This window comes from Melopsittacus undulatus, chromosome 7, assembly GCF_012275295.1.
Source record: "Melopsittacus undulatus isolate bMelUnd1 chromosome 7, bMelUnd1.mat.Z, whole genome shotgun sequence".
In the NCBI taxonomy this organism is placed as follows: Eukaryota; Metazoa; Chordata; class Aves; order Psittaciformes; family Psittaculidae; genus Melopsittacus; species Melopsittacus undulatus.
In genome coordinates, this window is record NC_047533.1 from 8,495,675 (window position 1) to 8,784,032 (window position 288,358).

At 42.3% G+C, this 288,358-nt stretch overlaps 6 protein-coding genes and 1 non-coding gene across 7 annotated transcripts; 4 read left to right on the forward strand and 3 right to left on the reverse strand.

The window, feature by feature from the left end:
* Positions 1-215: 215 nt before the first annotated feature.
* Positions 216-31,359, reverse strand: LETM1 (leucine zipper and EF-hand containing transmembrane protein 1). The gene is made up of 14 exons (XM_031048423.2): positions 31,225-31,359; positions 25,626-25,683; positions 22,516-22,972; positions 17,856-17,999; positions 16,748-16,885; positions 12,953-13,156; positions 11,896-12,015; positions 11,128-11,259; positions 10,385-10,564; positions 9,611-9,766; positions 8,003-8,137; positions 7,268-7,458; positions 5,180-5,318; positions 216-4,161 (listed from the first exon to the last, which is right to left on the reverse strand). The coding sequence occupies exons 1-14, from the start codon at positions 31,301-31,303 to the stop codon at positions 4,012-4,014; spliced, it is 2,283 nt and encodes a 760-aa protein (XP_030904283.1). The 5' UTR covers positions 31,304-31,359; the 3' UTR covers positions 216-4,011.
* A 32,915-nt stretch (positions 31,360-64,274) lies between these two features.
* Positions 64,275-140,771, forward strand: NSD2 (nuclear receptor binding SET domain protein 2). The gene is made up of 23 exons (XM_034064567.1): positions 64,275-64,393; positions 78,154-78,779; positions 94,372-94,537; positions 98,309-98,475; positions 98,845-99,336; positions 104,385-104,529; positions 105,534-105,611; positions 107,070-107,188; positions 110,249-110,330; positions 111,324-111,448; positions 124,174-124,305; positions 125,295-125,418; positions 126,402-126,602; positions 127,269-127,448; positions 128,459-128,615; positions 129,307-129,512; positions 129,919-130,022; positions 130,260-130,529; positions 130,625-130,741; positions 133,066-133,207; positions 134,454-134,560; positions 135,935-136,139; positions 137,032-140,771. Exons 2-23 carry the CDS (start codon positions 78,183-78,185, stop codon positions 137,295-137,297), a joined length of 4,182 nt encoding a protein of 1,393 aa, XP_033920458.1. The 5' UTR covers positions 64,275-64,393; positions 78,154-78,182; the 3' UTR covers positions 137,298-140,771.
* Positions 132,801-132,931, forward strand: LOC115946417 (small Cajal body-specific RNA 23). Its single transcript, XR_004080493.1, has one exon. It is a non-coding gene; the product is annotated as a small Cajal body-specific RNA 23 (non-coding RNA).
* Positions 140,772-143,459: 2,688 nt separating the features above from the next.
* On the reverse strand, positions 143,460-156,952 carry LOC115946399 (furin-like protease 2). The gene is made up of 9 exons (XM_034064792.1): positions 156,579-156,952; positions 153,028-153,456; positions 151,704-151,839; positions 150,844-150,932; positions 148,856-148,919; positions 148,044-148,132; positions 146,935-147,047; positions 146,377-146,533; positions 143,460-143,788 (listed from the first exon to the last, which is right to left on the reverse strand). Exons 1-9 carry the CDS (start codon positions 156,631-156,633, stop codon positions 143,637-143,639), a joined length of 1,284 nt encoding a protein of 427 aa, XP_033920683.1. The 5' UTR covers positions 156,634-156,952; the 3' UTR covers positions 143,460-143,636.
* An 8,691-nt stretch (positions 156,953-165,643) lies between these two features.
* NELFA (negative elongation factor complex member A) lies at positions 165,644-188,079 on the reverse strand. The gene is made up of 11 exons (XM_005148537.4): positions 187,476-188,079; positions 179,726-179,897; positions 178,422-178,583; positions 177,396-177,485; positions 175,192-175,322; positions 174,954-175,023; positions 174,063-174,151; positions 172,219-172,330; positions 169,695-169,951; positions 168,582-168,681; positions 165,644-167,013 (listed from the first exon to the last, which is right to left on the reverse strand). The coding sequence occupies exons 1-11, from the start codon at positions 187,725-187,727 to the stop codon at positions 166,829-166,831; spliced, it is 1,620 nt and encodes a 539-aa protein (XP_005148594.2). The 5' UTR covers positions 187,728-188,079; the 3' UTR covers positions 165,644-166,828.
* Positions 188,080-213,331: 25,252 nt separating this feature from the next.
* LOC101870666 (neuropeptide-like protein C4orf48 homolog) lies at positions 213,332-221,734 on the forward strand. The gene is made up of 4 exons (XM_034064979.1): positions 213,332-213,420; positions 215,422-215,559; positions 217,341-217,429; positions 221,577-221,734. The coding sequence occupies exons 1-4, from the start codon at positions 213,336-213,338 to the stop codon at positions 221,646-221,648; spliced, it is 384 nt and encodes a 127-aa protein (XP_033920870.1). The 5' UTR covers positions 213,332-213,335; the 3' UTR covers positions 221,649-221,734.
* A 3,327-nt stretch (positions 221,735-225,061) lies between these two features.
* On the forward strand, positions 225,062-244,625 carry LOC101870496 (neuropeptide-like protein C4orf48 homolog). Its single transcript, XM_031048422.2, has 5 exons — positions 225,062-225,083; positions 225,218-225,275; positions 232,830-232,978; positions 238,310-238,398; positions 242,212-244,625. The coding sequence occupies exons 3-5, from the start codon at positions 232,855-232,857 to the stop codon at positions 242,275-242,277; spliced, it is 279 nt and encodes a 92-aa protein (XP_030904282.2). The 5' UTR covers positions 225,062-225,083; positions 225,218-225,275; positions 232,830-232,854; the 3' UTR covers positions 242,278-244,625.
* The last annotated feature ends 43,733 nt before the right edge of the window (positions 244,626-288,358 follow it).

The window sequence follows — 288,358 nt, forward strand, 5'->3', positions numbered from 1 at the left end:
GTCCCACATCAAGGGTATTTCGGCAAGAATTAGCATCTAATTCCCACACAACACACCCCATCCCAGTTTAAAGACCTGTCATTCAGTTGCCCTCTTATACCCCAAACATTTCAGTTTCAGCAGTCATCAGTGTCCATCTCTGTGACTGGCATCTCATTTGAACAGCAGTAAATTCACACTGAATAATCAAAAGCAACAGAATAATAATGGAGAGATTAGGTTTCAAAATGATACATTTATTATAACTAAACAAAGGACACAAGCTCCAAATTAGCTTAAAAAATTTATAGTGCATTATGGCAAACACAGGACCAGTATGCTCTGAGCACAGACAAATGATTTTCAGCTTAAATCTGTAACACAGGTGGAAATTCTTCAACTGAAAGGCAGAATTTGTATTACATACGAAGAACAGAATATGGATTATTTTATTTAAATATACCCAATAATCTGATATAAACAATTTAAAAGTATTTAAATACAAGCTGAAGTAGCTGAAGTTTAAATGGCTAGCAAGGTAGGTAGATAGAAAGTTACAAGTATTTTGGAGTTGTACAAAAGGTGTAACTCTTTCCCCCGGACAAAGCCTATTTAAGTGCAAGGTATCAACTATCGTGCCAAAAGATGAATCTCTACCTGCATGCACTCCTGCTGACAAACACCACCTATTGATTTAGCTTCCTGGTACTTAACCTGCAGGCAGATTCACTCTTCCAGCACACAGTGATGAAAACCTCAGTTAAAAACCATGTTTTGAGCTTGTATGAAATGGAAACAAGCTTTCTGGTAAGTCCTATATCCTGCTTGTTTGGAGGGGGGAAATAAATTACACCCTATTTTACTTCTCTTTCTTGTTACTAAAGAGTTTTTAAAAAGCTTTTTATATGTTCTACATTTCCCCCCCCAAATAATTTATAATCAAAATCTCATCTTATTGAATCTGACACAACCCCAACACTGGTCCTACTGCTTACCACACTCTGAGCTTAGAGGCTTTGCCTGTGTAAGTCACAAGGTCACCAAAATCTCTCACATCCTTTTAATTATTTAAACAAATATTTACATCTCCCAGTTAAAATATTCCTTCAGGAAACAAGTTCTGACCAGTTACTGTACACTCGGAGGTCATCCTTTCTCTGAAAGTACTGCAGGTTCTGGGCTTTTGGTCAACACCAGGGATGACAAAGCATGTTAGCTGCAGCTAGTCCTCAAAACTGAAGCTGTCTGTAGCACCTGGACAGAGCTGCTTGGGACGGTTCAAACCTAGGGAAGCATGAATCACTGCTTTAAGCTTGCAGAATGTGTTGAAGCTCAAGTCCAGCTATCATGAGTTTGCCTGCTTTTAGCATCAGAAGGAAGATATTTGCTATGGTTGTTGCGTACATCCCTCTAAACGCTTTGGGTATCAGGGGAAAACTCTCACCTGTGATTGATATTTAAAGGCATTTCATGTAACCTGTTAAAATTGCCCAAGATGCAAAACTGCAAACAAGTCTGAAAGCTAAAAATGTGCAATAAATGAATTACAATTAATGAGGACATTCTTCATTTAAAAAGGGGAAAAAAAAAGCTATTTTTCGCTCCCTTGTTATTTAATCCACAGGAAATTTAAATGAACATTAAACACAGAAAAAGAACAGCAGAGAAAATGTCTTGAACTCCCGAATCCTAAAATCAAGTAATTTACTGTAAGGACAGTTAAAGCTCTGCAAAACCTTTAATAAAAAAAAAAAAAAAAAAACAAAAAAAAAAGAAAATCTCTGAAAACAGCTTTTTCTGCTGCTTCCCTATTTAAATGTGCATGCGTTCAAGTGCACACGACTCTTAGGTTTCTGATATTCCATGGAAGGTTGCAGACAATCGTATTTTTACTGTGTTGCAGGAATGTCAAGTAAGATTTTTACATATTGTTTTCAAATTGAAGACACACAACTGCAGAATTTAGCATGCTTCAAAGCCCATGAATTCCAATGGTAAATTATACAACATAAAATTAGGTTTTAAATCATGTTTTTGTGAAATCAGCTTTACTCTTTTTATCTAAGCAAAGTTGTGTTTTTCACACAGCACCTAGTGAAGTCCTGTTTTCATAATCTACAAACTGTCTTTCATGCTGAAATCTCCAAGTTAATCTCAATTTGCAAGGAAGAGAACAGCTCCTTGTTTAGGGCTGTATTAACTGCAAAGGTTTGTACTGATGTGAAATTTCAGCTTTGCCACAGCGATTTTACACTTCAGATACAATTACAGTAATTCTCAGGAGGATCTTACTGCAAGCAGCTTTCTCTGCAAACTGTACAGAATATTAACTCAATACTTGAACTAAACACTGACCTTTTTTCTACTGTGCTGTACATCTTACTGTACATCTTGCTTTGGAAACAACTAAATACAGTGGTCCATCATGCAAGCCATGAGACTGTCAAACTTCTTTTGTTCCACTAACTTCAAATAAGTTTTTACAAATAATTTAGCCAATCTACAGAAATACTGAACATGGAATTATGCTGAAAGATGCTTGGGAGTCAATATTTTCTGACTAGATGCCCTTATGACTAAAAGCACTAAGTACTAACTGCCCACCTCCGTATCACTGTGAACAGTGCCATTGTTAAGATGTGCTCTCCACAGTGTACACAAAATGAAGAATGGCCATATAGTTTGTAAATACTGGGTGCAAAATAAAAACAGCACAGAAAACCAAACAACAACCCTGCTGGTTCAAGCCACACTGGGTGTGTTTCATAAGAGATTTTAAAGAATAGTGGAAAATTTAGCCTACCAGGAATTATGGAACATCCCAGAATTGGCATTTTAAACGTCAAAATTTACTATTAAGGACAGACATTAATGAGTAAACCTTTACTTACTGTCAATTTAATCACACAGTTAAAGACAGTAACTATGACCAATTGATTTGAAAGCCAATGATGTAACCAAAGCACTGGCAATACCAGACATGACTTGCTGACTGCACAGAAAGTGAGGCCATGAGATGAAAGTATTTATGAACTTTTACTATACCTGGATAGTCATTTTATACCTGAGATGAAAACTAAGAGGTAAGAGAGCTGATGCAAATAATTACCCGATGAAAACCAAGCACACATGTCAAGATAAATGCATTTAAAAAGAATATATGCAAAAAAATCACAACTGACATTTTCCCCTTATGATTATTTTCATTTTGTTATTTAGACAAATGCTTTAGCTCACTTTACTGTGTGACAGATTGTGTTCTGGAATTATCTGAAAGGCTCCTGTGATTCCAATGCTTTAGTAATTCATGGAATTTTGAGCAGAAGTGACATCCTCTACTCCCTAGTCTTAAGAAATTTAAGGCACCCATAAGAAGCAACTTCATGGGAAGTTTCCATTCTAAGGAAAAGGAAGTCTGATTTCTCCTTCAATAGGAAAAAGAAAACAACATTCATGAATTCATAGAAGTGATCAGAATGCCACATTCTCTGTCAGTGAGGCAACAGCTGAGTGATATTTAGCTTAAACAGAACTCAATGGAAAGAGCTGCTACTGAAGCCACAGACTCTTCACTAACAGGTTACAAAGTATGTAATACTGTGACGGAAGGGGAAGTTTGTATTAAATCCTGAAAAAGCTAAAAGGCAGAAGCAGAGCAAGGCTGGGCCCCATGTAATGATGAAACAAACTATATGAGAAACATTTTTTCCATGACGGATACACTTAATTTATCCAGCAAACTTGCAAGTTTAATGGATCACTGTACCAAAACGAGTGCAAATACATGATTTTTGTGGGCAGGAGCACTGCTAAAGAAGCGTACTTTGTTTTCATCTGTATGGAATGACTGAATCACTTCTCTGATGAACGGAAATTTCATTCCATAAGTCAGAAAACTTATCTATGATTTATTACTAGGATCAGCTAAAAACATTTCCCATAATCACAAAGCTCAAGTAATATGTAGCCATTAGACACAGAAAGATATACAAGGTTTTGGTTACAGTTGCGGTTAGCTTCAGATTCTGAAGCTTAATTCTTTACTTCCACAGGTTCTTTATCCTGCTTTTCCTTTGCTTTCTCTTTTTCTTCCAGTTTTTCTTCTTTCTGAAGCAGTGCCATAATCTCAGCAACCTGTGCAGTGCCAATATCAATATCTTCTTTGTCAATCAGTTCTACTACCTACAATGAACACAAAATGAAATTGAGAGCACATTTAGTTTTTACATGATTGAGACATTTTCTTGTCATAAATTCTGTTAAGACAAGCAAGCATTCACTTTTCACATGTTCAAGAAATTCTGCATTGTTTTCTTACACGCAACACAAATTTAAACCACAAGCAGTGCTTCAAATATCTCCAGCATTAAAAAGATAAAACTTAAAGCAAATTATCTAGAATTTAGCAGGTGATTCCAAACTCCTTTATAAAGCATTTTGTACAAATTTATTCTTTGCCCAGTTCCTCAAGTTCCTACAATTATTTTGCATTATATGCAGCATTGAGTAGTACCTATGCTGCTAAATGTACAACGGCTGTTTAAAGCAACGGAGAAGATAATCACCACTGGAACACCTTCAGTAGAAAGGAAAAATGTGTTTCAAAAGGTTGATACTGTATTTTCTAGCTGGCCATAGTTTAAGTGCTATTTCTGTACTGAATAGGAAAATTACTTTCAAGGAAGTAAGTTTTAGGGCATCTCTCAAAAAAGAAACAACAAAATGAAGGAGAAATGTAAAGAAAGCCTAAGAATGTTCTGCAAAGTAAGAAAACAGAACAAATCATGCAAAGAACACAAGTCACTTCCAGCCATCCTAAAGGATAACTGACGTCAAGACTGTGGCTAAGAGTGATATTCCTAAAGTAGCTCTTCTAAGGCTCCTTCCCATCCTCCCTCTGATTCAGAATTACCATATTTTACAGAACTTGACGTAGGCATATAGGAAAACCTACAGCTTTGAAGGTAACGTGGGTAACACACACAGCATAAAGATTATTCATCCCCTCTGCCTCCCCCACCAAATAGCCATATAAATTCTGAAGATGTTACTATGTATTATAAGATCTATTTACAGCACATTACCAAAAACCTCATTGGCATCACTCATGCCAAAGACAGCAATATGAATTTCAGTCAAAACAGGTGTAACATCTGAAGGACAGCTAGCCTGATTTTCTTTAAGCAGTCCACAGACTTACCTTAACAACATTATTGATATCAATTTTGCCATCCTTGTTTTCATCTAGTGTCTCTGCAATCCTGGTCAGCTTCTCCTCTGGAATCTTCTGAATTTGTCTCATCACATTAATGAGCTCGGAAATACTGACGAGATTCTCCCTGTAGAGCAAACACAGTCTGTACATGGCAAGCAGTTACTCCAAAGGAGTGAAGTTGACAAAAAACGGTACTGAAAGTCACTACATGGCAAGTGATTTATAAAAACATTCTTTCCTTAGAATCCCGAACACAATGCAATATAGCGAAAATGAGTTACTGAACAGCAAATGGATTTCCAATGAATCTTTAGCTTACCGTCAAATCTCATGCTTTTGGTTTCCTCAAGCTTTATTGCACAAATACAGGTATACAGTAGTCATGTGAAATTAAGTTTAGCAGTTTCCGTGCATCCAATGTCTTTTCAGCCCCCTGCCCCATTTAACAAAGCTGCAGTGCCAGGCACCTGCCATCCTTTTAGACTGAGAGAGGCTGGCCTACAAAAACTTAATGCAAGTCAAAGGAAAACAAAAGCTGAGAACTTACTGCTTCAGCAATTCAGCTCTTTTGTTTTAATAGACTTCATTTGCTCATATCAAGGAACAGACGTTTTAGACTTGACATTGTGAATAGCAGGTTTCAGGCATTTCCACTGTGTGCTTACTGATCTCATGAAGCCAAAACTCTTCTGCAACCTAAAGTCTCTGTTTGCCTATGTAGTTTTGTTAATTTGAAGAACCATCTTCCAGCACAGCTCAAGCTGAGATGCAGGAGACAGTGAACCCAGTGAATATGAAACAAAAGGGCTTTATCAGTATAGTCCCAGCTCCATACTGGGCCCTAACCTCTGGGCACAGACTGACTTTTACTCCAGGAGCATTTCTCAAGCTGCCACTAAATGTTCTGGACTTGTGCTGTTTCTATGGCTCTTGATGGCTTGGCGATGCACTAACTTCAAATTTAAAAACCAGGCCTTCAATAACTAAGCAATCTTTAAACTAATAATCTTCAGTCATCCACAATCACCTAAATAAAATTACCCACAAACCCATCCATTACATAAAGTATAATTACAGTCAGTACAAGCAGATTGTATATTGTATTTTAAAGTTCATAGACTTGGATAGTTTTGATCAAAACTTCCCTGTAGCACCATTAGTCTTAACATTTGAAACAAATGATCATTTGCTCTGGAGACTGGAAAAAAAACCCAAAGTTCAAAAGCACCAAAAAGCAGAATCCTATTTCCTGTTTAGGAATGCTCTGTGGGAGCTGGGAAACTCTCCTAAGAAATCACACAAAATGGTGCAAGCATAAACTAGATGAATACAACATTCATAAGCACAAACTCTGAGAATTACAGTCACAGTGTTTAAGTATTTCAGTGCCTGTAAGATGCAACATATGACCCTTCAACATGACTGCCTGAAACACTCTCCAGCAACATTAAATGATGATAAATGCAGTTTCCAATGAAGCTATCACTCAAGGTCTCTCTTCTTAAAGCTGCAAGTGTATTAAAGTTGAAATGAAGCAAACTGTCATAAAGGGACTACGTAAAATTATCTCCTTACTTCCATTAGACCTATTCCTTTATTTCTCTCCAGATACAGAACACACTTTACTGCAATAGATTTCCTCACTGTCACCTTCACTGCTAAAGAGCAAACATGAATGTGCTTACCACAGTTGTGTGCCTTTTCATTCCATCACACAGGGCAAACCTACTGTGTGAGGAGCACGACTAAAGATATGATTTCACCTGCACCACCATTAGGGCTAGAGGTGTGAACAGGATGGTAAGATACTCATCAACACTTTGACATTTAGAATCCCTCAGGACTGGCATGTGGGGAATGACACCTGCTCCTTTCCTTCTTCATTTCAACCATATTTAACATACCTTACAAGAGAAAATCCACAGCACAATTTTGTGAATTTTATTTCTAAAATAAATTGTCTTAACATTCTAAACAACAACTCATTCGCTAATTCTCTTCTAGTAACACATCTGACAAAAGTAAACATGAAGATGAACAGTCAGACACATTCAGTGCTCTCAAGCCACTTACCCAGCAGGAGGACCATCAGCACCTTGCAGCCGTACATCCACTGTCTTTTGAGCTGTCTCTAATTCATTGATAATTTTGTCTATCTGACCAATCATTCTGTTCACCCTCTTGGTCAATCTCTTGCTTGCCTTTGACTCTTCCACTGCCTCTTCCTGGCCAGTTTTAGAGAGCTCTTTTATCTCTTGTAAATCCTAAAAGCAATGGTAAAGAGAGAAACACTTCTGTCAGGGTAAATTCTCAGTAACAGACACTACTGACTTTGACTAGAATTTCAAGACAGGAGCTATTTGTAAATGAAATGCAAATGTATAGACCTATAAAGCCAAACTGGAATTAGAACAATTACTTTTAACAATGCTGCCTTTTTCATGTACCCCTTAAATGTTATTTTCCACCTCTTTCTTAAGGTTGGGTAAAATCCATCTTACTTAACTTGAAGTACCTGTAATAATGACATCTATGTTTGACAAGACAGAACTGCAGCATACAGCCATCCTGGGAATATAAGCAAGAACAGGATTCTCATCTGGTGGGAACTACTCCAGAGACTTTAGGCTTTAAAGATATTATACAAATGAGGCTCTGCATTGTCCCATACAAAGTTCATGCACTCCACTACTAACTACAGGCTAGCAGACGTCCAAGCAAGATCATCTTTAAATTTGTTAATCATTTATGCTAAAACGAAACATGAACAGAAATAAAAAACCAGAACTTCCACGCCCCATTCTTCACCTCATTGTATTCCTGGATATCGCCCTTCAATTCCTCAAGCTCCTCTTTTTCCTTTGTTAAAGATTTTTTCTGTTCCTGCAGCTTGGCGCAAGCATCATTCAGCATGTCAATCTCTTCCTTCGTGATTTCCTCACCCTGTATCAGAAAATACATACAAATTAGTGAAAGACACATTGGTGATTTTCACAGAATCGCTAGGGTTGGAAGGGACCTCTGGAGATCATCCAGTCCAAACCCTGCCAAGGCAGGGCCACCCAGAGCAGGTTACACAGGAACATGTCCAGGTGGGTTCTGAATGTCTCCAGAGAGGGAGACTCCATAACCCCCCTGGGCAGCCTCTGTTTCAGTGGTCTGTCACTCTCAATGTCAAGAGGTTCTTCCTCACATTGAGGTGAAACTTCTTGTGTTTTAAGTTTATGGTCATTGCTCCCCATCCTGTAGCTGGGTACCCACTGAAAAGAGTCTGGTACCATCCTCCTGGCATCTGTCTTGAAGATATTTATATGCATTCATAAGATTCCCTCTCTGTTTCCTCTTCTCCAGGCTAAAAAGACCCAGCTCCCCCAATCTCTCCTCATAACAGCAATGCTCCAGACCCCTGATCATCCTTGTGGTCCTCTGCTGGACCCTCTCCAGTAGCTCCTTGTCTTTCTTGTACTGAGGAGCCCAGAACTGGACACAAGACTCCAGATGTGGCTTCACAAGAGTTGAGTACAGGGGGAGGATCACCTCCCTCAGCTGCTGCCACACTCCTCCCAATACACCCCAGAATACTGTTGTACCTCCTGGTCACAAGGGCACACTGCTGGCCTCATAGTCAACTTGTCATCCACCAATACTCCCAGGTCCTTCTTAGCTGAACTGCTCTCTAGCAGGTCATCCCCAACCTGCACTGGTACTTGGGGTTCTTCCTCCCCAGATGCAGTACCCTACGCTTGCCCTTGTTGAACTTCATTAGGTTTCTCTGCCCAATTCTCCTGCCTACTGAGGTCCAGCTGAATGGCAGCACCTTCTCCAGGTGTATCAGCCACTATCCCCAGCCTCATCATCAGGAAACCTGCTGAGGAGACACTCAAGCCCTTCATCCAGGTCACTGATAAACAAGCTGTGCAAGACTGGACCCAGTATCGATCCCTGGGGAGCACCAGTGACTACAGGCCTCCAACTTGATTATACTCGCTGATAACAACCCTCTGAACTCTGCCATTCAGACAGTTTTTGATCCACCTCACTGTCCAGTCATCTAACCCACATTTCCTAAGCTCACCTATGAAGATGTTACAGGAGACAGTGTCAGAAGTGTTAACTATGCACAGATTAAACACTGACAGATCTATTACATCTACAGCCAGTACAAATTTCCCCCCAGAGAGGCATATTTTTTCAGTAACACAGAAAGATAAATGAGACACCAAGAGATGTTTTGTGCTGACTTCAATTTCTGTACTGGTGGTTAAGGATTTGCAATCTACTCATAGCTTTTCAGTGACAGAGTGGGGTGAAAGGATTAAAAGTGAAAGACGACTCAAGCAACTTACCACATCTCTTACATGGATGCTTTGATTCTTTACATTAAAAAGTATGAAAATGTACATTTATCCAGATTACCTTAATGCCTTCCAATACCGGTGCTGTATCTTTCAGTAGCTCTGCATGCATCACCATCTCTGCCTTTGCCAGTTCTTTTTCAGTATCCACAGCTATCTGACTTTTCTGAACTTGCAGAGTAGCTGCTTCAAGATCTGCTGCTGATTCCACATCTTTCTGAATTTGAAAGACCCATGAAGTTTTAATTAAAACAAAGATAACATTATCCGCATTAGCACCAGTAAAGAACAACTTCTCAAAATAGGAACAGTTGCCAAAGTAGACTGGGGTACTTTCTCATGAGAAGACAGTGTTAAACTGTAACATATTGAGTGGTTTCACATTAAAATACCCACTTGCACTTAATGAACTATGCCTGCGAGCTCCGGAGGCTTAATTCACTAGTAAAGCAAGCCAGCAGCTTTTACAGTCAGCTACTATACAATGACATTTCCAGTTCAGTGTCAAATAGAAAAAGCCAAAGATAAGAACATCTGAAGTGCAAGTGGAAGAAATAAACAAAATACCCCACCACCTTTGCTAGAGGAATAAAAGGCTTCTATTACTGTAATAAAGAGGAAAGAGAAATCCAACATACATAAGACTGAGACAATCTTTTGTTCCACAGTAACCCTTCTGTATGGCAATCTATTTTAATATTCTCCCACATCTTTCATATGTGGATTTAAAGTCCAGTTTCATGCAGGTAACACCCAGAACAGAGGCAGTAACTCACAACATACAAGTTTTTATATCACTGACATATATTTCTCAATAGTTGAGGGCAGAACTTACCACAGCTGCAACCTGAAGCGTTTCTTTGGCTTTCTCTACAGCTTCAGACAACCTTTCCATCTCTTTTTCTTCATTTTCTTTTCTGATGGCTTCCTCCTCCTGAAGTGTTGCTTCCAGACGTGCTTTGTTATCTACTTTTTCACCTTCAACTTCTGCCACTTTGACTTGAGCCTCTCTGGCCTAAAAATAATGGAAGAAGTCCACTAAAGTCTATATGTGTATATACATGTGTAAGTCTACATTATGTAAGACGTTTATGTATCATTATTGAGATAGGTACTACAGGTATGCTAATAAATACAGCTAATCACCCCAAAAAGTTACCCTATTTCCCTGGAAAAAGAACTTTCTACCTGGAAAACATTTATGTTCTTCATTCACTTAAGACTACCAATTATCTACTTAGATCATTTCTCTCTACACAACATCACCAATATTTTCATGTATTAATGTCTTTATATTGCCCAGAGCATAAATTGTTTATGTAAGTAAAAAGCGTATGCTAAATCTTTCTATGCTATGACTGTCTACAGTCATGCAATCAAATACTGCCTTTATTTACTTTATTCTCAAAATCCTCCACATATAAGCCAACTTCTATGTTCAAAAGTCGTTCAAATAAACCAACCCATGGTTCAGCTTCCAACAAAAACACAGGAACTAAGACGAGCATCTACTTCTCTGAATGGATCTTCAGCAATGACATTGAAAGGTGGTTACAGACCAAGTATGTTAATACTTACAGCACTCTCTGGTAGTGTCTGAAGTGTTGTTTTGAGCTGATCAGCTGGAGAAAGGGTATCGGGAAGATACATGGCTCTGGATAAAATCAGCAACGAAGTAGGAATTTCCTGGTTCAGGTGGAGATCTAGCCACTATAAATGCAATACACAAAACAAGACTTCAACTTTTGGATGTTTTTATTTCTTTATAGTTCAAATGGTGCACACACAACGTAGTAAATACTTTTTTCTTTACCCACTATGTATCAGTCACTATCCTGACACAAGAACTACAGGCTCTAAACAGTTACGAATTGCAGTAATTGCATTTAAAGTATTTTATATTACTTTATATTAAAGTAATACACAAAGTATTTTGCCTAAAGAAGTATTTCAAAAAGCACTGAATGAATATTCAAACAAGTGTTTGTTTTACATGCATCTTTATCTAAAGCATACAACAGCAAACGACAAAGAACTGATCTACTTGGAGAAAAGTCCTTACAGGGTAATACAAACAATTAACAAAACCTGCCAAAACTGCAAACATATTTTGGACATGCTGAAGTCTAAGTCTCTATTTGCATGATGAAAAAACATCGTGGCCCAGTCAAAAGCCCATTGCTGCTACTTACTTACACAGTATAAATGACAAAGCTTACTAAGGAGAAAGACTGTTTTAGCCAAGCCTTTAATGAGAAGAGAAGAAAAAAAACTTCTAAGAATCATCACAAAAATCAGAGCTAGCAACTGAAGTTAGACTGTGTACTCAGTCTTACGAAAACATACCTGTTTAAGCTGTTCCTTGAGACGCTCCTGCGTTACACCAAGAGCTCTCATACCTCGGGCACGACAAGCTGCCTGCAGCTCTTTAACAGTCAGACTGTCAACTCCTTCTTCAGCAATAAGCTGTGCAAAGAACGACATAATCTTTAACATGTAAGAATCACCAGTGAACACCCAGAGTCCATGTTTTTACAACGGCCACTAGAGGCTGCTGTGGTAACACAAAATAGCTTCCACTTTTTATAAACAGTGAACACAGAATCACAGAAGGGGTTGGGTTGGAAAGGACCTTAAGATCATCTAGTTCCAACTCCCCTGCCATGGGCAGGGGCACCTCACACTAAACCATATCACCCAAGGCTCTGTCCAGCCGGGCCTTGAACACTGCCTGGGATGGAGCATTCAAAAACTTCCTTGGGCAACCCATTCCAGTGCCTCACCACCCTTACAATAAAGAATTTCTTCCTTATATCCAATCTAAACCTCTCCTGTTTAAGTTTTAACCCATTACCCCTTGTCCTATCACTATAGACCCCAGTGAAGAGCCCATCCCCAGTATCCCTATAGCCCTCCTTCAGATACTGGAAGGCTGCTCTGAGGTTGGGCTGAACAGCCCAAATTTTCTCTGCCTGTCTTCATACAGGAGGTGCACCAGTCCTCTGATCATCCCTGTGGCCTCCTCTGGATTTACTCCAACATCAAACTTGCTCAAACATCATACGTAGTCTTAACAGCTACATAAAGGTGATGTCAATCTCTAAGTCAGTACTTCTAACAGTTCCCTTACAAATTATACTTTCAGATAAATGCTTTTTCTTTCTAACATAATTGTAATTAAAAAAATCATTGTAATTAATGGCAGATTAAAAAAGGTCACCTTTTTCTTTCTGAATTTACTTCTGATTTTAAGGTCTTCAAGCTTTTATGTTCCAAGTTAGCTCAAAAATAAGACAATTGAGACAAAAAAGGAAATTTCCTAGAAAGAAACATGTATATCCACACACACTCATTACTCTTAGGCAGTGAAATTATTAAGCAGTGCCTCTTTAGAATGACTCACTTTATCATCTGCTTTTATGCTTCTCAACCTCATAGTCAGCTGGAAGCGGAGAAAGTTATTTGTCCCAATTGACTGAAGTTCCAGCAATTTACAAAGTGCCACCAACTGAGGCCTGGTTAGATTGTCCAAAGTCAACTCGTCTTCAAATAGCTTCGAGAACCTTAAGATCTCCTCATTACTGGGTCGTTCACCAGTTTCCCTGATCTGTAAGAGAAAACAAGCACAACCAAAGCTTGTCAAAGCAAATGCTGTTGGCATTATAGTGAATAAAAATATTCACCTCATTTGTCAAGTACTTTGCATCAATTTGGGGATAGGAAACAGGACACAAGGAAGACATGGAAGAACTTTTATAACAACAACAACCAACTTATTATAAAAGGCAATTTTGATAGCATTGATAATTCCCAACCACACCGCATAATATACTTAAGATGAAACTAACAGAAGTTAGGTGTATCTGTATACTGATGAGCAGGTCTCTGAGTTAGCGCTGACATGAGATACCTTAAAAGTAATATCTGAGTGAATAAATAGTTGTTACAGAAGTCTCACTGGCAAGTATTCTTTTTGGTCCCAAACTCACTAATCACAAAAGCACATAAAAAGCATCACCCTGTGAAGACAAAGTGAGAACTACATCCAAAGGCTAGAATTCTGTGATGCTGGTGTCTCTATGAAGCACACAGATCTGGACCCTTACTTACCTACCTACGTCCTCTTCAAAATCACACTTGTTGCAATACTGTTTTGCTTTCAGTTCCCCACTGTTCTGTAGCATCCCAGTGCAAAGGCACTTGTAGCTGAAGTTACTCCAAAGTATAAAATGCTATTTGGGGAAGGACTCTACATCATTCTTGATGGAAGGTTTATGCAACTGCTTGTACAAATGCAAAGTTAAGCTTTTAAGCTTAGTGCTGCCAATGACACTTCTCAGTAACTAAATTCAAATAATGGAAGTAGAAATAACTGCTCAAAGAAGTAGAAAAAAAGATCATTCCTTTGTCTTATCAGATCACCTGTATAAATGTTGATTTCTTCCTATTTTAAGTGTACCATCAAGTGCTTATTAGTGATATTACTGAATCCAGAAACTACAGAACTCAACAATGAAGTACTTCCAGTCACTTAACCCCTTCAGTCTTTACAGTAAGTACGAAGATATCAATCCCCCCACAGTTTCCCCAAGCCCTCCTCCTTCTTTAAAGCCCATATAAAGAGAACATAAGATAAGTGACACAGTCTGAAAATCTAACATTACCTACACAGCCAGATTTATCATGCCTACCTGTTTCACTTGCCAACTCAAATCCCTCAGTGAAAAGCTACTGTGTACAGGAAAAGGTAACAATTTGGAAGACAAGAGGGAATGAGTGTAAACCTCCGGGATACTCATGTAGCAAAGAAACCAAATCAGAGAAAGAAAGGTCAAAGGCCCTGTTGCACTTCAGCAGCTCCTTTGGTACAAGTGCTAAAACCAGAACTTCAAAAATATGGAAAGTATTTTCTTCATTGGTTAAAACTGAATTTTGGCTGAGCCAAGTGTATGTTTCTTGTGATTACAAACAGAAAGTACATCACTAGCTACAAAGTAACACAAGAAACTTCGCAAACAGGCTAAGCCGCCAATGAGAACCAATAGAACTATCACTGGTTCTTGCATCAAGTATTTCTGCAGAAGCAGCTATAGAAGAATAGCAAAAAGGTGGGAAACACTTAAGCTTCTTCTGCTTCTGACATTTGTACAGTGAAATGAGATCAATAAAGTTTCAATGAATGAGAAATACATAGCTGTAAAAAGCACACCCACACACTTGAAACTTCTTTTTAGTCAGAGGAACTCAGGACTTCCTCCAGCAAATGTGGAGCAAGACACCACTTCTTTCCATACAGATTAACCACCAAATGTCAATTTTCAGTAGCAGTTCTTTCAGAACAAAATGCAATGTTCCAAACATGAAGCATGGCCATGGCATGCTCCCAGCCTCTGCACTGTCAGTGCTTCAGCTGCTTACTGCTATCACTAACCATTTAAAATTTCCTGCAGCTGAAAAAGAACAGAAACAGATGAAGACACAGAAGCTTCAAAGTATATGGACCTTGCAAGCACATACTGACTGCCAGAACCTGCCAATATCATTATCTGCTGTTGACATGACCTTATTACCCCACCTTTTAAAACTTCATTCTCAGTTCTGCCAAGCAGGAAAAGCCCCAGCTATCTGACAGAACTTACAAAGTTCAAGTCTGGAAATCCCCTGGCTTATGTGCCTTTTTCTGTGCACATACATACTCTGCCCAAAGGAGGGGACTACACTCTTGTCAGCAAAGCACCTGGTCATGGCTGTTAACTCAATCTTTCCTATTCAGCAGCCCCACAGTTCAGAGAAATAGAAGTGTGAGCAGACTGAAATAAATCCAATCCGGAGAAGATTTAAAAAGATACCTTTCATCTCTGCAGGAATACCTTACCATTACCTACAGTTTGATGAAAAGAAACACAGTCAAATCTAAAGACCATCAAAGCAGGAGGCAGATATAGAATATTAAATGGTTGGATTGGAAGTGACCTTAAAGCTCATCCAGCTCCAAACTCCTGCCTCAGGCACAGATACCTTCCACTAGACCAGGCTGCACCAAGCCCTGTCTGGTCTGGCCTTGAACACTGCCAGGGATGGGGCAGACACAGCTTCTCTGGGTACCCTGTGCCAGCGCCTCAGCCCCCTCACAATATATAGAATTTCTTCCTAATATGTAATCTAAATCTACTCTTCCAGTTTTAAACCATTCTCCCTTGTCCTGACCCTACATGCCCCCTCTGGATTTCTTGCAGGACCCTCCTGGCACTGGAAGCTGCTCTAAGGTCTCCTCAGAGCCTTATTTTCTCAGGCTGAACCAGCCCAGCTCTCTCAGCCTGTCTCCAGGGCAGAGCTGCTCCAGCCCTTGCAGAATCTTCGTATCCTTCTCTGAACTCACTCAAGCAGGTCCAGCCCCTCTTGTGTTGTGGGCCCCAGAGCAGAACACAGTCCTACAGGTGGGGTCTCATGAGAGCAGAGTGCAGAGGGGGAGAATCACCTCCTTCTGTCTGCTGGTCACATTTCTTTTGATGCAGCCCAGCACACGGCTTTCAGCTCAGCACACTGACAGGTCACATTCAGCTTTTCATCAGCTGAAGCCCCCAAGTCCTTCTCCTCAGGGCTGACATTCAGTTTCTGTGTCAGCAACTGCTTGTGAACAGAAAAATTCTGCACCAAACACAGCACTGGTGTTCTATGAAAACCCCAGATTACACCATGTCCTAGTCAGCATCCCAAAGGATTTCAGCATTACAGCAACTGTGCATTTAAAAAAAACTGGCTTTATAAGCAGAATTTGACAAAAACCTTTTACTTTTCCCCACTAAGTTTTAATTAGTTAATCAGGAAAGAACTCCTCTGTTCCACTTTTTACAGCCAGTGTTCAAAAGGGAGGTCAAAAACTAAGACTAACCACTGAGTGCGTTATTTTCTATCTTAGAATTAGCTTATTAACAAAGTAAGAAAACAAGAAGTGAATGAGCAGAAATATACTGCACCTAGAAGGAAACAGAGTGAAAGTACCAGCTAGAATATCAAAGAGCAGTAAAACTTCAGCACACTGAAGTATTACTTGCAAAGAAGGAATCTATCCTAAAGAAGTATTACATCCTGGTTCTTCAAATCCCATGGAATAAAGCTATCTGATGATTACCACAGGCCAAAAAAACCACACTGTCTTCTTGGTAGGAAGAGAAAATGTATTTTTAAGAAGTCTTACCTTTTGAAAGAATGTTGAAAAATCTTTTGCAACATTTCCTTTTGCAGCTTTATTTTTTAAGGCCATCTCCTCAATGGTGTCTTGAAGGAATTTAGCCAATTCAAGCTTTACTCTCAATTCTTTCTTCAATCGCTCCTCCTGTAAAAGAAAATGTTTGGTTTTAAAAGTTCTTTCCCGATGTAAGTGCACTAAATACCACTTCTGCCCTCAGACAAGTCACGTGGAGCACTCCTGAGCCCATACTCTAACACACACAGCACAAGAGGACATTTGCTCTTACCAAAGACCCCCAAATCATATTGAAAAACAGGCTGATCAGCTCAATGCTTCACGAAACATGGGATGCAGTAACAAAAGAAGTGCAGCACAAGTGGTCTCACCTGCTAAAACCAACATGCACCCACTGCATTAACAACAAAAAGACACAAACTAACCAACAGGTTTGGGTAATTCCCAGCTCTGGCATCCAGCACACAAATACTACATCTCGGGAATTCATCCCAGAATTAGAAATGAATGGCTACTTAGATCCAAGTATACAATCATGATTGATCATATCTTTGACTGACTGGGATCCCACTACAAACAAACCTCATGCAAGTCTTGTGTGCTCTGGAAGTGATAATTTTTGGGGCTTTTTGGTGTGTTTTTACAAAGCTCTAAATATCTAAAAGAAATACAATTTAAACAGGGCAATGCATGAGAAGCTATTTTAAATATTAAGTACACAAAGTCTGCACCAAGGACTCAAATATTAAAACAAAATCTGCCTATTTTAATACAAAGTAAAAAAAAAAGAGGTTTCATAGCTTCATTTCTGCTTTGTAAGAGTCATAGAAAATGGAGATGAGGAGAGCAAAAAAACCAAGAGAAGCTTACAGCCTGGATACCTAAGCACCTGCACATACAAACAGGTAAACCAGCATGGCACTGGCTTATTGTTATATGTTAACAGCAAGATCATCAAAACAACATAAAGAAGACAAAAGCATCCCCCTAAAACAGCAGAAAAACCTAACTTACAGAATTTTTCTCATTTCTTTCTTTACCAGGGAAAGGTCTATTTTACCAAACCATATTACTGGATTCTAAATTCAGACCTGCTTACCTTTTTAGACTTTGTCTCAAATGTGGAGGGAAGCATATTAGGGAACAACTTAAGAGCTACTGGAAGCAAAAATTCCATGAATGGGACCACGAGAAAAACTAGGAAAGGGACCAAGCGGAAAAGGTCGGCACATATCCGAAGAAACTGGAAGAAAAAGGAAGATACGTGTGTTGATCAGCAAAATCTAAATATTTATATAAAAATATCTGATATGATCATGCAAGTTATCACTTACACTCTATATATTTGTTACAACGGAAATTCAAAGTAACACAGGAGAAAAAAGATGTGACAAAGTCAGGGTCTTTTTCTTCAAGTTGCTCTATACTGCTGAGTGCCAGAGTTTCACCAGTTTTCAACACTATAGAAAGTATTTCTAAAGCCTGGCTGTGTCTCAATAGGATTACTGAACAAGTATCTCATTTAAACCTCTTAAAAGCACCTGAAAACAGGAGGTGGTCATTTGTTGTCCTTAAAGCTGCTTAACTTCTTTTATTCATCTTTATTTGTGCTCCACCACTTCTTACATGCATGAGCTACTGTGGACTAAGTAATCAAGAATAAAATGAAATATCCCTCCCCCTCTGCCTCCTAACAATTGTAATGTACATTTAAATCCAGGGTAATGAGCCCAGCTTGGTAGATTCTTTTATTTTTAAATCACTGCTTTTCTGGAGCAGTAATCCTCTGAAACAGGCCAGTGCATTAGTTACTGAATCCTTAGCGCATAAAATAAATACAGCCCTTTTGATTTCTATACACCCACAAATGTACGTATAAGGCTATAATCGAATCTTTCAGTACTCACTGGAAGCTTAGTAACTTGGTTTATACTGGGGAGTGCAGATTTTGTTTGACTGCCTCATTTTACAAAGCAAATAACAGCTTATGGGGAATATTGTCAGCTCCTAAAAATCAGACTGAAGGTCAGATATACACTACAGAACACTACTGCCAGAGCACTGTTGTTCAACATAATCATTTGCTAAACACAGCTATGACTGGCAAAAACCTGGCAGCATAAATGGTATTACAGAAGTAAATGCATGTTTCCTCCTCCATCCCTTCCTTTCTCAGGCCAATCCAGGGTAACAGCAGCAACAACCAGTTGCATATGGCTAGGGCGGCTTTGCTGGAATGCAAAGCCAGCAAAACTTCAACCATTGCTTCCTTAGCATAAAACCAGCCAAAATCCTATGTACTGTTTGAGGAATGTACAAATTCCACAGATACAAAGTTGGACATTTTGTTTTGTATATACAAAAATTCAGTTTCCCAGAAGGGATGCTTTGGTCCATTGTGTACAGGCACAGAGATATTTCCATTCATACCCACCATAGAAGATAAATGACTACTAGACTTCAAACAGATGTAAGAAAGTTTGGAAGAAAATTTTAAGTCAGTACAAGTCCATTTTCCTCAAAAAATTCTACAGAGGGGAGCACAGAGTTCATGTTTCTAGCCAGTACCTATTTTTAGACAGGACGCGCAAGTATTTGTACAGGGCAAAATCCACATCCAGGAAAGTAGTTTTACGACTGGATTAAGCTAACCTAATGCTAACCTGAGACAATGTCTGTAGAGTCATGAACATGCACTGCTAGTCACAGGGTGAAGGTATACCACTGATCCAACTGAAACTAACCCATAAATACAGAAATACTACACAAATAAGCAAAAGAAGATCAATACAAACCAAAAGCTAAGGTGTTGGAAAACTTAAGCACCAAGCAGGACTGGCCACCTCACAGCAGCACAGTCCTGGATCATCTTCCATAAATCATGAAGCTGCACCCTCCGCTATTTCAAGGAAAAACAGCCTTGCACAGGAACCTAATACAATGGTGCAGGATTACACACACATTATCTGGCAGCACAGCATGAAAAACTTGTGACTACTCTGTACCTGCTGCTACAGTTCTTGTATTCCACTTTTCGCACGCCTGCAGGGCTAAGGAGTTTGTAAAGCTGATGTACTTGCCACAAACTCCACAGTGATTGCCATCTCCCTGCCATGTCCTGAACCACCGTGCTGTGGAAGGTAGTGCTACAGCAAGTAGTTTCTAACTGCCAGTATCATATTTTGCATGTTGTACTTTTCCCTGCCTTCTCTCCCATGCGTAGATATGTGATCCTGCTGAAGCCAAACCCTACCAGCAACTGTAAAAGCTGGATTTTGGAGCTAACTTTTGGTTTACATAAGCACTAGCTGTCTTGTATTAGCCACGCTGCAATTGCTTGTTAATGTGGTCTGATTACTTAGATATCTTTCCATTATTGCCTCCAAAGAGGAAGGAAAGGGCAGGCAGAAATAACTCCTTTGTCAGTCTGTGTGCAGATAAGGTTTCTCCAGCATGTCAGTTCATATGCACTTTAATACATTTAAAGCAGTATGTACTTCAAATACATCATTTATATATATATATTTAGAAATTCACAAGCAACACTAATCCGGCATCAAAGTTGTAAGACTTCTTTAACTTAGGCAGTATACTACAACTGAAGGGTGAACTGTTAAAATATGAGCTGCGCTGAAACAAACAAAATAAGGTTTTAAAAAGCACATGTTAAGGGTTTTATTTTGTTCTGAGGTGGTCTGTTTGTCAGTGACCCTGGCTTCTAACCCATTCAAGAGACAGAGCATTCTCTACTTACACAGAAAGAAAACATAAAACTTAGATAGAGAAAATAACATCACTGTAGTTCTTAAAACTATTACCTCAACATCTTCTACACTGGATTGCACACAAATACACCCCACCATTAGATAAGAGACATGCTACATCAATGTAAACTCTTATTTATACCTGCATGATATAACTCAATTTTATTTTAAAGAAGGGAATTGATACTGAAATTGCACAAAAAAAAGAGAATTCAGGAAGGCCAAATGCCAGACCATCACATAACATATGACAGCTCTGTCATCACTAGATGACAAAATTAAAGAGCAAGCAAATAATTTAATCCATCTACTGATGGAATAATGCATGTGTGTCCAAAGATAATGCATTACTTCTAATTCATGCCTTCTAGAACACAGTCCTGATCTTTCAGCAGAAGTATTTCCATGATATTTGTATTTTACTGGTGTTTATGTAATTCCTCAGAAGTATGGCTCAGTGAACATGAAACAGGCAGGGAAAACAGTGGTTCCAATCTTGCTCTCTGGAGGATTTCTGATCCTGTTTTCAACCATGAGTTAATTTGTCTCACTCGGTTTTCCAAGTTTCCCAAAGCTCTCAATAAGTCAGCACAAGCCAGAACTGCTACTTCAAGAAGTCCTGCAGTCCTCATTCACCCCTGTCCTCAGATACTCTTTCTTGGCACTACATAATCCCCCTCATACGTCAGCACAGACTGTTATATTTACTGCTGAGCAATGTTTCAGCTGACCAGCTGCCAAGCATACTCTTGGACCAGCAGAAGGAAAAGTGCAAAAATAAACAGCATGAAGATGCTGAGAACCAATACCACCACTCGGTTGTAGAAAGGAACCAAAGGTAATCACAGGTGAACACTGCTATGTGTGCATTTCATTCCTGTTATTTGGCTTTTTTGCATGTTGCATTAGGATGTGATTTTTAATTACACATTAAAATGCTTAGCTATGCACCAAACCATCAGTAGATTATTAAAACAATGAGAAAATATTCTTATTTTTGACTATTTAACAAAAAAATGTTGAAGGCAACCTAAGACATTGTTTGTCCAGCGCACAAACTGCAGAGAACCACTGTCCAAGCACATACACTTTTCACTCTCCAACATTTCCACCACTGGAATATTTTATCTATATAAACTTCTTAAACATCCTGCCTTTAAAAACAGTAAAATGAGAAGTTATCATGTTTAACTACACCAGTTTTAAGACAGCTTATTATTTTGTGGTCTTTCCATATAGAAGAGCTGACACTGAATGTTTTTAAACACTCCTTTTAATTCTAGTTGAATAAGCATATTTACTTCTTCCACAAACTGAAATTACTATTGAAATGCATGTCATCCTCATTTACTCTCATTTTGCACTACAGATCTCATCTTCATCCTCTCTTCCCTTTTCTTTAAAACTGCCAGTTGCATTTTTACAGTTTCAGCTACATGCCATGAAGAAAAAAGTATAAATCAAAGCTTTCCTCAAATTATCATTTCTGGACGAAAATTACCTCGTGAACCTATTTTTAATTGAGACAGTACTAATGTCTGATTATCCATCACACATTTCAGGCTGCAGATATTCTTCTGTTAAAAACCCCAAACACCTACAACAGAACTGGCACAAATCCAACCTTTACTAAAAAGTGGTTTCCCTCTCTTCTTCCAGCTGGAGCAAAAAAGCAGGGAAAGTGACCATAAACACACATGTAGCACATGGATGGGAACTTGAGAACAAACCACAGATGCTGTCCACATGGCAGAACAGAAGAATCCTCTGCTATTTCAACCAGAAAATACCCAATTTATCTTCAGTAACGGGGAACAAGAGTAAAATGTTTTGGAATCATATCCAAAGTTTTTAGTGTCCACAGGGAGGAAGAGGGAAAATGCACCCAGCAATTTTAATTCTAGGAACAGATGACAACAAAAAGAACCAACTCGGCTCAAATAAAATGGAGCAATTGCTAAGGATACTCAAACAAAATTGGTATTTATTCAGTACCTGTCTCCGTTCTCGACGAGACAAAGTGTTTCCATGAAGTATTCTCCAGAGCATCCTTGCAGCTATTTTTGTGTCAATCCACAGTAATCGAAAACCATGGTAGTAGTGCTTCAGTTCATCCACAATCCTCTGTCCAAGAGATTTTTTCACGACTTCCACTTCTGCTGGACTATATACAGGACCTCCTTCTTCCAACTTCTTGTTTTTGTCCTTTAAGGACTTCAGTGACTTTTCAACTATGGAGTCATCTCGAAGGGGACATGAAGAATGCCACCATCTAACTGGAAGATACTGGGGACCTAAAATACCCGTGGTTGCTAGTGGCGTCCATGAGCCAGAAGAGCTCCTAAGAGCAAAGTGTATTTGTTCAGATCCTTTAGTCCAACAACAGTAGCGATCTTTTTTGGAGTATGCGTAAACAGGAGGGACACTAGTGCAGTATTTGAAGTGTACAGTCCTTCAAAAGAAAAAAGCATTCAAGGATTATTAACAGATTATAAGCTATTTCTGTATTTCTATGTATTTGTGCAATTATAGAATTTATGTGTTTATAAAATGAATCATTTGGAAATATCTACTACATATTTGAGGAAAAAAACCCCAACCTGTGACTCTGAAGATCAGCGTCTATGCCCTAAAAAGAACACTTGGCTTTACTTCATGACAGAGCCTTGGGAGACATGGTCTAGGGTAAGGAGTCCCCCCCAACCATTGCAGGGGGTTGGAACTGGATGATCTTAAGGTCATTTCCAATCCAAACCATTCTATGACTATATGGACAGAATTTTCCATTAAACAACTTTGACAAGGGAGCTTACCTTACTCCAATAAAGAGTAGCAACCAGAAATGCTTTCCATTTAGAAAGCTACATTTGAATATACATCTATAAATGCATAGTAACAAAGCCCCTTCTATTACTTCTCATGTTTGAGCAAAACACCTGAGAAAAAAACAGAACTTGTAGACTTGGGATAGGTGCTGAGGTAGAGGAAGGTATTTACTATCAGAGAAATCAGGTTTCATTAGAGTTCCTCTTTTACTATTTCCATGTGCCTGGTTTTCCTTTTTCAACAATAATTTTTTGCCTAACATCCCATCACGGTACTGAGCTGGGGCACACAGAACACCACTCTTCTACCGTAGCCAGAATGTTGCTCTTTAATTAAATGTAAACTGAGATTAGCAGGGAAGCACTGTCCAAACACCCCAAACCCTCATTATACACCAAGAACTACTTATTATATGCAAGTAGGATTGGAACAGTAACTAAAATATTTCAGATAAAAGAGCTCCATTAGGTGTCCCACAGACTGAAATGCCAGTATTGGGTTGCCTACAGGACAGAAACGACTGAGGTGTTTCTTCATGGAGCCCTACCAAAACAAAATCTGCCTTCAGTCAAGGAACTGAAATAAGTGCAAGTGGCTCTACAACTCTGAGTCACACTTTAAGAAAACAAATAGTTTATTGAACACTTACAAGTATTAGCTTTTCTCAATTCTGTTTTCAGCCAGCACTTTTTAAACTTCATTACCACATACATCCAAACAGGTTTAAATTATTGTAATGGTTTTGGCTATTTAATGCTCAAGACAGCTTTGTATAAAAAATATTAAATTATTACTTTTTAAAGACATTTTCTAGGTTAAACTAAAAGTTTAAGCATCTGCCCATTCAATGTCAGACAACTGCTGAAACACAGTCATCTGATCATTGAATCTTCCTGCTTAACTGGAAACCTGCACACTTGCACAGATATTAACTAATGAAAATCACGGTTCCTTTAAGAAAATAAAGTCCATATTCAAAACCAGATTAAAACACTTGCATAAATGAGTCCATCCTAACTTTTAAGCCATTCCCCAAAAGCAGAGCTCCAGGCCTACAGATCAAGTTCTACCTGCATACAACTACACTGTTCTGCACGCAGAGAGGAAGGGAGCTCTGCCTGCAGAACTGGTTCTGAGGCTGCAGGGAAACAGACCTTCACAGGAAATGTGCCTCTCTGAACAGACTTTAACTACTCAGACACAGAACTTCTGTCCCAGACTGTCCTCAGCACTTGTATCATTACAGTCCCTTGATTCTGCATGTCTGTCACGTGAGGTATATGCACTAGTTTGCTTTATTTTAAGCAGCTTTTGGTAAAAAACCCAACCAAATTCTCAAACTAACAACAAGAATTTCTTTCCCTATATTCTGCTGCTCCTATAACAGACTTCAAACCACAAGTTTCAATTATTCAACAGAGAGGCATCATATAGTAATATACTAAAAAGCAAACAGATTGAAAATGCTTTATGGATTAAAAACCCTCTCATAACTCATTATACAGTAGGTGATACAGAACTAACAGGACTAAAAATAATTAGTTTCATGTTGGAGGGTTTTGTCTAGAGACACATCCTTATGTCAAAATGGAAACCTAGGAAATTGAGAACAGTCAGTTTCCTGAGCAGTTAGACTGTAAATAAACTACAGAATACATATTTTAACATTCCAAGGAAAGGCGTCAGAATATTCGTATCCGCAAATATGCGCTGTGAGCCAAGGCAGGAACAGGGAATGGATCCCACCAACATCCAACTCCTTAAGTTCCATCAACAGCACACAGAGGCAGGATTTGTTTTCAGAGGAGGACACCATCTCCTACAAGAGACTCACCCAAGGCTGTACCATACAGCAAACTACTTTGGTGTAATGAAGATACAACAGTCTACATTCCCAAGTGTTCATTATGCTCTGCAAACTAGCTGTGACTGATGTTTACTCTTTGGAACTCCACAGAGGAAGTATGCCCTTGGCATCCTGCAGGGTCGCCTGGAATCACTCAAGAACAAGATTAATATTCTATTGCTGTCACATCACAAGTGAAACAAAAAGGGAGGAAGTGGGTGAACGGAATGAAGATCCCACTCTCTCCCACACACACCCAAGCAAGTGGAGAGCATGATATTCAGACTGCCTTTGATCTGTCACTAACACAAGCTGAAGCTAATATTTTCACACTTTGTCTAGAAAGACTTAAACCCACATTCTCTGATAGTAGAACTAACTGAGAGCTTTGTAGAGTTTTGAGTTTAGGAAAAAAAAAATCATCTTTACTCACATATTGTTTGCCAGCCTCAGGGATGTGCAGCTGAGACATGCCCGATCTCCCAAGTTACCTAGAAAAAGACCAATAATTAGCAGTAATTCAGAAATTCAGGAAGACATTTATTCATATAGTGAATTGTACAAAAATATGAGATGCAAAAGACAGAATCCTAGAATGGTTTGGGCTGGAAAGGACCTTAAAGCTCATCCAGTTCCAACCTCTTCCATGGGCAGGGCCACCTTCCACTAGAGCAGGTTGCTCCAAGCCCCTGTGTCCAACCTGGCCTTGAACACTGCCAGGGATGGGGCAGCCACAACTTCTCTGGGCAACCTGTGCCAGCACCTCACCACCCTCACAGGGAAGAGCTTCTTCCCTGTATCTAATCTCAGTCTCCCCTCTGCCACCTTAAAGCCATTCCCCCTTATCTTGTCCCTAAAGACCTTGTCAAAAGTCCTTCTTGCCAGCCCCTTTAGGTACTGGAAGGCTATCAGAAGTTCTTCCAAGAGCCTTGTGTTCTCCAGGCTGAACAACTCCAGCTCTCAGCCTGCCTTCGCAGCAGAGCTGCTCCAGCCCTCACAGCATCTTTGTGGCCTCTTCTGGGCTTGCTCCAACAAGCCCATGTCCTTCTTATGCTGGCAGCCCCAAAGCTGAATGCAGTACTGCAAGCGGGGTCTCACAGAAGCAGAGTAGAGGGGGAGAATCCCCTCCTTTCACCTGCTGGTCATGCTTCTTTTGATGCAGCCCAAGACACAGTTGGTTTCTGGGCTGTATACACACTGCTGGGTCTTGTTGAGCTTCTTGTCAACCAGCACCCAAAGTCGTTCAACACTGATCTCCATATGGACATTGAGCCGTTGACCACAACTCTTTGAGTGTAAGCATCAAGCCAATTCTTTATCCACTGAGTGGTCTCTCCATCAAATCCATGTCTCTCCAAGTTAGAGACAAGGATGTCATGCAGGACGGTCTCACATGCTTTGCATAAGTCCAGGTAGATGACATCAGCCATTCTTCCCTTATCAACCAATGCTGTAACCCTGCCATAGAAGGCCACCAAATAGATACAATTTGCCCTTAGTGAAGCCATGCTGGCTGTCAGAAATCACCTCCTTATTTTCCATGTGCCTTAGCATAGTCTCCAGAAGGATCTGCTTCATGATCTTGCCAGGCATGGAGGCAACACTAATTTTCCAGGTCTTCCTTTTTCCCCTTTTCAAAAATGAGGTTTACGTTTCCCCTTTTCCAATCAACAGGAACTACACCAGACTGCCTTTGCTTCTCAAATAGGATGGATAATGGCTTGGTAGCTTCATCTCTCAATTCCCTCAGGACCTATGGATGCATCTCATCAGGTCCCACACACTTGTGCACCTTCAGTTTCCTTCGATAGCCTTGAACCTGATCTCCTACATCAGGTAGTTCTTTATTCTTCCAGCGCCTGCCTTTGCCTTCTGTGACTTTCTATTTTAGGAATGGCTCTACTAAAAGCACAAAAAAAGATGCTTCTTAACAGCAGCTACCTTATGGTGCACTGCTTCTGAGCACCTTCACACTTTGGATGACTGTACATCACAAACAACCAAGACTGAAATTATTCTTGCTTTGACAATAACCAAGTACTGAAGTCCAAATACTTCACCCAATAGTCAAAGTACAAGCCTTGTTCTTCTATTCCTCTCAATTTGTAATCCCAATTTATAGGACAGAGAAAGTGACAACAGGAGGGAAGCAATTCTGTAAGGCAGCTGACATCTCCACCAGCGTTCAAGCAAACTGTCCATACACACAGCTGAACTCTGTGTGGTCACGAGGACACTGCCTGCACTTGAACAACTGCCTGAAGACAGGTTTTTAAGTCCCTCAGATAAGCAACTATATTGCAAAAGAACTTCACTGAAAGCACATGTAATTTTTTTAATGGCTCCATGACAAGACTGAATTACACCATCCAAATGGAACACTTGCCAAGTGTCTAGGATGAAATGTTTGCTTTCTTTAAAGCAGGACAACAAAATATGAAAAGGAACCTAAATATGCCTCACTAGAGGTGGAACTACAACCATTTCAATGTATCGCTGTCCATTTTGATTAGCACCTGGTAAAAATAGCTCTGCCCCTGCATCTGTCTGCAAAGGATATAAAATGGTCCTGAAGGGCAAGAGACAGAACCAAAGACTATAAAAGGAACTATGTTCCTCAAAATGAGTTTAGTAAGAGTCCACAAGGATGAATGACATCTGTACATGGGCATTCTCCATCCAGGTACAGAGACAAGTGGCATCTAGTCTGGAAATAAATTGTGGAGACAATCAAATGATAAATTAAGTCAGTTCCCATGCTTCAATAAAGGGCCATGCTTGAAAGCCTTACAACCATCCAACACCTTGGAAGCACCATCAGATACATAAAATGCTTCTTAGTGACTTTATGCCACCTACAATCACCAAAACCCATCCCTGAGACCCTCATAAAAGAACCAATCCCCCTAAAGCAACTTAAAATAATAATAATCTTGTATCATAGAATCATAAAATAGAGAGGGTTGGAAAAGACCTCAAGATCATCTTATTTCAACCCCCTTGCAATGGGCCATAAATAGCTAGCTGCAACAACTCAATAGCTGCCTGATACCAAGTGCAGAAAGACTGCTGGACAGCACAAAGGAAGATCACACAAGCAAGACTCTAAGTGTATTGGCTCTTTTTGGTCAATCTTTTCAGAATTCACTGTTAACAAAACAAAAATGGAAGGCTGGATGAGTAGATCCACTGTGTCTTGTTCCTCCCATGTGGAACTTACTATTTCTGATCAGTCTTAAGAGACAGCAAGATAGAAATGCCAGTTTAGAGGCTAGTGGTCAGCTTTTCCACTATCAAAGACAAAGCCTATGATAGAACCTGAAGCAGACAACTGTATCTGAGAAAACACAGTACTCAACGCTGGTCACTGAAAGCCTTCTCCAACAAAATATCCTAAACATTAGAGGAAAAGAGATAGCTGCAAAATCAGGCGGGGCAACAAGAAGGTACAGAAAAGTGGGGGGAATAAGTGAACTTATTAAAGGATTTTGAAAATCAAGGGATGTTCCATGCTAAGTGGGATTTGATGCCATTACAGCAAAAGCTTTGACTTGACAGTGCCATAGGAAAAGGACCTACCCATGTCTACTTATATCCAACTCTAACAGGTACTCACTGCCACTGCAAGCAGAGTCAGGGGAAAAACTGCCTCTTCCTTACTCAAAAATCAAGCCTCATGAATTTGTGAAGGGATACTCTCCAATATTTACAGAAAGACCAGCAGCTGAATTGCTTGACCTAAGAGGCTTCCCATCTCAGCAGGATGTGTTTGGCTTTAAGAACAGCTGAGTAAAGCAGAGAAGAACTCAAGAGTGACGGATAAGTTGTGGCAAGAGACTCTGTTCCTCTCACCCAGGTGCCAGGAAGCATACAAAACCTGTGTGCCAAAAACGAGCCCCACTAGCAGGCAGCATTACCTGCTATGGACAGGTGTCCCTGGAACAAAGAGGGTGATCCGGGGATCAAAACTGGCTTGAAGTTTTTAGACAGAACTCCATAACAAAGACACTGTCACTTCTTTTAGTTTTCTTCTCCAACCAGACTCTTACTTCAAGGAAGGGGCCAAAGAACAGAATTCCAAAGTTACCACCAGAAAACACTGACTCAAACCCCTGTTGTCACACAGCCATTCAGAGTGTGAGCAGGCACACAGAAACATCATGTCACCAAAAGAATATGCAGAATAATTGTCAATTTCAGCTTCCTGCCAACCAGAGCTCTTTGTTTTGCAGTGCCTGTTCTGACCATGTACCTAAGAATGAGCCAGCCCTGAAACAAAATCTATACTTTCTTCAGCAAGAACCAAAGGCCATACTCCTTGTTCTAGGGTAATACAGACAGCCAGCAGTGTCTGAACAAGGTGACTAGCTTACCATACTCAACACTGTTAAAGACACCTGCATTAGAATTGGTTTGAGTAAGAAACACAGTAGTGTCAGAAAACCTGTATGAAAAAAAACCCCACAAAGTAATGAGAAACTTAGGTTTTAAATATAAGGAAACATCAAACCCAAAGTTCTAAATGCAGAATTCCTGTGTAGTGTTACTATGTTTAGAGTTTTTAAAAATAAAAGGCTAACACAAAGTAAGTCCCTACCCAAGTACAAGCTTGCAGCCTGATCTTTACAGGAAGAGCAGTTGGGATTCTTAGAAGCACTTAGCCTTAACTTAATCTTAGACTACTTACACATAAAGCAAAGAAGATAAGCTAAGTAAAGCAAAACACTAAACAAAGCATTACACCGTAAGGTGTTAATACTTAATTAACACTCTAAATAAAAGCATTAATTGTATCAGAAGCACAGTGCATCACCGCACACAGATTATTTGATTCTACTGCAGTATTTCAGCAAATGAGAATTTTTGCATGGGATTTATAACATGCATATTTGTAGCAATCATCAGCATTTCTTCTTATGCCATGCCTCAAGAAAATCAAAGCTCCCTTCTAATTTGAAGGTAAGTGCATGTATTTATTCCCTCACGGTAAATGAACCAGACAGCTAAAATACCCTGGGGTTTTGTCCAGATCACGGTACAAGCTTAACCTAAATAAATGTCTTTACAACAGTGGCTAAAATTAACACCAACCAGAGGAAGCTTCCACTCCTGAGTGATTACTGGCAAGCGAGAAGCTAGCTTGTTTATCATCAATGAGCAAGGATCTATATGGTTGATCAGGTTTGCCCGAACCTGAACGTGCAGATGGGCTGTTCTCACTGACAGCATGTCAGTGACAAACCACACGCTGCCCCATGCTTTCACTCACACCTCACTAAAGCCCGGCCATTCCAGCTCAGGGACATAAAGAGCAACCACAGGCCCCATGTACGTCACAAGCTGTCAGCTGCTTCATGTCATTAAACTTCACCGCCAAAAGGTATTTAAACTGCCAAATTACCTCGATTATAACGAGAAACCATACCACATGCTGCAGTCCCTTTTGAATTCCCCAGGCTTTCAAAGCCACTTGGAAAAAAGCAAATCCACATTTCCTTCCTAGTATGGACTAAGAAAATAACCTCCTGTACTTTCTTAAAGGGCAACGAGAAGCATGTAACTACTGACAACATCCATCACTTCACAGCCAAGCTACACCGAGAACAAGGCAGGCAGGAGCTAAGCACAACAACGTGCTCCTGCGCCTTAATGAAAAACACATGTTCTTTGCCTCCCTGGCCAGCCGGCGTTGGAAAGACTCATGTGTGCTCACTGCCGTTAGACAGCATCCCTCGAACCACCCTGGCCCGGAGGTAAACGTTAAGAGACGACCTCGCCCACAGCAGCCAGAAACGCCGTGTCCAGCCCTGGCTCGCCGGTGACCGGAACAGCGGGGACCTCGCCACGGCCCTTCCCTACCGCAAAGACCTCCCCGCCCATACCGGGAGCTCTCAGCCGTCCCCCCCAACCCGTCCCCTTAGGCCTTCAGCCTCGCACAGGCCCGGCAGACCGGGTGGCAGCGCAGCCTCGCCGCACCGCACCCCAGGGCCTGGCCAGGCCCGGGCCGCCGGATGGCCCGCGGGGAGGCTCACCTGGCTGCGGCTGGCGGCGCAGCGCTCGGGGCAGGCGGCAGGCCCGCCGGCCGCAGGTCTGTAGCAGCATGGACGCCATCTTAGCGGCGGCGGGCTGGCGGCCTACTCATGCCCCGCCGCCCGGGCCCAGCGCGGCGATCCCCACACGCGCAGCGACGCCGGGCCCTGGCCGCCGGCAGCGTTTGCATAGCCCCGCCCCCCGAGCGGGGCACGCCGGGAACTGTAGTCCTCGGGGCGCACGGTAAGCGGCCTGCGGGCGCGGGGCACGCGGCATGCCGGGACTTGTGTCCATGGATGGCGCCCGTGCGCGGTGCATGTCGGGAGATGTAGTCCTCCCGCAGGCGCGACGGATCGGTCAGCGGTTCTGCTCTCTGTCAGCCGGCGGAACGGGGCAGCGGGTGGGCAGCTTCCCGGGGATCGGGGCTATGGGAAAGCCGCCCGAGCGGCCCCGGGAGCAGTACGGGGTTCGTTTACCCTTGGGGGCCATGTACCGCAGCACGCTTACCCCCCGCCGCCCCGAGAAGGTCACGCAGGCCGTGTGTGCTGAGGGGTCGCTGCCGGAGGGAGGGCGCTGGTACCTCATGAAGCCGTCCGCAGTCGAGTAGCCCAGTGCGGGCAACGGGCACGTAACGGTGCCCCTAAGTACAGTACGCTAATAGCAAACCGTGTGTGTAGCTACATTCCCTCACGTTTTGGGCCAAAATCTGGCATTTATACTGGTGTTAAATACTGCTTAGCTGCAGCTGTTTCACTGCATAAATGGGCATTGCTTGTGAATCTTGAGATGTGACACCAAAAATACCTTTCCTGTGGAGCTAAAGTGTTTTGATAGGAAATATTACATGCATGAATCAACTAGTGCTGTTTAATAGTTTGGCCATAGGTAGCACATTATTCTTCAAATGCCAGCATTAGGATCTTTCATCAAATATTTCAGTACTGTTAATGCAGTATTAAACAGTAGTATTCATTTATTTTTTAACTCTATAGACAAATGCAGGAAATAAGCAGAAATTGCAACTTAATCTGATGCTATTTAAACAGGTATGAATGTGAGGCTTGGGTGTTAATGACTTCCTTGTTCTAAAAGGGTGAAGGTGAAGCTCCTGGAGCTGTTCTCAACAAGATGGCTGACACCCCATCAACAAGATGGCTGCCTCAAGGACAGGGCTTAGAAGTGACAAGGGTGTCATGGTTTCTACCTCTTCTCTTTCACAGCGTATTTATAATGTCAGGGTTTGTTCACCTACACACCCACATAAGCCCCAAAGGAAATAGGTACTGTTTAATTTTATGTGTAAAGTTGCAGAAGCTTCACGTTTGACCCAAAACATGAGTGAAACAGTGCCCCTTAGCAGGAAAGAGTAAGTGTCTGCAGTCATTCTTTCATGCTTGAGACTTGGTAAATGCAGGAAATTAATTAATGATATGTTCAGGTTATTTTATGTATTTGAAAAAAATTATCAGGGTTTCTTCTGAGGATGAAAAATCTGATTAGATTTATAGTAATAATTTTAATTCAGAAGAATGTGAAGATGGAATATTTGATTGACCAGATCTTAAAAAAATCAAGACACCCTTTTCTCACATCTTATGACTATGTTAGCAACAGAAACACGACTGTTCTTTAAATTTAGTGATTATTTAAAATGAACTGGTATTATTATGTATTCATTATCAGATCTACCCTTAAAATGTTAAGGCACCCATATGCATTGCAAGATATTTAGCCGGTTGCTTCCTTTCTGAGTATTTCAATACGCAGTGCATTTAAATGGTTAAAATTACTTCAGATGTGCAGCTTAACAATGGTGCTTTAATATGGCAATCTTAAAAGAAAAAAGCAAACAACAACAACAAAGAAATCTTCCCAATTACACATTTCTCTCACTAGACTGGATTTGTAGCCTTTCTCTTGTTATTCTTTTTTTCTTTCTGGTTGGCTGATAACAAAACCAAATGAAATGGGGCAACTAATGGCAGTTCCTCTAACAAAGCTGCTTAATTATGTAGAAACATTATATGAAGCCTATACAAGAAGAATAATATGCTCTGAAGTCATTAAACTATTGACAAGAGATTTCAGACAGCAAACAGATGATTACAGAGGTCTCAATACATTTATGCAGACAAGTAACCAGTCTTTGAATAGTTTCATTAAATTCATTAGTATTCAGGGTAGCAGACAATGTAGATGCATGAGCCTTTTCAGAGCTGAATCCGTTATGTTTTTGTACAGTCTTTTGTTCCAGATTTGTTTATACCTGGGAAGTTACATGGTTTCCTACCATATATGAAAAGGAATGATAATAAACTCCGTGAATATTTCCTAAACGGATACAGTTCCCAAATACAAATTGGTTTTTACATTTATCAAGCATTTGCTTAAGAAAAACCAAAGTATTAATAATTTTCAAGTAGTTGTGCAAATGTCTCCTGAAATGGCCTAGTGGGTGATACACAGACCTTGCATGCAAGTCATTTGTTGTAAAGAAACACATCTTTCATACCATCCACACCAACAGCCTGTGAGTTCACAAAGAAAACACTCATCCCCAGGATAAAACACAATACACACAATTAACTTAAGCTGCTATGGCCATTTTAGACCTGGTTCTTAAAGCAACCATGTTGTTTGGAAAAGTCAGCCATCTTACTGAAAAATGTGCTTTCTAGCAGGGCTAAAAGCAAGAAATACAAATCCCTTTGTGAAAAACTAAAGAATAAGGTATTGTTTATTAAGATATATGTTAGGTATATATATATGTTAAGCCCAATATAAAGGTTAGACAACAAAAGATATGAAATTGCTTATGCACACAGTTAACGGACACAGTTTATGCAAGATAAGATAAACCACAATCGCTTACACCAATTAAACCAGAAACCGTTTATGCAAACATAAGATGACCACAAGGTGTTACAGAAACTGGCTTGCAAGATGTTCCAGGAACTGGCAGAAATAAGACAAACCACTCCATATAAGGACATAAATGAAGGGTCAACTATGGAACAAAGGAGGAAGACTTCTTACTTCGGCCTCACCGACCACCGGGAGGCAGAGGTCGACCCCCTAGCAACAGCTGAAGCATGCGCAGAGTACCTCAACTACGTCATGAACACGGAAGTAAAAGATGTATAAGGGAGGGCTTTTTGAACTGCTCAGCACGGCAGTAGGCGGAGCGCAGACTCCCCTGCCGTCCAGCGCTGTCTTTGCTCATATTCTACTTGCTATAATTAATAAAATCCTAATTGGATTATGATCCGTTGTGGTCTCAATTTATAACAATTTCTGGTGCCGTGACTCGGATAAGGAACGGTGAGCTTTGGTCCTCTGGGGAGGCGCCCCGCGACATTTCGCGGCCCCGCGACCAACAGCTTACCTCAACCTTACCGACGAACCTAAATTCTAGAATAATGAGCAAAGGAAAAACCGGTAAAATCCCATAAAAATTCTGTGCACGGGAGTCCGGACGAAGACTCAGGATGCGTAAGTATTTTGCGAAATTCGCAGAGCGGAATTGTTCGCGGCGAAATTGTTCGCAGGTTTGCCGTTCGGGCGGGATTGGGTTTCCTGGAATATAACGAATGAGAGGTTCGATATACTGAACCAAGCGAGTGTGGACCCTTAAGTACTGCGTTTTCCATCTCCCGCGAGGGACTGGGCCAGGAACAAGGGGGAGCGAGTGAGTGTATATTTGTGGATATTCCAGAAGATGGGGGGCGAAGGGCAGCAAGCCTTCGACTCACATGAATACCCCTTAGATAATTGGAGAGATTTCCCTGAAACCCTAGGGAAAGATAAGCAAAAAATGATAGAATATTGTACTAAGATATGGGGAGGGAAGACGGGTCCCAGTAGAGGTCCCAGTCCCGGGGGCCCAGGTAGAGGTCCCCGGAGTAAGACAATGGGTCAGAGTAAGAGTCGTAATTATAACCCAGAAAAGGATCCAAGGAGAGATCCTAAGAATAAAGCAGGGAGCAGCCCACCGGATGCACCACCGGACGGTCCCCTGGGGTTAATGATAAAGTACTGGGACATTCAGCCGTCCCAGGAAGGAAAAAAAAAAAGTAAGAAAAAAAAAAAATGGTCCATTACTGTATGGAAGTATGGGCAAAAGAAAAAAATTCGACCCGATATTTGGGTCCGCAAGACACAGTGGGTGTCTTGTACAAAAAGGTTTTATGCACAAGAGGCAGCGGGCGTCCTATGGTTTACAATCACAGGAGGCAGTGGGCATCTTGTAGTTAGGATCCTGCAAGACACGGTGGGTGTCTCGTAGAAAAAGTTTTGGTTTTTAGGCAGCAGACATCTGATGGTCTGAATCCTGCAAGATACAGTGGGTGTCTTGCAGAAAAGGTTTTGAGGATTTCAAAGGTATGTGCTGTATGAAAGTAATCTGACCATTCTGAATCAATCCATGCTAAGCTGGGAAAACTGCAGGAGAATATGCAAAAGCTTAAAATTGTTGGAAGTGGATTGGATAAGGAGTTACTGGATGGTTCAGAGATATACTTAACCAAGGCCTTCTCCAGGTAACATGGATAGGTCTGTCATAAATAATAGAATAAAAGAATTTACTCACTTTATAGAAAAAGGGGAAACTGATACACGGGTAACCAATGTACAGGGAGGTAATACAGAGAAATTGTATAAGGGAGTTAAAAGAATTCCTATGCTTAAACAAAAGTATTGTCTGTCCTAAATACCTGCCATTGCCATCTTGCCAAGGCATTGATTACTGCTGGAGGGGAAGAAGCAGATGCTAATTCTACTGACAAAAGCAGATGAAAGGTCCTGCTGATAAGCCAGGGAGAGGCAGACTGGGCGATCAAGCCTTAAGACCATGACAAAACCACAAATGTTTGGTCCTATTAATAAGCGGCAGGAGAAGCAGACTGGGCGCCGACTAACCCTAAGTCCATGTCTGAAGATTAAAAGGTGTAAAGGTTAAGAAGAGGGAGACTCATTTACTTCATCCTGAGACCCCTGCCCATGACCAGAAGGGGCACTGCGCAAGTGCAAAGGACCTTCTGGCTCATTATAATACGAAGCGGGGATAGATAATAAATATGTATAGGCGGATCGGGTGAGCCCGGGTTTTCGCTGTATCCCAAGTTTTGGGAGCCAGGACGGACCTGCTAGGGGGGCAGGTGAAGGGTAAGCGAACCCACCAGGTTTCTGCTGTATCTCAGATTCTGAGAACCGTGAGGAGAGTAAGCGGAACCATAGTGTGAGTGGGGGATCCCATGTGTAACTTTGTGTTTTTGTGTGACTGAGACGTAGCATAGCTACAAAGCGAGTGTGGAGTCCCAGTCCGCGGTTCCGTGTCTCCGCGAGGAGAGCGGCCGGAGACGGACGAAGCGTCTATATTTTTTTGTACCTGTGTGTCCTGTCTGTGAGCGGGGGGGCCTGGCTGCCCCTCCCGCTATCCTGTCTGTGTAACCCTGTGTGTGTCCTGTCTGTGAGCAGCTTAGAAAAGGGCGGAGGGGGAGTGTCCGGCTGCCCCTCTCGCTGCTTTTTTTTTTTTTTATCCTGTGCATCTTCTTGTGTGTGTACAGCCATTAAATTATAGATACCCAATCGGTAATTCTCTGAGAACAGAAATAAAATGATTATTTTGTGGAAAAAGCCACAAAAGTTCTGGAGGATCCTCTGGGAGGGTAAAAAAGGAAAACTGGGAAAATATTTGTAAAAAAAAAAAAAAAAAAAAGTATCAGAAAATTTGAAGAGGCATGATTGTAAAGGAAATTTTGCTGTAACCGAAACTATGATCTAACAACAGGGGAGCTGATCTTCAGAACCCAGAGATATTATTGTACTGACCCCCTTAAGAATATCATACAACTTGTGTGTAGGTGCTCTCATTTTTATAAGTGCATTTGCAGAGCACTGGGGATGAGAAGCTATAGAGATCTATAAAAGATTGGCTGAAATGGGAGCCGGTCAAGACAAGGAAATTCTGAAGAAAAGCCCATTGGGTTACATTTTGGCACATTGGAAAGAACTGAGAGGGTCTTCTGGGGCCTCTGTAAACAAGAAAACGTTGGTAAAATATTGTAACCAATGCTGACCTTCATACACTTTAGAAGATCAGGAAAAATGACCTAAAATGGAACTTTGAATTATTATATATTGTTATAATTAATGTTGTTTTTGAGGTGATAAGGAAAATGGAATGAAGTAATGTATGCAGATATGACAGAGTGCAAAATTAATATACCTCTTCCTGATGCCTTAATTTTGACTTTAGAAAAGGACAGGAAAAACTAAAAGCTAAAGAAATGTTGTTCAGATTGTGATATTGGGGAAAGATGTTAAGAAGTTAAGATGTTAGAAGGAGAGAGCTCGAGCAGCTCCTGTGTTTGAGCATGGAATGGGTGCCGGGATAGGCAAACAAATGGAAACAGACATGTTGACAGATGGGACTGAAGGGTTGTTGGATAAATGTGGACTGGGAGTAAAGGAGGAAACATGGAAAGTGGATAAAAAGAAAGCGGTTGCTTTAAAACTGGTGGAGAAGGAATGTTGAACAGAGGTGGGGGAGTAGGCTTTTCTGTGGAACCGGATCTGTGTGTGTGTTATGAGGAATCTGGACCCTGGAAGTGAGACTGCCCTGGAGGGGAGTGCCATGGGGCGGCTGCAGTGAATGAATTAGAACTAGAATTACATAAAAGCTGAAAAGAAGAGAGTTTATCCCCTCGTTGGGAGGGACCATTTCTTGTTCTTTTAACTACAGAAACGGCGATAAGAGCTGCTGAAAAAAGGTGGACACACGCGTCTCGAGTAAAAGGACCCATAAAAAATGGAAAGTTGTGACTGAACCCAGAGACGCCAAGCTGACCCTTTAGAGGACTTGGATAAGTAACTGAGAGAATTCATATTGACTCCTGTAAATCTGATATGGGAAATGAAGATATAGTTGAAATTATTTTAAGAAACCATAGGATAAGGGCCAGTATTAGTCCATGTCCTCCTATATGCAAACACTGCAATTTGTATATTAGAGCCAAGTGTCCCAATTGTTTGAAGCATATTATTACTCATAGGAGAGACCATGAACAATTTTTGAGAAATCTATTACAGTTCTTTTTGCATTCAGTGTGAAATTACCACCTCGTTGGAACAGTTGTTGTGGGTCAAATACTACTGTCATAGTAGCCGACTGGGAATATACCTTTAACCTACCAGAGAGGGCAAGACCGGAGGGAGTCGGTGCTGCAGCTGAAAAGGTCTGCCGAGGGCTGCAACCCCTGGGGCTGTGACCGCTGAGCACTATGATCCTGACCGGACCTCTTTTGGTGTCGGTTCTGATAGGAACCATATGAGAAGATGCGGTGGCTTTTAAAAACATTCACAACAACTATAGTTGAATGTATTACCACAACTAGATGAAGGAGAATAACCTCTAAAACCTTGGTATATCACACTGTTTATGAATGCAAAGGAACAAAGATAGGCAGTTGCATATATAATCAAACCCAGTATGAATTGTGTCAGGAAAAACAAGCAAAACTGTGTGTTATGATCCAAAGGAACTTCCAACCTTGTATTGGGGTAGAAATGAGAACAAATTCAGAAGAAGGGAAATTAATTGGAACAAGTGAAGTTATAACCAATTTGAGTACCTCACTGCCAATGATTTTTGATGCATATGATATTATAGATGAGGATTTAGATACTAATTGTGGAAGTCTAGAATGGAGGCAGTACTACAGTAGCCAACCAAAATATATTTGCCCAGGTGGATACCAATGTCATATAAATCCTGATTATGTACCTAATCAAACAGCTAGGTATCAGTCATCACACCTCTGTGGAAGAAAAGGATGGTCTTGTGTATGCTGGGATACTGCAGGCTAGGGATGTGATTATCAATGTAAGACTTTACAAGCTTCAATAGCAAGAATACAAACAAACAATAACTGTACAACCCGTGCCTGCAATCCAATAAATTTAACTCTCATAGATTTGAAAAAAAAAAAAAAAAAAAAATGGAAACAGAAGCAAGTAACTAAAATTGGACTTAAAATATATGGAACTGGGGAAGACCCAGGTGTGATTATTAGTATTAAGAAAAAAAAAAAAAACTGGAGTCCAATATGAAATTCTCACAGTTGCTAAAAATCTCCTTGTAAATCTTGCTGAAAATATATCTAAAGCATTGAATGTAACTAACTGCTATGTTTGTAGGGGAACTAACCAGGGAAAGAGATGGGCCTGGGAGGCAATGGAGAGTAATATAAGCGACCCTACAATCTGGAAAAATCGAAAAGGAAACAAAAGGAGACAACAATGGATCTTGCAAATGGGTATAATCGGAAAAAGTTGTTGGCAAAATTTAGAAAATGGTGTAAAACCAATAGGAAATTTACTTTGTGAAGGGGGTTATATGTGGAAGAGAGCAAAGAAAGACTGGGGAAGATGGGGAAATCCCATAGAAATAAATCACCAATTCAGTAACTGGACTAATGAAACTAACATACCAAACAGTTGGCCTACTCCAAATGGATATTATTGAATCTGTGGTAAAATAACTTTTGCATTTTTACCCCAAAATTGGACAGGTTCATGTATATTAGGAACGATCAGATCTATTTTCTTCTTATTAAGGAGAAAACAATATAAAAGAGAGTTACAAAATGGAAAGACAATGAGTGGCCACCTGAATGAATAATCTATTATGATTTGACAACTTGGGCAGAAGATGTATCCTGGGGATACAGAACTCCTATATGTATGTTGAATAGAATTATAAGGTCACAAACTGTGGTAGAAATAGTAGTAAATAAAACAGAAAATGTATTAGGATTAATTGCAAAGCAAAATACTAAAATGAAAACTGCAATATATCAGAATCGTGTGGTTTTAGATTGCCTGTTGGCTCAAGAAGGAGTGGTCTGTGGAAAATTTAATCTTAGTGATTGCTGTTTAGGATTAGATCTATTGTTCTTAAAAGAAGGAGGGTTATGTGTAGCTCTCAATGAAGAATGTTGTTCTTTTGCTGACCATACTGGAGTAGTCCAGGACACCATGTCTGAACTCCGGAAAAGGTTAGATCAACGTAAGAAAGATCGTGAGGCGGGCAGGTCATGGTATGAAAACTGGTTTAATGTTTCACCTTGGCTAACCACTTTGTTGTCCACTTTAGCAGGACTGCTTATCATGTTGATTTTGGGACTTATATTTGGGCCTTGTATATTATGCTATATTTTACACTTTATTAGGGAACGATTTGACATAGCTAAACTGCTTATTTTAACTATGAGGTCTGGGGCAAATTATAAGAGTGTATCTATTGATGAGGATGAAGATTGTTGTGAATATATTATGTCACGTAGGGGCTACACTGATTGTAATTGTGAGGTATTACCCTGTGAGTGTTCTGATAAATGTTGGGATTGTAGAAAAAGGTTTATTTGCAGTGCTGAGAATGAAAGCAGCATCTAATAAACAATAATAGGATAAAAAGAAAAAGGGGGGATTGTGAAAAACTAAAGAATAAGGTATTGTTTATTAAGATATATGTTAGGTATATATATATGTTAAGCCCAATATAAAGGTTAGACAACAAAAGATATGAAATTGCTTATGCACACAGTTAACGGACACAGTTTATGCAAGATAAGATAAACCACAATCGCTTACACCAATTAAACCAGAAACCGTTTATGCAAACATAAGATGACCACAAGGTGTTACAGAAACTGGCTTGCAAGATGTTCCAGGAACTGGCAGAAATAAGACAAACCACTCCATATAAGGACATAAATGAAGGGTCAACTATGGAACAAAGGAGGAAGACTTCTTACTTCGGCCTCACCGACCACCGGGAGGCAGAGGTCGACCCCCTAGCAACAGCTGAAGCATGCGCAGAGTACCTCAACTACGTCATGAACACGGAAGTAAAAGATGTATAAGGGAGGGCTTTTTGAACTGCTCAGCACGGCAGTAGGCGGAGCGCAGACTCCCCTGCCGTCCAGCGCTGTCTTTGCTCATATTCTACTTGCTATAATTAATAAAATCCTAATTGGATTATGATCCGTTGTGGTCTCAATTTATAACACCTTCTTTTTAGATTGATTTAATAAGGATCTGAGAATGATTAAAATAAACTTTTTTTTTAAGAATAAGATTATTATTTAGTATTGAACATTAAAAGTCCACCCCCCCCCCCCCAGATTCCAAATAGAGGCAAAAGCAAGGTGAGAATTGTTTAAACAATTACAAAGCAAACTCCAACAGGAAATTACGATGTCTGCCATAGGCTGTGGAAGTACTGAAACATGTATCTTACTGACACATGAGCACAGCCCAGTGCTATGAAAAAGGCAAGAATGTTTTTCTTGTCTGAAAGAGGTATGTGAGTAAGACCTACAAAAGCACAGAATATGCCTGCGTCAGTGCATTACTTGCACAGACATGAAAAAGGAGCAGCGGAACCTATAATTCATTGAGGAAGTTTAGAGATCATGGTATCACAGAATGGTTTGTGTTGGAAAGGACCTTAAAGATAGTCTAGTTCCAGCTCCTCCCTCCCTCTAGATCTGTCTAGAAACTGAGGGGCAAATGTCAGTATGAACAGGAAGCAAAACTATAAGGTAGCTGTGTGTGCAGTGTTCTCTCTATTTCATGGCACAGCAGATTAAATAGTTGTATGAAATTCACATCTGCTGTTGTCCCTTCCTTCTTCCCTCCACCATCTAACAGGCTCTCAAGGGTGGTAGGCAGATGCATATGGGGAGTGGGATTCCTTTGTGACTGCACAGTTGGAGGGGGCACCCCTTCATGCTCACCACGGTAGTTACCCCTTCCCTGAGGACATGTTCCAGGAAGCACTTCCTAGATCCTGTTGATTTTTTTTTGGAGGATGGATTACAGGACCCCTACTCCCAGCTTCAGCCACAGGGCCAGTTAATTGCTCTATAGCTTGTGAAAGTGGCTGTGTAACATTACCAGATGTATGGCACGCCTGCCAGAACCACTACGCTCAGTACACAAACAGCCTCCATGCCCTGTTATCTGGGTGAGATAAGGCGCAGGGGGTGGAGAGGAAGGAGGTGCAATGCCTGATGCTCTGGGCTGTAAGTGGGAGGAGATGAGAGCATAATTAGTGTTGATGAGACAGGAGATGGGTTTGCCATTTCTCTGCCGCAACATCATGTTTGTGAACAGACTGATTCTCTAAACTACGTAGTGGTCCAGGTCCATATACAGTATTTAAAAGCAGGATTATGCTTTTAGTCTGTAGAATCTGTTTCCATGGCAATCCCCAGGTTGTCTCTTTGAATAGGTTTAACAATGTGGGATTAACCTCATCTTTATTCACCGCTGTTCAGCGTAAATCTGAAGGGGGAAAAACATTACTGTGTAGCAAGTTGCATTAAGTTTCCACTCAAGGGAAAAAAACCCCAAAAATCAACAGATTATTAGCAGTTCTTTTAAAAATACTCCCATTCATCACCACAGGTTTTTAGGACAGGCTTGTGGGATCCTGCAGCCTGTTGCTCTGTAATGTTAAAGCCCAAAGGTAAAAGTTCAAGTGGTCTCTGGATTACAGACTTGCTCTGTCTGTACATCCAGGTCACAAGTTCACTACTGTCTGTTAATGCTCCAAACCCAAGTGGCAGTGGCTGTGCGTAAGCGACAGCACAGAAACAATCTGCCTTGGGTGCCTTTCGAACAATGCAGTGAAAAGCTACTCAGAGATCGCCTTGACAGTAATAACGTGCTGTAAACAGTCATTCCAGATCCAAGGATAATTAGCTGCTCAAATGCTAGTCAAAAAAAAGGGGGGGGGGTATTTTAAAAGATTGCATAGGCTCGACCCAAATTAGCAATACAAAATAGCGTATTAGGTTGTCATTAATTAAATTTGACGTGCAGGCAGACAGGAAGAACACGACTGGGGGCACAAACAGATAATTTTGAACATCTTTTCAAACTGAGGAAAAAGGAGCATTTGCAGCTCCTAGTGGAAACCCCACAGATTCTAGTTTTAACCAGCAGATGGAGCTTACGTGAAACAAACAAGCGGAAAGGATGCATGATCATGGCACAATGCTGTGTTTTGGGGTGCTGCTGTCTGCAGGACTGGAGGAGGACATGGGGAAAAAGCTAGAAGGTTCTGGCCAAGGCAGGATTGAGCAGAGGAGGGAGGGCGGCAGTGTCCAGGCTGTACATGTAGCAGAAAGGGAAGAACTGAGCTGTAACTAAACTGATTCAGACTTTGAGAATTACTGCAATACAAAAGGAGTCTCTAGGATTAAAAAGACACCTGTTAATTGCAGCGGATATGAGAAAGTCTGAGATCGTGCTTTGAAATTACCAATCCTGTATTTAAGATAACCTGTTTCACATCCAAATGCCCTCTTCCCACCCATCCTGGATTGTGTAGACCTGATCTGCACTCCTTATGTATCTCCAAATTCCTGGTGAAGTCAGCCGGTATTACAGGAGTGCTGGAACAATAGGAGGTACCTGCAAACCAGAGACACCTTTCTGTGTCCATGAAATAAAAAGCAAAAGGTCAGCACACCAATTTAGGAGATTTTTTACCCCTTTATGCTAAAAAAAGCTACTTCCAAGGGCCATTTTAGTGGCAATAACGTAACTTTCTGTAGCAGCTTGGCAAGGCTGAGGCTTCTTGTAATAAGCAGTGGTTTAGAGGGAGGGGGGAGGATTACAGCCAGCACATGCACACAGCTGTATGACTTGGTAGGCAGGCAAAATGCTATGTAGTCCCATTGTCCCCCTGGCATATATGGCCTTTGTCTGCCTCTAAGGAGGGAAGCAGCACTAAGCATTGCTGTTAAAAGATTGGAGATGGAAAGGTTGATTTGCTGAAGCCTGATGCTTAAAATTCCTGTTCTGAATGCAGCCCTCTTGGGCCTCAGCTGTTTTTACCTCTTTCTTCCTGGTTTTGCTGACGATCTTATCAGTCCTGGACCATATTTTTCCCTAACAATCAGCCTGAACGACCCTACCAGAATATGTCTTTCCAACCTTTGAATCGCTCTCTCTTGTTTACCTTTCAGCTTTAAACTTTCTACCTTACATAATCCAGGCCAAGTCTGTAGCACAGATCTCACACTTTTTTATCCTGTTCTCCTTGACCTGACTAACACTCCCATCTTCCGTGCTGCCATACAATGACCTCCCCATTCCAGCATGCAAGCCCACAGCCCCTCCTTTATTCAAGTCAAAGAGCTGCTTTTCTCAAGAGGCCTCCCCATGGAGATAATGAAAAGCAGATTAAGAGATTTAAAAAAGGAGTTGGCTCCTTTGGAATGGTCAGTGCACTTTCTCTTTCTATAACCATCCCCTATACTGTAAATTTTCCAAATCAGTGTTTGTCTGGATGTCTGTGCCTTGACCTTAGCAGGACCTAAGCTGTTGGGCCCCAATCTTATGCATGCATATGTATGCCGTGTCCCTCTGCTATCAGTGACGTTCACAGACAGAGTGGTAAAGAAACAAGCACATTTACGTAATAAAACCAAATCTGGCATATATTCTTGCCAAATAATACCGTAAAAGCGTTGGAAAGGGCTAAAAGTTAACATTTTCATCCTTGTTCTTCTGACACAGGAAGAATGGCAACCTCTAAGGCAAGTGAAGCGGCAGCTCTGTTGGCAACACTTGGTTTTTGGATGGATTTGTGGGTATATGAGAATCTTGAGGGGAAATACCTGGTAAAATGTGATGTGAAGCTATAGAAAAATAACAAAGAGCCATCAGCACAAGTACATCCCAGTGGTGCTTTGCCAGTATCCTGCCTTTTTCTTAAGCGGCTGAATTTCAGGCATCAGAAACAGAAGACGCTTTGTCTGGGCTTTCCCATGTAATCAGCAACCTCTCTCCTGCCTGTCTTAGGACTCTATTCACTTTATTACTATTAGAGTATCCCCTAGAGACAGACTTAGGAGGCATTCACCCCCAAACGTCCTGTTACCTTAAAGCCATTAGTTGTTTTCTCAGCAATGCATTACATGCTTTAATCCTGGTTATATGAGAGTATGAAATGTGGCTTGCAAGTTACATGTGTATAGAAGAAAATACAAAGTTGACATAAAAGAGCTTTACTTTTGGGTTTGATCATTATCCAGGGGAAGTAAAGTCCCCAAAGCAGGCACTTTCCTCTGAAAGCAATTTCAAGAGAGAACTTTGTGTAGAAACTGAAGCCTTAGCTGGGGGTTGCAAATATCTAGCAGTTCATCAGCTGGATAGAATGAGGGGAATTCACTAGGCCTGATCTGAGCAACAGGTAGAAGTAAGTCATCCAGGCTGCTCATCAGTCAGTGAGGAGCCCCACACTCATTCCAATATGACATATATCAATCATTTTCTGGTTTAATCATTAAATCAACAGCTGAAAGAGGAAGTACACCCAACTGATATCAACAAAGAGACTCCATTCCCCTTTGGCTCAGCTATCAGTGCTTTCCTGTTGTGCCAAAGGAACAACCTCCTCCCCTTTCCGAGGCCTCTCCTCCCAAGGAACAGTCATCTAACTCTCCCTGAGCGGGAAGCCTCTTTCAGCATGCCAGCTGGGAATCAGGGCTCTGGGCTCAATCCCAGCACCTGTGCCTAGTTTTCTTACAGAGCACAGCCAGCTGCTCTTCTAGGTCTGCAAATGTCCTCTATACCCTGTTTCTTTTCATTTCTGTGTATTCCTTTGGCTGAGCAATGCAAATATGTTGCTTAGATTTGGGTTTTTGCAAATGCACTATTTTACGTTTACCTTAACTTGGACAGTGTTAAGGATCATCTCAGGGTACTGACAAATGGAGCCACATTTTCAGTAACCCTTAAACCAGGGTTGTCGAAACAGTAGTGCCCAGAACCCCAGTATATATCCCTATTTCTGAGGGAATTTGAAGGTGAGCAGGATATAACTGCACACCACTTGGAAAATAGTGACATGGGGGCTTGGGAGGAAGGAGTGTTTTTGATGACTAGTGTTTGTCAGCGAATTTCTCTGGCAATTATACATGGTAGTAAAGAATATAGTTGACCATGAGGGTTCACAGGCATTAGAAAATTGTTTTGGCTCTGACTTAGTTCACAGCACGTTAGAGTAGTCATTTCTGTCTGTGACACTGAACTATCAACTGCAAACTTCCTGTGTGGAAATAATTATGCATCTTTTCTGAGTCTGCATTAGATTCTTACTTATCCAACAGTTCTTACACAGAGGGGCAAGGTTAGAGTTAAGAGAAGACTGTTGTCACTGCTAATAGCTTGACTCTGAAAAGCCCTCATATCATTCAAAAATCCTAGTATAAACAGGAGCCAGACTGGGGCTTGTATTCTGTGCTGCAACAGGAAGGGGACACATAGAGGTCTGGAAAATAATGAAGGTGGGGGGAAAGTGAGTAGAAAATGGTTATAACTGCTCATAATGTATTAATTCAATCAGTTTATCTGGGAGCAGGGTTTAAAAAAGAACAGAAGGAAATACATTTTCATATGAACTTGTTGCCACAGGATGTTTTAAAACCCATAAATAAATAGGTTCAAAAAGGAAATAGACACATTCAAGGAAGCTAGGCTTAATGAACTCTCTGACACATTCTCATCTAGATGCAGTTCTGGTTTGGAAGTTAGGAAGTCTCTAACCTACTGATTTTCTGATGCAGGAATGGCACACATGGGTAAGAGCTATTTTTCCTATGTTCTGTTTCCAATTCTAAGCATCCATTATTACTTCCCTTATTGGTTTCCCTTGAGGAAAGGACGTGCCTGAGCATGCTTTGAATTATAAAAGTCTTCTCCATTCTGCTTAAATAGAGGTGAGAATAAGAGACCATAAACGCCCATGGGCAGCTAAGGAAAACCATAGGATATGATTCCTAAATTGCAACCGAGGAGGTGTGTGAAGGGTCACTGTTGATGGGTTTTGAGGCACTTGACTTGAGGTGTGCATGGCCTGCCCCATGCTGGGGGGCTGTGGCAGTTCAGTTAGTCCTAGACAAGCATAACATTGTTATATATGTTATTGCTATACATGTTATAACATCCTTACAACTCCAGATGATGCTGTCACCAACAAACAAACAGGTTAATAGAGGTGGGGAGTTTATAAATAGAAGTGTAATGAAATCTGGGTCAGAGAGGGAAGGGTTTTCAGTCCAGTTGGTAACTTGCACAGAACTTTGCAGCGTGAAACTCTACCAGGGTGGGGAACTCAGATCTTCTCTGGGTTTCTTACCACACTGTTCCCTCTTTGGCCTTTACAAAGTCCAACTTCTGCCATAATCCACCTGGCAACAAATTACAGTCTATCTCCCTCTAGTGGGTAATTGCCCATGAAAGCCACGAGGAGATGCGTGTTGCAAATTTGCCTTGCACTTGCTTTCTGTTATCATCTTTGGTTTGCTTTCTTCTTTCTTCCATGATCTTCCTTACAAATGCATTCAGTTCTTTCTTGACACCATCTAACCATCATGTCTACTCTTCCTCCATTTTTGGCCTACATGAGGAGGTAAGCTCTTTAAGGGGTTTCTATTTGATGTAAGTGGAAATGAAAGTAAAGAAACTGCCCAAGAATGAATTTAAAATTAAACATTCTAGAGATGGGTGGCATTTGCAGAGAGGCACATGTGCAACCCCCAGTATGATGGAGACTTAGAAATCTGGGGAAAAGAAAACCCTAAGAACTGCCTTAGATATGTTCATGTGGTTGGTAATTTAATATGTGGAGTCAGTCAGAAGAAGTTTACTGTTGGGTTTTCTTATCCTCAAAGTTGATTTATTTGGGTGGAAAATCTTCTGCACTCTGGCTTAGTAGTTTGCTTGCTTTGCATTTGTTGTGACATTACCAAAATATTAACAGCAAAATACATAAGCCAGCTGTGGTATATCTGAAGTTAGCTGTCTAACAGCAACAGTTAACTACCAAAGGGTATTCCCAGAGCAGAGCTGACATTAATTGAGAAAGATAGTGCTCTCAAATATGTCAAGACAAGATACTATAAGAAATTGATTTAACAAGACCATGTCTTTTGTCCATGGAACTGCAGTTCTCTCCTTAGTAGAGCACATAGGTTGGTTCCTACTGCTGTTACCCCATTAATGGAGGTATATTAGGGATGATTCTCAAAGGTGTTTCCTTTCTCTGACTACTCTTGAGTTTTTTGTCTGGTTAGGCACATTTCAGACAGTAAGATGAACAAGCCAGTATTGTCCAAATGAAAAATGACACATCTAGTTGAAATAAATTTTTTTAGGTAGGCTTTGATAATAATACATCTCTGGAGTGATAGTAGGCTTCGCATTAATGATTATCTGTTATCTTTCTGTTTAAAACTTTATCTAAATAAACCAACAGGAAATACATCTTGCTCCAGCCCAAGTATTTTCCAGATTCCTTGAGGCATTGACCTTTTTCTCAATTCCCTGTGTAATGGTGTTCCTCAAAAGTTACTAATTAGAATTCCAACAGAGTCTTTATTATGGCAAACTTCAGTATCAAGTAGGAGAATGAATGAAATGAAGACAAACTGGTATGTAACTGAAACAAAGTGTGATCATGGATTATTTGTTCAGAGCAAATCCTGCCCCTACTAGCAAGTATGCAATCCACATGTCTACATTATTTTGTGAAACAGCATCACACAAAAATAATGTTTCTATATAGCATAGCAGGATTATCAACAGAGTTATTTTACTTACATGGATAAAATATTCTGTAGCTTTTACTCCCTTTATAACAGAGATGTCAACATAACTAATTTCATTTCACTGTAATAAAGATGAAATGAATTCCAATCCTGCTCCTATATCAGCAACAACATATTTTTATTCAGCTGAGACATTTCATAAACCTGCTTAAGGTAGGAACTGCAGATGGCGCAGAGACAGGATATGGAGGCAGGGAGAAGGTACTGCAGAAGAAATGCATGGATCTTTGTCTCCAGAGCTTTACTTGCATTGATGTACAGGAGAAAAAGAGCCCAGTGACAATCAGCTTTCCAGACCAGCTTGTAGAGCTGACAGTAAGAAAATGTTCTTTTGCTTCCAAATTGAGTACATTTGTTCTAGAATTTATTAAGACACTGTAAACAAAGAAACTTACAGTGCCACATCCTGTTCTTTATTTATGTTGGATGAGGGCTTCATCTGGCATAACGGAAACTAGAACGACTGCAGTGGACTAAACCAAAGGCCTGTGAGCCCCTTTATCCAGTCTCTGGTTATAGTCAGAAAGGAATGCTTACGGAAAGAGCATGAGAAATAGGGCAAGCATAGCGTTGCTGCCATTAGCCTGCTCTGCCTGCAGCAGCGGCTGTTGTATTTCATCGCTGTGATAAACACAGAAGATAGTGTAGTGGTCTGAGCACAGAGCTGGGAGCTATGAATCTGAGTGTTTCAGTCATGCCTCTGTCACCAAGGTTACTTCTATATTGCTGTGTCCCAGCTTACGTGCGTGTGTGCTTGTGTCTTCCATCCTCCGCACTGCAGAGGCACACATAGCCCACACTCATGTACCTACGCTCACATTCATGCTGCAGTTGGCCAGGTCTGGTATTGCAGTTTGGAGAGATTTGTTCTTCCCTAATGAGCTGCTTAACATCTGTGATTGTTTCCTAAAGAGCTACATAATATCCCAGTGCATTTCTTACTGTGCCCTTTTATCTTTCCCCCATTCCTCCTGGTTCCTCTAGTTCTCATGTAGTTATCACATTCCATCTTTGTAGCTCTTGCACTTTCTCTTAAGCTTGTCATCCCTCAGTTCTCACACCCCAGAATAGCAGGCTCAGTGAGTGTAAAAACTGCAAATGTTTTCCCCAACTTTGTAGCCCAAGTCAAGATCAATCTATCAGGTAGCATGGAGAGGCTGACTCTTTCAAACCTCCCAGCTAAAGCTGCCTGTGGAAAGATGATTCTGTTACATTTCCAATACAATCAGAAAGATGATGCTAAAGTCACCTCCTTAAAATTTTTGTTTATAAACTATGCTCTACTTTGCTTCAGGACTACTCTGCAACTCCCAGCACCATCAGATCACGCCTGAACAGATCCTCAGAAACCAAATCCATCAGCTGCATGCCCACTTCTGGTGAGCTCACAGCTTCACCACTGCTCTTGAAATTCTGCCACCTCTTCAACTGTCTCTTCCAGTGCAACCATTGTTCCCACCTCCACTGGTCTGCTCTCCTTTCAGAAACATGATGTGGAGGACTGCAGGCTCCATGTTACTGAGAACATCACAAAGCAGACAGGTAGGGAGTTACCAGAATTTCTGTTTCCATCTTTAACTTGGGCATGTCCTTATTTCTGCAAGGTGATCCAAGCTGCCTGGATGGAAGGGCAGGTTTGAGAAATTTCTCCCCAGATCCTTGCACCTCAGGTTGAGCAGAACCCTGGAGAGCTCCTCCTCCTCCCTGTGGCCTCCAGCTGCGCTGCTGCACAGGGCAGGGGTGCACAGAAACTAGAGTAAGCCACATGCAAATCAGTGGTAACCAAATATGCCTAACCCAGGAGGAAGCTGGTGGGAAGAGCAGTCAGTGAAAGGTTAATAAACAAGCAAGCAAATAGGCTGGAATATACAGGCCCTGGTATATTGGCATGTCAGTGGAGGGCTGTGTACAGTAAATAAATAAACATGCTTTAGCTATTTCCTCAGGGTAAAGTCAGTAGGAGTGTGTTCAAAGAGTAACATTTGCTTTATGCAGTCCTGCAAGCACAGGTTCAATATATATATTAGGAAGTATTTAAAGGCTGTATATGTGAATGATCAAGGAATTTAGACAACTTGAATAATCAGCAGCATACACCAAATCTCATGAGTCTGATCCCAATTCCAAGTTCCTGGCTTCTCAGTGTTACAAATTCAAAGGCAATTAAAATGGCTACTTAGCTACATTATGTTACTGTGAGCAGCATCACTTGTCAGGTATTTTAAGTATGAAAAGTGATGTTAATTGTTAGGCGTTACTACCCAGGTAAAATTACACCCCAGTGTTAAGAATACATAACAGTATACCATTAGCTTCTTTAATGTGATAGGTTTGAGAGTGATACATTTTTCTTTTACATTTCTACTACAAGACCTTTGTTATTACTTTGTTCATTAAAATTCTCTCAGCAATAAAGATGATTCAGTGATTTTGCAAACCAATCTCATCCCTAGAATGTTATAATTTGACAATTTCAAGGCTTCCCAACACAGACCCTTGTATATATGTCATATATCGCATTGCAGATTTCATCCAATAGCAGAAAATGTACTCTGAATGCAATATCATCTTATCAGTATTCTAACACCATAAGCTTTCTCACTGCAAGCAGGGTACTGTTCATTACAATGAAACTGAAAATGGAATAACTGAAGGATTGATTTATATGACCTTCGCTCAGGAATGTTCTAATTCTGACATAATCTCTCTGCCTGAAATTCTAAACACTGTATAATTCTAATTTATTACCGTTAAAAGAAGGAGCTTAGATCTATAGATCAACCGAATACCTAGCATGAAAAAGAGTGGTGCAACAGCTCAGGAAGAAAATGCAGATTGATCATGTGACTTAACTCCAAACATTGTCTCAGCCAGCAAATCCAAGAACAGGGCTGAAAGCAAGTGGAAAAACATGATGTGGATGTTTTCGCAAATCCCCTCCATCACTCGGAAACCTCTCTTGATTATATGTATATTTGTGTAGCAAAGATAAGAGCATGCTAATAAGTTAAAGCAAGAACTGATCTGTTTACTGGAAGTTGCAGGGAATGTTTATTAAAACAGCTAATTTATAGCAAAACAGGGCCAGATCTTGAGCCTGATTCACTACACAAAAGGCTGCTTTACCAGGCAGCTCTGTCTTCCTCCCGCACCAGCACTATACCTGTTCTGTGCTACTCTGTCCTGATATCTGCTTGCCAGAGGGGCCAGAAGCCTTATCAGTGGCATGAAGGTACATTAGACCTGTCTCTGACTGCTAGGAGGTAAAGGCTAAAGCAGCCCTACAGTGTGGTGCTCAAAAATAATAGCTGATACCTTTAAAGCAAAGTACCTGGATCTAAATCAAGTAGAATCTGAACTGAAAGGTGAATCAGGTTGGTTCTCACTTCCTGTATTTTTTTGGTAAGGTAAAGAGAGCAATTAGAACAAAGGACAGATACAAACTATTCACAATGAACTCATTGATAAATATACATTAAAAGCCCAATGAACACAGTTAATACCTTCCATAATTAAAATGAACAGGTCATCTAATTTTAAGTGGACTAAGAAATAGAAACCTGCCCCCAGCCTGAGCCTTTTTCTTTTCGTAGTGTTGGGTGAAATGAATGTTTGTCTGCTTTCCTTCTGCACACTCAGGTCACAGTTCCCACTTAGCCACTTCCTAGTCCTATTTTGGACAAACCTTACCACCCTTCTCTTGCAAAACCTTCCTCTCTAGAGTACTCAGCATCCTCCTCTCTCACACTATCCACCTTTTACAAGTCGTATCTGATCAATCTTACTTTATTCTGGGCAGAAAATTGAAGGGTTTATTGTAGGAAAAAAACCTTTTCAGTCAGTTCATTTTGTGGCTGGCATGAATACTTTGTTTAATCCTAGCAGATGGTAGTCTCCTCTATGCAGGAATATTCACCTGCCTCAGTGTACTGCACAATGCTTGTCCAAGCACATTATTCTCACCTATGAATGGACCTGCTCCTTACTACTCCCAAAGATCAAACATTACACAATTCCTCCAGTATTTTTCACTTGCTGACAGTCTGAGCTACAGCTACTGCAGCCACTGTAAAAGCACTATGGCCTCAGAGAGATTATTCCTTCCTTCCTGAATACGTTAGAGTGCATATACCACGAACTGAATTTGCACTTAGGGATAGCAGGAAGTGCCTGATTCATTTTATGTATTGGTAGATAGGAAATCTACAAATGTGGGGGCAGGGAGAGAAAATAAAAGAAAAAAAGGAAAAAAAAAAAGGACGGACTTTGGTGGAATCAATTCCAGGACATTTATTCCCTCAGCTCTATGGGCACAGTTTTCAGGAGTAATAAAAACCGAGTAATAAAATAAATTATTTATATCAAAAGCTGTCTTCTACTAGAATGACATAAAGGCCTGAAAGCAGTGGACAAAAGAGGGAAAAAAACTATGTATTATTTTTATAATCAATTAGAATCATAATTATATATGATGCATATCAACATATATGAATACAATACAGACGATATTTGATTCCTTGGACTGGAAACCTTAATGTAAAGCCCTGTTCTGCAAAGCAATCCTGGCATGCCTGATTTTCAGCATGAGCTGTTTATTGAATTCTCAAATGATTGTATTTATCGGTAGGAAAATCAAAATAGCAGAGGAAGTAATATAGTCTTAGATTTCCCAATGGTGAATTCATTAGCAGAGGCAATTCTCAGCTCAGCCTGGTATCTCACCCACCAGACAGCACTCACTTCCCAGTGTAATGACAGATGATGGTAAAAGCTTAGCAGTGTTTTGCTATGCTGGTAAAGCAGATAGGGATGGGAGTGAAGAGCACCATGGTATCTTCTTTGACCAATGAAAAACCACTAAGTGGGAGAGATTAAGAACTGGACTCTATAAGGATGATTATTGTTACCCTCAACAACTATAAAAAGCTCCAAGTCAAATGGTTCTGACTCACTTGTTGAAGGGTAGCAGCATCTGTGGAGGAAATTCTGCATAAGAGCTGTCACTGGTGGCTAATCGCTCTGGAGCAGGTGCACAGAAGTTTGCCAGTCCCACATCAGAGCAGGGCTGGGAGCCAGGGGATCCAGCTCATAAAAGAGATGCCCAGTTGGAAAAGAGGTGGAACAAAAGAAGAAAGGGCACTGTCTGCCTTGGCATCTCTCCTGAGTGGCTTCCACTTGTAAAGTTTTGGTGCCTAGTAGAATTTGGAAGCTTTCTCCACTCAGTCCACATCAGTGGTAACACCCTACTTATCCTTCCCCAGTGTGAAGTTCTCCTGGGCCACAGCAGCAACTCTTGGGTGAAGTACTTTGGCAGCTCATGTGTTTGTAATTGTAAATTCATCAGTTTCTGCATAAACTGGTGACTGTTAATATTTTAAAATATCAGTAGAATTCATGAGTAGCAGATCAGCCTAACCTGATGAAGGTCAAAGAACATTTATTGAGCCCTTTCAGGACAGAAGGCAGAAATACTGCAAAATTGACTTTCAAATGAATGAACAAAGAGCACAGACTCAAAATCTCAGCTCTGGCAGATGCTGAACCCAGAGTCATTTGATCTGCAGTAGCACTTGGGTGCCTGAGAAAGTCAGCTGAAGCAGAAGAAATCATTGTCAACAATTATTGCCCTTGTTCAACTAGTCCAAACTCTTGGCTTCTCAGTAAGAAAAACATTTTCTTACATTATGAGTAATACAAATAAAATAATGCAAAGTCTTTTCATTGATTCACATACTCCTGTTATAAATCACATGTTGTAGTGTCAGAGAGGATCCTGCCATCATGCCTATCATGCAGTAGACAGAAGGAAAGACTTCTGAAAAACGACGTACCTTTCAATCTAATATTTCTGCCTGATTAAGGTAATTCCATTGATGAAGAGTCTATCACAGTTTATGATTACAATTTATTGTAAACTTGTTGTATTAATTATTAACCTGTGCTGTGAAAATATTAATATCAGTAATTATTGAATTTGAGAACAATGGGGAAAAAAAGGAAAAAGAAGGAAATGAAGCTGATTAAATGTAAATGTCTGGCTCCCATTGATTGCCAATAGCTACTAGTGTTAAATTAAGAAGTAATTTTATTGTCCTCTGCAGCCAAGCTCAGCTATACTCCATTCAATAACCAATAATTTAGGTTGTTGAGTTAATAATAATTACAATAAAAGTATTCCCCACTTTCTGGAATACTGTGTTTATTTTGGGATATTAACATAGCAATCCAAATACAACACGTAAGACTCCCTTCAGGGCTTTCTGTCTCGCATCCCAGTCCTTCTGTTTCTTTATAAGCTTTAACAGCCACAGTTATAAGAGATATAAATAGTCTGAAGCACAGGAGAATCTCTCTTCCCTGACAGAATCTTTATTTACAGCCTCTACAACCCTAAGCAGGTCAAATAGTCCCTTGCTGGCAGGTTAATAAGACCCACCTGCCAAATAAACCCACCGGTGAACTCCACAGGGCCTACATAAATCCAAAGAGCTTGGACAAGAGATTTTCTCTCTAAGAATCATACTGAGATAGGGTGCTTATAGTTCAAAAGGCATTCAACTTTCAAACTCCAGAGTACTCATCTTCCTGGCACATACTCACGGATGTGTAAAAAGTTTGCAAAAGACATAATTCTCAGCCTTCAGAAGACACCATAGTTTAATATTTATATTTCACTATTGCTTACAGGACCCCTACATGCTGAGGGCTCCTGTACTGGTACCATACAAACATGTAAGACTTTTAGGTTGCTGCCCTTGAGAGTTTTTAAAGGCAAGTATAGCTGGGTCATAAATAACCGTAAAGATTTGATTTAAGATTTAACATACAGTTAATTTGCTGAAATGCCATGAAAAGGAAATGAAAAAGTAGAATAACAGATTATTTAAGCTGACCTAGAAATTAATTTTCAGAAGCCACAGGATATTTTAAAACGTATATTGGAATTCTGTTCAGAGACCCAAGTTGCTCAAACACTACTCTTAGGTAAATGTTTTCCACTGAATCGATGACGACTTTATGTTATTGCCTGCATCAGCTAGGCCCAGCAACTGGCCCAGCATGGGCATATCCACAGACCTTGCAAGAGCCTAGTCACTGTGTTTGTTGCACTGGAAAAAGCATCTCCAAAGCGTCCTGCAGATTTCTATTTGCTGTGTGTAACGCAAACTGGTAAATCTGAGAACATGCCTCCTAATTTATTACACTTTAGAATGGCATCAGACAGATAAGGCAGACAGCCATGCAGCAGTGGATTGTAGCTGGGCAACAGAAGCTCTCTGGCCCAAAACTCTGAAGCAGGAGTTTGTGATCCATTCATGGAGGGAGTTAGTTTACCTATGCATGCCAGGCTGAGAACTGCAGCAGTGCCCAAGCTGATTCACAAACAGATCATATGTCCTGGCCTCAGAGGTGGCAGCAGTAATCAGGAAGGGCAATATGTGTGTGTAGGGAGCAGGGATCACAGGGCAAATTTTAACCAGCCAATGGAAGTCTCATTGAGTTCTTCAATGTATTGTGAGGGACATATCCATACCAGGCCTACAGGCTGTCTGCTGCCTGCAAAAATCCCTTGGGACAGGTTGCAGGCAAACCAGGAGCACATAAAATGGCCTGCAGCTATTCATTCCTGCAAGTCTAAAGTGGGCTAGGCCATACTCCCCGCAGGATCTGGGGATTACAGCTTCATTAAAACAGACAGGATAATAGGGCTGCAAAGAGGCAACTCACACATAATGTTATGTACATATATTTGCCAGAGTGACTCCAAATATAAGTCAAACATCACAGTTTTACAAGTGTACATGATATAAGGAACACATGTAGAATGTGCATTTAAGATGGTACTCTGTGGCAAAGAATGTAGGTGCACTTTGAAGAACTCTCTGGCAGATCTTAAAGGTCTTTTCCAACTTGAATGATTCTGTGATCACCAGAGAGAATGCTCAGTTTCAGGTTCCAAGTATTTTAGGTGAGCTGCATGCTGTGAGTGGTGTACTTTTAATCAGAGCAAAAGTACCTCTTCCAACACTCAGTAAAGGGCTTCTGGGTGTGAGAAAAAAGTTGTGGCTTTGAATCACAGATTAAACTCCTGAATTCTGAGTGCCATTTAAGTGCTAATCTCTTTGGATTAATGCAAACAGTTTATTCCTGCCCTAAAGATGGATGTAACCTCAGCCTTTTAGCAAATACTGCATGCCCACTTGCTGTAGCAGTTGCAAAAAGAAGCGTGTTTAACACACTGTGGCTTGTGACCATATGAACATTGGTGTTATTAGCAAAATGGCACTAAAACCATGCCCAGCTTCAGTGTGAGACAACATAGAGTGGGTGAATCTTCATGTAGGCTGTCTCCTATGCACTGGCCAAGCCCAACACCTCTGCTGAGCACATTCTTCTTTTGAATCACAGTTTAGTTCAGCTGCTGTAAATGCAGCTGGGGCAGTCCAATGGTTTTCTGCTGTGCATAAACTGGATGCAGATTTGGCACTGGAGCCAGAACTGCCACAGTGGGATCACTCTTGCACATAAGGTTGAGCTGCTGACAGTGAGCTGCAGTATAACTCCTGCAGGCAGCTCAGCAGCTGCCTTTCCCTCCCTGGTAGGGCTTGTTCACCAAGCAGGAGCATCTCATAAAATGCCTGCACCAATTTGCAAAGTGTAAGCTCTGGCTTACATCAGTAACTGATGTGAACAAATATAGCTTAGAGGAGTGAGCATAGCAAGCTCAAGAAGAGTGTAAGAACATGGTAAAATGTGCAAGAAACACGTCCTACTCCTTCCAGTTTTCACAGCAAAAGCAGCACAGGTAATAATTTTGCAGTTAGGGCCTGAATTTGCGAACCTGCCCATCCTGTGCCTCAAATCCAGTCGTACTAGCCCTCATTTGTCAAGTACATTTGCATGTACTCAACACCAATATAAAACAAATGCAAGGCATCTTATAGAAAACCTCCAAACAGTTCTAAAACTCAGTGGGTATTTCTAAAAACATCTGTCAATGAGCATTTTTCTCAGGGCATATATATTGAGTAAATGGGATATGATCACAGCTACAATTTCTCAGTACAGGAAATTGCCAGCCACCAACATAATTAGCAACAGTTCATATGATCAAATTAATCATTCAAAAAAGAGCAATTACTGTTAACAGAATAATGGCATGCCCTAAAAAAGAATGAAATTAACCTTTAGGACCGGCATAGTTCCCCTCACCATTCTGTACTGAGGCAGCAAAGATTAATATATGGGCAAAATAAAACACTGGATTAGCATCTGCTGAAAACAGAAGTAGCATTATCTATCTGGCCTATTCAACCCTGAACAAACTTTATTCTTTGGCACTGGCATAGAGTGGAAATATCAATAGTCGCTTCTCTGCCAAAATGAAAAAAAACAAACCCCTCAAGACTTCCACTGCTGTATAACTTACCACATTGTATTTATCACTGAACAGTAATTGCGTGAAGATTAAACATAAGTCAGTAATTTGAAATGCAGTAGAATTAACATTCAAACCTACATGCCAGCTCCTCAAAAGCTGAGTTAGAGTTAAGCTTTAGCCTCAACAAGCTCAGAACTAGAAATGCATACCAAACATATTGCAAGAAAACTAGTTTTGCTCTGCAGTGCTAAACATTAATTCTGATTATGAATGTATTTCAGTATTTATACTTCTAAACGAGATTAAGTTTATGTTTATAAACACAGCAACATACTGTGCTATCAATAGATAGAAGAGTTAATGTGTTTTGAATCCTCAAGCTGTGTGTTTCTACATAGATTAGATTTATTTTATTCTGAATGTCAGCAATGTTTAAATTAAGTCATACTGATGTCAAAGATAATTAGAGACATACAGCTTCTATAGATAAATTTATTACTATGCTTAAGTTACTTGTACCAGGCTGGAGCACGTTAACTGCTCAGAGCTGGTATACAGCTGGTTTTTATCATTTCAACACTGGAAAACAGCAGGGATATGCTCCTTAGTTTTTCTTTCTCCTGGCCTCTGCCTTCCCCTGAAGATGTATTCCATTCCCTCATGTCTTTGACTTTCCTCATCCTTTTGCTCCCTCAATGACACTTCTTTATTCTGCTCAGCACAAATGATGCAAACACAACTAGGTATTTGTGAGAAAATTGGTATTTACTCCATTCTTTTCCTAATGGAAAATGTATCTGGTAAACAGATATACTATGAATGTGTAACTCATAGTATGAAAAAGATTCATATTTAACTGTATATTTTCAAGTTTACCATTTCTTACTCAGAAGAGTATTCAAGCTATAAGCTATAGTTGCATTTAAGATGTCTCATTCGGACAGAGACTAATTCTGTTTGAATTTTCTAAGCAGATAATTTTCCTTTCCCAAAGAATCAACATTCAGTTAAAAAATACCATTACTTTGTTTTTACATGAGATGACACAAAACACACAAAAAGCCTGACAAGCCTGAACCTTCTCATTTTCAAGCTAATTTAAAAGTAAAACCAACTTTAATACACAATGCTTTATTTTTTTTAAATAACCATTTGCAGTTAACTTTGATTCAAATTAATTAGCAAATGGATGTGTCGGTTCTCAAGAACACAGTACTATAATTTTGTGATGACTATGCTATATTTAATATAAAATATTTTGAAATGCTGATTTAAGTTTTATACTTTATTCACTGTTAATTCTAAATCAACAGCTTGTTGCCTTCATATTAAACAGCAAGCAGAGTGTTTCATGCCCAAAGACAAACACATACATGTTGGTCAGGCTTTTTCTGAGCAGTCATAATGACACGTAGACTGACATGCTGAAGGATTCGTGACTTACATAGTTAAGGATAGGTTCAGATGGGGTTCAGGCAGGTTGAAAGCAACACTTACTGTTAATCCAAAGGAACAACATGAACTGCTGGCCAAAATCAGCACTCAAGTGATGGGTCACCAGATGACAGCATTGGAGAGACAGGAGGGATGGCGGAGATCTCTCTGTGGCATTGCTACAACCAAACAATACAATGAGCAGCATTAACTTTTCCAGTGCATTCACATTTTGAAGTAGAACTACATCTTCAGTGTTTAGCCCTTATAGGTGAAAAAGTCTACGAAACAAGAAAAATCTACATCTGTAGATTCTATATGGCCTAGTACAGTCCTTATCTAATTAAACACCTGTAGTGCAATAAACACTGTAAACATGCTGTGCTGCTGTACTAACTTGGGAATATCTAACTCATCAACTGCACTCATGTGACTTCAGTTTAACTCTACTTGTAGTTCTGTTTACGTTGCCACCAAGATGATCTGCATTCAGGAAAATATTTACTAAACAGATGATTATGTAAAATCCTGAAATAAAATAAAAAGGGATACAAGAAAGGAACTCAGAAAGCAATCAATCCTTAGGATCCATACAGGAGAGAAATGTAAACATGATGCTCCTGCCACAAAGATCTACAATGAGATTAAATGTGCACTACGGTTGGCCTTTGCTAGGAGAAAGACAAAGCTTTAGTACAGGGACTGCTAATCTCCATTATTTCTAGTAGCAAGAAGTACCCCAAAATGTGCCTCATCCCCTTGTGAACAGGGCTGACGGAACTCTCAGGGGAGAGAGCTCTGCACTGCTGCATGGAGCAGCGCCACACACATAGAATTAGTTTCTGAGCTCTGCCTAATGCAGTAAAACAACAGCAACGGCCATGTAGGCCTTTGCTTCTCAGGCACTGTCTGTCCTTGTTATGGCAACGAAATCTTCCTTCAGCTTCAGAATTTCAGCATCCCCTAACATCTGTCTGAAGTCAGGGGCACTGACTACCATTACTGCTGAATAAATGACCTTGGAAGTGTTTAAATTTTGACCTAGTAACCAACTAATAGTCTCTAAAATATTTAAATATTTCTAGAATGATATGCAGCCACTGCATTTATTTAAATTCCTTTATTGAGTTGAACAGGCAGGATATTGACCTTGATACTATTTCTTAACACAGTATGTCCATAAAAGTTGAAAGTAAGGAGCAATAGAAGTTTAGATACCAAATGAAACAGGCGTCATTAATAAATGAATACTGTTCTCTGATGTAGCTATACATCTTCTGGTTTCAATGACCTGTTTTGGCTACCCAAGAAACATCAAACTGTTAAAAAATACTGGCTAAATGAAAGAGGATAAAACCTCCTAGAAGTTCAGTCTGGAAATTTGCAACTCCTAGAAAGAGATTAGAGGACATGTACTTCAGCTCTTTTGGAGCCATCACTCATGTGTAACGCAGCATGCCTGTTATTTGTCAGCACAAGCTCATTCTGCACTGCCTGTTTATTTATACCATTGGAAGTTAAAACTTTTTGGAACGCCGAAGTTCAGAAGAACTGAAGATTATTTAAAAGAATCGACCTCTTTGTGTACTGCAGTGCAAAAATGAGGGTTTTTTATCATCACGATATGAGCTCAAGAAAACAGACAGTTCTTTTTGAAATTAAAGAAACCCCCACATGCAGTTGCTGTTTAAAAGGGTCATGACATTGGAGAAGTTTGCACCAGTATCTATAGGCAGTAGAAACTGGTGCTATTCCAGTTAAAGGTGTTAACTCCCAGCACCAGCTTTTCCTGGAAATTCACATGGTGGGTCTATCAGGAGGTAATTACGTGGCTACTAATCTTAGCAGCATAGACAAGGCCAGTGATCTATAGGAGTTGAAAGGACTAAGGAAGATTTGTTGCCACCTTGACCATGATAGCAAAGTCTTTCCACCTAAATCTCAACTGACACTCTGGCCTACCGGCCAGGAAGAAGGCAAAGGAGAACTGCATTATCCAGGGGATCTATGCATTAGTAATAAGTACAGAATAAAAACATGTTTCTCTTTTATAAGTCACACAGAGATGAATTTGCATCATTGAGCCTGAACCCAGAATTCATTCCCAAGAGAAAGGAGATAACGCATTTGTAGCATGCCAGTTATTGATGACTAACCCAGGTTCTTATGCAAGGTTGGGGTGGGTTCTTCTGGGACACGACACATGGCAGGAACAGGGGGGGCAACACAGCAAGCACCCCTGCAAACATGTCATGCTTTGTACTTTTAATATATTAGTATTATTGTTCAATTGTGGAAGCACACCTGTACATGCCCTTATTGTAGCAAAACAACAGGATTCACATATTTATACTTCTGATTATTTGTATTGATAATGGTGTGTTTGGTTTTAATTAGAAAACATCTCCCTCTTCCCCCATAAATGCATATAACTCAACTTTAGAAAGGAAGCTGCAATATGCTGTGACTCTTAATTCAAGTTAACTACTCTAAAATGTGATGCACTTCTTTAATGTGGTAAATACTGACATTCAGAAGCAAAATCTTGTTGGTCTAACACCTTAAATATAGTGCCTTCTTTTTTTATTTTATAGACAGGCTGTAAAACAAGTTAAGGAACCTTTATCACTACAGAGAGATTTCCCTCTGCCACCTTGAGATTAAGGTTTTAATCAGACGATGATTAAGTTTTTCATTACTAAGTAATTAACACTAAGTTTGCACAGCTCAACTGTTAACTGCTATGCTAAGGTGCACCCACCATTAAATACATGGGTAAAACATTGACAAGCTTTAACATATGAAAACAAATTAAGGATTACATTAAAAAAATAAATAAAAGAGCCTGTGACAGATGGTGTAATTCACCATTATCCAGCAGGCTGATGCTGGTGTGTTCCCTCCTCCATTGTCATCAGTTTACCTTGCACAGAGGTTGTGTTAAGCCCTTAGCTACCAGGTTAACACATTCTCACAGCACCGAAGAGCTGTGTTCTCTACCTTACACAGAAAACAGGTTCCCAGAGCTCCACAAGCCCCTGATCAAACCATCCAAACCTTGAAAACAGTTGATTGTGACCTGCTTTACGTTACCTGGTGCAACAGTTCATGAGACTATTTGTTCCTGTCGTAACATGACAGGTATTTAACGATTTGGCCTAAAAAAACCAACCCAAAATAGCTATGCTTTCAATTCACAAATTGCAAGCACATGTATGTATTTTGATGCAAGGAAAAAACCTTCTAAACCAGGCCATACTTCAGAGAGACAGCATGGGTAATTCACAGCCAGGCACACTCGGGTTCTTACAGCTATCCGACAGCCTCAAAATTGTGTGCAGTTGTGGGGAAACTCAAAACATTTGGCTTAAATCAGGATGTTCAGGGAGCACACATGTACGGTCACTGAGGCCAGCGGGTGAGGAGGGATACACAGCAATATACATATTTAAAAAATACTTTAAAAATAGAACCTAGTAGGTTGGAAAAGATATTTAAGATCATCAAATCCAACCATTAGGACTGCCAAGACCATCACTAAACCATGTCACTGAGGGCCTCATACACATGGTGCTTGAACACTGCCAGGGATGATGACTCCAGCACTGCCCTGGGCAGCCTGTTCCAATGCCTGAGCACCCTCTCCATGATTCCAACATCCAATCTAAACCTTCCCTGGTGCAGCTTGAGGCCCTTACCTCTTGCCCTACCACTTGTTACTTGGGAGAAGAGACCGACCCCACCTCACTACAACCTCCATTTCGATATAGTTGAAGAAAGTGATTAAGATCTCCCTTGAGCCTTCTCTTCTCCAGACTATAAACACTGCCAGTTCCCTCAGCTGTTCCCCATCACACTTTTGCTCCAGATTCTTCACCAGCACCATTGCCCTTCTCTAGCCCTGCTCTGCCACTCAATGTCTCTCTTGCAGTGAGGAACCCAGAACTGAACACAGTATTGGATATGCATTCCCACCAGTGCCCAGTACAAAGCGACGATCACTCACCTGGCCCTACAGACCAAACAACTGCTTTCCACCACCTCAGCGGGCCCTCGACGCGCTCTCGCCCACCTGAGGACGCCGCCGCGGCGGGCCGGGCCCCACACAGCTCCCATCTTCAACCCCACCTCACGCCGGGGCCTTCCCTCCCCTGGCACCCTGCCCACCCCGCTCCTTCTGTCAGGGCGGCCCCGCTCCCCCCCCCCCCCCCCCTCCATCGCCGGTCCCGTCGGGGCAGCCCCGCTCCCCCCCCCCCATTGCCGGTCCCGTTGGGGCAGCCCCGCTCCCTCCCTCCCCACCATTGCCGGTCCCGTCGGGGCAGCCCCGCTCCCCCATTGCCGGTCCCGTCGGGGCAGCCCCGCTCCCCCCCCGCTGTCTGTGGCGCTGCTCACGGCCGCTGGGCCGCGCGTGCGGGCGGCTCCGTGCGGGGGGATTTGAAACAGCCGCTCCAGGGGCAGCGCAGCGGCGGCAGCCAATCAGCGGCCCGGATTTTTCGCGCTGGTTCTGGCCGGAGGAGGGGGCGGGGCCGCCGCGCAGGACCGCCGGAGCCGCCGCCGCTGGTGCCGTGCCGCCTCAGCTCCCGCCGCCGCTGCCGCCGCTCCCCGGCACCGAGCTCCCGCCGCTGCCCCCGCTCGGCTCCCGGGACACGAGGATGCGCTAGGGCACAGGTCAGTGGGGCCGGCAGCGCGCCCGGCCCGACCCCCGCCGCCTGCCCGGGCAAGGGAAGGAGGCACCCGGGGCACGTTCCCGCAGGCCCCGGGCGGGAGGCGGGAGGGAGGCGGCGGCGGAGGCTCCCTGGCCCGTGGGGATGCCGCCGCCCGGCCTCGCGCCTCGCCGCGGTCAGCCGGGAGCACCCTGAGCAGCACAGCGCTATGGAGGCTGGAGGGTCCCGTCGTGGAGCATCCACCTCCCCCCCCCCTCCGGCTCCAGCCGTTCCCCTCAGGGCTCCTCCTCGACGGGGCTCCGCTCCCCTCAAACTTACCGCCGGTCCCCCGCCATCTCCATCGCGCTGCCCGGGAGCCGCGGCTCCCGTTTCACCCTTCCCCGGAGGAGGGTTTTTTTGTTCGCTCCCCCCCATGTCCCCTTCCCTTCCCTCCTCCCCCTCGCTACCTGGCCCTGGCTGAGGGGCCGCGGGTCCCCGGCAGCCCTCCCCCGGCGGCTGCCGCAGGATTCCTGCTGCTGGCTGGGCCTGACTCTTGGGTGGCGGAGGAGCGGAAAGGAGCGATGCCGAGTCCCGGCTGTTGCAGCTTCATCCTTGCCCCCCCCCCCCCCCCCCCCCCGCCCTCCTCCTCCTTGGCGCTGCGGGAGGTCGGGGGCAACATAAAGGGGTAATGGAGAGGTGCCCACCGGTCCCACCTCCCTTCCCTGGGGAACGGGGGATCAATCAGTGCAAATCAGAAGGAAAACCGGAGGAGAGGGGGAGAGGAGGAGGAAAGGGAAAAAAGCCTCCCCCAGGGTTTAAACCGCCTCCTGAAGGGATGGGGTGGCTGCAAACGTCCCCCTCGTGGTGGTGAGTGTGTGGGGAGGTGGAGGCTGCTCCTGCCCCTTCCCTCCGGGTAGGACTGGGATTGTACGGCAGCAGGAGTGAATGTAACTCTGGAAATGTATGGAGGGGGAAGCCATGTTTGATTTATTCCTCCACTAAACACTGGTGTGATGATCCTTCTCCTTACACCCTTCTGCAGTCCATCCTGGACCTGTTCGGGAGGAGAGCCTTGTTAGGAAAATGGGAAGAAAACATTCCTGGGAAGGCGTGCAGGCTTGTTGGCTCAATCTCCCATTAAGTATAAGAGGATAGGGCTCTTGTAACTTGAATTGATATTTGTGTGGTAAAAGAGCCTGGGGAACTTGTATTCCCAAGGCCATAGTTACAGCTCATCCGCTGTGGCTTTACTGCTCTGGGGGTGGAAAAGGGAATTTGCCATACTTCTTGAACATATTTATACTTTGCTTTTTTGTTTTGGTGGTTGTTTTGTTCTAAATATGTTGTCTGAAAGGAGGAGTAAATGCTGGTAGAAGTACAGGGAGAGTAAACACCGTATTTAAACACATTTCAGAGAAAATTGGCCTAACAGCCATTACACAGGCAGGAGGCTGGTATCAGTCACTGCCCGTGTATTTTATGGGCGTGCATAGTTTCTTACTGACATTTGCGTTAAAACTGGCTTATAATGATCCTTAAATTTAGAATTTAGGAGCTAGTGCTGCCCACACCAGGTAAACTAAATGAGGTCTGCTTTAAAAAAGACCCCAAATCAAGAAGGAGGATCTGCTTGACATTTCGGGTTTTCAGATATCTAAGGAAGGTAACTATAAATACTGTAGGGTGGCAATGAAGTTTGTAATAGATTTTGTAGAGTCCTTGCTGGTGGTTTAAGCAGACATGTATGCATACGAGCATTCCTGAAACATGGAATGTGTGGCTTCAGCTGCAGGAATAACCTGGTTCTTCACCAAAATGTTCGCACATTAGTAGGATTTCTGTCAGTTTATCACTGAAGCTCTTATTTGCTTCTTTTGCTGTGGGAATTCTGTTCAGGAAATGCAGCGTATCATCCTTAATAAACTCCTCAGTTTCACAGCGTGGTATTTGACTATTTGATGTATTCATTGAATAAAACCCCTGTTTTGCAGGACGATTCAGGGCTGTGTACTTACAGTATGTGCAATTTTGGTTGTTCTAGTAAACATGTGTATCCCATGTATTAAAACATCCTGGGATTTTCATCTTGTATGCAGCCATCAGAAAATATGACAGTTTTGTATTTCAAAGGTCTGGATATTCATGGAGATTATATGGCTGGTTCTTGTGAAGGTTATAGGAGTGTCCACACTCATACATACTTGGAAAAATTTGGATATTAAAAGTGTTGTAAAACCTACTGATTTATCAAATACAGTTGGAAAATATCAGAAGAAACTGGGTCATTATGCTTTAAAGGATGTCGATTTAAAGTGGTTCAGGAAATTGAAATTAACTGTAGCATTATTTCCTTTTGGTTCAATACAAATCCACCAAATGGCTAGTAAGAATGAAAAAACAGTGTTTTAATATCTGTAGGGCTACGTGCTTTTTCTGAAGCCAGCGGTTGCTTTGCAGATGAGACTATTGCATTTAAATTACTGCCTGCATGCAATAGACTGGATATTACAACACAACCAACCCTAGTTTATTTTAGACAGGAAGCAGAAATGATTGTTTTTTGCTTACTAATAAATATTTGGGTGGTGAAATTGACATGTATGAGTGTAGATATATATGTGTGTGTATGTATATATATTTATTTATATATACATAAGTTAGTGTGATGATTTTGACACAAACATGATAGCCAAGGAATGGCAAAAAGGAATTATTTTTCAGTATCCTATTGTTCACGGCCCATTCACCTCTCACTTTTGCACTGAGCCTGCTTTTTGTTCCACCGGTGTCACTGATTCCCAAGCGAGGCCTTATTTCTACAGACTGATAAATGCAGCTCTTTCCTTGTCGATCAAAGCCTATTGACTGCTTCAGGACTTCATACCTCTATAAAGGTTCACCTGCTCTGGTCAGATTACTGGATCAAGGATGTAGGTTTATGAAGAGCAGAAGATAGAAGCAGAATTCTTGCAGCATTTGGGTCACGTCTGGTCATTCCTGCTTACGTACCTACAAGTTATCTGTTAGGTTTTAAGCATAGGAGGTGGTTGAATGCATGAAAACGGCAAGTATTTACTATGTAGAATAAGGTAAAGCACTTAGCCTTTTTTTTGGGGGGGGGGGTGGAATTTTCACTTCTTGAGAGCACTGTGCTGCACAGTGGGAAGCATCCACTGAGTGGTATTGCTGAAAACAGAAGATACCCTAATGTTCAGTAGTCAAACACCAATACAGAAATGCTTAATGCAGTAGATGATAGACCTGGTATAATTCTCTAATCTAGCTTTTAGAGGAAAAAAGAATGGAGATACTGATGTGGATCTAAGCAGATAAGTCCATGTTTTCAAGAAGCATTGCTTTCCAGTTAGGATGTAGCTTGGAGAAGTGTCTTCACTGAGGATGTGCTGGAATCTTGGTGGTGTAAACAAGAAGGCAGAGATGGAATATGGCACCAGGTGGTAAAGTGGAGAGAGAAAATTTCCCATCAGAGCTTGCCGTGTGAGTCCAAATTCCCTTTGGTGCATAATTGTGGAGAACGTAGGGGGTACTTGCCAGTAGCCACCTGCAGCTTGCATATTCTTGGAGCTGGTTGAATGGATCAGTTAGCTATTTGATAAAATTAATGGATGCTTGGAAGTTTTTGATTCTGGGAACATTTCTGAATCATCACCTTCAAATTATCTTCTCTGTGACCTGTGGTCATTGGAGGTGATAAGACAGCTGTATAATGCATCTACATTTTTCCTTTCAGTTTATAATGACGGAAATTACAAAAGTGATATATCAAGTGCTATTTTTAATGTTTTTATCCATTTGATGGTGACCTGTGTAGTTATTTTAGATTTTCTAGCATCAGCAGGAAGAGAAGTTTTTGGAATGTGCTATAAGGGAAATTTAGACCATAATCTTTTCTGCTGCCCTTCTGGTGAATAGTAAGCTGCAAAAATATGCAAGGTTCTGGAGAACAGATCATATATACTAATACCTTCTGTATGATGACGATAGGTTCATGCATAGCCCATTATACATTACTTTGCTCAGAGAAACTCTAAACTTTAGCACTAGATAATCTATTGACTCTCTGGTACATTTGAGAAGCTGCTGCTTTCTGAAGCTTATAATGGGTTACACCATAATCTGGTTTCTTTAAAACACATTTTGTGTGCAGTAAACATATACCTGTTAAAGATTTAACCAAAAGTAAGGTTTCTGCTATCCCTTTTGTTAGTGTTAAGAAATTATACCGTTACATGGAAATGATCCTGATAGTACAGTGGTGTGATGAGCTACATGTGGAAAGAAGATGTTGAAAAATCTTTGAGAGTTTCATAGAAGTCAAATTAGATTCAGTAACTATGGAAAAGAGAAGTGGTAGCCCATACACGCTTCAGAGTATCGTTATGCCGGGCAAAGTTGTGTTGCCGTGGGGCACCACTGATGTAGGTTCTTGTATTTGACATAATTTGAAATGAATAAAACATATATGTGGCTTGAAGCATGTGTTAAATTGGAAGGGTTACTCAACAGGTGATGGCTCAGTTTCTAGTTTTGTACCAATCCTTTTACCTTGTCCTATTTTTATCTTAGTGCAAGATAGCAATTTGATCTTGTTTTGAACTTTGATACTCAGCTCTCCAGCACAAATTGGAGCTATTTTATATTCATCCATATTTGGGGTAAGGATACATACATGGCAAATGATTGAAAAACTATAGCATGATGTGCTATTCAAGTAGACTTCATAGAAGCTTTAACATATTTCTTCTGCTGTTGGTTTTCTGTGTGGCTCTTTGAAGAAGCACAGGGTGGTCTTGTTCTGATGGCTGAGATGGCCATTTAACTGTCTGTGTGAAACCTCTTCTGGCCTGTGCCTCATATCAGGATGCTAAAATACTGTCATCTCACATCTCTGCTAAAATACACATTAAAAAAAAAACCAAAATACGTGTTCTAAGATTATAATAATCTTTAAGCATATTTGGCCTTGAGGGCTGACAAGGGAATTCTGTTTTCTTTGCCACAGTAAAAACATAATAGCAGGTGTTCTCTCATCCTCTGAGTTCTGCCTTACTAAATAAGAGATACACAAGAAGCAGAAGATGAGATATTTTGTGCCAAAAATACCTTCAGAAAAGAAAGCCAAGGTTAGTAAGGATTTTATTAGAAATGTGATCTAAACACCATTTGAAATACTTTTAAAAGCTACTGATAAAAGAAGCAATGGTAAGGAGATGCAGTAATGCAGCCTCCTGGCATAGTTTTTGGGATCCATTTAATTTATTTATTCATAACAAGTTGAAGTGTAAATATTCCTGCTGTGGCATGGGTTAGTCTGTGGAGCTGAGGTTCCCAGGATCATGTATCAGATAAATGAATTGTGGAACTTGCCAGCCTTGATCGGATGCCATCGGAGCAAAGGACCTGACGGCACTGGCGCTCAGAAACATCTAAATTGGGGAGTTATCTCTGTACTAAAGAATGCCCAGATTCTATTCTGATAATAAAGCCAGAGGGACTTAAGCCAAAGTATGAACCTCAGAGAGCAGTGTGGGATGAAAGATATGAATATGGATCATTCAGTTTATGGAGTAATTGCCAAGAACTTTCAAACAGATACTTCAGAATAAAATTAATACGGTGATTTTCCTGTGGATGCAAAATGCAGACCATCAAAAGCTGTTTTATAGTGGCACTCCTGAGCAAACTGCAAACAAATGCTGTAATTGAAGTGGAACATGACTGAAATTCACCAGTAGTGCAAAAAAGAAGTAGTAGGCTTAAATCATAGTAAGTCGTGGTTGTACAATCTCTTCATCAGATGAATGCTTGGCTCAGTAGTGGTAGTGATGGCTGAGTCTTCAGAAACTCTTTAAGTAAGGAAAGCATTACAATTGCTTAACATGACTTATTTCTACAGTCAAAATTTTCTACATTTTCCCATCAGAAGGAGATAAAACAGCATTTGTTGAAAGAACTAAATCTGGTAAGGTAGTGAAGTAATCCACAGAACTAGTGATGTGCTGGGAGGAAGAACAGCAAAAATGACAAGAGATGCCCATTACAGACCTCTCAACACAGGAGTTTGGGAAAGTGGACAGGAAGCAGCTGGTTTGTTGGACAGGGAAGTTTTATCTTTTTAACCCCAAGTTAAATGGGTAAGCTACACTTTGTCTCCAGAAAGCTAAGATTTGCCTCAAATTCCAGACCTTTTACTTGTAGTAGTTTTGCTGATCGTTCTTCTGGAACGATTTTTGATGTAGTCTTAGTGGAAGAAACAGAGAGGGAATCTATACCCATGCAGATGAAAGGTGGTAATGTATTTTGGCAAGAGCATTTTAAAGCCCCAGCACATGGAAATACTTCAAATAATGTCCAAACCAGAAAGGCCACTTAGTAGCTACTATTTGGATTTGATTGGAGAGTGTATAGTGTTCAAGTCTTGGGCGTTGATTGAGTGTTCCTGGCATACATATACCAGTTGTGTGTGTTTTGCTTTGAGGTAGTACATTGACAGAATAATTAATATAGTCATGTGCATCGTTACAGTCTATGTGTAAAATAGAGCAGAATCGGCATAGTATGGCCAGCATTACGTTGTACATAGTTATATTGTTCAGATATGGATATATACAGTTCTTGATGAAAAGTGAAAGTCTGTAAGTAAGATTACATAGGACTATTGAGTCAGTGTTAACTAATTCTGAACTTTACCTTCTAGTTCCTTACTTAATGTTATGGGGTGTGAAGTGGAATGTACTCAATGAAACAGCTCATATATATGTTTATGTATTACCTGTCCACATTAGAGAGGTACGTTATCAGTGCAATGTGTTGCTGTTTTTATGAACAACAGAAGACATGGCCAAGTAGTGCTCCATAATAAAGATCATGAATCTCTCCTATGTATACATATAGCTAGGCCTTTGTACTATTGACAGGGCCTCATATATCACCAGTGTCACAATGGTGCTTTTTAGAATTATTCCAATGCACCAAATATGCTTCTGACATCTAAACCCAGGTTTTCATGCCATTATAGACAAAGGTAGCAAGAGTTTTAAGGGTCTCGGCAAAATGATGCATCCTCTGTATTTAAATTAGTGTGGTCTGATCAGATCTCGGAAACAGAATATATTTCTGTAGAGGGTGGAGCAAATAACATTTTGTTAATATTACCATTTGATTCGTAATTTATAGTCATAGTTTGTTTTGTGGTGTCCTCCCAGATTTAATCTTTCCATCTCAGTATTTGCACAATCAATAATTTTATGATGCTTTCAGTGAGGCTTTGGGCATTTACTGTGCTGTCATGACTACATATGGCAGTAAGGGTATGGTAAGAGCAGAGGCAGGATCCTGAAAAGAAAAAGTGGGAGGATTAAAGGGGTAGAAAATTAAAGGAGACTTGAACCAGGTGAAATAGCAGTGTCAATAAGGAAGAAACTCAGCACCTAAGTGCTGAGCTGTGAGACTGCATTTACTGCTTCATTCCCAAGCTAAGTAGAAGTCAGACGCACAACCCTGGCCCACCTTAGAGACAGAGAGGGGCATCATTTCATTGGTGAGTAAACACCTAGATTGAAGGAATATTCTGTTTGTATTGAATTAACAAGTCCTGGTTTGCTAGAGAGGGGCAATCCCCTTCAGCTGAGCCATTTGGAACTCTCCAGAAGACAGAAAAGTCTCAAGTTTGCATTTGAAAACATTACTTTTTCTTTACTTCTAGCCATTTGTTAAGCAACTGTTGAGGGCCACCTATTTGTGTTAAATACTGGTGGCAAGTCCAGTAGTTCCTACCATTTCAGGCACCAGTGTTCCCATCGACTTATCTGCAGAGGAGAAGCAATTCTTTTCTATTTGGTTTGTGGTCCCACCACAGTAGTATCTGTATTATCTCTTCAGACAGAAACATGATGTTTTACAGGAATTTGAATTCACTCAGGTCTGTCTCCCTCTTTCACCACCCACTCCAGGAGCAGGAGTGGAACTGATATTTCTGCAGCAGTGGAAAAAGTATTTCTTCTGATTTTGAAGAAAATGAATTAATGGGGAGGAGTCCTGATGAGCAGTCTTCTAGCCTTGTCCTCAGCAGCAAGGGTCAGTTGCAAAAGCTTTTCCTGAGGAGGAACAAAAAGTCAGGTCGAGTAGTTTCATAAGCTCACTTTCTGCAGTGGCAAGGAACATTTCAAGTGAAGAAACTCTTTACTTGCCATGCTACAGGTCCCAGTTGTACAAGATGGTGTTTCCCGTTGCTTGCATGAGAAGTCAGTGAATACTTGCTCCAGCTGATGAATATAGACTGTAACAATGAAGTTTTAAAATTTCATCGGGGGGGGGGGAGGGGAGCAAACCCAAAACAAAATAGAGAAAATCAATACTTTCTTAATTAAAAAAAAAATTGTGTGGCATGTAAGCATAAATGCAGCTGTAAGTACCCTACCCTTTTCCAAGCAGTTTTCAAGATATGCCAAGGAAATTTTCATGCACTTACCTAAACCTATTTTATAGGTCTTGCTAGCTGACTGCTTAACTGAAATCACTGTGTATCTGCAGCAAGACTAATGAAGTCTTTACTTCAGGTGCTTTTAAACTCAAAATTGGCTCCTTTGGACTAAAGCTTCCTTTTTTTCATTCCTACTTTTTTTTCTAAGACAAGTGGTAAATTGTTAGAAAGTTTTGGTGTAATTGGTTTCAGTTGTTTGTCAGCTACTACAGTAATGGTTTCCTTCATGAGAGGGAATGCTTTTGAATTTGCTGGATAGAGCTGGTTTGTGACATTTTTTGGCAAACCCACAGTGCAATTTTCAGTTATGTCTTTTCTTCTAAATTTAAATCCTGTAGTAATTTTTTACTCTTTTCATATAGTGAACAGTCAGAGTGTGCTGCAAGATAGTAAATATGTCTCTACTCCTATGTGATACTTCAGTTATTTTGTACAAGATAATGGAAGTAAGTATACTTGAGTTTTCAAATGTATTGGCAAGAATGTGTTGTATCTTTACTAATCTTTTCAAGTGTTTTGGCTCATTCTGATCTGAAAATAGAAATAACCTTTGCTCTTAAAATTGATGAGAGAATGGAGAAGACTTATCAGAAAGCTATCCTTACAGGAAAAAAAGCAGCAGTCATCTATTGGCTTTTTCAGTGCCAGCAGAAAGCTTCATTTGTAGGTAATAAAAATAGCTTTTGTGGATGAAGTTCTTTTACAGTGAATTTGTATTGAGGTGTGTCATTCCCCCTTCCCTCCCCTGAGTAATCCACCTGAGAAATGGCTTTAAGAAAGCACGTAGAAAAAAACCCAGAAGTGGTATTTAATAGCGATGCTTTTTTGTTGATTACTTACTCTGCTCAGTCCCTTTGGCAGAATTGGAAGGAATGGACTACTCCATTATTTCTGACACACAAGAAAAGCATCTCTGAAATTGCAGCAGATGTGGAAGAAATGAATAATAAGTATCACATAAATGATAGTGGCCTGGATAGTGAAGGAGGAATCTGACATGCAGACTAACTGTATTTGGCTCATGACTCCTGTCAGATGATAGACCTTCAAGTAATTAATAACATTCTTTAAAATGCCTGCAAAATAATTTGTCTTATTTAGAATCTGGGGTTTTTTTTTTAGTATGAAAATGTGTACAAAACCATTGCAGGCCCTGTCAGATTAAAATACCGAGAGACCTTTCTCTGATAACTCACATTTTTTGCTTACTGAAAACTGTTTGTTCACAGGCCAGAATACATTTATTCAGCAGGCTTCATGGCTATCATGTTTTTTTCTCTTTGTTAGTAAAAGTAATACTTGTTGGGTCACCAGACAGTCAATATGGGATGATAGTAGCTTAAGCTCATTAGCTGCTACTGGCGTGTGGTGCCTTTGTCCCCTTCCTTTCTCTACCCTCCCCCCAGTTTCCCTTTCTATAGATACAGAAGAATCTAGAAAACGGGATTGCTTTTGCTTCCATGTGATACCATGGTCTGGCATGAGTGCATTTACTTTACCTACCAAATCTAATCATCTGCTCAGCTGCTTCAGGCCCTTACTCTTACAACTCTGGTCAACCAGATCTTGTCTGTGATCTATCTCGCTTCATTCTTTCATGTCCTGTCTTCTAGTATTAATTCTAAGCTCATGGTACTGCTTGGTTATCTGCTGCTGATCATTTTCTTTCCTTGCCCCTTTTCTTCTTTTCTGCTCCATTGTCCTCTTCTCACAAAGAGCTGAGTCCTTTTTCTTGCTTACGGTATTGTACTGCCTTGGATTTTAGATGGCAAAGGTTCTGCAAAATTCAGTTAGCTTCAATTTTTCCCTTCTTTCTCAAAACCTTTTATTATTCCCGTGTGTATATGTGCTGGCTTCTTTCATTTAACTGAACCGTACAACATAGCTTCTTTTTTACAAGGAAGGCTGAGATGCGTATCAGCCATTTCCCTTCGTTGGTTGTCTTAGAGATGGTAACTAACCTGCGAGTTGCTCTCTGCAAGCCTTGTCTCCCCAAAGGGCTATATTTGCTTATAGGTGCTCACATCTATTAGCTTTGCCCATTATTCTGCCTCTTACTTTAAGCCTCTTCTTATTTGGCTCCATTAAATCTTTTTACAAACATGGTCTATTTTCCATGTTCTATAATCTGTATCACTGGTTCTGATAATCTTGCTGTCTCAAATTACTGCCTTTATCTTCATTTTCTCACTTTATTGGCTTGGGTACACCGAATTAATTTTACCAGTTACACTCCTGGATTTGTTCTCTCTTGGCTTCAGTGATTTGAAAGGCCTTTTTCAATGCTTTCGGCTGTTTTTAGTGGCCTGTATTGGTGAGAATTGTTAAGTGAACCTTCACTCACTGAAGGGCTAAAACCTGCATGCAGTGTATCTTCAGATGCATTAGGCAGATCAAAGCAACTCCTAAAAGTCCAGGGTCTTTCACTGCATGGCTTTACTGGCTTTTGTATTTTTGTGATATGGAATTGCTGCTCTTAGGTTTATTACCTAGAAAGAGAATAACTTGATTTCTTTAAGCGGCATCTTTTCACTTAGATACTTAATGGTCATTTTCCAGGCAAGGCCTTGAGCAGTTTGATCTGCATTAGGCCTGATTTAAGCGGGGGGCTAAAAGAGACGATCTGAGGAAGTCCCAGCCTAAACAATTCTGTGATGCTGTAATGATTTTTAGGTTTTGAAGTTCTTCAGCTATCATTTTTTTAATGCATCCAGCATTTTGAGATTGAGTACACCATAACATAGTATAATGTGATTATTCGTTGCTTTTTTTTGAGCTGTCCTGGTCTGCCTCAAGCTTGATGGCTTTTTCTAGCTTAGTGAAATAAGTGATGAGAGCAAGATGACTTATTAAGCAGGACAAAAAAATATACTAGTAGAATTATGCACTAAAATAGAGTTACAAAATGCAGATGCCTCAATGCAGATCCTGATAAGCACCTCATGGAACCATATTAAAAGTGTTTTTCGACTTAACCGTGTAGTTGATGGACAGGAGGCCAAGGCATTGTTGGTGCTGGTCCTCGTGTGGGAAGCTGTGATTGCAGCAGTGTGTCAGACAGCGAAGGGGGGAGCTCTGGCTGGTCCAGGCAACCACTGGAGGGCGTCTGCAGCCGCAGAAAAGCTCCTCGCTTGTAGGCTTATTTTGAAAAGGGAATTTAGAAGCCCAAATCAAATCTCTTGGTTTGCATTCCGGTTTAGTGTGCTAAGAATCTGTGGGAAGGAAGCACAGATTTTGCAACAATTCAGTTTTCTGGGTTTCTCCCTTTTTTTTAAGGGAGTCTTGTTCTGATCTCCAGAAACGTGTGTCACATGTTCCATAACGGGTTTGCCTTTTGCCTGAAAATGTATAGAATTTGTCATCAGTTGTTTCTTAAAATAGATGTGATTCCAGTTAAATTGTGCTGAATCACAGTTTGAAACATATTTATATTGTTAATTGGGTCGAGAGGTTTGTTTCATGTCCCATGTTTTCAGAGATCTTGTGAAAGTGCCTGAGTTCTCTTTTGGTTTAGTGAGTTCTTTGTCCTGTTCTGGTAGAGTTTTGGTTTTCCTTTTACCCCTGACTCCTCTTAAAAAGGGTTGTACAGTTGGCTGGTTTCCACTCATTTTATTGGAGATTTTATGGTAATTCAGACTTCATCTGGCTAAGGAAAGACTGGAACCTTTCCTGTTGCAGATTCCATTGGAGTTCAGGTATACTTGCTCTTCTGCCTTGTTGAATGAGAGTTTTTCTGGCTGCTGTCTGTCCCTGAAGGATAGTTTTCATCTCTCAAAGAAGTCTGTATGGCTTTTATGGAGAGAGACCCTTTTAGCTTGTAGGTACCTTAGAGCAGCATGTTAGGGAGATGGGAGCATTTGCTGAAAAGAGTGATAGAGTTACGACGTTTAGATTATTTTTTCCACCTGTGTCTTTGTGAATAAAAGGGATTCCTGTTGACCAGTTGCTTTGAGCTCAGGCTTGACACCCTTAAGCTTGCCAGGCTAAAGTAATGCTTCGATATAAGCATTTGTACATTGCTGCTCCTGATGTAGAGGTAGCAAATATGTATGTTTCAGGAATATGTCAGTTGTAGGCATTGTAGCTGTGTACATTAATAAGCAAGGTGGTGAGATTCAGAAGAGATTTCTTCCATAGCAACTGATAATTCAATAGTTATTCATCATGGTTTTACTGCACTTCTTTGGGAGCATGCGAGACTAGATTTGATGAATTTTTTCATTTGATGTGACAGCTCTTGGACTTAAGCATATATAAAATTGGTTACCTTGAGCATGGATATGATGATTATTGTGCTGAGCTGTCATTTATGATGCTGTATATCTCAACATAGTGTGTACACTGGACCTGGTAATACGAGTAGCCTATGCATATGAATTTTAAAAATGAAAATGATCATTTTGCTTGGTCTAGGAGCATAAAGGAGTCATTCTGCCAGATTCATTTGTTTGCAATGATGGTATAATGTTAATACGGACAGGACAGAACCCTCAGAAAGCCTGTATAGGGCAGATAATAGTACAGTTTTAACCTGTTGGCTGTTGTTCAAATTCCCATAGGAAGAATGGGTGCTACATGATATTATTGTTATTGAAAAGCCGAAACCCCAGCAGTTGCTTTGAGCATTTACATTTTGCACAGCATAGCCTGAAGGATTGGCCGTTTCCCAGTGAGCTGGTGCTCGTGACACAAAATGCTCACCTTTTTGTTTGTTTTCGTAACCACCATGCTTTGGGATGTGTCTGGAGACTGTTGTTTCCTGAGGAGCTGTGTTTTGACAGAAGATTGAGGGCCTGTTTGTAGAGTTGAGAAAGAGAAGCTTGTGATGCTGCTGTCCATGGTGTAGGTGCTACAACAACACAGCCTGTGGGGTTTTTATGTTGGCACAACCTCTTAGAAACAAACTCATCTGGTTTATGTTGTTATTAATGATACTATCTTAGGTCTAACTCTTACTTGTTCTAAACAGTGCAATACCTCTGAGTAATTAGTGTGGGTAAGGCTCACGCTGTAGATTAACAGATTGCTAAAATGAAAGCTGTGATTTTGCTCTCTGCTTTTGCTTTAATAAAATCGATGATTCATCAGTCAATTTTTCTTGATCTTTTTTTGTAATGCATATTAACAGATATTGAAGTGTTTTGGTGATAGATATAAGAAGCAACACTTCAGTAAAACTTGCATGAAGAACAGTATTAGTGGGGACATCTATCTGAATACTTGGTAGATTTTGATATTTCTGTATTATTAAAAATGTTCTCTATCATTTTGTCTTAATATAGCAGTGTGAGACTGGAAACATCTGGGCTGAATGGACTTTAGCATCAAAAGAAGTTCTCAACTGTTAACTCGAAAAATTAACTACATCAAAATGAAGCAGGTACCAGAGATCCTTGGAAATACCAATGGGAAAAGTCAGAATTGTGAAGTGAACCGCGAGTGTTCTGTCTACTTGGGCAAAGCACAACTTTCTGCCACTCTGCAAGAAGGTGTCATGCAAAAATACAACGGCCATGAGGCTCTTCCGTTTATTCCAGCTGATAAATTGAAAGATCTGACCTCTCGAGTGTTTAACGGCGAGTCTGGGGCCCAAGATGCCAAGCTGCGCTTTGAACCCCAGGAGATAAAGGGAGTTGGAACACCACCCAACACTACTCCTATCAAGAATGGCTCTCCAGAAATTAAGCTGAAAATCACTAAGACCTACATGAATGGAAAGCCTCTTTTCGAATCTTCCATTTGTGGAGACAATGGTGCAGATGTGTCTCAGTCAGAGGAAAATGAACAGAAGCCAGCAAACAAGGAGAGGAGAAGCAGAAAAAGAAGCATAAAATATGACTCCTTACTTGAGCAGGGTCTTGTTGAAGCAGCGTTAGTATCAAAGACTTCAAGCCCCACTGAAAAGAAGGTAGTGCTTTTTTTGCATTCTTTCATTAGGTTTGTTAATCATACTGAGATTTTTTTTGTTCATATGCTAATCTTCATTGCACGTATTGCAATAGGTGCTTTCCACAGGCAAGTCACTTCCGATGATGCTCTGTCTCAAGGGAGGACAGATACACTCTATGTCTGGTCCATGTTTCTTGCCTAGGCTAGGAGTACCCTGTAAATTCTGTTTCTATGTAAGTAAAGTAAGTCTTCAGAGCAGATCAGGGCATGTGGTAGCATGGAATGTCTGAAACAGAAACTTTATCCAGACATGCAGCCAGGACCTAGCCAGGATGTGTGCCTGGGCAGGGGAGCTGGGAAGACCTCTAAATTTATAGGTGGCCTTTAACTGTTGGAGCATGAGGTATTCTGGCTTCCTAATAACCAGATGCTTCAGGAAAAAAATGAGCTATTTCTGCATTTCTGGTTCTGAATTAAAGAAAAATGTTCTCAGCTGTCAGCTGGCTAAGCTAAGCTCTTTACTGTCAGAGGTTAGCAACTGAAATATAGTTCCTACCTTTATTTGTCATCTGAATAGAGCTGGTTTTGTTTGCTATAACCTGGTGAATTGTATTCATTGAAAAGGTCTAGATACCTGTATTAAATGTCATTCGCTTTTGTGGCCAAGCTCATCTGTTCCTTGTTTTGTTTAAACACAGGCAGAAAGAGAAATTTCACCTTGCTTTGCCAAGTTGTAAATAAGAATGCTGCTGGAAGCCCTTTCCCCCCTTTATTTAGTTTTTGTGGCTAGGCTCCTTTTGAAAGAATGTGGTTTGCTATCATTTTATCTCAGGAAGAAACCTACATAGCAGGAATACTTCTGTGTGTATTAAGTTTCTCAATAAGTAATTATATAAGTAATATATGTAATTAATGAATGCTTCTGGCTGCTAAACAGGTCCCACCTTAAAGACAAAATGCATGTTATAAGCTTTCTGTCAACTGCAGGTTTAGTAGTTAATCATAGTATCATTTAGGTTGGAAAATCCATCTAAGATCATGGAGTCCAACCATTAACCCAGGAGTGCCAAGTTCACCACTGATTCTTACTTTCTCCCAAAGTCACGCATGCAGAGAACCACCACACACATAGCTTCTATATTACTAATTTTATTTACCCTTATTTTCATTAAAACTACTTAATGAGTTTACAAAACTGCATAGACATTCTTCTAAGTATCAGAAATGCTTAGTGTTTATGATTTGAATGTTAGTCATCCTATACTGATCCATGATGATGTTTACAGGAATTTTATTAGTTTGTTTTCTTTAATTCTTTAAAGGAGAATGTTTCAAGAGAAATTGGTGCAGATTTTTCTAATCACTACTCAGGTAAAAAGTATGGGTGCAGTCAATAGTTGGAGTAATTATTTGCCCCAGTCATGGTTAAATTGGACTAAAAGGTGATGTATTTATTAGCATCAATTACTATCATATTTGTGTGGCTTTTAGTATTGTTTTTAGGAAGAGGACGCAATAGTTAATAATCCCATATACACAGTTTATTTTGAGGCCTTTCACATCAGTTGTTTGTTAAGGATGGCCCTTAATTTTTCCTGGTGAGCAGTTCATTTAAAATTAAAATAAAGGTTGGTCTGGCTTCTCTGAGTTGTCTTTTGGCCAGAAATGCTCAGGAGAAAAGCATGTCAGTGCTGTTTCCCAGAGTGCTTGGTGGCAGTCTCACCCTAGATATGATAGTTGCTCCTGTGCCAAATCCATGAGCTACCAAACTACCAAATCAGCTCAAGCCCCTGCTTATAGACTTTGCAATATTATAACTCTATTTTTTTCAGTGCACTTGAAACACCAGGGTCAGGCTTCTGGCTTTTTTTTTCTCTGCACTTTAAAGGACAAAGGGTAAAAGAAAAAGCATTTGAAGGTCACGAGATGTTGTTTTATGATCATTGATCATAAAAAGTCTGGGGCTTTTGTCTCACAGGCAGGGTTTGCAACTGAGAAGGTTTAAAATAAAGAAAGAAAAGCATAATACTGGGGAACATGCTGAGGGAGATTTTTCAATGTTTATCCACATGTAGACTAGTGATATACATGGGCTCTTTGTGATCATAACTGTAATGTCTACTAGCAGTGTTCTTTGTTCTGAGGCCCCTGCTGTTACTTCATTGCCAGCATCCAAAGCCTTAATGTTAGTGCATCATAATGCGGTTTTATGTAGCTGATTGTGGCTGCAAAGTGGAAGTTAGAGAATTATCCTTGGAGTAAAAGCTGATTAATTTTGCACTTAGATGTCTGTTTATTGTAGGTTGCAAGTTAATGTAGAACCTGTTTGTCTGGTTTCATTTCTGGCCTGGTTTCCCTCTCAATTTCTTGTTGTCCAAGTTCTTAGTCTTTGATTTAGCAGAAATCACCATGTTTCAAATACTGCCTTTTGAATAAGGTAATTATATCTCTGTTTGATGGACATAGCAGATTACTATCTTGCTGGGGTTGAGAGGCTTATCGTTTAACAAATGTTCCAGTGCTCTGTTGTTGGATTTTCTTCTTGTTTGGGTATTTTTTGTTAACATAAAAGAAGGCTGGTTTGAATCTTTTGTATGCAAGTCAGTTTCCAATTGGGAATAAATGTGATTTGCCCAGCTCTGAGGTGAGTTAGATCGCTGTTGATAACTACCACCTTTCCCAGGCCTCAGAGAAACAGCTGTGCTGCTTTCATTTTCCCAAGGTAAAAGAGAGAAAGTGGGGCAAGTCATGGCTCTTACCACCCTCCCCTCCTGCCTTTCACCCTTTTTCCTCACCCCACGTATCTCTCCACCTGAGGAGTTTGGTTTAAACTCCAGGCCTCTTCTGATAAGACCTGGTTTAGCAACTTCTGTGCTAAGACACTGCATTTACAGTGGTCTGGCAGTACCTCCAAATGTTCCCAGTTATGGGTGGTAGGTATCCCATGTTAGATGTTTGAATCGACACCAGACCCATGGAATGGTTTGGGTTGGAAAGGACCTTAAGATCATCTAGTTCTAACCCCCTGCCATGGGCAGGGGCACCTTATGCTTGACCATGTTGCCCAAGGCTCCATCCAGCCTGGCCTTGAACACTGCCAGGGGTGGAGCATTCACTTCCCTGGGCAACCCATTGTGGTACCTCACCACCCTTACAATAAAGAACTTTTCCTTATAGCTAACCTGAACTTCCCCTGTTGAAGTTTAAACCCATTACCCCTTGTCTTCTTGCTGCAATCCATGATGAAGAGGAGTCTGATTTGATTTGAGGAGCCCATTTGATAGTTCTGTCTATGAGAGTGGCACTGCCTCACTACTAGATTTTGTGGTGGCTGCTTTTTCAGTCATTGTTTTTGTCAGTTTTTGTAACGCTACCAGTTAGGAATGAGGACTTCCCATTTTTTTTTCCCACTCGGTGGTTTTGTTAGAAGTGAAACAATCCTGCCTGGAGAAGAACAGCAGAGGTTTGCTTCATACACTAATATGAAGTAATCCAAGTCTGATCTCTAGAGCAATCCAGAGTTTCTGTATGGGAAATAAGAGTAGATATATCTGCAGCTCTCATGCTGGTGGTCCCAAGGTAGGTCTGTGCTCTCTAACCCTAATAACAGCGCAGCATGTGATACTGCACACTTGAGCTTATTCTGCATAAGCCGGTTTGGGCCTACAAATGGCAGTTTGCCCTTCTGGCATGGGTTCCTGGCAGGTCTTCCTAGCACGGGTGCAGTAGCTCAGAAAAGCTGCAGTGCTGTGTCCAGAACAAACCTGGAAGTCCACACACTGCTATACTTACTAGTTTAGGGATTCCAGCTGTGTAAGATGTACATGATCCAAAAGCTATACCTTCCACATAGCTTCCTATCTAGTATTCTTATAGCCTTCTTTTAGTAATATACCAGAAATGAGGCACTTTATTACTCTTTCTGCTCAGCACAGGATGACTTCGTAGCAGCTACGCAGGGGGCAATTGCAAGTTACTGGAGAAATTCCAGTGGTCCTTGTAATGTGTTTTTGTTAACATTTAATCTTCATGGAGCAAAATTGTTCTAGCCAACTCCATTATATCCAATATCTACATAACGTTACAGTGCCTTTCTCAGTGAATGGCAATGCTTTAGAAACCCAGTAAGGGTAGAACAGAAGCAATTTCGGGATTATCTGCTGCTTTTTATGCTTCTGTGCTAAATACAGGCAGATGGGGATCATGGAAGGTGGTGACACTTGCATCTAATCATTAGGTAGGAGCAGGAACCTACCAGTTCCCTCTGTAAGACTGGAGAGCTGTGCTCATCAAATATTTTGGTTTAATTTTCAAAAAACAGTAAACATAAACTCAGACATGTCTTTTGCAGAAGGAGGAATTGATTCTCATCATCGCTTACAAGGAATTCCTGCTCAAGTATGATTACTCAACTGGTGATAAAATGTGCAGCTAAATTACCATGAGAGTCAGGATCTGTAATTGTAGGATAAAATGAACTCAGTTACTTTTTCTTTCTGAATAGGCTGTTCTTGAGATATCAGATCCTCTCTCCAGGTGAGTGATAACACAGGCTGTCTGGCCGATGTTAGAATTCCTAAGGAATAGGAATAACCATAGAATTCTCTCCTGGGTGATCCCTTCAGGAGCAAGAGAAATAACTTCTTACCCCTTTTGGAAGGGTTACTGAGCTACTGTTTTGTGTTAGCTGTTAGCAGAGGCTTATGTTCAGTTGAAAACCTGTTTGTGCTAAGAAGCTCTTGGTAAGCAGCAATGGTTGTTACTTCAGAACTCTGAATTGTTCTTAACGCCTCATTAGTAAAGTATGTTAAGGAACTACTTGTAGGCTGAGAAGCACCAAAATGCATACAGCCTCAAGAGTGCACTGGTCTGGGGGGAGATGAGAAGCTATGAGTATTCTCAGTGGTTACAAAATTAATTGCAGAAAACTTAAATATTTGTTCAGGGCTCTCAATGCCACATTTCCTGTTCTTGTATGTAAAAGTGGTTGAACCAAGTACGCTTTCTACGTAAAACTGTCGTCTCTATCTGTAAATATAAATACTTTTATACTCCCCCCTTCATTGGTTAAAAACTCCAAATCAAATATGAAATAATACCTTGAAGTGATGACAAAAATGCTGTAAAAGAATAGCTCTACCAAGTTGGATCAAGGAGCCGTTTAATTCAGCGCCTCATCTCAGGGATGAGGTTCAGCGGAGGATGCATAATGGGGAGTGTAGACGTGGCAAATCACGGAGTGATGCTCTCTTTGAATATATTCCGCCTCCAGCAGTTTGTGACTCAGGTTTCCAGAGCTTGTGATTTTGTATTTAATAGCTATAGATGGCTAAATTCATGCAAGAAGACCTCAGTTTCCTTTTGACCTAGTGTGAACTTTTGGCATCCATAACATTAAATAATAGAGCAGCTCTTTTTACTGTTCTATTTGCCACCTACTTGTTTCACTTGATTCTCTCATAATACTAAAATTAGGGATCATGGACAAGCTATTACTGATAATTTTATGGATTTTTCACAAACCTGCTCAGTTTTTAATTTCAGCTTAAAAAATCCTAATGCAGTGTTCTGCATATAGGAGCCGTTCCAGAATGTTGCTTCTTATCATCCATTCTTTCTTGAACTCCAATGCCCTTTGGGTTCTGCTGTCTCTGCTTTTGAGAATGAGGGACCAGAATAGCACAGGACATTCAAGATCTCTTGTGGATGAATACAGTGGCATGTAATGATTTTCGGTATTGTTCTCCATTTCATCATTTTTCAGTATAAATAATACTCGGCATTTAATTAATTAATTCTTGATTGCTGATGAGCACTGAGCCAGTTCTTTGTGGAGAAGAGCAGACCAGATGTGATCTCAGTCAAATTTGAAAATGTCAGCAACTGTTGCATTGTTTCATACTCATCTTTAATTTGTGCATTGCAGGACTTTCTATTTTGGTCTTTTTGGGCAGTATGATGGGTATGATAGGTCAAATAAAGTGATGAGCAGGCCATGTTCTAACAGAATGATTTAGTGCAAGGTGTCCCTGCCCAGGCAGGGTGGTTGGAGCTAGACGATCTTAAGGTCCTTTCCAACCCTAACTATTCTATTATTCTGTGATTCATTTACATCTCAACAGCAGGTTATGTGCCATAACACAGTTGAGAGCTTAGTAACACTTTTTGGTTTAATTGTTTGGGTTTTTTCAAGTTGAGCAGACTTACTCTTGTTACCCATGTAGTGTAGTATTTAAATGAATACCATCATCTTAGCATCTCCTCTTCACATTGTGATACACACAAACTACTGGTTGGTGTCGCAAGGAATTTGCTTATCTCCACTGCTTTCCTGTCCAAGGTAGTGTGAAGCTTTTCTGTTGCTCTGCTTAGTGTTCTCCTTACCCAAAATAATACATGTCTAGCCTTCATGTTTAGCTAAGAGTAGACCTAGAGTTCAGGGTTATGTTACTTGGATGGATTTACAGGCAGATTTTTGAGAAACTTCAGTGATCTGTGCCAGATGTCATTTCTGGCTCTTAAAGCCCCCTTTTGTCAAGAAAGAAAGATGCTTTGTAGTAACCCTTAAGCAAAGTAGCAGAAGAAAAATATTTTGGTCTCTCTTGAAACAGTGATATCAGCCTCCTTTATAAGTTTCCTTGCTCTGGAGTAGATTTCATGTAGAGCATGTGAACTTTAAGACCTTCAAAAGAGGTCTTTGTTTATGGTCACTAATTTTATGTCTTGTCTATTGCCATGTTTCATTATCCTGCTGTTCTAAATAGATCCAACCAGGCTAGCACTGATATGTATGCTTTTTGTGAATACCTGAAGTACCTACAGGAGTTGATCGCTTGTGCCTCATAAAATGTTCAGTATGTAAAGTGTAAGTTGTCAGTAACAAGGAATTAATTCCCTTCTCAGAAAGACTGTTCATAAAAAGGCTTTATTTTGGAAGCTCAGTACAAGAGGAGAAACTGGATCTTGCACAACCTGTTGTTAAAGAAGCTCTGCTGCACTTGGGTGAAGAAGAGAAGTGAATCTGTGGCCTCCTAGCAGCAACTCATGTTAGAAAAGCTTGGGTTTGTTTCTTGTTTGTTTTGGTAGGTAAAAGTCAGCTCGGGTGTGTGTTGAAGATACTTGTGATGAAGTAAAATATTGGAATCTTAGCTCCTGTGGAATTGATAGCACCTGGACCATGGGTTTCATGATGTTTTACTGCCCTATTTTAATATTCCTATGGGGTTGGGATTTCCCCAGGTTTTCTGTACATCTGTTGCTGAAAATAATGTTTCATGAATATGTTTCAGCATTGCCAAATCAAGCTAATGTAGATGTAGGTTTGCTTAGGTTTCTTATCCTCCCCACAATTGCCCCTGGGTTGATTAACCACCAATCACTGTTTATTGCATTTCATCTCCAGAAGAATAGGACCTACTAGGTATATGTAACAACACAATCTGGATGGAAACCTCTTGTGTCTGTTTTTAGGTATGGGGATTCATGTTTAAAGGTCTAATCTCAAAGGCAAAGTAGTGCTTGGACTGTGTCAAGTTATTATTTAATTAACAGACCTCCTTTATGCCAGATGAGAGTTTGTTCTATTTAAGCTTGGACAGCTGCTTTCAAAGTGTTCATGTTGCAAAGAAATGTAGATTCGATACAGGTATCTGCCTGTGCCAGGGAACAGTGTGTTCTGTTAATGGAGTTGTCTGTTGGCAGTATTATCTGGGCCTGGGGTTTTCTGTTTTCTACCAAGAACATTTTTGGGATACAGAGCATCTACCTGTGCTACCGTGGGTGTCTGTGATCTACCAAGAGGAGGATATCTGTTAAGAAAGTGTTTTGGAAAATCTTTCCTACTGAACTTTGTAAAGGTGAAGGAGAGTGCTAAGAGTAAGGCTCTGACACAGATTCTGATCTTGAAAGGATGTGAAATTATTGTACATGCAGATAACAAAATACATATGGATACGGCATTCTGAAAACCTGTAGGTATGCTGAGATGATTTAACTTTCATTCTGTTATCCTAAGTGAAATTCATATGGAAATTATTCAGAAATAACCCTTTCCTCTGCCAGACTTCCTCATGGCTCTACAGTTGTGCTGTTCCAGACTTCCGTAGTATCTCATATCCACGCTGTCTTATATACCCAGATACTGCATCAAAAGTTGTAACTTTTGAGGCTGGGTGAAGGTTAGAGAAGTTGGATGTAGGCAGAAATCTTTTTCTCAGTATAAAAGGTGGTTTCATTCATTCTCATCCAACCTTATCTAATTTAAATTTCCAAAACATGGAGCCTTTCAATAATAAGGCATTAACTTACAATTTAAGAGGTCATCTAAATGTAAATGCAGTAAAGCAGCTGAAGAAACTTCTCCACATTTTTAAGAGATCGAGTGTTGGGAAGTATTCCAGGACTTGCATTTTACTGGATCAATCTCTGAATGATTGAATCTGTTTCTCTTCAACTCTTTACTCTGAAAAAAGGCTGTATCCTAGTTACTAAAATACCATGTTAAGTTGCTTTCTGAAATCCTTGCTCATACAGTGTTTGTGGAGAGGAAGATTGCTCATTCGCATAGACAGATTTGTTTTTAAATGTAAAATCATCTTACAAAACATCTCGTCTGCTGGAGACTTGCTAATGAGGGAACCAAAGCCAGCAAAAAGAATTGAAATGTAACCAAGAGTTTAATGGTTGATTAGAAATACAAATTTGAACTTTAATCTTGTTTTAAAATGCATCATCTACATTATGAAACCCTGTGTAAACTTAAATAGCTTTTGTAGAGTCTTCTGCTTGCTTCCTCTTTCAGAGGAGAGGGTCCTGTGTGGTGATACTCGACATGCTGTCCACACACTGCTGTAGATGACTTTGTGGAAAGAAATTAATGAAACAAATCTATTGTCATGGAAGTTGTATTTGGTTTCAAAGAGCCTCAACTGGCACTGAAGGTTTTCGGGCATGTACAAGTAGAGCAGTGATTTTTCTCCACCCTTTTTTGTCCTCTTGTTTTATAGCTTTACTGTCTAAGCACATTGAAGAAAAATAAATAGATCCCAGTTGTGGCAGGAAGATTTGAACTTGTGCCAATGTTATTCTTCACACTACCAGATTTGACCCCCCTGTCAGGAACAGAAGAAGTGGTTAGTAATGGAAGAAAACTTGATAAAACACATTTAATGTAATAGCTTTTGAAATGGAATTTTAAAAGATTTATTTAAATCTCTGGCTTGGTATAAAACAACAGTGAATCTGAAAAATATAACCAACCAACCCCCAGGATAGTTCGTTCATGGTTTTTTGTTCTGATCTGGAGTTTTCAAGTCCTCTTTCCCCCTCGGTCTTTACCAAACTGTGCAATATGGTGTGTGTTTTATAAGAGTGTTGCAGATGGAATTGCAGAAGGGTTGATGCAATGGCCTTCTGAGGGCTGCGGTCTTTGGATGCTTTGCTGAAATGTCCCTTGCTGTTGTACTGAAAATGGAACACGGAATTTTGCCAACCCATTGCTTCTTCTTTCACATTTCCTCATCCTTCTCCATTCTGCAGTAGTAATTCAGTGTTTTCTCTTCATCTTCTTGTGAGGGTCTGGTTTACTCTTTAGTTGCCTGTCTGAAACATTCTTGCTGCAGACAGTGGGTTGCTGAATATGTAATTACACAGCATTCTTCCATTAGATAATAAACAGAATATAACAAGACAAAGTTGAAAAATCTTATTTTTATTAGTACATTCAGTTACTTGTGGCTTACTGTCTAAATCTACTCCCCCACATCCCAGAAAGCGGGAGCTATTTGGGTAAACATAAGGCCTCTAGGGACTTTACCTTCTGGGGTAAACAGTTTAACATGTGAATTATAATCTTAGAAATAAGTAACAAACCAGTAAGGCAGTTATGTTGGTGAGGATACTGTTTTTATAGACAGAATCATTTAGAATGAGCACTGGGCATTCCTTACCAGACTTCAGCGTCCACCCTTTTCATTTGAAGCAGTAATGCATGTTGAGGGTTGTGCAGCAATTTTAATCAGCTGTGGCTGTCATTTTGGGTTTTGAAGTGATTTGACTATGAAATGTTTGTTCTCAGTCACAGACTGAAAAGAAGCTGTTTCTCTGTACTGAATGACAGGACATCACTCATTGGGGAAGTAGCTGTATCCTCCATTCCTTTGCCTGAAGACTGAATGGTGATTTGTCAAATTAATCCTTAATTTTTCAGGAAGCAAGAGCTTTCTTGAGAATGTAATTGGTGGTTTTTCAAGGAATAAACATTTGGAGTCATTGTCCTATTACGTAGTTTGTTTGTTTGCTTGTTTATAGTGTCCTTAATCATTGGTGAAGTCAAGTGACTGAACAACATGACAAACATAATCTGTTCTGTTGTTCCGTTTGCTTTTCTCCAGACAAGCCTACCACCTACCTCTCCTGAACCTCTGAAGGAAATGAAGTTTGTTCTGCAGCTGCTTCCTTTGTTCTCTATCTGTCCTGATAGAGAGGAGGGAGAAAACAAAACATGTTTACTTTTATTTTCATTACAGAGGTCCATGGTAAAAAACAGGAGTATTAGTGGATGAAACAGAGCAGTAGATAGCAGGACCAGGTCAGCAAGCAGTATCATCTTTCCCATAGTAAGGGAACACATTTAACTAAGCTTGTGTGTTCTATCTTTGACTCAAAGTCCATTTTAATTGCATATATTCTGTTTAGTGACCTTGATTATTTTGTTTGTATTTCTTTGTAATGCTAGTAGATTGTTTTCTATTCTGTAATAAAAGGCAATAGAGCAATAGTGCAAGCAGACCTCCAGCAGTCTGTGTCTGTAGCATGGCCTTCCGTTACAGTGCAGTCTAATGGAAGTTCTTTGATACAGGGTTGAACTGAACTGAAAATCAAGCCAAAGGGGGGACATATTGGATATCTGCAAGTTGTTCAATATCTGCTTCCCTGTTATGTTACACAGAGGAGAGCATTTATTGTCTTCATGTTCTCACTTGTTTCAGTTGTCGTTTTTGTCGTACATTAAATTCTGGTGGTGTATTCTCCACCAGTTCTCAACACTGTTCTTTATCTAATGCCTTTCTGACAATTTACAGTTCAGTCAAGGTTTTTTAATGATTTCTATAGCTTTCCAAGTTTCTGTAGTGAAATAATAGCTTTTTGATGCCTAAGATAATTTGCAGTAATTTTGAGGGGTTCCTTGCACAGAATAGATTATTATAATAGTATTATCTCTACCACTGATCACTTTAAAAGGGATAAAGTTACCTCTGCCTGACATCACCTAGTAAGCTTTCTAGGTGCTTGGTTGTTGTGAAATTACTTTTGTCCCTTGTATACTAAACACTTATCATGGTGATTTCGTAATAGAGACTACAGACAAAACTAAAGTTCTCAGTACAGTAAATATGCTGCCTTTAAATGCATTTTTCTTTGGTCATCCTAAGATAGTTCTAAGCTTTGAAGTTACCCATCACTCATGGTGTGTTCTTTTGTTTCATCATATTCTTCAGTCGAACCAGAACTAAATGGAAGTGGATTGGATTCTTTTGATCAGATGTAGGCAAAGTTAATTGAATACCAGTGTTTTCTATGGCCAAGCCATTTCTTTGGACTGGTAAAATGCTACAGCATTGTCATGAATTCTTCTCAATCTGCCTGTCACTCATTGCTTATGAAAGTGCAGTGAGAAATGACAAATCTGTGTAATGCTAAGGGAAGAGGAAAGGCATGTTAAAAGTTCTTTTCCTTCTTGGTCCTTCTCAGGCTGTTGCATTTGCTGGCCCACATGAGTTTTTAAGGATGCTGTTACTCAACGAGGTGTAATTTCTCACAGGAAAACTCAGTTACAAGAAAGGAATTACTCCACATTCCATACCCTCCTGGGGAAAATAAAATCCATCTAGCTGCCTCTCGGAGCAAATCTTTCATTAGGATATTAATGCAGAAAGTCAGGAATTTCAGTGTCTGCCATACCAAGTGGTACAGAGCCTGTCAAATGGCCTGTGCGTTTGTTCAGTGTTAGGACTGCTCTTTGTGGGAGTCATCACTCAGGCTTTGATTGCCCATTTATGTAACTACTCTGCAGTCTGGTGTCTGAAAGGGGGGGAAAAAGCCAGGAATCCCTTCCCAAAATAGAAAAGAAATACAACCACAAGCTGTTTCCTTCCTCTGTTTAGCATAACTGGTTTTAAAGTCTGGGCCTAAGGTGATTGCAGTGGTAGTTATCTCAGAGGCTGCAAAACTTGCCTGTAATTAAGGGAGAAGGGGGAAATGCTGTGAGTAAATGTGTGTGTGTTTACTTCTGTCAAATCTGCAGTAAAAGGAGCAGCATGGATCACACACAGAGCAGTCAAGACTTACTTAGCAATGACAGCAAGCAAAGACTGTTCTGTGCTCCTCTGCTGCCCAGAAGGGCCAACAGACTTGACTTCATTGACGTGTGTGGGTAGGAGAGCTAATTGAGAACAATTTCAAGAAGTAAAAAGGTGTAAATGGATGCAAAGAGGCAGAAATTGAAGGGAAGTTATTTTAAAATAGTTTGCTTTTGTGTGCCCTTCCCTTGCTTTACAGTTGGGCTGTAAACCATCTTAATTTGCTTGCTTAAGTTATCATCACTGCAAGAACAGACCAGCTATTGCAGGAGGAAGTATCCCTGTCTTCTGGTACAAGTGAGCATCCACTCCTGCTCTCCATTTTCCACAGGTGCGCAGTAGATGCCAGGTTCTGCACAACTACATATTGTTGGGAATCAGAATTTGACTGAACAGTGATTCCTGTTTCCTTCAGGAGGAAAAAAGCCCTGCAAGCCAAATTACATTTTTCTGTCTCACTTTGTAACTTGAATGGTGATTTCCTGTTCTTAAAAGCTGCAAAGAGTCCAAGTGTCTAAAGAAGCTCCAGCTCTCATCATGTGAGAACATAGATGCCATCAGGAGGCTGGGTTGCAAGTTTGTTTAGAAATACTCTCTTCTTCCTATTCCATCAGTAATTTAAATAAAACCAGCTTGGACATTGAAGTTACAATCTATGCATATGACTGCCTTCTAGCAGTGTCTAGCATTTCCTGATGTTTTTAAACAACTTAAGCACTTAAGCATTTAATGCAGTGCTGGCAGTTTCTAAAATGTTTTCGAGCAGACTGTTGAAGTCTTGCAGTTGCTTGTCCCAGAAGTACATGCCAGGAATTTTACCTTACTGTTCATCCTTGGGATACTGGTTAAATAGACCAGAGTAATTCCCAGATTAAGCAAATCAGACTGAACCAGAACGATATGGGAAAGTAAGATGGAAGCCTGTGAGTTCACAGTAATGTTTCCTATAGACTTTTAAATAACCTCATACAAGAGCTCTTAAAATTCTGCACACAGAATTCTGTGCTGTATTTTGCCATTCTTATAAAGTATGCACATTTTATCACCTTAAGGAAGCATACATACAGCAAGCGTGGTATAGATAAACCTTGCAGGTTTATCACAGCCTGTCATTTTCAAGTTTTTTATCATGGTCAACTATAGTAAAACTATAAAATCAGTGTTATGGGCATTTCAAGAGTTTGTGAAGTGCTTGTAGATACATTCAAATGTGATACTCACCCCTGTGTCACCACCCTTCTTGGATTGTGCTGCAGTAAGAAGCACTGCTAGAGCCTTTTCATTATTCCAGCCAGCTCCCTCTCAGACTGTAGTCATAAATCTTTGCAGCTTAGCTGCACAATCTGAAAAACCAGGGACTCATAAATCAAAGCAGAGACTCAGAATCCTCACTAACTTTTACCTTTGAGAAACTGAACCCATTGAAACCATTTTCAGCCCACCTGTTCAGTTTAAATGCTGAAGTCGGTTTGTGTGTTGGGATTCGTGTTTTTGCAGATCTTTTCTCTGTGTATATTTCTTAATTTTCAGCTTTTAGGAGTAACTTTTCATGTCATGTTCAGCTGCTAGAAGGAGGGTTTGATTTTTCACATCTGCTTGGAATCTTTGAGGTCTATTGAGAGTGCTGGACTTGAGGCAAGCTCAGCAGGAGGGGTTGCTGACAGTCTTATAGAATCCTTAGAGAGCCAGAAACCTTGAGACATGGGAACATGGCTCTAGCTGCAGGCACATGAACCAAGTCTGAATTCATCAGAAAAGCTGAATCACTGGATGAGTAACTGTCCCTAACAATCAGATGACATAGCTTCATGTGTGTTTACCAGGCATAGCTGTAAAAGCTTTGAGGAAAGGACTTTCTGAGTACATTAAGCTTTAGGTTTTTTGATTGAATGTACCTCTATGTTTGAAGTGCAAGAAGAATCTTTACAGGTTTGCAGCACATCAAAGATTTTTGCTGTTTGTGTTTGGAAAATAATGTGTAACTAGTTACAGTAGTATTATCTGGATTTAAAATCAAGTACAAGGTAACCTGATCTATCCTGATATAACATAATGCTCCAAGTACATTCTGGATTTCCAGTTTCTTAACAGTGTTCATTCTTTCCTCTTGTCACTTCTAATTAATGAAAACAGATTTTTGCTCCAGGTCTAACATTAAATCCACTGAAAGCCTGAAGCTGGGTATGCTGAGCTGGTACTGCTGGCAAGATGAACGATGAAACGCATTGCACATAAATTTAGTAACAGAAAAATTACAACTAATTTCTCTTAGCATATCTGTAATGAGACACATCCTGTGCTTTGTTACATCTAGAATTAGTGCTTCCCTAGATAAAGGTGTTCAGTATTTACATCAAACAGAAAAGATGAAGCTAAAAGGACAAGATGTAACTAACTTTGTGGAATGGTTTTAGTTGGTGAATCAATGTTTGTGTTGCTGAACTTTGTTATGAAGCAGTAAAAATGTGTCTATCATCGGGGAGCACAAAACTCCCTGGTGGTTAAGTCTGTCCCTTGAAGTGGAAGTAGTTCTGTAACTGTTTTCCAATAGCTAAAATAGTTTCAGAGCACCAGATGAGCACTCACAAACTTCTGCTCCTAGGACTGGAACAAAGAACCTTGCTAAAGGGTGTGGGGAAGGGTTCATGTCAGTTCTCAGTATGTAAAAATACAGCTGAAAGACGCAGAGTGTTGGGGGGGGTTAATGGGTTATTTATGCAATTTTATTTGGACATGAAGGCAGTATTTCAGTCTATTCTGGTTTGAGATGTTTTTTCATGGTTTTAAATGTAAGAACGCATTTGTGTGTATTACGCTTTACTTCGTTAATAATATTGAGTACAGAGGGAGGTTGGCTCTTCCACATCTACATCCAGTGTTCAGTTAATGTGTTTGAAATTAAAGTAAGACTTCCTGATGGTCTCTCAGCAGTGAATCAAAAGATAAAGGCAAACCACAGCTTACGTGCCAATACTTCCAACTAAAACCATAAATGGAACAAAATGAGAGAACAAAAATTATTCCTTAGATTTTTATTACACATGAAATAGAATTATTGTTTGCTAGCAGACTGATAGTTCTTTATTCTGGTGAACTGTTTCTTGTTTCCTTCCTTCCATTACCACTCTGTTTTTACATATAATGTTTAAACAGAATACAAACTGTGATTTGTTGGTTATTTTTGTGTGCTGCTTAGTGCACATCTGAAGAAACATGGTGATAGTTTTTTCTTTCTTTTTTTCATGTTTTAAGGCTCCTGCTAAAAGAGATCCAACTCAAAGTACCGTCAAAGAAGACAAACTCCATCTGTTGAAGTACAATGTAGGAGATCTAGTGTGGTCAAAAGTGTCTGGTTTTCCATGGTGGCCATGTATGGTTTCTGCTGATCCTATTCTCCATGCCTACACTAAAATAAAAGGTATGTCAGTGATGCTGCAAACATCCCAATTTCTTAGGTATCCATAACATTGTTTTGGGGAAATTCTGTTCTTCAGTTGTATCAGTAGCTGAATCACATGCTTGTTGTCAAGAGGAATGTTAAAATCATGTGAACACTATTCTTGAGCATATAGCAGACAGAGCTTTTTTCCTACTGTGATTTTTTTAACTGGGAACATTCTCTGACAGCTATCAAAATTGTGATCTATGAAACTGTGTGAAGTCTTATTAAAAATTGTCTGATGGTACTTTCCACTGGTTTTATGGAGATGCTTGGAGAAGTGATACAGACTAAAAATTTTATTGAAAGCTGATGGGAGTTAAATACTCCTGATGATTATGCTTTACTACAGGCAACTAGATTTTCTGTGGTTCATAGAATCAGTACTGTTACCTACAGACAAAATTAGTTCATCCTAAGTACAGAGACTATCAAGTGTTAACAAGCTTTTTGAGTAGGAATCTGTGTGATTTCTTCATGTCATTTGGAGCTTTGTTCTCTGTTCTGATACCTGGAACATTTGAGGTATCTCTGTGCTGGTTGTAGAATGATAAAGTAATGGAGTTTGGAAAGGACCTCTACAAGTCTTACAGTCTCCAAGTTAGAGCAGGATGCTCAGGGCCTTGTCCAGTCAAATATTTAATGTCTTCAGGCATGGTGACTTTACAGCTTTTCTTGGCAACTGGTTCCACTTATTGGTAGCCATTATGGCAAGAAGACGTCTTCCTTTACCTAGTTGAAATTCCCTTTCTTTCAGTTGTGTCCATTGCCTTTTATATTAGTGCTATTTGAGTCAAATTGATTAGGTACAGTTTGCCACTGGGGAGCCTGTGCTGGCTATTCCCAGACACCTTTTTGTCATTCATGCACTTGGACATGTAGCAGAATAGGTTTTATAGGAGTATTTGCCACATAATCTTGTGGTCACTGAGGATAAGCTGGTCAACCTGACTTGTAGTTCCCCAGATTGTTACTGTTCTTGAAGATAGGTACAATGTTTGGAGTGTTTACCTTTGTCTAGTCTCTGGGTATCTCCCCAAATGTCTGTGACCTTTCAAAAATTATAGAGACCACCCTTGCAACCCCCATTGGCCAGCACCTTCAACGTCTTCTGAAGCATCCAACCTGGTCCAGGATCTTGGAGATGTACAATCTGATTAAGTGTGCTCTGACTTAATTAATATACTGTGGGTAGTGAGTGTGTCAGTCTTGTAGCCTTTATCACTAGGCTAAAGGACCAGAAGGCTTCAGGATAGATGTTACAGTCTAGGAAACAAGCAAAACCCCGAGATAAACAAGGTGTTGAGTCTCTCTGCCTGTGTCCTTTGTCACTCAGTCTCCGGCCCCAGTGAGCATTCCTTAGCCTTCCTTTTGCTACTGTTGCATTTACAGGAAATCTTCTTGCTGCAGTTTGCATCCCTCACTAGTCTTACCTACAGCTGAGCACTGTAAACTGTTTTTTACTATGTTTATGCCAAACTGTATGGAAAGTTTAGAAAACTGAAAACAGAACCCAGAAAAATCTGCAGGTTAAGGAGAAAAGCAAGAGGTTAGTAGGAATATCAAGCTAAAATAGGAGCACATAACTTTGTTTTGGTACTTAATGCTTCTCAATGATTTCATGTATTTTATTAGAACAAGCAGAAGTATCGACTTCCGTTGTTATGAACAGAGTAGGGCATTTACTTGTCACTAGAGATTTCAGTAACTTTGAAATATGTATTTCCAAGTGTGGGAAAGCGGGGTTTTTGTGGTTTGTTTTTTCCCTAGTTTTCAAGGGTTGTATTGAGGACTTGGAAAATAGACTAGAATATACATCTAAAATGTGCAGTGGAGTTACAGATTTCCAGTGTGAGGGAACTGTAAGCGTGCAGGATTGTAAATCTGAATAATCCTGACACATTGGAGGTGTAGTCTGGAAAACAAACCTCTCGGTTTAGCAGGAATAGGGATTGGATTGTTATAGTGATAGGTGATCAAGCTGGCAAATGAGTGGAAAGCTGCATTTTCACAGAGAGGAATCAGTTGTACTAATCCATCTTAGTTTTCTCTGCGGAAAGACCAAAATCACACTGACATAAATTAATAGTGCTGCTTATAAAAAGCATGAATTATATCCTTTGGTTTTCCAGTGGTAGCATGGTCTTAGTGGGAGTATTAGGTTTTTTACTTTCCGTTTGGGCCATCTAATTTAAAGAAACATGGACCAAACAGAAAGGTCTGAGAACAGCATGAACAGACATCTAGGAATCTTATCTGTGCAGGGAGACTGAAGGAGCTTGGGGCTGTTTAATCTGATAAGGAGGAGCTAAAGGAGAGCCCAGTTATTGGCCTTAAATAATTTTAAGTTACATGTAAAGAAGAAAAGGCATAATAAAACTCTTCTTGTTCTGGGAAGAAGAGAGCTTAGTAGCAATGAACATTTAGACTACATATTAAGAACTTGGAAGGGATAAAATAGTGATGCATTGGGGTTGATTGCCTGGAGAAATGGTGTGAAAGGAAGTTCTTTACTGTTAGGGTGGTGAGGCACTGGAATGGGTTGCCCAAGGAGGTTGTGAATGCTCCAACCCTGGCGGTGTTCAAGGCCAGGTTGGACAGAGCCTTAGGTGACATGGTTTAGTGTGAGGTGTCCCTGCCCATGGCAGGGGGTTGGAACTGGATGATCTTAAGGTCCTTTCCAACCCTAAATATTCTATGATTCTGCAGGAGGTTTTTAAGAACAGATTGAATGAGTAGGATTATAGCTAGACTCAATGTTGGTAGTAAACTACATGGCTTCTTGAATGCTTTCAAGCTTTCATACAGTTGTTGGAGTGGTTATTATAGACTCCTCAGACAAATTTTTCATGTAGCAGTCTTTCAGAGTTTTGATCAGGCAGTCCCTGGAATTTTACTCATTGGATTATTAGGTCTGTTATAACATAATAGACCTAATAGTATTTTGAGAGAAATAAAGCTGTTTGTTTGTCCCTAACTGAATTACACTGCCCTTTGAAAGGAGCAAGGTTTATGCTTCATTATCAAGAATCTCTGTGGTAGATTTTCCTAAGAAACTATAGAAATCAATCTAGCAAAACCCCAGTGCCACATGTCTGAATGCAACCTACAGAGTACTAACAGAAAGAAGGTTGTATGCCTGTGCCTTAAGGCAGTGAGACAGCATTCCTCTTTAAAATGCTAGAAGAACGAATGTTTTTTATCTAGGTTTCAGAAGTGTTCTCTTATCTTCCCACTTTCCCTTCTCTCTCTTCCACCACCCAAATCCTTTTCATTTCTTGCTTTGATTCCTTAAAAGCTTGGTTAGGATGAAGTTGTGATTGCAGATGTCAAAACTAGATGAAGTTTGTATCTCAGCTTAAGAATATTTCAGAGTTTAGGTGGATCAGAGATGAGGCGGAGGGCAGCAGCTATCCAAGCTTTGAAAACATTTTCAAATGTAGCATTTTCAGAAACATCCAGGCCTACTTACAAGTTAATACATATGGAAAGCACTGACAGTCAATAGTAACCTTTAGTTAATTTAGCAAAGCGTATTGTTTTCTGGAATTAAACTATTGGGCTTTTGTATCCAACTCCATAGATAACAGCTCAGAGACTTTAAAGCTGGTTAAGTGGGTTTTTGAAAGGTTAACCAGTTGTACTGTGCTTTTGTCATGGGAACTATAGCAGTTTACAAAAGATTTCAAGTCAGAAAGTGCAGAGAACAGCCTATGTTGCATCTTAAACACATTTGTTTTTCATTCTCAGGACAGAAAAAGAGTTTTCGTCAATATCATGTTCAGTTTTTTGGAGATGCCCCAGAGCGAGCCTGGATATTTGAGAAGAGCCTTGTACCCTTTAAAGAAAAAGACCAGTTTGAACAATTATGCCAGGACAGTGCAAAACAAGCCCTCACTAAATCAGAGAAAATAAAGGTAAGAAGCTACCAGATCAGACAAGATTCAGAGATTTTTATTTTACTGTTAGAGGTATATACAGATTTAAATAAATGTTCTAGAGAGCTTTAAAGACGGCTTGTTTTACAGAGGCCTGTAGTTTTATACTTCACTTACAGATGTAACGAATAGGATGTTTTACCACTGTTCATTACTTGCTAAAAATCAGTACTCTTCTGCTTTGTCATTGATTCATGCATGGTATCAGTACTGTCAAATACAATTCCATTTTAATGTCTGAATGATAATTATACATTACACTTCATCTCTTAGAATTGTTTTTTGTTACTGTTGACATATTTAACTCAGAAGTGGGCAAATTTCTCACACTGCCATCTTACCTTGCAGATGTTGAAGCCTGTTTCAGGGAAGCTTCGGCCACAGTGGGAGGTGGGTGTTAAGCAAGCAAGTGAAGCAGTAGGCATGACAGTGGAAGAACGGAAGGCCAAGTACACCTTCATCTATGTTAGAGACAGACCTCATCTTAATCCTCAAGTGGCAAAGGAAGTTGGCGTTGCTGTGGAACCCCTGGAGGAGGTAGATGAGTCGTCTTACTCGAGCGAAGAAACCACTCAAAATCTGAAATCGATGAAGGAGTCTGGTATTCCTAACAAGAGGAGGAGACGGACAGCAAAATTGTCAGCTACTGATGATATGGAAGAAAGCACTCAATCAGGGACTAAGGATACTACTCCTCAAAAGTCATCCGAACAGGCAGAATCGAAAAGAGGGATAGGCTCCCCTCTCAATAGAAAGAAAACTCCAGCATCTACTCCACGAAGCAGAAAGGGCGATGCAGTATCTCAGTTTTTGGTCTTCTGTCAGAAGCACAGAGATGAGGTTAGTCTCTTTTCACCATCATTGCTGTGGGTTGCCTCTTCTCATTTCTGTATTTAAAGAAACTTCTTTACTTCAGTTGACAAAAAATAGTTACTGCTTTAGAATCCATAATACTTCAGCTTTGACTAGATATGCCTGCATCAAATCTTTGAACAGGAACAGAGAAAGAAGGGATTAGAGATGTGCATATAAACAAGCTAGTAATAATGCCTCTGTACTTTAACTGTAAGTTATTTGTATTAGCTGTAATATTTTTAATGTAAGTAAAATATAAAGATATGCATACATACACTTAGGCAGATATAAGAAAGGTTGTGCTGTTTATAGCAATCTATTTGTGGTTAGCTTTTACATTCTTTCTGAAGATGTGATTCAATTCCTTTGGTGTGTTCCCTTGTCTTGGAGCTCAAGTTCCATTTATGTACCTAGAATCTTTTGCTGAGCTTCAAAAGAATCTAGTTACCAAAGCCTGTGAAAATCACTGTCAGTGTGCAGTCTGCTGGGACAGAAATGAGGTCCTCTTGAGAGGATTACACTTGAAGACAAGGTAGAATATGTAGTATATTATATATTCTAATTATAATACTATTTATAATTTTAATATTATAATTATTTTATAATGTTTTAATATTATAAATAATTATAATAACCTTAATACTAACATTTTTAGGAATATGGTTAGAAGTATAAAAGCAGTACTGCTGCTCTAGCACATTACTTTAAAATCATGACCCTCATTTTTTTTCCTTAAAACCTGATCCATTTGCAGTATGTTTCCATGCACTTAAAGAACCAATGAGTTCTCATCTTCTCATACTATTCTGTAGTAGCCACAGGAGGACCAGAAAGTTAGTGGTGACCTTGTTACACTCTTCAACTACTGAATAGTTAACTTTGTTAGAGGATATTTATGTGAGAAAGCATTAATAGATACAAACTTTATAAAGGAGAAATTGAAAGGACAGATTCTGTTGTATGGAAATCAGTTAGTTGTGGTTCAACTTAGGATCTTTTTAGATCATTGCAACTTAAACTAATATCAAGAAAGAAAATGTTACACATACCTTTTAATGGCTGGGGTTGAGAGAAGTATTGGCAGTTCAGTTTGCTGGCTCCAGGAAGGAAAGAGGTTTGTAGCCAGACTATTAAATGCAGATTTTGACATATTCATTATGAAAAATTGTATGGGTAAATCATCTATTTCACGTTGGAGAGACCTGAATTCTATTTCCAGTTCTTCTATAAGTAACCTCTCATACAGTGGCAAGGGGGAATTTCCTTGGCCTTTAATGTAGGTAGCAAGAAGTCTTGTGCAATATTGAGGGACATGAAATTACTTTTCTGGAAGAAATGAGATTATTATGACTAGATTTATGGACTCTTAGCCAGACATCTTACCGCAGAAGAGACGTGCTGAGTCTCTGATGTTGGTATTTCTATTTTCTGTGCCATTTATCAAGCTGGATTCCCTACTACAGTTATACTGTAATTCTCAAATTAATAGATGGAAAATATTAAGATTATTACAGTCTTTGACACTGAGGAATTGTTTTGTCTTCAGTGTCATTACGGGAAACTGAAAAACTTGTATAAACTTGAAAATCTTGCTGATGGTAGTGGTTAATGTTGCTCAGAGTTCAGTAGAAGACAGCAAGTTTCAAAATACTATGTATTTGGTGTATGAAAAATACATACAAATCATCCTGACATTTCTGCCTAAAATACCTTTTAATAAGATCAGTCAAGAAAACCCAAATCCAGCTGACTGTGTGATACATTCTAATTGGTACAGAAGCACTTCTATGTGTAGAGCAGCACTAGTTTGTGAAAGCTGCAGGCACCAGGTGACTGCAGATAATAGTCCCCGTAACCCATCAGAGCAGCAGAATTTGTCATTCCTTTCTCTTGATTTGCAGTTAACTGGCAAAGTGGGAAATTCCATACAAGGTATTCGTGCTTCTTGCACAGAACTTGTTACCTGTGTACACTTCAGCCTGTCATGTTGCTTTTAAAATGGCAGTTTTGTGCCTTTGGTGAAAGTTGGTGATCATATCCTAACTAGTCTTTGGAGTTTCCCCTTCCATTAGGCTTATCTAGTTCAACTTGCATGGTTTGCTTTCCATTTTTGTTGCTGTTGTAGATGCTGTTATGCTGTAGAAGGAGTGGAGATGTTGGCTAAAAATCAGACCTGGTTTTGAGCTTGTATTGGTGGTACCTGAGAGTTTAGTGTATAGCTCCTTTGGTATTTGCATGTAGAAACTTAGAAGAAAGGAAAATTATGGATCCAGAAGAGGCTTTCTGGCCCCAGACTTGGGAAGGGATGGAAGTGAATGGAAAGAAATGACTGATGACTTCTCTTTTGGGATCTCTAATAATTACAAGCTCTCATAGAGGTAGAGCAATTTCTGCTGTGTCTTGCTTGGAGTTTGGCTTTGTTTGGTAGTAGGATTCATATATGAGAGTGATTTTATTAATTACTATTTTTAGTGTTACATTTTCTGGGAACAGGAGGGTGAGGAATAGTTGGAATTTTTAAGAATGAATGATGGGTGTTGGAACACTGGATGAACTGCTGGAAAATGTTCAGTCATTTAAGAGGCATGTTTTCCTGAGGGAGGCGTTGAAAGCTTGGAGCACTTTCATGGTCGTAGTGACACACTGAAGTATTTTGTGCTGTTACCAAAGGAGTAAAGATATATTTCGTAATATTGGCATTCTTATGCCCTTCCTCTGTGAAATATAACCATAGGAGTCAATAGAAAGGAATGTCTGACTTGTGATAAAGGTATGATTCAGTGAGAGGCAGACAGCTATATTGTTTGTATTAATTCATTGATTTGGGCCTTGAGTCTGTTTTGGGGTAAATCAGAAGATGATTTCACTAGTAGGGCTTACAATTAAAGCTTTCTGCATGTGTAAGGAGCTGTTGAACATCAAGACAAGTATAAGTGAAGTTAATACACTTTGTTTAATGAGCTAGGACGTGAGTGGTCTAATTAACCATGTTTTCTACACCTGTAGTGATGCTAATTCCCATGTCCAAGAAAAGATCTTCCATGTGTTCTGTAGCATAGACTTAGAAATAGGTACCTGGAAGAAGTGTGTGGTTTTCATGTACATCAAGATACACAATAAATTGTTTCCAGTATTTCTAATATTCCAGTATTCCAAAGGATGCTGGGGAGGGACTCTTCATTAGGAGCTGTAGTGACAGTACAAGGTGTAACAAGTGAAAACTGAAACAGGAAGTTTAGATAGGATATAAGGAAGAAGTATTTTACTGTAAGGGTGGTGAGGTACTGCAACGGGTTGCCCAGGGAAGTTGTGAATGCTCCATCCCTGGCAGTGTTCAAGACCAGGTTGGATGAAGCCTTGGGTGATACGGTTTAGTGTGAGGTGTCCCTGCCCATGGCAGGGGGGTTGGAACTGGATGATCTTAAGGTCCTTTCCAACCCAAACTATTCTATGATTCTATGATTTCCAGTATGTATACCAGGATGGACTATTACTGTATGAAGACTTTGGTGATGACTGATGAGCATTTTCCTTGGAGGCCTTCTTTGCAAGAGTCCATTCACCATGAGTGTATTTTGCTCATCATTTCATACTTAGTTGAAAGTTGGTTTTATTTGTATTTTGGTGGGTCCCAGAGGTGATGTTCAACCATATCTCATTTGTGTGAGCAAAGCTGGTGATACATTTTTAGAGAATTAAATAACTCTATGCACTAGTTGAGCACAGTGACCTATTCTCTTAGCAGCAATGGTCAAAACTGATGCTCATTCCTAAAGAAATGAGATTTGTGGGAGGGGTATCTTGCAGGGCTGCCTACATTCTCACTTCTCAGTCAGTTTTTGATAATGTTGGATTTTAGTCAAGCTTTGAGTACAGGTCTCCAAAGGTGGTTGTATTCTCCAAGCTTTATGCATACGGGTTATACCAAATTGAAGCAAGAGAACTCTTCGTGCTCTCAGTATGAATTTCCCTACTAGACACTGAATAATCCCAATGAAAGGAAAGTGCTACAACTGTTCTAAACCCAGGAGAACCTTCAGCCATGCTTTTACACAGTTTGACAACAGAAAGTGCATTTTTAAGACACTAACTTCTAAGAAATTAGGTTTAATCATTTCCCTTATCACTGAAAATTTGCATTTCGGTTCTGTTGGATGGTGTTACTGTTAGAACACTTGGCTTTGTTGGCCTCGTTTTTATTTTGCTCCATGATTTTGGGATATTGGTTGCATCACTCCAGTAACAGGATTTTGGAGAATGCTGGATAATGAGATGAGAAGGGTTTTTTTCAACCTACTGTTTAATTTCTGTAAATCATATGATCTTAGAGCTTTATGAGTTCTATGATTAATCAAATCTGTCTTAAGTAGAAGTATGGGAACGGTGAAGGAGTTTGGGAGGATTTTTCTTTGGTTTTAATACTGACTTTTGTTTGTGCTGAATAAATTTCTAGAAATTCTCGTACTTATATCATTAAGAAAAAATGCACAATTCTTTGTGTTCCTAAAATTCACGTACATAATATAAAATGATGAACTAATACAGGAAAATGTCGCGTCAGATGCTAGCGGGTGTAAATCTCTGTTAAGATAGGTGTATGAATTCTGTGTTTAATGAGTTCTCCTATGAATTGATGGTTGTCTCTGTAGGCAGATGTATACTCCAGGATTACTTGTTTGTCTTTGGGGTGTAGATTTAAACTTCATCAAGAAATAATACAGGGTTTTTTTGGATGACCGCAAGACAAGATTTTACAGTTACTCCATGTTTTTGAATGTTAAAAGGTGAATAGATACGTCCAAAATTCTTAATACATCTGCATATGCTTATAGATTTTCTTGGTTTTAGGAAGACAGAGAGAGAAGTCGTTATTCAAAGGAAAACTGGAGACAAGAAGGTTTCAATCTGGTTCTGTCTCAGCATAGATGTTAGATAACTTGTTTGTATCCACTTTTCCAAAGCGATAGGTGAATGTACACCATTCTTTTTAATGGTCACCTTGTTTTAATACAACCCTATTTCTACATGTGTAGGTGGTTGCTGAACATCCAGATGCTTCAAGTGAGGAGATTGAAGAATTGCTCGAATCGCAGTGGAACATGCTTAGTGAAAAACAGAAAGCTCGCTATAACACAAAGTTTGCCATAGTGACCTCTCCCAAATCTGAAGAAGACTCTGGTAAACGTAAAACTGTGCTAGTGTACTCTAACTAAATTTGATATACATAGTGGCGTTAAACTAAGCACATATTTGAGACCTGTAGGGAAAACAGCTTTCACTGTTTTCCAGTTTTAATTCTTGGTGTTTGTGCCAATAGCAAAGGAATGCCAATGGTTACAATAAACACAACCCATGAAGTCTACATTTCTTGCTCATTGTTCTGAAAAGTTGTTATATGTAAACCTACTGTTTAGAGATTGCTGATTTCTCATTCTTCTTCTGCCCATAAGCAGCTGCCATTGCATCCACTGCCAGTATGAGTGGATGGTGGGAAGGGAAGACGAAGTGTTGCTACTCATAAAATTCGAGGGGTTTTCTTCATAGAATACTTAGGAAATGGTTTAAAAAGTTTAATCAGTGCTATGTGTTTTCTTAATATATACCTAAAGTATATTACCTCATCTCACCATCAACTCAGGAAGAAGTATTCCTAACTTTATGCTGAAACTTTCATCCATTTGGCATTTGATTATGCTACTCAAAGTGTGTAGGACATTGTACACGATTGTAAATACTCTTTATTTTCTCTCTCTTTCTTTGTTGCTGTTGTCTAGCATTTGGGTTTGATAAACAGTCTCAATTATATTGCAAAATATTGGAGGGGGTTTGGAGTCACTTATCTGAGAAAGGAGGAGGAAGATAGTTTGACATTTGCATGAACTTTATCAAATTTAGCCATCCTTGTTCAAATTTGAATAGCTTTACAGCACTGTAAGAAGACTTACAATGGAAGTATTAGAAGCCAACAGGTGCTGCTTTGGGCAATGACAAGAATGAGAGGGAGTGTTTGACAGTTTGTGAGACTTGGAAAAACTTGTATAAAAATGGCAGTCAGTTTTGTTAACTGTGTGTGTGTGAAATAACATTTTGTGGAAAATTGAAAAGTTTTTAACTTAAAATTTTAAGTGTTAAATATTTGGATATCAGTTTAAAAAAAAAAAACACATTCTGTATCTCTCAAGGTTCATCATTGAAGAATATTGGAGAGGCCAAACGTAAAGTGTTTCAAGACTCACCTAAAAGGAGATCAAGATCCAGAAGTAATTGAAATTTGTGTTGTGTGCAAATAGTTCATCATTATAAGTAGCTATTGAGTGTATTTTTTTATGTAATCTCCCACGTATCATAATCTCTTTATTTTTATCTCAGATGTTGTCTTCCTTGGCGTTAGAATTTTAATGGATCCCAAATTAAATATCTAAACACTGTAGTGCTGAATTTTGTTCACCTTCCTCAGTGTCATATTGCAAGAAATGTAATTGAAATTGTACCTGTACCAGGTGTTTCTAGTACATATATTGTGTACGTTTAGAATTATCTGCAGATGAAAACATGTCAGTTCAATCATTCCCTAACCAGATCCTCTTAAACTTGGAAGAATATTGTGGGATTTCTTTTGCTGGCTTTTTGTAAGTAGCAGGTTCTCCTGGAGCCATTTCAGTCTGCTTTGTGGATTGAGTCTGATAATAGAATATGTCCTAGATTGTTTAAGATAAGAACATTAATTTGAAAATTATCCATATTTTCAAGTTGCTATATATTTTTTTATACTTACAGCTATTTGTTCCCACTGGAATAGAATGCTTGTAGCTGTAGGGCAATTTTCAGTTAACATGTTTGTGCCCTTGGAGCTTGCAATCTTCATGCTAATAATGCTCTGTAGCTTCTTAAAATAGAGTACTGGAAAGTGTAATAGTGTTCTCATTTCATCCTGATGGAACAGACCACTTCCTAAACCTTCATCTGTCTTTGAGGTAGAATGAGTACAACCAATAGCTGAACCTGTGGAAGGGATATGTAGGTTAGTCATTGATCTTTTGTAGTTTAGCAGCTGCTGGAACTTTACTGTGAACAATCATCTAAATATGTGAGTAAGTCCGTTGGTTTAAAATGACCAATGTGATTCTGTTCTTAGGATTTTGGTTCACAAAGGAAGGGGATATTACAGTCTCCTGTGAAATAGAAGTAAGCTTGTTAGAGCCTGAATTGCCATACCAGGAAAAGAGAATTAATCTGTACAGTTGGTGATATCTTGCCTTTTCCAGAGGCCCCTTAATAGATGTCACCAGTATCTCCATCATTTGGAGAACTCTAAGGAGACTTAAAGAGGAGACTTAATTCATTTAAGTGATAAGACACTATTACAAAGTAGAAAGAGAGTTAAAAGCTGTATAGATCAATCATGTGCACTCTGAGAATATGAAACCAATGTTGGGCAGTAATATTCAGTTCTTAAACTAGTGATTATACAGGTAGACTTGTCTTTCTAAAATAGCTTGAGTATGAAGCAGTTGATTTGGATGTGTTCTAGAGTTAGTCTTCAGTACCAGAAACCAGACCTTAAGCATTAAGAGGTCATTAAACTGTGTTAATGTTTAACCATGTTTTAAAAAATGACTGAAAGAAAAGTAACTTAAATAACTAGATCAGTTCAAAATAACTTGCAAGTGGGTTTTAGATTATTTTTCATGTAAGTTTCCCCCATCCCCCATCCCAAGGTAACTTACATGGAAATAAAAGAAAACAAAAAAAGAGGACAAAGGAACCTACAGAAGATTTTGAAGTTCAGGAAGCACCTAGGAAAAGACTCAGGATGGATAAACAGAATAATCGGAAGGTAATTATGTTGTTGGTTTGTTTGGGTTGATTTATAGCAGCACCAGTCACATTGCTGTAGTTAAGTTTGTCAGCATTTCCGTTTTCAGGGTTATGAAAGTAACCAAACTCTGGTAAATATTCAGAGATAAATGTGAGTTATTGCTGTGGGTTTTGTTCCTTTGGTTTTGAGGATGGAGGTATGACAATTGCACTTGATACTTAAAACTGTGGTGAAAATGTGTGTCTAAATCTGTTTCCCGAAGGAACGTGCAGAGGCATGACCTTTCTGTGTTGTCATGCTTTGTAGTTCTTTTTCTTTCCTCCTGAATTGGAGTTCAGAGATGTATATATACAGAGATGTAGAAAAATATCTTTAGTCAATACTTAATTTAGGCAGGTTTTTTTTGGGGGGAGAGAGGAAAACAAGCAAAGCAAAACAGAGAAACTACTTTTCAAGAACTGGAAGCCTATAGAACATTTTAGGGTGGCATGCTGACCCATTTGTTAACTTACATAGATGCAGTAAATATTACAGTATAGTTACTGCACAAATCACAGGCTCCTTCCTTTAGCTTGCTTGTGAGGATGATGATTTTCTGTACATAGGTCACTGAAACTAGGGGTATGGATACAGCCCAGATCTTGTAGAGACTTAAGCACAGGTTTATTTAGTCATGCATGTAGACCATGGGTTGAACTTCATGGGTTTTACTTGTGTGTAAAGCTTAGCTCAAGTGTTTTCAGTATCGTACTGTAGTGTATCACAGACCTCATCTCAGGATTTCAGTAGTACTGTGATTAAATGAAGCAACCTAATATAAGGAAAGGTAGTTGATTTATTTTTAAATGCAGTATGGAAGTCACATATGTCAGTGTGTTTGGTAGGTGGTTATTGTAGTGCCTCTGTGGATATTGTGGGTATTCAGACAACTTGTCTAGAGTTCAGTATAAAAATAAAGAGAACTTCAGATACCCAGGCTTAATGAGCTTATTAGCAAGGGACAAAGACAATTCTTAACAGAAATGTTGCTACCTTTGCGAAAAGGAGGGCCAAAACTAGTTCTTGCATTTCTTGCTCTAATGGGTTAGTTGTTGAATATTCATCTCATGTCCTAGGAGAATTTTTTGGGTCCTTTTTAAACTTCTCTAATGGATTTAAATTCACTATAATACACTAGATCCATAGAATAATCGAGTTTACTTATTGCAATTAATTCCTGCTTTGAAGTCCCTGTTTTGCTTGCCCCTAAAGTTACTTCTTTACAATCCCACCAGCGTTTGTACGCTGCAGTTAGCCTGTATTATCCCAAGCAGAATGAAAGGTGATTGCAGTGTAGCTCATGCAGATGAAGTTGTTATAGGTTTGATGCTGTGGCACAGATGTGACTACTAACAGGAAAACGAATGAGATTAATTATTTCCAGAAGATACCCCTAATAATGCTTACTAATGTGCATTTAAAAGGTGTTGTTGTCTATCTGATCCATTTATCAGAACTAGGTACTAGGAACCCGGTGTGTGTAAATATCAGGTAATTTGGAAACTCTAAACTCATATAGCAGTGTTTGTGCTTCTGTCCACAGAAGGGTTATATATTGTGGAGTCGTTGCTGTGTGGTTTCTTTTATGAATTATCTCTGAAGTCGCTTTCCTGCATTCACCAGCCCAGGGTACTTCTAGCTGTATGTGCTGCCTCTTAGTAAAACGTGTAGTGAATGACAGTGAAAATGCTTATGTAATGATTCAAAAAGCAAACTCTAACCAAGCACCTTCCTTCTGCTATTCCTAATTTACCTACAGGCTTTTGTTACAATCATTTTGGATAGGAGGAACTTGAATGATGTGTTCTCATTACTTCTTGCATGAGAGTCATCCTCTCCTTTTTGTCCTTAATTCTCATTGACAAAATACGAATGTTCTCTCACAAAGTAACTAAGCCATAAGTACCCATATGGAAGTCTTGAACAACTAATTCGCTTATCCATGCTTTCATGATGTACATAAGATGCACATTAACAAAATGGGGGTTCTGTAAAGCATGCTTTAAATTTAAGAGTGAACTGTACTGTATGTTTGCTTTCATTTTTACACTGAAGTGTAGCAGTAATCTTAGAAAACTGATATTGGGAGCGTCTGGTGGCATTAGTGGTAGGGCATGTTATCTGCTGAGAAGCCAGTAAAAGCACAGTGTAGCACATCTGTAGTGCAGTAGTCATTCATATTTACTTTCGCAAAGGAAACCAGTTCTCTGGCCTCTGAGGTGTTTGCCTGCACATCTTTTGCAAAGCTGAATGTCAGATGAAGACTATAAAAAGTATGCAAAACCTTCTGTTGAGTAGTATTATTCTTACTGATTAAGGGAGCATTTGTCAGGGTAGGCATTCTTGGCTATGCTTTTGGTGACTTATTACTTTGAATGAATTTGTAAAATACAAAAAGGAAAAACATAGTGGTATGTGTAAAGGACAGAGTGTGATTTTGACAAAGCTTTGACAAAACCTTCCCCAGTTTTTGGCCCGAACTTTTAATGATAAATTCTCCATCTGGAGCAAATTTATGCTCACTTGAAAGTAGTGGGTTTTCTTTTGGAAATGCTGAAACAATCTTAACCATAGTAATTTAAACCATGGCACTGCTATAAGTTGTGGAGTTGAAAGCAAGCCTCTCTGAGACTTACAGTAATGCAGAGGGTTTATTCTCAGATTTATATACTAATCCTGCAACTTACCTTTAGTAATTGAAGGTTTTAATTTGACTAGTTTAGACAAAGAATAGTAAGGGTAATTTACCTGTTTTCTGTTCATTTAGAGCCCCCCTTTTGGTATGCTGAGTTTGGGATGGATAAGTGGGCTGATGGAATATTGTGTTTAATTTTCCCCTTTGTTTATGGGTTTGTACCCTGTGCTGTAAATGAGTTTTAAAAGTCACTTAAAACGGGGCTAGCTTAACTCCATTACCATTCAGATATTTGTAAAGACACTTTCTTTGGAATAGCCTAAATCCAGAAGTAATTGCCAGATTTATCCAACCACTCATAAATTAGGAGGTTTTTTATTTTTTCATATTTTTTTTTGTGACAGAGGGAGACAAGCAATGACAAAACAGCCAAAACAAACTCTTCTAAGGTCACAGAAACCTCCTCTTCACAAAAGAACCAGTCAGGTAATGTGGTCAGAATAAGTTTTAATGTCACTTTTTCAATTAAATAACTTAAACAGGTTGTCTGAGGCAGCAGCTGAATTTTGCTGATGCCATAACCAGTTACAGCCATGGTGCCACAGATGGGGTGGGGGGAATGTGCCCTCTTCCTCCACTACCACCATTTTACAACCTTATATTTGACTGAAATTGTGTATTGCTGATTTAGAGCAGCAGTTCACAAGTTCACCATTTGATGGCACCAAATTAAAGCTGTTGCCCTGTGATCTTGGCGAGCACTGATGCAAATCCTACTGCTCCAATCTGTCATTGTGCATTAGCCCAATAAAACAAGTGCAGTGACCATCAGTGTGATCAGTTACAATGTGATTTTAGTCCTTTTAAATGATGGTTGATGGGAGGCAGTGTGGAGCGCGAGGGGAATTCTGAATAACCTTGAACCAAAACCCAGAAGTTAGGCTTGTTAATGATGCTCAAGTTTAAGGTAACTTCTGTGATAGCATGCCTCTTTAGGTATTAAAATGATTTGCCAAAGACAAGTAAGCTTCAGCAAGTTCTGCACAATGTAGAAGTGGGGACATGCCATAGATAATGTCTGGTACCTGGCTCCAATGTATAACTTAACAAAGCTTTAGTGGTCCTCAGATTGTGATGAGATCATGTAGGCCTTCTAATGTTTATCTGAGGAGATAATTGTTACCTCTGCTTTAAAGAGGTCTAAGCCACAAGATATTTTAATAGAAATGAGCTTTGGGAAAACATTCTTTAGCCATTTTTAGTACATATTTGACTGATAGAAACCTCTTTATTTTTAAAATCAAGCCAAAACACAAGGTTCCAGAAATTTACTTAGCGTTCTCTCAGCCCTCCATAGGTGCCCAGAAGACCTACCCAAATCATTCCTTCCTTTAGCCAAAGGAGTATTTTTAAATGGCTTCAGGGAGATAACGTTTTAAAATTCCAAACTTCACTTTGTAAACCAAAATTATTTTACAGCAACGAAAAATCTGTCTGATGCATGTAAACCTCTGAAGAAGCGAAATCGGGCTTCAGCACCAGAGTCTTCAACTCTTGCTTTTAGCAAGAGTTCATCTCCTTCAGCTTCCTTAACTGAGAATGAGGTAAAAAAAAAGTGGTGTTTGCACACAGCCATTTAATTACAAAAATGATCAGGTGTGAATCTTGTTTAAAAACACAAAATCAAAGGCGAATTCTCTAACATTGGTGCTCTAGACAAGTTACAGTTTGGGCCTGTGTGAAACCTGTTAATGTGTGCATTGCAAATTCATTTATTGTAATACAGACGTCTGATTTGGGGACGTGGAGATATTATTGTGGTTTTTAATGTATTTACCAACAAGGTTTTAGAATTGTAACCTTCTATTAGAGGCAAAGTAAAATGCCAGTGTGTTCTGTATTTTCTTCTACAGACTTTATGTAAGTGTACTACATTAGTTACATTATGTAACTCAATATTGTCATGTTGCCATAGCTTTTATATTGAAGCAAGTTTCTTAATCCTCTATTTGATCTAGAACTGGACAGTTTTCTGAGCAGAGCCCCTTTAAGCTCAAATTAGTTTTCAGGCTGTTTAAGCACTATTTCTCTGATGCATACAGATTCATTGCCAGTAAACAGGCAGTGAAGGATGTATCTCTTTGATACTTACTAATCATAGTCTTAGCTCTGTGTATCTGGAACTGTTATTCTTCTCAATTGACATACAATAAATAAAATGTATGTATCAGAAGTGTATTCATACAATTTATTAAACCATTCCCTAGGTCATCTACACTATTAAAACCAGTCAGCCAAAGAGTGGCAGCATGAGGGTAAAGTATGCATGCTGTTTTGCAGGTGGATTCAGAAGTGTAGTTGGTAGGATGTAGTAAAATATCCATAGACAAACAGCTCCAAGCAGTTTGTATTACAAAAGCTGTAGAAATAATACTTTCTTGCTAGCAAGGGAGTAGGGCTTCCAGCTATGCTGGAGACTCTTTCATCTTTCCTAACAAAACGCATGAGGTGCTTAGACACTATAATGAATGCAGTTGAAATGTCTAGACAATATTGAATGAATACGGAATAAATGGTTTACCTTTGAGTGGGGAAAAAAAGGTTGCATGTTAATGGCTGTGTATCTTAATGTACAGGAAAAGATTCTAACCAAAAAATCCAATAAATTCTCTCACCTGTACCCCAATACAAAGCAAGTTCTACAGGAAGTAATGTCCATAGCAGCAGTCAGGAATTGTTCTTATTTTGTGTTCTCAGTAGAGAGACTCCCATATGTTGGCCTACCAGCTTCTGCTGTTTTGTCTTTACTGCTGGGACTTGCTCTTTGTATTTGGGACCATCTATTCAGCCAGACCAGTTTAAGAAACATACTGTCTTTTTGGCTCTAAATATGTATCTCTAAATATTACAGTCTCAGGAGAAAGATTCTTCTGTTTCTAGATAATATGTCTCTAAAATTATATCTTTGGAAATCTTTCTTGACCAAAGGTCCATTTTTTGTAGGATTTGGGGTTATGACTTAGTGGTTCACATGTAAAAAAGGATATGGTTTTATAGGCTGAGGTGGAAAGTTTAAAACTTAGCTCTTAATTTACTCACCTACCGCTAAACAGCAAAAGATGTGAGGAAAAAGAACATGGTGGTACACTGCTCAGAGATCACAGACTAGAAAATCAGTTTAGTGATTGCAAAGGTTTAAAAGGTTTTAAAATATGAAAACAACCCAAATCAAGATAACAGAAAATACACCCAGTCAAATAGCAGAGATTTTTGCAGGGCTGGGTGCAAGCCAGGAATAGATTAGTGGACTAGATCCTTAGATCATCTAAAGCTACACTAACCTCAACTTGTACCAAGTAAGGATTAAACCCAGTTTGCTTTCTGTGATACTAGATATATTTTGCCTTTGAATAAAACAAAAATGTGAGACATGTGTTTCTGAACTTGCTATTGATCCATTCTACAAAAACCCAGGAAATACCTAAATTTTGGGTTGTGTGTGTAGCTTTAAAAACTTTATTTTTCGCCTTTTGTATTATTACTTAGCACTTGTCTAAATAACTAAATGTGTGTGTGCCCTGAGAGCATACATCCAGAGAGGAACCTTCTCCAGAGTTTTTCCTAAGGGAAAGAGTTTAAAAACCAGACACAATCATGCAATGATGAAAGCTTTGCACAGATAATGTAATAGGATGTAACCCTTCTCAACATTAAATACATTTGGTGATTAACTTTTCTATTTCTGTGTTCACTATAGTACTTCTAAATGTTGAGTTAGATGCTCTCTTAACAAAGACAGGAAAGGTTCTGTATGTTCCAGAAGCACATACACCTCCACAAGCAATACTAAGTGGATTCTGGCCTTTGTTTCTTTTCCATCCATTTCCCCCCATGCTATCTGTAGTCAGCTGGTTCCAGAATGGAACCTGGATATGACTGTTATTTGCCAAGGATTGTTGCTAGCTGTACACCTCTTAAATCTCAGTGCATTGCAACTAGGTTTTAGGAAGGCTATGTACAGTAAGAAGGGTGTGCTCAGTTTTTTTCTTCTTTGAAAGATACATTTTTCTTGACCTTTTAAAAAAGTACTATCTTGGATGCTTTTTGCTATTGGGGATATTTTTTAACAGTGTTTATTTGAGATACTGCAGCATCAGTTGAGGCCAGATTTTTAATTGATAAGTTACTTTGGGTACGTAATCTACAGAGGATAGAAAAGGGGTGGGGGTTCTTAAGAGCAATCAATCAGAGATTGAAAGGTAACTTTCCCTCCCTTCAGTTCTTGTAAGATGGATGGGCAGAAGCAGAAGTTATTATACATGAATAAATAAATTTTATACCTGTGTTCAATCTTGAAATTAAATACTTCTTACTTCTAGGCACTTGATACCAGTAGTCATTTCCTCCCGTACTTCATGTCAGATATGACTCTGTTTAAAATCTGATTCCTAATGAGCAGCTGGTAGGTCAGATGTGAGGAAGGCACTCAACACTTTGAAGTCTGCAGAAGCTCGGAGTAGTATTTTACTGCCTGTGTCAGACATGGTGTAACCGTCCAAAAGCTCATACTTGTGAGGATACAGGTGGTGTATTCTTGTTTCCTTTTTTACCTCAGCCCTCCACCCCCCAGTAATGTAGTGAGAGAGTTAGAGAGTTTAACCAGTATTTTTTTACTAAATAAAAAAGGCTTTACATTACCGTTACTGCTGGATTATTGGCAGTGGGTTTGCAGGAAATATATCTGCTTTAGGTTTTCAATCCATTTTTCTGGGGTTTGGCTGGCTTCATTTAGGTTGGATGGGTTTGTTGACAGCAGATAAGTGTCATGGTATCCTGCAGTCTCTAGGTTCTACTTCTGAACTTTGTCAAAGAAATGGTAACTTTTTTGTGAGAGAGGACAAAATAAAGACCATGAAACACTCAATTCTTAGCTAGCCTGTCGTTCATTGTATCCTCATGCAGTATGAGCTGACCAGCAGATGGCAGTTCAAAGAAGCCTCAAAGAGGTTTTGACAGTGGTGTTTTTATCAGGAGTTCCTCATATCTTCCTTAGGGGGAATTCTTTGTATAACACCCAGTGTCAAAGCAAGCTCAGTTGCTGGTTCTAACTACAACTTCTTATGTTTCCAAGGCATAATAATGCAATTACAATAATGTAAACCTGAAGTTTTGCTCTTTTTCTGCATATTGAGCAGTAGATTTTTTTTCTTATTACTGATTTGAGGTAGATTTGGTTTATTTGCATTATTTAATGGATATTATCATGTGTGCACAATGGAGAAAACACCATTCTTAAAAGGTAAGATATTTGATTGAGAAGGCAGTCATGAGACATGTACAGCTTGCAATTGAAAAGTATGTCAGCTCCATTTATTGACACTGGAGTTTAGTTGTCCTACAGTACACAAGTAAACTATTTTAGGTATGCTTACTGAAGGTTAAAACTGTCTTTGAGATCCTAAAAATAGGAAGGAAGAAAGGAATTAACATTATTCTAAACTTAAGTACTGGCCTACAGCAAATAGAGCTGAAGCTAACCTTGGAGGTTGTTAAACACAATCGGTGTGCTTCTAGGTTCCATTCTGGCTTGCTGGGAGGGTAGTTTTCTCTTCGAAACAATATTTAAGAGTACTTTAAGGTATATAGTGCCACCTTAAATCTTCTGACTTAGCAGACAGTTGTTTCCTGTGTTTGTTTCTGTATGCCTATAGATGTTTTTTGGTTTTCTTCCCTGTTTCAAAGCACCAGTGAGCAGTCAGGGGTACATTTTTGTGGAACACTGCAAGTGATTGGACTTGTTTCTTGCTAAACCTCTGCTAAAGCCTCTAACAATTGCAATGACCTGCATCACCCACCAGATCAAATGGTTTGGTTACTGTGCTTCTACTTTCACATGGAAAAAAGTTCTAGGCATGACTTTTGTTCTTTGGCAGCACGTTCTGTGTAGAAAATTAAGTTTCTTTATGTAATTATCTTCACCTTATGTATTACTTAGGCTTCAGAGTGCAGAGAATCTGTTTGCTGAATGTTTACATGATGTAGGTTTTGATTCCGCATCCCCTACCAAAGTATCATGAGTATCTGTAGGCAATTTTATCATGTTTTAAAATGTTCTCATAGTTTGAATTAACTTTCCAGGCAAATTCAGAAATGCATAATATCCTTACCTGAAACGTCTAACTCCTGCTAATAATAAAAATGAAACTTGTCCCAGGCCGTCTTTTTTGCTCTTACAGTACTGTGTACACTTGTGGCACTGCATACTTAAAGAATTTATCTAGTCTAGCAGTATGGGCCAAAATACCATTCTTCATTCAGTTCAGGAATTCTTATACTGAAATAAAGGAAATGTTAACTGTAACTCAATTGGCTCTGTCAGTTTTTCTGTCTCTGTGTGGGTGCACGATAGATTGTCTTTTGAATACAGTCCGACCTGGTGTTTGTATGTTGCTTGTTGACTTACGCTCCTTTAAGTTGTGCTTAGATTAAACCAACCCCAACCCTGTAGCCACTGAGATATTGTTAATGAGCTAAAAAAAAAGGCAGTTGGGGTTTGTCTGTGGTAAGAGTAAAGAGTTTGCTTATCAGAACATGCATACTCCAACCTCTCTAGAGAAAGCTCTTGACCAGACCACTTCCTCCTGGATGATTGTGGTACAGCAATCACTGACTCTAAAGTCATGTCAGGAAGTCTGAGCCTGTAGCAGTGTCCTTAGTTTAAAGGAAAGTGGAACTTAATAGCCAACAGCATTTAGAAGTCATGGAAACATGCTTCTGAAATGCTTTTAGAAAGAAGCAGTGTATCTGTTAAAGATAGTGGATGACCCAAAAGAGGATGCCACTTAACCCAGTGAGGGTCTGACAGCTCGGAAAGAGAGGCAGGTCACTCTTTGTGGGCCCTTTCCTTGATGGATCCTGCTGTGGAGGTGACTTTCCTTCCACTTTTTTCTTTGGTAGGCAGTAATTTTCTGCCATGCTTTGTTTTCCTTTTATATACCCCAATCTTTAAAGTAAATATCCAGAGCGGTTTTGTTTCCATTTCATCTTCTACAGCCAGGATTATAAACCAAGAGATGCTCACGTAAAACGGGGAAGAGGGAGAGTTAACTTTTTTGGCTCTGGAAAATTTTGCCCTTTAGTTGCTTTTATAACTGCTTAAGCACAACGTGACAGAAGAACGCTGTCATCTTGAATATGACTAAGATTAAACTTTGTATTCTTGATGCTTAAGAAGTGCTGTTAAGTAAGGATACATGAGTAATATAAGAAGTGTTTTTATAACACTGAGTTAATAAAGTGAGAGTTTTCAGAGGAAAGATTATCAGTTTTTAATGGAAGTAGGTAGCTGGAAGTCTGAAAAGGTGTGCGCCTGATGGAGTAATAACTGGTGAAGCCCATTCCAGTGTGTGTGTACCATAGGTGCATAAATGTTAGCAACTTCTTCACTCAGAATTCCCAATTTTACTTTAAACCTTCAAACACTGGGCAGAGAAGGCTTGCCTGAATGGGATCTAGGAGAGAAGTCCCAGTGAAGCTGGGAAGAAATGTGAATGTTGTTCACTTTGCAATTGCAAACACACAGTGAGTAGTAGTTGAAACTTGCTTCTGCTCCATGAGGCATGAGTTTTTGCATTAACAAATACTGATGCTCTAGTCCTTTAGGACAATCTTTAGCCAGGAGGTACTTCCGGGGGGGAAGAAGCCACACAATCACCACCCCATCCCAACCCCCAGGATAACATTGAGCCATCAAAGATGCTTTTGGAGATCATCTTTTAGAAATGGAGGCTTAATCCTAAGCCTAACACAAAAAGCACGTTTAATAACCAGATCAACAGCTAGTTGAAGGCTAGTCTTGACAAGCAGAACAGTTGCATTTTTATGTTCTTAGTATGTTGAATTCTGAAATTCTCAGTTGTTTCCTTTTCAGGCCTAGAGTTTTTGAACCTTTTTTTCCTTGCAGTGACAGTGCAATGGTTTCACTGTCACTAGCATTTACTATTGGATTTTGGAGCTGTCTGAAAGGAAGTAGAAAATTTGGAATGGAAAAACAAAGCATGTTTCCCTCGGGTAGGTGAGAGGATGGAGCAAACGTTCCCGTCACTGTTTCAGTTCATCCTCACCTGCCTCTTTGAAACACGGAATCGTTTGAATTTTTAAATCCTAGGCTACCCTCCCTTGTCTCCTGCATCACTTTGACTGGATGCCAGGGAAAATACGTCAGTACCTGCCTCTTTTTTTCTTTTTAAAGTGAAATCTCAGCCATCCAGATGTGGAACTAACGATGCCATTTGCACAGTTCACCCACGTGACTCTGGAAATACGCAGGCTGAACGTACATACCAGCTTGTATCCTACCTTTCCCCCCCCCCCCTCTATTTTTAAGCCAGGGGCAATGAAGAATTAGCTCACATTCCTGCTGGGGTGTGTGGCTGGAATCAGGTACCTGGTTGCAAAAGAAATGCTTAAAGAGCTGTAGGCTTGAACTCAATGTTTAGATGTACTGAATGGTCTGCGAAACGTTCCCCTGCGCTAGTGCTTATCCTTTCACCTCTGCACGCTTTAACCGGTGGTGCAGTGAACTGAAACTCCATGTTGCAGCTGAGGGAAGTCTTGCAGTAGGAAAAACATTTGAGAAGTGGTTTTGTACACAGTGCTTCAGTCAAATAATCTTCTGCCCTCCTCCCCCTTCATCCTTGTAGAAAGCCTCAGTCAAAAGGCCAAATTAAGAATATAAACAAACTCACAAGGTGCACATACCTGTCTCAGTTTAATTCCATTTAATACGTTAGTGTCTTAAGTCTTTTTTTAACTGTACAGTTGCACACATTTCCTCCTCTTTGCTTAGCCTGCCCAGCACCCTACATCAAAAAAATCCCTATTTAGTCCATGCAGTCGTGAAAAGGAAACTCCAGGATTCCCCAAACAGGCTTTGCATCTTTGTGCACATTTGCACAAAATGGGGAAAAGTAGTTCAGGATGCAGCATAAATGAGTACATCTCATCCTTATATTTAGTAATTAAGCAGTTGCCCAGTATTCAGTTGCAAGAGCATCTTCATTCAGTTAAGAATTAATGCTTTTATAAGCATTCTTACATTGTCTATCTAAAAATAGGTTGATGTTTGTTTGAAAAGAATCCATTAAACACTTTGGTTAATGTGAACAGGGAATTTCAGAATATAGTTCAAAAGAAGATTAAAAATACTTTGGGGATAGAGAGTCTTGATGTGCTGATTCCTGTGCCATTGTGGGTCTGAGTAGCTATTGCCATAAAGAAAGCTGTAGTGGTATAAGAGGTACGATCGAAATACATTGAGATGAGTAGGCCCAATTCTTAAACTAATGATAGATTTGTATCCATGGATAAAACTATAGTAATAAAACCAAGGAATTTACAGAGATGCCAACATTTTGTCTCAGATTGACTCAGTTAGAAGTATGATTCCAATAACAAAGCTATAAAGAACTCAGAAAAAATGCAGTAATGTGTCCTTACGTGTTCCCTATGAGTCTTAGGTGTGTGAGTAGCGATTAACTGATGCACATGGGAAAGGAAGGATTTGCCTCGGGAGCCTGGCAGTTAATTTGTTGCTTCTGATATGCTGAACCTCACTGAGCCCTGAAGTAAATTCAGCCCAAAAGAAGGTCAAAGCTCATGGTTTGCTTTTTAGGCCAGTTTCCCCCTTTCCCTCGCTTGTGTATGCAGAGGCGCAGTTTCCGGTTGAAAGAGCTGCGTTTGATTTCTGAAATGCCACCCGGTTGCTCAGAGCTCGTGCGGAGCCGTGCGAGAGCCTCTGCAGGCACGTCCTCGCAAAGCAGTGTTGACGTTCAGTAATTGAGGGAAATGGGAAGGAAAGCCTGGCTGATGTGCAGAATGGGAAGTGTGATGGTGCTTGTGATGATGCCAGCTTCTGCAGAATGAGGGGCTCTTCTGAGTTGCAGCAATTGCTAATAGTGGAGGTGATTATAGAATTGGGGTACGATGTCGTTGCAGAAACTTGGCACTCACTGTAGATCCGAAGTGAGCAGTCTTGCCTTTTTTTCCCCTAAATTTGTACTCTTACAAATAATACTTGGCCTTTATGCGAAATGAGAAGTGACTCAAAATACAAACCAGAATGCAACAGCAAACCAGCAGTGGCTCCCAATTGCTGATTAACAGGCTTCGCCACTAATCTAAATGTTTGGTTACTTTGAACCTTGGCCTGACTATCAGAACAGTTACACACAGTTTACTTTGCTAAGGAGGTTGTATTACAAAAGTAAGGAAAAGACATGCTCTGACATGATCGCAAAGGAAAGATTTACGTTTGTAAGTTAGCAAAGGAAAAAGCCCCCCAAACCTATGCTGATTTTTACTTAATGCTGTGACTTGGGTGCTTGTATGTGAGCTATTATGGAAAGTTGCATTAAACCACAAAAGCATTATGTTTAATTTTAGATGTGGCTGTGTTTCACGTCAGTGTGAACTGATGTCCAGCAATCGTCTTGTAAATCACCTTTAGTTAGTGACTGTTTCAATCTAAAGGCATTCTTATTGCAAAATTCAGCTGTCCCTTAGTGGATCAGAACCTCTCAGTGCTGTTGCCGTTTGCTTGGGGTACAAATACAGTTTTCCCAAACATCTCATCCTCTACCTGTCACTACGTTTTAAGTCCTTAATGAGAAACATTAGGTGAAGGTTGCCTTAGCCTCTTCTACACATGCCTGAAGGGACAGACACCTATTTTCCTTCCCTGATATTTCCATCATCTATTCTGGAATAACTTGAGCTGAGGTCTTGAATTCTGGCTCTCTTAATAGAAAGAGCTTTCCCAAAAGATGTTTATATAGAATAGGGCTTATTTGTAAAGGGAGATAGTTGGTAGAGAGTGTTTCACCTTCTGCAGGATATAAGTGAGGGTCAAACTGAATTATCCTGAAGAAATACTTCCCTCACTTATAACAGGGAATCTGCTGATCTCTGCCTCAATTAGCCCCCTAAAATTAGCAATATAACTCAGGTGATGGTGGAGTGGATGTGAGCTGTGTACATGAGTTACATATAATGTGGCTGTTGGATGTGTTGGCTAAACCTTCGACCATGGTAGCAGTGATCAGAGATGTGTTCTGCAGCAGCAGCAGCCTGCCTCAGGCAGTGCAAGTGTATCACTGAGCTTCTTGTGAATGTATTGATTCTTAGGAGTTGTGACTGCCGTAAGCAGGTATCCAGGCTTGTCTGTGGAGTGCAAAACTGGTAGTTAATAGAGCGTTTGATTTGTGAAGTAAGTGAAGCTCAGGACAGCCGCAAAAGAGAGATCTTGAAAGATCCTCTCAGTCTGTTAGCCAGACAGTTGATAAACTAAAGGTATTTTGTTCATGCTATATGTGTTGGTATCCATGCTTGAAATCCAGCATTAATCTATAGGCGGGTGTAAATTGCCAGGTTTTATCTTGAATGAACTGATAGAATTTGGCTTTTGTGGTTACATTTGTGGTGCAGAGTTTGATTCTTGCCAAAACTGCTCCTTTTTGGCTCAGTAACCGTTTAATTTAAATGAAGGGCTGGTGCATTCATTCTGAGGCAGTGAAATTTCAGTTCTGTAGGAAAATGGCTGTCTATCTATGGTTCACAAATGGCTTTTGTGACCTATGTCTAGGGGGGTTTTGAAAAGCTGTCATCTGCCATAGGGTTACCTTATCATATAGACATCTGCATCTTTCTTTTGAACATTTTACAAGTGTCTAAAGCAAAGCAAAGCTAGGGAGCCATTGCTTTGAAACAAACATCATTCTGTTGTGACTGTATTTGTCCCTGGATATGTTCTGTTTCTCTGCTCTGCCTTCAAACGTAGTGAGCTGGGGGAAGAGGAGTGTTTCCCTCAAGGGCAAGACTGTAGCTTTTGCTGCTGGAGAGGAGGCTGTCTTAACTCTTAAGGTGTGCTGCACAAATGGGTTTTCTCGGGGTTTTGCATGTACTTTGTGGTGTGGGGAAAAGATGGGAGATAACCATAGTGTCAAGTTAACATAAGACTGTTTATTTTACAACATATAGCCCTTTTTTTTTGTAGTAGAAAGTCTACTTCCTTAAGTAGACCTTCCAGCTTATGTTTTCGGTTTGGAGGTTTTCACTGTGGCTTTTTTCTTTCCTAAACATGACTAATTTTGGCTAGTTGGAACAGGAACATAATGACATACTAATTAATGCTTCTGTGGGAATAGCTTAAACAGAAATAAGCATGTGTGGAAGTTTACTTCAACCGTAAGGGAAAAGGGGGTTGTGTTTTTGCCGAACTCCCACGCTACCTTTGTTCATCTGCCATTCCCAGCAAGAAGGGGCTGCTCCTGGCCACGTGCTCAGGTTGCATTTGCAGTTTACTGTTTCACAGCTCCTTCCAGGGGACAGAGATTTCCTGGTGCCTGAACAAAGCAATGACTTAACATGCAGTTTCTATTTACTGCTTCTAAAGCTCTAAATCTCCAAATCACTGCAGCTGTAGAAATATTCATAGGTGATGTGTAGGTATGAGTTACTTTGCTAGTGAGCATCTGCACAGAGAAAATGCATTTGCACCCTTCCAAGTAATCTGAGGGGGGAAAAAAACCCAACCAACTGTCACTGATATAATTCACAAAGTATTTTCAGGCATGGTCAAGGAAAGCAAATGTTAAATGGAGGAATGGGAGTTAGCTGGCAGCAACAGTGAGAAGTAATCGCTCAAAACCAGTGTTTCTAAAAGGGTTTTATGAAGGCTAATGCCAGACCTGGTTCGGGTTTACATTTTTCTCTCTGATTTCAAAATAAATCACTTCTAATAAATGTTCACATTAAAGGAGATTGGCTGATAGGGGGATTGAGTATAGCTGTCTCCATTGCTTTGTAAGCTGGGCTGTTCTTGATAAAGTACATTCTGCTGTTGATAAATATGAGATCATATGTCTGAAAACAGAGCAAATTCTTCATATAAAGCGGGGTGTCTGTATCCTGATGAACAGCTATTGCCAGAATGAGCTCTTGAGTTCCACAGCAGTTTACAAGGACTTTTAGGGCTGTCTTGAAAAGACTTAGGGAGATCCTTATGCAGCAGAACAGATGCGCTGAAGGGTTGCATGTTGCTTTGCTTTGGATATGGTACTTAGGAGCCTTCTAATGGGCTGTTGCCTCCAGTTCTCATGCCTGATTTTTCAACAGCCTTTTTGAAGTACAGCTGAGGTTTAGAGAAAACCCACCAAAATTCTGCTGATGCTGGAAGAAGTTCCTCTGGGAGAAAATTAGAGGGTTCTGACTTACTAAAAAGGACTGAAACAGGCTCCATTACAGCATTGCTTCCATAGGAGGAAAATGTTTGCTTTCAGAGGGCTTTTAATACAGTTGAAATACTTAGGGAAAGCATCATCTTCTGTGAGTTGCAGTAGGACAACTCAAAAGGGACATGAGCAGTATTTTTGATAGTCTGTGTGAATTACTAACCATTAGAACAATGAAGAGAAGTGACAGGTTTCTTGTACAATTCCTAATTGTGATGCTCTCTTGGGACAATGTGCTTAGTAGAATACAACTCAGTGAGTACTGTCTGAGGGCAGCAATGTGAGATTCTGCATCTTCTGGTGTAATGTGAAATAAGGCAAATGACTCAGCTGTCCATCCCCTCCCTAAATTGCATTGAACTGGAAACTGACCCATAGTTTCTTTTAAAGATGTTACTTGGGTTGTTTGGGGTATTTTTAAAGTAAATCATGAGTATTTTGCAAGAATCCTCCATTTTTAATGCCTCTAGCTCTGTTATTTAAGATTTATCCATTACAGGGCTATCTTTTATGGTATTTTGAATTCATTGTTGGCTATAATGCTCCTTGAGCATGTTCAGGCAGCCACTTTTTCTTTCTTCTCTGTTCTATATGCCATTCCCATTTTATTGGAGAATATTTGGGTCAGAGACTTTCATATGCAGCTTGAAGTTTACCGAGTTTCTTTCTAAAATCAACTGTTACTCTCATAAAACACGTATTCAAACTTTAATCAAGGGGGTTGAAGATATCCCTGTGGTACTGGCTAACAGCTAACTGTATTACAGAACTGACTATAAATAAACTGCCATATTAAAAGGTTTTGGTGTTTTGTTTTGGCTGCTTTTGAGTTGCTGAACGCGGTGGTTACAGTTGTGACTTCCACAAATGCGTACTCTGGTTTTAATCGAGCTTCTTTTAAAGGTGGGGGGAACAAAACCCAAAGAGTGTGCCTGAATCTGTTAGTGTGAGTTGCAGGGTGTTTGCTTCCTTCAGTTGATGTTCTGTACAGAATTGACCCTACATGGCTGCTTTCTCTAACACGTATGTTTAATCTTCAGATCTCCGATGGCCAAGGAGACGAGCGTTCAGAGTCTCCCTATGAAAGTGCTGATGAAACTCAGACCGAAGTGTCTATATCATCCAAAAAATCTGAGCGAGGAGCAGGAACAAAAAAAGAATATGTGTGTCAGGTGAGAGATGTCAGCTGGGGCAGCGAATGTTTCCTGAGGCTTCCTAGAAAAGGGCTTTTAAAATATGAAAATGACAATATTAGGCCAGAAACAGGTTATCGTGTGTGTCTGAGATGTCTGTTAGCAGTGAGGGTGCCATGCCAGTAATTGGAATTCTTCATTCCTAATTATTTCTTTTCCTTGACCTCCAATAAGTGACTTTTCCTTTCTGCTTGGCTTTCCCCATCTCTAAGATAAGTGTAATTTGGACCTCCGAGTAAGTGCGTGAGTGTTGCCAGGTAACTAGTTAAATGACTGAGAAGAGCTGCTCGCTTATCTGTTAATAAAGAGGAGGAAGTAAAGCCCATTGGGTCCTGTGCTTCTGTGTGTGGCAGAGATTTTAGCCCAGCATTGCTAGCAGCATGCATGTGGTGTGTTAATTGAAAGCAAAAAGCTTTCTCAGACTATTCTGGAAGAGTTCTTGGGTTATGAAATGATAACACAATACAAATGGACAGATCAAATTTGTTTCCACGAGACCGGGCACGCAGCTGTATTTTCATGTCTTGTAGCAGTGATGAGGTTATATCTATTTTTAAATGTTGGCTAATCCCTTAAGTTCTGCCAGCATTGTTGTTCAGTTCATTTTTAGTTATGCTTGTGTCATTGCTAACCACTTGGACATAGAAGTGTCATTGTGCCACCTAGATTAGTTTCCTTTCGCCAAGGAAAAGGGAAATAAGGAAGCTTTTTAACCCTACTCAGGTGCATCAATGTGCTCAGGAAATTTTCTTAAAGCTTTGTTTCTTTTCCTTTTTTCTGTCAGTCTGTATTTACTCCTGAACCGTGGTTCTATGAGTGATATTTCTAGCGGTTTTAATAACTCCATTGTTTGATTTCAACAACGGGAAAAGAGATTTTGAGGAGCAATATATGAAAAGGAATAAAGAAAACAGTTTTTTCCACATGTGAACTTTTCTTTAACGTTCAATGCCTTTGTGTTGTAAAAGCTGTGTGAAAAAACAGGTGATCTCCTACTGTGTGAAGGACTTTGCTATCGAGCTTTTCATGTGAGCTGCCTTGGGCTCTCTGGAAGACCAGCAGGAAAATTCATATGTAGTGAATGTACATCAGGCAAGTCTGTCCCTTTCTATTAATATAAAGGAAATAGTTGTAGTTTTCCCATACATTGTTCTAGGAAATCCTCCTGTACAGAGTTTGTATCCTGGGAGAAACCATACTTACCCTTTGGTGCCTGCAGGGTGGGAGTTCATACAGTACCACTGAGCATGCCATGGTTTAGAAAGCTCACACTGTTTTCAGTGAGAACCTCTTGCTACTTGGCTGTTGTGGTCTGAATTCCATTGCCTTAATAACTGCAGAATATTTGCTCTCTGAGTGCAATTACAGATGAGATTTATAAAGTCTGTCACAAAGACTTAAGAAATCCTAGGAAAAAAAGCAGCAGGTGAAACGTTTTAAGCCCTTTTTCAGTCTTTTGTGTGTCTATACCAATCTTTTGCTTTTCCATTTAAAAGACTACTTTATTGCTATTAATTTCATCTGCTTTTAGTCCTATAATAACTGCTTGGAAGTTCTTAATCATAAAACTTATGTAAAAGATTTGCATTCTTGCTCATAAACTCATCTCAGTACACGCAGTAAACCTTGCTGGAGCAAGGCTGCTTCAAAATACAGCTGTTCCAAGTGCTGCAGAGAGAAGATTAGAGGATGCTTGTCCTTGGTTTGTGGACCTGCTTCAAATTTCACAGGTTCACAGACAGCCCATCCTCCTGGTTCATTGCTTTAATAAGAAAAATAACAAAAAATACAGTCTTGCTCATGTACTGAGGCTTATAAATAAGAATGTAAAAGCAGGTTGGTGAGGCTTTGGGCATTGTGTACTTGCTAACTGCAGTGGGTTTGCATTGTGACTGTATCAGAGCAGATGAGTATTTAACACTGCAGAGTTAAATGGGTTGCTGCATCAAGTAATAGAATTTGGGTTTGTTTAAAAACAAACCCCTCCCTCATGCATAACAAAACCAACAGAAGCATTTTGAATTCACGTTTGGGTGACAGATCAGTTACATTCTTTTCCTTACTTTTGCCACTAGGTGTGCATACGTGTTTTGTGTGCAAGGAGAGAAAGGCAGATGTGAAACGCTGTGTCGTGTCTCGCTGCGGGAAATTCTACCATGAAGCCTGTGTGAAAAAATTCCATCTCACTGTGTTTGAGAACAGGGGGTTTCGATGTCCTCTCCACAGCTGCCTGAGTTGTCATGTTAGTAACCCCTCACATCCACGGATTTCAAAAGGTAGTTTCATTTTACGTTTGGATGACTGATGAATTAAGTCTGTTTGTGGTATGTTAAGGTAAGGAAGCTGTCCATTTAACTGCTGCTGCCTGCAGGTTTTCAGGCATGGACTGTTGATTGACTCAGAATTCCTTTAAAAATACGGATTCGATACATTTTAGTCAACATTAGCATTTACCTTGTGTTCAGTTTATTTAACTAGCTTTCTATTCGCTATATTTAACCATGGTAAGAGAATGAAATCTAGAATGCCTAGATGATGAAGAGAAACAGGCTGAGCAGAGCAAGGGCAGGACCTGTGAATGTGCAAATCCTGCAGCAGGGCTTGCTGAATGTGGAGGCATTTGATCCTGTGTATATTTTTAGCTTTGGGCAACATCTGTAGACAGAATTGCAGCAGGAAAGCTTGCCTACCCTGCTGTGCGTAGTTAAAACCTTCACATTTAAATACCATAGTGCTTTAAACCCAGCATAGGGTTCTTTAAAAGCTGTTGTTAATTCAGTACTGTTGCTAAATGCAAACATGCAAACTCTGACAGCATAATGGATATATTTGTGTGTATGTGTGTGTGTGTGTAGCCTACCTGAGGCAGTACTGCCGTGTTTTAGCTCAACTAAGAAATCAGTTTTGTTCCAAAATAATATGGCAGTGTTCTGCTTTGCTAGGAAAGATGATGCGTTGTGTTCGCTGTCCTGTCGCATACCATGCTGGAGACGTTTGCGTTGCTGCGGGATGTGCAGTCATCGCTTCCAACAGCATTGTTTGCACGAATCATTTCACTGCCATGAAAGGAAAAAGTCATCACGCGCATGTCAATGTGAGCTGGTGCTTTGTGTGTTCAAAAGGTAAACTGATGGAAAACTCCTTCACAAATGCAGCAGCAAAACAAGCCATTCTTCAGTTTAAATGCCATTGTACTGATCTGTTTATAGAGAATTATTAGCAATCTCTTTCTTTAGGGATCTGTGAGGTATTGAAATAGCTTCAGGTCAGCTTGTGCTGTTTCAAGTTTTTGAGTATCCCTTTTTTGCAGATACAATTTATTAAGGAATGTTTTTGCTTGGACTTTGTCCAGCAACCAGAAGCCTATTTAATTCTTTACCAGAGACTCTTAATGAGTAGTATTTCTTTGTTCTTTCCCCCCCGTGTTCAATGTACTGAAGCTTTTTGTGTTTCTTTATTGCTAATACGTAATATTAAACCATAAATAATTTAAGAGTTGCTTTTAGTTTGGCAGCAGACAGCAAATTGAATCAGTATTTGTTGGTGCTGGGAGTGCCACTAATTAAGGGTGGTTTGGTTTCTGTCTAGCAATAAATCTGTTTCTTACTGAGCCCCACAAAATGCACAGTGCTGATTAAACTGTGGAAATGAACCTGATTTGTTAACAAATTAACATGCAGCATAACAGCTTTTAAGCTGCAGCTAACTTTGCACTTGATAATTCATGGAACAAACTAACAACCTCATTCCCTCTTTCTCCCCCCAGGAAGAAAAGCATAACAAAATCTCTTAGTAACATTTTGCATACAGTGAAATATTAATATATATTAAACTGTGTTAAGCATATTTTAGCCATTAAAGTAAAACAAAGTAATTATAATTTGTGGTGCATTATTTTGGCTTTTTTATTGCTAGCTTGCTTGTTATTTTGTATGCATTACTAATCCGAGTCTGCCAGGCATTCAAATTAGTAAGGACCTTTTGGGTTTTGGACATAACTAAAGGTTACATCTTTGTTGCAAGCCAGCATGGTTTAACCATTTACTTTCTAACTGAACCGATTGCACTGCTTTAAACCTGGTTTTACGTTTGTCTCTTTGTTTTGCAACCTCTGTTTTTCCTCTCTCTAAAGGAGGAAGATTGTTGTGCTGCGAGTCATGTCCCGCAGCCTTTCACCCAGACTGCTTAAACATCGAAATGCCGGATGGGAGCTGGTACTGCAATGACTGCAGGGCAGGGAAGAAGCTCCATTTCCAGGATATTATTTGGGTTAAACTGGGAAATTACAGGTCTGACAAACACACTTATTTTGTGTTACAGTACTAACACGTCTAATTAGGGAGCATACAATTGGTTGTTTCTGTAGGGCAGCTTTGCTGCACACAGATTTCTCATTCCTCCTTAAGCTTCAAGTCGTACTGTTGCTCTCAGCCAAAGCATTACCCATGCAGGACTGCTTGTAGTCTTCTGACATCTGCTTCCAGTGTATGAGTCTTCCACCCCTTTTGTTTCAGAGATCTCTTCAAATAGTTAAGCTGGTATTACTTGTCATTGGCTAAATTACTGCCTTGCAGGCTGGGAGATAAGTCACTCAGGTTGTCAGTGTTTCACACTTCACCAAGACGTGAGATAGAGGAGGGTGGGGTTTATCCTAGGAAGCATTGATAGCTATTAATCAGCTGTCTCTTGATCTTTGACAATTACAGCAATTACAGGCCTGTTAAAGATGATGTTTTTGTTAACCAGATGCAAGGAGCTTTCTCTGTAGGCTCAACTTGCAGGCCTGGAAGTCCCACAGTTTTAAGTGTCTGGCTTTCCTGTTCTAAACCTGTCTTACTGGGGGGAGGAAAGGATTTTAATCCTATTGGATCTTGTTAAAAATAATCAGTTGCTGCTCTTCAGGGTGATTTTGTTAAACTGTCTCTTGCAGAAAGAGCTTGACTAAAATGCTGTGTTGTTCTATTTGTACTTCTGTGCTAGATGGTGGCCGGCAGAAGTTTGCCATCCGAAAAACGTTCCCCCAAATATCCAGAAAATGAAGCATGAAATTGGAGAATTTCCTGTGTTTTTCTTTGGTTCTAAGGATTACTACTGGACACACCAAGCACGGGTGTTCCCTTATATGGAGGGAGACAGAGGGAGTAGATACCAGGGGATCAAAGGGATTGGAAAAGTCTTCAAAAATGGTACATAGCTGTGTTTAACAAGAGTGATCTGGTGATACACGTGCTTTGCTTGCTCTAAACATAGCCTTGGGCCTGGTTTTCTACATTTGTTTTACAGTATTAGATTAAAACAATGGGTTTGGTGTCCTGGGCAGCAGTCACTGTTACTAACTTTGAATAAAAGCACTGTTTGCATGGCTTGTAAAAGACTAGCATCTAATTGGAGTTACTTGTGATGATTTTTACTTTCCGGAAAGGAAATGATGAGTGTAACTGGGGGGCAGAAAGAGTTGATATGTGTTAAGAACATTAACACTCCAGAACCATTGTTTGTGAGAAAATGGAATGATAGGATGAGGAAGAAAAGGGTGATTCTGTAACACACATGGGAATGAGCCTTTTCTGATGATACAACAATCTGTTCTAGCTTTGCAAGAAGCCGAAGATCGATTTCAAGAAATAAAGCTACAGCGAGAAGCCAAAGAAACCCAAAAAAGTGAACGTAAACCTCCACCATACAAGCATATTAAGGTAAAGTTTGAGGAAATTCCCCTGGGCACTCAAAGGGCTAAGGCAGCACTGGAGAGGTAGAGCTGGATGGTTAGGTGGGCAGGAGAGGTGGTCATGATGTGTTTTCACAGCCATGAGATGATGGAAGTTTGCTTCCATTGGAACATCATTGCCATAACTAATAACCACTGTAATAACTCTTGCAGTAAATTCCAATGTTTTTAAGTGATGTTTGAACTATTTTAATGTATTATTCAGGTGAATAAACCTTGTGGTAAAGTGCAGATATATACTGCTGATATTTCTGAGATTCCCAAGTGCAACTGCAAACCCACAGATGAAAACCCTTGTGGCTTCGATTCTGAGTGCCTAAATCGAATGCTGATGTACGAATGCCATCCACAAGTTTGTCCAGCGGGAGAGCGGTGCCAAAACCAGTGCTTTACAAAGCGACAGTACCCAGAGACAAAGATCATCAAAACTGATGGGAAAGGCTGGGGTCTGGTTGCCAAGAGGGACATCAAAAAGGTATGAATTGTTCCTGAGGAGCAGGGAACTGGGGACTCGGGATGTTGTTTGTGGGTTTGGTATATACTTTACTAGTGATACCTGGTGTCTTTCAGGGAGAGTTTGTGAATGAGTATGTTGGTGAGCTGATTGATGAAGAGGAATGTATGGCAAGAATCAAATATGCACATGAAAATGATATTACCCACTTCTATATGCTTACTATTGATAAGGTAGAGTATTTTACATTTTTCCAGTATTTATAACTTATTTTCATTCCTTTTCCTTCTATTGATCACCTTGATATAGTGCTCTGCTCCTTTTGATGTTCCACACTTTCATATATTCCTGTTGTTGTATCTTCTGTGTCTGCTTGCTCCATTCTTTATATATGTAAAAAATATATGCATATATACATATATGTGTGTATTTATTTTAGAGAGATATATATAATGCATCTCATTAGTTCTAACTGCATAATGTAATAAAGTATATATTAAGGTCTATAAATTGTGCTTTGTTGCTTGTGATCAAGTACAACAGAAGTATTTGTCTGCCTAGTCTTGAAAGGAAGTATGATGCTTTGGGAAATAGCGATTATAGAGTTGGATGAATTATTATTAGCAATCCTTTTAATAACATCTCAACAACAACAGAAATTCTCACTGGAGAGTAGTGTGGAATCTAGTTGTGAGGCTGTGTCCTATACTGAGCATTTACTGTTTTTCACAACTGTCTGTCCCTTTGTCTATAGCAAAACCAGCCTTGTGCTTCTGTGCATGCTCTGTTCAGAAAGCACTGCCTGCATTAATAGCCAGCCAGCACTCCACAAATGATTCTGTAGCTTTCTGTGCATGCCTCTGACAGTTTTGTTCCTGTGAAGGGGAAGAAAGGGGAGAACCTGGGCAGTAGGGATGTAGATTATATATATGGGGGGGTATTGTGTGTGTGTATATCTATTATATTGCTTCACTACCAAACAGATAACTAGGAGAAAAAACAGAGTTATCTGTCAGTCCTGCATGTTCTTTCACTCCTAATCACCTTTCTTTTGCTCGAGGCTGCCCTGTTCTGTGTTTCCACAGCTACTGTTCTCATTAGTCCTGTTAACAGAAGAGTTCCTGCACTGGAGTTATCACCTCAGAATGATGAAACCATGTTTCTCTGAATACATAAGTTTCTTGCCCCTCTACTAAACTGACATACAACATCAGTACATTACAAAGCTGAACTGAACATGTATTTGACTCATAGTGTAGTTAATAAATGCTCATCATGGTTCTATCTTGCAGAAATAGCCATGCACATGCAGTTAAGAGACTACATGCGTGTAGTCTTGACAATCATACGTGTGCACTCTAATGAAAATCAGTTAAAAGGAAAGTTTAGTTGAATTTCATAAATAAGCAAAGCTTTCGTAATCAGTTCTTCAGAGAAAATTCTGGCTATTTCATTACTTTATTTTGTTAATGTCTGATATGTTTGGTGGAGATAGAACCATAGAATAGTTAGGGTTGGAAAGGACCTTAAGATCATCCAGCTCCAACCCCCCTGCCATGGGCAGGGACACCTCACACTAAACCATATCACCCAAGGCTCTGTCCAGCCTGGCCTTGAACACTGACAGGGATGGAGCATTCACAACTTCCCTGGGCAACCCATTCCAGTGCCTCACCACCCTTACAGTAAAGAATTTCTTCCTTATATCCAATCTAAACTTCCCCTGTTTAACTTCTTACCCCTTGTCCTATCACTACAGTCCCTAATGAAGAGTCCATTCCCAGCATCCCTATAGCCCCCTTTAGATACTGGAAGGCTGCTATGAGGTCTCCACGCAGCCTTCTCCAGGCTGAACAGCCCCAACTTTCTCAGCCTGTCTTCATATGGGAGGTGCTCCAGTCCCTGATCATCCTCGTGGCCTCCTCTGGACTTCTTCCAACAGTTCCATGTCATTTTTATGTTGAGGACGTCAGAACTGCACACAATACTGCAAGTGAGGTCTCACAAGAGCAGAGTAGAGGGGCAGGAGCTAAAAAGTAATTTTATGTAAGAATAGGATTTTTGTTTAGTTTACCAAGAGTTTGGTTTTGCTTGAACTAGGCTTACTTGGGAAAGCAAGCTGTTGAGAAACTGGTAATCTCTGCAGGTAATCACACAGTGACTTGGTAAATACCACAAAATTCAGTGTTTGTAAATGCATCACAGCTTTGTGAATGCAGAGTAAAAGGTAAATGGACTGAGTTTGAGTTTTGAGGCTTTATGGAGAGGGGGTTCTCTAACATTTCCACTGCAGTGCTCACAAGAACACTTATCCTGCCATGTGGCTGCGATGGGTTTTGGGAAGATGTGAGCTAGAGCATGAGTATTGCTTTGGGAGTGTCACATTCCAGACCACATGAGACACTACAGTTTTCAATACAACATGTACCATCAGATTGCTTTTGTGCTTCTGGGGAGCAAAACCATGTCTGGTTTGAATGCAACTACTGAAATAATTCATGGATTTTTACTTTGTGAAGACAAAAATCATCGTTCTGTTGCTTGGTTTGATCTCCAGGACCGGATTATTGATGCTGGCCCTAAAGGAAACTATTCTCGGTTTATGAATCACAGCTGCCAACCAAATTGTGAAACTCTCAAATGGACAGTAAATGGAGACACTCGTGTTGGCCTGTTTGCTGTGTGTGATATTCCTGCAGGTACATCAGCTTCTGTTGGGTTTGGTTTAATTCCCCGAGTTAAACCTTTTGCACAGTTGTGAGTGGGACGGTCATGGTTTAACTGGTTCAGTGCAGTTAGTTTTGTAGAGAGCTCAACATGTGGAAGAGATTCTTTGTGATGTGCCTTTTACTTTAATGTTTCTTGTCAGCGAGTGCTATGGCTGCTTCGTGTTGCTTGCTTCCTAGGGAACAGCAAGGAGACCCTAGTTAGTACCCTTGCATTCACTTTGTGTTGTAGAGCATAGGTTTTGTTTTGGAGATCTTGGGCAGTACTTGTGCATCTTTTCAACTGAAGATAATTTAAGGAGTGGATGAACGAGGCTGCTTTAAAGTATATATGTTTGGTTTTTGTACACACATACGTGTATCTTCTATCTATAGCTATATCTAGCTGTTTAGATATTTAGCTATATAGAATCTGTGTGTGTGTAGACCAGACACACAGTTTTGTTAAGTCAAACCCATTTATTTAATACGTAATTGCATAAGACATGCTGTACTGTTAATCATAGAATCATAGAATAGTTAGGGTTGGAAAGGACCTTAAGATCATCCAGTTCCAACCCCCCTGCCATGGGCAGGGACACCTCACACTAAACCATGCCACGCAAGGCTCTGTCCAGCCTGGCCTTGAATACTGCCAGGGATGAAGCATTCACAACTTCTTTGGGCAACCCATTCCAGTGCCTCAACACCCTTACAGTAAAGAATTTCTTCCTTATATCCAATCTAAACTCCCCCTGTTTAAGTTTTAACCCATTACCCTTTGTCCTATCACTACAGTCCCTAATGAATAGTCCCTCCCCAGCATCCCTGTGAGCCCCCTTCAGATACTGGAAGGCTGCTCTGAGGTCTCCACGCAGCCTTCTCTTCTCCAGGCTGAACAGCCCCAACTTTCTCAGCCTATCTTCATATGGGAGATGCTCCAGTCCCTCATCATCCTCGTGGCCTCCTCTGGACTTGTTCCAACAGTTCCATGTCCTTTTTATGTTGAGGACACCAGAACTGCACACAATACTGCAAGTGAGGTCTCACAAGTGCAGAGCAGAGGGGCAGGATCACATCCTTTGACCTGCTGGTCACGTTGTCAGTTCTTAAGAGCAATAGAGAGGGAGAAATCCCATGGTAATAGATCAGCAATTAATGAAACCTGTATTTGTAATAATTTTAATCCACTTCATTACCTTGTCCTTCATAATGAAAGGGTTTGTCTTGTCTCACTCAGGGACAGAGCTGACTTTTAATTACAACCTTGACTGTCTGGGCAACGAGAAAACAGTCTGCAAATGTGGTGCCCCAAACTGCAGTGGATTTCTTGGGGACAGACCAAAGGCAAGTAATAGATCAAGAGATTTTGACAGGGTCTTGTCTACTGGCCTTGTTGTTTTTCTTTTGGGACATGGGTTGATGGACCAGTTGTATGTTATGATAAGGGTCAGTGCTGCTAGAACAGATGCTGGCTGTCTTCTGAAGAAAAAGCTTACTGTTTCCCTTGCTGGAAGATGGAACATTGTTTTACCAAACATAACCTTGGTGCTAAAGAATATGTTTTTATGGTGTAACAGTACAGTGGGAAATACTGGGTTTGGGAACACAACTATAGTCAGTGAGACTGTTGTGACATTGCAGTTTACATGTCCCCCATCTAAGCCTTAAAATATGATCATTTTGTTAAGAACTGTTAAAAAAAATAACCCATTGAACTGCAGAAAAAGAATGCCAGTTTTGAATGAAGAAAAAATGGTCCCAAATTGCACCAAGAAATTACCTGTATGGTTTGTGTCAGGTTAACTGAAAACCTGCAATCCAGCAGAAGTTGATGAGGCTTCCTGAAGGGCTGGCACAGGAGTGCAAGGGAAGGTACAAGTGTATTTCCAAGAGAATATTAATGTGGATGTAGAAAGGCTGCACCTTCATGTGGTACTTCACACAGAATCAGGCACTTTAGAGGGTGGACTTAACCTTCCAGAATTCCTGTAGCTGGTTTTTGTTAAGGATAAGCTTCAGCGAGGTTTCACATAAGTTTGTGATCAGCTTACACAGACAGCCATGAAGAAATGAACTGTTACAGTTCAGTTTTGCAAGGCTCTCTGCATTGGTAGATAGAATGGGCTCATTTTAAAGAAAGTAGGCAATGGTTATGGGGGTGAGAGGGAGGGAATGATGGAAGGGATGTTGAAATGGGATCCAGAATGAATTTCATATGATTTGGTGAAGGAGAGTCACAGTGCAAGCAGCAGGATGTCAGACTGAAATAGAGGTAAGGTTTTGTATATTATCTCCAGGATTATGGGCACAGCTACAGTTCTGCTGTCCAAACCTCAAAGAGAAGTGGGGACTAGTTTTAGTAATTCCAGCATGAATATATGCAAGTGGGAGGGAAAAATGGATATTGAAGTGATTGGTTGTGCAAGAACAAAATGGGTGTAAATTAGCCACAGGTAGATTAGACCTTTTCTCAGTGATAAGAAAGTGGAAGAGCTTTCCACTAGGAAGGGATTTCAGGGTCAAGATCTGGTTTCAAGATGGCTTTTCAGAAGGTTAGCGGGATTTATGCCAACACAGATAGATATGGTGAGGCACTGAACAGGACTGCACCAAGTCAAAGTGTGCATGGTTTGCCAGGCATGACAGCAGTTTTTCTACTTTGGTAATAGTTTTCCTGTGCAAAACTGGCATTTACAGATTTGCTTCTTACTCTTTTAGAATTCTTCCACCAATGCCTCAGAAGAAAAAGGCAAAAAGACCAAAAAGAGAACACGGAGACGCAGAACGAAAAATGAAGGGAAGAAAGAATCCGAAGATGATTGTTTCCGTTGTGGCGATGGAGGCCAGCTGGTGTTGTGTGACAGGAAGTCTTGTACTAAAGCTTATCACCTCTCCTGTCTTGGTTTGGTGAAACGTCCCTTTGGTGAGTCAGTTTGCCTCTTAAAGTGCACTAGTGCAGGTACTTCATTTATTGTGCTGAAACCTTGCCAAAAGTGTCAGCTTGAAAACACTGTGTTCGTATGGTGAGAGCTTCATTTGTGCATCATATAGGAGCTCTTCTTGAGTGTGGAAACAAAATTATGGCTTTCCTCCTGCCTTAGTGGCAAAATGAGCTCTTTGTGTCACATAGGTAATTGAGTGCATCCCTGGCTGGAGCACTGTAGCCTTGTCATAGGCAAGTAGATTATGTGTCAGAAATATGTGAAGCCAGTTGAGTTCAAGCCAAAAGAACAGCAGCAGCATCTGGAGCAAGGTGAGTGGGAAAATGTTATGGGCAGCAGACATGAAGTTGTAGATCAAGATGACACAGGAGTTACCTGGTTCCAGTCAGCCATGTCAGGTGGGATATGAAGTGAAGCAGGCAAAGCCTGTTACCCCAGAAACAAGTAAAACAATGTCTGGTAAAATGTGCTGGGGCAAAAGGGCATCAGTAGGTAAAGCACAGCAGCCATCCCTAAGCAAAACTTGCAGCTAACAAGTAAGCATTGTAATGGTAAGGAGCAATTGATGGATGTTGGAGTCCTCTACAAGCCTGCAAGTTGTGTAAGATGCTACTGAGTAAAGCCTGAATAATTTCTTCTAGCTGAAGCTAACTGCTGTGTTGAAGAGAGGATGTCCCATCTGCTACTTACTTCTGGGTTTTGTGCTTTAGAAATATGATGTAACATTTTGATCTTTGAGATTAGCCCTGGTAGGTGCCCTCTCATCTTGCCTTGTTGGGAGTCCCGTTGTTCAGCTACTGAAACACAATACTTCTTTAAAAGACAATGCCATGTTTTACTCCCCACTGATGAGCTCTTTGTCTTTGACCACAGGGAAGTGGGAGTGTCCTTGGCACCACTGTGATGTTTGTGGCAAACCTTCTGTTTCTTTCTGCCACTTCTGCCCAAATTCTTTCTGCAAGGAGCACCAAGACGGGACAGTACTAAATTCCACGTTGAATGGACAGTTATGCTGCTCTGAACATGTTCTCGGGGTGGATTCTGTTGAAACTCAGAAGACTGAGAAACCCCGCAAAAAACTGAACAAGTTGAAGCCTAAGAGAAAGAGGACCAGATGGATGAGAGCTGACTGCAAATAGTCATGGACTGCAGTTTCTACTGCCAACACTATCTTGTAGATAAGTTGTGAATATGACCAGGGAAGGACACGATTTTACATATATTCTGTAAAGGATACATGGGGAGGGGGGGATTTTTTGTTTTATTATGTTTTTATAAATCCACTGAGCCAACCACAGCAGTCTTCTGCTGCTTCTGCACTGATACCGAACTGCATAGTTCAGAGAATTTCAGGACAAACCAAACTTACTACTCAGCATTACAGTTACACTTGAATTGTTACGAATGTAAAAGGTTCCCTCCAAAATACTTTCAGATTTGGAGGTAGGTTAAAAATCAAACCAGGTAGGCGTAAACGTAGGGGTTTTGAGATAGTATTTGTCAACCAACAGATGTTTAAAATAGTATATCCTTGAAAGAAGTTATTAGCTCGCAAGTCCTTTTAAGTAAGAAATGGCTTGGTCTGTGGTCCCAAATGAGATTTGCTTGCCTTGTGTGTTTTTGAGCAAGTGCTTGAATGCCATTCATGATCCAGGTGTGTATCTCGCCATCACCCCACACATAACCATTTGTTTGTGCTCGTATAAAGTAGCTCTCCAATGTTGCTTAAACAACCATGGTTTTAAATACCCTTCCACCAAGAACTGTAGTGCGTGGTGGGTAATGCACACCCTGTACCAGAGAGGGGAAATCTTACATTTAAGAGATTTTTTTCTATACTGTTTTTTCCTGTATTTCATTCCAGTGAAATAGAAGTGACTTGATCTTGCAGAGCTGTACAAGTCTGGATTTAAAGGGATATTGTCTTGCGATCTAGGCCCAGTACTCTAGGAATTTTATGTTTTAATAATAAAAGACTCTTACAAAACCTAGTATTTGAAAAAATCACTCAATTTTTTTTCCTTTTTTTCCCTAAATGTCAGGTAAAACACAGAGGCAAACGCTTCTTTGGAATGCTTAAAGCCCAGGCATTACACTTTGCAGTAAGGCAAAAGATGCCCAACAACAACCCAAAAAACCCCACTGTTAATGAAGCAGAAGCTGACACTTGACTGAAGTGCAAAGACCTGAATTAAAACCAACTACTTAAAAATGAAATGGATTTTTGAGGAAGCACATAAGGAACAATTTTAATGTGAAGTTTAGCCTGTTCCTTTTGATAACCTTTGTATAAAACTGGCTACTTGACTTGGCAGACTGAAATGAGCTGGGCTGTTGTCTCTCTTATTGCCACTGGGTTGTGTCAGCGAAGCTGTTTTGAGTTCTTTGCTCCCATCAGATTTTCACACTTGCAGTGAGATGAATGTACGAGATTTAGTATTGATGGAAATAATATTAGAACTAGGAAAAAACGGTAAAGAAAAAGGTCTTTACCTGTTTTCTTGCCAGTGCATGTCATTGGTGTGTGATTAGGCAGTGTTACAAGTAAGTTTTGACTTGTGCCATTGTTATCTAGCCTATGTGAACACAATGTGGCCTTCATGTCCATGTAGTAATTTGTGTATGTTCTAGCTTAGTTTGCCTTTAATAGTGCAGAAACTCTGTGTAGCCCTTTTGAAGATGAAGCCTTGCTATATCATGGAAATGTATGTTGATTTCCCAAAGTATTTCTTCAGGATTTGATTGCAGATTTAGTTTTTGGAATTCTCAAAGTCCCCATATGTTCCCAACACGGAAAAACTTTGGTTTTATTAGAACAGATTAAGTGAAAGATGTTTTAAATGTAGCATTGCCCTATCCTGAACCCTTTGGTTTTTATTTTGTGACCAAACTGCTTTGTTCTTTTAAGCAATTTTGATAAACACTGTTGGAAGGTTGATTTTCTTTCAGATTATTTGGACCAAAATAGCACAATTCCAAACAGGGGGAAGCATTCCATGGTTGTGTTTGAAAGTGGTTTGCCAAGCCTTGCACTGACACGAAATACAACTCAAGATTTAATGGATTTGGAGGGTAAATTTCCCTCCGCTACAGGTATTTGTTACAGCAGGACTGAAGCGTAGGCCTGTATCTAAAATCAAACCCAAAAGCTGGTATTATGAACGTGTCTCTGATTTTTGAGGGGAGGGAAGTGCGATCAGGTAGTAAAGCAGGAAGGTTTTCCGTATCGCTTTTAAACAGAATGAAGGAATTTGATGGCATTGGGACCATTCTTTGAATACTTTACCATGTAAGGAAGGCTATAGAAGAATACCTTTAAATAACTTATTATTAATTTTACCTTTACATTCCATTGCTTTTACAATTTTTTAATTATTTTTAGTTGTTTTGTTGCTTTTTCCTCTTCATGTATAGGTGTAACAGCTCTGGCACCCTGGAACGGTTATGCCCCAGGTCCTAAGAGGCAGATACCCACTTCCAGAAGCCACCGTCTCAGATAGTTACGGATGGGCACAGTAACAGCAGCTGGTTTACAGTCGGTCGCGGAGCCTACAACTCCCTGCCTGCCTCTCAGGTGGGCTCACAAGCACATTTAGTATGGCAGGATGCAGGACAGCCACCCATCTTGGATATGTCTGTGGGTAGATAAAGACCTTGGCCTTCAAAGCAACCCCTCTCAGCACTCGTTTCACAGGGTTACATTTACACAGGCATATCTTAGCAAGTGGCTGTTTGACTTTCTGCTTCCTTCTACCTCTGCTCTTTACTGCTCAACTCTTTGGGCCAATGAAGTCTTGCATCACTGAGACTGCAAACCAGGAGTTTGCTTTGGAGTTGTTGGGAATTCGTTCCATCTGCTGATCATGTAAATGAAATGTGGATCATGTTCTCCCTTAATATGTACTGACCGTGTAGCCCCATGTGCTCAGCGAAGTCACTCAGGTGGTGAGCTGGTAGAACTTCAGTTTCCAAAGCAGGAAGGTGGTTTTTAGGTGTCGTTTCATGAAGGCTTCTATACCTTATGCTGCAGCACTGGGAAAACAGAGTGAGGTTTTATTATAAAAGAAGACAAAAATTGTTTCACTGTTTTCCTTCTCCCCCTGTTCAAATACAAGGGGAAATGGCCTTGAAAAATGAAGCTTTCTCATTATACCACTCAACACATTTTAGCATTCAGCAGCCTAAAAGATTTTCTGTTATAAATTCATATAAATAATATCCAAACATGGCACGTTATGTGAGATTAAATTATGTTCTCAGTGTCTTGCCCACCGAAATAGAAAGGTGTCTTTCCTTTGCCAAACCTGGTACATAACAGCCAAACTCAGAGTCTGTTGTTCATCACATGAGCAAGCATGGAACCGATTTTCAGTTGAATATGTTAGATGTGTTTTCATGCAGTCTAGGAGGAATAATCAAATGTCTGTTTTGTTCAATAGCTTTGTGTTCATGGTCAGTTTTTAGATTGTTCTTCATGTGAATTACTTGGAAAAGCAGAATATCTTGAAAGAAAGACGTATTAATGGGGGTTTTGGCATTGTTGAGGCACGTTATTCCATGTCTGACTGCTTGAGAAATTTCAGTGTCTTATTAAATATTAAAATTTATTCCTAGTTATTTAAGAAGTTGCTAATTCTTTTTTTTTTTTTGTAAAATGGTTCCAAATCATTATTTTTGCACCAATTGTTTTTTTTCTTTACGTTTTTAAGTCAAGTGATACACAGCAGGCAAGAGTTGGGCAGAGAAGGAACTGGTGGTTGTTCTTTCATAGTGAAAACTTATATGCCAGGACTTCCAAAGGACTACAAGGAAATAATGTTTTAAGCTGTTGGAACTGTTGGAACAAGTCCAGAGGAGGCCACGAGGATGATCAGGGACTGGAGCACCTCCCATATGAAGACAGGCTGAGAAAGTTGGGGCTGTTCAGCCTGGAGAAGAGAAGGCTGCGTGGAGACCTCATAGCAGCCTTCCAGTATCTGAAGGGGGGGCCTACAGGGATGCTGGTAAGGGACTCTTCATTAGGGACTGTAGTGATAGGACAAGGGGTAACGGGTTGAAACTTAAACAGGGAAGTTTAGATTGGATATAAGGAAGAAATTCATTACTGTAAGGGTGGTGAGGCACTGGAATGGGTTGCCCAGGGAGGCTGTGAATGCTCCATCCCTGGCAGTGTTCAAAGTCAGTTTGGATGAAGCCTTGGGTGACGTGGTTTTGTGTGAGGTGTCCCTGCCCATGGTGATACTGGTTGTGCTTTGGCTTGTGTTCACACCATTGCTTATCACACAGATATTGACATGTTTTGCAGTCCTGTTTTTCCCATTACAGAGCTGCTTTCTGTTGCTTATAATTCTACAGGCTTTAATGACTTGGAGCTGGAATCATACAGTCCTACCAGTTCCATTCCTTTGGGTTCGTTCAGCTGCCATTGGTGCTGCTGCTGCTTGGGCAGGTCTGAATTTGACTGCGTACTGCTCTTTCATACTGCTCTTTCAGGCAGCTTTTTGCTTGGGTCTGGTTTGATTTAGTGAGTGGAAAATCCCATATCTGACAACAGATACAGTTGGGGTTTTTAAGAGCATTTCAGAAAATTGCTTTGCTACTAACAGATTACTGTTGTGCTGCAATCATCTGGTGCTGTACATCACGACCTTGTCCTTTTGCTGCTCCCATGATAAGTTACATGCTTTTGCCAGTTGAGAAACATAATGCCTGTCTAGTAAATCAATAGTGTGAGAGAGACTGTTGCTGTGCAGCAGAGTTTGGGGTGTAGTACTATCCATGTTGCTCCTTATCTGGATTAGAATCACAGAATGATTTGGGTTGGAAGGGATCTCAAAGTTCATCCATTTCCAGCTCTGCCACGGGCATGGACACCTTCCACTAGAGCAGATTGCTCCAAGCCCTTCCAACCTGGCCTTGAACACTGCAGGGATGGGGCAGCCACAGCTTCTCTGGGCAAGAGAAGACCACAAAGGATGATGTACCTCTCTTCCCATCCCTTCATTCATCTGTCAGAGTTGAGAGAGAGCAGAGAACTGATGTATTTTATTGTTGTTAGGAGCACAGTAACACCTCCTCTGGGGACAGGAGAATGAGCAGCTGAGGGCAGCAGCCACTTAACCCCCCCAGCAGCAGGGTTACTTCAGCTGACTGCTGCTGCAGTGAAAGACTGATGTGAGAAGTAACACCTGCTTCCACGCAAACATTTAATAGGCCTTTCACTAGTAGGTACTACTTTTACTAGCAGTGACAGAGCTGGTGAAGCACAGCACACCTACTGTGTATGAAGTACAGTGTAGGAAGAGAAGGAAGGCAAAAAGGTGGGAAGATTGAGAGACCCAAGTCACTGATTTCATTGAACAGTTGAAACTGGCTCTGTTATAGCCTATGGCTATTTCTGAGTGCCTGGAATGTTGGTGGGACCTCAAAGAGCCATGAGGACCGTGTGTGATAAAACACAACAGGGAAAATAGAGCAAACAACAAGTTTATAAAGAGAAGAGTCAACCACACCAAACACCTCCACAATTCAAAATCATCCCTGTAACCCACAAACCACATCAGGTTAACCTATGGTTAAACTGGGCTGGCTGCACAGAATACTTGGAGTGCCACAGCTCTGCACAGGGCAAACTGATGCAGACGTAAGTGCTGCTCTCCTGGATGGGAGGTGAATCAAGCACCAGGGCAAAGAACTTTGCATGGGCACTTAAGCCATGGGTCTAGTGCAGACATATCTTCCATGGCTTCAGCATGCTCCAAGGGATTGCCACAGCTTCATGTCTCACCAGTGTGGCTTGGTGGAGAAAAACCAATTCCTGTGTGGTTTGCTGCAAGTTTTAAGTCACTTGGTAGCTCTATTGTGAAGCATCACTTTACAGCAGGAAGCAAAAGGGACAGATCTGTGCAAGAATCAATCACTATTTTAGTTGCATGTGTTTTCCCACAGCTGCAAGGAAGGGGAAGGACCTTGGCATCCTTTTCCTTTACTTACCCTTGCTTAAAGTAATGTTGAAGGTTTGAGAATGGGGGAAAAAAAGCTTATTCTTAAAAGGAGGCACATTCACATTAGTTCCTGCCCAGGTGGAAGCGAGTGTTGTATCACAGGAACCTCAGTAACTGGAGCAGTCACTCCTCACTTTGTTGAGCTGACTGTTGACATAGAGAGACAGAATTGGTTTCTGGTTTGTTTTTTCCCCTGAGGAAAAGTGTTTGCTTGTGAATGAAGGCAGTTACTGAAAGGAGAAGTCTTTTCTCATCAGTCCATTTTAGCACAGAAGGCAGCTGGGTTGGCAGCACAAGTCATCACAGCTCAACAATGGAGTTTTATTGCTCAGCACTTATTTTAGCTCTACAGAAACAGGTTGCACATGGTTAAACATCTTGCTCATACACACACAGCTGTATTATCCCAGGCCATAGAGAAGCGGGTGCTTGCTGATAGCACCTCCTTGGTGCTTGCTGATAGAGTGTCCTGCTCTACCAGCCAGCATAGACTGGCTCTGTGTGCTCAGTGCCCCCGTAAGTTGTGTGTTGTCCTGAGCCTTTGGGCAGCAATAGAGACTTCAGCAATGTCTTGCTGTGTTCTGGCGTTCTTCTCAGAATAATGAGAAACGCAGCAAGGATGGCACCTGGAAGGTAAGGAAGTGAGGTTGGTTTCAGATGGGAAGGTAAAATGTCAAGGGATGTTTGCTCAAGGGCTTCTAAACTTGAGTATTCTGGTAAAAGAAGAGGTTTTCTCTCCTACATCCTCAGCACACTCCCAAATGGGTTTTGTTAGCTAGAGTAATAAATACTAAACTTCAACATTTCAGCTTTACTCTGGAAGCTGCAGGCAATAACGGCAGATTTCAATGAAATCACTCAATAACTTGCTTTCTGACCCCATTTATTCTCTGCTCCATGGAACTGTTATTTTCCCCTTGGCATCTTCTCTGTTGCAGATCCTACCAAAGGGTCTTTCAGGTTCTGTTCAGCACCTGCTTACACTGAAGCACAAGGACTAACTTAGATTAACTTTGGGTCTAGACTGAGATCAGGACTGTGAGAAAAACTTACTTTTAGGCTGGGCACAGACATGGAAATAACTGGCAAACACAAAGTACTGTGATGTTGGTTGTTTCCTTTAGGCAGAAGCATAATCAGGGACAACTGATCTTAATAGGAGAGCACAGATCTGTCTCTGTGATGTCCCGTGGCCAGACAGACACATCCAAGTGGAGGTCTCATGAGCAGGCAGCCTCATGGTAAAGAGCTGGTCTCTTAGACCAGCCATGACATGCTCACAGGTTCCTGTGCAGGGCCTTTCCTTTCTCCTCTTAGGAAGCTCTGCAACAGGCAGGACCTCACTGAGGAATGCTGTTCCATGCCCCCCAGCCTTGTTTATCTGAGGTGCTGGTTAATGGCCCATTGTCCCTCTGTGGACAGGCTTTCCATAGGCTTCAGTTTAATCTAGTTTTCCTAACTGATGCTCCCTTCAGATGGTGTCGTGGCAGACTTTGGAGAAGGCTGCAGGGAGACCTCATAGCAGCCTTCCAGTATCTGAAGGGGGCCTACAGGGATGCTGGGGAGGGACTCTTCATTAGGGACTGTAGTGACAGGATAAGGGGTAATGGGTTGAAACTTATATAGCAGAGGTTTAGATTGCATATAAGGAAGAAATTCATTACTGTTAGGGTGGTGAGGTACTGGAATGGGTTGCCCAGGGAAGTTGTGAATGCTCCATCCCTGGCAGTGTTCAAGGCCAGGTTGGATGAAGCCTTGGGTGATATGGTTTAGTGTGAGGTGTCCCTGCCCATGGCAGGGGGGTTGGAACTGGATGATCTTAAGGTCCTTTCCAACCCTAACTATTCTATGATTCTATGACTACAGCCTGGCAGCAGGGGCAGGGGCCACTGGAGGAGCTCTCACAGGGCTCCAAGCCACAGCTTGTGCCAACAGCCCTCATCTGCCCCACTAGGGTGTTCCAGCCCTCTGGAGATGAGCAGTCACCCAGTGCTGCTAACAGCTCCTCCAGACCCTGCCATCCCTTTCTCCTCCTGTGCTTTCCTGGAGTCCTCTCCTTGGGTGCCAAGAGAGGAGTGTGATAAGAACAACCAACACTGCTTTGCTGTTGGAGGAGCAGCTTTGCTCTCCTTGTTCATTGCAGGGAATAACACATCTATTTTATCTCCACTCCTTTTTAACAATAGTGAGCTGGACTGGAGACTGGGTCTTCAGGAGGCATATAACGGTTATGCTTAAGGAACCCATGGGTATAAGGCTTCCTTATCCTCTGATGACTTAGTCATATAGAATCATAGACTCATAGAAGGGTTTGGGTTGGAAAGGACCTTAAGCTCACCCAGTTCCAACCCCCAGCAGGGACACCTCACACTAAACCAGGTCACCCAAGGCTCTGTCCAACCTGGCCTCTGTGACTTTGAGATTACAATCTTATGTCAACAGAGCTATCAGCGGGGCCCTCACAGTGGGGTTTCTGTTCACCTGCATGTGCACAGGAGACAAGGTCTCTGCCCATTTCATTTGTCTGCCCCTTAGCGATCCACAGCACTAACAGTTACTCATTTGTGACCTATCTCTGACTAAACCTTCCCTAAACTCTGCTCAAAAGCCACAAAACTCCTATTTTTCCCTTTGCTGACACTACAAAAGTGCAGTTGTTTTGAAATGAGTATTCGCAGCGTAGCTTCCAGGTAGCTACATCCACCCACTGGGCTTACCCTACCAAGGTAACTACAGCAGGGGAAGAGGGATGCTCCACATGCTCAGTAGGTGCTGGTTGTCCATTCTGTTGGTTACAAGATGCCCTCCAACACTGATACAACCACCAGTGCACAAGCTGGCAGCACCCTGGCCTGCTGGATGCTGCAGCAAGTTACAGAGGAGGAATGCCTTTAGAAAACTTGAAGTCTCATACCAAAAGGATATTGTGTTTTTTCCTGCTTTTGGTCAGCTAAGAAATGCCTGTTTTGGGGTCCATACACACACCAAACGTGCAGCATTATGCTAGCCTTTGCTCAGAGCAAACACATCAGTATCCCTCCTTCCCAATGCTGCAAGCACTATCATTTACACTGAAAGTAGACACAGAATCCTTAATGAGAAATCCAGGTCTCCAGAAACATGACCTGCATCACCCAGAGCGCTGCTGGCACAATGGGAAAGCTGCACAGGGGTGACCAGTTTTAGCCCAAGGAGACAGGAGAGCAGCACTCACCTGCGGAGCAGATGGCCAGGAGCACCACCGTGAGGGGGGTGAGCTGGCAGGAGTCCCCTGCCTTGTAGAGGAAGAGCTCCATACAGTAGGTGGGCTCAGTGCTGCCCGGTGGGCAGAAGGCATCAGGAGGGCACTTGACTGGGTTCACATCAGGGCTCTGCCAAGAGAAGAAGTAAGTGAGCAGGGGAGGCTGCAGAGGGTAACGTGTGTGACGGGAGGTGGCAATTCTGCATTGGAAATAACCCAGCAATGAACCTGTTGTCATTAACTCCAACCTGCCTGCCCATGTGGTGCCACTCAGAGGAGGCTGAAGAGCAGGAAGTGTCATTACACACCGTGTCCATATGGACACACCATCCTTTGACATTGCCCCAATGGCCCAGTGAGACTGGGCAGCTCCAAGGGTGGCACAAAGCCACTCTCCTTGGGGCATTGTTTTAGCCATCTCCATCAGGGCTCTGTGCTGAAGGGCAGAGGCTCAGATAAAAAGGTGTTAAGTGAAGTCTATTTAGCTGCATCTGTTAATCTGGGATCTCAAAGCAGCTGATGGGCACTCACGGGGCAGAAGTGATTTTCCGGGCACAGGTCACAGCGTTCCTGGCCCTGCTGCAATTGGTACTCTCCTGTGCTGCAGACTTTGCACTTGTTGTCCCTGGGCCCTCTGAACATGCCTGAAATAGCAAAATAGCACAAGAATTAACATCTGGGACTAGAGCCTGGGGCCTTTGCAATTGGGTGTGGATGATTCAGCTGTCAGAGGCACAATGAGAGAGGCTGTTCAATGTATCATGTGCATAACAAAGGCTGAGCCTGGACTTTGGTCCTTGCTCGGTGGCAAAGGGGCAGGACAGAGAACAAGCAGGGCTGGAGGGACTAAAGGATATCTGGGGTTAGATCTGGGCAAAGGGAGTGCAGTGGGAAATGGGATCAGCAGTGAGCTCTGGCTTTAAAGCAGGAGGGTTGGAGGTGGAGGTCAGCAGCATTTCATCCCCTCTAATCCTGGATTCAAACACCTCTTCCAGCTGTTTGAAACTCTCTGAGCAAAGCTCAAAGCACAGCTCTGTTTCCTGAGCCCTGTGGGAATGGGAGGTCACACAATTCCTGGGTCTCAGAGCAATAAATGCTTTTCTGCACGTTTAAAACCCATCTTGACCACAAGAAATCCCTGGTGCTGTCTTGGAGGGGAGTTGCAGCCATCCATGGGTGGCTGTGGGAGCGGATGGAGGGCTTTGCCCTCCCACTGCATCACCTACTGTGGACTGATGTTTAAGACACCAGCGATGCAAGGAGCAGAGTCAGTTCCTCACCTCCCCTCACTGACTGTCTCCACCACACGCCAAGCATCCTCTACCACTGTAGCAAGCCTATGGGTTCATCAGTGAAGCAACCACCAATGCAGATGTGTGTCTGTTAGGACTCTATGGAGCTTTTGGCAGCCCTGCCATGCAGGTGACCAAGCCTTCCTCCAAGCCATTCCCCATGCAGATGGGAACATGTGGCATTGGCACAGCCTCCAACAGTGTGTCCTAGCAAACCAGGAAGGACCAAACCCCCTCCAGCACCCTCCCATCCCTGTGAGGGCAGTGATGTGCTCTGGGTCAGATGGGTCTCCGGATGAGCCACCCCTGGAGCTGCTGCTGTGTTCCCAGTGGGGCTGTGGCAGTTACCTGGCAGGCAGGGCACACACTGCTCCGATGCCTCCTGAAGAGCCTCTTGCCCCACAGGACAAGGCAGACACGTGGGGCAGCTGGTGGTGCTGGGAGGGGAGAGGAGGCAGGAAACACTGAGACAATCACTGTGACACCAGCCCACCACAGCCAGCTCTCCTGGCTGCTCGTTGGCATGGAACGTGTAGGAATCTGCTATCCCACAAGTGCCTATTCCTTAGCAAACTTGGCTGGAGCTGGTCAATGGGCTCCCTGAAAGGGGCCAAGTAACCCCTGGTTCCAGCCTTGTGGCACTTTAATCCAGGGTCAGCACACACCTGCTGCATAACATGGGACAGACGAGGTCAAGGCAGGGTCTGGGTTATACCTGTGGGTGTAAACCCCACAGCCTCCATGCAGACATCCCTACAGGCAGGGAGCAGAGCCCATCGCAAGGCACCCATCAGCACCTCTCCCCTCCCCAGAGATGACAGCTCAGCCAGGGCAGTTGAGCTACTGCCTCCTGCACATCTCAGCCCAACAAACACCAGCTCAGCTTCAACCTGCAGAGCCCAGCGCGATGCTCAGCTCATCCCTGCGATGGCATCGGTGTTCATCAGTGGGGTGCAGTGAGGAAGGTGCAATGAAGGGAGCTGCATCCTGCCAGAGCCCACCACTCATCGTGCCGTCCCCAGGGTCAGCACCAATGTCCCTGTAGCTGAATAAGCACTGATGTGCCTTTGGCCACTACATTGCTGCTTCTATCTCAGTGTCTACAGGAACACCACCCCTCCCTGTGCACCTGACAGCCAGCACCACAGCACACTTCTTACTTGCAGAATGATCCAGGCAGGCAAGGCAGACAGAAAGCTGAGTTCTGCTTGGAGCTGAAATAGCCTGGAAAAGAGAAGAGAAAGGGATCAGGATCTTTCCTCCACTGTCACTGCCCCAGTTCCTTGTGGATTTGCTCAGCTCCATTTGGCAAGCAACCAAACCACTCCCTGTGACACACTGCAGGTGGCATTTCACGGGTTAATTCAGGATGTTTGGGTTCCTATTTGTCAATAGCCCTGAAAGAGCCATAAACCTTTCGGCTGTGCTAAAGGAAGCACAGGGGGCTAGGGCAGGTTTCCCTGCTGTCACTCACACACACAAAGCCCTGCAAGAGACACCTGCACAACATTCCCAGCACAACAGCTTGAGCTGGAATGGAGCTGAAATAGGTGATCCTAAAGGGGCCTACAAGGGTGCCTGCAGGGACAGGCCAAGGGGAATGGCTTTAACCTGCCAGAACAGGGGAGACTGACCTGAGCTCTTAGGCAAGAAGCTCTTCCCTGTGAGGGTGCTGAGACACTGGCACAGGGTGCCCAGAGAAGCTGTGGCTGCCCCATCCCTGGCAGTGCTCAAGGCCAGGTTGGACACAGGGGCTTGGAGCAAGCTGCTCTAGTGGAAGGTGTCCCTGCCTGTGGCAGGGGTTGGAAGGGGATGGACTTTAAGGTCCCTTCCAACCCAAACCATTCCATGATCCTATGATCCCAGTGCCAACTCCTGGGCTTGCCACAGGAACTCTGGGGTGCATCTCTTCCCCCCTGCTCCCATAGAGGAGGACACAAGAGCCACCAACCAGGATGTGTTGCTGTTTGCTCTCCCTGCACCACCCCACAGGGCAGGGGGATGCACACCGACCCTTCCCCAGAGCACAACCAGGGGTGAATGCCCTGAAACCCCTTTGGTGTGGGCATGGGGGACAGGCAGGACCCAGCTTCCCCCGAGTCCTTGCCCCAGCAAAGGAAAGCTCTGAAGGCAGGAGAACACTTAGGAGATGAGGTTGTTCTGGGAAGGTGCCTGACAATGCACAACCCAGATCACTGCAGCAGGCACCCATGGGACAGCACTGAGGTGCCAGTGCTCACAGAGGAGCTGAAGCAGCACAGGTAAGATCTGCCTCGTGTCCTTTACACAGGCTCAGGTTTACAACCAGCAGCGGAGGCTGCAGCAGAGCAGGGTGAAACCAGAACAAGCCTGCTCCCCCTGCAAGGAAAAGGGAACATTCCTAATTCACAATTGTGTGATTTAGGGGCCACCTCCATAGAGTCCTCTGTGGCCTGAACACGGTGCTTGAGTTGGCTCAGTAAAGGCAGTGCAGCGATGCCATCAGTGAGACTTTGTTCCTCCCAGACCTAGCAGGCGATAGCCAAGACATTGGTACCAGCCAACGAATTTGGTGGGTGGATGCTCACAACAACAGCTGAGTATGAGTGAGGAGCACTTCATGTGTGTGCAGAATAACATGTGTTAATTAGGCTTTTGCATAAGTAAATGCTGATCTATTTTGAACATGTTTTATGCTGTCTGCGAACACATCGGACCAGGCTCATGCTGCATCAGCCAAGGGCAAAGCAGCTCACTGAAAACCCAGGTTTTAATGTCTGGGGCATAAGGAGAGTATTACATTTAATATTCAGACTGCAGAAGAACTGAAAGCAAAGATGGTTTAGATTCATTTTTGCCATTAAAAATAGGGGAATACTTTATTTTCCTGAGACCTTGTGCTGTGAGTGAGTTTCATAAACCTCTCCTTCTGGAAAAGGCTTCCACTGCAGCATTAACATTAACATTAATTTGTTCAGAACAGGAGCTTGACTCTGAGACCAGTTCTTTCTGTTTCAACAGGAATGTCAATAACAGCCTAGGACGAGCTCTGCTGTTCCATTTTCAGACCCAACAAAATAACCTGTTTGCTCTTCAGCACTTTCAAGGTACCAGTAATAGCAGCATCACGGAGCCCGATGGAAGCGCTCGGGGTGAATACAGACCCTACCTTTGGCACAGGCTCTGCAGGCTGCGGCCCCAGTCTCGTTAGCGAAGTGGCCGGGCGGGCAGGGGACGCATGCAGTGCTCCCTGGGAGGCTGAGGGAGAAGGGAGCAGAGGTGAGAGCTGGCTCAGGTCACCCCAGCTTGTATCCGCTCCCAGGAGAGAGCAGAGAGTAACTCTGTTTCATGACAAGCCTGGAGATGGAGCAATTATAAAGCAGGAGGCAGGAAAACATCAATTTGGACTCACCTGAATGTTAAAGGTTCACTGAAAACAAACCAGACTTTGTGTTATTAGAGATGAGTTCTGGGCCTGGATTCTGGGTCTTGAGGAATATGTTATGTCCAAGCAATATGTTATATCTGAGCTTAAAACCTTGGTTTAAAGACAGGCTTCTAAATGCACACTTGGAAATGGAATTGAACTGGAAAGGTGCTTGATGATCAGCATCCATCAGCAATCGGGAGGTGAAACAGGGAGCTAACCCACAGGCAGTGATGTGTGAGAGGCCTGACCTTAAATAACAGGGACTGTGGGAAAGGGGATGTAGTGTGTGAGACCTCCAGGAGGAAGGGGATGAAAAGAGAGAGAGGAAGGTGAAAGCCATTGCATTCATCACCAACAGAGCTAAACCCCCATCACCAAGAGCTTGGGCCGCTGCATGGCACAGGGATGTCCACAGCAGGGTTTCCTGAGGAGAAGAGCTCAGCAGTGCTGCAGAGGCACACATCTTCACCTTGTGCTTCCCACTGGGAAACAACCCTGGTGCCACTTTGCAGCCAGCAAGACCTCCTCCTTTTGGCTATCGGCAAAGTGCTTTAAGGAAGAGCATCCACCACCCCATGCTCAAGAACTCAGTCACTTACTTGGTGTAATGCCCCTGTGGACAAGGCAGGCACGATGGTTGCCCGCTCTGGGGCTGGTAGTGGCCCTGAGGGCAGGGGGTGCAGGCACTGGGGTCTGTGCACGAGCCCCCGGCACAGCACGAGCAGCTCAAGGTGCCTGAGTTGGAAGAAAAAAGCCAGGATCAGGTTTATGAGCATTGACATAAACCCCTGTGCTCAGCAGGGCAGGTCACGGCTGGGGGTGCACATGGGCTGCGATGCAGCCGTTCCAGCGAGGCAGTCATAGAGGATGGAAACTGTAATGTCAATGCTAATGATGCTGTTGTGCACCATTAGCAAGCTGGAGAGCAGCTGTAAGGTGATGGAAGGTCTCAAGTCTGTCAATGAGTATTTCTGGTAATGAAGATGACTGCTTTTTTCTCTGTTAATTTGAGGGGTCAGGGGGGTTGGTTTTCCACCCAACACACAAATAAAGAAGGGAAAAAAACCCAAACCAAAACATATTTCCTTGGATTACTGCAATTTAGGCTTGCAGGAAGCAGACCTGAAGAGTAAAACCCCAGAGCAGAGGATCTGCCTAAAGCAGCAATAGCCTTTTCTGAGCACCAGTACCACAGCATTCCCACCAGACACAAGCCCTCTCTGCTCCCATACCAAACCCAAGCAGTGCAGGGTGCACACATCAGCCCTGCCACCCCATTGCTCACCCTTGGGGCTGCAGCAACCACCTGCAGGCAAGAGGAGACAACTCCCATGGATGAGCATCCTGCACTTGAGGGGGGTCAGAACTAACTCCAGTCCTCTGGATTTCCCCTAAAGCAGCAGGGCTGCTCATTCCTCTATATAAACACACCCTGCAGTGGGGGAAGTGAGCAACAAGCACTTTAGGATGTTCCCAAAAACCCCAACGAAACACCCCAACCACATCACACCATAACTAGTGCGTGGAAAAGGTGTCATTGTGCACTCCTGACCACAACACGGATTGATCTGGTAGTTTCTCAAGGCCAAGTGAAAAGGCTGTTTCTGCAGCAGAGATTCAATCATTTGAGGCAGATGGTTGGAAGCTGTCCTTGTATTTACCACTGTACCTCAAAACAGCATCCTCCTGCCAATACACTGGGTTGCACTTGTTGTGCTTTGTGCCACAGCCCTACTGCTTCTTCATCTGACTGGAAGACCACAGCATAAGGCCAACAAAGGCCAAGTCCTTAACATCAGACAGAGGCAATGAATTGAGTCCCACTCATGCTGCCTGATCTCTAACACAAGAACAACCTCTGCCTACACCATCCTCAACAAGTCTCTTTTCCACCCAGCACAAGCCAAGCGAGCAGACTCTTACCTCCATTGGGAACTGTCCCTGCGGAGCAGCGGGCACAGGCTGTCACATTCACTGTGCTGCAGTTCGAGGGCTTGGTGGTGGTGAGGGATGGAGCTGCTGATGGGGCCCCAGAGGTGGTCATGCCTGGAAGGGATGCACTGGTGGATGCAGCCATCGGTCCTGTATGCACCTGGAAGGTGTCGGTGCTGCCGGAGGTGAGGACGGTCACATCCATGCTGGTGGGCACAGCCTGGGCAGGAGGGTTTGTGCTTGCAGCAGCAGATGGTGCTGCTGTGGACGCAATGAGGGCTGCAGTGGTTGATGCCAGCTCAGCTGGCAGCGTGGCAGTGACACCTGGGGTAGCAGAGGCTATGCTGGTGATGGCAATGGGAGGTGTTGGGGTTGATGCAGTGGGTACCTCGGTGGTGGTTGTCTGGCCTAAAGCAATACCTGAAAGAAGAAAAACATCACTGATGGCCAAAGGATTGTTATCCCTTTAAAGAGCTTTCCCGTTTGGTCTTCATCAGCTGCTTATTCTGTATCCTTGTTTGAAGCTACCTTCTGCTGTGGTTCATTATGGAGCAATACAGAAGCAAGCAGAACACTGGCAGCATCTGAGCATCCCTGGTGCACAGAGCCTTACTGAGGAAGTAAACAAGCCACAACTCGATGTCCAGGAGGTCTGATCTCCCAGCTAAAATGGTGTGAGAATTGCCTGAAACACTCAGTTCTATTAGTGAGAGCTCCAAGACAGTTCACCCAAGATCCCCTGACAATTGGATTCAAGGCACTTGTCAAGTAGCTGCCTGGTTTATCCCATCTCGTTTAAAGGGATCAGCACGGAAAAGTCATGGGTTTGGGATTTTTCTAAGCTGTTCTGGAGATACATCCAGTAACCAGAAGGGAAAGCCCAGGCCAAGACTGGCTTTGATTCTGAAATCCCCTGTCAGAGTGGGACAGCTCTAATCCGAAAGGGGTATTGCTGCAGTTCAGGTTGTTGTGCTGTGATACTGAAACACTGCCTGCTGATGACCACAGGCACAGGTGATGTCTGTCGCAGAGGAGGGATCTATAAAACTACACACAAGCAGCATCAAGTTGGTTTTAGCTTAGCAGTGTGGTACTAAGCAAAGGAAGCAAACAGAAAAGGAATAAGCAGCTCCTGCCACATCAGCTCGGGTCAGGCACCCAGGGCAGGGATTTGTTGAGCATCCGAAGCCTTCCAGCTTCATAGAGCATCAGTATGCGGTTCTGGCTGGTGGTATGGTGCCTACATGCTCTTCCCCCAGCCCACCTCTGCTAAGGCTCCACAGCAAGAGGAGGCTGAACTCAAGTGTGGAAATACAAGGATAACTTGAGGAAACTGCTTTTTGGGTTTCCAGGAGCACAAAGAGCAGAGCTGAGAACCGACAGTAGGATGTAGGTGAGGAAGGACACCAGAGCAGGGTGGGAAGCAGGGTGGGATTTAGAGGGGCTGCACCATTGACTGGCTGCAGACCCACAGGTCCCTGCAGGCTTTTTAGCGCCACAGAATAGTTAGGGTTGGAAAGGACCTTAAGATCATCCAGTTCCAAGCCCCTGCCATGGGTAGGGTGCCTCACACCACACTGTGTCACCCACAGTTCTGTCCAACCTGGCCTTCGATTCCCATCTGAGTTTTGGCTGCACCAGGCGAGGCCAGGCACATGGGAACCAGTGCTTACCACCACCATGGTATGAACAGCACAGAGACAGAGCTGGCTGGTAACTCCGGTTGAGTTTCTACAGCAAGCTCAGGACTCTGAATGAGTCCTTATAAAGCTGTGATCACATGGATAGAGCTCGTTGGGAGCATCCCTGCTATTGCACACTGCCTGCTTTGTACTCCACTGGGTGTGAAAACCCATCTTTCTGTCACTATTGAGTAAAGCAGCACACAGCCATCTGGGCCACTGCCCACGCTTCCTCACTGTAGCCCCCAAACCAGAGGTGCTGAGTTTAACAGTGATCATTTTGTGGTGCATTGGTTTGACACAGGCCCATATCCAAGTGACCTGGAGATGCCATCCGTGCTTCCAGGCAGGGAAAACAGCTCTGTGGTTCCCCACCTCGGCCATGCCTCCACCCAGACCAGGATGGGTAATTCCCCTCCTCTGCCTCACCTGCCTTAAAGGCTGAGTCTGCTGCTCCTCTGGAGCCTGGCAATGAGCAGAGCTGGTCTCGACTCTAGTTGAACTGATCCCAAGGGCAGCAGCAGCACTAAGACAAGGGCACTGTCCAGTCCTGGGAGAGCTCTCAGGATGACCACTGGGATTAAAGCCTGCTCTCCCCCAGGGCAGCCTGCCCCAGTGCTGGCTCCGCTCTGCCAGCTGGGGATGCTGCAGGGGATTTCAGCACTCCAGCTGCACACAGCTGGGTGAATCTTGCTGTTTGGTGGGGTTCTGTGCCATGCTTTGGCATGGGGGTTTTACACCAAAAGCCTCAAGGGTGTCAGGAAGGTTACAGAACTCTTAGCTGCAGAACTTCCCTTCCAAGGCCCATGGCCCCGCTGCTGTGTGAGGCACACGGACACGGGCTGGGAACTCACCAAAAGCAGAAGCACAGTGGACGCTCCCTTGGCTTAGTTCCCTCTGTCTTGCACAACTACATGGCCTCAGCGTCCTGAAACTGATCCTCGGAGCCAAGGCAACAGTGACACATGCAAGGGAATCCTGGAACCCCAGGCTGGGAGGGACCTCCAGGATGAGCTGGTCCAACCTTTCCAGGCAAACCTTGACCCAGTTGTGCCAGGGCAGTGAAATGATCACCATGGCTGCTGAATTCAGCAGGTCAGGGCCTGGCCCTGGAGAAGGAGGTTTCCCCAAATGGCTTGATTTCACTGGTGCCAGACTATGGCTGGTACCTGGATATGGGCTGAGGCTGCTGGAGATGCACACAGCTAGGGTGAGGCTGGGTGAGTAACTGCTCTGAGCAGTTCTGTCTCTCGCCAAGCAAACTCAAACTGCTCTAGCAGGGCTGATGGGCTCATGCTCAAGAAGGGAGGTGTCAGTGGGGCCCTCAGGCAGCCTCCAATCCCAAAGGGGCATGACCTGAAGCACAGGTTTTGCAGATCCCACATGGCGCAGTGTATTAACTGTAAGAACACAGATTATCTGGGTTTTGATAGCTAAGCAGTACGAAAGGATGAGAAGAACAAGGAGAAGAGTGGACATGGACGTGATTACAAGAAACATTCATGCATTTCTGTGTGTGCTCTCTCACAAAGACCCGGTTACCAAAACAGCCCAAGAAAGCAAACACATTGCAGCATCCTGGTTCCATAGAGTTCAAGATAAAGCCATGAAGAGGCCACTGCAAATCCCCAGTATTCACAGTAACAGGACTCAGTTTTCTCTCCTTGTAAGCACGAGCCTGTTTACCACATTTGGCCCCTTCCAGCACTGCCTGTATTTCAACACTCATTTCCTTTCCTGCCTTCTCCCCCGTGCTCCTGCAGCACCCCGAGATGGTGAAACCCAGTCCTTTCACACCCCTCCCACAGCCTCACCCACCTCCCCTTCTGAACAGAGCAGCACTGCTCCAAGATGACTCACCTGTTAAACACGCCGTGGTTAAGCTCCAAAGCAGAGGAGGGGTCCAGGCACTCATTTTCCCCAAGGAATAACACAGCTCTTCAGAAGGCAAAGCCAGCACTGATCTCCTACACCCAAGTGTTTATCCTCCCCTGGGTCTGTGCCCAATATCGTCACCTGACTCAGATCATGCGCCTCAGTCAAGTCAACCTCCCCTCAACAAAGGGGGGTTTACATCCAGAGGCTGCAACAGGTCTTAAGGCATTGCAGGCCTTCTTGAAGGGCAGTGCAAGCTAAACACTGAGCTCCAGAGCAAACCCAAGCCTCTTCTTGCAGCAATGCAGACACACACACGAGAGAAGTGTCCAGGAGGAAGTGATGGGCTCATAGAGAGGAATGGGCAGAGGCACACAGGAGCCCTGTGCCGGGCTGCTGGCCAGCCCCTTGTGACCACATCCAGTGAAAGGATTTCATCTTTCAGACACCCAGGATTTCCTGCAAGAGGAAAAACAACCCCCAAAGGGTTGTGGGGCAATGCAGCTCCTGGTTTAACTGAGAGCAACCATACCCTAACCCGCTGGTTCATCCGCTGGTGTGTGCAGAGCTCTCAGTCAGTGTTTAACTCTCCCCTCCTTGCATCCAAAGTGTCAAAGTTGATGCATCAGGGTGCTGTGATCAGTACCATACTCAGCAATCCTGATGATGCTGATTTTAAGGTGAGGCCATCAAATTTAGTGAGGTCCATTCAATTTTCTACATTACCTGGGACTATCCTGCTCTGAGGCCAGATCCTCCTGCCTGTGCTGCCCAAGGACACAGATGTGATTTCCTCACCTTGCAGCCCTGCTTTGAAAGGTCACCCTCATCTCTCTCTGTCCCCATCAGTTACTAATCAGCATCATTGAGCCTCTGCCATGGTAGATTCCCTTTTGCATACACCTGAATATGAAGACCAAATCCTCCCAGATGTCAACATCCACATCTCATGTATGTCACATCTTCCCCCCAGTTCAGGCAACAGCTGGATACTCATGCAGGACTGGGGATACCCACATGAGGACCTCACCAGCCATGTGCTCAGTGAGCAGATCAGGCACTGCCATGTGCTGCTGTCTTCTATGCTCGAAGATCCTCTATGGAGCTCAACACGGTGAGCTAATAGTGTGTTCTAACCCAAACCTTCCAGCTTCCCTCATGGTAGCCCAGGCAGGGTCAGTTTGGCATCACACATAGTGCCCCAGCAGCTCCATGCTGCAGGGCTGGTTGCTCCCCAGCATTGCACAGCTACCCATGGGCTGGGAAGTTGTGCAAGGGAAGCTTCTCATGCAATCCTTGTGGTGCTTCCTGCACAAGCCACACAGAGAAGCACAACCCCCACTACAGGAGATGCCAGCAGCCAGTCCCTGTGCAAGAGCCTTCACTGGTACCTACAACTTGGCCAGGGACACTGTCTTCTCCGTCAGCCTCCAGCAGCAAGGGCCATAGGCTTTCAATGTGACATTTCTCACCTTGGCTTTATAGGTTTTACAAGTCTCTGTGCAGGATGTTTGATCTCCATGTGTGTCAATAACAACCTGGTCAGCCCAGACCTCTGTGGGGGCCATCCATTCAGCAGCACAGCTGAAGGGCTGAGGACCTGAGGTGGTGAACTTCTGCATAAGCATCACTGCAGGATGATGCAGTCCTGTGCGCTGATGAAACACTTCAACTACCCAGCAAGACTTATTCTGTTAGAGCAGCAGATCAGTGCCCTCCATACCACAACCTTCACTCCTTGTTTCTCAAGAGCTTTCCACAAAGCCCAAGTCCCAGAGCAAGTCCTGAGCAGCTACAAGCACACATACACACGCTTACGAACCGGATGCTCACACCACTGTGACAGTATTTCACTTGTGAGCTTTGGCCTGACACATGGACGGGAAACTGCATCTTTAAACCCCTTCCCGTGTCCTCAAAGCCACCTTTGTGGATGAGCTACCAGGGGCCAGCTGGGAAGGGGGGCAGGCTGCTTTCCTCTCAGTTATGTTAACAACTGGGCAAGCTGGAAATGCTCTTTTGACAGGGAAAGCCTGATGACACTTCAGGGCAGAGAAGTACAAATGGGGTCATTTAGAAACTCCTGCCCTGCCTTGGCTTTGTCTCTCTTGAGATTAAACTCTTCTGCTAGTTGGTTCACAGAGAATAAAAACCAGTGTCATGGCTGATCAAAAGCCATGTCCTAGGCTGGCACAAGGCCCTTTCTTGTCAGTTTAGTTACTCTTCCATGGGTGGTGAACCTCATGTCCTCAGATAAACCAGACACTGCCTTCCCCCCTCAGAACCTGGCTGGCTCCTTATAGGGCAGAGGCAGCAGTGAAGCTGTTTCTCCCAAGAGCCTGGAGAGGACAGACATCCTCTCTGTCCAAGGCTGCCTGGAACCATCCCTCAGCCCGAGCTGGGTAAGTAAAGGATATGCCATTAGAGATCCCATCTGCTGAGGGCAGTAATTCCGAGCTACTCAGGCATTACAACAAACCCAAGGGTCAGGACTGTGCATCAATCGGTTGCAAGTCACCTGGGTGTCTGATATCCAAGAGCCACTTATGTAGTATGAAACACTGAGCAGGAAGAGCCTCTTGAACACCAGTCCTCTTTGCAACATCAAGCTGCCATCACTTCAGCTTTTGTTAACTGGATGCTGTGGGGTGAAAGTCCCCAGGTGAGGTGCCACCTATGGTAAGGATAGTGAAAGGAGGGGAATGCATGAGCTGAGAGTAGGTGGACACATCCTGAAAGGTCAGAAAGTCCCTATTAACTGCCAGCAGATGAGAGCAGAAAGAGCACTTGATTACTGTATCCTTAGGCTCTTCCAATGATTATCCACCACTCCACCATCACTGCCAGAATCCTGAGTTTAACAGACCTTTCCTCTAGTGCTAAGTGACTGCCATGCTCCAAGCTGAGCAAGCTACTGCAGAACTATCCTGTTCCCATTATGCCAGGGAAAATATAATGGTCCCTGGTGTACTGCATCCAGCTGTGTGACAAGACTGTGGCCCTTTGGCAGTGTACTCCTGTTTTCCTCCTTCTGTTGCTGAGCTGGTACCTGCAGCTCTTTCCTGGGAAAGAGAAGGTATTCAGACAAACTGCATGCTGGCTTCCAACATACTTCTGGAAAAGAACTTTCTTCCAGGCAATACAGCTTGCAAGCCATACCCAAACCCAGCTGCATATGCAGGAAATACTGGCTACAAGGTATCGCTTCCTCCTTTGCAGACACAAAAAAGCACTGGAGCATTCCTGACACCTATCGGATACACTAGCCCATGGGCTGGGAAGCAACTGGGAATCCAGAAGCCTCTTTCAGATGCAAGGTTTTCCAGGTTCTAGGTATATGTTAACTCTCATCAAACAGCACAGGAGCTCAGGCTTTAGGAGCACAGACCCAAGAGCCTGCAAGTCAGGGAAGTACACAGAGCTTGTCCTTCAGCCCCTTATCTGCAAAACCCTGTGAGCATATGTGGTGGATGAGCCTCCTGGTCAGGAGGAGCTTTGCTACGGAATTATAACCACACTGCTCAACAGTTCCAGGTAGATCCTGAACTCAGTGGGCAGGAAGTAGGCCGCTAAGAACCTCCCCCATTTCAAGTAAGGAGAGCAGCTCCTGAATGATACTGAAGCCAGCTTTGTGCCCAAGGGAGGGTCAAGTCACTTGTACACAGGTGAGATAGAAAAGAAGCAAGCCAAAGCCGTCAGTGCTCCTGAAGGAACACGCACACGGCTGTGAGAGCACAAAACCTAAACCCTGTACCTGACCAAATGGCCACAGGATGGCACCACAGCTCTGGGGAGCGACGACGCGCCGCTGGAGTAATTCTAAAGCGTTCTTAAGGGTAGTGCTGCTCCCTCCCAAACTGCACCAGCAGAAGCCTCCACCGTCTGTGCTGTGTGAATGAATAATAAAGCCCACGAAAGGGAGCTGAAGGAATTCGAGTAATAAAAAGGGTTATTACAGTCACTGTCAACTAACTCAAACCACTTCTTTCTTGGGTGCTTGGAGTTTAGACAGAACTCCTCTGGCAATGCTTCATACAGGTAGCACATCTACAGCTCCAGGTCTCAGACTTTGGGAAAGCTGACAGGGCAGCTCGTGGCATGTAACAGTGAACCAAAATACTTCAGGGATGGGGTTTCACGGGCACTGTATCATAGAAGACATAGAAAGCAGAAGCTATTTGAAACTCAGAGGGACAGCTTTTAATGGCTATCACCAAGGTCTCTGCAGAAGAGAGACTGAAATGTTTTCCAGAACTGTACCCAAAAGAGAAGAAAGTCATTTAAGGACGAGTGCAGGTAGCGTTGCTTCTGCTGTCTGTGCCCATAGCACTTGGGAGAGGGAAGGAGGAAAAAAGGCTGATTTCCATTTAGGTGCAACTTGGGTCCCATCCAGCCAACAGCATTGGATCAGTGCAGATGACCACAGAATCTTAGCACAAGCAACAGCAGTCATGATGTCTCCAGCCTTCCAAAACGAAGTAACAGCCAATAGGATACGTTCTACTGAAAGATGGAAAGGGGAAAAAGTAGAGAGATTATGCACTTTAATGGCACCAAACAATGGATCAGACACTAAAGCCAAACTTACATACTGCTGCGGGTTTGAATGAACCACTTCTGGAGAAGCAGATTGCTTTCTGTTGTTCATTATATTTCCACCACGAATAAGTAAATGTATTTTAATACCAAATGCTGATTAGGAACCATGTTCTGAGAGCCAGATGAGGGAATCTCCCGAAGTCCCTGAGGAGAAGGAACTGGGGAAGGTCTGGTATCACGTAAGTGTCATGAAATACAGCAGGTTCTGAAAACAAATTTACTTCATCTACTTTAGAACAATCACTTGTCTGCTTTTTGCCTTAACTTTCCTGCTCTAAGGGAAACCCTGCATGCACAGGGGCAGTGAAGCAAGTGAAGTCTGCGATGATTTAGGTTCTAAGAGCATTTAGAGATAGAAGACAGCACCTGACACTGTTCTGTTCAGGTCTTAAAGAGGTCAATCATCAGTCACAAGAGTTAGCATTACAGCAGCATCCTCAACATTAAAAAGCCTACATGCTTGTACCAGCCTGTCCAAAACGTCTAGTGACAGAGAGAGACAAAAATAGATGGGTCTGATTCTGTATACACCATACTTGGAAGTCAGGCAAACTGGCATATAACCTAATGTTCATGTGTGTTGCTCCCGAGTGATACTGAAGCCAGCTTTGTGCCAAAGAGGAAGGCCAAGACACTTCTATACAAGTAAGAAAGAAAAGCAGCACATCTAGGCACATACCTAGATGTCCATCTAAAATGTATCAGCAAGTCACTCATCTCAGCAGCAGGAAATCTCTTTGACAGAGCAAGTGCCCTATGAAATAAACAAAACGCACATCTCAACCTATTCTCAAAGCTCTTACCCCAAGTGTTCTACCAACAGTTGACCTGGAACAGCATTCCCTTCCTGGCTACTGGATAAGGCCAACACAACATGGGAAAGAAAAACCTCACACTGTGTTTGGCCTTGCACCAGCACAGGCAAGTGTAACAGCCATGTCACAGCTGGGCAGAAGGAAACTGGATTGAGGCCAGACAACAAAATGTTGGCTTCTATGGACATGTAAGATAAACCTCCATGTTCATCCCAGGATAATCTGCACCATGGAAACAGGATCTCCAAGCATGTAAATAGTTTCTGAAACAAAACAAAACCCAAAGCAAACAAACAGAACCCCCCAACAACCCCATCTTCCACAGCACTCTTAACAGGGAAAGAAGCTACCATTGCTGTAATTTAGCTAAAGATGTGGGCCATCCACAGAGCCGTGCACAGCATACCTTTCTTTGTGCCATCAGGTCTGTGCTGCGGCTCAAGTGCTTCAGTGTATGCATGCAGACACATCAGCCAAGGTTAATCCGCTTTCAGCAAATCCACACAGAAAGAAATAATGGGTATTTTGGTAAATCTCCTACTCACAAACATCCTAACCAGCAATACTGGCATTTGTCAGCTTTGACATGTCCACTTTGAAGGCATCTACAGTAGATGTGACAAACTTAAAATGGATGCATGCTCTCATACAGTTTGGCTCTTTGATCTCAGGCTACTGATCCTTATCACCAATCCAGCTGTCAGTACAACACAAAACTTCATTATTAAAAAGACTATCAGCCCGTTTCCTTAGAAAATCTAGATTTTTATTATACATACTGTATTACACTGAAAATACGTACCCAAAGACAGAGTATTTTGAATTTACAACTGTACAAAAAAACCAATAGAAAACATACGGGCTATGCTATAGATGTAACATTATACAAAATGACAGTTCTTGTTAAAGGCACCAGATTCCCAGAGGGTTCTGGCTTAACATTTTATAGTCTTATTTTCTTTTCCAGTCAGAACTTACTATGAAAATGCAATTCACTCAAACTGAATCATGTCAAAGTCTCACTCTTCTTTCATCTAGAAAAGTGGTCTGCACTTTGATACAACTTAGTGAGAGAAGTGATCAGTTTCACATGGGGATGCCAAGCAACTACCAAAGGCTCCTCCCCACTGCATCCAGCATCCTATGGTGTTTAACTGAAGATTAAATGGCAATACTACCAGCGAAAACCAAGTCCACCTTGCACGGTCTAATGCAACATATCCCTGCCCATGGCAGGGGTGTTGGAACTGAATGATCTTAAGGTCCTTTCCAACCCAAACCATTCTATGATTCTATGAATATTAGAATGTTAACCAAACTAAGCCTAGACTGTTTTGTATGGAGTAACTACAGAGCACTAGAGAAGGAAGAAAAGATGTTGTCAAAAAGGAAGACTGAATCTAATTATCAGAACTCTTGCTCTGCATCCTCCTTGGGCTCACCTTCTTCATTACGCTCATTTTAGCTTTCCTGGTTCTCACAGCACTCATGAAAGAAAACAGAGCCTGAAGAAACCCAGTACTTTGCTATAGGGCACACTGTTAAAGGAGTCTGGCTATGCATGTATGTACTCCTTCTCCCCCAAGAATAAAAGCTTTGGACAGGAAAGCCACTTTCACTGCTTCTTTCTCCAGGATTTTATACTCTAAAAATCAAACCATATCAATTCATATCATGCCTAGGCTTGCACAGACAGGTGATTCCTTACAAACAAAGGCAAGAGAAGCTGGGATATCCTGCCTTGCTGAGGTGCAGCAATGCACTTAGGGAAGCTCGAGATTGCCATTTCTTAAAATTTCATTATTAGATAAAAGGAAAAAGGAAAGAACAAAAATAGAGCTTTAATAAAACTCTGAACTGCTTCTCTGGACAATTTGTCAGTACATCTGCACATCACCCTATAGTCAACAAGTGTTCTTTCATATTACAGCACATACTGAGCCTCACTGAACAAGAGTCAGCTAACATCCAAGTGACTGAATAGTCAAGACAAAAAATACCAAGTTCCAGGGCCAGATTTTGTTCTGTGTGCAACAATTCCTTTATGCTGGAATTTGATATTGCCCTTTCTGTATTGTCTACCATTATCCCTACTTTCAGGCCACTGGTTCAATGATTTCATTCTCTCCATGTAGTTTTACTTTTTATGGTATCATTCAACAACATTGCAGAAACTTGCCTTTCTTTAGGCATTTAAAAAGAAAGGCAACTTTCTACATTCACAGCTCAAGTTGAAGTAATGCTGTGGTACTGAGGGTAAGGAAGTTACTTACAAATAAATTATCTCCGCAGTTTAAACTGCCTCATTCTAGTGGCTTAACAGAATTAAAAATATAGTGTGCTTCTAATTAAAATCTCAGTTTATTATGTACGACCAACTTCAGACAAATAGGCCTGGACAAGACCAACTTTGTTAGGCAGCAGATACCAATAGCAGCATGAATAAGCTTCCTACACACTACTGCATTCAAAATGACTCCACTGCACTCTAGAAGGGCTTCTTGAAGAGGAGGGGGAGAGCTGTCCCCATGCCCACAGCACAGGTCTGACACACACACTTCTACAAAGTTTAATGAGGAACCCCAGTTAATGCCAAGGAAGCCGAAAAAGGCATCACACAGCAGCTCCTGACCACTACTGCATTGCAAAGTCTTGCGTCAGCTATTTACAGTGACAGTACATGCCCTTCAAGCCAGTTTTCAAGAAGTTTCATGTTAAAAATTGTATTTGGTATTTGCAGCTTACGTAGCAAGCAGCAACAGTTAAGACAGGAGTATCATACATGTGTACATAGCACTGGTCATCGCAAGAAAGCTTTAAAATCTGAATAATGCAGACAAGAAAAGGAATGTCACTTTTCTTTAAACCTTTCTAAAATGAACACTTTTCATAGTCTATTGTTAGCCCTGTGCAATCTACTAAAACCAAGTAAGTTAGAACCATGAAAACTCTACTGAGCTCCTAAAAAACTAAACCTCACTACTCATCCTCAGTTGTCAGGCTGGTTTCTAGCTGTATAAAGTAAAACTGCAATCAGAATCACAATCTAGGTTGCTTCTGAAATGGGGTACTGATGTGGAGGAGAGCCCCCAGTGTGACAGTTATCTGGGATTAACTTGCACACTAATGCAGGCACAACGCTGCATGACAGTAGCAGCTATCATCAAATAACTTGCCCCCTGTAAGAGCTAGAACATTCTGTGTATTTGCTTAAAGTTAAGAAACCTGTATTTTTGGTCACATCTTAAAACTGTAGAATACAGGTTTTCCTATTACTTATACTTGCACTGTCCTGTTGGGTAATTTGTTTGAAAAACTAAAAATAAAATGCAATAAAAATGCCCCAATAAAAAAAAAGACTCTAATCAATCATCTAAGTGTCTTTGTTAGTATAGAAGAGTACTTACTGGGTTTGGTCTGCTTTTTCATTAAAAAAAAGATAAAAGTCTCATTTTATCTTAAGAGTTCCACTTCAACATGAGCCTCTAATCAGCCTAAGGTACCTCCCCAGCACCATTCCCAACCAAGCATAGCTCCATACACAAGTACTGGTAGAACCCAGACATTCAACCCAAGTCTGCTTCAGATGATGAAAGCAAGTCTCCAAAGGATGAATCCTGGACTATGAACATAAGCTCTCCCAATAAAAGCAAGCTTTATTTGTCCTATTAAAGCCAAATTATACCAGTGGTGTGAACACAGTTATAAAGATAAAAATGTGCTTCTACTAGAAGGGGACAAGTATAAGGCACATTTATATGCCAGTATAATTGTGGCCACATTAGTGATGACACTGATATAACTACACTGGTAGGAACCACAGCTACAGTCATTCAGATGTGTTTGTATCAGGGCCTCAAGCTCAACCAAACAAACTAACACTGCCTCTAGACAACAAACCTTTCCAACCACCTGTGTTCAGATAGGTGTCACTCACCCATTTCTAGGGCCATTGTTAAATTAAGCTGCAACTGGTCTTGAGATCTTAGTTTCACTTCCCTGCAGGTAAGTGATGCTGTTCAACAGCTTGCTATGCAAGAGTCACAGATCAACTTGTACTTACATAGCAAAGGGCCATCATTTCTAGGCAGTGACAAGACTCATTACTTTCTTCTTAATTTTGGTTTTGTTTTTCTTCAGAAAGGTCCAACACTCAGTTTCTCCTGATCTCAAATAATGTCAGGTATAAATTAACTCATGCTGGGCATGGACACTAACAATACAGTGAGTTAACAAAGCTGCTCCATCTTATCCTATCACCCAAGCATAAATAAGCTAAACACAGTGGGTACCATTAGACACTGGACATCTACCACCTGCAATACTTAGTTATACTGCAGCTGAATTACAAAACCATCAAGCACCAGCCTGTGGTGCTTTAATGTCCATTCTTACAATAGAACCCATGTAGCCAAAGAAAACCTTTTAACAATGAAGATCTCTGCCCCTGTTTAGTGGTAAACCGTGAATGACTGTGCAGTAGTCTTCTCTTCTGGTACTCAGAAGTAAACTGCTCCCATCTGTAATCTTTCAGTTGTGATCTTCTTTTCTGGCATCTTGAACTGCAGGAAAATAGAAACACACCAACATCTTCCCCCCCACCCCCCAGATCACCTTTCCCTCTCCCATGATTAAAAAAGAAAAAGCAGATTTGACACCATCTTTTGTGTTCACTGAGCTCAGTTAAGTCAAAGAGCCACAACTTCTATTCTGGAAGGTACTAAGAAATGTACACATGAATGCCATTTTGTACAGTTGACATACTCTAAGAGCTGGTTGACTCTGAGCTTGATTTGGTCCAGTCTGCTGTTGCTGCATCTCTTAGGAAACATTAGTTATAGGTTTGTACTTCTTGAATCTGGTCCATTCACCAGTAGCATAGTTCATTTCAAAGACCGTGTCAACCAACATAGTGGTGCTGCCAGTGCCATCTGCCTTTGGTAAATCTTCTGTATGCTCACTAAGTTTAATTTGGATGATGTCACCCTGCTCTTGGCAAGGATTCTCTGTGAAAACAAGAATAGGAACAAATTACACACTTCAGCACTGTACTATGAAAGGTAAAGAGCACTTACGCTAAATAAACCCCCAAACAACAAACGTCAAACTCAAACCTGAGCAAGCAACGTCCCCAATAGACGCGGCCACACAATGACCTTCCTCCTTCCATACATCACAGACTGAGTTTTAAGGATAAAATAAAAAAATAAAAAAATCAGACCCCCAAAGATGAACCCCATGGCTAAAGTAACTGGAAGATCACCAAAAAGGGGAGTAAAGCATGCCAGTGTCATTTCTGTAGGCATCAAGAGTCTTAAGACAAGTTTATATTTAAGTGGGAGATGGTAAATCTGAAGTACCAGAGTTACCTTATTTAAGCTAAATTTTGTAGTTAAAAGCCTCAACAGTTTTCAGCTGCTCTGGAAGCCCAAACAGCTTCACTGAAATCACTAGTTCAAAACTCAGTTCTGTACCAGTAAAAGTATTAAATGTTACATTTCAAGGTACTAAAATTGGCATTCGAGAAGCTCAGGATTACCATAATTGACATTTACCAGCCTTTAGACGGTGTTGACATTATTACTGAAGGAATCCATAATTCATACTGTTATACATACTTATCTATATATACACATATGTGAATATATATAACATGCACATGGTACAGTTCCAAAATAGCATTTTACCTTGCATTACAAAAAAAATGCCTGTGTAAGTACTAAAAGTACACCCTCCTACTGCACTTGAATAGTGAAGAGCACCATCATTAATGAAAGATATAAAAAACTTTCTTAAAGCCCAGGGACCACCACAGTAACTCCACCCTGATCATCTTCAATAATGTGTTGCATGAATCCAAATGCATGAACCACATTTACGCTCTACAGCTCCAGTGTTAAAAGCCCTCAATTACCGAATTAGAAGGCAGAGCTAGTGCAGATGATAAGAGTTCACTTAAGGCCTCTTAAGCTCCTTCTCATCTTACATCTGATAATCTTCTGGGTAAAACAGCCTTGTCTATCAAGGCGAATATATGACAGGATTAGCTATGAGGCAGCTTATCTTCCTGTGAGTCACATCACCTATGGTTACCTAAAGTCTCCAAGACAACAGCTGCTACATTTCCAACACTAAGGAATTAGCAAAGAGGCTCTGTACTACACAGCTTATACCTCAACTTGCCACTGAAGAACTTACTCATTGGCCTTCTAGGCAGACTCCTAGGACCAGAACAATCTGTTCACTGTTCTGACTGGTTGCCTTGTTTCTCTTCAGCCTCTAAGCCATGCTATTATTACTTGTGCTCAGTTGTGTAGCTATTGTGTTTAGCAGCTGCTCTGACAGACTGTTCAACTTACTAGAAATAGACTCTACAGACCCATTTCTAGGTAGTTAGAACCAAAATAGCTAGAGCAATAATCCATAATTTATGTAGAGTCCAGAGTAGAACACAGAGTCCAGTATGCACAGAGAAAAGCTAGAGTCTTGCGTTCACATATGCACATTTAGAAATGCTAGGCTGTGCTTCAGATTTAGGTATTCAAAACCAAACTAAATTGGTCTCAATACATGCCTCTGGATCCTGCCATGAATCCAAGTATAAGAGCCTTTTCTGGCCTTGTAACTTTGTTTGCAGTCTTGAACATTTCCTGTGCAGCATACATTTGCTCCCTCTGCAAGAGATAACAAACAAATATGAATTCCAGTGGAGAAAACACTGCTAACAGGTACCATATTAAGGATCACAGACAAGCATAAGGGATTCAGGTGGAAGTCTGCAGACCTACAAAAGTAAATAAACACCCTCCTGCCTTAACCTCAAGGCTTTCTCTCTCTAATGGTTAAAGCTGTCACAGAAATAACTGAATTCTCAAACTGCAGAAAAAAACCCTACCTTTAAAAAGTTATTGAAACATGTGCTGAGACAATGTTTGCCCAACAAACACAGGCTTGAAATAATTTGAGGATTTTAATTTTATTTAATAAAATAAAATTAATTCACTTTATTTAAAGTGAAGGTACTGAAAAGGTCACTCAGCTTCTTAAAGTTCAGATCTCACAAGCCAGGCTTATAGATGTGCTTAGCAAAGTCTTCAAATCAGTTGCCTCCTGAATTAGTTACCTGCTTAACTTCCAGCATGCATATAATATATACCAACATACAGCAATAAGAAGCTTCAGGACATGTAATTGCTGTTCCTGAGGAATCTCTTTCCTCCTCACTTTCAGGCTTTAAAAAACACCCATCCAAGTATAACAGGGGGGTGAGAGGATCAAGAAATAAAAAGTTTTTGCCTTAGAATAATCCATAGATACCTTTTCTCCTAAAAACAATGACAGGATCCTTTTTGTTTCTTACATTACATGCAACTGGCTGGGCAACAGTTCTGCTGGAAATCCATTTTATAATGAATAATACAACATTATTTTACATAACAAATAGCAGTAAAGACATCTTACTGGGACATTAGCACTGCACAAGTAAAAATGTTGTGATTAAGACAGCATTGCTGTCAAAGCCACAAAATATTTTCACTATCACTGGTCACAAAAAAAAAGCAGCCTCAATCACTCAGTAATTCAAAGGCCAGGAACTGCCAACATACTATATGAGCTCAATAATAAAGATTCATGTTTCCCAATCTACACCAAAAGCAGCAGTCAAAGAGAACCTTGTTTTACTTACTGTGAGAGAGAGGCTCTTTTTCGGTGGCGGCTGTTGCTGAGTTTGGGGGGCCACTTGTGGTGCCTGTGCCGCGGGGGAAATGGCAGGAGGTGTGGTAGGTGTTAGAGGTGAGGTAGGTGTGGCTGCAGGTGGGTTTGAGTTACTATTGTACATGGGTGTTCTTTGTTTGAACTGTGCAGGAAGAGTTGTAGTAGCAGTGGGAGCTGTAGGCTCCTCGGTCTGTCGGGTAGTCTGCAAGGCCTCTCGTGCAGAGCCAGCTGCAAAGACCAACCAGGACAATTACGTATGATAATCCAAACACAGATGAGCATCACCAATAGCCTTTAAAGAAAACTAATAAATCTCATTATTCCATTTTACCACCATGATTCAACATCTATATGAAAAATTGAAGTAATAATGCTCTTTCCACTCAATTATCTACAATACTTAGACAACTGAGTGACTACCTGTCCAATATGGATTACACTACATTTAGTATCTAATTATGTTTAATGGATACCGGATTTAACAAATTGAAACTGATTTACTTTTTAGTTTATGTAGCTCTAACAGCTGTACTCTGACCCCTCCAGGATTATTGCTGTATTGTTATGTAGAGGCTAAAACCATAAAAATATTTAATCAGTTTTTTCCTAATACAGCAGCAGCTTCCAAAGGAAATGGTAATTAAATCTCAGCCATTAACAAATACAGAAAATATACAAATACTTAAACAGATGACAGAATGAAATGTACTCTTCACAAATAAAGTCTTTACTTAAACACTTACTGCCAAGAGGGTTAAACCCCCACAGTATTTACAAGTCCTAACTCTTGTTATTTCTTAAAGTTGATCCATTTACCTGCACTTAAAGGAGTTACTATGGTGATCCTGGCTGCAGGTGGAGATTTACATATCTGATCAGGTTACTCTGATTTCATAAGTTACCACCTGTCTGGCAAACAGTAATTACCCATTGTATCCAGTGACATCTTTTTGCAGCTCTTAAGACATAGACACAGCTGCTTAAGCACCTTTCCATGAACCTCATGAGGTTTATGGTAACTCATTTTCACAGTCTTCAAAGTAGACTAAAAGGTAGATACACTGATGCTTTTCAGATCAGATTTTAGAGAATAAGAGGTCCACCACTCTCCATTTATGCACAGACATGGCACTGGTTTTAACAATATGGCTATTACATTAGTAAAATGTGGAACAGGACAGTGGACACTTGAGAGGAAGAACATTTGTAACTATTAGTTACTCCTAAATTTTGTACAATCCTCTCATCTCATCACAACCGACTTGCATAAATAACATCTCTTAATTATGCAACCTCTGATTACATGAAACCAAATCTACAGATCTTCTGTGGGCATCTTATATCAAGGAAAGCGTGAAAGTTTATGTTCCTTGTCCATGAGAAAAGACTGATAGCTCATACTCCAAAAAGAAAATAGAAGTCAGGAAAGAAAACAGGGAACAAAGAAAGACAAAAGAGAATTTTAAACTAGGCTTCTCCTGCTGCTGAATACAATGCCAAGGCTCTGGAAAATACTACTAGCTGCTGACAACACTGATATGCTCTTGGCTGCATTCCTTTTGGAGATGCCAATTTTCTGCCAGAGAAAGATTTGCATGGACCTTCAGAGAGATTCTGAACTGTTTCAGGGCCAAGTGATCTGGTTTTGCATATGCATTTTTCTATAGCAGCCAACATGCCACAGCTCACATAAAGACAAACATTAGAGTACCAAATCACAAAAAGCAAGAATAAAAAGAACACATTAAACTGAAATGTTGGTTCTCTGGTAACTACAAGGCCTGATAATGAACCCCAGTCATCCACATCTGTTAGTGCAAACTGATACAATCCATTAAGGCCTTACACACAGCAGGGAAGGAAAAGTAAAACTAAGTGTGTTAAAATAAAAGGTGTAGAAGGATGCTTACAAATACTATTTTTTTACTATAGGCGACTTTCTACAACTGAAAATAACATACTACTTTCAAACTAAGCAGGAGCTCAGCCACCATCAGACTGTTATAATAAGGTAAAAGGCAAACAGATGGCTTGATCCCAGCTTGTGTGAAAGCTAATATGTACTTGCCTCTACTAACATATCTGACACTCACAGCAACTGTTGTGCAAGTGCATGTGTATAGATGTGTATATGGAGATATACTCCAGACTTATGTGCATTACTGAGTCTTTTTAGGGATTAAAAACCTGGATCTTCTATTGCAGAGTAAGATTAAAAAAAAAACAACCAACCAACCAGTAAATTGCTTTACTTGTTTACCTAGCAGTCATTTAAAGACTTAAAACCAACAAGCATTTTATTTATATAGGTTAAATAACATGTCTAGTTACCCCAAACCCAAATGCTGGGTTCCTGCAATGGATTTGTAGACTGCTGAGGTTAAGTTTCACTGAAGTTGAGGGACAGTAGGTTTGTAAATAAAGGCAGAGCTTGGCAGTAAAACTGTATACAGTTGGAGGTATTTGGTGACAAAACCCAAAGAGGTTTCTCTCACCTGGCTGTGTTTCAGAGCTTGGGATATACGAGGACGATGGCACCACACTGGGTGTAGCAGGTAAATAACTTGTAGAAGGTAGTGCAGGCTCATTGTTCAGTGAGCCAAGTTTCTGTAAAACAAATAAAAGTGTTATAGCCATACTGCATATACTCATGTGCTGTTTCTGCATTTTAAGTACAATTAATTCTGCTATAATAATAATTTAGAAGCTTAATTAGGGACTCCTCTGTTAGGGCAAGTTTGCCCTTTCGACCCTAACTTCTATACAAGCTTCAGGCATTAGAATTATCCTAGGAGGGAAAAAAAACCTTTTATTTACCCTAATTCAGATCAAAGTTGCTTTCAAAGGTACAGTCTGAGCCAGAAAGAACACACTTCTGCAGAGAGAGTCAAGCTGCTGTTCTATTATCCCATTCCTAATTTGGGAGCATGGAGACTAGATGATGAGATTTGTGCAGACAGTAATCTCTGAAGAATTACACTATAGAAATAAGTGATCTTCTTCCTGAGCAAACATGCTGTTCACTATTAGCAAGCAGAAACCTGTGCTCCTCCAAGGGCAGAGGGCCTACTAAAACATCACCCAGGAGAATGCAATGGCCTCTGGGACATAAACAAGCAGAAAGCAGCAGTAAAGGCACAGGTAAACCCTGTTGCTACCAAAACAAGCAGTCAGCACTAACATGATTGATGTCATCTAGGATCAAGCCAAAGAAAATGCCATATATGTTTCTTTGTATCACTTTTGTCCATGATATTGCACACACAGCATAAAGACAACAGATTGGTATCTCTATAAAGATCTTAACTTTAGTCCAATCCAGCTTTATAAACATCAGGGTTGACAGCAGAAAGATGTTTTTGGGGAACAAGTCAAGTAGGCAAACAATTTCTTCTTACTAGACAGAAGATGGGTGTTCAGTAATGTGTGGAGCTTGCCAAAAAAATCAAAAGAGACAGCATTCAACAGAATGAGAGGCAACTACCTTCACCACAGGCCTAACAATATCTGCCTTTATGTTGGTTTTGGCTTGTTTAGATAGATTCTTACCAGCATAGCCATGGGACCAATGTTGCACGTGCTTACCATTAGGCTCAAGGAAAAAAAAGCCTGACTCACCAACTGAATCACAGGTCTTTTAGAGTGCTCTCCAAAGGCAAGCACTGAATGTCACCATATGGACTTTAAGAGACAGAGGTAATCACAACCACTTTAAATTTGGAAGAAGAGAAGACACTTCAGATTTGAGACGGATTTCTATTATCTTGAGAGACTTGCAAACACTGGGTGCAGCAGTCTCAAATTATCTATTTGTATCTAAAGAACCCTATTGTCCAAATTAATTCCAGGCCAAGGCCTGATGGAATAGAACAGACAGTTTCTAATTCAGAAGTGGGAGGAGGGCCTAACATTCCTGTAAAAGCTGTGTTCTGACTGAGAAGACAAAGCTACATCACAGTTTTTCCAATGCACCATGTCTGAAAGAACAGGGAAAAAACGCTGTACACAACCCCTCCTCCCACCACCCACCCTGATTATCTCTAGCAACAAGTTAGTATCTTCAGGGGAAAAAAAACAAGACTTATTTCTTAATTGGCTGCTTGTATTGAGCTGTTCTTCCTGGGCATAGGTCACTGATAAGTACTCCTCACTGACACTTGTGTGGACACTATTCCACTAAGGTCACCAAGGATGCACAAGCACAGAGTGAAATGATTCTACCCCTCCAGGGTCAGAAAGCCCTGCTAGCCCATTCATCTGACAGTGGTTTTAGTGTTTTAGAATAATACGCATCATGGTTTCCTCGTACTGGGTTTTTTGTTGCTTATTTTGGTTTTACCTGTGTAGACACAAGGCCAGCAGCATAATCTGGGGTAGCATTTTCTACTACCGTTTCTTCTTTGGCTTGCTTTTCCACAACTTCTGTATCTATTGCATAAAGACAGAAGTCAGTTCAAGGAAGTTTTCTAAAATACTGAATTAAATACACTTTTTTAAACAAATATATAAAATTGCTGTTCTCAGTCTATTAAAACATGCTTAAAGAGGTATAAACTGAAAGGCAGATACAGTAATCTTCATACACAATTGTGTAAGGAACCCATTTATGAACTGAACCACAACGTATATCCATGAAGATATAGAAACTGAGTAACCAGGCAGAACTGGCTAATTTTGAAATACTAGAAAGCATCAAAACCTTAAGCAAAAAATGAACTGCAATTCTGATTTTGTTCTGAGGTGGTACCTACTTTTAGTGACAAACACAAAAAGGCTGGTTTTGAGGCTTAGTGTATCTTCCAATGTGGTCGTTTGACTTCAGAGCAGTGTATTAGGTATTATTAACTTAAGATTTCTCAGCCATAATTTTAGACCACACTACACACTGTTTCAACATTATTTTCAACTGACTTCCTTGGCCATTCAGCCAGTAGAAGTAAGCAAAGTATCTCAGAACAGTATCAAAGCCAGTCACACACCTATGGGCTGCCCAAAGCACAACTGACCAGTTCAATCATTTCATGCAACTGAGTCAAGCTATTACCTAAGCAGATGGCAATGTGATTAGGAGCACTGGAAAAAGTGAAAATCCTCTCTTAAAGCATTTTTCAGCCTTTTTTTTGAAGTGCAGCTGATGGCAAGTTTTAACAAATGAACAACAGAATGGTATAAATCTAGACCCTACTTGCTGGTGTATTAACAGCTTTTCTAGGCAGCATGCTATACCAACCTAATGTCTTTCTTCTTCTCTTAGCTTCACGGCCAGCACCCACCATATCCAGCTCAGAGATATCTAAAAGCTAAAAAGACAGACCCCAGAGAATTTAATAACCATTGCTCTACATATTGTCCTTAATTTTTTTTTCTTTAACATATTGATACTTGATTCAAAACAGCATCAGAAATTGACTTTAGATAGGGGGGATCGCTGAGCAGGAAAACAAGAGGCTAAGAAAGAGTGCACCCACCTTTACTCCTCTTTCTTTGCGCAAAGGTGTTCTTGAAGGAGGAATAGGAGTTCTATTTCCAGAAGAACTAAATACACTGGGTGCTGAAGTACTCCTGAACGGAGCTTGTTTTGGAATTCCTTTGAGTGGTGCTTAAGGAAAATAAAAAAGGCAACAACTGAATTATATGTTTAATTACTTACAAACAAATGTTTTACAGCTTTTCCCCTTCTTACTGCACACAGCCCATCCCTTGAACATCAGATGTTTATAGAATCATAGAACAGTTAGGGTTGGAAAAGACCTTAAGATCATCCAGTTCCAACCCCCCTGCCATGGGCAGGGACACCTCACACTAAGCCTTATCACCTAAGGCTTCATCCAGCCTGGCCTTGAACACTGCCAGGGATGGAGCATTCACAACATCCCTGGGCAACCCATTCCAGTGCCTCACCACTCTTACGGTAAAGAATTTCTTCCTTATATCCAATCTAAACCTCTGCTGTTTAAGTTTCAACCTGCTACCCCTTGTCTATCTATAATACACTACATGTCCCTCAAAGGTCAGAATAGTTTTACCCTTCAGACAAGGAGTAAAAGCCAATCTCTAGGCTAATTCTTGCAACCTCATTCTACATGTAGTAACCAAACAGGTGCACTGCTATCAAAATGGGTGTTTGCTACATACATCGATGCTTTCCTTACTTATAGCAAACAAAATGTGAACATAAACCTATCAGGCATAAACGTTCTCAATCCAGTTATTGCCCAAGTTGCTCTTTGAACTGTAGGATCTAGTTACTTGGTGAGACTGTATTTAGTCAAAGATTCTTAGCCAAGCTTCTGCAGGGCTAAGGGCTTGTAATCTACTAAAAAGGTAAATCAGTGCTTCACACAGGGATCTGAAATTCTGGACCTGCTGTCTGCACAAGGAGAAGGATCAGGAGATGGATGCAATCTGTGTGTCCATTACAAATGGAAAAGCTGCTGTCTCAATTACTCAGGAGGAACTGCTACACCTGTAAAAAGCTGTTTTCCATCCAACTTTACCCTATTACCCTTTTACCTCATGCTCAATGTAAGTACTGATAACAGCATTCTTTCATCAACTACTAAAACATTAGGGACACAAACATATCTGTCAGGTCTCTGAGCCTCCTGACTATCTCCTCATACCCTACTATTAAGATAAATACAAAACTTAAGTCTGAGATTAGATACTCTCTATCCCCCTCTATGCTGCACTGAAAACCTTTTCACCGTAGGACAATCCTCCCTGACCAATGTTAGTAAGTTTTGGCAGAGTAAACCCCAGCTGATCCTATAGCTCACCTAGCTCTAAAAGCCAAGTCTAAAAACCTGCTTTATTTGTTCAACAGCTAAAAAGAATGCCAAGAATTAAAGGTCAGTTCCTATACTGGAACAATTTTTAGCTCAAATTACATCTACACCTTTTGCATTTCTTGTATGAATGTGTGGCTGAACTTTTGTGCTTAAAACCACATCTTAAATAACACCCACATAAAGTATTTCACAGCTGCCAGCTGCCACACCAAGAAAACACTCTAGTTTTACATGTAAGCATCATACTGATGGTCAGAAAAGTTGTAACTGTGCAGTGATTTAATGTACATAACTAATTCTGAACTCCTCTTACTCCTGGTCAAAACAGCTGAAAAATCCAAGCAGTTTGGGCACTTCAGCAAACAGCTGAAATCCATGAACATGAAGAATGACTATACATCTTTGTCATGCCCATTAAATAGAAGCCACAGCACAGCCTTGGCAGAGAGCACACTGCCCCCTTCTCTTTCTTCACACAGAATTATACAAGACAGTTTCAGTCTACTTCACAGGATTTCAGAGAGCACAGCACATCACTGTGATCCAATCTACTCCCTTTTGGAGCAGCAGGGTTTAGTCAGGAGTTATTCCTGGCCTGATGCAAATTAAATTCTTACCAAAGTCTACAGGCATGATCTAGCTGTGCACATTTTAGAAGCATGGCAGATACACTTGCCATTTAAGAAACACCCCACACTCTTGTTCCTTCTGACAAGGCACATCAGAAGCATTAAAATATCAGGAGAGAAAGCACCAGAAAGGAAAAAATCCTTTGCATCAGAAGAACTGAAGAGTTTGTAAGAACTAGACAGTAATTTTATTCTTCATCAAGGCTATTTTATCAGATTTTCCTTCCAGGAAGTGATGAAAGTGAGCCATACTTGTTGTATCTATCTTTTTGACCAGGCCTCTGCCTTTGGCATGGAAAGGCACTCCTGCAGTCTTCTTGAGCTGTTGTGCAGTTTCTGTTGCTAAAAAGAAAAAGGACTTTAGTTATTACAGCACTTATGTTGAAAAAACCCCCAACAAACCAAAAACACCAACACCCAAACCAATACATTGCTTCCTATATAAAATGTTATAAACTAATACACAGGAAGATGGGAATAGCAATAAAGAATAATACTTTAATTAAACCCTAGGCTAAACACAGTGTTTGGAGAAGACGTAAAATCAATACGACTGTGCAAATGATAAGATGGTCCAAGCCAAAAGACATTATCAGAGTAGCCAGTGTAGTCAATGGAGACCAAAATAATTAGAAGAAAGTTCTGCATCACTTCATAAAAACTTATAGATCTTGTATTTAACCACAGTAACTACTCAGGTTACATCCAAGCAGCAAGCTGCTGCAATGGAATAGCAGCTACAGTACGCTATTTTAAGATTGCTTAGTTCAACCAGATACTAATACATATATGTACACACATGCTGCCTTTCTTGGCTTTCACACCTGATACAGCCATACTGTGCAAAAGAAAGCAGTGATTAGCAGCTCTTATTTCCTGTTGTAAAAACATATGGCAAAAACAGAACTAGGTTCTTATTTCAGTTTTGTTTCAGAAGCTTTAACCAAAGCAGTCCCTCAAGTCTTCACAACTGACTGTTAAATATACCCATAAGAGAGCAACTATATCTGCACTTCAAAAAGCTGCAACTGGTTGTATGCTTTGAAATCTGAACAGCATTTAAGTAAATATTAGCATTTTAACGTAATCCCGGCCAGAATGACTTGCACCTGCTCTTCCATACAGAGCAGTCTATCAAAAAAAGAAAAAAAGAATAAAAAAAAAAATCTGCCAGCTCTTACAACAGAAAGCTTCAATATCCCCATACTGGACAATAAGATTAAATACAAATGTTCATTTCATCACTCAATCTTATCAACTAGCTGTAATACTACTTACACTTCTGCAAGAGTTCAGCTCTGAGAGTGGCACTTTTAGGTTTCCTTTTCAGCTGGAAGTGTTTCACTGGGGGAGTAAGTGGCCCAGCTAGTGTTGTCAAGGCATTTTTGTTTAAGTATTGGCATTCCAACGGCAACATAGCTGAAGTTTCACATTCACTTACTGCATAAAGAGTTAACACACAGGTATTATCACCTCTGGTAGCTAATTACAAAACATTTCACAAGTAGACTGTACAGGTGTTTTTAAATGCTAGATGACTTGTTTAAATGCCAAGAGTAATTTAGCTGTAATTATTACACCATACAGAAGCAATTATTAGGAAGTTTGTTTTTTACATTAGCTTCATAAGAACTTCCATGTTATTATACCTGGTCAAGCTACAGGAATTTTATACAGGCTACTATTGTCAGAATGAAAGATACATATGACTGAATTCTCACATTCCTTAAAACAGTCACACATAAAAAGGAAACTTCTAAACAAAATGCAAACCAAAAGTGTGAACAGATAAGAGACCATTTCTTTATAGTAAAACAACAAAATGCTTCCACCTCCAAGTGATTTCATTATTGCTCTACTGCAATCCTTAATCCAACACCAGATCTGCCCATTGATGCCCAAGGGCTTTTTCTAGGCAGTGTGCAAATCAATTGAAGTAGCTTTGCATCACCCATTTACTGCATTGTTTGAAGCAGGGACTGTGTAAGTGCCTGAGCCAATATTTTCAGCTGCTGGTAGTCAGTAGCTACTCAGACATAAGCAGCAGAGCTCTGCTTGGGATCAGTCTCCTCATACTACCTATCACCTGATGCCTAGAGGAGGACTTCCAGCAGAGGTGCACCTCACTACAAAGGTGGTGCTTCCACACACTCACATACACACTGCAGAAACAGAGCCTTACTGTCAGCTTTGGTACTACAAGATACGAGACTGAGCAATATATAAAAAACCCCTCAACTTCCTAAGCTGCAGTAAATCTATTATCTGTCAGTGCACATACAGCCTGGCTATGCTACTAACGAATCCACAGTAACTTGTGTGTTGCTCTTCACAAGCACTCAGCGTGATACCCGACACATAAATTCTGATGATGTGTGAAAAGATGATTTAAGTTACCATTTCTAAAATATCACAGTTGCCAGTCCAGTAACATGCCAGATTATGAACTGTGGCAGTTGAGACAAGACATGCTGCTTGTCATGATACCAATTCTGTTAAGACAGAAAGACTGCTTGAGAAGCAAGAGGTTATTCCTGAAAAAAGGCATATTTCTGTAATTCTCACCAACAGAAAAGGCTTACCTTTTTCTCTAAGTTCTCCTAAAATATCTTGAACATTGGGATTCTGTTCTTCAAGATCAAGGTTAAGGGAGCCAGTATCTGGAAAGGATTTTAAAATATCAGCTACCATTAAGACCCAAGGGTCTGAATCCAAGGTAGCAAGCTGGACAATTTCAGTCAGTGCCCCTTTCATCTACCAAAAAAAGAAAAAGAAAATCAGCCAATTGGAAGCAGTTTTAAACAAGTTATAGTTGGATTTTTTATTATTATTTTAAAAACGCACTTACATAAACATGCACAATATTCTACTACTGGGGAAGGGAAGAGGGATACTGCTTCACAGTTATACATTAACTCTAGAACTACAGAAAGAATGAACCAAGGTAACATTTTTACATTGGTTTTGGTCAATCTAACCCAAGTTTGGTTTGAGCTTTTGGCAGCTCGAAGTTTTGTTTAGCACTGAACATATTTACTAAGCGCAACAGGCCAGGATCTTACATTAGTGTCTCCTTATATTCTATACTTGTACTCCCAATGTACCGACACCTCACATCCAGTGATAAGAATATGCAGCTGGAATACAAGCTATATAGAACAGGCATCTAAACCAAGATGTGTCCCTTCCTAGGCTACAGCATAATTATAACACATACCGTATTTGCAGCATCTGAACATAAACTAAAGTCATCAAAACTTTACTTAAGCTTTCTCCAAACTGACATGTGTTTGGCTTACTGCACTGTCTGACAAAAGCTACATATTATAGAAGTAAACACAGCCCTCTAACATAGAATCATAGAATGGTTTTGGCTGGAAAGGACTTTAAGATCATCTAGTTCCCACTCCCTGCCATGGGCAGAGACATCTCACACTAGACCATGTCGCCCAAGGCTCTGTCCAGCCTGGCCTTGAACATTGCCAGCTACAGAGCATTTACAAGTAACAAGATTTTCCATCTACTTAAAATTTCTACAATCATAAAAAAGTGCTTGTTTTTCTACTTTAAGCACCTATCTTTAAAAAGGGGAAATGATGCACAAGATTTACTGTCACAGTTTTATTTTAATCACTAATCTACATGTCTGTTAGTAGTAGACAATGAAATAAAAAATCAAGGTAACTACAGCCAGAGGTTAGATAGTGAAACTCTTACATTCATGGTTTTGTTTAATTCACATGTATGCTTAATCCCCTCCCCCCACCAAATAAACACTGAACATTTGCCTTTCCACCACCCCCAAGTAAACTTTCATGTAAGTCTTAAAGCATTATTTTCACAGAACTTAGGATGTCTGAGGTATACTGTGCATCTACCAAGCCACAAAATGTAACAGTAAAATTACATGAAGTACTTAAGACATACTATCTCTATAGTATTAACACTAAAGAATTTACAAACAAGTGTAAGAAAGTACTTGAATTCTGATTTTTCACAGCCCATGGTGCCACACACAGCTTAATTAGAATGTACATATTTCCAAACACAGGGGGAAAAGCAAGAGATTTATCTTCACCTTTATCCTGTATCTTTCCCTTTGTTCAGAACCGACTTTATCTTACATGAAAAAGTTTAATAGCTTACTCTACTCATGCAACTAAGAAAAGTTAAATTCCTGCTCTTCATTTTCCCACACAAGTACTTTTTAAAGCTTAGAGGCAGACAAATATTGAAATTTCTCAACTCCTTTCACCCACATGATGTTATTGCCCTCTCACTTTAGGAAGAGTTTACACATGCACTATTGGGGCAGTTTGTCCTTCACCCCTTGCATGTTTAAGTGCTCATAGCAATGTGCTTGTGAAACACACCAGGTCAGTTAACCTGACCGAAAACCAACATCTCTTTAGATCTTTAAGCTTGATCAGCCCCTTGGTGTGGCTGACTACAGTCAGACAAACACCAGAACCACAAAGAGTGGAGCAGATGGTACAACAGTTATGATCTTCAGCAGCACTATCGATTTGCTTTGGATTAAACTGACATAATCGTGACCACGCACAGTTTAACATGCTCAGGTTCAATCAACACTTATCCAATGGAGAAAATCAATTTCTAAGGTTCTAGTCTTTGTTGTCCTCCACTGCTCACTTCTTTCTCAGTAAATGAAAACCCCACCTGGACTCCACACAGACTTGTCCATATTTCTAACCCTAAACTGCTCATCAGAAGATGAGTGTGAATATTATCTAAACAAACTCGTTTATTCTCCTAATCTGTAAGAATTACAGTACTGATTTCTGCAAAACACCTGAAAATTTAAAGCTTGCCATGAGACCTGATGAAGCTCTGGTTTATTTATAGGTCTTTTACAAGCTTTTATCTGAACACCACTAATGTAATTTCCTCCATCAAAGCACACTCAGACAACAATTGGAGGAAAGATGCCTCCTATATCCTCCCATTTTAGCCCTCTCTTCTGCTCCATAAAACACCTATCTGTACCAAAAATTGTACAGAGCTGCATGCCTCTATTACATATGTTCCTATGGAGATCTTGTCTGGGCACATTGCATCCACGCTGCTCTCAGGGCAGCTAAAGCTTGAGCTACCTACTTGTGCCACAACCTACTACTTCATGCGACATTGGCTCCTTCAAGGAACCCAGAAACAATTTATTCTCAGTGTTAGGCAAACAACATTATCACACAGCCTTGTGGGAGAAAACACATGGTGAAAGAACAGGCACTATCATACACAGGGAAGCAAAGCTCACTAATGTGTACCATGAGCTAACCAGAGACCTTGCCTGAATAGGGGTTCGCATTTAACAAGCCTGGATTTGAGTTTTGACTCAGGTTTGCCTTCAAATGGCAATTTAAATATCATGTTCCCAGTTCACTGCTGAACTGGCAGCTGAAAAAAAAAATCATTTGTGGTTTGAGAATGCATTAAATGCAGCTCAAAATAACATAATCCTACCTACAGCTTTTCTATTACTTTACAGAGCACAGGCATAACCCCAAGCTCTTAATTGTATAAGATTGCAACACTGGGTCACAAAGAGTCCCATTAGCTCCAACCAGTGCCTTGTAAAGCATGAATGTCAAGATCTGATGCAACATGTTCTGGCATTTGTCTCATCTAAAACTTAAGGATCCCAGGTATTTTTCTCAGCCTGCTGGCACACACACACAAAAAAAATAAAGCATAGGATGCAACTAGAAACATGTAACAAGAAAGGATCAGGCAGGATGGAAAGAGCCTGGGAACTGAAACAAAGGGAGCTTAACAGTGGCTGTGCAGGAAGAACACACAAACAGCACCATGGGAAGGGATAAAGAAGGAAATATTACCAGAAACATGTTAAGTGATAACTCCAAGATTACATCTTGCAACAAATTCCCATTAATTTGCTTTATATTATGCCTAAATTAATAGATGTGACTATATGTTTAGCCAATTGCCCCTTCCAACAACAGTTGCCTAATGAAATCACAGAATGGTATGGGTTGGAAAGGACCTTAACATCATCCAGTTCCAATCCCGCTGCCATGGACAGGGCAGCCTCACATCAGACCATGTTGCCCAAGGCTCTGCCCAACCTGGCCTTGAACGCTGCCAGGGATGGAGCATTCACCACTCCTTTGGCCAGCCTGTTCCAGTGCCTCACCACCCTCACAGTAAACCCAATTAAGTTTTAATCTTTCAGAGGCCACAGAGATATTTAATATGTATCCGTATTATTATAGAGCATTTTCATTAAGCTAAAAGCATTGGACTAAAAGTACAGTATTAATAAATACAAACCCAGAATGCATCAAATATCACTATTGTATGTGGTTTGTATTTTAATCATGAAAATGAGTAGAAGTGGCCAAGAGTAGCATTAGATTAAAGTATGCCATTTCATCACAGAAAAATTAAGAACATTAAATGCAGGCCAGAAAGATGCCTGTCCTGAACACAGAGAGAAAGACAAGTGCCATGGGCCCTTTTACTCCTTTGCACTAGTACTCCACAGTCCCCACTTGTATGAGGACTCCTGATTCTCACAAGCAAGACACAATCTGGACTTTTGCTCTCTTGCAGCTAGCATAACAAAAGAGCAGGTCACTGCTGGGATAGGGACCTTCCTCTCAAGGTAATCCAGAGAGAGGACTGGAGCTCACAGTCCTCATTCCAGACTTGGTTGTAACATCACAGTCTAACCCTGGACAAATAAATTAGACATTGGCACAAAATGAAAACTCACACTTGTCATTGTGAATCAGGTTGACAAGAATATAACACACAGAATAAACAGAAGTAACTGCTCTGCCAGATGCACAACTAAAACTCCAGTCAGCAGTACACTGAGCTTGAGGCATCATTGCAAATGAGCATAATTATCTAGAAACAAACTTAGCAGACAAAAAAAACTGGAGGGGCAGGAGTGAGCGAACTCTGCCCTAAGAATTACAGTGGGAAAAGGTATTTTTGATAACTGCCTCCAAACCACGCTTAAAATTAAAATGGGAGCCAATTATTCTTATTAGTCAGCAGGAACAAACAAGCAGTAATGAGGTTCACAGCATGATAAAAAATTAGGTTTATTACCTATCCCACAGGAGCATAATGAGGATTAAGTCACTTACACCTATACACTATTTGGAGTGTTGAATGAAAACATTAGGAAAATTGAAGTATATTACATTGCAGGGGGAAAAAAAACCACTTAAGGACTGTGCTTTCCAACAGTGCTCATTGAAGATTCACTTGTCTAGACTGAAGCTTTCCCAGAGATTTAGAAAGGACCAGCAGCAAATTAAACTCCTTCTAAACCCCAACACCATGATGCTTTTCCCTATTTCCACATCACTTTTTACTCAGATGTCTGCTCCCAAATGGTTTCCATATTATTTTGTGCCTCCATGAAAAAAAACAGAAAATGGGGGGAGGGCAGAGTTTTGAAGAGAAGAAAACCGAAGTCCAATCTATCATCTAGAGAGGGGAAATACAAATACTTACACAACAAACCAGTAACATATCCTGCATCCACTATCAAGATTCCCAAAGTTTTACAAAGCTGATGCAATGTGTTTTCCAATACTATTAGGTTTCCAAATGCCAGCTCAGTGCTTCTCACACATGATCAATACAGACCGGCACATGGCATGGAAAACACATATCACTTTCCAAAGAGGCTAATAAAGTGATTTCACAGTTAAATTTTCAAATATGGGAATGATACACAAACGACAGACTTCACCTCCAGTACCCTACACTAGTGTATTTTTGCTAGCAAAGACACCATGTTCAGCACTCCACACTACACTAAACACAGACACCAGGGAGAAGTGCCCATCACAGTGCACCTAGACTGAACACTAACACACATACAGATCTGTTCTGGATATCATACCCAAAGCCTGTTAAAATATCAAAAATCATGACAGTAAGATGCAAGATGTAGCACATATTCACAAATATAATCTATTTTAGCAAACTCACCACAAATGATGAGTATCTGATAACATAACAGCCCTTTCTGCCAGCAGTTTGGTTACACCAGCTGGTTTTACCATGTACAGAAGGAAGTCTGTAAGGATCATAGCACACCTGCTACCAATGTTATGTGTTTCTGCCTCACGAGCTCTTTTTTTTTTTCTTTACAACTTTAAGTCCTTCCTCTCACTTAGGACAAAAATCACATCCTGAGGTATTTTGCAAAGGACTGAAACATGATAAAACCTCAGATCTCAAGTGTGCTCCATTTACAATGATTCAATTTCTGATTGAAGTCACAAGCTCTACCAAAGAAGTCAAAACTCACACAATATTTTTTGTTACAGCAGTAACAAGAGCTTTATATTTGGATCACTAACAATACACTAAAACACACAGCAACTGACTTGTTCTTCTTTACATATACTCCATGGCTAAGAAAAGCTTAGATCAAGTGAAGCTGCTTTGTGCTATCTTCCTCGGAATCAGATTTAAAAGTTCTTTTACCTACTCAGTGAACACTCTTCCACCATTCCAACTAATTATTTCAGTTTGCCTGAATGCTGCTCTCTCAAAGAGCTGGCATGAGTCTTATTTATGAAGGTCTCTAAGCTTTTCTGAACTCTTTTCTTCTTCAATCTAAAACCACCACTAACTTGTTGGCTTTTTCTGAACACTGCAATACTCTTTTCTTCCATTTCACTTGGATTTTCACATTACTTCAGAAGAATTTTGCCTACTCAGAATTCACATGAGCATATGCATAGCTCCCCATCCCCCTTTCTGGCCTTGGTTTTGTTTGTCCAAAACACAACTGCATTTGTCACACAGAAGGAAGACATCTTGTGCACTGGATAGGCACTGACCAGGAATGTCATGTTTTAAAAATTACAGGAAAGATGATGAATATTCTTTTTTACAACCCTATTCTTCAATCAACCCTATTCTTCAATCCACTCTATTATTCGATCAACCCCATTCTTCATAAGTAACACCAGTTACATGTAACACTGATCACACAGATGCATGTGGCAAGACAGACAACGTACACTGAACTAATGCTTGTGCATTTTCAGCTTAGAAGTACATGAAAGCTGAGCACACAATAATCCAAGTTACATATGCCCTCCCCACACCCTGCCTAGTAAATATATTAGGCTTAAGCAGCAGCTGTGCCCTAGCCAAGAATGAGACTGTTGCAAGCACAGCTGAGGATACTCTACACAAGAGGGTTAAGGAATAACTACACACCAGCTCCATGACTGCTACAAGGAAGCAATATCATACACGGTGGAAGTAGGAGAGGAATTCCTCAAACCTGGCTAAAGAGACTTAATGTCTCCCAGTCATTCTCCAGCTACTGTCTCAAACATCAATAGCTGCCTACTGGTGAGAATAAGCCAGCTGCAGATGATGTATGGTCCAGGGCCAAATGAATAATCTTGCAGAGCCAGCTCAGACTCGAGCCAGCCAGCTTTATTAGCTGGGGTAAGACAGTAAAGGAAAGTACTATCTGCTCCCAGAAGGGTAAAGAGAAGCAAAAACTAAACCAAAACATGGCAATTTCCTTCAAGCAAGACCTGACTGCAAGAAGTCAGGGGAAAGCACCGTTCGGTGCAGACCCCAGATCTTCCAGCCCCAAAGTTTCAGCACTTGCTGCTGTCCTTCCTATAGCTGAGATGCTCTTGAGACACCTACACAGCTGCCAGGGAGCAGAGGGAAGGAAGCTTAGCACACACGACCGGTCCTAAACGCTCCTGCCTCTCTGACCGACTGCTACAACAACCGCTGCCTCAGAAAGCTCTCTTCCCCAGGGGCACCCAAACTATCAAAACAGAGCCCTATAACTACGAGTCCGTGTGGACGTGTAAGATGGGTTTCAGGTCGAAATTGCCTTCAGAAGACTAGTATCAACCAGAGATTCCCCGAAGAGCAGGAAGAGGAGGAGCAGCACCAAAGCTTCCACTCCACTCACTGCCTTATCAGGGGGGAATCCGAGCGCTTCTCCTCGCACCGAGTCCTCCGCGCAGGGCCTCAACAAACCGCTCTACCAGCCGAGACCTCCCTCCTCCCGGCTCCCCGACCATGAAGCGGGGATGTCTGCGGGACCAGCCTCACTACACACCGCCCGGCTTCCCCCCTCAGCAACCGCCCGCTCCAACCGGGGGCAGCGCCAGGCCTCTGAGGGACACGGCCCCGGGGTCTCCCTCTCCACACTCCATGTGCGGGCGGGGAGGTCGTGCAGGCGCTGCCCCTTTTTCCCCTCACACCATCTCCGACCTCCTCTTCCCCTTCACCCCCCTTTGGTTCATCTTCCCGCGCAAGCTCCTACACAGCCCTCACCTCATCCACCGCCCGGCGGGGCAGGTGCAGCATCCCCAGGAGTAGCTTGAGCTTGACGGCAGAGGAGAGCCCGTGGAAACAGAGGCGGATGTTGTCGATCACCGAAGCCGTGAGCAGCGAGGCAATGCTCGGCGGCGCCCATAGCTCGTCTGTGGAACCCAGTTTGTTGTGCAGCCACAGGCCAGTGTCGCTCTCCCGCATCGACGCCATCTTGGGAGCGGGGCGAAAAAAGAGGGGATTCTCAACGGGCATTTTATGAAGACACCTAAAGGGAGGAAGGGAGGGGTAAGGACCCCTGCGGGTCGCATTCCTGTTCGTCAGCCAAAATGGCGGCGCCCAATGAGGTTGCGCTAGGGAAGGTGGAGATTCCGCCGTAACCTAAAATGGCGGCGCCCAGGTGGCAACAAAGAGCGAGTCTCTATTCATCTCCCGTTCAGATGCAAAATGGCACCCGCCACAGCTTCTCCGCCGTACTGCAATATGGCGCCGCTTCACCGGAGGGAAGTGTCTCTCCAGCCTCCATTCAGTGTCCCTTACTGTCCGCTCTCACTTCCCCGCGGGCCGAGCACCGGGAGCAGGATGCCGAGCCGCGGCGGGGCCTGGCGGCACAGCTCGGCTGCAGGCCGAGGCCCGCCCCTCTGAGGCTGCCAGCCTCCCGCAGCCGGCGGCTCCGGCCTTCCCCTTCCTGCCCGGCGCCGCCTCATTGGCTCAGCTCTCCCTTCAGGCGGGAGAAGGGCTGAGGGCCCCGCTGCCGCCTGCTCGGCTGGTGGTGCTCCGCGGCAGCTTCCCTTACACCCCCGTGTCCCGGTGGGGCGGGTAACCCCGCACTCCTTTCACTCTCCCCCTGGCCGGCCTGCGTTGAAGTCTTCTGTTTCCCCAGCTAACCTAATAAAGGGAGCTTATTAGGGCTAATGGCACCTTAAAGTGCACCTCCTCCGTGGTTTCCTGGTGCTGGTGCGGTGTTAGATGGCGAGTCCCCCCGGTGGTGCTGCGATATGACACAAAGTGAAGAGCCTTTTTCATTGTTTTCCCCAGAATCTGTGCTGGGTGCTTCAGAGATACGGGAGGTTACTTCAGTGTCTAACACAAGCGGCGGGCACGCAGAAATCGGGGGTTGTTAAGCGTTCATTCCTATTCCCTCCTGATTCTGCTCATTGGTACTCAAAACATTCATCAATTTCCTAAATGCCAGAAGACTCCCGAGTTTTTCAAGTGTGGCATAAATCGTTCATTTTAGTGTCTTAAGTGGAATTAAGAGCACAGGAGTTCCAGTGCAGAGCAGATTCAACCCACTCAAGTGTTTGAATGTAAACATTTTATCTACAATATGATTTCTCTGGGAAAGCAAAGCAATTGTTGTGGAGGTGCTTTCAATCTACTCAGTATGGCATTGTGGAATGTTACATTCCTGTTCCCTGTTTTTACTAATACCCAAAGCACTTAGTGTCTGCAGCTGTTGGGTGCTGTGAAACACTGACTTGTCCGGGTAGAAGTGTAGTTTTTATGTGAATAAATAACATGTTGTTGGCTTTTTCCCCCCAGCTATAATTTAAAAGTTGTGTGAGCATCTGCACACACATGCACTTTGGTGGTACTATCAATGTATACTCAAATGGGATTTGCTGGGGAGGGACTCTTCATCAGGAACTGTAGTGATAGGACAAGGGGTAAGGGGTTAAAACTTAAACAGGGGAAGTTTAGATTGGATATAAGGAAGAAATTCTTTACTGTGAGGGTGGTGAGGCACTGGAATGGGTTGCCCAGGGAAGCTGTGAATGCTCCATCCCTGGCAGTGTTCAAGACCAGGTTGGACAGAGCCTTGGGTGATATGGTTTAGTGTGAGGTGTCCCTGCCCATGGCAGGGAGGTTGGAACTGGATGATCTTAAGGTCTTTTCCAACCCTAACTATTCTATGATTCTAAGACAAAACTTTATATACAGGCAGCTGGCATTTTAGAACAGCAAAATCAAGGTTGAGATGGTTTGTCTAGCACATAAATTGTTCCATCCAGAATTGTAGTTGACCTCTGTCTCAGTATGTTAGTTCAGTACATAGTTATGGGAGAATTATTTATCAGTGAGTAACTATTTATCTGTTAGGGTGTATAGAAAAACATTATAAATAAAAGATGGGATGAATGATTAAATAGAAGGCAGAATAGGAAATGAATTGAAGAAAAAGGTTTAGAAACAGCTGTAAAGGGCTGTTATTAGTTCAGACATACAATTAACATGTCACTAATAATCTTTACCCTCCATTATGTCCAGCTATTTAAAATAGGCACCAATATTGGTAAGACTTAGGTACATTCCTGACAGCAAAAAAATCAGTTAATCAAGGAAACCAAGCAATGTTCTCACCTTCAAATGAGAGGAGAAAAGTGATCTTTTAAAGGTGGGTTGGAGGAAGTAAATCAGAGAGCATGCAAAGGTTTGTGCAGCTGGTTGTCTTCGAGCAGTAGCTAACACAGAGAATTAACCTGGTTCAGTGAGATGGCATGAGCGTGTTTCAAGCATCAGACCTGGTAAATGGTAGTGCACAAGTCAATGCACAGTGTGCAGTTGTACAGCCTTGCTGTGCCAGTTCAAATGGACTGAACATGTTTTGAAAGGGTGACTGTGTATGGGATTAGGTGCTGGCTTTCTTGGGCAATACCCAATGCTTGGGAAGCAAAGGGAGTATTCCTGCATACTTTCTTTGCTCCTATGCTTTCCTCAAGGCATCTATTTTTGGACTCTGTCAAGCATTAAAGCACTGAGCTGCATGGCTGTCTGGTCTGAGCTACTGTAATCACTTCTGTGTGCTTATCTGAAGTGTGACTTGAAAAGGGAGCCTATTCTGTGATGCCTATCTGGAATATAAGGTTTTGCATAGCCACTTTGGCTCCAGGCCTATCACCTGCAAATTTGTCCCTATCAGCTGTTAACTGAATGGGCATGCAGGCGCTGTGGGGATGAAGACAAAGTGCCAGCTAGCTGTAAGGGCATGCTTTTGTCCTCTCTAGTTACTAATAAGTATCTTAACTGTCTGTTTGAATATAATAAAGCTTTATTTTATTATTTCTTTTTTTTTTAGTCTGAATTTTGCTTAGCTTGAGTAGTGATTTTCAGAGTAATATGGCAAGTAAAAAAGTGTTCATTCCACAGGGATTCCTGGAGCTAGAAAGGGAATACTTGATCTCTCTGGAGGTGTTTTATATCCCACATGATGTTGCATTACAGTTAACTGTCTGCAGATGTTTTCTCCTCTAAGTTGCAGGTCCCTTTTTTCAAAGTTGGTGGTGTAAAATATCAAATTGAATTTCAAGAGTTAGCACATTCTACAAGACAGACTGGGGGGAGACACCCTGGATTCACTTGTCCAGTTCTGAAGTTATTTGAATCAACCCCAGATTTAGGTAAGGATTAATCTCTCTGGATCCATTTTATAATTTATTTAAGAGAGATATGACTTTATTTCACACCAAAGCCAGTGCTCCAGGAATTTCCCAACCTGCAGTTTGTCTCATTACACATTGAAAATATGTTACAGGAGTAGAGCCTGTGCAAAGCAGCCTTGCATCTCAGCTGGGCAACCAAGTCAATGAGTGTTGCACTGATAGGTGGAGATTTCAGGTTTGTGTTGGCATTGAGCTCAGTGAACAAACAGGAAGCTGATTTATTTTGTTTTAGGAAGCGCTGAGGCATGTGCAATTAACACAGCTATGGCATTAGCAGTGCTAACTCCCACTGGCATCTCATCCTGCAACTGCATGGCAGTTTCTGAGCCAGCAAGGCTTTAGGCTGTGATTCAAGCCGTGATGACAGGGTCAGCCCAAGAAGGTAAACAAAGCAGTAGATTGTGTATTACTAAATAATACACCCTCCTGCCCCTCAAACATTTCCATTAAGGTTGAATAGCTGACCTTTTCTGCAGTGTTATTTTCACTTTCATGCTTGTAACTGGAGTGCTAAATACTGCAACTTTTTAGTACATTCAGCATTTCAGTATGTTTTAAAGTTCAGTTTCCGAGGTTTTCAAAGCATAATAAGAGGACAAATTTTATCCTGCAGTGTCAGGATGACATACAAGTTGTCTGCCTGATTAAATCTTTAGAGCTGTCAGGGGCACTAATGGAGTCACTGTTACTACGAACAGGCTCATACCCTTTATTTTAAGTGGCACCAGAAATTTGCCAGTGGGTCTAAGGTACACGTAATTTTAAGGAAAATCCATTTCACTACCTTTACATACACGATTAAATGATCATTAAGAATAGTTATTTTATAAAATGGTATTTATTGCCAGTTTTAGTATCTGTCAATACATTTTTATACTGATTCAGTCCGTACAATGCTGCTTATTATGAGTTTATTCATTTTCATGTTGTATGGGTGTATAACTTTGTATGGGAGTTTATTTGACCCGTCTTAAAACTTTGCTGTAGTGATGGGATCTGAAAGGAAACACTGGGAATTTACTCAAACAAAACCAGATTATTTGACTTCCTCAAGTCAAATGGGAAGCTTGTTTGTGGTAGTGTTTGTGTCAGCTGTGACACAGCCAGCTACCTTCCCTGGCAGGCAAAGGCTTTTGAAACCAATAGAACTCTATTTAGGCAGAAATAAAGATAAATAAGGGTAAAAGCCGTGAGAGGTGTCCTGGATACATCTTCTCTTGTGAATTGGCTCGATGGCCAATAATTATTGCATCTGGTTACCTGTGTCCAAGATTATGCTTATGCTTGCATTGCTGTCATAGCCTCTTGCAGCTTCAGCCACATGATCCTGTGACTACTTTTTCCCCCAAATGAACTTCAAAATGGTGTAATGACTTCAAACCTAAGACGATAAAGGCCCATGAAGAGTGATGTCCTTTCTGTCAAACTACTAATTTCCTTTCTGTCTTCCTCTAGAGCAAATTCATTTGATATGCTGCCATTCTTGGGCTCTGATGTCTACCAGTGGCTAATGGGACCTGACAATGGAAGGTTATCAGCACTGAAGAAACAATTTCCTTGAAGTCTCTGCAGAGCAGCATACCTATGTGACAAGTTCCAGCCTTGAGGAAACAGCTGTCTTTGGAAACTGCCCTGCTACTCTCTCCAATCTCTGTGTGTCACTCAGCACCAGCTAATTGGCATGGTGATACTGTAGCCTCATGTTTGCCCTGGCTTCATTAGCATGCACTGCTTTGAAGAAGGTGCAGGGCCTGTAGGATGGTTAGTGGGACTTCCAGATTTCACTTGAGTCTTACTTGCTTCCCAGGTTTGACCTCAAAGGTCATCAGCCAGGTGTTTGTTCTTGGGGCTGGTTGGCCTGACTGAAGAGTATTCCTTCAGCTTTTTCTGGACATCTCCTACAGCCATTGCTGCTGCTTCCTCTAGGGTAGCAGCACTTACCTTTGCTACCTGTTATGGTGCCTTTCAGTCTTGATTTTACTAAGTCTTTTATTGTATTATTTTAACAAAAGAAGGCATTTAAATAGTTATTTAAAACCCATGAGTGCAGAGCTCAATTACCTTCTCAGTTGCTTTTTAATAAACAAGAACATAGTGTGAGCAGCACAAATAACATTAATCAGGCAAAACCATGTGCAAAATTAAAACCCATTAGGGGTTTTAAAAAGCCACTAGGACCTGAAACACAAAAATGCTGACCACAAATCAACTCATTCTTTCAAAGCCATATATTTGTGCATGTGTGGGGCTTCAAATCATGTCTCCTTAGGACGATGTGACCAAATAGTAGAAGGGCTTTGCTTTGTAGATAAAGGATTCAAGGAAAGAATTCAGGATCGTGTGTTGCTTGAAATCCCATGGCACAGACTGTATAAAATGTGGTATTGCTGTTTTGCTAAAAGCAGTGGTGCTTCTGAAAGCAGCCATCACAATGAAACTGTGCTGCAAAATGAGGGGTGTTAAAGGCAGTGGTATTAGGGCACACTGAGACAATGCTGTATCTCTGACAAGGAAGTCACCACGCTTTCAGGGAAGATTCTTCAGTACCTCCAGGGACTTTTTTTTTGCCAACACACGTGTTTCTGTCCTCTTTTCTCTCTTTTATAGTTTCAGAAACTGTTCTTTATCTTCTTTCATTTTTTTCTCACTGTCTATGCATGTGGAACTCAGGATTGTAGGACTGGATGTGACCTCCTGTATCACTGCTTGCTGTCATGTGCAGCAGTATTATGTCAGTCTTTCTAGAAACTATTAAACTCCACTTTGCAACTTGTTCATTGCTTTACCTTGCTACTGAAGGCAGAAAACTACTCCAGAAACTCCCTGCTCTGGCAAGGATTACTGCCTTAATCTCCCAGCTACATTATGCTGGGAAAAGCTACTTTTTTTTCTATGAATATTGGATAAACATTTAGTTAAAGTAGAATTTGTCAGCCTCTGTGAAAAGTTTTGCTCCTAATTTCTCTGTTGTAATGACTATGGGATAAATAACACATTCCCTGTCACACCTCTCTCAGTGAACCTAGGGTGCAGTTTGCTCTACTTGCAGTGAGGGAGCACTGCTGACTTAGATGGGCTCATGCTCAGCCCGATACCACCATAGAATCATAAAATCATCTGGGTTGGAAAAGACCTTTAAGATCATCAAGTCCAACCATTACCCTAGGACTGCCAAGGTCACCACTAAACTGAAGGCCTCACCTACACGTCCTTTTCATGGGCTAATGCCCAGCTAGTTTCCTACATGTCCCGATGCCTGGGGTTATCCTCTGTTAAGCCTGAGGTATCTGTTGCCCTAATCCTCAAACTGACTGAAATCTCTCTGGATTAAGTCCTGCTAGTCCTCATGTCAGCCACTCCTTAATCTGGTCTCTATAAATCTTCTCCAGGTGCATTTCATGTCATCTGGGCCTCGGATCAAGGTGCTGCACACTGTGTTCTGCACTACTTACATGTCAAGTGTTCATTTTTACTGGTTGAGCCTGGCCATCCAGCCAAGTTTCACGCCATCTGACAGGCTGGTGGCCCAGCTCAGGCTTTCTCAAAACCCCCATTTTTGTGTCACTGTATAAATTAAAGTAGAAGAGAACTGAACATTTATAAATCTTTTTGACAGATCCCACACTGAGCATTTGGAGATTTAAAAGCCCAGGAGGCATAGAAAGGGCATACTAAAATATCCAGACAGATATTGTGGTATCTTAACATGCATCCTACATACCTTATTCCACTGTTGAGAGACTCTGTGTTCTACTGTTTCAGTATTTAAAGAATGGCTACAAAGAAGATGGAGACTCCCTTTTTACAATTAGTCACATGAAAAAGATGAGGGGTGATGGCACACATTGTTCCTGGGGAGATTCCAACTGGATACAAGAGAAAATTTTTCACAGTGAAACAATCAACCATTGGAATAATCTCCCTAGGGAAGTGGTGGGTTCTCCAACACTGGACACTTAATGGTCAGCTGGACAGGGTGCTGGGACATCTCGTCTAGGTAAAGCTTTGCCTGGAAAAGTTGGACCAAGATGATGCTGGAGGCCCCTTCTAACCCAGAATTCTATGATTTCATGTATGGTGTGGCTGGATATTCTAGGTGTCATTTTGGAGATGCAGGCATCTGGACCTGAAAGTCTGCCCATATTTAAGAGTCACTAGAGAACTGAGATTTCACAGTCCATCTCTGCTCACTATGGATCCTGCTCAGTATCAACACTGCTAGTGACACAAGATAGAAGTACTTGAATTTAGAAGTTGATAACTCCCACAGGTACAATTTTGTGCTGTTAATGGTAGTTACTGACACAGTAAGCTTTCCAGTTACTGCTGAGGTATTGCTCACTCTCATAATTGAAAGAGAGATTACTTGACAGCTGTATTTGCTTATATTCTGATCGTTCTCTTTATTTGTTGCTATTTGCTTCTGAATTTGTGCAGCTTGCTGGCCAGGGTTCTAGGGGGATAGCATGTACTCCTTTTCCAAGGCCAATGAAATCAGGAGCTGAGTACCACCACACTGATGCACAAGACTTGGATGTACAGACACAGATCAGCAGGAATGGGAACATGTCAGAAGCCGGACTACCAGGAGTTCAGGCTGTAGAGGCCATTTGTAAGTGTGATGTAAAGGACAATCCAGGTAGCCAGCAAATTAAACTTAGCAATTACAGAACCATGGCTTCAGGGTAGTGTTTGAGTCAGACATGCTCAGGCTAATGGATGTTGTTTGAGTAATACTTTTTCCAAAGAAGTTCTGATTATGAAGATAAAGCCAGAGAATTCACATGCGCACACACAGAAATCATTTGCTGCAAGTCATGAATCATAAAACTGTCCAAATTCACCCACAATAAATGTCAAATGCATACATGCTTTCCAGCTGGTCTGAATAAACAGCAAATGTCAGTGCCTTGTGATTAAGATCTCTAACATTACTTCAGATATTGCTTTGAGAGCAGGAGTCATTTTGAAAACCACAGATCACAGTGTGCTTCTCCAAAGAGCATGATAAAATATGCAAAACTGCAGAGTCTGCCTGAAATCAAAGCTTCTCTTATGGTTTAAGGGACACCATGATCTTGAATTATAGTAACTGAAAGATAAAATGAACTAAAAAGCTTTCCAAGTATTTTCATGTCAGTGATTTTTTTCCCATCTATTTTTATGTTTTTACATTAGAGCTTTAAAATGTCTTATTTTTGCTCTTTTCATTGCTATGAGGAAAATCCAAATAAGTAGAGGAAAATCACTAGCTTTACATGGCTTTAGAGCGATGTAGAGAACAGTGAAAATGACTACAAATCTGTGTCAGTTCTAAGTTATTTTCGGCTTTATTGGTGAAGGAAGAGTTCCAAATGGCCATGTTTTATTGTGTCATTTCAGACGTCCATTTGTTTGTTATTGTTTATCAACCATAATAAAGTGTTTCTTGCCAATGCTTTTAAAGTAATACTTTGGTCATCTACAAGAAAAATTAGGCTTGTAGGAAGACATTTCTTCTATTTTATCAGCTCTAATTGGTGAAATAAACAAGCTTTCAGGCTTACAGTCCTTACATTTGGTCTGATTTCATGTAATAAAACATATTACCTCTCCTTAGAAGCTTTTTCAGCACAGATTTCCTCAGCATGGCTGGATTTCCTCCAGAACCATAGTAACGACTTACAAAGTTGCACTTTTTGCAGTCAAAGTATTCAGTATGTGGTTATGTATGAATTATTGAGATCTAGCTACACTCAGGACAAACTGGTATTGCATATTCATTATAGACCCAGTAAATTAACTTTTAAAGCCATTTTACTCTTCCCTGGATTTTGGATTAGAATTATCTGTTTCACTCTGATACACTGAGAATTTTCTTGCTTTTAAAAGAAATTATTATGATAGCTTTAGCAAGATTTTTGTTGTATTCTAGTAACTGATGTGGTGTTCTGATGGGCACATTTACAGGGAGCTTCAGAAGGCATAAATGTGGTTTACATGTACTGTGTTCATCTGTTGGTATGGTTTTAAATGCCATTGGATTTTACCGACTCAATCCTGGTAAAAAAAGGTTTCATAGTTTCATGAGGTTGATACATGTGTTACCCTGTTTAACAAAGAGGCAGCTGAGGACTAGGGTAGATGAAATAGCATGCTTGGGACCAGGTAAGAGAACAAGATGAGCCCTGTCTTTAACTCTTTAACTGGGCTACACCAAGTTTGAAGTTAAAAATAGTCTTGTATTCTTCCCAGTTTTCAGTTGTATGAATGAGGGGCAGCTTAATCTGCTTTACTGCTGGGTGATGTAAGTTAACTTGAGGAAAGATGGTTTGAAATAGATTGTATTGACACAAAGAAGGGTTTTTGATCTACAGCTCTCAAAGCCCTTTTCAAAGGTGATATTTATGGACTTAGTTTTTCAAACTGATGGAGAAGGGGAGTGAGAAGCACAGCAGAGAGAAGAGAAAAACAAAGGAAATGAAACAAAAAAAAAGTTGTTTTTTTTTTTTTAATTTCAGTAAATGTTTTGGGAAAAGTTAATGATAGCAATTTTCACATTAGTTCTTAACATCTCTTCAAATCCTACTGGTTTTAAATCAACAGGAGACCGTCACTGAATTTAATGGCAAGAAGCTCAGGCATAATAGGAAGACACTGAACACAGAGCAATCTGACTGTCAGGTATAATTGACTCACTGGTACTATGCAGTTTCATAGGATAATGATGAGTGTGTAATTTACTGTGACTAAATGGAATAGATTGTACACTGACATGTAGTAGTACGATTGGGTCTGAATTACATCTCAAATGATACATAACAAGGAAAATAACTCCACCACTGAATGAGGTACCCCACATCTTTGCAAACTGCCAAATGCACAGCTGCTAGATACCTTGTGAAGGGCTCTGTTTAATCCTACCACTTCACATGCAAGGCTTGAAACTGAAAGAGCACAGTCCTAACCTGCAGACTACACCTAAGCTTTGCACAGTAGTTAGGGGAATACCATGGTGAAAAGCTGATGCTGGTGGGGTGGGGATAAACCAGTTTTTTGCATGTTTGACAACACGGCAGGGAAATGCAGGACAGGGAATGAACAAGCAAAGGGAAAATTGATCCCAGCCAAGCATGGGGTGGTGATGAACATGAAAACAATGGTGGATTTATGTTTATTTGTTTTATTGACATTTGCTGTTTGTTTTTCTGACTGTTAGAATGTTCACAGATTAAATGCTAGAGATCCTGATGGTTCACATACAAACCTTTCCAAAACTGAATCCAGAATCAACCTTTCAGACGAGCTTGTAGGAATCCAGGGAGGAAGCCCAGAGAAAGGCAGTTCAGTCACACATTCAGAGATGACAGGATCGTTGTGCATTTGTGTAAATTCAGTTAAAGGTATTGGGAAAGCGTATTTCTTGCAACTCTGTGAAGCACAGGAGCAGATGAACGTGGATATAGAAAGAGGTTTTCTGTGTAAAACCATAAACATGAAAATCCTTGGTGTTCTAATAGCTAATTTACAAGGGTGATCCTATCCTCTTGGCTGATGTACTGGGATGTGTTTTACCTCCTACAGCTTGAATTTAAGAGGCAGGATCTGTTACTGACAGCTCAAACAATGCATATCCTTATGTATACAGAGAAGGAGCTGTAAGACCAACTTACTGCAGTGCCACAGACCCAGGGCCAAGTGTGCCAAGTTTAGGCACTGAAGCATGGGACACAGATGCTCAAATATGTTAGCTATAGGCATAATTTCCTCAGTGTAATTTTCTAAAGGGTATAATTAGCTAAAATATCAAAATACATTAATTTACACTTCCCCTGTCTCTTGAAATGTCTTTCATATTATTAAGTCTGTTTATACAGAGTTGCACTGCCTCTATACTGTTTGACAGTAACTTAGTTCAACTACTTCAAAACTCTATGGACCTTTTAACAATTTTAATAATCTGCTCTGATAAGTATATAGGTTTAAGATAATCCACAATAATCAGGGTAAAGTCTCAAAAACATCAGTCTTAATGCACTTCTAAGCTACAGGGATTCCTTTTATGGTCCTAATGCTTTGTTTTGCATAATGTATCTTTAAGTTCCACACAAAAAATCACATAAAGACTTTTAAGGCTGCAAAGTCAAGCATTCTGAAGTTAGAAAATGCCAGAATTCATGTTGTCTGCAGAACTTTGATTTACCTCCCCTTGCATTTGATTGCAAGGTAGTCATTAATGACATGAGCCTATTTAGTGCACAGAAAGGATGGCAGTCACTTAATGAGCAGCTATTCAGTATTTTGATGCTTGATGTGGGACTCTGTGCCTTACTGTTCATTGTTCAAATCCTGCTCCAAACACAGACTTAGTAATTTTGTTGTGGACTTTTCAGTGTAGGAGCTGTGAGCTTCACAAACAGCATTCAATGCATTTGGTAACATCCTCATAAAGTATGGAGTGGTAACATTACAGCTCATTACTTTACATTGCAGCTACATTTTTAGCCTTAAAAACACAAGGTTAGAATTTAGGTTTTCAGCAAAATGCCGCACCCAGGTAATGGCCACCCCTGAAAAATGGGTTTTTAAGCGACTAATAGTCTGTGCAAAAGACAAAAATAGAATCCAGTCCTTCTGAGCAGCATACAAATGCCAGCAGCCACTTATTTCTTTTTTTCCTGCAGTAATTGCATTCACTTTCTGCAACAAAAGAGCCAGGATCCTCTGGGCAAGATCTGATTCATTGCACCATTTTGACTCATCTCCATGCCATGGTACATTCTGTGCACTGAGCAGCTATGTACAGCTCTTATACCACCAAGCTGGATATGCTTCCTTAAAAATGATGGAAAAGAATGACAAACTCATCCCTGAGAGGCCTGGTGATCCAGGTATTTCCATGCCTCTCTAACTTGATGTGGCTCCAGTGACTGATTTGGACAACTGTGTGTCTGTGCTGGTGCTGAGTGTGTAGGCTAAATGGATAAAATCCTAAAACAGTTCATGAGGTGTGTGGGAGAGGAGTGCTGAGATGTGGAGAAGGAATTCTGGTTGCAAAGAGGCTTAGGGGAATTTACTGGTAGGAAAAGGAAGCCTGATTTACCTCTGGAAGGATATGTCTTGCTGTTTCCCACCACTGACCTGAACTGCTGATAGGGTGATCCTCACCTGTGAAAGACAACAGGATGCCCTGCACCCTGAGAGGTTAAGAAGTAGCTGTACCATGATCAATGTACCACTTCCCTCCTTAAAAAGACCAAGATAATATCAGTTCCTCTCTTCCTTTCCCTCATGGGTGACAGAGCTATATGTATGCGTGATAGTGTCTGTGAAGGTGCTGGGACTGTCAGTGACTTCTCTGCATAAACAAGATAGTTCCTAGTGGTTTTCTCATGCCTGTGGTCCTTTGGATACTTTTGGAACTCTTCAAGGTGCAAGTATGCTCTCTAACCCCCAGGTTTTGGAGCATGGTGCAGCAGTGTAGGTGTTACCATTAATATATTAAAGGTCTGCAAGTCTATCCTGAGACAGGGACATTTTGCATAAGCACCCATGTGTGGAGTGTAACAAGAGCGTGCTGTGGCAATAAGGGCCTGGTTCAGGTCTGCTGCAACAGCTTTGCTCATGGTTGGGTGGCTGGGGCTGTTCCAGGTGGGACATGCACTAATATGCAAAAGTACAGGTTGCATGAGCAGTGTCCTGTAAGGTGATCTCATGACCAGAAACCCTTAGGATACTGTCTTGGTGCTCCTGAGGGACCCTCAGCACCCTAGCAAGTACTCCCAGAGCCCAGTCTTGCAGACCATCAGTGGCTTCAGGTCTCAAGGACCAGTGTGTCACTGGTATAGGGCATTACAGGCCTACCAACACTGCTTCAGTGGCTGGAAGAATTCCTGTCCCTCATGCATTTCAGACAGGATCACTCTTCACATTACCCGTGCTGGGAGGAGAGATTGAGAACTCAGTGCCAGCACTGAGAAACAGAAGATCAAGTGTTTGATGGATTTTTGTGCCCTAGGATGGAGCACACCAACTGAATCTGTATGTGCAGTAAATGTGAAGAGCCTCTGGCACACAGGAGCTGAGAGTGACAGAACATTCATGGACTTGAGCTCACAAGCTCCCATAAGCGTTTACAGAACATGTTTGCACTGAGATTTTCAGAGGCTTGTTGCTTGGCCCAAATTTGTGCAGTGACTCATAGGAGCAGTGAGAAGCACATCCCAGATGCAGACAGCTCCTCTGTTAGGTTTTGAGGCTCTGCATCACGCTTTTTACCAGAACAGTCTTGCCTTTCTTCTATTAAGATGAGCATTCTTCAATGTTTCATTCTCACTGACAGCTGAAGCCATGTTTTAATAAACAAGCAAACAAAATACCCTTCAGGTCCTCGGCAGTCAGCCAGCACATAAAATCTCACTCAAACAGCTAAGGTTAAAAGTTGTAATATATTGATCATACTGATAACAAACCTAGTAATGCAAGTGTCATTAACTTAACTATGTGTGTGCACATGATCAGCCCAACGGGAGTTATGATAGGCAGTAACTTACAAGCTACTCAATTAATGAGATCTTGTATCTTCTGTTTCTGCAGCTATGTTCCTCAAATCAGTTTAGTGATGCAAAGCATTAGTTCTAGGTGAGTGAACACAACCCTGTATGTTCTAAATGAAAAAATTATTAATTATCATAAGAATATTATTAATTATTGATTGATAATTATTAATTATCCCAAACAAGACTGAACAAATGTGAAATAGGTGAGCCAAGCTCACAACAACCATTTAGAACATGAAGGGATGCATCTCACACTATATGGACTTCCAGATTGTTCTATGACAGAAAACAAGCGTAAATGTCTTAATTTGCATTGGATAGTTCTGTTCAGATAACACCTGTTCTCATTTCTGTAACCAAAAGGTGGCAGCATGTTGTCTACTTTCTCTTTCCATCCATCCTCCTAAATAACCTTACTTGCTCAGTTTGCCAGGAAGTCCAGAACAATCATGCTGACTAAGGAATGCTGATGAGATCTTATGTAAAATCAACTGTTTATCACCTTTAAATAGAAACAGGAATAGAACAAGGGCTGGTAGTTTTATTCTGTTGTTTCAGTGACAGCCTGATTGACTTTTGGAAATGTGAAGAAAGGTTAAATCTTAGCTCACTGGTGTAACTTCAGAAGGGAAACCTACCTGGAGAGCTTAATGTTTGTATTATCAGTGATAACTGTTAAGCCTGAGCAAGTAGTATGTGTGAGATACTATTGATCTGTTGGACTTAACTGAGTTTTGTTCCTTCTTAGGTACTTCCTGCTTTCGTAAACAGGCAGTAAGCCATTGGGCATCCAAAGGTAGAGCACATACTTTATGCAGTGCAAATACCAAGGTGAAAAGGACATGAAGTACCACTTGAGTTTTGCTGCATGAGTGCATCAGTTCAAAGGTTCCTGGAAAGGTGCCCAGAGATATTTCCCATGTTGACTGGTAAAGAGATCTGAAGGTAGAGGAAAGCATTCTGAAACATAACAGACTTTCAGATCTGTAGGAGTACTGTATACTTGTCACAATGCCACCAGTCCTCAGGAAACACAACTGCTACATAACACTAGAGTGTGTGTCCTTAACAACTCAAAACACCCACATGCATATCAAAGTAATTTCTGCTTCCTACACTGGCTTCCCATACTCATACTCGGGGTCTCAGTCATGAGTTCCCAGCTGCTCCATGGCCTGGGAACTGTAAACACTGCTCTGGGATCTTGGCTGGACTTAACAGTACTGTCCCAAGGCACTATGGAGCTTTTTACCACAAGGGCAAATAAAGCCTTTCAACTTGAGAGAGCTGACAACTTCACTTAGCCTCGTTTGCCAGCTGGAGAATGGATACACAGAAAGGGTAAGAGTATGTATGATAATTACAGAAAAGTTTAGAGTCACTTTCAAACCCCAACTCAGCAGATGTGTATGAAGAAATGCCCCAAGTACAAGCCTCAGCACCAATCCAGTTTGAGTCCATAAGCACTTCTGAAGTTGTGATATACTTAGTTTATCTGCATGCTGCAGTTCACAAGTATGGCTAATGGTGAGCAGCAATCCCACATGGCACTATACCTCCTGTCTTTGCTGTCCATAACTAGAGATCAGACTTAAATGGACAAAGATAATTTACAGACAGTGATGGATGGAGGATTAAGAACGGTGTTGAAGCTGGTGCTGCCAAGCAAGATACAGTTGCAGGGAAGGTTATTTAGGTGGCTTAGAGCATCCTTTGTCATAACTGCCAGTGGAGATGCATTTTGGGGGAGTAGCTCACACACTGAAGACACAACTCTAGATATTAAGTATCTTAATATTAAACATCTTAATTTGTTACTCATCCTTCCAAAAGGAAGAGCAAGGTTTCGGCCTGCTGTCTCTGACACAGAAGTGTCACTAATAAAAGCTCCCACATTCTCCTTCATAAGAGTAGAAGAGGAACAATGCTTATATGAAAACCTTACAGGATGTTAGCCCCACACATGAATGCAAAGCACTAAAATGGAGCAAAGTAAAAGCACACATGGAGGAGGATTTCCAGGCTTTGGTCTGGGTCTGTCATCAGTAGAGATACCTTTGAGGAAGGCTGGAGGATTTTGATGATGTGGTTGTACTGAGATGCTCCTTAGCAGCACAGCACTGGGTGGGTGGTTTGCTGTGCAGTATGTCTTTTGCTCTCTATTGTGTGAGTGCCTGCAGCTTGCCATCCTATGTAATCTGTTCTCAGTTCAGTTCCCTTTCCACGATGTCCGCACTGGCTCCTGAAGGAGGGGATAACCAGCAAAAGGTGGCACACATGGTGAACCCCAACAACTGCAAGTCTGTTACCCAGGATGAAGAATGCCCCTCACCACTCACACTTGGTTTAATGTCTAGCATTGGAGAGGCAGCAAAAAGGGACTATAACTAATTTTCTTGTATGTACTCACAAATACACAGGTGGGAAAATCCTCTGCAAATTGTCTTGTGTTTTACACGTTGTCTGCCAAGGGATGAGTTAATAAGTTCAGCCATGCCAATACGAGCAGATTTCTGTTCTGCTTCTCTGTTGCTGCCTCCACTTCCCACCTCTTGTTGAACAGCTGGTCTCTAGAAAGAGAGGAAATATTTCTGTTCTGAGATTTGAAAACCAGCTTGAAAGAGAAAGGACAGAGAATACCTGAGTATGTTCTCTCCCTCCTTCAGTGTTAGTGCAGCTGGGAAATTGTCTGTATGACTAGGAACTCTCAGGCCTTTTTACACCTCGAATAGACATTCAGCACAGGTTCTATTTTGAACAGGAATCTATTTTCCCCTATCCCTTATTTAAAAGCATCTGCAGTTCACAGCTACGCCAAAACTGACAAGTCTGTGCGTCAAATGGAAATGCCAACATAATATGGTGTACATGAATGGTGGCCAAACATTTTCTCATGGCTTTTTTTTTTTTTATTGCCAGTGCAACAGAGGTATTTCTTTGACATTTTTCTGTCTCAGATCAAGATGGGGTCTTAAGACCATATTTATTCTGGAGAGTTTCCTTTTCTGCTACCTTTATACTCTCCTCCTTTTCTCCAGTGACATTTGCAGTTTAATACTGGTTAGTAGATAGGAAAGCCAGAAACATCCCATACCACAACATCCGTCTTCTTTTCCACCTAGATAAAAAGGGCTAGCAAAAAAGCAGAACCTGCATCAGATCTAAATGGCTGATCCCAAGATAAACAGTGATTCATGGCATAATCAATCTTCAAAGCCCATTTTTTTATACAGTGACAGTTTAATCCTCTGTTAACTTCAGTTTAACTTCAGTTTTCAGATAGAGACAGTTTTCAGCTCCACCTTGAAAGGAATTAATTGCTAGCTACAGTATTCTATAGCATGACACCAGGATCTCTAAGTATAGTGTGTGCCTTTGCCCTTTAAAATACTTTTACACTTGGAGCTGGGCCTGGTCCATACCCCCTCCCTCCCTTGTTTTGGTAGTTGCTATTAGTTAATGGGAAGCAGCAGGCTTTGTGAATAATCTAATGACTCCTGACTGTGCTTAATTACAGCCTTTAAAAACAAATCCATCTGACGCTTTCTCTAATAAATAAAGCAGTTGATTAAGTAGAAACAGTCCAACTAATAAAACAATTGATAGGAAACCAGCAGATATTTTCCTGCCTTTCACAGGTTTAGATTTCAGAATATGCATATGCTTTTATTTATTTCTTTTTCAGGAAGCCTAGTGCAGAAAAGCAGCTTTGCAGGTCTAAGTGATACTAATAAGGGGAGACACTCCTGGCGTTCAGGTTAAAGAGGGCTACACTGCTGGTCTGGAAGTGCTTCATTTTTCTCTCCTCAGAAAGAGGGTATGTATTTCTGGCTGGATTCAGGCAGTTCTGCCTCTCAAGGAAACATAGTCCTGTAGCTGGTTGGCTAATGGGAGGTGTTTTGCCTCTGTTGCTGAGCTCAGAACTCAATTTGAACTGGGAGTTGACAGCTACTGCCTCTCAGAAATGTCTCCCTAAAGAAGTTCCTGGCCCTGCACCAGCCCGATGGCATACTGTGTGCCCATTTGCTGTCTTGGGTGTCCTGTGTTGCTGATCTGTCTTCTAAATCATGCACGAAGCCCCTCCAGTAATGTCAGTACAACAGGGCAGTGAGTCAAATCACACACATCAAGGGAAAAATGTTAAATACTTCTAGCTTTAAAATTGCTGAACAGATGTGCTTTGGTTTTGACTCAAAACCATTCAAGTTTAAATACAAAAACAGCTGAGCCAAATGGGAGCATTTTGGGCACAAAAACCCCACTGGAGCCAATGAGGAATGGTAGGCTTGTTTTGTTCTCACAGCAGTGCCTCAATTCTGTGTAAAGAGTTCTCCTTAAATTACCTTCTGTTCCAGGACAGTGTATGAAGAAAATAGCAATAGGAGAGGTTTAAGTGAGGATCACAGTAAAAGTTTAAATCGGCTTTAACAACCCACTATGCTGAAGCCACGTCTATCTGCCATATATAATGCATGCCTTTTCAAACACTGTAGAAAGCCCTGGAATCTGTTTGTCAAAAGGATACTTCATATAATGTTACTTGAAAACCTTTCCTTGCCTCAGCTATGTTGTGAAGTTGACCTAAATCCACAGGAATGGGTTTTTTTTTAATCTTGAAAAATACTTATTTCAAATTGCTTATTAAAAGATTTTCCCATATAACAACCACATGCTGTAGATGTGAACCCCTTGCCCCACAGTGATTCAGGGTCATGTTAGATTAGAGAGTAACTCTTGAAAGGTGGCTGCTCATGTTAGCAAAATCAGCATATCACAAGTACACCATTAGCATAGACAGTGCAGGAATTTATGCTTTGAGCAATGGAGGTTTTAACATTCACATAATCACTTTTTTCTTCCTCCTGATGGAGTTTCCAGAATGTAGTGGGAAACTAAGTTAAAGATACCTGCTTTCTGAGGAGAGGATGCTGCTCTCTAGGATAAAAATGCAGGATGCTTGCCCAGAGAAGATTCCATGCCAGAAGAAAAGTACTTATGCAATTGAGAGCTCTGCCTTGTTTCGTTTTTTTTCAGATACAGAGATAAGAAGGAGTTTGTGCATTATCACATATTCAAGCATAGCACTTACTGCAGGACCATACTGTGGGCTGCCCACCTTCCTGGGGATGGGGTGGTCCTCCCTATGGCAGATTTCTCATCCAGAGGCAATTAAGTAGAATAGCCAGGTGGTTACTGCTTTGTCTTTATATCCCTAAAAATAAGCAGAAAGTCCTAGGCCAAATGGATCTCAGTGTGAAGAAGGTGGAAACCTCTTAGTGAGGGTCTTTTCAGCACTCCTATGGCCCCTGCTAATGGCTGAGGGTTGCAGCCAGCTGTTACTTTTGGAGAGCTGGATTGGGCAGGCTTTTCTCCCAGCACTCCCCTGCCTGTCTTACTGTCCCCAAAGAGCTGATGCACAGTGATTCAGCACAGTCCCAGTGCCCATACTGATTTACTGACTGAACTCGGGGAGCCTCTGTCATTGAGTGTCCCTGCAGTATTCTGAGAGACACCCACACACGTTTGAAGTTCTCAGGAGTGTCTCTCTGGTTTACGTTCATCTACATCTTTGTTCTCAGTCTGTGCTGCTTGGAGCTGGCTTTGTTAGGATCAGAAAGCCAGCTGAGCTGGTGTGACAAGCATGCAGTCCTTCAGTCACACTCCATGTTGCCTTTTACAGAGCACTCTGTGGTCTATTCTGGCATGGTATGCCAGACTATCAACTAGAAGGAGATGGGAAGCCCATGTGTTTGCTCCAGCCAACCTTCCAGAGAACAGCAGCATTTTGTCAGAGGGATAAGTTGGTGCAGAGGTGCACAAGCAACTATTTCTTTGGAAGGTCGCTAAACTACTCTCAAGACAGCTGAGGGCCCAAATCAGGGGTCAGTGTTCACACATTGCTGCTGAGCATTGAATTGCAGGAGGACATCAAGGGCTGAGAGAACCAAGGGTGAGCAGTGGGGGACAAAGAACTAAGAGACAGAGGTGGAGAGAATGAATAATTACAGCAGAAGTTGTATAAGAAGCAAGAGGAATATATGAAAGGAGCAGAGGCAAAATAAGAAAGGGAGGAGCTTAGTTGAAAGGCAGATCCTGTGCACATCTCTAAGCACCCAATACAATGTCTTCTATGACATCTCTTCCTCCTCACCTTGAAAGCTTGGCTGCACTGTAAATAACCTGCTCCTGCTTTTAAACATAAGCACTATTTCAGGCTATTAAAATTGTATAAGTACCTGTCCAATTCTCATTCAGGCAGTGCTAAGTTTTGGCAGGCAAATACACCTATTAGACTTGTTTATGGCTTCCTGGCAATTCTGGGTACCAGCATAACAGTGGAAAATCCTATTCTTCTTGATTTGCTGAGGTTAAATTGCTAAAAACAGTGATCCACAGAAGTTGTGATAATGGGACATGTCTCATGAGTACCCCATACAATAACATTGTGTGATGGCATCACATTCTTCATGATGTCCCCGATATCCGCATGCCTTGAGCAACAATTTGTAGTTCACAGAATCATACAAGAGTTTGGGTTGGAAGGGACCTTCAAAGGTCATCTAATTCCAAGCCCCCTGTAGTGAGAAGGGGCATCTTCAACTAGACAGGTTGCTCAGAGCCCCATCCAACCTGGCTTTGAATGTTTCCAAGGATGGGGCATCTGCCGCCTCTCTGGGCAGCCTGTGCCAGTGCTTCAGCACCCTTATAGAAAAAAAGTTTCTTCTTTATATCTAGGCTAGATTTACCCTGTGTACCCCTTGTCCAAGCACAATAGGCCCTGCTAAAAAGTCTCAAAAATCTTTCTTGTAGGCCCCCTTTAAGTATTGAAAGGCTGCAATAAAGTCCCCCTCAAGCTTTCAGCCTTCTCCAGGCTGAACAGTCCCAACTCTGTCAGCCTGCCTTCATAGGAGAGGTGCTCCAGCCCTCTGAGCATTTTCATGGACCTCCTCTGGACACACTCCAACAGGATGAAGGAGCCCTGTTGGCCGAGATGCTGGAAAACCCAAGATTGTGACCACTATAATTATACTTAAGGTATATTAATTACTCATTCATCACTGGCCACTGCCTAAAAACATCCCTGGATCACAGATAAGGAATTCATTCAGAAGACATTTTGAAGGCACACTTGGGTAAACTCTAAGCTGGAAACTGTGCAGTCAGTGCAACATCAGGATAGTACTGCAGTAACCACCTTGAAATTCATAGCACTGCATAATAGAAAGAAGAATAAAAATGTGAAAAGGAGAACCCATATCTGTCAGCCTGCAAATATCTTGCAAACAGAAACTCAGGTTAAAGATGCTGTTTTCAAACATAAAGGTTACATCCATCTTTAAGCCATTAAATCAGAGAACTTAATGCCAGAACTGTTGATTATCAGTGAGATCCAAGTATTGGTGTCATAAAAGTCATCCTGGATCAGTCTTCTAGTTGCAAAGGAGTTGATTCCTAGAGCAGGGAATTGATCTGAAACCCCTTGATTGGGTGTTCTTATGCAGACTTTGGATGATAAACAGCATGTGAGGGGAAAAGGGACATTGATAAGCTTCCAATTTTAGCAATCTCATTTCCTTTAGTTTCCTCTGTTGCTATTTTTCATGGCAGCTTTTGCAAGAAACTGGCTAAGAGAGCACAGCTTCTCAGGTAAGCTATCTTCTCTTTACTGTTCTAGGCAGCCCGTGTTGGAAGAGACTCCTGGACTTTGAAGGCTCATGCTAGAATGGGAAGCTTTCAAGGACAGCAGTGTTATTCCCCTCCAGTTCAAAGCCCATTCATATGTGTGCATATTTGTATAGTTGCTGCAAAGTACTCAAGACATCCCTGTGGATTTAGCAAACCAGTTAAAATTGCAACTATTACATACCTAGAAATAGCTCAGGCACAGCTTGGAACACAGATTATTTCCCTAAAGATGTGTGTGCAGGAGGGTGGAGAGGGACAGTGCAAGCTAAGGATAGCTCAGCTAATGCTAACCCTTCCTGAGTATTGCCATGGGATTTTTAAATGCTTTTCCACTCCCAGAGAGATGCTGAAAGGTTTGACTTCAGTTCAGCATCTCATCCAAAAAGCAATAAGGAGTTCTGACAGGGCAGGTCTCCCTAAGAGCTGTGTGGAAAAATCAGACTTGGATGTGAGCCCAGCCTCGCTGTTGCACTGAAACTTAAGACTTTTGGGGCCTAGAATGATCTCAGATGAGCCATCCTCTGACTGCAGGAATCAAAGTTACTGACAAGGAAATTAGTCCTAAAATTGATGGTGAGGAAAATGGAAGGAGGAGCAATTGCAGTTATTTGCTGCTACCAAGGTATGCAAGGCCTGTTCAGGGAACAAAGGAAGGCTTCATTTCTTACTCTGGTCACTCTGACACTTCCCAAGAGCTTAAAATTGGAAGGAGAAGAATAAAAGGCTTGGTGTGTGAATAGCTCATATATCAGTGTGTGTCAATGCGACCAGCTTTAGGTAGTTAGACATTATTATTCATCACATCTGCCCGAAAGCCTCAATCAACACTCCAGCCTTGTGATGCTCTGCCAACAAGTGCAAACACAGCCCCTGCCCTCCAGCAATGGCAGCCTGGGGTTATGATGGGATGACAAGGGGCAGACTCAGTGAGAGGTGTGAGGCAGTGACATATTGATATAAGGAGCATATTTACATGCCAGGAGCAGCCCCTGCCAGGTTCCTTCAAGGCTCTGCCAGGCAGCAGGGCTTTGTAGGATTCGTGGCAGAGGTAAAGCATAGAAGAGGATTTGATGGAAGACAAGACAGTTCCTTGTGGGGAGGTTTTTGCCATGATTTAGAGAGCAGGCTGTGAGAAAGCATAAAATTGTCTGCAGGAGAAGTGACAGAGTCTGTTATCTTTAGTGAGGGAAGCAAGTTTTCTGCTGTGACAGAGTATTAGTTATAAGAGATGAGGAGAGACCAAGTAGTGAAGAGGCTTAGAGGTAAAGGCTTGAGCTTTTCTCCCAATCCACAGAAATATTTATAGTATCAAAACATGTGCTATCAAGATGAAATATTGAAATCTCAGAAATGATGCTTTGATGCTTTTTAGCTGCAGGGATCTGGAAGAAAATAATAACTCCCTGTGTTTGACTGCATTATAGAAAGAAGCTATAAATTCTATCTGCTTACCTCGTGAATGATCCCCAGGGCAGCTGGGGAGTCAGGACGTTCCAGCCTTCACCCAAATGTCACTTGCTCACACCAGTGGCATCACCTCCAAGGGCTGTTGTGCAGGTGCTGTGTAGTCCCAGTTCTGATCTACACTTCCAGTTTTGGGGTGCCCTTGGGTTAGCATCTGTACCACCCATGCTTGGTGCAGGGGGGTAAGGGAGAAGGAAAGATTTTATTTGAGTTGTAATGTTCTGGTGGGGATGTGCCCCAGGACCCTTAATGTAAGAGCTGCTCCCACTCCATGATCAGAGCATGAAATGTATTTTTACTCTGTTAAGCTTGTTTCAAATGAGATCATTTTGAAGCAGAAAACCAGAAATTATCAATTTGAAAATTGTCAAAATAATCTTTTCATAGCATTTTTTAAACAAAAATGCCCTGCTATGGAGGCTCTGCCTCCTCTGTGGGAGATCTCCAGTGAGAAAATGTTAGATTCAGTGAGGAGAAAAGCTGATATTATCTTCTTCCTTTTCTTCAAGGTCTTGCTTTCATTGTGGGTGCTTGCTTTTCTGTGTATTCTTAATTGATAGTTCATTCTGCAAAAAAAACACATATGCATATAGAATTGTGTTGGTGTTTTTTACTACTTGTTATTAACATTGATCTAATTCTGACAATGTTATGAGTTTTAATTTGGTTCTTATCCGCTATAACATTCTCATCGCTGTTTATTCTTATCACTGCTTAACACAGCACAGAGTGAGGAGAAGTGAATAAAGGAGAAATATGGTTAAAACACTAAAAGGGACTTTATTCTTGCAGGACAAGTAGATTTAGGACAAGGCTGAAGAAGGGACATCACAGTAGCTGGTGTGAGATGCTTAAAACAAGGAATTTGGCAGCTGAGAATGGCAGAAATAGTTTTTTAGAGTTTTATTTAATGGAGTCAGAATCCCATTGCATGGGTCTAGAAGAATGAATAACATCCAAGATACTGGGACTGGCTGCTTGTGTTACTGTTGTAATAAAAAAAGGACAAGGTTCAGGAGAACAGGGTAAGATTTGGGAATGATCAAGAGCACAGGTTAAGAAAAGGCATATATATATAGGTAGATATGTATGTATGTATGTCAATAGCTATTACTTATCAGGAAGAGAGACCAAGGTGTAAGATTAGATGGTTGAGAATGATCATGAATAAAGTTCTGTATTTGTCACTTGTGTATAGGCAGATATTGAATCAGACCAAAGCCTGTATGTTTATCTCTGCAGGAACAACGATAAATCTTGTTTGCCCAAAAGAAGAGTCTCTAAAAAATTACTTTCCCCTTCTTTCTGTTTTTGTGATGTACAAGGATGGCAGTATTGTAACTAATCCCCTCCTGACTCTGCTTGTGGATGCTGTAACTTCATACAGCAGCACAGTTACACACTGAGCAACCTGAAACTTTAGCATCTTTCTTAAAAAGTTGAGTTAATGGGAGCAAACCATTCCCCTAGGGCTGCACGGGAGACACAGGTTATAGAACATGTTGAGAAGAAAATGTTAGCAATTTCGTCCTAATTATGAGGAGTTTCTGCTCATGGAAGAATAAGAAGGTTTTGTGCCTGACCTTCCTGGACACTGTGTACCCCCAGCTTTCACTATGAAAGCATTTAAAATCGAGTCCCTATTGAACCAGCTAAAGCAAACATAGAGCACAGTCCTCAGTGCTGCCCCTGCCCCTCAGCTGCACTTTCTCTGGATTAAGAAGTGGTAGTGTGTAACTCAGGATGGGGAATGTGTTTTTGGGGGTGATGCAACCCCTGAATGTGTCTTTGCTTCAGGAAAAGCACTTTTATCATCTGCACCCCATGATTGTATTGGACAAGGAGTAATAGGTTCAAACTAAAACAGGGGAAGTTCAGGTTGGACATAAGGAAGAAGTTCTTTATTGTCCGGGCAGTGAGGCACTGGAATAGGTTACCCAAGGATGCTCCATCCCTGGCAGTGTTCAAGGCCAGGTTGGGCAGAGCCTTGGATGATATTGTCTAGGGTGAGACATCCCTGCCCATGGCAGGGGAGTTGGAACTGGATGATCTTAAGGTCCTTTCCAACCCAAACCATTCTGTGATTCAGCATAAGTGCCATCAGTGGTGTTCTGGAGTACAGTTTGTGGGGGCATTGAAAGGGGAGCAGAGACGCAGGCTGGAAAAGGGGGCTGAAGTTTACTCTGAGCTGGGACTCAAGTTCCCACTCAGAGTTTAAGTGTCTGCACTCCTTCTTTGGCAGCCCTGAGATGGGGATCACAGGAATGCCCAGGAGAGCAGGCACGGGTCATTATGACCCCTGTAACTCAAACCATTCAAGTCAGACTGTGCACTGAACAGTTCCTGCCCTTTGCCAAAGCCTCACCTGTGACGTGTCCTGCTGTTCCTGAGGCTGATCCTGTGGTTTTTCCTGGTTTCCCATAAGGCAGGCGTCATTTGTCATGGTTAGTTTCAGGCACTAGGGAAGCAAGTTGCTTGCATAAGGCATCCAGCTGAGCAGACTTCGGGAAAGCCATTCAGGAGAGGTGAATCAAATGGCCTGGCTTTAAAAACCTTACCTGGAGCAGGAACTCACATGTCAAGGCAGAAACATCCTCCTCCAGACCTAGAAGACACAGCCTGTTCCTCTTTAAATCTGTGCTGTGTGCTGCAGTGCTCTGCATTGTTGCCATGGCAGAAATCTCCCCATAGTAATAACCTCTTTCAGAGAAGGTTAAAAAGAGACAGTGCACATGCTCAGAAATGCTGCACTTGTTCTGTTAGCGGTTTGCAGCGGCCATTTCAAAGAGACCATCACAAAGACGAGAGAGAGATCAGGTACTGATATTTTCTTCCTTTGTTACAGGGGGTGACTTTTCTCTTTCACAGAAGCCCATGCACAGACCTGTCTCCCACTTGCGCAACAGGGAAAAACCACCCTTGAAGCCTGTCAGGATTCTTCCTCGCAGATAGCAAATTCCCATGGAATAACTAAGAGGCAGTAGTTAGGGCAGCAGTTGTTCTGCAGTGGGGCTCACATCCGACGCTGAGCTGAGTATGGGGTGGGTGATGTGAAAGGTACCCTGAACAAGTTCAGCAGGGTATCTGCTTTGTTTGGTGAACCTTTGTAGCTCTCAGTCAGCTGTGAGAATAGCCTCTGCCCCTGCTGACAGGAGGCTTCTGCATTAGGGACCTTCAAAGGAGGCTGGTGTTATCCTAATTTACTGTGACTTGGAGACACTCTGTTGCATCCTGTTGCAAAGCCTGGTGTCTTTTTGTGGGTGCTTTGATTGCAGATCACCATTCGTTAAACAGAAAACCCAAGATGCTTGTTATAATTGTAATCCCTTTGTTTTAAGTATTGTAGGAATAAAGAAAAGGATCCTGTCTGATCACTTGTAAATAGTGTGAGGGATAGGAAACCCAGCTCTGAGGTCATAGGAATAACATTACCAGGTCTTTATTTTAGTGTGGGCTCAAATATATCTGTAACTCTACATGTACCTGTGTGTCTCTGACTTCTGAACCATCCCCTACAGTTTGGTTGAGGTGCACAGGAATGGGATGTGTATAATACTGCTCCTTTACTGAATGGATTGCTGGTTTGCACGTGGTGCAGGTGTTCATGCAGAATTTGCAGCTTCAGATTAGCTGTGTCTGAAGCAGTGGATTGCATATATACTGCTCCTCCAAATGTGAAATACAAGCTGTTTGGGGGAGTGCTCTACTCTTGCATTCAGTACGTGCATATTTGATGTTCTTCTGCAACATCTTTTGCTTAGTATGCACCATTGAAAACAAGAAAGAGACAGAACATTGTCCTCCTTTCCAGATTTTAGTAAAGAGATTTTTCATGTGGATTTTATTGTGTTGCTACAACTTAACCTTATTTGATTCTTTCTTTCTTCCATTTGAACATACAGGAATGGAAGGTAAACTTGGCTGAACTAAGGACTACCCTAGCAGTGTGCCAGGATCCTTGAGGCTTGGACTGGAATCTCTAACAGGCAATTACAGCTTGCGCCAGTCCAAGTTTCCTGTGTTCCCTCTTGATCTGAACAGTTTACCTGTTGGATCAAGAAAATACCTCATTTGAAACCTGTGTTCTTATAAAGAATTCTCCCTCTGTGTGAAGGGGAGTTGTGGCTGGACCAGGCTTCAGGGCACGGTGTGGCCTGGCTGTGATGTTCAGCAACAAATGGATAGCTGTAAATTAAGTTCTGAAGCCCAGATTAGGAGGGGAAACAGAAAGTGAAAGTGTTTTCATGCATTTTACCATTAGAAGTTTTTATTTATGAATTTGTGGATATTTAACGAAAGTCTTTTCATTCAGCTACTTTAGTAAAGGAATAAGGTTTTATCATCAGTGTGATGTGTAGTTAATGATAATGGTTACTTGGGAAAAGATGGTGCACCAGTAGAGCAAGCCAGAGGGTAAAACCCTCTTTCCAGGTTCAGGGGTATTTCATCTAGCTCTATAATGTAGTTTTGGTCTCAGAGTCTAACAGCGAGCCAGCTGTCCAGATTTATGTACTAGTCTGGGACTGTAGATAAAAAAAGAATTGGAGTCACAGAGCAGGCAAAGCTTCTGCTATCCTGGCTTGTAAATGAAACCAAAAGCTGTCTAGGGATATTCTCTCCCCATTGGTTTTTTTGTTCACTGCAGGAAAAGCACAGAAAACTTTGTCCCATGCTCTATATCTTGGGATATTTATTTTCTTTCAAAGGAAGACTGCCAATGCTTTAACCATCACTAACATAAAGTTCTTTGTCACAAACTCCTTGTACTTGTAATGTTCTCCTCACTAACTTGTTTATGTCTCTTTATAAACTGAGAAGCAGCCATTCCCAAGATGCTGGCACCCTGCCTTCTGAGAAGAGTGGTCCTTACAGTTCCTTTAGTCTTTGTGGCTGCGCTGCTGCTTGTGGAGCCTGTTAGATGTGATCAAGAAGCAGGAACAGCCATACCAGCTGAAAGTACGTACCACCCTCCAGTCCTCATACAGCATGTGCTGTAGTTTTAATTTTGCAGAACTTCACATCACTGAAGCTTGTCCAAATAATTCAAACTATTTTGGACATGTCTTACTTAGGTTGTTTTAAAACCACAATTTGATATCATGCCAGTGCTGTTTTACTCATGCATCCAAGGCTCGCCAATCTCTTACCCTTTTCTCTTGCCTGTTGCTGTCTTCCTTGTACTTGAAATCTACCACCTTTTCCTTTGTACAACCCTTTCATTGTGTTAGCCCTTTCTATGGCAGAAGTCTCCCTGTTTGATTTGCAGAGACACTTATTGAGACTTGCATTTTTCAACTGACACTGACTCTTCATTACATGTTTCATTCTTCCTAACATTTGCTGTACTGAAGTCAGTAGTTTTTATTAAAATCATTCACAAAGAAGATGCCAAGAAAGCACATGTGTCAACACCTAATCTTGCAGCCTTCAGCCACCTAATTCTTTGCTCATCTGTGTTGAGTTTATTTTATGCCATAAATGTAATGACAGGTCCTTGCATCAAGTTGTTGATGTAGAAAATGCTGTCCTCTCCTTTTGTCTGGTGCAAATATAATAGCAGCAAAGTTGGGTCATGATACAACAATGAGAGAGGAGGTCTTTAATGCTACTCAATATTGATTTTTTACATATCTGTGTTTTTTTCTAAGCCAGTTAAAGAATTTGGCAGACTCCTTTTCTCCAGCAGGTAGAATTCCTATCTGCTGCTTAGCACACAGTTCATGAACTGGAAGCTCATGCTTCAGCTTATCAGAGGCATGTAGTAATCAGTCCAATATTCAGTATTTGCAGTATAGGCTGACAGATCCTGCAGGATTTTCTATCACTTTAGGTTTCACCCTCTACCAGACCTCAGAGAGCAAACTAAACCTGCTCTTGGAATTTCTCACTTGTGCAATATTTCCTATGAAGTTGTCAGAGAGGCACAGGCACTGAGAAGCAAATAAGAGCATATGTAGAGCCTGATGATTCAAAGACATCTCGTCAGGTCTATATTTGTTCTGTCTCAGTGCTGCTGTTAAGGCACAACTTTGTGTTACATGATGATCAAGGCAGAGCAAGCCTTGTGACCTTCAGGCTGGATATCTAGATATGGGAAATTTATCTTAAATACTGCAATTAGTCCAGAATGCAACAGTTCTGCTTATCAGCAATGCCCAGCAATGACAGGGCATTGTGTTTATCTGCTGCTTGCTTCACTAGCTTTGGACAGAGCTGTATCATATTCAAAGTTAGAGGCAAAGTGATCTGTCTTGGTGATATTGTAGTCAATTTTATTCCATTAGCTTTGTATTTAGAGCTCAGGTTTGTGAGATCAGGAGATAAGATTTCCCAGGGAACAGGCTCATGCTTTCAGAGGTGACTTCTGCACAATCTGAAGATGAGGTTCAAAATGTGCTCAAGGTTGGAGGAGCCAAACAAAAGACTCGGTTACAGGTTTAGTGTTTCCGCTATGAACTGCGACAAGAGAAGAATCGGGAGCAGCAATAAAGGAAGAAGAAAGCTTATAATGCAAATTTATTGAAGTCATTCTTTTATCATTGAGAGACTGGGTGACCACCATGATGCACCATTTACCATAGCCTGGATTGTTCAAGAGCACATACATCAGTGCACACCCTAAGGACTCCTTCCTATAGCTCTTTTTCACACTCAAAATCTGTTTATTCCTTCTGCTTAATACCTGATGCCATATGTTAATGATTCTCTACTAAATACTCTACTAAATGTTCTCCTAGGTCGTCCCTGTGTTGACTGCCATGCATTTGAATTCATGCAGAGGGCTCTGCAAGATTTAAAGAAGACGGCGTATAACCTAGACTCACGGGTATGGAAACATTCTGTTTCATTGTTCTTACTATGGAAGAAAATGCTGTGGGTAAAAGTAGACCAGGATTTTGCACAGGACACTCAGTTAACTGTACTGTGCTACCTTCTGAGGTGAAGCTGGGTGATCACATTTCACCTCTCTATGCAACAATCTGTGGGATTCTTCTGCCTTGGGGTGTCAGAGACACTGGGGAGCTCAAGAAGGAGTGAATTGGCAGTACTCAGCCCTCTGTCCTCCTGCAGAGCTGCAGCCATTGACATTATCAGCTATTCACATTCCAAATGCTGAGCACACATCTTTGTTTTTATGTTAGAGGGAGTAAGGTGAGAGAATAATTTATATTTATTACCCAAAAAGGAGAGAGACAGCTCAAACAAAAAGACTACAAAAATAAAATACTGCCCTGCACAGGCTTTTACCCCTGAGGAGAGGCTAAGGGAGGAAACAGTATCTTTTGTAAAGTAGATACTTTTTACATTGCCCTGATTCCATAATGATGAAAAATACCACAAAGTAGAGCAGTGCAGGGAATTAAACTTGTTTGGCTTGCAGTCAGTGAGGAGAATTAGCCAAGGCTGGTGTCTTCCTTCTGTGAGAGAAGTTGAATCTGTCTCTTGCTACTGCAACCTGCACTCTGTGCCTAGCTGTGTCCCAGCTGCTGTCAGAGAGTGGTGTCTCAGGAGGGTGCCTTTCCCCCTACCTCCTGTGTGTACCCTTTAGCTGAAGCACAGATTTTCCAACAGAAGGCACGCAAATCTTTTTGCTCTCCTATAGTCAAGGTTGTTCACGGTTCAAAGCCTGCACTTTGAGCTAGCATCTTTGAAGAATGCTTTGAGGTAACTCCGAGCAGGGTCCATGATGTTGAGGTGAAAATGCAGGTGTAGGAATGAAGACGCCTTGAATTGGGCCATACTACAGAAAACAAATGTATGTTTCCAGAACAACCAGATCAATATGTAGGACATTTACACTTAAATAAAACCTGTTCAATAATTACAGGTCAAATGTATTTCGGGCTCCTTCATGAAGAAATCTTGTTAATGAATACATCTGCTCAGCAGTGTGCAGAGCCCAGACAAGATGTTCAGCTTGCGCTGCACTGGTTCTAGCACAACTTTGGCATCTTTTACAAAGCTTTCAGCTTTTCACCAGAATTTCTAATTCCTGATTCAAGAATATCTCAACTCCTAAAGTCTCCTCTGGCTGTGTAGCCATGGCAGGGCCACCGTTGAGACACTTACAGCTTGCAGAGCAAGACCAAGCTTTGTAAAATACAGCTCACTACAGCAGGAGGAGCAACTGGGTTTTAATACTTTTAAAGAATGAAAATAAAAGACAGGCAAGGAGAGGAAATGAGGATACAACAAAGGTTTGGTTGAGAACAATGTCCTGTTATTGACTTTCACAGCTGTAGATCTGACAGCAAGCCTGGAAATGTGGCTCCATGATAGAGTCTTACCAAAACAAACCTATTACTTCCTTATCTATGTAACTGAATCCATATTGAGATCCTTCAGTGCCTCTGCACTAGGACAGGCCTGTTCCAGTCATTAATCTGGGAATTCTGCCTAACTCATTCAAAAGACATGGAAATATTTAATAGTTGAGGGGTTTTTTTTTGTAGTTTACTTCTACAGTGTTTCAGTTCTTAGTTTTATTACTCAGTTGTGGCCCAATTTGATGCAAACTGAGAGTTTTATCGCAATTGCTTTCAGACACATATATTTTTTACATTAACTATTTTAGTCTCTTTTATTGCTTAGTGAAGCAAATGTTGCTGTTCCCAGAAATACAATTCCACTTGTTAATATTCCCACCGGAGACACTCAGTTCCTTGAAAACCCTTTTGTTCGCAGGCAAGACTTTTAAATGATGACGAAGCAAATCTTAACTGTGTTGCAGGGGGAGGGATGCTCAAAAGCACAGAGAGAAAATTCCCATTTAATTCTTCCTGCAGATCTCACCCTGCAGTTCTTTGCAGGGGAAGCCATTTAGTTTTATTGCATACCTCAAGAGTTTTCACACTTAATTTGCCCGGTGTTTATCTGCATTTTGTCTTGCAAAGCAAACTGACTGTAGTCTAGGTCACATAGTCTTTCATGAGTGACATAGGCTATATCATAGAATCATTGAATGGTTTGGGTCTGAAAGGACCTTAAGATCATCCAGTTCCAACCCCCTGCCATGGGCAGGGACACCTCACACTAAACCATGTCACCCAAGGCTTTGTCCAACCTGGCCTTGAACACTGCCAGGGATGGAACATTCACAACTTCCCTGGGCAACCCATTCCAGTGCCTCACCACCCTCACAGTAAAGAATTTCTTCCTTATATCCTATCTAAACTTCCTCTGTTTAAGTTTGAACCCATCACCTCTTGTCCTATTGCTACAGTCCCTCTCTCCCATCCTTGTAGGTGCCCTTCAGATACTGGAAGGCTGCTCTGAGGTCTCCACGCAGCCTTCTCTTCTTCAGGCTGAACAGCCCCAACTTTCTCAGCCTGTCATTGTATGGGAATGCTCCAGCCCCTGATCATCCTTGTATCAACCTTATCATCCTCATATCTCCTTCCTTTTACAAGATTAGACATATCTGTAACCTACACTGATGTGATGATCACTTACTGATGAACAGGGTGGCTGCATTTTACTCATGCAGTGGGTGAAGTAACCCAGACCACCTCTGAGAGGCTGGCTACTACCCGTGCACATACCACCTCTGTTTGCCCCCCTCCATACTGTTTTTCACCATTTGATTGCTGCTGGTCCCTGGAGCAGGCTGCAGACTGCATTAGCTCTTTTAACAGCAGTAACCAACTCTGGACAACCTCTTCTGGGAATATCTGGGATGAACCACTCAGGCAAAGAGTAGTATATGGCAGGTGCAGCTCTGATCATGAACTGGGGAGAGGGTTCTTGTACTGCTGAGAGGAAGCTGTTCTCATCAAGGCCATTCATCCAACTTACAGCCAGCTCCCTACTGCATGAAAAGCTGCTCAAGACAGAGGCCAGCAGGGAGCAGGCCATAAAACAAATCCAGCCCATGGGCTACACAGGTCGCTCTAAGTCTGCATGCTAGACACTTCCTTTCAAAATTCCAACCCATTTGTCACGTGGATTTACCAGTGGACATGGATTACAACTTTGAGGAGCTCAGGAACTGCATTTTTAGCTGGAACTTTGAAGGCTTTTTGTAGGTTCAGAGTCTGGACCCTGCCCTGGTTTGGCTTTTGTGGGGTTTCTGTGGGTTTTTTACATGTGCTTTAACCCACCAAGGGAGTAACAAATCTCTGTGCAAATGGGCTTGGGATCCTGCTCTCAAAACTGTCAGAAAAGCTGTATTTAGTGCTATTCATTTTGTTCTTTATTCCTTTTTATACTGTCAATGGTTATTTGGAATGTTCAAAGCACATTAAGTTAAATGTGCCCATGAAACTGAAAACAAAAGCTTGGAAGATACAGAAGATGGTAAGCAGCCTTGGGGCTTAGCTCCAAAGTTGTTGGCACACTGTCAACCTCCCTTATTCAAATCACTGCAAACAGTGTCAGGGAGATGGTTAGAAGGTGGTGATTGAGTGTCTTTTATGTGTCTAACCAAGTCTGATCAGATGTTTCCAGCTTTGCAGGGCAGCTGATACAATCAAAAGCGATATCTGATTTAATATAAAGCCACAGGGCTGTGTCTAGTGATTTATCATATGGGAAACAAACCTGTCCAACAGATTATCAGGTTTTCTTGTACTAAGAAGACAGGTGGTAAGCAGGATGCTTCAGCCCAGCCTTGCTCTAAGTGCCTTTAGTTGATGTGGGTCAGTGGATAACTCACCTTTTAAAACAGCCTTTCATCACACAGCAATTCCATCCCATATGAGAATCACAAGAAAGGCAGATTAAGGATGTAGCTGGTTGCACCAGTGGGGGTTAATTTGATGGGTGGGCTTCCCACAGCTTGTGTGTCTGATGACAATAAAGCGGAAGTCCGCTCTTGGATCAGACTGATTCTCAGCTCCAGCTCATAATAGACAAACTGAGATGAAGGTATGGTGTTGATATCAAAGGGCTCTGTGTGCTCCATCACACTTCTCCTGAAGCCACAGGTGCTGACCGTTCTTTTTTGATGTTGTTTTTGTTCCCCTCTCTTACAGACAGAAACTCTGCTTCTTCAGGTGGAAAAGAGAAACCTGTGTGACTGTGTAACTGCAAACCTGCTGAACTGAACCCTGGAGGCCAGCTAAGGAGCATCACCTCTTCCACAGTGTTTGAAATGCAGCTGTATAAAAGACAGCTTTATGGAATTCATGTTGCAAGCATGTATGCCCCAATGTACCGAGGAAACTGGAGAGCTGTATTTTATGTATTTGTCTGTCCTGGGTTTGGTTTTGTTTTTTTTAATAATGAGTACTCTTTTCACAGTCACTGGGTTACCAGTAAAGGCTCAGTTCAGTAAATCTGTTACTAGGTATTGAAGAGGGGGACAAATTTACCTGCTTTGATTTTTAAATGAGACTTGGCCAAGTGTAACCCACAAGATAATTATGGCCAGCACTGCTCTAGTGACACTTGCAGCTGGCTTTTGTCTCTAATACGAACATGTGGTAACTTACCCAGTTATATCGAGACAGGGCATTGTGGTCTCTGTAGGCCTTGCCTGTGTATTAAAGATGATGGAAGTCCTTTCTGTTTACTGTCTGCACTGTGAGCACATATCACACATGTTGTAGTTCTGTCAGCTGTAATGAGGTATGTGCCATGAGGAGCTATATGTGTGCTGTACTTGGAGCAAAACAGTTTATACCTTAGTGCTGAGTTTCCTGGTATCCTGCATAAGAGTATTGTCTTCTTTAATTAAAACCTTTAGTTTCTTCTACTCCTTCCCTTAACACTCCATTTTTAACCCACTGTATCTCTAAATAGCAATTTGAATGGACAGAGTAGAAGAAGAAGAAGAAGGATATGAGTAGGCAGCTTTGCCAGTTCCTGCTGTACCAAATGCTACCACCAGCAACTGCTCAACATCATGGTGCAGGAAAGCTCTGTGCAAGAAATTTCTTTATGAGTTTCTTCCAGCAAGGATCTCCTGTGCCCTGTGTTCTTCACTAAGCCTGTCCACACAGCGTTGGGAGCACTGGCACAGCTCATATCTGGCTGCTTGACAAAAGAAGGTAACTGCAAGCCTCCCCTGCAGCTCTGCTCCCAGAGAAGGGGAAGGGGCAGCAATCCTTACACATGGCTGAGTATCTCCTGAACTTTGTGAAGCAAACCCCCTTTGGAGGGCTTCAGCTGATCCTGGCTGTAGCAGATCAGAGCTTCTTGGCTTATGCTGCACGTGGGTAGTCCCCATCTTGTTCTAGCTTGGTTGTGTTCCTCTGCTTTGCTCTGGACCCGCCTTGGCTCTCCCTCTGTGCAACCTCCATTCCCCCTTCCAGTCTGGCATTGCCTTCTCTAGGTCCAGGGGTTTCTCAGTGAAGTGCTGGCCCCCAGTGCTGATGACTTTGTATGTAGTCACTGCAAGTGAGAGCAGTGGGGCTGATATTCCTCAGGTTGGCAGTCCCTTTAGGTCCAACTGGCAGCACTTCAGGAGCAATGAGTGGCACTCCAGTTTACCATGGAGTGAGTGAACATGGTGCTGAGCAACACTGGGATCTCGTTCCTTGTCCAGGGAAGACATTGTGAGGAAGGGCCTCTTTTTACTTGGGAAGCCAACACTCCCATTGCACAACTTTGAGGAAGCACCAGAAGAGTTCAGATGGTGAAAACTCTGCTCCCAGAGCTGAGCTAACTGTGGAGTGTCCACCAGGATGCTGTAATCTCAACACCTTGTTCTAGGTGTGGACAGGAACTCAGCCATGATCAGCTGCTGGTTTTGCCAGGAGCTGAGTTCTGGTACAACAGGAAACAGGAGTAAATCTTGGTGTAAATCTGCACAGACACCAGTGTGAACAAAAGAAAACCTGACCCTGACCCTGTGGAAATGTGTTCCTTCAGTCATTTTGCTGCACCTGTACCTTCTGGTTCATATCAGCAGAACTGGGGTAGTGAAGAACAGGACATGATAGCTGTTGCCCCAAGAGAAAGCAGTCGGGAGGGGAACTGATGAGGAAAGAGGAATAACTCATTCTCTTCCTTGGAATCTGAAAGTACTGAAGATTCCTTTCAGCCTGCAGAAGATCCATTAGAACCATTAATATCCTAATGGAAGTTGCTGTATGCTCCTTTAAAACCCACCTTACCTATTTTCCTTTAGTTAAATGACTGTTCTGCGTTACCTCTTGCTCAAAACCACCAAAATAGCAGCAGAGCTTTGCTCAGCCTCTTGGCTTTTTGCTCAAGCCTAGTTCGCTGTCCTGAGGTACTGCATAACTGTCCCAGTTACCCACGTGCTGACCATTGGATGTGCAGATTTTCTCTCCTGTTCCATAAAGAAACCTTGCACTGAGGCACTCATGAGTAGAAAACACTTGTGCACGTGACAAAAAAGTCTGAAAGTGATTGTATGTTATGATAGTGAGCTGGGAAATACCTTCCAAGCTAATAGTCCTATGTCTCTGATGGTTCTGGCACTGTCTTGCCTCTTGTCCACTTCTACACATGCAGTATTTTCTCTGCCCTCTGAAAGCCTGACATCTGTAACATGAAAACCTGAAAGTGTTAGTGCTAACAGGCTTTCTCTTCCCATAATACTTAAAACTGCCACCGAGTCTCCTACAAGAAGTGTATTTTCTCCCCCAAAATTCAAAGGTCCCTGTTAAATCCAAACTGTTGTTTCATATGTATTTAATAGGGCTACTGGGGGAATAGTTTTAAACTGAAAGAGGGGAGATTTAGATTAGATATTAGGCAGAACCTGTTCCCTGTGAGGGTGCTGAGGCACCGGCACAGGGTGCCCAGAGAAGCTGTGGCTGCCCCATCCCTGGCAGTGTTCAAGGCCAGGTTGGACACAGGGGCTTGGAGCAACCTGCTCTAGTGGAAGGTTTCCCTGCCCGTGGCAGGGGGGTGGAACTGGATGAGCTTCAAGGTCCCTTCCAACCCAAATCATTCTATGCTTCTATCAGAACATACATGCATCCTTCTTGCTGCCCACCTTATCATGATTTATTCCCTGTACTACATCACATGATTGCGTCTTGCTTTGTGACTACACTGAAAGCTGTCTGAGGCAAAGCCCTTATCGTGCCAATAGCACTGGAAGGTGGCCATCACACCTGCAGGTGCTGTGAACTCATTAAATAAAGATCACAGTGTAAAATATGCTGACCTGTTCCTCCAGTTTCAAGCATAATATTTGTTTTTATGCATAGGTTTGAAGTTTAATATCCATGTAGATACCCCTTAACCTTCTAACTGCAGCTTGCTGTTCCAACTGTGACTTTGTCCCAGTAGGGAGAGGCAGAGATGGTATTTTCAAGGCATCTGAGCTCCCGGAGAAGTGGCTTAAAACATAAGGAAAAGAGTTCTAGGTATGGATGCCATGAGAAAGAAAAGGCAAATATCATGTATATTCTATTTCTTACATTAGTCTGCCTACACTTCTCTTTCCTGATTGTCGAGGCTGTCATATTTGATTTCTGCTCTGAACAGTGCTCTTGCTAAACACCTACTAATATACCAGCTTGTCTTCATTAGCCTGAGCGTCTGCTGCTGTATAAATCCACGTAAGTGATACTGCACTTTTCTGGTCATTTAAGTGACAAAACTATAGCTTGTTCTCTTTGTTGATAGACTCCGAAAATGGAACAGGACTGGCAGCTCTCTTGGTATTCTTTATATAGCTTCACTCTTCTTTTAGAGACCAAATCAACTGGAAAGACTGCTGACTGGTGAGGCAAGTTGGACTGCTCCATAGGGTAAGCAGGACACAGGTCTCAAGAGAGACCAGTGTTCAGGTTCTTGTGTTGGGTTGGGGGGCGTCTGAATAATCTGTGTGTGCATTTTAACAGGGACCTTAACACTTACTGTTCATGCTCAGACCAACAGCATGGCAGCCTCAGCCCAGAGCTACAGATAATTATTAGATGTTTTCTAAGCATTGATGCTATATTCTTTTTTTAATACTAGTACTTTATTTTTTACACTATTCCTTTCTTTTATTCCCAAATGCCATTAAACATTTGGCTATGCAAAAACCAGTAGGTGTCACAGACAGAGAAATGAAGGAATCCCATCATGGGGTATTTTTTCTCTGTGAAGTGTCAATTATTGCTTTACAGCAGTTAGGGTCTTGTGTTAATTGTTAGAGAAAGTATGGCCAAAACACAGCTTCTGTTTAGCTTTAAGTGCAATTAATTTTTATTGCATGACATTTTGATGTGCATATTTATCTAAGGGGCTTTTCTACAACAGAGAAAGTATAGGAGCTTTTCTGTGTAACAAAACTGTGGGTAGTCCAAAGTAATGAAAAGGTATGCTAACATAAATTACACCTGGACTAATCTTTGATCAAACTAATGTTCATCTAGGCAAATCATACTTTTAAGAGCTGTTGTTTTGTGTGGCTTTGCACTGAGCCTGGTGAAACTTAGCATCTTCCTTTGCACGAATCCCAACAGACTTCAAAGTTCCCAGTGATCCCAGGTTTAGTGAGGTTATAGCTACTCAGCTCTCGACCACAACCTAAAACGATGACTGTGGTTTCACTCTGAAACTTTTTCAGTTCAATATAAGGGCTGGTGAGAGACACAAACCTTGGGACCAAAGGAAAGGTCACCAGCATTTGTGAATGCTCATAGTCAAGGCTTTCACTGGAGGCTGTCCATAGTGCTCTAAGTTGGCTTTCAAAGCTCTGGGCATTGGGGGTTATTTCTCTTCCCCAGTTAAAGAGAACTTCATGCAGTAAATTTGATACACATGGTTTCTTGCCTAGGCAGCTGTTACGTTCATCCTCAACTACATATACACTGTAATAAAATATCTGGCTTGTGAAAACTATCTGGTTTCAGCCAACAGCACTGTAACTGATTCAGTCTTGCATCCAAGTGGGAGCTGAATAACGTCTAAATGCCTTTGAGAGCTGGTATATTACACATTTAAAGTATGGTTTGTTTTATATACAATGTAAAATCAAACTATTTTATCCATGGAATGTTAAACCACATCCTGAAAGTCAAAAGCTTTTCTAATATAAAATGACATCTCCCCACCTCCCTTTTCTGTATACACATACACAGAGAACTGCCTCTACCTTTTGTTCATCTAGTTTTGGTAGCCACAGAACAACATGCCCAAATCCCAGCCCTTAAAAAGACAACCAACAGGTTCTTCCTGGCAGCAGAGCACATGAATCCAGAAGGGATTTTTACACACAGTTCTCTAGGCAGTAAAAAATGACATGCTCATATGTTCCTAGACAGGTTCCTAGACAGGGATAAGACTTGCAGTAGCAAGACAAATAGCTCAGCTTCATTGTCAGTGGCATTCAGACTGAGAGTATACAAACAGTACACAGCCCTTGCCTATGCTGTAAATTTACCCCATGTCCAGCACAGTGATTTCAGTTGCTGGATTTCCAGCAGTCCAATACAAACCTCAAATATAAACAAGGAAAACTGGTATTTTGCCAGTGGCTCTTATTTTTCCTTGGATATAAAAGCCTGAGCTGAGCTTCATTTCACAGTAGCTTGACAGCAGCCCCTCCTGTGTAACAGAAATCATTCTAGGCTGTAGAAGGTGTTTAAGGATGCTTGTCACACTTGGCTTCAGTAGATTTCTGGAGAACTGGTCAAGTCTGTTTGCTCTCCCATATCATATACAGTGGTGGAAGAGGTATCTTAGAGGTGATTAGTTCCTGTATTAAGGGCTCTAAGTGCTAAATACTCCCTATTTGCAGCCACATTCCTGTTTTGCAGAGTCACATGGACTTTGTTGGGACAGCCGCAGTGTCTGGAACCCTCTAAGTCTGACCAAGGTCTGGCTTGTGGCTGGATTCCTGAAGGGTTTTCCAGGAAGCTGTAAGATGAGGAACTTGTCAGGCAGCGATGGCAGGAACACATTTGTCATTTCATGAGGGAGACTTTTCCCCTCACCAGACCTCTGACACCAGCCCTCTGACATCGTGTTTAAAGGAGATACTAAGCTATCAAGCAAAGGTGAATCATTGCCTCATGGCATAAGGGGCAAGATAAGTATTGGGTGCTTTAATTGTCTGTCCTTCTCAGGTCAGTGATTGCTGTCAGAGAAAGACAACACAAGATCTGCAGTGCACCAACCTCTCACCTCTCAATCCATCTGCAGGGCTGTGAAATAAGTGTTTAAAGGAGGATTAAGAAGGTGTGGGCCCTGGCATCTGCCCTGCAGCCAGATGTCTCCAAATTGCTTTATCAGTGACCCATCCTAAAATGGCAATGTTCTCTAGCCATCATACTTGCTTAGACCAGAAAAAAAAAACATTGTCTTTGCCCTGATAACTGAGAAAGGAGAAAGAGTTAGCCTGGATTTCAGATGCTGCACAAGGGCACTGTATTTGTCCCAGGAGTGTCTGTGTTTATGTTGGAATTACAGCACCAAGAACTGGGAAGTGGCTGCCTGGAAAGCAAAATGGTTCTTGTGATCATAGAATCACGAGAAACTAGGAGGTAATGCATAAGAAATCACCCAGCCCATTCCTTGTCTTTATGCAGGGCCAACTATCCCAATGCCATTCCTAATGATGCCTAATTTATACTTACAGGCTTAAATATCCCCCTGTCTTTCAAAGATAGTCTATCCCCATGGCCTCCCTATAATTAATAAGTTTTCCAGGGGCTTTAATGATGCCTCCTTGATGCAATTTAAACCTCTGTTTGTTTCTGCTGCTCCTGCTGTCTCTGCCAGTACCTACTATTGCAGTGACCAGACCAGATGCAGTTCTACAGCTCAGCCCTGTTGCTGAAGGCAGTCTCAGCTCTTGCACTTCATTTTGTATATCCTGTATAATTGCCCTTTTTTGGCAGCAACAGATCATTGTAGACTCATTCCAGCTCATGACTTCCTAGCTCCACCGCAGAAGTGCCACTTAACCTGCTGTTCATTCTTCCAAATACGAGCTATTGATGACTCCTGATGAAGTGTAGCACCTTGTTCTCATCCTTATAAAACTGTATTCTGTTTTTAGACCCTTTTTCCAACTTGTCTGCATGATTTACAATTCTAACCCTCTCCCCCAGCATTGCTTAGAACCTCCAGCCTGATGTTGCTTCTGAAACAACCAATCTGTTTCTTCGTTATCCAGCTGACTAATGAAATGCTGGATAATTAAATAACTTGAACTAAGCGTGTCTCTGCAATCCCAATGTGATAGATCTTTCCATGGGGATAGTGACCCATTGCTAACTCTCAGCAGTGACCCAGCCAGTTTTGCTGGCCTCTGAGCCGTTTCCTTAGCTGTTTCTGACAATGCTGTGTGATGCAGCAATAGAAATCATAGAATCATAGAATCATGGAAGGCTTTGGGTTAGAAAGGACCTTAGGATCATCCAGTTCCAACACCCCTGCCAGGGATGGAGCCAAATCTTCCTGAAGGTGATTAAATTTGGCTTTCCGTACCTGCAAGGCCTGTTACCATGTCACAGAAGGAAACTTAACTGGTTTGACTTGATTCTTGGCAAATAGCTCTTATTCGCAACTCCAGTTCTTGTTTTCCAAGTAGTTACAAACTTGGTGGGATCACTGCTTCTAAAACATTCTCAGGGATTGACCATAAACTGCTCTGTGTTATTTTCCAGTTTCTCTTCCCCCTTTTGAAGACAGTCACTGCATTTAATGTTTTCCACTGCTGGTATAACTCACATCTTGCCTGAGCTCTCAGCAATAATTGCTGATGGTGGTTGCTTTAGTTTCTTATTTAGATGTCCTGAGGTGGGTCTAGTGATAGCCCTGAGTAAGAAAGAGAGCTTGAAACACAGAAAAGTGATTTTGCACACACCTGCAAGCATATGTAACCAGGGCAAATTTACTTAAGACATATTCACTGGTGTTAGCTGTGTTTGCCTCCTGTTCACAAGTTCACCTGATTTTGTCTGGTAGATGAAATAGATGCTAAGTCCTGTATCACTTTCAAGGCATCAACCCGATTAACTTTCCCTGTCTGCTGAACAGAGACCAAACTGTTCACTTGTTTTTTGTCTTCCTTATTGCCTATGTGTCCAAGGAATGCTTTCTTCCTATTTTTCATGTTTCTCACTATTTGCATCTGGTTTTGCTTCTTGGCCTTTCTGGGGTTGTGCCTGTGTTCTCTTGCCATTCTATTATTCAAGTAATAGTAACCAGGCACAGATTCTTCTGTCTCTGTGCTTTCTTTTTCTGTTTGAGTTTAACAAAGGGCTTCTGGCCATGTTAGCAGGCAATGATTTAGCACTTTATGTTAGGCTGCCATTAACCACCCTATTTGCCATATGTATCCATGACTATAATAATTGAGTTCTAAAATTAGAACCTTTGTCTGCACCTTCCTTTTATGCACACATGTTTAACTCAGACCTTTAATGTTAGTGATTTTAGCTAGGTATATGCATTTTCTTCCTCCACTGCAAAGATGTAACCTTCAATACATGTAACACATAGGCATTGATAAGGGGGGCTACCAGGTATCTCTCTGTACTCACCATTTTCCCAAGAAATAGCTGAATGTTTCTGATTATTTTGGAGGAAACTCTTCTTTTGTCAGCAATTCACAATTAGGTATGGATTCTCTGTAGAAAAATTAAGTATATGTATTCCCAACAGCCCTCTGGGATTCACGGTGACATTCTTCAGCCAGCAAATGGACTCCTATGAATCCCTTGGAATTTTCTCATCCTTCAAAGCAGATTCAGTACTGGTATCCCTTAGTCATAGCAGTAGGCAACGGTGAATGTAATAGAAAGCAAGACATGCAAGTGCTTCATGCTTCTGTCTTCTTCAGCATTGCTGGAGGTGATAGAACAACACAGACTTGTGGAACTTTTCCATCCAGACTGGCTCCTCTTCCCTGTGAACTGAGAAGTGCATCTTGGACCAAGCAGTTCTGTTAGCAACAGGAACTGGGAACTTTTCTTATGCTTCTTAAAGACCATGTAATTTGACACAAAACCTGGCTCAACTCTACAAGTGCAATGTCTGATTGTTTCATGTTGGCACCAAGCAAGTAAAAGAAAGGCTAAAGTAATGTGCTATAACACGGAAATGACACCTTCCACCTCATTAGATGGTGGATAGAGAGTGCCCTACTGGCGATCCCCCCGCAGCAGGTTCCATGCTGTTGTACTGTCTGGGTGGCAGTGGTTCAGTTCAGCAAGGACTCCTCTGGTGTTATCACACTCTTAAGTCTGGACAGTGGGTGACTGAGCAGTCAGAAACCAAGACAAAGACAATCCAGCCTCTCACAGACAAGCTTTACTGGATGTGGTATACAGACCCTAATAACAAGACATCATATGTAGGCATCCTTGGAGTCTTTGTATGCTGGGAAAGACATGTTTCAAGACCTTCATCTTCTCTTTATTTCACAGCTTTCCCAAGCTCTCTGATCCCCTTTTATACTTTCTGCAGTTCCTTTCCATCTGCAGGCAGTTCCTTTCCATCCTTTACTTGAAGCTCCTATATGAAAGGTATGCTGGGACCATAATGAGGGTATGTGCAAGAAACACATATGCCAGGGTGAATGGAAATGTAAGGACTGGATTTTGTGCCAGAATTTCCATTTGGTGTTATTTAAAGCTGCAGATCAGGGCTAGACTATGTGACCAGACCTAGATGAGTCAAACTGTACAATGTTATTCTGTTATATCCTGGTTCTTGAGGAGCTGCTCCTTTTAGAGGCATCTGGGACCTATGAAGAGATGCACAATGTTAATCTGGTCCAACAACACAACCTCACTTGAACATCCAACTTCAGTGCTTGGCTTAAGAGTCTCAACTCCTCATAAAGTCAGTGGAGCCATTTTGGTGCACATATGTGCCCTGACTCACCCTTTGAAGACCCCATTGACTGGGAGCCTTTATCTGGACCTTCCACACAAGGAAAGTAGAGTTTCAGTTGCACTCTGGGCTAAGAATTTGCTCAGTGTTTCTCATTCTTGCTGGAATTGCTTCCACAGGTCTGGGCTGTCCCCCTGTGAAGTCCTCTATGGCTTGCATAAAGTAATACCACTTAGCCAGAGACTGGTCAAGAGCCTGGAATTCTTTGAGACAACTTTTAAACCAACGTGGTCCAAAAGCATAAGCATCGCAGTGGGATATGTAAGAGGTAATTCTGAGGAAGCCATAGGAACAAGTCTAATAGAAGCAGCCTAGAAGGTTACTTATTCTGTACAGACCAGGAAGGCTGGATGGAGCCTGCTCCCTCCTGAAAGAAGGCAGAGTCCTCCCGTGAGCCATGAATGGAACAGATACATAGCAAGATGAGTCTTTAACCATGCTCTGGGGCAAACAAGTATTGAGAGCATTTCTCTCTCTTTTCCAAAAGATATCATAGAATCATAGAATAGTTAGAATTGGAAAGGACCTCAAGATATCACCTCCTCTTTCCAAATACTTACAGAGATCCCTATCCAGGAGGGCTCGTGCTTGCGCCTGGGCAGGACACAGCCTATTAGCAAAATCCCAGACCAAGAGCTGAGCTTGAAGCGAGCATCCTCAAACTTCTGCGGTGCGTGGGTTTTGGCTGGGCTGTTATTATGGTTACCTAGTGTGAATCTGTACAGGATCCATACTCCTGGCTGGTTCCTGTGCCAATGTTGCTGTTTTCCGCCAGGCTCCATGTTCAGTGCAGTTAAATGAAGCTGCTAATGGAGTTTTCCCCAGAGTGTAAGGTGCCATCAGCAAGCCCTGCATCTTCATTTTTCCAAGCAAACTTCTGAGTTTTCATCTTATTTGAAACCTCCTGGAAAGGAAAACCTCATTCTGAGTGAATTGCAGCTGAAGCAAGGGATGGAAGCTATGTATTTCAGCACAGCCTCTTTGGGAACAAAAGCAACACAAAAATTGCCTAGAGACCCTCTTATGGGCAGCAGCCAGTGTTTGAAAGAGAGAGGACATGGTCTTTGAGAAGCAGAGGCAGAGGAGGAGTACAGCAGAGGCTATCTGGGGCACTGTGGTCTCTTTAAATCTTCTCCTCTTGGCAGCTCCAGTTTTTCAGTGTTGCTATAGCAAATCTCCATGGCAATGACCCTAATCAGGGAAGGGGGGATGCGGAGGGAACGCATGCTCAGAGTGGTGCTGGAGCCTCTCCTGCTCGCTTCAGCTGCTCCCAGGGTCTGGCATACAGGTGAGAGAAAGATCAGGTACTTGGCAATCCGGTCCTTGGGGTGCATCCAAGGCTGTGGCCTGCGGCTGCAGTGATGTGTGCGTGTGGGTTTGTGCGTGCATGCGGATCTGTGCTTACCACGTCTCATCCTCTTCTTTGTGGGCTGCAAACTGCTGAGTTTCACTGTTTCTGCTCGTTCCAGATAGCTGGGATTACTGCTGAGAGCCATGGCGCTGCCGTCTGCCTGGAGAGTGATGTGTGTGGCCATCCCAGTCATGTCGGTGGTTGCCCTCCTAAGTGTGAGCATTGTGGGGGCCAGCCAGGACTCCGGGAGTGTCATCCCTGCAGAAAGTACGTACCTGCCGTGCACTCGTGCCCTCCCGCTGCCCCGTGTCCTGCCTGCTTTCCTCCACTTAGCCCAGAGCAGCCACACAGACTTTGAGCTCCAGGGGATGCTGCATTGCCTGGTTAGAGGGAGTAACGATGCATTTATAACGTGTCAGCAAAGCACATGACAACAGTGCTTATAAAAACAGCAAGCAAACAAAGGATTAGTAGCTATTTAGGAAAAGATACTAACTGCATACTGTAAATTTAAATGGAGCTTGTTTTCAAAGCTCTTTGGTTGTAGGTCTGTTAGATCTGCTTCTAGAGAGAGTTTTGCTTCCTGATTTGCCACAATACGTACAACATCCTTGCTAGTCTGGATAGCATTAGAAGAAAACTTGTGTTTATTTCTGCTAGGACATTACTTTGCTTAGTTTCATATTTGGCTGGAACAATAGGTCAAGTTCAACTTTCTTGTGACTACTACAGACTGACAGAGGGGGAGTTTATCTAGACAGCGTACTTGTAATGCATCTATCACCAGGGAGCTCCTGGATTTGGATCACAGCTCTGTATCAGCTTCCTTTTGAGCAAGTCTCTAGTTGAACTTTCTCAGCTCCAAAATGAGGCAATAATTCAAAACTATGAGGGGATGGAGTCAGTGTTCTCAGGGTGTTTTGGTGACAGGAATTAGACACTCATTGGAAACTTAAAATATCCTCTGGGAGAAATAAAACATAGAAAAGTAATTGCATACAAACCAATCTCTAGTTCTTAGTCATACTTGCTTTGTATACCTGGCTACCAAAGCGTTTAATACAAGACCTGACTTGGTCACTGCATTTTATGCTCCTATAATTCCATTACCAGCTTTCAAATACACCTGTGTGTATTCATCTCTGGACTTACATGTTGAATTCCCTCCTTTATCACACTCTCTTCTTTCTATAAGTCCTAAGTTTTGGCTAAACCAGGCTCATCTCTATTCTGTGATCTGTTGTGGTCTTTTTTCTGGGCATTAATTGATTTTAATAACTTTTATAACAAGTATTCCTCTTTGTCTCCTCAAGGAGGAAATCATGGTTGAAAAAGAAAGTGTATGTGCCCTTTGTGTGCCTGTGTTAGCAGAGGAGGTTTTGGGGAAGAAGCTTATAGTGGTTCCTTGTTCTGCCTGTGCTGTGCGAACTCCTGTTTTATCTGTAGAGCAGAACTCTTGGTCAGTCTGACCCCAGTCTCAAGGAGTTATCTCTTTGGTATCCTCTGACCAGGCCGCCAAGTCCCCTGAAGAGCTCTTGAGGAAGATGCCTTGTCTCGTCTTACTCCTGCATGTGAGAGTGAGGGATGAAGGGCGGAATGTTGCTGTGGCCAGTTTCTGCAGAGATCTGCTGCTCTGTCCTGAGTACAGAGGCTGGTAGCGTGGCTATGAGTACGTAACAGTATTTATGACTGAGGCCAGGCCAGGAGGAAGACTCTCAGCTGGTCATGAACTGTAAATTGTTCTGTGCTGCTGCAGGGGCAGAGTTTAAAGCAACAAGGAATCCGGGATGTTTTAATGAGCCACTTGTTGAGAGTGCTGCATAACTGCTGAGTGCTTCAGGTACCAGCCTTTGCCTATCAGGGTTCTTCCTTATAGTTAACCTGTGGAACTCCTCCCTTGGGACACTCTGGATGATGGAAGTTTGCAGAACTGATTGGGAAAATTCCAGGGGAAAAAAAAAACTTAGAAATGGCTGTTAGATACAGCAGCAGTCCTTCTGGCTCAGGAGCTGCCTCAGCATATTCCTGAGGCCTGAGAGGGTCTTTAGGGATACGTCTTGTCCTGTTCTTATCCTTTTTTATGGGAATGCATTGCCGACCACAAAGGTCATGTCCATAACCAGTCCACATGGATGTTCCCTGGCATGGGGACATCTGTACTAGTAACCTGGTAGGATGGTCCCTGGCACTCTTTTGTCCATGACATCAGGCCAGCTGCCTATCTGAAAGACACAATTTACTGTTCCAGAGATCCCATGCCAGCTGCTCTCAAAGCTTGGGAATGCTCCTAGACACATCTAATGCAGTACTAAAGATGCCGCTCGTAGGAGACAGGGCAGTGGCCCAGGCAGACGTTTGATGTGATCTAGTACAGACATTCCTGGATCTTTTCCTGCTTGATGTCAGCTGCACTGGGTATTTCTCACCAGGGAGCTGATCCTCCTGGGCACTGACCCATTTTGGGGGCAGTGGTACTGGAGCACGTTCCCTATCGCTGGCACTGAAGTTCATACTGTCAGCACAGGTAGACTGGTGATTGTGGGATCCCAAATGACACAGGTGAATAAAAAGGGCTCTAATACACCTTCTTGACAGGGATAGATAATGTTCACGGACCACACTAAGTGTCCTTCTGCATGGCAGCCCAGTGTGGTGCTCCATGATTATATCTGTTCCCAGATGTGCAACATGGGACTGGGAACTTGCCTTTAGGAAGAATAATCCCTCATGGACCACACAACACTACAGCCTCTGTCTTCCACTTGGTGGGAGGGAGAAATGTGTCCCTCCTGCAGCACCCTGCGCAGGAGAGGGACAGCAATGCTCTCATGTGAGTGTGGGAGGTGCAGGAGGCACAGGAGAGAAGCATGACAGTGAGTCAGAGTCCTTCTTAGCAGTGCAGACAGATCCTGCCATGCGTGTGGCACCAGTATCAGGCTTGGGGTACCATCACCTGCTCTCCACTTGGCACACTTCCTGCCAGCCCGCAAGCCAGACCCAGCTCTTCATGAATAATGCTAATTAGAAATGATTAATCATGTTCCTATGCTGCATACACAGCACTTTGCATATGCACAAGGCTGTTGGAGTATGAAGTGGTGTTACTCATGTTTGCAGATCATCTTTTTAAAGCTAGGTGCAATGCACTGAAAAAAAAAGAAGTAATTTCCCCAGCCTCCCATTGCATTTATAGCCCAGAGCACTCACTGTGAAAGCTCCAAGGTGGAACTGGAAGAGCAGAAGCTGGTCAGTCTGTTTTCATTAGCCAAGGTGCATGAAGCACAAAGACTGAACACCATGTGCATGCAAGGGAAAGTAAATTAGACTTCCACAGTGCTTTCAGTTCCAGTTTGTCACCAAGAAGAAGCCAAGAAGCATATTTTAAGCTCTCCTCCCCCACTTCTTCCAAACACACAAAGACACATACAATCTTCATGCTGACAGGACCCATTTAAAGAATTATAGCTGACTCTTGATAATTCTCATTATGTTAATCCACAAACCTGTTAAGTCTCTCTATGAATGATAGTCTGCTCTCAGCTGTCAGCAAGGAATTAATAGCACTCTGCTGTACTTTGCTGGGATGTGACTTAAGGTTTGGTTTCATGATTGCTTTAAGCTGATGTAAGCCTGTGCTGCCTCTGCCCTTCTGCTCCCCATAACCTGGCCTCCTGCCATTGTCCTATTTCTTATTCTGGCCCCAGAACCTGGAGATCAGGATCTTATCTCGAGAGAAAACATCAGTGCAACTGATGCACCAGCAACTGCATAGTCAGTCCAGCTGTGAGCGAGGGAAAGGGCAGAAAACAGGGTGGGATTGCTCCTATTGGTGACAGCACAGATTTAGATGTGTCTAAAACCTAAACAGACCCTTAGACATCATTACATTGGGGAAATGTCCATGGGCATCCTACTGAAAATACTGTGAGCACAAAGGGAGATAAGTCCAGCTAAGAGGGGTCTCCCCAAGGTGGAAGACTAAGGCCAGTTTAGCAGCCCAGCGCTTGTGTCTGCAAAGAAGACACCAAGGCAGGGAGTGATAGAGAGCAGGAAAGTCATAAGTAGGACAAAGATGGTGAATATTTAATAATTGTCCCTTCCACTGCAAAAAAGAGAGGCAGGAAATGAAAGCAGCAGATGTTAACCTCGGAGCGCACAGGAATGTTATTTTGTTCACTCACTGAATAGCTCAGCTGTGGAACTCATTGCCACCGGATGCTGAAGATGCCAAAAGTTCACATGGATTCAGGAAGCCATGGGGCAAATTAATGTGAGAAAAATTCATGGAGGGCTTATCAGATATAGAAACACCAGTCAGGCACAGGATATCCTCCAGCCTCGTGGTGGGCTAGAAGGACATTGCTAGAGGCCTATTCTTGTCATCTTCCTTAAGTATCTGCTATGAGGTACTGTAAGATTCTGGCTAGTGTAAGAGTTTAATACCCATCTTAGAGCCAAGACTTGGGCAGCTCTGCTTGCAGAAATCTGATGGTAGCTATGGGTTTTCCAGGTAGTGGGCTACTGCCCCTATTTTATTTGGGGAACTGCATTCATGTTGCTCTAGTGCAAGATGCTTGAGAGATCAGCCCTGCCCTAGTACCATCCCCTGAGTGCTGAGCAGGCATGTGCTCTGTAGGGCTGCATGGGTGGAGGCAGCCACCTCCCCAGCTGCTTGTCACCTCCTCCCAGGTACATCTGTTCTCTCTTGAAGACATAGAATGGTTTGGGTTGGAAAGGACCTCAAGATCATCTCCTTCCAACCCCCTGCCAACGGTGATGTTTCTCTGTGCTGCTGATGCATCCCATCCTGGGATATAGCTGGTTGGAGGAATGAGCTCTCCCACTGCAGAGCTCCCAGCAGGCAGGGGTGCTGACCTGTGCCTGCAGAAGGACCCTCCAGCAAGGAGGGCAGCCCAGGGAACTATATTAGAGAGTGAACAAAAGGGCCTGAGACCAGTGCAAGGTGAGTCCTGGCAGGTCAGAAATACCCAGCTCCAGAAGTGAGCAGCTGTAGTCACTGTCAAGGCCCCCTCTCCTCCTCCTCTGCCTTTGCACTGCCCCTCTGTGCACACACACTGGCACCAGCTGCAGGACCAGTGGGGTGCTTTGCATTCCTGGCAGAGAGAAAATACAGCAGCAGGTGAAAGGAAGCAAATACAGATCTGGCACTGTCGCTTGCCAAGCTGCTCTGTAAGAGCTCCTGTAGGAACAGACCTGCCTGTCTGATTCCTGAACCACTGCAAACTGCTATTTTCAGTTGAGATTGAACACATCTGGGGAGGGTGAGGATTCCAGTCTTAAGGTGAGATGCTGGGGGCTGAGGGCACAGAGCACTGGGCAGGATCAAGCCTGGGCTGTGTTCACAAACTCACACACAACAAAATGCTGTCGTGTTTTTGCCAGTCCTCACACATTTGCACAAGGGTACACACAGCCCTGTCCACAGGCAGCCTTAACGTTGTAGATGTGCAGGTGTGGGTGCCTGTTAAAATGGGATTTCTCCTGGCATTACAGGGTCTTTGAGTGTTCCCCCTCTGTACTGCTACACTCCAGGCTCTGTGCTGTGACTATGATGTATTCTTCTGCTCCTTCATCCAGGTCGTCCCTGTGTTGACTGCCATGCATTTGAGTTCATGCAGAGGGCGTTGCAGGACTTAAAGAAGACGGCGTACAACCTAGACACACGGGTATGTGTTTCTGCAGAAATGCTTTTACTTAGCCTTTATCTCCAAGTGGCCAGGTCTGCCTGTCTGTGTACAGCAGATGTGACATCTCTGCTGACTCACTTCCATTTCAGCAAATAGGATTGTGCCAAGTACAGATTATTTTTCGCAGGCTTGTGAGGTTCATTAAAGATCATTTGGTCTGACTGACTTCTTGCATAACACGCCAAAGAATTAGCCCAGACGGTCCCTGCGTCAAATAGAGAAGGAAAGATGTATGAAGGAGAGAAGAACAAGAAAGCTGATTTGTTCTTTACCTCGCAGCACTGCTTCCAGCTTTGGAGCGACTGTTCACAAGCAGAAAGCAAAGAGGAGAGCAAGAAAGCAGCAGGCAGGGCTGGCAGAGAGGAAAGGATGCACATGTATTTCTTGCTCATGGATCAATATTCCATGAGAGAGGGAAAAGCACATTTGCTCAGGTGTTATCACAGCACACAGGGCATTGTACAACTTCACATCAGTCTTGTGCTCCAGAGGTCCCAATGAACAAACCATGAGGGTGTGTTAAATGCCCTCATTTTAGCAACACATATTCATGAGGGTTCATACATACGCACAAACACTGACTGGGGTAGGACTTACCACGGTGGTTTCCGTGCTGTCTGAAGTTTGCAAGAGGCAGGAGATCTCTCACCTCTAATAAAGGCCCTCATGTATGTCTTGTCCTACCTCTCCTTCCCTAACAGCTCCATTAACACTGGCACATGACAGTAAAGCAGCTTGTGGTACATGAAACCAGTCCACAGCTTCCTCTCCCAGTTCTTGGGTGCCTGCTCAGTGCCTTTGAGCAGTGCCATCCCATTGGTACGTGAGAAGGGCTCCTCCACTCAAATTGTCATTCACAGTGGAGTCAACCAAAGAGATGTAAATAAATTACGTGTCTGGAACTATAACACAGAAGGGCAATTAGTCGCTTTGCCTTTGGTTTCTTGTGACCTTGGGCAATCATGTAGGGCCCTACACTGTAAGGCTGGAATGACTTTAGCTTTCATGAGCTATCAATAGCAAACTGATTAGGACTGAGCTCTGAGTGCAGTACGGGTTATGTTGCAAAGGTTTCCCAGGCACTAGCATAATACTAAATAACTCTTAAGCAGTGGGGTGTGAATAGTAGGGCCTTAACTCCAGCAGCTGTGCTGGGCTGTTCTGCTGCATAGCAGGCTTTTACCTCTTTGGATTAGGTTCAGTGAAATGTTTTGTACCTATACATGGCATAGCAAGACCAATCACAGCTGTGTTAGTTCTTCACCAGGTTTCACATGGGAAGTTGAAGGAGGTACTAATTTCCATCTAAACTGCACTGGAAAGACTTTTTTGAATACAAAGGAGGCAGCACAATTCCTTAATCCCACTTACAGACCTATGCAGGTGTATCTGTTTTGGCTATTTGAAGAGCAGAGAATACAGTCCATCAGGGAACAAAGCTCTCTTGTAAGAGGTGAGGCAGAATATGAAGGGAGAAGCTGGTCCCAGAGCACATGAGGTGAGCTGCTGTCTCTGTGAGCACCTGGACAGGCACTGTTTCAGAGAGCTCTCAATATTACAGAACAAAGGGCACAGGAACAGTGCATCACCAAATCAAACATAACCAGTTACCTACAACATCACTCACCCTTTGACAGCAGTCAGAATTCAGTACTACTAGTAAAGAAAAAGTGTGTTACTGTGCACCTTTTCCTTTTGGACTGGGACTCTAAAGGCCTTTCTGGAAGGGATGCTTTAGTTAAATGCAAATTATTAAATGATGTAGAGATACTAAAGTGAAATGCAGTGGCCAAGGCCCTACAAATGGCACACTGTGGCCTTCTGTCCTCTGAAAGGTAGAGAATCCATATCCTTACTCAACAGCTGGTGCTTGGCTCGCACTGACCAACTACAGAAGTTTTACACAGAAATAACTTCATTCAACAACTCCTGAGCTTTGAGAGTTGTTGCTACAAGAGAAAGCCCTATGCAGGACTGCTTCCTAAGCCAATGCCAATAGGGCTGCAATTAGTTTTTGTAATTGATGCTTCCCTTTCATAGTCCTTCAGTTTGCAATTCAGTGCTCCCAGAGCTGCTCTTCCTGCCTGTAAATAGCCATGAGTGACACCCAGGCAGGGTTTGTGGTGACAGTGACAGCTTGTTGGCATTACAGTGAAATCCAATAAGCCTGCTTGATGTTAAGATGATTCTGTGATTTCTACTGGGTTCCCAACAATGAGAGCGTTCACTCATCCAAGATTTCATTGTACAAGTGAGGAGCAGTGCTTAATAATGCCTGCCACTGCACTAAGCCGATAAGTGAAAGCAGACAGGAAAGTGAACAAGTCCTCCTTAATGCAAAAGTGAATGTCAAAAGTTTCAGTTGAAAAGGATAGAGTGCTGTGGAGGGGTGGCAAAAGCGGTTCTGAAACAGCCTATCCCTGCAAAAGCCTGTAGTCTGAGAACAATAAATGAGTAGTAGAGAATGGGAACTGATGGGGGACAGAGGTACTGGTGGCCAAGCAAGGCAGAGCTTGGTGGAGCAGGTCCCCATGAAGAATTGCCCAGCCACTCCTTTGGAAAACGAGTCTCTGTTGATTAGCACTTTGCTGTTTCTGGTTTATCAGGAGGTGTCATGTCAGGGAAACATCAGCAGACTGAAGATCTTCTTGTTTCAACAGAGCTTTGAGTTAATTTGTTAACAAGTGGTTGTTGAACTTCAGGGTTTTTTGCCCAGTGCACATGGAAAACCCATTCATGGTTCATTTAAGCCTGATAACATTTTTTACCCCCTCAAAAAGCTCTTCAAAGTCAGTCTACAAGTTGCTTAAGGGACCACAGGGTGAAAACCACAAGATATGCTCACAAAGAAGTTTCTCTTCAGTCTCAACTGCACTTACTAATGTGAGTATCTTGCACCAGCAATTGTATTTTGAGCCTTACAGGAGACTCAGTTTCTCAAATGATGGTGATATTTGCAAAATTCAGCCTTTTTTCTCAAAACATGAGGCCAGGACCCACAACAGTTTTAAGTTATTTGATGACAATTAAATACATTATACTTAAAAATCTTTGAGGATCTGAAGTTTGGGTTTGTTTTTTTTCCCTGAAAACAGAGGAATAAAGCTTGGAAATGCTTTTCCACTAAAGCGTTCCAAAACCAAGAGCAAGTAATTTTACATTATGCATATAGAGAGTGGCTTTTAAGCTTTTGATGGAGTTCTGGGGGCACTGCTCCAAGTGGAGTTGATATGAAGGCAATTCTCAGTAAATTAACTTACATTAAAGAGAAGAGCCACAAACTCAAGTCTGGATCTGCCCTGGAAGATGATGAGTTGCAGACAACAAGGTTAAACTGACAGCTGAATTGGACCAGAGTTATTCTAGAGAGACAGCAGTGTAACTGAGAGCACAACTGGCTCCTCAGCACATGCTATGTGGTGCAGTTATGCTCTGCAGTACTAAAGACACCATCAACAGGAGGCCATCAATCCCTGCAAAGGAATTAACAGCAGTGCAGTTGAAAGTGGAATTTTTATCAGCATTTATAAAGGACACTTTAATAATTCTGACAGCCTCCTCCCTGGAAGTGAAAATGGAAACATTTAAACTGTAAAAATACTCTCCATGCATCTTGGTGCTGAGTATCCTTATTTCATCACTTTTTCTGGATGGGAACCAGCACTAATAACTGATATTTTTCACTTGGCGAAGCACCTTGGCTACAGCTGTGCAGAGGGATTAGGAATAATCAATTATACAGTCTTTGAAAGTGATAGATTCAGTTCTTTGGCTTCATGTGTTTTTTTGCAGGCAGAAACCCTCCTCCTGAGAGCAGAAAAGAGAGGCCTGTGCGACTGCTTTCGTGCGATACACTGAATTGACCACTGAGATTTGGCCAATGAACACTTATTAGTTTTTAAAAAGCTGTTCAATAAATTACAGAAAGATACAGAGTGCAACTTGTGCCACACTGCAAGGAAAAGGACTTTTATCCCAACAGGTACAGCTCAGTTAGATCATTCTTGCTTTGATGTGTTTTATCATTACTCTGTGCAATATTGCATCTGCTGAAATGGCAATGGAACAAACAGTGCCAAAGTCTCACTCATGGGTTTTATGCAAGGATAGCACCTCACTTTTCTCATTTCAAGCCCCAAATTGTCCTTGGACTCTCAGGCCAACCCCTCAGCACATGTGAATTGTCGTGGATCCGTGAAAGCCAGTGGAATCAAACTCTTTAATGTATTTGTCATAGAATGCATCCCTAACATGGAAAGGAAGCGACTTTGCACCAACGCAAATCTAAACATTTACAAACAAGCAGTCATGGCTCTATTTAGAAATTAACAGTTGTCACTCAGTGCTTGGCAGTCCAAGGAAGGTATTTGTTCCCAATTGTGTCAATAGTCCAGTGAACAGCAAACACAGTAATCTGTATCACAATTTCAGTTTCTTCAGAGCCACACAGTAGCTGTGATCTTTTTGGAGAGATTTATTAAGTCTCTAATGTGATCAGTAACATTTGTAATCACTGAATACTGCCTGGCAATTGAACTGATTGTGTCTGCCAAAATCTGCTGGAGAAGTGTCTTTCATTAGGCAAATCACATACTGGATTGAGCCACTCAAACTGGCCCTTACAGAGAGCTTTGGCAGAGAGCCTGTGGAGCGCCTGCATGCCCAAGAGTCTCTTGCAAATCATGTTTTGAGAATACTTAAGTTCTACCAAAACAGCCCATAGCACTTGCATGGACTTTGCACTCTGTAGCAGTGAGTTACAGTGCTGATACTATTAATATTCCTCCTGCAGTCAGTGTGAGAGTAGGACAAAACAATATAGACAGTGTAGTAGTTGTAGTAGTCGCACCAAGGTTGTGCTTTGTTACTCTTTGGGAAAGAATAATAAATCCTGTCTTATTGTTCTTTATTTTGGGGGAGAAGAGCAGAAAATGTCCCCAGTGGAAAGTTCTTGCAGGTAATAATAAACTTTTCATGGGGCTTAAAATGTAATCCTCAAAATATAATTAATAGAGACATGTGTATCAGCTAGAGCATCTAGGTACAAGTTAGACACCTTTATACAAACAAGAGCATGGGAGCAGTATCAGCAACATTGACTTTAAAGAAATTTTACCAATTCTGATTGATATATGTGTCTTCCCATTAGCAGCTGTTTTGCTGTCAGGCTGCTCAGTAAGTTATGATAGTAGCTCTCTGCTTCCAAACCACTTCCCTCCCATTTCATCTACTATATTAGGCATAGGGAAATAAGGAACTGTGACCCACTGCCAACTTACTGTTTTGTGTGCAGCCATACTCACTAACACAAGGGAGATTATTGCCATATAGAATGCCAAAGCTGTTTGAAAGGTGTGTGGTCCTCAGCAAGGAAAAGCTTCTTTACACCTGCATTTCAAGTAGGGAATTTGCTTTGTCCTCTGTGGTATTCTATTAAAACCCTTTATAGGTCATCAGGACCTAGTTTGTATGAAAGAGAAGCAGCACGACTTGCTGAATATGTGTTCAGCAATGTGTCAAGAGCAACACAGTGCTCCTAGCATCATTTCACTCCACCATAGAAGTGGTAACTGGTGAGAGTCAATAGAGGTTCTTATCATAGACCATATTTTATTCTACAATAGGTTTAACACCACTCCTTTGCAAAATACCAACCTTAGATTACTTTGCTCCCACCTGCATTTGAACCAAAGTAATGCACAGATTTTGAGGTGGCTTTTTGCACTGAACCTGTGAATTTTCCAGCACACTCAACCTTTTCAGGGATAGCATGTCTATAGTTTTGTATTGCTACTGTGCATGCCTATTCTGCTGGTACCTTAAACAATCTTGCAAAGCCCTGTTAACAAGCATTGGGGTTTTGGCTATGTTTTTATTCAGAGAAATAGTTGAAGGTTTGTTCTATGCAGCTTGTTACAATCAAAAGGTGGAATGAATGACAAGTGGATGTTCTCTGACTCCCAAAGGGATCAGAGTGACACTGCAACTTTACAGTCGTGATGGCAGTATGTATGCACTCGTCTTTGTCTATAACACAATACAATAAAAGGGCAAGATGCATTATAGTATTTGGTGTGCTTTGTTACTGATTTGACAAACGATAGTGCTTATGCATCAACAAATATCTCGTCTTTAATTAGGTGGAAAATCCACAGGGAAAAAAATGCTATTTTGAATACAAAAATAAAGAAATCTTGTGCCTGGTCTAAATTGATGAATGCATTCTTATTTGCTAAAGTGTAAAAGCGAACTCACTCTTACTTGAAATGGAAAGTACTGCAATGATTTTTGAGAGCTTTCTGAAGGACCCCATACTCTGTGATAAAGCTCCTTACAACTGCTGGATGGCATGAAGAAAGATAGTATTAATTTATTATTGCTCATAAAGTTAATTTACATTCAGAAACCACCGGAGTCTCTACTTACCAGATGAAACTGTGTATTTTACAGCAGGATTTAATTGCAGGCAGACTTAAAGCAGAAAGTCTGCTTTCCCAACAGCACTTCCAGCACTCTTCTGCTGCGGAGCCAAGACAGTTCTTCTGACCTTTTGAAACCAAGTGTCTTCTTTTCTCCTGGTGCAGTGCTGCTGCAGGCATCCCCAGGCACATGGCATTTATACACAGTGGAGTGCAAGTGGTAGGCTGCAAAGATGCACAGCCAAATCCTCTCTGTAAGAGAAATGGTGCAATCATGTTTGTGTGGTGCTGTCTTTGAGTAGGCAAGGTGATGGATAAATCCTGGTAATGATCTCCACATCTTCAGAGCTTCTCATACCTGAGCTAATGCCTTCTTTGGGTGTAATTCTGTGTGCATTCCAAGCTAGTAATTTTGAGCTGAGTCTGAGGACACCTCTCTGAAGGCATGGATCATTCTCCATCCATGGAAGTGTTCAAGGCCAGGTTGGGCAGAGCCCTGAGCAACCTGGTTTAGTGGGAGGTGTCAGGGGGGTTGGCACTAGACGTTTTTAAGGTCCTTTCCAACCCAAACCATTCTATGATTCTATGATTTAATACTGAAAAATGGGAACACAGTTTATCTTGCTTATAATGAAGACTTCTGCTAGCCAATGGCAAAGCTAAGTAGTGTTATCGCTAGCTGAATCTGGCTAAGGTATGGACTGGGGTTCTTTGCCCATATTTTTGTATGGAATGCTGTGAAAGCCCCAAGGAATGTCCTCTCCAGATAGATAACTCATATTAGAGATCAGTTATTTCTTTGTACCCAAAACTAGCCTGTAGGTAACTCTGAGGTGATCTGAGCATCCAAGTTTTCCCAATCCAGTATTTTCTAAGCACTAAAGTGTGTAGGTAGCTCCCTTAAGAGTAGTCATGTGGTTTCTGTGCCCCATCTTTCACCTGCCCCAGGCTGGTACCCAGACACAAGACCTCCTGCTGTAGCAGTGGGACGTGTGGAGGGGGCTGATGCTGGCCATTTGTTTATTACCAGAAGACAGATCTCAGCCTTTGCCTTTGCCTTGGCATACAGGGAAAGGCCTCCCTTGCCTAAATCAATGTTCTGCTTAGTCCTTCCCTGGCCAGGACTCGGTGAGTTGGAAAAGGGGAGCAAGTGTGGAGCAGAAAAGAGATGCCTGCCTTCTGCAGCCTGGCTGAGCTCCTGGCAAACCAGTGCTCCTGACTGAGACACCAGAGCTGCGCCCTCCTAAGGATTTATGTGCTGTGTATGGCAAGTGGAGGCTGCAATCATTCTGAATGGGGGCAGTGCTGCAGACAAAGCCAGCACAGTGGTATCAGGGACGGGATTTGGAACGGGGAGCACACAGGTGTTGTGTGCACTGATGCAAAAGAAGGGATTATTTTCCCCGCTCTCTTCAGGCACGACATGTGAATTTTCCCAGTTTTCCAGAGCCTGCTTTTGAGAGCTGTGCAATGAAAAGCAGATGGAAGAGGTGATTGTGAATAACCCCTGCGCTCCTCAGCTAGGGCTGTGCAGAACATGGAAAGTCTCAGGCAGGCTTTGTGCTGTACTTGTTCCCAAAGGAAATACGGAAGAGCTGGAAGCATCTATTGTAAACTGGTACTTGCCAATCTGAAAATTAAAGGGAAACTAATTTGCACTAACTAGCCAAGGAGAAAGGCAGCGCTCACTTAAGGAGTGTTATTGGCAGCAAAAGTTAAATGAAGGTGGAAAACTACTATCAATTGCAAATACATAGAGGTATGTATAATATGTATATATGCATAAAATATTTAGCTTTATTTTTGCTCCTGTAAACATTCCGAGTAAATAATTGCTGACAGCAAGGGATAAAGCAGCACAGGTCTGTCTGCTGGACTTAGGAAAAGACTTCACAGTGTCTGATTCTGGCTCTGCTTTGAACAGGCCCTGGGGCTCTGTTCAGGGCATGCACTCAGTGTCTCTGCATCTCCACACAGGCAAAGGAAGGGAAGGATTTTGCCCCCATATACTCATGCTAATTTATTGACTGCTGGAGAAGGATTCCACACTAGAAGCACCTTTGGTCTGACCCAGTGTGGACAAGGTTATGTGCTGATGTGTTTTGTATGTATATGGCTAGAATAGACATTCAATTTATCAACTTCCTTCCCCAAACTCCAGAGGGGAGGAATGAAAAACAGGAGGTTGTTAGAAAATCACTTCATCATTCACACCATTCTTGAGGAGACTGAAGCACTTTAACCAGATCCCACTTTCCTCAAACCTGTCTCACTTGCTCCATCCCTGAGCTGGGTGACAAACAGGAGACAACCGGATCCCTGAAACACATAGCTCCAGTTTGCCATTGTGATGATCAAAGATGATGGAGAGGAAAAGCAAAACCAAAAGAGCCAGCAGCAACATCCATGATGGAGCTTTATACAGCAAGGAACCCCAATTATCTGCTTGCTCTGTCTGTATGTAAACACAGCCCTGCTCCTAGCAGATAAAAAAGAATTTGTATTGATGATGTTCATTGATGTCTATTATTAAAGCTTCTGTTCACTGCATCCATCATTATGTTTTCCATGCAATAACTCTCTGCAGAAAAGTCTGCAGTAAATTATGGACATTTTGTTCATCCTGGCTTGTTTGAATGCATTCTTTGAACTTTGTATGCTTCTGCTCATGCTGAAATCATCAGAGCTGTTGTCTCAACACTGTGGACCAAATTCTACCCTTAGATGCCCACATGGAATTCTTTGTGAGCTCACTGGAAACCACAAGAGGTGACTCAGGCCTGTTTCACACTAAGATAGTGCATTTTTTACTCTGTGTGTGTCTAAAATAACCATCCCTTGGGTTTCCTACAATTCTCTTACTGTATTGTAAAAGGTTTTTGAGAGCAAATCCTTGTGCCTTATCCCAGAAATAGAGAACAGGGCACTGAGGGCTAACTAAATTTGACCCTATAGTGTTTCTCAAGCTATTCACAAGTTGATTTCCAGATTAATGTTACCCATAGTTTAAGTACTGATCATGTGAAATAACAAACAGAAGTCTAGCCTTTTTATTGTAGTGCAGAAGGCATTTCATCATCTTAAAGCATCAAGGTACTAAAAATAGATGGTGTCTTTAACATTGCTTACTGAATATATCTGTTTTTTCTAACTGTTAATACACCAGTCTACTTTCAGTAGCCTGTGCATTACAGATGGGTCAAAATGACACTTCTCTGGAGGATGGATTCTCTTTATGTCAGATTTTATTCCATATAAATAAATGCAAAAGATGAGGTAAAAGTATGGATCTATATATTTTGCAAAGAAAAGGTATCATAACAAGTCTGTCTTGTCTGATGTTTAATTCCCATCCTTTTTAAATGCTTCAGAAATATGCCTGCATCTCACTACTCAGGTGTGCATGGGAGCTGCAGGTAGAGCACACTATAAAGCATGTAAAGCTCAGCAGCAGCAAAGTGTAGTGTAAGCCTGAAGAAGAATTCAGAAACCAGGAATTCTAGAGCTGTGTTACAGCTTTGTTAGTCAGGTGCTTTGGGCTACAGACCACTTCCTTTGCCATCTCTCTTCTCCAAATGCATCAGTGGAGGAGCACTCTTCATAAGAAGAAAGCAGACCACTTTCTTTCCATTGTGAATGGTTTAAAATCAAACATGTCATTTATATATGAAAATAGCAAAATCTTCAATTGTTTCAAGGTGAAATCTGTAGACATCATAGCTCTGTATGACTTCAAGAATCAAAGATAAAAATAATTAGTGTCTGTTTAACTATTGCCTGTTTAGCTAACATTTGGATCATTTATACAGGAAATAAAGAGGTGAGTGTTACACATTTAAATAATTTTATAAAATCATTGATTTTCCTGCTTGCAAACTAATGCAAAAAATTTACTTCACATTCTGGTCCTCATTTCTAATGCATCTTCCTGAGCTATGCTGCTTATATTTGCTCTCCCTGAACAACCATATGAGTAAGCTTCAATACCAATATGGCAACATCAAGGAAATACCAAGGTTATTCTATGAACATTCACAGAGGAAAACAAAGGAGAAAGTCATGAGTTTTTGTTCAGAGACCAGATTTAATATGTGACTTGCAAGATGCATCATAACGTGACCTCCTGTATCTAAACTGACTGCTTATTGCAGCGTATTGCCTGCAACAGAAAAGTACTCCGTGCCCAATAATGCATTGAATAATTGTGATCTTGAATTTGTGACGCAATTCTGAAGAATGGATTTCATGGACTCAATGAAGTCTCATTGTCGGGAAAAAAAACAAACCAAACAACTAAAATAATTTAAAACAAACAAGAAGTTGCAAAATTTAAAACCTTCTTCATTGCAAATAATTAACTCTTTCCCATCCATACAGTTATATAACAGAAACAATTCTATTGTGATGGAGATTGAGTCAGTCTCATTCAAACATTTGTTGGGAGGATCTGGATACGGAAGTAAATGAAGGCCCCCAGTGGATTTAATTAGTATTGGACTTTGTCCAGCTCTCTAAGAACAAATGCAGACATGCAACACTGAAGAAATAAAATCAAACCTGTAGCTAAAGGTTGGGAAGGCAAATACGGTGGTCTTGGTGAAAATGCATGTACCTGCTTTCCATTTGACATGAGTCTGATCTGTACCATGTCCATTTGGAATTGTCATTGTACATGGCATGTGAGCAAGTTTTTTGTACTTCCTCCTTGAGGAAGTAGCTCTGCCTATCTCTGTTGGCTCTGTGAGCCAGCACCAGTGTGTCAATGGGAGAAAGGCATAGGCAGGCTTCATCTCCTGTGGGAATGGAGACCAACAGTTGCTTTTGCTTGAGGTGCTTGCATGTAGCCCCTTAGGAAGGGCATCCCCATCCAGCAGCCTTTGATAAAACCCAAGCCTTGCAGTATTCAACAGTCATTGCTGACAGCTGCCCCTTCATCCTGAGACAGCCGTATTGCAGAATTCGGGATGGTGCCAATGCAATTCCATAATGCTGGTGCATTCACAAAGAAGGAGCAGACTTATAGTGCTGTTTGCTACTACTACATTATATCCATAGTGTGACTGTGGTTTAATTACATGGGAACGACCGTGTTAAAACCTCACTGTCAGCCACTGCAAAATCCAGGCGTCCAGAATCACAAGCACCACAGTAGAAATCATGGGGGTTCTTACGAAGAGCGTGAGATGAAATTAATACATCCATTTTTGTTCTCTTAATTTGTGCCTGCTCTCAAACTTTAAATCATGCTGGCTGGAAATTACAGCAGGAAACAGTGAAGAAATTGCATTAAATCTGAAAAGCTGACAAATCCAGAGAGCTGAGGTTTTTAATACATTGCCTTTGGTTGTTACAGTAGATAGAGCACGAAGAGTTCCTCTGCTGCTGCGAAGACCCCTGCAGCCTGTCAAAGAATTCCATCGACTTGCTGAGTCCAGCAACTGCTTACTCAGCCTGGTGAACCAGGCAAGTGATGCTTCCACATCGCATCCTTCATTACATTTTCATGTAGGCTTGGATGCAGTTTGTTGCATTTTCTTTTGCTGTACCACAGAAAGCAAAAGCAGACACCGCATTTACATGCACAGATGGCTTCTCAAGTGTTCCCTGAGGAAGTGATTGTGGAGCTCAAGGGACCGAGGTGTGATCCAAGAATCAATTCAATTTTGAGATGCTTTAAGGAGCTTTTGCTTAGAAAGCAGAAGACAGGATAACAGTGCATGGGATACTGATGAACTGAGAGAGAGATTGGATAGATGGACTGGAGGGAGCAGTGAGCCAAGATACAACGCTCCACATCTAATACTCTAGATATACTTTCTGCAACAACTGTTTCAGTCCTGCACATCGCAGGAATCGATAAGTGCCTTCAGAGTAGGGACAATAAATCTTTTAAGGTGCTACAATAGCAGCTTGCTTAAAACAACAAACATCCATTGTTAACAGCTTTGCAAAATTGGACCTCGAGGGCTCAGTACTCTTTGGGATTCATTGCTCAGTGAGGTTTGCTCTCTGCTCAATGGTGCCATTATTCAAGCCGTGACAGCTTTTTCCATTTATGTATCCATGTGTTTGGAACTGCTGAAAAAAAGATCCACTCCAGATGGAAATACAGTGTGCGAACTACCCAAATGCTATCTTTGCAAAGAGCGTTTCAAGAACAATTGTTTGGGACTTTACAACATGGGCACTAACAAGAGCAGGGAAAAGCAATTTGAATGTGGCTTCCAGCAGGTTTTTCCCACTTAAGGGCAGTTCATGGGATGCTTCATTTTACACTGCCACTGGGCTGCAGGGTTAGAACAGATAAAGCCAGAGAACAGCTCCATCACTCCTCTTTCCTGGGGTGTCCCACAGGGCAAGATATAGACCGTAAAGGGTATCTCAGCCCTCCTGTGCAGTGGTTTTGGAACCCCAGCAGGACTGTGCTAGGAAACACCACTTGTGAGCCAGAGGGATCTGACTGATAGGCCCCTGTAGCTTTCTTCCAGGGCCTGGGGAAGAACATAATGTTTGGCCGGGAAGGTTTGAAAGAAACAGAACAGCCCATTCCCTGGGGACAATTCTCTCAGAAAACCATTTAGAAAAGCAGTGTTGGGCTCTAACTTGGAGAAGTCTGGGGGTGAAGCATTTAGGAGTGAATTTAAAGGAGTGAAGAGATAAGCAGATGCTACTACACTCAGCAGCCCAGATTTGTGTACCAGGATTGTCTGAGGAAGTATAAAACAGCAGAGCTTCACCCTGGCTCCCATCTAACCCAGCATGCAGTGATGGAAACTGAGGCTGGGAAAGCTGTGGTGAGGAGCTGAACAAGCCAACCCATCTCAGCTTTCATGTTCTGTAGATGGAAAGGCCATTCCTTACAGTGTCCTTAAAAAGGTCTGCTTCTAGGGCACTGAAAAACACATGGATAGGAAAAGAGGGTCCAAGCAGATCACAGTGGGATTTAAGCTGTGCTAAGCTGATGCATTTCCTTGGCAAACAAGTGGTTTTTTTATTATTGCAAGTTAAAATGCCGGTATTTGTACCTTTGTTAGAATTTAAGCCATTTATTCTCTTTATTGTCTAGAAAAGCATGACTAAACTGTCGCCATTTTAGGCTCTGTTTTGGGATGGTGGGATTGGTGCCTGGGGGTGGATTAAGCTGTGCTGTGAATCAGTACCATCACCTTGCTTTCAAAGACATTGTAAGAGAGTAAGCTCCATAGTGGCACTAGGTGCTTCTAACCAAAGCATAGATTGGTGTGACGATCCCAGACTAAAGCACATGTAAGATCACTTAGGGGTGATCACTTAAGGGCTCAAGGCTGTGAATGTATAAATCACATAGTCATAAGCTGCTTCAATTTTGTTTTGAAATGGTTTGTTTTATCAATGCCTTGAGTACATTTGGACCTGCAAGTCCTTCTGGTACCTGTTGGCTCTTTGCCTACCACATATGTGTAGACAACCAGGCTGAATTTCACATTTGCTGGCAATTATTTTGCTTCCATGCATCTGTTCACTTTATGCAGTTCCACGTTTCCCTCTGAGCTTTTACAACAGTAAAGATAGAATTCACCTCTCTCTGGAGGAGATGGAAAACCCAATTCTTCCTAATCATTAGCGGAAAATAAGCAACCGAATCTTCCACCCGTCTTTCCTTTTCCCATCCATCTACCTGATTTACAGAGGCTTGTCACTGTGTGAAACGTGTGAATTGTCGTCCTTCATTGATTTCAGCTTCTTCATCACCAGATTTCAACAGACACGGGAGCACTGAAGCTGGAAGTCTCTGGCACAGTTGTTCAAGGCTAGTTTTTCCCTTCGGATATCTTCTAGAATACGTTCTTATAAATAATGTATCTCTTTCACTGTAAGCTTCTGTTTCCTAGTCCTCCAAAGCCTTGGTGTTTCCTTGGCACACTTTCAATCACAGTGCTTTGGAGCTTTTTTCTTTTGTGCCTGAGAGGCACTGCTAGAAAATGCCTGAGGAAAGCACAGCTATTTGTGATAATGAAGGTTCATGGCATTAGAAAGGGAGGCTTATCTTGGATAGTTATTCCACAACTCTAATAATCAGGTTTCAGTAGGTTTTGATGTGGTGGTAAGGGCTGAGCAGGAGAGCGCAAATGGAAGTGCAGCAAGGAAGGGGCATAGTCTGCTCAGCTTACTGGCAGTGGCATCAAGAAAACTTGGTCAGTGTTTTCAGCTTTAGCAACAATTTCTGTTTTCATCTAGGACAATGATTTTTCAAACTGACAGTGTTCTATTGAGTTTCTGCATAAATAACAGTTAATGATCCAAGTGACGGACTCATTAATGATCCAGTGTGGTTGAGGGGGAGTAGAAATGTCAGCGGAGGAATGTGCTGCTAGCAATTGCATCCAAGTAAGCCAGGTGCCAAGCTGATGGGGCGAGCCCAGTGTTCAGGGGACAAAATACCAGTAGGTAGAGAAGGTCCTGGGAATTACTGGGAGCATGTGCTGTTGCTGGGAACGGACCAGCAGCAATGGGGTAGTGAAGTCTAGTCCTTCAAGACATTAAGCAGGCATGATTTGTCAACCACACCAACTGTGGTATCTTAGAGACATCAGCTAAGTTACAATCCCCACTGCACAGAGGGCAGTGCCAGCTTGGAGTACATAAAATCAGCGGCAAGGACATGGACAAGGAAGGACACAGGGATCACCAGTGCTTCATCCCCATGCTGCCAGTGCGCCCAGCACTGGGAGGTCAGGGAGGCAGAGGACCACTCCAAGAGAAGTGATGCTGTCACCAGGGTACAGCAGCCAGTCTAGTGGTACTCTGGACTATCCATCCTGCCCCTCTATAGCCAATGGTGTCCCTACAAAAGAAGAAAGGAAGAGGAGTAGCTCACCAATCCAGAGTATCTCTACCCCTGAGCTATTGCTTTGTATCAGCCTCAGAAAGAGAAGGGACCAGCTTCTACAGTTTTAGGAGAGGGAGGTGTGCCTGTTCACAGTGGGAAGGACCAGCATCTGATGTGCTGGCAAGTTGGGTAGTTACAGTGCTTCCCTATTGTTTATTATCATTGCAGAAAATGCACATCAGTTATGGATTGCTCCATCTATTGCTGTCTGAGAACTGAACTACTTTTATGACACTGTCATTCAAGTATGGGGCCCTACAGACCCATGAGGCACAGCTGCAGAGGCACAGATCTTAGTATCGCAGTTCCTCTGAGACAAAGGGTGGTCAGCAGTCAGGCTCAGCCTCTCAAAGCAGAATGTGGCAGAAAGATAGAAGTGGATCCCTCTGGCCAACAGTGACTCCTGGGGACTTTTGAGAAGCCAAGTGCATTGGATTGCCTCCGAGAGCCAGCAAGACCAAACTGGTGGGTAAGAGGAGGTGACAGTAATTACTCCTCTGGGTGCTTTTGGACCTGGCAAGCATCTTTATGTGTCGCTCAGCTGGTGAAGGTTTGCAGGGCATCAGTTTTACACAGATTATCTCCTTTGCTTTTAGTGTCTGTTGATGTTTTTCTGCAGAAGACATGGGTGCTTTCTCATGCACTTACTCTGCTTCAGGGCCATTAACACATTTGATACAATTATACACGAGTTGGACCACACTTCAGACTTTATGATGAGCTGTTTATTTCTTTCACTCTGGGGACCTTTCAGACATGGACGTGCCATATTCAACCCCATGCTGAACTCCTGAAGTGATCCCTATTTTTTTCCGAGCTGGAATGACACTTTCAGCAGGCTCTTTGTCTCCATGAACAAAGCAAACAAATTAAGTGGCCAATAGCTCTTAAATTTACAAATCTTAAACTTTTGTGTTCATTTTTAAGGAAGAGAACTGCACAAACTGTATCTGATGTTATTCATACCCCACTGTACTGGTGTTACATGCTATCTCTAAGTCAGCAATCAGGGGTAATTAGATTTTGGCTTGTAGGAAAATGTCTGATTTGATCTTTGAATTTCTACTTCTGACTTGCCAGTATTTGAAGCCTTTCAATTTTTTTCCCCCCATGAAGTGGAAAAATGGATGGTCAAGGTCAGGCTTTTCTTGGATGCAGTCCTGCTTACTGTATTTAATGTCCTTTCTCACTGAGCACTGTACTCTTCTCTACTGCTGTCTTTGAGCACCAGCTCCACAGCTGCCTGTTCCTTGGAAAAGGAGATTTACTCATCTCTGAAGCTGGCAAGCAGTAGGAGCCACTCGCTGGGTTGCTGAACCCACAGGAAAAAACACACTTTAAATCTGCTGTTTACATAACTTTAGCTCCAGGAGGGTTACAGGAAGGCTGCAGCAGAAGGTGGGAATGGGAAAGATAACACTGTTGATGAATCAGAAGCAAAATTCACCACTACAAAAGATCTGGATGCATTATTTATAGGGCAGGCTGGCAGTAATTCCTTGAAATCACTCAGCTCTTCTGTTTCGGCTGCTCTTCTGCGAGTCTGCGGGGAAGTGGGAGACAAGATGATGCAGGAGAGGCAATGTGTGAGAGCCTGGGGAGAAGGCCGTTTAGATGGGTTATGTGAATGAAAAGAAATAAACCTTGGCTCTTTCTTGTGCACTACACCGAGAGGTGTTTCTCAAAGTTTAGCTGAGGTAGATAGAAACCTTCTGGTCCCTGCAAATGGGGATACAGCAGAGCTGGAATCCTGCATTCCTCTTCTGAGCAGGGAACAGGAATCACAGGCCTACATGTGTCTCATAAATTCTTCACACAAGAAGGCAAATGCTTCTCACTTCTTAACCTAACTGTGTAAAACTCCCTTTCCATGCCATAGTTAAATACATGCTGAGCTCCCTGCTCATCAGCATTTTCACTGAGCTCAGTACATTTGCATGCTGGAGGTTGTGCACGTGTGTTAGCAACTGCTTTCTAGTTCACTTGCTGAGAGATGCACATCCTTTGGCTCTCTTGCTTCGAGTGTGTATCTGCCATGTACAGCCATTTCATTCGTCCCCCCTGTTTGATTTCTGGGTTGAACTCTGGGTGTTGTTGACTTGTAGCAATTAAGGAGCTTTCTGCCAATTAGGCAGTGGAGATGAGCAGTGTTGGGCTCCCAAACCAGCACTCAGATGCTCTGGCTGCTCAGTGCACTGCTGAGCTGCCGCAGGCTGTCACAGAGCTCTTGGCACTAGCATTTTTCTTCTGCTTGCTGAGGGCTCTTGGGTCAGCCTCCAAATGTGTTCAAGGGTAAATGAGAGCTGAAGTTCTTGCATAACAGTAAAAGAGAGAAAAAGGCCAAAACAACATTCTTTCTGCAGCAATTGTTAGGAAACAAAACTTTTCTCTCTGCATTAAAATCACCATCATAGTTTACTGGGGAATACTACGTGATATTATTTACTAAGATAAGGCTCACAGATACAGCTTCAAGGCTCATCAGAAGCCTGCACAGGTTCCAGAGCAGTTTTGGGAGCCCCTGTAACCCCTTTGTGCCCCACTTTCCAATCAGCTGAATGAAACTCACATTACCTTTTCCTAACGCCTGCTCTATTTCACTGGGAAGCAGTTTGGGTTAATAGCTGTCCTATCATAAGCAGGAGGACAGCTTGATACAGAGGTAACCAATGAACAGGGGGGTAATACAGAGACAAGGGGGTTAAAGGAATTCCTTTGCTTAAACAAAAGTATTGTCTGTCCTAAGTACCTGCCATTGCCATCTTGCCAAGGCATTGATTACTGCTGGAGGGGGAGAAGCAGATGTTCTACTGACAAGGGACAAAAGCAGATGATTGGTTCTACTGATAAGCCGGGGAGAGGCAGACTGGGCACCGACCAAACCCTAAGGCCATGTCTGAAGGTTAAAAGGTGTAAAGTTTAAGAAGAGGAAGACTCATTTACTTCATCTTTAAGACCCCTACCCACAAGAGGAAGACTCATTTACTTCATCCTGAGACCCCTGCCCATGACCAGAAGGGGCACTGCGCAGGTGCGAAGGACCTTCCGGCTCATTATAATACAAAGCGGGGATAGATAATAAATACGTATAGGTGGATTGAGCAACTCATGTCTATGTATACCTTAAGAGAATAAATGTAAAGGGAGAACAACACTGAGGTGTGCATACTTTGGAGGAGCTATCCTCATGCACCTCAGTGCTGAATAAAAGAGTTACTACAACTTTAACTAGTTGTGGAGTCTATCCACGCATCAAGCTGACTGCAGCTGCTGGTCAAGACTTAGGTTTTGTAGCAATAATACAAAAGCCACCCCAGCATCAAACCCAGTATAGACCAGTTGCCCCCCATCTAAACACCTGCAGCAGCATTCAGTGTGCAGTCAGGAGCAGAGTATAAGTGCTTAACAGCACCTCTTGCTGTTACCATCAGTACCTTGTGCAGAGCCCTGCGCCATCCTGCCTACCCTAAAAAGTGGATGTCAATGGTGTGTATTTAGAGAATCATAGAAGGGTTTGGGCTGGAAGGGACCTTAAATCTCATACAGTTCCAACCCCCTGCCATGGGCAAGGACACCTTCCACTAGAGCAGATTGCTCAGAGCCCCATCCAACACGATATGATGATGCACATTGCAAACCTTGTGATGCATAACCAAAGTTGACAAATGTTACTGAACAAGCCAGCAGCTGAACTCTTTCTGGAGAGGTAGGACACAGACAAGATATCCATGAGGTGTTGAACCTCACCATTGCACATCCTGCACTCAGAGCAAGGGCTCATTTCTTGCTGTCATCATCTGGGCCACTGAAGTGTGCCCTCAGTTGGCAAACTCCATCAACAAAAGGCTGAGCTCAAAACTCATCCTAAATGCCTGTTCTGGATGCTTTCTCCAGCCAATCAAGATCATTCCAGTGTTACCAGGTGGCATCTCAGCCATCCCACATTCACTGGCTAGGCCCTGTTGTCCTGAGTAATTCAATGAGTCAAGCTGGGGAGGCCACAGAAGGTGGAGTGATAAAACTGCGTGCTGGGGCACTGTGACAAAGCCTCCTCACAAAGGAGTTTGCCTCAGGTGTGTGCTTATCTTGGTGAGAACCTTATAACATTGTTAAAGCCATTAATGAAGAGCTTAAGGAAAAAGGATATGTAACCAGCATTATCCTCAAATAATGTCTCTGTGGCCTCCTCTTCTTTCAACCTGAGAAGGGGAAAGTCCCTCCTAAAATTTCCCTTCATCCTATAGGCTGTTTGCTGATTGATCCTGAACATGAAGTAAATCAAGGACAGACCTTGATGTCAGTGCTCCCTTGTGGACTTTTAGCACTGACATGAATTTCAGTGGCATTACACCTTCTGCAGACATTTGCCTTTCCAGGCTCCATCATGCAGGATGCATCTGCTAGATCTTCTCCTGAAGACCTGCTGTGATCAAGGCTGGTCCTTCATCTCACTTGTCTCCATACCAGGTCCCAGTGGCTTTGATCAGTTAAGGCCAAAGCCAGACAATCCCCATCTAATGACTCCTCTATGATTTTGTTCCCCAGTTCAGTTGGTGCTTTCCCAGTCTGTGCCAGAGCCTGCCAGAGGGTCAGAGCACTCTCTAGGCAAGCTCTTATCATGTCACACACTTCAATCCAGCATGAGTTTCTTTGCTTGAAGGGTTTGTACCTCATTCCATGCTCAAATGATGATTGACTTCTCCTGGACCCAAACAGGGACAATTATCAAGGATCAAGTGCATTTGGTAGATGTAAACACTCCATGAAAATCAATGTTCCTGGTTACAAGAGCTCTTAGCTTTCTCCCCTACATAGATAGCTTAATTTCACTCCTTAGGAGACAACAGTGAAACACGGAACCATTTTAACCTTTTATTCATTTTAATTTCCCACAATTGGTTTCCACTGCAACAATCTCAACAGGAACTAATAAGACATATAATCACCATGCCCTTGATAATGATGAAAGTAGGTCTGCTGACAGCAACTATTATGTTTGTCCTGGGACTATGCAAAACACTACACATGCTTTTGTTTGGGTGAGATAAGGGGCACTTTTACCCTGAAATAGGGCTGCCAGGATGGCATTTTCTTATTCAGTGGCTTTGTTCCCTGCTTGTGTCAGTCAGATCTGCTGGTGTTAGGGCAGACAAGTAAAACTGGACTACCTCAGGGCTTTAACCACTCACTACCTGACAGCATCAGATGTGCTCAGGGGTTCATTGTCATCCGAACTGATTCATTACCACTCTCTTCGTGGCTTCTCAGAGCAGCATCTCATCCCCAAGGCAGAAGTGCAATGGATCAGTGGAGCTGTGAACCTCCTTGAAGCAAGTTGGTGTCCAGTCAGGCAGCTTCCCCACACAACCTGCAGGACTAATAGAGCTCAAAAGGGTTAACTGGCTTGTTTCAGCTGTCACCAGAATAAGTGACTGTCCCCTTGCATGTGAGAGGTGAAGAGGTGGCACAGAGGACAAGGAGAGGCAGAACTGCTCTCCTGAGAAGCAGTAAATGTGACCCCCTCCACCCTCTGGTGCTATTTGGACAAAGAAACCTCTTGGAGGTAGCTTAAGTTGACCAAGTGATGGTTGTCACTGTTTATCTATGCACCAACATAGCCCTTGTCACCTCCATTATCAAGCATCTCTCTGAGCATAAACTTGCAGTATTCCAGAGTGCCAGGGGAGAGCAGCTATGCCACCATATAGGTGCTGCCTGGCTCAGAGGGACAAAATGTGAAGTGCACTGTGAATTCCAGCTCCACATGAGAGATACGTAGGATAAATCATATGTACAGGACTATGGAAGAGCAGAGTGACAAGACTAGGACTTACTAGGACTCCTAAGCCAGCCTATGAGCCAGTGCCAGGGATGTGTATGAACTACCTTGGCACTACCTGGATCTGGACCCTTTTCCCATGGCTGCCATTAAGCACCATGTTGAAACTGGGATTCAGTCTGAAACATTACCAACCACCTGCTGGTTTTCCTCTTAGAACATGGACAGTGGTGGAAGTGCTGGCACTTATGTGAGGAGGTTCATCAAAGGCAGCTGACAAAAGAACTGAAGATTATACTTGTCCCACCTTTCTGTCTTCATCATCAAATCCATCCTTGTAGGCCTTTAAAATTCATCTGGAATGCAGATAGAACTCTGCCATGTTTACTTGTCTGTAGTGCTCATGGGGCAAAGACATGTTAGGAATAAGCTGTGAATAGAAGACCAAAACATTAGAAACCTTAGGGAAACACATCTTTCCAAGTGAAGTTTTCATATATTTATGAATACATGCAAGCAACATTCATTTCAACAGCAGCCACAAGCAAATGTATTCATTAACCACAAACTCATCCTCAGTCATTCATGATCCGATTTTTTATACTTTCAATTTCCACTGGATTCACTGGCACTTTAGGAAACACAGAGTATCAGATGCCAAACCTCTTCCCTTGTACTGATGTTCTCCTATTCTAGCTTTCATCATGTAGGAAGCTGAGCCTATTAATTAAAAATCCTTTCAGGACTTGAGCATCAGATTTCGAGTAAGGACAAAGCTACATATAAAGTCATGTCATTTTAACAAATTGCTCATTTGGAAATGAAAACTTAGGGGAATATAGAGTTCTTAACATCGGGTAATTCCAACCAGGAAGGCAGACAAAATGCCACTGTGTTTTTCATAGAATCATAGAATTGACTTGGTTGGGAAAGACCTTTAAGATCATCAAGTCCAAGCATTTTGATGTGGAGAAATTCCCCCAAACTAAGAAAGACAAAAAGAAACAAAGAACATTGTATAAACCCTTCTCCCCTTCCTCCATGTATTCAATGCAATCCTGAAAATCAATTTGCCTCGGTGACACAAAGGGTCACAATTAGAAAAATGGATAGAGGCAGTTTCTTAATGTAATACAAAAGCAGGTATTAGGAAAAAATTGGTAGCATACAGATGCTGTGTAACTATTTGTTTCAGTAAGCTTCACCCGGCTGTTTCACATATGATGATCTAAAAGCAGTGCCCCCTTCCATAGGTATCTACCAAGATATATCTATGTACAGGCTCTCCTTTATGTTCAGGAGAGCCTGAAAATTCTCCTCACTTGTAAGTGAGCTCTGAAAAACACCACATCTCACAGTATTTTAGAGCCCAAGTTCAGGTGCACCAGCATTCCTGTTTGAGTGCAAACCAGATGTTTGTGTGAAATACCTCATCTTGAAGGGTACTGCAGCCAGAGGCCAGCTTATCCAAGCAGCTTTGGGTCAGGATGACCATCAGAAAGGTCTGGGCTTTCCAGAGTGTTGCTGAAACTCTTGCAGCAACATTTTGTCTGATCTCCTGGTGAAGTGTCTGCTCTGGTGTCTAAAGGAGTGATGAGAGCATGTGTAGGAGAATGTAACCACAGGTCTGGAGCATGGATTTATGATGAGTTTGGAAGCGAGACCAGAACAGGCTATGAAATGCTTTCCAGGACACATGCAGCAGCAGGGATATGGCTAAGCAAGCCTAGAGCAAGCTCCTGGGAATCAGGAGTCTATGTGACTGGCAGGGATAGGGTACAAATGGAGAAGCAAGCAGGAGTCCCTGTAAGAGGCAAAGCTCTGCTAAGATCCAGAGTCCCTGGAGGTCGTGTTGGGTAATATATGCCCAAGGAAGGGCAGGAAGAGATGAGGAACTAAGTCCATTTACCCCAGGTTCTTCTCATCACTGTGCACACTGTCCAAGCCAGTATTGGCTTTGCAACCTCCTACCCCACAACTCTGGAGCTTACCCTCCCCTGCCTGCTGTTCAGCAGCAACTTCAGATCAGTACTGACAGCTGTGGAACACAGATCAAACAGCTTGGTGGTGGTCTGGGACATCTGTTTGTACCACTTACAAATGTTCTTTGCTATTGAGGAGTTGCTATATGTTGATCTTGCTTGAATTACAAGCTATCTTCTGAATGATCTTACTTTTCTGTCTTTATATCTATTTTGGGACAAAATAGAACCATAATTTGTTAGTCACTGAACCCTGTCAGTCTTCTGTTTGTATGGCAGTAGCCTTTGGTTAGACCAAGCAATGCTGTCAGTGCAGGGAGTTGGTAACTAAACAGTGTATTGCCTGGTCCTGGTCATGGGTCTGTTAGTGGGGTTGCTGACAAAAGAACAGTGGAGGTGCAGGAAGAGCTTGTGTGGGACCTGGGCAAAATACACAGACCCACTACAGGTCCACTACAGAATTCCAGTGCACGTGTGGCAGCAGGACCTTTATCAGTCATAAAATCAATGAGGCATGAGAATCATCAGTCCAGTTGCAAGTGGCCCAAACATCTGAGACATCTCAGCTTTGTGCTTTCATTTCAGATAACAGCACCTGACTGTGGTGTAGCTGAGGGCACAGCTTGCCCAAGGCAGGGTAACCAGGACCTCTCTGAGCTCTCATGCCCATGCAGTATTAGGTAGCACTTTTTGCTGATGGCTGAAAATTGCCATGAGTGCCAAGCAAATACATCCATGCACTGGGCTTAGTGCAGCATGGAGCCTCTCTCTTCTTCCTATAAGCCACAGCAACAACAAAAAGAAGCTGCTCTGCTCCAGAGGTGGCTCTAAGGATCCAGCTTCAGACAGCTCCAAAAATGTATGATGATTTGGGTTCAGCTTCCCAGTGTGAACATCCCTCACTTAATGATGCCAAGAACCAAACCAACATGTCTGCAACAAAACAGATCTAACAAAGACTGCTTCTGGTGATCTCTGCTGTCACACCAACACCAAGTTTCTCTTTCATTATGTTCAAATCAGTCTCATTAGTTCAGTCAGACTTCACCTTTTCAATGCTTGGGGCCTCCTGGAAGTGAGAGACATTAACTTCAGCTTGATTTATAGCCCCTGGGTTGGTTTCACTGGTTTGTAAACTGAACCCCTACACATTTTTCCTTCCTTATGGCTGTATTTTCTGTCCCTTTCCCTCCCAGAGCTGCCGTCTGATCAGCCCATGTGCTGTGTAGGCTAGTTAGAGATTAACAGCCAAACTGTGGCAGTGCAGATCTCGAACAAACACGGAAACACAGAGAACACTTTTGCAAAACAAGTTACACAAGCCCTTCATGTAAAAGATTTGCTCACAATATTTCCTTTTGTTTGGTTTTATTATCAGTCAGTGCACAAAGTTGAGGGCTGTGTGCGGTTCTACCTTCTTGGCACGAGCATTGAACCTGAAACTCATGTTGAGAGACTAGAATTCAGTCATTCTGCAGGCGAGTAAGGGTCTAGAAGCCTGTGTTACTGCCCAGGCTCCCAAGTGACCTCGGTGTCACTTAACTCATTCTCTTTTGGGAATGACAGGAATGCTGGGGCTTTTCCTGGTTTGTGAGAGCAGATGGGGAATTCCCCAGTGCAGCCATCTCTTCTAATGACTACATGGTGGAGAGCCTCATTGGTGAATTTCCCAGTGGCCTGTGCTCCTTGTGGACACCCTGCTGCCCTTGGTGGTTTCCCTCTTGCATGCATGGATCTGTACCACCCTCAGACTCCCTATTCCATAATCCCTTGCCGCAGCTGTGGTGGGGCTTAGAAGGACACTGTGACCTCATCATGTAGCAGCAGTGATGCTTCAAGATGAGGTTAGAGACAGAATGTGTACATAATGGTGTTTATAAATCCAGAATCAGGCTGAGTAATACAAACAAGATAGGGTTTAATAATTCAGAGCCTCCTAGAGTGGTCAGGCAGCTGCCTGGTCCTGGTTGCTCTGGTCATGCCCTATACAGGCTGGGGAACAGTTGAATCTCCATAAGAATCTGCTTTATCTATTTGCCTTCCCAGAGGCAAGCCCCAGCACTCATCATTTAATAGCCCCAGTTCTCAGTGTCTGATAGGAGGAAGGTCAGCATTCATTCCTCTGGGCGTTGGAGAATCAATCCCAAGGGCTTAGAGCAAAATTTCCCTAGGAAAACCCTATGCTGAGATAAGATGCTCAAAACTGCGGACACATATTCTGGTGGGGTACAAGCTTGTAATGACAAGGGGTTTGTAACGGGCAGCCCCTTAGCACAGCCTGGGAAAAATGCATGCTTTTTGTGTGCTACACCTGCACAGCAGGAGATACAGGCATCTGCCTCAGCAGCAATCCCTAGTTTATACCAGTATGGATATTAGGAAACTTGGGTGGAAGTGTAAAAATCCTTTTATGATCCAGTCATCATCATCTCATGACTCAGTTGTTTCCTCTGTTATTTTCTCTTCCAATTACGCTTTTCCTTGGCATTCCTAGACTGAAATGACTTTATTGGGATGTCTTTGTCTCTGCACTAACCTCAGAGCAAACATGGCCTGACATGTCTTGTTGAGTCATAGGAGTCTTTTTCAAGACAACTATTCAGTCTGTATTTGTTTTACTTCTTCCCTGCTCAAATATCCGTGTCAAGAATTCCCACTGATACCAGCATCTAAATCCATGTGTTTTGCTAAAGAGCATCTGCACTTCTGTGGGCTGCATTGTGCTAAAAATCTTTCTTCCTTCCCCAAAGAGAGACTGGAGCACTTGGGGATGAGTCCTATGGGGTTATGTCCCCGATGGCACTGTTAAAGCTGGGAGGAGTACCCTGGGAGGGGAGTTGACTGTGACAGGAATGGGCCTGGTTTGGACCATGGGGCTGGTTTGCTAACTGGTGTTAGTTACTGTCACTGCTCTGATAACACAGGGGAATTGCATGACTGCACATCCAGCATCCTAGCACCCGCATTTTCTACATTTCGCCTTGTGCTGGACAGGATGCTGAACCACAGCATCTCCAGCAGAGCTTCAGCTTCCTTGGCACAGGTTGTGATGGATGCAAAGCAAAAGAGAAGGCAGGAAAAAGGAGTGAACCAACCTCTTCCCCTCCCAGACCTGGGGGCTACTTACCCTGATGTGCTTGCCTTTCTGGTCATCTTGCCCTCCATGGGCTCTTCACCACAGTCCTCCTGGGACTCCACCAGGATAACTGCAGTTTCACCAGGGATGTGTGTTCAATTTAGGAATCTGCTGCAAATTCCCTCCCCAGAAGGGAGGACGCCAGAAGATCTTCATTGCAGTGGGGATGAGCAGTGCACACTGCGGAAAGGAGGGAGAGGCTGGGTAGGAATTTCAATTCCCAAGGGCATAGATTGCCATGGAGCAAGGCTAAAACAGCAGTGCCCAGAGATGCTAACTCTCTTCTGCACCCAGCTGGGGACCAGGTGAATTGATTTCCCATCGTTTTGGGCACTGTCAGCTACAAACTAAAAGGCACAAATGTCAGAATGCTAGAGGAGACCTGCAGCTTTCCAAACCCCCACAGCCATTTCTCTGACAGCAGCAGCACAAATATGAGTAGTTTTACTGGATGCCAATTTCCTCTCAAATCTCATCCCTCAGGGAGCAAAGGGCTTAGAAAAGCCTAAGAGGGGGCTGGAATCTTGCTGCTGCTCGGCTCGTATAGGTCTTGGAGTTTCTGATGGTGTTCCAAGGGATGTCAGGCTGCACTAATGGGCCAAGTTCCTTCAGATCAGGCAGAAGATGGTGTTTTGGCAAGAAAAAATAGCAATCCAAGCAGGTGTCTCTAGAGAAGAAGGGGTTTATATTTGTGCTGTGTGTCACACCAACCCAGATAGGGCCATCTCCAGCACTGTGTGGATATTAAATTCAGGCTAAAGCTGAGAGGAGCAAAGTGCAGAGTGGGCGACTCTCCAGGAGCAGACAATGGCTTTTAGCACACTCTGCTTTTTCATTTCCTTGTGTAACCCTGCAGTGTGCTGCCAGTTGCTCCTGCTCTGTTTATAGCTATGTGAGACTTTTCATTCCCATGGGTGCAATTTAAACAAGGTGCTTTTCCTCTCTCCTGCTCTGCTGCACATGAGAATAAACTGAGATAGTTACCAGTCGCAGAGCTTCTCAGCTCATGCTGAGGGCCTTTCCCTTCACAAAACTTCTCTATTGCTTTTCAGTTCAGGGTTCATTTGATTTTCACTTTGCAGCTTGCTAGGACATAGGAGGGAATGAGCTTCACTGAGGGTGCAATGTCCTGCTGAGGGAGAAAATGTTATCTCCAGTGAGTCACACTTGCTAAGACTTGCTGGCCCCATCAGTGCTTGGTACCCTTTGACCCCACATGGCTTCTGCACAGGAGCTTTGCTCCTGACTTGTACATATGAGAGATTGGGTCCATGGCTATTCCCAACAGTTCCATACAATATATTGTCTGGTTGTTTTGCAGAAACAAGACAGCTGGTGGGGAGAGATGGGTGGGTGAACTGCCACTGTCCTGAGACAAAGAGCTGCTCTGATTATGTGAACAAATAGATACATGGGTTTGGTGGTATTTCCATCTTTGTGTCATGGTATTTGTCATTTGCATTGCTGAGAGTGCTGCAGTGGACAAGGCTGGTAGTAGGTGTCCAGCAGCGAAATTTAGGGGTATTTTAAATAAGGAAAACACAAGATCTTGGTGCCATGCAAGAAAACTGAAGAGCTGCCTGTCTGTCTGTTAGCACTCACCCCCTGCACAAGGTGGGACTTGTCAGAGTGAGAACACTTTTACTTGCCTGACTGGTGACAGACAAATCAGCCTCCTGGAGATAAACACACTTTGCAGGCTGTCCTTTGCAGGTATCTGCATGGCCCCTGTCACTGTGTTATCTGTCACTGTTTTCCTGTTCCAGCGGGTGAGGTCTGCTGTTCTCTTTCTGCAGTAAGAAAACCAAAGCACAAAAACCTCAGGGTCTAAATCCACGAAGTCACTGAGATGTCTGATTTTTGTTGTGTGGGGCTGGGGCACTGAGTGCCTTACCTCTAGTTAGGAAAGAAATACACTGTACCTGGAGCAAGTGCAGTACATTCTGCTGTGAGCATCCCTCTTCCCTATCTGTGAAGGTTCCCATTCCCTGCAAGTATCACAGCTCCCAGCACAATGCCAGTACAAACAAAACCAAATCCAAGCATTCTCTGAGCAGGGTTTTTCTCTTTCTACCAACTGCTATAGCTCTGAGACTCAAGGACACCTCGTAGTTTATGCATCAATATCCATTTCAAACTATGTACTCTTTTGACACACTTTGCACTTTACCCACTTAGCGCTGTCAGCCTGCAATCACTGCACATGGCTTCCCTCTCCTCGTTGCCACTTTTGATAAGGGAAACCATTTCCAACGTTTCAGCGCTCTATTTACCTCTAAAAAGACACTATCACCTTAGATTTAATGGGATTGCATAATGACAGATGATTTCCACACATAACAGCAGAAAGTGAAATACCTGTTTTCAAATAAACACCCTGCGTTCAGGAGCTGATAGAGATGAGCTAGGGTCAAAGGTAAACCTGACTCGTTGACTTGTAGTCTGTAAATAAATAGGAAATCAAAATCTAGCCTAGAATGTAGGCATCTGCCCCTGGTTAAATCAGAGCAGCCCACTGCAGTGCGCCGGCTCCTGCTCTGGAGCACTGCCATCTGGTGGCACCGCTCTGCCACTGCCACCGGAACACCTCGGGGACCCAAACCTTCGCCCCAGGATGGGCTGCGGGGACTGGTCACCGCTCGCTGAGCTCAAGGGCTATTCATTCACCCTCTAATCACTGTGTCTGACGGGATTTCTGTCGCTGTTAGGTGGGATTTTGCCTTCAATGCAACCTCAACCCCTCTGCAAGGGCATTCCTTATACATAGACCTGCTGGGCTTCAGTTATCGACCTCACAGTGAATGTGTAACCTCATGGCCATTTTACAATGAGTCAGCTTAGTCAGGCTTGTCTCTAGTGAAAGCCCAGGGCACTGCATCCCTTAGTCAGCACTTCCTGATGTCATCCAAAGTCTTTGCCTCATATGTTTCTGATGAGGTTGAAGTCTGTTGGCTCCTCTCTGCTCTAATCTACTTTTGATTAACAGTTTGGGCCTTTGCTGCTACAGCCATGGAAGGTGATCTCCATGGCACAGTCTCAGTTATCTCTATGGAGGGCTGTTTGTGCCTGTGCAGAGAGCTGTACCATGTTGTCCAGGCAACAGTATGGTTGAGAGCAAGGACTGAGGAGCATAAGGACAGCTCTTGGGAAGAGGCTTGCTGGATGCTCCAGGACAGGACGCCAGGTTCCTTAACTAGAATGGCATCATGCCTACAGAAAGAAGACAGGGAGCCAGTGATGGAAAACTTGCTGCTTTTTGATGAGCGAGCTTCAGATCCTGCTGGAAGGACAGTTGTTTTCACTGCCCACAAAATCTGTGCAAAGCAGTCAGGAGAAATACAAGCTATCAGAATAAACCCTGTCAAATTAAACTGCTTCATGGCATGGGATGTATGATTTCCCATTTTTCTTATTCCAGGGGCAACTCAGTGTCCGTGACTTGGTAACAGATTTATCCTTCTTGATCACAATACAGTTGCAATGCATCAGGACCAGATCCTGCAAGGGACTGAGGATCTTTTGAACCCTGCTGAGTGCCTTTGGCTATCCCCTTGTCATTAAGAGCAGACAGGGAGACAGGCAAGCTCAGCGTTTTAGCAAGGGCTGGGACAAAGTCGTGGAGTCCTTTGGCACTATTGCAGCCCAGAAGGGCGCAGAAGAGGCCTACAGGGACTGTTCAACCCAGCCAAAATCTGTGCAGAGTCTGGCACTTTTGCTTGCTCTGTTTACAGGGGATATTGTCTGTATTTATTGATTGGTTATTTGTGTTGCAGCAGCATTTTGGCCATGAACCCTCAGGCCATGTGCATCAGGGGCTGTGCAAAAACAGAACAGAAAGACAGCCCTTGATCCAAAGGAGCTCTCAGTCCCAAAGTGAGACAAGAGACAACAGTGTCATGGGAAGGGAAGAAGGGGCCAGTATTATTAAGTATGAAAAAGTATGACTACACAGTCAGCTATTGTTGCTAAAACATCACAGAAATTGCCACCTCTCCTGCCTGTTTCCCCTTTCTAGCTAGATGTTCTGCACAGCCAGAAATGTGTCTGTTGCTTTCGATGTGCTAGGTTTGTTTTACATCTTCCTCAGAGAGTTCCTGACCTAAAACACATGGAAAAAGATGGAAGTGTTTTTGCTGGCTTCAGTGGTCTTTGGATGAGCCAAAAGTCTTCAACACAGAGTACTTCAGTGGAAATGAGATATTATGATTTCAGTCCAACTTTTGTTAGCCTAAAGCCCCTAATGCCTCAAAAGATTTATTCAGGGGCTTCCTTGTTTACTAGTACTACTGGTTTAGTAGTTCCTCACATTTTTCCCCCCTTCAATTAAATGCATTCCAAAAACAACTCCTGCCACCTGATAATTGGGATTAGTTTCTGCTTGAATCAAATTCTTTGGTCTCAGAGCCATTTTCCCAGCTCTTAGTTAAAATGCCAATCATTCCACCTCAGTACTGCCACCAATCTGACAGGTGTTTCACATAAGGAGCTTTTAAGAATCTTTTTCTCCATCAATTGTATGGTCTGTGCAAATATCTCTGGTATCCTCAACATAAAAAGGACATGGAACTGTTGGAACAAGTCCAGGGGAGGCCACGAGGATGATCAGGGACTGGAGCACCTCCTGTATGAAGACAGGCTGAGAAAGTTGGGGCTGTTCAGCCTGGAGAAGAGAAGGCTGCGTGGAGACCTCAGAGCAGCCTTCCAGTATCTGAAGGGGGCCTACAGGGATGCTGGTGAGGGACTATTCATTAGGGACTGTAGTGATAGGACAAGGGTTGAAACTTAAACAGGGGAAGCTTAGATTGGACATAAGGAAGAAATTCTTTACTGTGAGGGTGGTGAGGCACTGGAATGGGTTGCCCAGAGAGGCTGTGAATGCTCCATCCCTGGGGGTGTTCAAGGCCAGGTTGGATGAAGCCTTGGGTGACATGGTTTAGTGTGAGGTGTCCCTTCATGGCAAGGGGATTGGAATTGGGTGATCTTAAGATCCTTTCCAACCTAAACCATTGTATGACTCTATGATTCTATAATTCAATGACATGGGTTTGTGCAGCAGCTGGAGCTGAGGATGCAGGAGGTATCTGCATACCTGTACATTATTTCTGTTTACAGTCAGAAGGTAGAAATGGAAATGTTTGTGGATGTTAATGTCATTTTTTCTTTTCCAAAATCTGTTGCCTTATATTTTGCTGCAGATCTATCCTGTGCTCTGAGATTAAAAACACTCAGAGCTGGTTTGCACAGATTCTGCCACTTTGCTCCTGCTGACCCACAAGTTTGAAGGAACTGTGACTTCAATGGAAAGAGTTGGTATCCCACTAGTAACTGCTTTTGCTTGCCTGTGCCCTCCATTGCTTACTCAGAAGAGTTAGAAAACCAGCTTTGATGGTGATAAGCAGCAGTAACCCTGCTCACTACCGCCAGTGCACATGCAGAGAGGCTGCACAGAGCAGGCATCAGCAGCAAAGCTTCATTGTGCCATCAAAAGGAAAATAAAGAGAAAAATCAACACAAAAGCCCACTCATTTAGAGAAAAAGGCCCATCCTCAAGTGTCTTATACAAGTGGAATAACCTGTAAGAGAAAGGGCTGAATCTAACAGGTTCTTTCACAGAGCATCAGAGCAGCTGAGGGCAAGAAGATAAATGAGCTAAGTAAGAAAAGTGGAACTGAGAGCAACGTTAAGCCTTTAGCAAGTATTGCATCTCCTTGCAAGCAGAAAATATCTCTCATCTGGTTACAACAAAGAGGCAGAAAGTCACTCTGCCAGCACTTTGGTACTGATAACCCCAGCAGATGATTGTAATCACTGAACGTGTCTTGAGGAACAGGGCAAATCAACTGGAAGGTTTTATTTCCTACTTTACTGGCTGCAGCTAAAGGTTTGATTTACCTGCTTCACAGAGCCATTTTTAGAATGAGCATCTTCCCATGCACTCAGTGTTCAATTAAGTCTTCAAAGAAGAGGGGAAAATACTTGCAAAGCTGGAAGAGGGTGGCACTTGGTAAGAGAGGCTGTTCAAGTAACTGATATAAATATCTGGGAAAAGGGAATGGCATGGGAGATGGAAGTTCATGATCCAGAAAGAGGGACAACACCTTCATGAATGTGTAGGAGTTATGCCCATTGCTTTTGAAAGTGAGGTATTAGCCATGCCAATGGGAGGGCAGTGGGCACAGGTCTGTCCTAGCAGGATTAGCCTGTATTCCTCACAGTATGGATCAGACCCTCAGCTGGGGAAGATACCTCTGTAAAGGGAGATAACTTGATTTAGGCATCCAGGGGCACATTGGTGCACCTCTGCTCCAGATGCTGAGTTCAAAGCAGCATTCAGCTCACTGTCAGCACTGGTTACATGTCCTCAGACTGAAATGGCAGCTTCAGTGCACACCTGGAGGTGCCTAAATCTGGGTATCCCACTGTATGAGCTGGATGTCAACTGCACAGCTGAGGCAAGGCCATCAGAGCTACCCCAGCTGGCAGCAGCTATAAATCCCATCCTATTATTTTCCTGCCTTCAGGCATATCAGTGTCTTCATTTACATTAACTAGACTTAATGGACACAATTTGCTAGCAAATTCACCACAGGCAGCAGGACAGAAGTGAAGGTGTTTTATGGATCTTTGTAAAATACATTGCTAACTGCCCATGAAATACTAAATTCAGGGGCTTATGCCTGGAATATCTGAAGCTTCTTTGACCTCCTTTGTGCTTTTGTGGTTGGCCAAAGTGTTTGTGCATCTGGAATTTGGCTTTTTTTGTGAAATGTTAACTAAAGGTACAGTTGTCATCACATATACAAGAAAACCCAGAGCTTTGTATGTTGCCTTTGGAAATTCACCTTCACTGGGTCTGTTCCTTTGGGTAAAATGCCACATTTTACATATTTGTTTGGATGTAACAGAACTTTTGCCAGCATCAAGGAATGTAACACTTGCTGAAGTTGGGGCAAGGATTTTCCTTCCTCTGAAATGCACACACCACCTAAAACGAGCTCAGTTTGCCTGTGAAGACTTCCTGCAGGGCTGTGCAATAGCATGGCAGGTAATAGCTTAAACCTGCTGATAGCAGCATCTTTTCAAATCCAATTCCCAGGCAGCATCACATTTAGTCAGCACAAGAGATGCTGTCAGTGCTCTAGATGAGACTGCTGAGTTTTAGCCTCTCAAGATGGTAAGTACAGCCTTCCTCTTGTGTCCTGCTCTTCCCAAACAGGCAGGCTCTGGGTTCATGCACAACCTACATGTGCTGTGGCATGCTGAGGAACAGTGAACTGCAGGCAGTGCTTTCTGGCAGAGGAGCTCTGGAGGGGAAGCATATGTTAAAACCTGTGCTGAAACCTGCCTTTGGATACCTCAGAGCCTGAAGAACTAAAGGAAACGTGCAGTTATAGTTCAGCTTTTTATCTCCTTCCACAACAAAACAAACAGACCTTTAAAAATCATTTCCTAGGGTAATGGATTGATCTGGTTTTCTAAAAGGGATTTTATTGTCCTTTCACTGCCTTTTCTGGAGCATGGTTCCATGACTTGAACATCTATTCACCTGGGCTTTCACACAAGTTATTGCAGAGTTCCTCTCTATTATTTCTACCCTTGCTTCTGTCCTGGATTATTCTCCTTCCCTGATTCATTATACAGTTCAGATGTACTCATACAAAAAATGTAATAGTGGCTATTTGCTATTCCCACCTCTTCTTTTTAGCAGGGATTTTGCTCAGTGACTTAGGATTTATCTCAGCTATAACAGTTCATTTCAGTTCTTGCAGGAATTTGGGAGGAATTGTGCTTGGCTTTGTAGGTTAGTTGCTTAGCTACCTAGGTTGCTCTGGGAACATCTCATCTTTTCTTCCCTCTATATTTAGAGTGTCCAGCGGAGTCTGAACTTTCTTCTGTGCCTCCTTTCATCCAATATGTTAGCAGGCTTTTATAAGGTCTTTCTGGCTAGCTCTATGGGAGCCTGTGACAGCACATTTTCTTAGTTAGTGCTGTATTGTTCCAGTTGCTGCTCTTCAGTGGTTGTCCCTTTTGAATGGACTTCTGTGATTTCATAGTACCATTGTGTGGTTCAATTTCCTTAAGGAGCTGTGAAGATTTCTGGGTATCCCACACTTGGTAGGTCAATTCAGATCTGGCCTGAGTATAAACATCTCCATTGACTTCACACATAAACACAGAGTGAGTTTTAACACTTCCTGAAATAGCTGATCCTCTGTATTCATCACTAAATGCTACTTTGTTTTAGGAAACAAATACCATCATGCAAAGGGCACAAGCTTGTAAATACATCCAGCAGGTCACAGGGTTCTGGGTTCACTGTGTGAGCTCTCACTGAACTAGGAAGGAATCAACAGGGTAAGTAATCCCTTTGAATCTAAAGGGATGTAAAATACCTGGGCTGCCTTCTGCCTGCACATCTCCCACTGCCTTCAGCTTCCACATCCCCCAGTGCTGCCTCCGAAGCTGCCTGCACACAGACAGAGGTTTGTAAACGTGCTCTGCAGCTTCGGGGGGCTTCTCAGCGTGGAATTGGGACCTTCCCCTGGTGTGGCTCCTTTCCATAGGGCTCAACCCCATGTAGACCTGGCTGCGTCCCTGCTGAGCGGGGGAGTGGGGCAGGGAATGAACTTCACATGTGAACAAACAGCCCTGCCAAAGGACTGTTCTGTTGGAGTGGGGATGGCAAAGTGGGGGTAGGAGAGAGAAGGAGAAATAGCTACAACAGCTGCTAGTCCTCCAACACAGCAGTCCCTCACTAGAGAGGACAAGAGGTGAATTGACTTCATTAACTCAAAAGGACTGAGACTTTCCAGGTTTCCATCCATCCCAGGCTGGGCTGTAGGACAGAGATGCCCTGCCCATTCTGCTGGCCTGTCCCAGAGCCACACTCTCGGGAGCTGCTCCTTCCAAAGCCAAGTCTGCCGGATGTGTCCTTCTAGCTGCCCCCTCTGGCTTTCCCTTTCCACTGCTGGTTGCTCCCGTTGATCATCGTTTAGTGATTTCAGCTCCATCACAGAGGGTCCACATCTCCTCTGTTGTGCTTGCTTGTGCTGGCAGCTCCAGCAGTGCTCCTCCCAGCCCTCCCCACTTATGATCTCCCTCTGGTTTCCCACAGCCCAGCTCTCTGAAAGGTCACCAGAGGAAAACTCCTTTTTGCCAACACAAAACCCAGAAATCCAGTTGAAATCCAGTTAATTAAAAAGACTTTTTCTTGCCTCATTCTTTCAGCCTAATGAGGTTTCAGAGCAAAACAGTGGCAGCCAATATGGACACTGCAGATGCTCAAAAAGCAAAAGAGAAGGGGAGGGAATTGATGCAAACTGATGGGTGTAACAACAGCCAGTAGAGAAAATGCCACAGCTGCAGCTTCACTCCCAGCAGTGGAGGGTTTAGCCTTCAGGTAGGTTTATTCCAACCAGATCTGTGTGTGTTGTAGTGCTGGATTCAAATCCGGGTGTGGGAGTGATGGCTACATTGGGAAAACTGGAGTGGGTGGAAGAATGCTGTGATGTGCTTTGAGGCTGTGCCCAATGTTAGATTGTGCTCAGAAACAGTATTAGTTCATGAGTAAAAAGTTGCCATGAACCATCCACTGCCAGCTACTGGGTGCTGTGGGGACAAGACAAACCTATTTTAGTGAAAGAAAAATAATACTCTTTTCCTATAATTCCTAGCTGATCCATAACATAGAATAGAATCGGGTCCAGTTCTGAAGCTGCTGAGCTTCTTGTCTGGGACTCAGACTTTCATTAAACAAAGGGGAAAAAAGATAAAATGTCTGGCCTTTATAGCTGTGAATAAAACCTTCCAAGCATGAAAAGAATGTCAAGTCTTGCCTATGCACAGAAGTCTATTGCTTTAACTACTTTCAAAGGCAAAATGGAGGAAATTAGCCTGGTATAAATCTGCTTTATACCAGTATAGCTAATCCCATATGGCAGGGAAACATATGGGCACAGCTCTCAGACCCTTTTATCCTAATAGAGGACTAAGCACACAAGGGGAGGCATTTTGGCCCAGGCTGGCAATCAGGGACAACCTAGTTTAGCACAAGCACCAACCCAAAACTCAGCTGTAACCTTGCTCTGAGCAAGGCTGCTGTGCTCAGATCGGAATAGATCTACTCCAGCAATGTCTGCCTGTATTACAGCACTGGTAGGGCTTTGCTTTTCCCTTTTAATAACAGGTGTCTGGTTTAATGTCTGTTTTCATGCAGACATACCTGGGGTGGCAGACAAGTCATCTTGTTAGCAGGGCTTTCTGTGCTTGGGAACTGTTCTAACCAGCAAAAAAAAGGATCATTATGTCTGCAGAAACTGAGTTTCCCCTTAAATGATGCTGGTAGAACAGCAAGTACATCTCTGCAAGAAAGCCCAAGTCTGAATCTTCAGCTGCCCTGGAAGCTTTGCTCTGAGACAAGTGGGTGCTGTGCTCCTTCTTCTAGAGAGCACTGACCCCAGTGAAGATACCATTCTCCTGATGAGCTGTTTCTCAGGAGTGTAACTCCAAGGGGCTTCTTCCAGTGCTTTCTCCCGTGACCTTCAAAGGTGCTGTCTCCTTTTTAGACATCCCAGAAATAAATGAGTTTCCAATGGTTTCTACAGCTTACGTGAGCTCCCTGGGGCCTGCAGAAGAAAGTCCTTCTGGTCTGTTCCTCCCTTGTCCTCCAGCTCAGCTCTGTAACTCTCTGTGGCAGATGGCAGAGCCTAATTTCTCCCAGGTAACTGCTCTGTGCCAGCACCTGGAGTTCTGCCTGCAGGCCCTGGGCCCCCAGGACTCTGCCTTTAAACTTGTGTCTCCTTTGCATACTCATCTTCTCAAATGGTCCCAAGCCACAAGCAGATAGATCCTGGTAGTGCCCTAACATGCATCTGCACACGGGGTATGGTATAGGTTGTGTAATACTGTTTCTATATATAGCTCAACAAAAAGCTATAACTACAAAACACCCAGGGGTAAACATGCAGCAAGAGTCCTGGCTCTCTAACAAAGTGCCTGGTGCACAGATGCAGCCAGAGACAATCATCAGCCCCCCAGTTTACTGGATAAAAAGGCAGCTGGAAAAGCTAAATGACAAAGTAGTACAAGTAAGGTCACAGACTGGGTCAGTGGCAGAGCCAGGAGGGAACTGACATTGCTCATCACATCATCCACCACATCACCCAGATCAGGTCGTGTTCCTCTCTTCCTGTGTCTTACAGACTTAGTGCAGCCACACTGAGTACCAGGGTAGCAACTCTGACAGAGCTTTGCTGAGCCCTGCTGCTGCCAAGAGCCACACTGCCTTCAGGGAGTACAGGGGACTTGTATGCTCAGTGCTGGAAGGTGACTCTGGCTTTGTTTCTAATCTAAAGATAGTCATGAAAAGCCATTTTTAGAGCATAGGAGGCATTTATACCCCTGAGCTACATCCAATGGGCTCCTCAGCCCCCAGGAAGCAGGCAGAAGCAGTCAGTAGGGGAGTGAAAGACAAGAAAGCAGGGAAAAGAGCTTTCCTCGGAGACTTGTTTGACCATTTGCTACCTGAATGTACGTTCTTGGCACATAGCTCAGGAGATCCACCTCCCCAGCTCATAGCAGGTTACTCAGGTGCATATCCCACATGGCATGCTTGGAGCTGCTGGGGTAGATGGGCCTTTCCTATTTACTTATCTCATCCTGGCCTCTCCTCACCCTGCAAAACCTCACTCAGTCAGAACTGACACCCATCAGCAGTCCTAGTCCTGTGTCTGTGGCAAGCTATAAGGAAGATCATGGAGCTGGGTGCACCAGCAGTGAGGGGTTCCTCTTGCCATGGCAAACCTCAGCAGGCTGAGCAGCAACTTCCCTCTAGTGCTAAACACCTCTAGCCCAGGGCATTCTGCAACACTGCTGGGGACATGGACAGGCCTTTATTCCTCAGGGCTTTGCTGCATTTAAACCCACAGCACTTGCGTCCCCTCTGCATCAGGTGAGAAACACAGAAGTGACTGCCAACAAAAACAGACCTGAAGGGACCCATTTCTATAGGAAACACCAAAAGACTGCAAGGGATACAGTGCAGTTCATGGGCTCTGCTGGGAAGGGGTAGCAATACTCAGCCAGGAGAGGCTTGGCAGTCAGCACAGACTGGGAAATATGCAGTGCAGCATCAGAAGATTGATTAGAGGTAGCTGTAGGCTGTACAATATAGAGGTGAGCTCTGAGCACAGCACTAGAGCAGCCAGAGCATCAGCCTTGCCAGGGAAAGAGGTGCTGAGAGGGCTTGAGACATCCAAAGACAGCCTGACAGTACCTTGGCTGCCACACTGCTCTGCTATGAGTTCCAGGAGGAGTGAGGGTTTTAGTTCAGAGCTGGATTTGTGCTTTGCTCCTAAAAGTATTTATTTCCTTTCCTGTTTCATTTGGCTTATCTGTAGTTTTCCCTCTGTTTGCCTTCTCAGCCCTGCAGTGGTGGCTCTGCTTCCCTCTCACTTCCAGGACTGTAGGCTAGGCAGGAGAGCCATCAGGTACATACAGACGGGATGTGAGACCAGAAAAGGGTCTGCATTTGAGAAAGCTGCTTTCCAGTTTGTTCTAAGCATAGAGTCCTTTCTGTGTGGGACCCCTGGAACATCTCTCAAATTAATCCAGGTGTTATGCTGCGCCATGGAAAATGCCTTTGAACACAAGGAAGGAACCCTCACTGACCCACATGATTGCCTTTGAACAAATAAGGACTCCAGATGATGGAAATGTAAGTGATGTGTGTGCAGTATTAGAAACCCTGCAGGTAAGCTGCCAAGCACCAGGATTGCTTTGCAAATCCTTTCTCGAAGCAGGAGCAGTGGGACACAGCCACATCAGACACAGATCATTTTTCTCCTCACAAATGCCTTCAGACGCTCCACCATAGCCTGTGGCATGTTCACAAGAGGATGTGCATCAGAGCACACAGTCCATATGCTCTGGAGCGATCCCCAGTTCCTCCTCACTTACAGCCAAAAGTGGCATGAATTTGGGGAAAATCATCTGTCTTGTCAACATCAGCAGGATGGATGTATTCACATATATTAAAACCAATGCTTTCTTCATTATCAATCTTTCCAATGAGACAGTTACTCCCAAATGCACCATCTTCCTTTAATAACATCAGATCCTCAGAGCTTCTGATCTCTGCACCCAGACAGCTCTTTGTTTCAGCCTGTGCTTATGCACAGCATGAAATTTGTTTTCCATTTCTCTTGCTTGGTAAATCACAATTTATCACATGCTGCCACAGATGCTCTGTGGGGCCAGGCTTCCTTCCATGGTTGTTCACCTTCAACCAAACACTGCCTGCATGAGAATTTTGCCTTTTGCTTTTTATGGGAACTTAACAGGGAGAGATATATGCTGCCACCAGCTCATGCCATGTCTTTTGGGCTTTCATTTTCCCTCTGTTCACCTTTTTGTAGAGCACCATCAAATAAGAGCTTGGCAGGACTGCAGTGTGCTCCAGGGTATCTGGTGCAGACACAATTTCTCCCACAGAAGGGATCCCACCAGAATCCAGCCCTGCTGCCCCATGATGGGGGAAGGAAACAACAAAGGAAAAGAGTAATTTATTTCTCTGCAAGGGAAAGAGATCACTGAACAAGACACATCCGGCAACCCAGGAAGCAAACTGTGTCAGAGAGCAAGCTGCAAAGGGGAGGAGGAAAAGCCAGTCTCTGGGGACAGGAGGATGCAAGTGTGACATCCCAGCCTGGCTTTCCAGCAGAAGGCTACAGGAGCACTGCAGCAGGTTTCTCAGGGAGGCTGTCACCTCCCCAGCACTGGAGGTTTTGAGCAGCATCATCTATTAGGAACAGTTGAAGGCACTGCCTGTATGCAAGTGTGACTGCAGGGCTTCCGTTATACTTTCAAACTCCAAATCACTCCCACAGAGGGCACTGACAAAATATTCACACTCTAAGGGCAAGTGGCCAGGTTTTGGGATAGGTAGTTCAAAAGTTATTGCCCTCCTCTGGGTTATCAGCCCTGGCTCTTCTAACCACTCTTACCTTGTGTCTTGTAATGCAAATACCACCTCCCTCTGCCAGCAGAGGAAAAAGCTGACTTGGAGCTAAGAGAAATGAGTTGTTCCCTGCTCATTGCCCAAGCTGAGTACAACACTGAGATAAACAAATAGTATATGTGCCTAAAGCTACTTGGATTTACCAGTTTTACATCCCAGGTTACCCCAGTTCATGGGTCCCTAGGGGCATTTTTCACGTCAGCACCTGAAAGGGGAAGGATCATGGTACCCAACACCCTTCAGGGAACAGGAAACCTTAAAGGCCAGCTCCACAAACAGTGCTATGTCTTCTTCAGCACCCTGTGGCCTTTGGGAAGCTCCGATCCAAACTCCACCTGCTGGGCTCAGGTGTGGATAAAATTACCTCTACCCACTGCAGCTGTGCTGGGGGCAGGTAGTGGGGAGCACAGTCTGCACCTGGGGAAAGTTCTTGCTGGCCTTACATCGTTCTGCACATTAGGTAACATCTCAAACCATTTATGTCTTTGCAGTGCTGAGCACTACTCGAGTAGGAAAATGCTTTCAAAACCACCTAGTAAAGAAAATTACAACCTTCCTGTACTCATCAGAGTCCAGCCCATATTGGAGCCAGTTGGCATTGGCTCTACGGGAGGCAGGGGAAGATTCTAGCAGCTTCTCACAGAAACCACCCCTGTAGCACCCCTGGTACCAAAACCTTGCCACACAAACCCAATACACAAGGCAAATGCAGGAAGGAGAGTTTGTCCAGGTGGGAGTTTCTGGTTTCCTGTGCATGGTGCAGAACAGGGCTAGTGAGGAAATGCAAGAGGGAGCACAGCACAATGTCTAATAATGAACATCTGGCTCTCAAAGCACAGGCTGCAAGAGGCTGATTTATAGGCACCAAGACAATAGACTATTGTGCTGTATCACAGGGACCATTTGAGTGGGTCTATTCATTCTTACAGATATATGAACTACCCATCTCTTACAAGTGATCTCCTCCTTCCTTAGGTTGTTGCCTTCTCACGTCTTTTCTCTCCTGCTCCTCCTGGAGGGTATTTTTGAGCTGAAATATAAATATATCTGACACCAGTGCACTAATGATTTTTCCCTTGACCATGGTCAATGGCAGCATGTACAAGTGTTACCTGAAGAGGGTTATTCTACTTGTAGCAAAACCAAATCCTCTTATTATGACTTGTTCTGGCATGTGTGTGTAGGGCTGCATGCACTGGGGTAACAGGACCATTCACTCAATGATGATTATGACTGGGTGAGGACTAAGGAGCCATGTGTTCAGCTGTGAAGTGCAGAGCTGCTCTTCACAGGTTCTTGATGGCTGGTGTCACCCAACAGCAGTGACACCAGTGATTGAGAAAATCCACTCTGCATTGTTATTGTATAATGAGGAAAACAAAGGCACAGTCAAGTCCCAGCCCGAATTATGAGCTGTGATTCTGGGAGACCCAGTTCTTGGCTTCCCATTGTTGATGCCAAGGGCCCCATTCTCATGTGTTTGGCATTGTATTTCCCACCAGTGTAAAGTGGAGGAGAATTGCTGTTTGAGAATAGAAGGATGCACTTGCTATCTCTGTTCCGTTTCCATTTCCTTTGGTCCACATAATGCTGCAGGGTACAAAACCAGAAGAGAGAAATTGCACTAATATTGTTTGTGCAGTGTTAACTCGGGCCCTGCCATGCATATGCATCTGAAGACAGACTATAATTGCCCACATTGTTTCCTTTGGTCCCCTGCCTCATTTAGCACCCAGAATGCTCAGTTAGTGAGCAGCTAGTCAGTAATCTCTTCTATCCTTATTGTTCAGTGGAAAGGGCCTGTGTCTTATTTAACACCCATCTTTAAACCCTTCTCTGAATACTCTGTCTCCCCTGGGCATGGTCTCTGGAACTCTTTGGTATTTGGGTACTTCACAAATATTAGTGCTTTTTGTCACAGCCTGCAAGTTTATTAGTGAGATCAATTCCCTTGTGCCTCTGAGGGAACTGAGATACAAACCAAGGTTGGAAACCATCTTTAAAACTGGATGTCCTCTTTATGGTCCTAATAACTGTTGGTTTCATTTTTAACCACTTGACATGATCAAAGGCTACAGCAGAATGACCTCAGTTTAGCATTGCCACTGTTCAGGTCTTTCCCTACAAAACAGCCCTGTTGGACCCCTTGCTATTGCATGTGTATGAGCTGTGCTGGAGCTCTGAGCCTGGCACTCCACCGTGTCAGGTGGATCAGGCTGGTTAAACATGAAGTAGGACCAACAGATCTGTCCTGACAGCTCCAGGCAAACAGAGCAGGAGCATGGCTACACCCGGGCAGGCTGTCAGCAGCAGCCTGGGCTCAGCCACGAGGATCTTTCAGAGCAGGACAGGCAAAGCCAGGACAGCCTTGGCCTCAGGCTTCCCAGATTAAAGGCAGCACTGGTGCCTCTGGAGTCAGGAGGAAGCATCAGGCTTCACAAAGTGCCACTCCAAAACTGCAGGCCAGTTTTACAAATACACTGCAAGCAATTTGGCTGCAGTCATATGGGAAATCTGTGGCAGGCTGGAAATGCAGCACAGACATCCATCTCCCAGCCCTGTTTCAATAACAAGGCTGTCCTTCCCAGGTACCCATCTACTTAGTTATGTTTTCCTCTATCAGAAACATTCTTTATGCTTGTCTATTATGTTTGCCCACAGCAGCTTTACAAGAGGGGGTGCTGCTATAGGCCATTTCTCTACACAGAATACTGAGAGCATTTTGATGAATTGCTTGTGAAAATAGTTCTGGTGATTAACTTTCAAGCACTCCAAATACATTTGCTGCCCTACAGGAGCCAAATGCAGTGAGAATTTAATAAACCAGTGAGATTCAGTGCACAGTGATCTGCAGCTTGTCTAAGAGGTATCAGCATTTTAGGAACCACAACAGAAGAGGCAAAATGCTGCAATGTGTTGCATTCAGAACTAGTGGTGAGTTAGGGTAAGCAGAAGAGCTGCTCTATGGAGTAATGTTTGATGAACAGCTTAAGGAATTTTGCTTTGTGCAATTTATGCTCAATGCTTCCAGGCACAGGACGGGTCCTTTTAAATCTTCCTAATGAATAAAATCTTTTAACTCTCCTTGTTGTTCTTCTGTGCAAGTTTAAGCCAGGCTACATGCTCTGAATGCTTGCTGACTCAGGAGCTCAACGAAAGCATCAGGCCAAGCCACTGGCCAGGAGACAGTAAGGGCAGACCATCAATGGTTGTTCTCAAACAACTTAGTTAAAACTTGAGCACACTTCCCTCCACACCACAATAACCCCAAAAGAAACAGTGACCTGAAAAGGTTAGAACTCCTGTTTAGACACTTGTTACTGTATTTCTTTACCTGCATGCCATGGAGGTAGCTTAAGACCAAAGTCATCCTCTCTGCAGGGCGCAGAGCTCTGCTGGCTATTTTAAGACATAGAGGCAGCAGGAGAGGTGATGATTTGAGAAATGATAATCACTGTGCAAGGGCAAGAAGCACAAGTGCCAGTGACTCACAAAACTGTGTGCCAGCCAGGACTGGGAGGTGAAGGGGTGTTGGAGCAACAACCACTGCACAACCCAGGCTCTGGAGGCTGCTGCTCATTTCAGATGCACGCATGCAGTAATGGCTGAGTTTCAAAGCCACATCAGCCGATTTGAGGTATTTCTGAGCAGTGAAATGTGAGCAACCTATTCTGAACCCTGCATCTACCTCTTCAAAATCAAAATGCAGCTATTTTTGAGGTGGCAGAGTTATGATTTAAGGACAGATTTTGTTCTTCTGGCAGGGGTTGAGCCAGGAGATCTCTGGAGAGCTGTTTGTACAAGCTTGCAGCAGTGACTTAATGATGAAACGGGGGAGAGAAAATTAAAAGACCAAGTGTTAAAAACCTGCAGATATATTTTGGACCAGATTCTTCCTAAACTAACTTTTGGCAACAAGCATGTAAACGAGCAGGAGGTCAGTAAGGTGAAATAATGACACATGTGGGGCTCCAATGGCTATAGAGAGAACATAGACACAGTAACTATCTAACTTGGGCATGTAAGGTTTGATGGGATGTATCTGACCCACGCCATGAGATGGAGAATGTAAGGCCAAGACTCACTCTCATTCCCCGCTGAAAGGAAGGTGGGTCTGTGTCATACAGAGGACAGAAGTCTTTGCTAAAAATGGTGAAGAAAATACCTATAGGAATTCAGATGATTCACTGCAGAGATGTTTGGGAAGTGCAGGAATGCTTATGGTGATTCATGAAAAAGTTATTGCTGAAATACAGAAGCAGAGACAAAGATGATGAGAAACAAACCCACAGACTGAAAGATGTTTTCCAGCAATCCCAGCTGTATTAATTAACTCTTGATAGACTATGAAACATAAAATGTTCCTTATAGCAGCAGAGCATGAACCACTTTGGTGCTATCCAACAAACTAAATTGCCTGATTGTCATGTGCTGCTGTTTCTCATCCCAGTGGATGCCTTGCCCTTGGCTCTTCACCTCTTCCAAGTCCTTCCATTATTGGAATATCTGTGGCTTCTGGAGCTCATGATGAATTCTTGGCTGGTGAGACCCATTGCTTCTTCATCAATATTTCAGCAAGGCAGGGGCCAAGTAACCTTGGTATGAGTCTGCATCACTGCATACAGAACAAAATGCAACAGTAGAAAATGAAGAATGTTCAAAAAGAGTCCTTTTTTCTTGTACATATTGTCCAGAAGGAAGTGAAAGAGAGATTTGGAAGGGATGTTAGGAAGTGTTCAGAAGCTGTCAGTTTAATGCTGCCATGTAATAATTAATGTAGGGGAGAAGACGATTATACTGTAATGATACAAATAGCCCTATCTCAGGTTAGCAGCACTTGGCTGGAGTTTAAATCACTCACCAGAATTAATTCAACATTGCATCCAAATGCCTTGGGAATTATCATGGTGTAAATCATCCCAGAACAACAACAGGCCTCAGCCCTAGTTGGTATGAATTGGTTTGCTCCACTGACTTTAATATACCTTATTAAGCCAGTGTCATCAAACAATAGGAAACAATAACCAAAGGCCTTATTTCAACCATAATTCCAGCAGCTGCTCAGAAGAGGATATTGTTATCAGTGTTCCCAATGTGAGGTCTCAGTGCTAACTCATGTTACCAGACCAAAAGCTATTACAGAAAGTAAGGAGATACCCAGAGATGGGCTGAATTTATCACTTTGTGCTAAGGCAAACTTAGCCACTATCTCCCTATCTGCAGGAGGCCTGTGGATATTCCCCCATGGATGCTACCCATTCTTGTAGTTATACCAGCAGACAAAATCAACATCACCCACTCCACGAGCAGGGAGGTGGACTTTGTTTGAGATAGAGCTGTCCTAAGAGAGCCCCATCTAAGAGAGCATGAGGTTCAAAGTCTTTGGAGGCATCTGGGCTTCAGTGAGCTTTGGAGATCACCAGCTTCGGAGAGGACAGAAAAGGTCCTCCAAAGCTGGTAGGATTGCTCAAGATGGAGAGCTATACATGTGGGAATGGGGACAGTCCAGGAAGGAACTTCTTCCACCCTGCTGTGCACTTTCCCTCTTAATACATACATAGGGAGGTGTCTGAGCAGAAAATCCTTAATCTTCCAAGTTGCAGGTAACACTCATCTGAAAATCTCCCTGTAAAAGTCATTTGAAACTGCAGCTGTTCAGCCCCCTTCTGACTGCATGCCAACCCAGGTAAACACACTGGAAACCCATGTACCCACCACCAGTGAACAAATTAAATCAGCAACAAGCTTGTTACTAGTGTTTCTGTGCTACAAACTTGTCAAATGCTCACCCTGGGTACCTTTGGTAGTGCACTTCCCCTCAGCCTGCGGAGCTACCAGCCAAACCAGTCACCTTAAATCAGCAAAGCCTTCAATCTCCTGCTCACCGCATCACAAACATGCCTTTCTCAGCTCATTTCTCTTGCTCTTGCTGAGCTTTCTGACGCAAGCTGCCTCTCTCCGGCTACGTTTTCTTCAGCAGTGCCTGGGGACTGTCCCATGATGACTGGTGATAAGGTGAATTTGCTCTGCGTGCCTTGCAGTGCTGTTTCTCCCTTCAGCCAGGGAGAGCAGTGATTATTTTCCTCTCAGGAGCTACACTAAGTTTCTGGCATTTGCACTGCCTGGGATGTCAGCAGGAGACTGTGCCAACCCTTGTGACTTGCAGTCCATCTCTTAGCTGCTGTACTCCCAGGCCCTGGCCCCCAGTCCTTGTGGATCTTGTTCTGAGGTTATTGCAGGATAACCCACAACCATCAGTCAGATAACACCTCTTAAATGATTTCCTTCATCATTACCTTGTAAACAGCATATTGGAGACAATCGGAATCAAGAGGGAAAGTCAGGATCACATTGACTTATTTTCTGTAACGGGGCACATCCATGGCCATCATCTGGTTGGGTTGTTTCTCTCTGAATGTGCTTTGTAGTTTCCTTCTGTACTGCAAAATGCTTGTGCTGGGCAGCATTTTAGCATTGTGGCTTTTACCCTGTGTAGGGTGCTTGGATTGTTTGCAAGCACAGAAGCTTTCCACCCCCTGTGGTGAGGTCCCCCAGGCACTCGCACTCCAAGTCTCCAGCACTCGCACTCCAAGTCTCCAGCACTCACACTCCAAGTCTCCAGCACTCAACCTCCAAACTGGAGGCTGCCTGGGGAGGCCAGGCCTTTTTCCAGCACTACGGATGTCTGCAATGAAAGCAGGGACAGTGTAAGACCAGGAACTGTCACCTCATAGAATTGTAGAATGGTTAAGGATGGAAAGGACCTTAAGATCATCCAGTTCCAACCTCCTGCCATGGGCAGGGACACCTCACACTAAACCATCTCACCCAAGGCTCTGTCCATCCTGGCCTTGAACACTGCCAGGGATGGAGCATTCACAACCTCCCTGGGCAACCCATTCCAGTGCCTCACCATCCTTACAGTAAAGAACTTCTTCCTTATATCCAATCCAAACTTCCCCTGTTTCAGTTTAAACCCATTACCCTCTGTCCTCCCACCACCCCTGGCTCTGAGGTGCCTTTACTCAAACCATGGCCATGTGTACTGCTCTCCAGCACGTGCAGAAGTGGAGCAGCAGCCACAGGGTCTGCCTCAGACAGAGCAGAGCCAGGGAGAGGCACGGTGAGCATCCAGGGCTCAGCCACCCCATGTGTGCATGTGAAAGTCAACACAGGAAGGCACACAACCTTCCTCTCCACCGCTCACCTTTGTCACCTCTTCTGTGAGTGATCAAGCTCCCAGCTTTGCTCTGGAAACATTCCAGTGCTCTCCTAATCTCTGCGAGTTTTCTGTCTGCCTTTTCCTATCTTTGTGATTCTTGGCAATTTTCTCTTCTCATCCAGTTATTCAAAAATGATCCCAATATGCAAGGGGCACTCAAAAACAACCAAAGAAGAGATGTTTTGTCTAAGAAAGAAACGCAGACCATGGTCTGGCTGGAGGAAAACTGCAACATTTTAATTACCCTGTGAGTGGCACACACAGAAGGACATGATTTACACATGTGTTCAAGGAGCCAGCGTGTTTCTGATGGAATTACTGCGCAGCTGACAGCATTAGGCATGAACAGGAGCAATGAGCAGTGTCGGGAGGTTTAGAAAAGGGAAATGTGGTGTCTAGAATGCTACTGTTCAGAATAATGCCCCAGACAACAGATTACTTGAAGAAATAAGGATATGTATCAAAACTGGAATAGTGAAAGGAGTAGAGAAAGCCACAAAATCATCAAAAATGGAACCAGGTAGGAAAACTGATGGGGCCAAATCACTCCAAAAATGGCTTTGTTTGCTTGCACTCAACTACTGGGAGGATGGGATTTGTGCAGTAGCCACTGCCCAGGCTGCTGCAGAATGCTTAAGCTGCTCCTGGGACACAGCAAAACACAGGACCTCATCCCCATGGTGCAGGCACGATGCAGTTTGGGGTTCAAGCCTGATCCTGGTCTGTCTGTTCTGTATCAGTGATGTGGGCAGTGCCTCTTGTTCTGCTTACACTGTGGACTAGTACAATTCCTTTCATCAGTTGTCAGCCTTTGGTGTATCTCATTTAGGGTTTCTTTGGGGAATTTTTGTAGCTGAAAAACTGGAAGGAAATTGGATTATGTGTTTGCCCTGAAAGCTTTCTAAACCTTTATGTAAATTAAAATTCTTTGTCCTCTACACTCCTTTTGTGGCAAATGAAATTTATTCTTTTTAAATCTATGATAAGACAAAGGAATAAAGCTATAGTAAATCTTATTTTAACCAGTTTTGGTTAAAAAGAGATGCCGATTGCATTGCCTGTGCCCTGCAATGCTGGTTTGCACCAGTATGAGTGGGGCTAAATGACATGGAGAGCAGTGGAAGGGGCTTGAATACCTGAGTTTCATTTGCACCTCAGTTACAAGCCACTTGCTATCCTGTGGATCTCCACTGCTCTCCTGTACAAAGGCACTGACCTCTTCAGCAAGCTGGTCGGGGAGCAGCAGAGGAAAAGCTGGCTGGTGTCTCGCACCAGGAGCTGCTTCAGGCTCGCAAATGGCCATTAATGCCCATAGGGGCAGGGGCTGCTGCTTGAGCATCACAAGTGGGATGTGAAGGAGAGCTAGTCCAGACCTGGTCCTGCAGCAGGGTGGGTGAGAGGATGGTGATTGACAAATTAGATTCCTTCTTGTCTCTAGTTGACCCTTTGCAACCCAGGGAAGGGCTCTGTGCTTCCTGCTGACCTATCAGCAGTCCCAGCAAAGGCTGCAAAGTGTATGGCTCTTCCACCAGGCACAGTTCTGCTCCTGGAAACATTCAGGTTTGTTTTCCTGTGCTTTTAAGCCAAGAATCACAGCAGTAAGCAAGACCTTTGGCCACAGCTACACTAACTTACCTGTTACTTGACCCTAGAGTAAAGCATGCACTGGCCTGTTCTTACAAATGCCTACAGAACTAGCAAAAACCATCAAGCCCTGACCTGAGCTACACAAAGGGCAGCACCAAGGTCTGTTTTCAGTTTTGATCTTTCTTCTGACCTAGGCATGGCTCACAGGGAGACTTGATAGTGGGGTCAGGTCTGCTTCCTAGAAAAATGTTGTGGTGAGTTGTGTCAGCAGTCAGTGGTCAGCAGTGCTGGTGCAGCTTTACATATTAGACCCCGTGGTCTTTGAGCCTATCTCTGTAGGAAGGAGGTAGGATCTGTGGATGAAAGAGGATTATATTAAAAAGCACTTCTTTGCTGTTAACTCCTTCTTCTCTCCTGCACAAAATACATCACTTACCTGAGTGCTGCCTTCACTCATGTGTGCAGATGATATTAATGAACAGGAAACACTGGCTTTTCAGGCTCTGAAGGAAAGTGGGGAAGAGAACCTCTGGGCTCAGGGTTTGCAGGTTTTCTGCCTGTCTGCTCAAACGCATAGGGAGCCACACAATGTCCTCAGCAGCCTGGTTGCAGGCAGACCCTTTGGACCAGGCTTTTTTCTCCTAGCATTAACCCCAGAGGGTTCATCATGGTTTAACCCCAGCTAAGCCTCACACAGCTGCTTGCTCACCCTCTCTGATGGGATGGGGGAGAGTCAGAAGGGTAAAAGTGAGAAAACTGGTGGGTTGAGGTACAGCCAGTTTAATAGGAAAGCAAAAGCTGCACACACGAGCAAAGCAAACCAAGGAGTTGATTCACCACTTCCCCCTTCACTAGAAGTCTTTTTGTTGACTTAAAAGGAATGCTGGCAGCTCACCTGTGGTCCTGCATGTTGGAGAGCTCTCTCATC

Excerpts from the sequence above, each read along its gene's own strand:
- LETM1 (XM_031048423.2), bottom strand. The coding sequence starts at position 31,303 with ATGGCGTCCATGCTGCTACAGACCTGCGGCCGGCGGGCCTGCCGCCTG. Across the intron at positions 11,260-11,895 it reads TCAAGGAACAGCTTAAACAG|TGGCTAGATCTCCACCTGAA; the intron begins GTATGTTTTCGT and ends TTGCATTTATAG. Across the intron at positions 10,565-11,127 it reads AGACACTACCAGAGAGTGCT|GCCAGAGAGGCTCAAGTCAA; the intron begins GTAAGTATTAAC and ends CATTATTTTTAG.
- NSD2 (XM_034064567.1), top strand. The coding sequence starts at position 78,183 with ATGGACTTTAGCATCAAAAGAAGTTCTCAACTGTTAACTCGAAAAATT. Across the intron at positions 128,616-129,306 it reads GTTAAACTGGGAAATTACAG|ATGGTGGCCGGCAGAAGTTT; the intron begins GTCTGACAAACA and ends CTTCTGTGCTAG. Across the intron at positions 134,561-135,934 it reads TTCTTGGGGACAGACCAAAG|AATTCTTCCACCAATGCCTC; the intron begins GCAAGTAATAGA and ends TTACTCTTTTAG.
- LOC115946399 (XM_034064792.1), bottom strand. The coding sequence starts at position 156,633 with ATGAGTGCCTGGACCCCTCCTCTGCTTTGGAGCTTAACCACGGCGTGT. Across the intron at positions 153,457-156,578 it reads AACCACGGCGTGTTTAACAG|GTATTGCTTTAGGCCAGACA; the intron begins GTGAGTCATCTT and ends TTCTTCTTTCAG. Across the intron at positions 148,133-148,855 it reads CTGCCTGGATCATTCTGCAA|CACCACCAGCTGCCCCACGT; the intron begins GTAAGAAGTGTG and ends CTCCCCTCCCAG.
- NELFA (XM_005148537.4), bottom strand. The coding sequence starts at position 187,727 with ATGCCCGTTGAGAATCCCCTCTTTTTTCGCCCCGCTCCCAAGATGGCG. Across the intron at positions 178,584-179,725 it reads AGGAGAACTTAGAGAAAAAG|TAAGTGAATGTGAAACTTCA; the intron begins GTAAGCCTTTTC and ends CTCTTTATGCAG. Across the intron at positions 169,952-172,218 it reads AAGCTCTGAAACACAGCCAG|CTGGCTCTGCACGAGAGGCC; the intron begins GTGAGAGAAACC and ends TGGTCTTTGCAG.
- LOC101870666 (XM_034064979.1), top strand. The coding sequence starts at position 213,336 with ATGCTCAGAAATGCTGCACTTGTTCTGTTAGCGGTTTGCAGCGGCCAT. Across the intron at positions 213,421-215,421 it reads AAAGACGAGAGAGAGATCAG|CAGCCATTCCCAAGATGCTG; the intron begins GTACTGATATTT and ends TAAACTGAGAAG. Across the intron at positions 215,560-217,340 it reads AACAGCCATACCAGCTGAAA|GTCGTCCCTGTGTTGACTGC; the intron begins GTACGTACCACC and ends ATGTTCTCCTAG.
- LOC101870496 (XM_031048422.2), top strand. The coding sequence starts at position 232,855 with ATGGCGCTGCCGTCTGCCTGGAGAGTGATGTGTGTGGCCATCCCAGTC. Across the intron at positions 232,979-238,309 it reads GAGTGTCATCCCTGCAGAAA|GTCGTCCCTGTGTTGACTGC; the intron begins GTACGTACCTGC and ends TCCTTCATCCAG. Across the intron at positions 238,399-242,211 it reads CGTACAACCTAGACACACGG|GCAGAAACCCTCCTCCTGAG; the intron begins GTATGTGTTTCT and ends GTTTTTTTGCAG.